Source organism: Nyctibius grandis, chromosome 4 (assembly GCF_013368605.1).
Source record: "Nyctibius grandis isolate bNycGra1 chromosome 4, bNycGra1.pri, whole genome shotgun sequence".
Taxonomy (NCBI): domain Eukaryota; kingdom Metazoa; phylum Chordata; class Aves; order Nyctibiiformes; family Nyctibiidae; genus Nyctibius; species Nyctibius grandis.
The window spans coordinates 31191023-31479380 of record NC_090661.1 but is presented as its reverse complement, the minus strand read 5'-3'; the positions used below and the strand labels follow the sequence as shown (position 1 = coordinate 31479380).

General features: G+C 42.4%; 9 protein-coding genes across 30 annotated transcripts in view; 7 read left to right on the top strand and 2 right to left on the bottom strand.

Moving 5' to 3' along the window:
* PAPLN (papilin, proteoglycan like sulfated glycoprotein) overlaps window positions 1-11601 on the top strand; it is a 63532-nt gene extending 51931 nt beyond the window's left edge. For 3 of the 4 annotated variants that reach the window (XM_068398504.1, XM_068398505.1, XM_068398503.1), the window contains one exon: window positions 1-11601. This exon is cut by the window's left edge and continues 1052 nt beyond it. The gene's annotated coding sequence lies outside the window, so the exon portion shown is untranslated. The other variant, XR_011047982.1, reaches the window with a different exon arrangement.
* NUMB (NUMB endocytic adaptor protein) lies at window positions 2885-108343 on the bottom strand. 8 transcript variants are annotated; one of them, XM_068398515.1, is made up of 11 exons: window positions 108248-108343; window positions 41231-41374; window positions 26683-26757; window positions 21441-21473; window positions 15752-15826; window positions 13777-13917; window positions 12061-12262; window positions 9514-9816; window positions 7565-7714; window positions 6564-6707; window positions 2885-4835 (listed from the first exon to the last, which is right to left on the bottom strand). In XM_068398515.1, exons 2-11 carry the CDS (start codon window positions 41354-41356, stop codon window positions 4120-4122), a joined length of 1965 nt encoding a protein of 654 aa, XP_068254616.1. In that variant the 5' UTR covers window positions 41357-41374; window positions 108248-108343; the 3' UTR covers window positions 2885-4119. The 8 variants fall into 8 exon arrangements, with proteins under 8 accessions (XP_068254616.1, XP_068254609.1, XP_068254613.1 ...); XM_068398508.1 differs by lacking the exon at window positions 6564-6707; XM_068398512.1 differs by lacking the exon at window positions 6564-6707 and having other exon boundaries at window positions 9514-9813.
* Window positions 108344-128087: 19744 nt separating this feature from the next.
* RIOX1 (ribosomal oxygenase 1) lies at window positions 128088-129955 on the top strand. The gene has a single exon (XM_068399493.1). The coding sequence runs from the start codon at window positions 128088-128090 to the stop codon at window positions 129912-129914; it is 1827 nt and encodes a 608-aa protein (XP_068255594.1). The 3' UTR covers window positions 129915-129955.
* A 779-nt stretch (window positions 129956-130734) lies between these two features.
* LOC137661733 (acyl-coenzyme A thioesterase 5-like) lies at window positions 130735-135612 on the top strand. The gene is made up of 5 exons (XM_068397357.1): window positions 130735-131194; window positions 132797-132923; window positions 133688-133763; window positions 134809-134883; window positions 135376-135612. The coding sequence occupies exons 1-5, from the start codon at window positions 130735-130737 to the stop codon at window positions 135610-135612; spliced, it is 975 nt and encodes a 324-aa protein (XP_068253458.1).
* A 4712-nt stretch (window positions 135613-140324) lies between these two features.
* Window positions 140325-145849, top strand: LOC137661732 (acyl-coenzyme A thioesterase 5-like). The gene is made up of 3 exons (XM_068397356.1): window positions 140325-140934; window positions 144446-144648; window positions 145268-145849. The coding sequence occupies exons 1-3, from the start codon at window positions 140325-140327 to the stop codon at window positions 145847-145849; spliced, it is 1395 nt and encodes a 464-aa protein (XP_068253457.1).
* Window positions 145850-147942: 2093 nt separating this feature from the next.
* LOC137662147 (acyl-coenzyme A thioesterase 1-like) lies at window positions 147943-154099 on the top strand. The gene is made up of 3 exons (XM_068398240.1): window positions 147943-148625; window positions 150235-150437; window positions 152211-154099. Exons 1-3 carry the CDS (start codon window positions 148022-148024, stop codon window positions 152814-152816), a joined length of 1413 nt encoding a protein of 470 aa, XP_068254341.1. The 5' UTR covers window positions 147943-148021; the 3' UTR covers window positions 152817-154099.
* A 251-nt stretch (window positions 154100-154350) lies between these two features.
* LOC137662197 (dynein axonemal light chain 1-like) lies at window positions 154351-186203 on the top strand. 7 transcript variants are annotated; one of them, XM_068398327.1, is made up of 10 exons: window positions 154351-154933; window positions 157755-157957; window positions 158798-158980; window positions 165452-165490; window positions 174059-174168; window positions 174840-174895; window positions 177674-177729; window positions 178963-179089; window positions 179557-179649; window positions 182144-186203. In XM_068398327.1, exons 1-10 carry the CDS (start codon window positions 154372-154374, stop codon window positions 182188-182190), a joined length of 1476 nt encoding a protein of 491 aa, XP_068254428.1. In that variant the 5' UTR covers window positions 154351-154371; the 3' UTR covers window positions 182191-186203. The 7 variants fall into 7 exon arrangements, with proteins under 7 accessions (XP_068254428.1, XP_068254426.1, XP_068254425.1 ...); XM_068398325.1 differs by having other exon boundaries at window positions 179506-179649; XM_068398324.1 differs by having other exon boundaries at window positions 179503-179649.
* A 2511-nt stretch (window positions 186204-188714) lies between these two features.
* MIDEAS (mitotic deacetylase associated SANT domain protein) lies at window positions 188715-246099 on the bottom strand. 3 transcript variants are annotated; one of them, XM_068398867.1, is made up of 13 exons: window positions 246026-246099; window positions 214501-216189; window positions 208525-208845; window positions 207218-207563; window positions 206691-206757; window positions 202253-202395; window positions 201294-201397; window positions 199852-199927; window positions 198574-198662; window positions 197270-197419; window positions 196888-197064; window positions 196286-196485; window positions 188715-194847 (listed from the first exon to the last, which is right to left on the bottom strand). In XM_068398867.1, the coding sequence occupies exons 2-13, from the start codon at window positions 215953-215955 to the stop codon at window positions 194637-194639; spliced, it is 3339 nt and encodes a 1112-aa protein (XP_068254968.1). In that variant the 5' UTR covers window positions 215956-216189; window positions 246026-246099; the 3' UTR covers window positions 188715-194636. The 3 variants fall into 3 exon arrangements, with proteins under 3 accessions (XP_068254968.1, XP_068254967.1, XP_068254969.1); XM_068398866.1 differs by lacking the exon at window positions 246026-246099 and adding an exon at window positions 244905-245156; XM_068398868.1 differs by lacking the exon at window positions 246026-246099 and adding an exon at window positions 222735-222791.
* An 18553-nt stretch (window positions 246100-264652) lies between these two features.
* PTGR2 (prostaglandin reductase 2) lies at window positions 264653-282910 on the top strand. 4 transcript variants are annotated; one of them, XM_068399025.1, is made up of 10 exons: window positions 264653-264736; window positions 269965-270033; window positions 271480-271598; window positions 275129-275320; window positions 276268-276438; window positions 277454-277663; window positions 278481-278602; window positions 279795-279882; window positions 281508-281547; window positions 282676-282910. In XM_068399025.1, the coding sequence occupies exons 2-10, from the start codon at window positions 269997-269999 to the stop codon at window positions 282738-282740; spliced, it is 1044 nt and encodes a 347-aa protein (XP_068255126.1). In that variant the 5' UTR covers window positions 264653-264736; window positions 269965-269996; the 3' UTR covers window positions 282741-282910. The 4 variants fall into 4 exon arrangements, with proteins under 4 accessions (XP_068255126.1, XP_068255124.1, XP_068255127.1 ...); XM_068399023.1 differs by lacking the exons at window positions 281508-281547; window positions 282676-282910 and adding an exon at window positions 281169-281324; XM_068399024.1 differs by lacking the exons at window positions 264653-264736; window positions 281508-281547; window positions 282676-282910 and adding exons at window positions 265308-265485; window positions 281169-281324.
* Window positions 282911-288358: the final 5448 nt, after the last annotated feature.

The window sequence follows — 288358 nt, the reverse complement described above, 5'->3', positions numbered from 1 at the left end:
ATTTATTGCAAAGCTGGGCTCAGTGGTAGCATTGTGATGAGTTTCAACCAGGAGAGGAGAATAATATACACACAGAAACAGGTGTAGGGGCATTTGACTTGCCAGAATAAACCTCCCACTGATCTGCTCTAGTCCCAGTGAAGTCCAGGAAAGCCTGGCTCAGCATGTGGCCTGGGCTGATTCCTGCTGCTATGGGCTAACAAGTGAAGACTTCCAGAGGCAGAGCAGCGACAGCTGAAAAGCATCCTTTGTTTCAAGACTAACCCTAAGTCACAGCAAGCATGTGTATGAGGTTCTGAAAGTCTCAGGCATTAAGGGGGAAGTGTGGGGAGGTGACATTATATCATGATTTGTTAAACCAGGAAGGGCCCTTGGGTGTCTTCAGTATCTCCAAATGGAATTATTTCTGAGCAAAAGCATTTTTTTTTTTATAGCTCCACAGTATTGTTTTACTCTAGCATCAGCCCTAACACCAGACCCCTCTTCCTCATTCCAAACTCCCTGCTGAGACTTGGATGGGTTAATCATATTAATTAGCACTATCACCCATTTATTATTTGCATAGATGTAGCTATAAACTAGTAGACTGGTGTGTGGTGGTGATGTTTTGGGGGTGGGTAGAGGATTGGCCTTTTTTCTTCTTCTACCTCTGTTACTTTAAGGCTTCTAAGGCAGGCAGCTAATGCAGGACTGTACTCACATCACTCTCCTCTCCGTCAGTCCAGACTCAGCACTCAGTAATACACAGCAATAATACATAGGTGTAAATCCCCAGGCTTGACACCTTAAAGCTGGTGTGGATGCTAAAGCCAGTAAATCAGTTCAACTGACTCAAAAACAAGAATTACTAACCTAATGCTTGCACTCTCTTCAGCACAGGTACGGCTTCAGGAATGACAACACTGCTTTAAGATGTGAACAAACTGAAAAGTCTAGAAGCAATCCAGTAAAGGAGTGAGAGGTGACAGTCACACAGCTATTTGGGGGTGGGTCTTTCTGTGGTCTGATGAATTCTGCTTGCTAGAAAAGACAAAAAAAACCCAACCAAACAAACAAAAAAAACCCAAAACAACAAACCCCACAACTTATTTTTGCAGTTAAGACCCTTTAATTTGATTAGGGAAAACTTCCTCTGCTGTAAGTCGTGGTAGGCGTTACAGTGTAAGGAAGGTTTGCAGTTGATGTCATTGGATAGTTAAGAACAAGGAGATGGTCCTGAGAATTCTAATTGTGTTTGCACGTAATTTTGCATTTAACATCTCAGACAAGTGCCTTTTTTTTTTTTGTGTGTGTGTGTGTGTGTATAGGGTATTTTAGTATATAGTATGACTTTGCCTTTTGAGACCAGGGACTAATCACAGACTGGGTAAATTCCAGTGTTGTTAGTGAAGCCCTCTCAGTTCCTATGTGGCAGGCATAGAAGGTAAAGGTCTGGGGACCGGCTCAGGAGCATGGTTAGAAGTTGATTGTGGTTGTATCAGACCCTTTTGTCCCAGAATAAGCGGAGTTCTATAATGGCCCTTTCTCCTATGATGTCAGAGGCTCTATTTTTAGAGTATTTAAATATTCTGTGTAGTCAGCTTTCATTTAAGTTGTATGGTTATATAGGATGTGGCCAGGGCGTGCTTTCTGAAGACTCATGAGGGCTGTAACAGCCACCTGTATTCTGATGGGCAGGACTTTAACACTGAAGGTGCTTCAGTTAAGTGAGTGTTTATTCTGCCCTTCGTTCAGCTGCATAACTGTGTTAGTAATGATGGCAGTGGAAGGCATGCAGTTCACCGCTTTGAATACATGCCATCACTGTAACAGTTAACTACAGGGTCTTTTTACATTTCTGCTCTTTGGCAAGCTGAGCTTTTCCCCTCTATGTCGTACCACTTAACTGCCTACCTGAATGTTTACTTTTTTTTCCATTTGAGAATCAAGGTGTTCATTTTCTTCCCTAAACAATGGATTGGAGGAAGGTTGTACCTCCTTTACTGTTACCTCCAGGGCAGGGGAAGGGTGTAGCTATACTGGGCTATTTTCAGCTGATCTTGGGGCACTACTGTTAAAGACATGGAACTAACAGAATAAGCTATACCTGCTTTCTTTCCTATTACACATGTCTACCAATATTTGCTTGCTTTTTGAAAGCTGAAAAAAGCATTGGCACCAACTCAAATACCATAGGGAGTGTTGGTCATTACTATTCATATCATATTGAAAACAGATACGAATCTGTAAAGAAGAAAAGCACAGTTTTCTAGACTATGTCACTGTGAGACTCACTGTACTTGCCTGGAAATGAAAACTGCTGGTAAACTCAAATGCTAGGGCCAAACAAAGGGAGCATTTCTTCCCCTTCAGGTTACGAAGTCTGACTTTCCCTTGTGTCTAAACTGACATGGTGCACTTAAGAATGCAGTAAGAACCACTCATACTAACAGGGTAGGTATCAGCTCACTGGAAGAACAGAAAAGGAGTGAAAATACAGTCTTCTCAGGTGGCTCTTAAGATCTTAATTCCTTTAGGGGAAAGAAAAACAAAGTGAGTTTTCCTTTTTTCTCTTTTTGAATGTTAGTGTCTTCATATTTGTCTCCATGTAAATATTCAGTGTTAGAAAATACAGTGATGCAAACCCAGAATCTGATGCTTTCAGTAAAGCCCTCCATTTTAGACCTTTTAGAGTTATGGGTCACAAGGATATTTGCAAGTTCAGTCTTAAAGTTCGAGGTACCTTAACATGGTGTACACAATCAGAAGTGTTAAGATACCATTATTAAGCTTCTAGGTTGGCAAGCAGGGCTCATCTACATTCACCTAATAACACAGAAGATACTCAGAAGGGCAAGTGCTGAAAACTGAATGTGGTGGGAAATAAAGCTTTCACAGACAGTGCTTCTACCACCAACATTTATTTCTGTTAAAGCAGATTATAAATCATCAGTACAAATATATATAACTTACATTTGCTTGTAAGGCCAAAGTTTAAAAGTAAAGTTAATATGAGATGGTTTTCACAAGTCACCAGAGGCAGAACCTGGACCAGCTGCAGCCTTAACCACAAGGTTTCACAAATCAGTGGGAAAAAATAAAACCAAAAGTTAAAAACCTCTAAGATCTATTGACAGACAAACATAAAATGGTTTCCCAGGTAGCCCCAGGATGTAGATATGATTACAGTAAGTTGTCACAGTAGTGTTAGAACCAATGGATTAAGACAAAGAAACTGCAGCAACACATGAAAGGAAAAAACATACTATATATAATATGTAGCTTGATTCCGATAAAAACCAGTAAATTTTTCCCCATGGTTTTCAAACCATGACAATACTGTTCTTTAATTCTCTTTATTTAAAACTACGATATAATGACTTATTGGTTGTGATTGTTGTTGCAATATGCTACTTACAATGAACAGATACAAGAACAAGCTAGAGCCCCTTTGTCCACCCCCCCCATATTACTTACAATAAGAATCAGAGATAAATCAATCTTATGTACAATTTCTTACATCCAAGCCCCTTTTTTTTTAACCTTTGGCAAGATTACTTACAACTCATACAGCTTTTAATATCCAACTATTTAAAATATTCTAAATGCATAAAAATAAAGATTTTGGCTTTACTTTAGTCTTTACATATAATATTCACTTTTACTCAAAATGGAAGCTCAACTTTTTCCACAAACCCAGCTTTTGCTAAGCAGGTGACAATCTCTCACCTCTATCCATCCCCCCACCCCCCCCCCATTTTTCCCTGAGGGGGAATGTCCAGGACTTGCAGGGCATCAGAAGGACACAAGTACAAAATCTGCCTTCCTTTCTGTGAGATAGTTGATGTTTCTGCAGAACAGGCTTTGGGACTGGGTGCCTGCCTTTGCTCTGTTTGGCTTCCAGCTTGCCAAGTGAGGAGGGAATGCAGACTGGGGTGGCTCCAGGATTCCACTTAAGAACTGCACTTTAAATTCTCTGTATGTTTATATCCTCCCCATAATTGCTCCCTCTTTCTAACCCATTTTCATTTGAAGGGACCTTTGGGATTATCAAAGCAAACTGATCAGAAACAGTCCCCTCTGCTCCCTTTATCCCTCTATCCTAATGTACAATTTATCCACACCCCCCCCCAGGACTGCTTAAAGTTCAATCTCAAATGTCTTCTGTAAATCACTTGAGAAGGGGTTAGTTGGCGAGGGATTCGTGCGCTGCTTTGCCTTGCTCTCTAGTGCTGCCCACTGTGCTTCAAATGGGTCTACCTGCGGAGCAGCTGCGGGAGGCTGCGAATGCTTGTCCTCTGCAGCCCATTTGCCACCGTCAACTCCATTGAAAGCTGCAGAGCCGTTGTGCTGCGCGGGGGGATTGAAGAAAGGGCTGGTCGTAGCACTGTTGCTTTCATACTGAGGGAACGTCTGCTGTTTGACAAGACTGGGTGACTGATGCGGATGGACTGCTGGAGTGTGGCTTGCAGTACCAAAGACGTTGGCTACCATCTGGGAAGGTGTGATTCCAACCACAGGTACGCTTGGGGCTGCATAGGTCATCCCATTTGCTACAGCATAGGGCTGAGCTGGAATAAATGCTGGCTGCATGGGCGGAACCACACCCACTGGCACAGGCTGAGGCGCAATGAAGGTGCTGACTGGGAAGGCTGGTGCTGACTGGGAAGCTGCTGGAGGAGGCTGTAGTAGTGGCTGGGGAGCTGGGGCTGGAGCTGGGGTTGGCTGCTGTTGGGCTCTGACAGTCTTTGAGACCTCTTCCAACCAGCGGTCTGCCTCTGAGGGAGTACGTCTGTGATTTCCTTGGAAGAGACTTGGTGAGGCTGCACCTGAGGAGGTGCTGCTCCACTCAGTGCCTGGGAAGGAAAGCATGGGGAAGTCACTAATATCTCCACTCCACACCCTTTTATCAGTTAGAAAGGCTGGAGGATGTACACACGAACAGACAGGCCTCCTCCCTCCACGGCTGAAAGACTGCTATCAACACTGGAAGCATCTTTATGCATCCTCTCTACTGTTCTGTTATAGGAAGACGGTGATCAAGAATGGGTAGAGAAGAGCTGCTTCACTAAAATGCAGATTTTTTTTTTTTTTTTCTTCGTAGCAGACATCTGAGACTTGAGGGCATGCAGGAGCGCTGCTGCCTGCCCTCATAACTTAGTGGCAATGATCTAGTCCATAACCACTAATTCCTCTCATTAGGGCATATCAGTTTCTGAATGTACAGCTCAGGACTGGTGGACTGTTAGAACACAAAGCTATAAGAAACTGTTTTTAAGACTTGTTTGCTCTGTTTCCTAAATTAAGGCTCTACCCTCTAAGGACAGTAATGGGAGTTCAAGACAACATCCATTTTTCTGTCCCATACACATTGAAGTGTGAGTACTCACTATGATATACATGAACACTTAAGGCAATACATCTAATCAAATTACTATATGATATGTAAACTGTACTTACTATGACTCCTTCCTATTCTTCTTCCATCTCCATTCACTCTTCCCTTACTCTTCTCATATATAACTCACACTGTTAACCTCTCAGCGTTAACCTCTTTTGCCATGTTCAACACTCAGCATTTTAGACTTTTCTTCTATAAAACCAGCTCTGATTTTAATTAATCCTCAACGATTTAAAAAAAAAAAAACAAAAAAACACACCATTATTTCTGTTCCAGTTTCACAACTATCTCCCACCAGCTGAATTCTGGTTTTCCATCTCCCTACAGTTTCAAATTCCCTTTCCCTCCCATAGGGCCTTGCCAGGTTTCCAACGTGATGAGAAAAGCAAGCAGGAGTGCTAGTGATGGCTCTGCAATTCATGTGTTATTTGGTGTTTTAGAGAAGTGGAAAACCATTACTGCTCAGTGGTTTTCAGTCAGCCTGATGTAGTTAAACACCAGCTAAAGATCAGTTTACTGTTGTTTTTACCGTGAGAACTGTTGGAGGCAGAGCTTAGGGACTCTCTCTTATGGGGGAAGACTTACTGAAAATGGGTCTGGTACTCTTAGAATGCCAAGTAGAACCTACTATTTCACTTGGAAAGTTTCTCTTTTCTAGGTGAGCTTACACCAGGAAATGATGTTAGTTTGATTGTAGCCTTCTAGCATGTGTCCACATGAGTGACAGCCATTTGAAGTACCACCTTACATTGTACATAACTACAGACAAGGACTGGAGGGACAGACTAAACTTATTAAACAGAAAAAAAGAACCTCTAAAGCCTTTAAGCAACCAACTTAATCTCTACTTACGTATGTTAGGGGAAAGAATGCACAAAAAATATTTTGGGTACACATAGGTTCTTTCCCCTTCATCCCCAAACACACACTACTTCATTACTTCCTTTTTAAGTACTGGATTTTCTAAAATGCTGCCAAAACAAGAATCAGTCCAGCTTATAGACCCAGGACCAGTGAGTTCATCGCTTCCCTCCATCCACTCGTGCAAAAGGCTACTACTTCCGGCTTTTGTTACTGTTCCTTCCACTTGCCATTAAGTGGCATTGACAATTGTCTCAAGGGCTCAATTATGCTCTTGATCCAAGTTCTCATAGCAACGCACTGGATCTACTTCCAATCTTACCGGCGACCATGGCTGCAGCTCCAGTACCAGCAGCAGGAGCATGAGCCCACGGATTGGTTTCACGAACTGGCATAGCTGTGGACACTACAGCAGCTTGAGATGGTTTAGCAGCAAGCACACAGAAGGCAGAGGCAGTGCCATTAACTAAAATGGGAGCAGACAACATCAGTGCAATTAATTCATGCAAGGCATGCACGTGACTGGAATATTAGTGGGCCATGTCATACCTATCAACATACAACAATTTTAGACACTTCCACATGACAGCAGTTGGTGTAAATTAGCCAAATTGGACTGACGGTCGATAAAGCTAGTAAATTCCATTTCACCAAGCCAACGCTTGTTAACAGAATTGTGGGATGGTGGATTTTTATGTATTTGCTGAAACCTTCAGTTCTGATGACTGACTGAAGTTAAATTTGTTGTTTTTATAGAGAAGAGATATGGCTTACCAGAAGTTACTGTATGATTAATTTCAGATTCAAAAGAAGAACAGATTTTAGATGCAAAGTAACAATAACTACATTTAACAAGGAGAGGTTCGTTTTCCACACAACTTGTATAAAAGCATATCAGTGAAATGAAGATTAGAGGCTGCTATGAGTTCTATAGTTGGCATCTCTCCACAACTTATTTAAGACTTTGTGTGAAAAACAGTAATCATGTGGTGGCACAAAATCTCTTCCCTTGTGGGATCTGGTTCCTGTGACACACAGTTGGTAAGGTTTTTGCAGTTCAGGAGGCACAATGTCACAATAGCCATTATCTCAAAGCCAGTCCCTTTTACCGGTAACTATCGTGTGGTAGGTGCATGAACTTTTTGTTAAAAACAAAACCACAGAAAGACTAAACAGACAAGATGAATAAAGCAGGATGCATTCCCCAAAATACTGATAACAGGACTTGCAAAAGAAATTAAGACCATGTGTTACTGAAAATCAACATTATGTGCATTCAAGCCTCATCCAGCATGACGATGGCACACGGAAAAAATCACAAACCTTGGAAGGCAGGAGACTGTGGTGCGACTACTGTCACTGGTTTTGTCATGGGGGCTGAAGAGAAAGGATCTTCTGACGGTGTGCTGAAAGCACTGGTGATCTGAGAGCACAGGGCACTAATGCTGTCTGTTTCCCCTTCTACCTCAGGGACTAAAATGTAAACAAAATTCATTAAATTGGAAGTTTAAAGGATACAGAAACAATTTAGAAATACCAATGTGAAACTGAAATATAATTAGTTCCCTTCTGTCCTAGATGTTCCTGCTACTGATTTGCATGATAGCTTTTTTTTAAAATTAGTGTTGGAGACCTGACCTGAAATAGAACATCACATTAGTGTATTTTGTGACTAAGTCAAGAGGGTAAGGAGATCAGCGTTCCAGATTCAAAGGCAGTTATTACTGCTTCTCTGTGTTAATGCAAGAGGATGTTCATTTCAGAAAAATAAAAGGGTTTTCTATAGCTTTAGTAGAGATCTAAATCTTCCATATTAAAGTGCTAAACATATCAAGGATTTGGCACTCTGTGAAATGAAAATACTTACAATAGATTTAAGTGTTCCAACAACATACTTCCACAGTAACTAGATGAAGTTTAAATGTGCTGACAGCAATGCACAGTGGCAAGTTTAGTCTAGAGTTAGAATGTTGATTGCTCCAGTTCAGCTGTAGCCGAAATCCCTAGCTCATGTGGTAGAACTGTGACAAGCAAAAGCTGAATGCTCAAATAAACCAGACAAATAAACCAAGTATCAGCATAATGCGGATAAAGTAACATCTGGAGTAAAACTGCTCACTTACCAGATGTTCTCATTATTACTAATTGCACTGCTTTTCAAAAGTACCCATCATCAGTCCTTCATTGCACAGAACTGACATGAGCAGGCATAAATAAGCACAAATAGTATAAAAAAAAATGTAAGATGTCTGGACACAACATGCACCATGTCTAAAATTAAGGGGGAGGCACGCCCAGAAATTGATTCTTTGAGGGATATTCCAATATAGCACATGTAGTGTGGCAGTAAGCAGCACTGGCAGCAGCATACATGGGAACATGCATCAGAAATGTTCTGAATCATGAAAACTCAGATTGTATTGTGCTCAGTGAGTATCACTAGTGAGCAGTGCACTATTACTGTAAAACTGACAAACTCAGTGCTGATATCCAAGCACAGGTCACCAAATAAGGATTATAACAGAAGTCACACTAGGTATTTTTGTTGTTTTTTTGCCTTTGCCACAGTAATTTTTACTTTAAAGCTTTGAACGCTAAAACTAATGCTGTTGCCAAGTGAGAGTACAGCTGGCCTGCAGGATAACCTAGCTAAGGGGATTCTAGGACATTGTGCAAAGCACTGAGCACCCCACGTATTTATGTTGGGATGACTCTAGAAAATCCCACTACCATCATGTGAAAACTGTACCACGCATTACTGAAACAGCCAGCTGTGCCACCTAAACAGTAAAGTTTATTTTAATGCAAGGTGAAAAGCCATTTCATTGCTCTCAAAAAAGAAGAATTCAGACAGGCAGAAGCACAGACTGCAGAAAAGCATCACATGATCCCATGACAAGTGGTTAAGGCCTTGAAGGGATTTGTTTCTCAAGATGCCCTGGCATTAAGTGGAGGAACCAGTTCAGTGGCTCAGAGGGAAGAGCCAGTACCTACTAATTCACCAGCCCTTGGTTCCTGGAGCACTGCAAGCTGCGCTCCAGTATTTCAGACAGTGATTAGAACTGTTTGTCTTCTGCATGTGAATATTGCATTTGAAATTCTTGACTATTCCCAAAGCAGTTTTCTGATGTGGTGATGTTTGTTCGTGAGAAATTATCCACATGAGGCAGGAAGAAGGATTTACTAGAAAACAAGGAGTTATTTGAAGCCACAGCAGAAAAGGAGGAAGAGACAATTTAAGGTAATGTTTCACTGGAACCATTTGGTTTTACCTGAGTTTTTCATGGGGAAATCAGTCTTCCTTTGCACTGTTGAAGGCAGCTCATTTATTCGCAAAGACAACTGGCGTTTAAAAGGAGACATCTTTTGGCTAAGGGCAGGGAAGCCCCTGAAAGACCCTTGCCTGGCAAGCTGTTCTATAGGGGCATGCCTCCGGGGAATAGCGTGGGGATTGCTCATTTCTTTATCCAGAGAGGCAGCAACTTCAGCAGTAGGAGAGGTTGGTGAGCCAGAAGAAGGGGCAGTATTGTTTGGTGCAGCACCTGGTGCTACTGTTTTCACTTCTGTTTCAACTGCTGGAGGAAATAGGGTGAGGTTAGAAGAGTGAAGCAAAATAGTGTTCAACTAACTGCCTGCTCCTACTCCTATTTGTTTTGAAAAGAGAAATGGCAGGAATTTGCATAACTAGTACTCTTCCAAATGAGTTTCTAATACCACAGCAGAAAAATCCTTTCTGTATACACCTTCATTGTCTTCACCATGTCACTTTACATACATCCAGTATCCAAAGCAAAGCTTACCAAGGCTAGCCACTTCATAGAAATGATGGCCTTATATATGCATTCTTTCTAGCTATTCCTGAGACTCCAGCTCTAGAAATTCTTGCAATTCATTTATGATTAAGACTAAAAAGTGTATTGCCTGTTTGAGACCTTTACTTTGCCTCACACAAACTATGGCCAAAACATTACTACAAACTATATTAAGTGACTTAGGGTGGCATAGCTCAGCAGCAGCAGGGAACAGAACCCAGCTCTAGGACCTTCTTTTAAAAGCCACCTTCCTAGCCCTGCAGAATCAGCAGCAGTAGCCAAACATGCTGCACAAGCTTCAGCAGGCCAAAGGCAGCAGCAGCACTGAACAGGTTAGGCTGCATTCAGTGCTCAGGCTGCAGCTCCCCACCTCCTCCAGGAAATACACTACAGATAGATGGAAGTGTGCTGCAAGGTAGATCCAGCCTCTGAGCTGACAGGCCTTGCTAACACCAGGCACATTCACAGTGAGTTCCTGTGTCACTTCAACTGAATTTAGCTGTAATGTTACCACCCAATCACTAGATAGTTGCACTGGAAACTCTTCCAACTTAAAAGTCAGCTGCTTCATCTTGCAGGGTTTTGCATAGCACCACAATGCTCCTGTCATCCAGGTCTAATGGTAGAAATGTAGGATTAAGCCTAATTTAAATCATGACACTTATTATTAGAATGGCAATGAGGATTTTTCCATCTCTAGGAAAACTCTCTCACTCATGTCATAAGTGAATTGGCTTTGGAGGCAATAAACAGCTCATCAACACAGCAGGAGAAGGGGCAATCTCACTGTCCTGGTGTGAACTCTTATTTTACCTATATTGCTTTCCAAACATTTTAGGAAAAACAATGACTTTTTTTTTGTTGGCACATCAACAGAATAACTAGAAGTCTTGTTAAAGAGACGAGTCACATTAGAGATTTCTGAGGAGCTGGAATAGTAGGAGGAACTAATTATGTTGTCTTGCAAGCTTCAGTACCCATGAGCTGCAGCTGCTCATTCAAGTGAAACTTTTCTAATCAGTCTTTCTTGGAAAGGATTTCACACACCTTCATTGAGTCAGGACTTTGACTCATGCCCTCAAGTAACAAAGGCCTTGTGTTTAAGCTTCATTTAGCACATTCTACAACTAACGTATGGGAACAAGCAGATGGATGATGAAAACGAAGATTAGAGTTTTGCAATCGAGTGGCAGCATAAAACTTCTGTGGAACCCTCTGAAACAAAAGTTCAACTCCACTGTAAAGAGGGCTATGAACAATATTTATAATACTTATTTTTTGTTAGCTGTAGAACTCCACTACTTGTAATAAAACCTGAGTGAGACATTCTACTTTCACTTGAAGGTCAGAACACTTTAAATGGCATTTAAAATGGCTAAGAAGTAAAAACTAACTCCTCTCAAATCAGCTAGTTATTAGTTTTGAATGTAATTAACGGTGCAACAGTTATGTGTTCTATAAGGAGAGAGTTGGTTTGGTTTGTTTTTTTTCAGAAGCACACCACCTGTTCTTCCCTCATGCAATATACTCTATACATATACTTTGTAACCTGCCTTAAAAATCGAAATAAAAATACGTTATTTTCTAAGAAAAATGCGTACCATTTTCTGTTCATTTACCATAAGCTTTAGACTACAAAAAGGATTACTTCATGTCTGGAAAACTTGTTATATTTTTATAATATTTTTATAATAAGGCCTTTTAGGGTGGTACCTACAGTGTTCTTTGCCACAAAGCAGGCTGACAAAACAAAGCTGGGGCAGCTTTCACATATGAAGCCACTTGCACTTTTTGTAGAGGAGATGCGGGAAAATGCGCTATGAGTGAATCTGGGAGCAATTTTCATCTTGTGAAGTGACAAGCGTCTGGGAATACGATTTGTACATAAAAAGGTTCAAGAGAGGGAACGCTGCAAGGACGTTAAGCCCCAATCCTTGCACAGGCTCCAATTCACCCTCAGTGCTGGTTTTGCTTGCTCTGGATGATTGTTTAAGTTGCACCCCGTACCTTTAGCATCCGGCATCTGTCTCATAGTTTCCTCTCTCTCTGCTTGTTCAGTAGCTGTAGTGACCCTGAATGACCCCTCTCTAGTGAAAGTGGTTCTGCTGGCATCAAAGGTGGCAGTCACTCCACACTCCTTCTCTCGCTTCTGCTTTCGCTCCAGGCATGCTGCAAATGCACAGCCCACGGCATGACTCAACCTTTCCCCCTGTACAAGACAACAGTGCATCATACAGTAACTGGGGACAGAAACATACATGTGCTTCAAGCATTGAGAAGTGATAACCTGCCTTTACAAGAGGGATCTAATTAAGGCATTAAAGAGCTACTATAATTGGCCACCTTTTGTATGGCTCTAAAATTAAACCTGGTATATAAAGGCTCCCAACTACTAATGCACAAGCAGCGTTCAAGAAGGCCACCCAGAAATGAAAGAGATTGTTGGATAATCTGTTTAGTTCAACTGCTACTAAGATGCTAGTGCGATAACATGCCTGCATAGATCCCTTGCCTCTGGATACATCTGTGCACAAAGCAACTCTTGTGAAGACATCTTAAGCAGGTGTCAGTCCTGAAGGACATATAAGTGCTATTCTCAGATACAGAAAGTTTACAGAGGGCTCAGGGAGACACTACCGTTGTGTGCAAGTGTGAAAATTAAAAGTACAATGGTGACTACTTGCACTTCTTAATGGCCCTGACCACATGCACAACTTAGTATTAAGAGTGCCTTCTGAAAAGCACTTCCATTATTAACCAGTGAGGTCAAAAGGACCCACTGTCCAATAACTGCAATAAGGAAAGGGAATTCAAGTCAGAGGAAGTCCAGCAATCCAGCTGATACAGTGGCTACAGCTGAGTCAGAGGCACTATTACTACCAGTAACTCAACTCATCTATCATAATCAGTAAGTGAATTGACCTGTTATTCACAGAGGAAAATAGAAATGCTCTAGCTCCAACATCGGTTTAACTGGGAATATCTAACTTCATTGTTTCTTTTTAAAGAAAAATGATAAATTGTCAAGTACAATTGCTCTGAACATGCAGCTATGTGGAGTTCATGCAATGAATTTGCATGAGGTTTCAAGTGCTTTGTATAATATAGGCGGGATTCAACAAAAAGCAGAAAGAGGAAAAGGCCAGATCAGGGAATTAAGTGACTTACTTAAGTCTACACAGCAAGAGACTGATAGAGGTAACTTACTTTCAAAACCTACAGGAAAAATCTCTGTCACTTAGAAGCAAATAGGATGTTAATTTAATTCAGTTTAGCTCCATCCCTTAACATTCAGATGATTTTCCATTCAAGATAACATTCACATACAAAAAGGCTGCATTCATAACCAGTCTGTATTTACTCACTATGATTTTATCCTGGAAAAACTGTCATTGCTGTTTCAGTTTTTGGCTGTATATATTTTCAGATGAGAATATCTTCTGTCTATTTTTAGAAGAGTAGTTCCCTTCTGCTAGAGATATCTGAGACTGACTGCGTTCCTTTTACACACATGCTGGGCACTGTTTCTCTCCACAAGACAACACCACAGAATGACGGCAAATAATTCAGATATAAAGAATTAGAACTAAAATAATTTTCAAGGATTAAGTAATATTTTAGCTGAAGTCTAAACATATTGCAGTATTCTAGGTAGTTAATTTTTCCAAGCACAACCTCCAGCTAGAAGCTGGAAGAGTTGGACACGCACCACATTAAACTTACCGTGTCCTTTACAGCCATAAAGCAGTGGCATATCCAGCGTCTCGTCGTTCCATCTCGACAGATGTATGAGAATGCCCGGTCAAAGTTCCTGTCTGGTGCGCAGAAAGAAACCTTCTCTATTGTCTGATCAACTATAAGATCCTAGAGGGAAAAAATCCGCCCCCATAATAAAAGAAATGTGAGGAAATACAGAGAAACACTTGAACAAGTCATTTTCTCAGTGTTAACTGCAAGAAGGTGAGTTATACTAAAAAGAGCATAATCTGATGCGGCTGTAATTATCTGCCAATGAATTCACCATTCAGAATCTATTCCCAGTACGAAACAAAAATGACAGATGACATTTTCCACGTGCCACCTTTGGTAGAAGAGTGCCAAGGCACCACTTAAGAATTTAAGGACCCAAAAAACTCCTAAGATCTCTCCTCTAGACTATGGAGCTCACAGTTCTATTTTATTTTTACAGCAGCTCCGATAGTCTTGCAATCAAAAAAATCTTTACTGTGGTTAAAACATAACGCTGAAACTTATGGGAGAGGTCTGCAAGTGTGAAAAGATCTAGCAGCTGCTACACAAAAAGCAAAAGCTGATCTGCCAATTAGCTAAGCAGAGCTGCAATGGAAAAGCACCAGCAGCACCAGTAGTATCAAGCACCCCTGATTTGTTCCCATAGATTGATGGGAGAAGTGTTTCTAAAAGGAGATAGTACAGTTTAAGAACTATGCCATCTTCATGAAAAATTTTTTTTTCAATTTTTGTTCAAAATTGTTTCTTTTGGTTGGTTGTTAGTACTTGGTACCTGTGCTAATGTTTTCAACCACCAGGAGGCAACAGTATATTCTCTTTTTAAGTCCTATACTTTTAATTACCTCCAGGGTCTGCACAACTTATTAAAATTCAATTTTAAAAGATTAGATATATAACATTTCTAAAAAAAGACACGTATTATTATTTTTAAATGAGGCAATCAGTAGACTGAATTCACCTACATCAGTATGCTTGTATTAGAAACTGAATTCTTAAGAGACAGTAACTTTAGTGCTGCTGAACCATACCATAACAGCAGCCCTGGAGAATTCTAGACACAGAGCAGGTATATGACAGGCAGTCGTATTGCGGGGGGATATGAATTATCTCTACCTGCTTCTCAGTGTTGGCTTGCAGAAATCATCTTTTAGGTTGACAAAGTAAGGGTTAAATGACATGAATATAAAACGAATTAATTTCAGACTAATGAGAGTAAAAATTGTTCTGATAGCCATGCCATCTTTTAAAATACTAGTACACTTACAGAGGCAAGCCTAAATCTCTTATTTCTAATTGCCTACATCTAGATAAAACCAAGAATTGTTTGCTATTACTTGCACACAGGCACCTTGGTGGTACATACTTTGCTGTTTCACAATAGAAAAACACAAAAAACATTAGTCTTCCACTTCAGACCAACAGCTTAGATATTAGAATTAGAAATTATCAAATTTGATGCTCGGTTACTATTTAGCTTGAGTCTGAAAGCACAACCCCCTATTTCATTTACTCTCTTCACTGCATTTTTGGAAGCTAGCTCTTGTTCATTCAGACTCATTCTAGGATTTGCATGCACTGAAAATTATATTAACTCATGTGAGTTTGCTCATGTATTACTATTGCAGCCTTCTGCAGTGGTGCAGAACAAAGTCAAGGGACTCTCCCAAGTTCAGTGTCAACAGAACTTGTCAGGAAAACAATGGTTCTTCCGGTAAATACAACAAAAAATATTCCAAGCTTGTGCTACCTGCCACATTTTATGAAATGTGTCTTCAGAGTAGTGTGGAATTAACTGGGAAAAAAAAGTCAGCAGGCATACATATGTTTACAAAGCAAGAAATAATAATTTAACTGATTGTACACTTCAGTCTTCCTTTCAAATACCAATATTTGTATTAACATAAAGATTGGTGTCCATTTAAAATTACAGCACATTATTAAATCTAACCTTTGTTTTCTCATCTACAACTCTGAGTCCATCCGCCGACACCCACAGGACTGCTTTAACAGCTTTCTTCCCCGACTTTCAAAAAAACAAAAAAAAAAAAGAAAGAAAAAAAACAGTTTTATGCCAACAGCATCAGACTGCCACCCGCTTCCCCTTTCCAAGAACCACAACATTAAGTGTAGATGAAGTCCACGGTCAGTAGGGTGCCCAAAGCCAGATACTCAATCCAAGTTGCAAAACACTCAGAGAACCAAGCCAAAGCCAGTATTTCAGAAACAGCACATTGTGGGGATGGGGAGAGGGCACAGGACAGGTGGAGGCAAAAATAAGGTGTACATCCACTGACAGTAAAGAATTCAAGACTGACCAAGTGGGTGAAGAATTCCAGTAAAGAGTCAGAAGACACTAATTCATAAGGAGTTACACCACAGGTAGCTTCTTTAGCACAAGTTTAAACATAGGAAAATTCTTACCTGATATTTCCACCAGCCCTACCCTCTGCCCCAATAGTCGCATGGCAGAATCATGGCATCACCTTAAACCAGTGTTAAAAGCACCCAAAAATCATCAGTTATTGTGTTATGTGCTTAATACTAAGATCAATCATCCAAACCTGTTTCACTAATTTATTAAGAGCTAAATGTCACATCTTGGAAGAGAGGTAGAAAAACATGATTTCTTAACCATTTGGTGTGTATCTTGAAAAAGCAATGGTGTGTGGCAGGCTGACGCAGCGGAGCAGCGGCCTGGCTTTTATCCAAGATCTGACTGTGGGAACTTGCAGTTGCCTCAAGCTGAGGGTAAGTACCAGTGGGAAACACAGGAAGGCTTCAGGAGCCATTTAAACTACAGATTCTTTCTAGGCTGTTTGCTTCTTAAGGGAAAGTTACAGAAAGCAGTATAAACACTTAACACAATATTCCTCTGAAACTAATTCATTGAACAAACAATAGGTAACAAGAAATCGGTGTAATTTTACTGGTTGTTACAGAGAACTACTACTAGAAAAATAATAATCTTTTTTTTTTTTTTTTTAACATGTTACTTCAATTCACAAGCCCCATACTTTAAGCCAGCTAATAAAATATTCTCCCCATAATGTTTTTTGAAGCGCTGGGCTTACATAGTTTGTGGCTGCTAATGGCACTCACCACAGACCAGTGCAGGGAGTGAAGAGAGCAACAACAACAACAAAGATGAGGGGTATCAGCTAGTGGCTTCATGCAATAATTGCAATTGCAATTGATTTTTTTTAATTGTTCATTGAAGATGTATATGATTTATACTCATACAGAAAGTAATGGAGCAAGGACACATTCTGGCATAAGCTGCCACATGTTCTAAGTCTGCAACACCAAGTTTAACACTGTAAGGATGAAATATCTTGGAGTGAAAAGTCTCCTGTTCTATCACATTGGTTTAATTCCCAGAGAAAGCAGCAAGTGTGAATAAAATGGGCCTGGCAGAACTTCTGTTTGTTTTTGGGGAGGAACTATCTGTCCCAATTTCGGAAGCAGCAATGACACCCCGAGCATTTTCAAAAAGCTTGGTGAGAACAGAGAATGGCACTGACTTGTGTGGAAGAGTTGATTAAAAGAGAAAAGAGAGAAAATAAGCACAGCGTGAAAGCAAGCTATGGAGAAGTGCTGGCAGAAGCAAGTTTCTAAATGTCCATCCAGCCTCCTGGATACCCCAGAGAAAGTTTAAAGTAAAACTGTCAGATTCTGGAGTGCCTAATGGAAAGAGTATAATTCACAGAGGAAGATGTACTTAAATTTACCATCATATGTGTTAAAGAATATTGCACTATTTAAAAGTAATTTCTAATTTTTGGTCTTAAAAGGCAGTAAATATCCACACCCAGAAAACAGAGTCTATATTTTCAATGCTCAGCTAGCTTCCATAGCCTAAAACTCCTTATTAATCCCAAAAACAAATGGTTTGTAGAGGTCTGTCTCCTTGAACTGTTTTAAAAAGGAGTACCAGTTTCCTATAAGCTGTTAGTAGTCTTAAAAATCTTTATGTCAAGCAAATACAAACAATCAAGAGAAGACAAAGCCTGCGGGTAACTGTTTGGTTTAGATTACCATCATTAGAAACAGAGATACATGTCTTTCCCCAGCAAACAATAAAAACCTTGTTTCTGCAGAAATAGTGAACAGTTCCTGAAGTTTGTATTAAAGTCAAGTTTCACTGAGCTGGGTACTTCATAAAGCACTACTGATCTTCAGCAGAGCGACTCCTCACCTGCTATTTTACCAAATGAGGATTTTGAAATAACTAAGACATGGAACTTCATGTTTCTCAGAATAAAATGAAAAGGCTGTAGGGCTAAGTCCTCTCCCACTGGAAACATAAGGTTCGTCGTGCAAGATAACCAAACGTGGGTTTGCTACACTTAAAAGAAAAGCAAAACACGCTGTTATCTCCCAATTTCTTCTTCTAGATTTATCGTAGATGCAGTGCTTAGAAGGGGTGAAGTCCTTACAGTCTATATCCCAAACCCACAGCTACTACTGTTGGGCAATATGCGATTTTCCGTTCCACTGAATCCTCAGCTTATCTGTGCCTACAAGCAATATATAAAGGAACGTACTTCTCCAAATCAGTTCATATTGGATATACAAATCAAAGGACTTTTGAGTTATAGGTGGGATATTGCCAAGTATATCATGATTACAAAGTAGATAGGAGCATTTGCACTCCTGGCACACACTGGACAAAGATCAGACCAGATGCAACATGCCACATGGGAAGTGAACTCCAACACAGGATCGCAGCTTGTGCAATAACCACTGAAAGGTACAGCTGACTCCAAACAAAAGCATTTAAAGCAAAAGGCCAATATCCACTAGAACATTGTGGTCTTAAATGTTGCTACCAAGGGACTCATCTAGACATGCATATCAGTAGCTTGTCTTCATATTGAAGAGCTTTTGGATGACAACACTGCTGGAGGAGAGCCACGCATGGCACCGCCTTCTGGGAGCCTGACTGGTCAGCGCTGAGTCAGCCCCGACAGAAACCTTGCTGCTCAGCACTTCTTAGGAGGTCACTAATCTGCTCCAGTACGAGATTTGTTATCTGGACTAATTTCAGAGTCCTCAGAGGTCTCCAGGAGGGCAGGCGAGGCACCCGTCCTAACAGACAACGAGGCTCAAAGACCAAGCAGGACCACTGTGGGCTGGGCACGAGGGAAACCTCTCCAGCAAGTTGGCAGTGCCCATCTCTAGGGCACATTTCCAAATCAGCGGTGCAGGTCATCACAATTCAACTGTCAGAAGTAATAGGAACGTGGAGATATGTAGCAGCTCTATTGTAAGGTGGAAAATAAAGTTTTAAGGATGCCAGAGCAGAATTAAAGTTGCCCAATAATGCATTTTTTAAATACTTCTAAACTGTTTCTAGTCTTTCTGCCTATTTTATTCTGTCCTGGGAATTAGAAACAGCTGTTAAGATGTATCTGGAGTCTGAGGTATATATAAATAAAATTTTTCATTTCAGACTCAGTATAAAACATTGCGTGATGAGAAATACATGCACTCAGTGGAAGTAAAACATGATAAAGATCACTGAATCTGTATTACTGTTCATTACAATAGAAAAACTTTAGTTTTAAAATATGAAGAGCTGCCTAAAAAGGCAGTTGATTTGGTTATGTTGCATATGCTACACAAAATAAAACTACAGAAGCCTAACCTGGAACTATCAACAGACATCTCATTTTTATTTAAAGTTGAAAAGAACGTATTTTCAATACTAAACACTTGAACATTTCTGGACACAAATCCATCCGATTTACCTTTTAGGGGGAGAAAAATATGGACAGGGAAAGCAGTAAACCTGTCTAGATGGACGTTTTGTTTCAAGCAGCTCTGCAGTTTTGAATATTATATTAATGCCAAGGCAAGGCATGTGTGGAGAAATTATAGATGAGACAGCCAAAAGACAGTAGAGTTATTAGTATTTCTCAATTATTAATAAGAGAACAGCTGTCCCTTTTTTTGCAGTTTTCCCCTAGATTTGGGCTACCGTTGTAGGCCAAAGCTGTAATAAAGGCACTGCCATACGGATACTGTGGGGATATCTCAGCACTATGGATTTAAGTGGTTTCAGTGCTAATTAATGAAACTTCACAGGCTGAAGTAGAAGTCGGTCTCTTTGGCAAAATATTATAATAAAAGACAAAGGAAATCTAAAAGGTTGTGGTAAAGTACCAGACTTCATAAAAAAGCAGCTGAGATGTAATGTGGAAGCTGGCATATTTAATAGCTAAAAATCTGTCTTTGACTTTTTAAATTAAGTGCTATGCAAATATCAGTCCTTTTACATCTTTGCTTTCTTATGTACCCTAACAGAAGTTAATGCCAACAAGTAGAAAGAAAACTAACATATCTGATCAGGTTGAGGTGGGGTTTTTTTCTCTTTGTTTGTTTTAAACAATTGGTAAGTAGTATTTAGCATTTTTGGTTGTAAAGCAAACAGCATGTTTTCACGCCAGTCTTTGTAGATTCCAGCTCTTAAATTTCATTTATGCAAAGGAATCATCTGATTAATCTGACAGATCTCCCACCTACAGTATTTTGGCCCTAAAAAAAAAAAAAAAAAGCCTCTTACTTCGCCATCACTACACTTTAGAAGTGTGCTTTCCCAGATGGTAGGAGGAAACCTGAATTGGGGAAACAGCTGTCCCTGTGTGACATGCATCACTATCTGAGAGAAAAGTGAAAAAGGAGCAGCTGAAAATCCTTATTTACACCCCAAGCAAAGCCAAAAAAAAATTCGTGACCGGAGATTAATCTGCTCTAAAAGACTTTTGTATGTACAGAAGTTACAAACCTGCTAGTTTCTATTTAAGCCAAGGTTCATTTTATAACAAGATACTTCAGAAGCCGTATCTTAGATTAACTCTATATGAAAACTGAATTAAAATGCTTTACAGGAATTTTAAATGCAGAGGTAGGGAACAGATGAGAGGTAAAAGAGAGAGAGCTCTTTCAGAGGTCTACACACACTGCCTTGCGGAGATGTAGACAGCAGGAACAAAACCACCCAGCCGCCAGTACAGCTTATTCTTCACAAGGACAAAGAGTTGCTTCCCTTCGCGTCTTAGACACTGTCCTCATGAAACAAGAGCAACGATAGAAACAGTAAATTTTTCAGTGATACAGTTGAGTTGCAATTAGAAAAATATAGTAGGTAAATGCCTGGTCTCATCTTCATATACCTTTGAATTAGGACTGTGCTCAAAAAAGAAAGGTTTAAGAGATGGCATGTGTAGGCACACTGCTTTCTCCCAACGCTGACATCTGGGGGTCAACTCATGGTGCTCGGCAGCCGATCATGAAGCACTCACAAGGCACAAACCCCAACTGCTCTGTAGATATTTGCTCAGATGATGTAGGCTGGCACAAGTTTAAGAGTTGAAAAGGAAAATTCACATTTTTTTCAGAAAGACCAAATCACTTCAGAACACTGGATTTTCGATACCATCCATACAGATTTAAGTTTCTGTTTCAGGTTGCTTTTTTAACTGTATTCTTTCTTTGATCAACGTATTTCCAAGTCTGTTTTAGAAGCAAATATTCTGAAATGGATTAGGGGACTCTCAACACCCTGATTTTATGGCAGTGCTATACCAGGGATGTAACTCCTTATAGTGCAAGCACAAACGAGGCATTAAACTTACTTTTCCAAAGAAGCCTTTGAAGAACTTCCTTTCCTGGAGGAACAGGGGGGACAAGTCGAGCGCTATTACTGTAGGTAGCTAAAATGTCCCAGGGTTTCAAACCAACAAGCACACACAAGAATAGGGTTTGGAGGGAAAGGAAGGGGTTTTTAGAGTTATCCATGAGAAGGTGCGACAGGCAAATGTGAAAATAATCCCATGAAAATGCAGATCAAAGGGCACGCACACAATTCTAGTAAGCTACTGCCCTGAAATTGGTGGAAAGAAGAGAACCTCAGCCCCAATTTCATGCAAAGTGGTTACTTTATTTTCACTCTCCCTTGTTTAGTCCCTTTTAGTTAGGTTATAAACCAAACTTGGCAGCAGACAGGGTGGATAAGCAATTAAAATACTGTAGGGGCTCTTGTGAAATGCAAAGTTCTAACTCCAGAATTACAGTCAAGTTTGCTCTGTATTGATCACTCTTTCCCAAAGCAAATGCTTTGTAAGCTGGAGGAGCACGTATGGCGGGTATAAAGCAGGGTTAAACACAGCTTCATTTTATTCCATTTATTCGTTGCTTTGGTTTGCATGCAACTCTTACACTTCACATCTTATGCAGTCTTCTCTGAACAGCGAGGAATTTCATCTTACCTTACCTTACTAAAACACAAATGAGATCCCTTCTTCTTTCACTCTCCCTAAAGCCTTCCAAGGCTGTATACAGTATTTATACAAATACTAGATATTCATTCTACAACTCTGAATTGATAGGCTGAACAAGACCACTTTAAAGTCAGCTCAGACAGGACAGACAGTTAGGCAAGTACAAAGACACCGAGAGCTGAACTACAATTTCCTAAATTTCTTTAGCCTGGAAGCAATTATACCGATTGCCCAATTCACATTAAGAAAAAGGCAGCACATAATTTTAAGCATATTTGTATGCAGTTCAGTTTACTGGCTTTATTTTGTTACCAAATTGTGAAAAGAAAACTGCAAGATCTGAACCGATCTCCTGAGAGAACACTTCACCAGGCCTGGTGCTCTAGTATACTATGGTACAGTAGTAACAGGGAGGAGGTGGAGAATTGCAGATGAGACAGAGAGCATCTTTGTGACAGCCCCTGACCCCAAATTAACACCGTGCAATTCCAACCTGTTGATTGCTGAGAACAATACTATATTAAAAATAGTAGTACAAATATCCCGAGGTAGTGTCTCAAGAATCAATTGATAAACAAGGTTATATTTAAAACAAAGCTATGGGTCTGATGCAAGCCAACAAAAGCCAGGAAACACAAAGCTAAGAAGGGAGTGTCAGTCTCTACTTTGCATTTCCTGACCTCTGTTGCTGTGTGTCTCTCTGCCCGACGTCCTTCCACAGAGCTTTTTACCAAGTATCTGTAATATATTTATGTCAACTCAGACACTGTATAAACAACATCTCTAAGTTCAGTCAGCTAAAAAGCTTAACAATTTTTAGAGGCAGGAACGGTTATGTATTTGGACAGGATATGCTGAACACTAGGAGGGGAACTAATGGATTAATCACAGCGTTGTGTACGTAATGAGAAGGGGTTGGATGCTGCTGCCAAGTTGAGCAATGACTACTGTATTACACTAAATAACAGCTTTTTAAAGACAGCAAAAGCTAAAGAGATTCACCAGAAGCCACCTTATTTTTAGGTGATGGTTAATTTCGCTCTCAGCAAAATGCTTGTTAAACAAGATTTTTTTTTTTAATAAACTAGACAAGGTTAATGGAAAAGGCATCATGCAAAATGGGTTTTAAACAACACTAAGTTAATGTAGTTTAGAGATAACTAATACATGTTTTAAAATATTAAATTATGTCTCTTTACCTGCTAAAACAAGAACATATATTAAAACAAATGCATCATTTAAAACAAAAAGCGGCAAGTTAGAAACCAATACTATACACTAAAGCTGATTTAAAATCAAAACATGACATGAGAGAGTATACTTTTGTCTTTATATGATGCTCCCGTACCTGAGTCAAATGCACTTAGAGGGCCCTTACAGTTATTTTCCAGTTTGCGCTAAATATTTTAAATTCAGTGAAATGGTTCTGAAGAAACCATTTAGAGTTCAGTGTCCAAATACAAGGACCCTATCAGATATGAAACGTATACACAGTTAGTAATACACCCCTACTAAGGGAAAAATGTAAGCTACATTGGTAATATAAACCCATGTTAATAATAGACTGATAGCTGAATACATGGGTTTCTGATCTATTAATGAGACTGCGGTGCCATTTCATCAGACAGAAAATAGGGACATAACTCAAGCTTGTCTTCATTCATTCTAAGAAATATTATAAACTGCACATTATATTATTGTTGGTGTGCAATTTCAGAGCTATAACACTGTAACAACAGAATACAGTATGGATGAGGGATTCTTTAGCTAAAAGTGGCTTCTTTTACTCAGTTGTCAATTAAACAATGCCTGAATAAATTGCTCGCTATCATCTGGTTTCAAGTTCTGCAAGATGCAATGCTGAAAACCAATTACGCCACATTAAATGAGCAGGTAATAAAAAAAACAACCCTGAAAGGTTATTTCCCCACAATAAAGAGACAGAAAGATTTGTTTGCATCTTTTCTTTCAAAAAGTAAAGCAGAAATCAAGCTATGCCTAAAACCAAGATTAACACTGTTCTATATTCTTCTTGACAAATCCCATAAAATGTTTTAAAATCCATTAATCAACCCTAAAAAAAAAAAACAGACTTCAGTTACCCAAATGAATTGCCAACTGCTGGAGAACAAGACTTACGAGGGAAAAAAAAAATCTATTCAAATAAGTAAAGACAGACAGAACTGAATTTTTAGAAGCTGTAAGATACAAGTATTTCAACAATTATATCTAATTTTTATTGACTGGATTTATAAAACCTACATGTTACCTGCAGAGAAAACAATAAAGATTAAAATAGGCCACGTATATTTCAATGTAGTCTAACCATATGAAAAATGAAGTCCAATTTCCCTTAAACTAGTCTTTCAGTTTGAGCACTGCAGCTCAAAACTTGTAATTCTTTCAAGACCAAGAGAAAGCCCATCAGAATAACCAAGTACTGTGAAAGCAAGAAACTACCAAAAGAACAAACTGTTTTCTTATCACATTCCTTGCATGCTGAAACATCATCCAGTGGTTTGGCTTTTGCTAATTAGGAGAGCATAGTGTACAGAAAAGAACCTTCAGTAATAGTAGAGTCCTAAAGAAATGCCCCTAGTTTAAAACCTACAGTGCTGGGGGTGTGGGGCAGGGGTTGAATTGCAACGAGTAGCTCCAAAGGAACCTTGGATCTGAACTAAAGTGCACAAAGTAGTTTCAGTAATCTGAATCTTCCTCTTGGGGCCCAACGAGAATTTTACCTCTGCTTCTCAACTTCCAACACTGGCAAAGGAGAGAATGCAAACAGGAATCATAAGAGACATGCACTTGTGTCCAATTTACATAGAGACATCAAAAACTTCAAATAGCAGAAGAAATCAAAATTATCTGAAGAAAAACATTGAATTTATGAGAATGGGTAAATTGATGCCATCCGCAATTTGGAATAACGACATAGCACAGAATAGGAAAATGAAATTATTTACTTCCAGAGAATGCACTGTAGAAGTTAGATATCCAAGTCTGACATTTGAATCAATAATTCCGGTGGATCAAGAATCACAATCCTGGCATTATCCAGATTCCAGAAGAAACTGGGCGCTATGCTTTTACTGTGTCTCATTACTTATAAACTTAGCTACACTTAACTGGCTTGTGGGCTTAAAGTTTATAAAAAAACTAGAGAACAAATACTTCACAGCATAGCTCCCCAGGGAAGAGAATGAGAGAAGCTGCATAAAGTAGATACTGCAGTGTTATTTGGTGTGCTAATAGAAAGTATTCTGATAGAACAAAAACCAGAACAGGACAAAAATGGATGCAATTCATTATGTGGTCAGTACTTGCACTTTTAGCTACATAAACTAAATCCATAGAATAACAAACTCATTTATATTTGGTGTGGCCCTTTTTAATAAAAATCAATCTCCAGTCACTGTGGGACTAAATGGGAACAGATGGGATGCGGCTTTAAAAGGTTGTTATACATTAGCTGAGAGAGAAAAGAATGAAAAGACTTGATTGTAATCAGAACACTAAACCAATTCAGAAACTTTACAGGACAACAGAAGGCAGAAAAGATAACCTATAATCCTCTGTTGTGTGCTAGGAAAAAGGGAAAAAACAGGTTTAGTTGGAAGTCATTTGAGCTCTCACATTTGATGAGGAAAAAAAGTGATGTCCAGTAGCAGATATCTTAAGTTAGCAAAGGTGCAGTAGAAGTGTTTGATGTACTTTCAGTAATTTTGTTGAGCTGCAAGGATACAAGAGTTTCTCCCACTAAAGGCATCACTGAAGAAGGTATACAGCTAAGACACATAAGAGAAGTGATGAAAAGGACTGCAGTTCTCTATCTCCATTCAAACTCCATATTTTAATGTCCTTGCTCCTTCTGTTCTCTTCAACGCTGTTTTAGCCTCAGTTCCTTGACAGACTGATCACTGCCTTTCTGGAGTTTGCTGTTTCCACAGGATTACTACTACTGCAGGAAAGAGATGACAAGACCTCTTCAAATGAGCCACGGAAATACAAAGAGCTTTGAACGAGTGCCATTTACAGGAGCAAACGTTCACAGAAGCCAAACTAAGAGCAGCCCACTTCATGACATACCAGAATTAGGCAGCCTTCAGGCCACTTTGAGCAGATGCAAGCCAGATTATTTCATGCATGACTACAATGTTGCAGTGCATTAGAAAAAAGCAGCCTAAATCAAGTAATATTTTGTACAATAACGGTGAATTAAGTCACTATTAAAGTGGCAGGCAACAGAGGGAGAGAGAGGGAGAGGAAAAAAAGAGAGAGAGGGAGAAAGAACTGTTAAAAAACAATGGCTGAAGTCCCATGTGGGTACCAACTTAGTCTGAAAGGGCACAGAGGATTTTTACACATTTGCTTTGCAAATAGTTTCTGCAAGTAGAAAGAACAGTTGTAACTCTCTCCCTCTCATCCTCAGATGAGCACATCCCCCTAAACGCAGCAGTGCTCTCAAACCGGCCAACTGGTCTCCTAACATAGGTCAAAAGTTCAGTCTTTAGCTGGGGCACTGCTGCCGAATGGACCTTTTCCAGTAACGCTCACAACCCCAAAGCCAACTTTTTCATGAAACAAATATACATACAGATTTCAGTCTCTTCACAGCATCTTCACAGATATGCATTCCTCTGGATTCATCCACTTCCACATGTCCCAAGTACTGCAGGAGAGAGAGTAGGAGGAGAAAAGCTTAATGGTAGCTCCTTAAACTCCCTGGGTTTAAAATTCCAATCTCTGAATTCGTCTCAGTACAGCTGAGATGACGGACATTAACAGCACTTTGCTAGTCTTCTAATAGACCTGAATTTGGAGGTTTGACTTTGTACTTATATGCGGCACCAGCATCAGTAGAAACGCATAACACATCTAGAAATTTTAAGGGAAAGACAGACTTTCCCTACTCAGGGGGAAAAATGAAATTGAAAAGTAGAACTGTATTTTCCTGCTTATTCAGCATGAGCTTTAGTCACATTTTTTTACTAGCATAGCATGAAAACCGTAAGTCAATATAGAGATTACTCTGAATAAATTCTTTTTGAATAATGATAAATATATTTAGTATTGAAAACTGAATTATACTGCATAGTAAGATAACCAAATATATTTGAATGTTTATGTCCAAATATATGAAATGTCAGTGTTGCAAACAGAAGACATCCTTCTTCCCCCCCACTCCCCTTTTTTAAAATTCTAAACCAAAACTGTTTGTCTTTATTACAACACCAGGCTCTTATGTGGACACTGAAACATTCATCATTCTCACAAAAAGTTTTAAAAAGTATCAGTTGTCTGTACATCCATCTTATCGAGCACTACTTAAAAAACCCAGCAAAACAGTGAACAGAGACTGCAAGTTTCAAAGCTTTTAAATTAATAACCCAGAATAATATTAGCCCATAGAGAAAGCAATTTGAAGAAATACATTGGAGTGTGGTGGTCAGGGTACTGTGAATAGTTTCATTTTACAATTCTGGGGGGTGGGGGGAAAAGCTCTAAGTTTTCCAATTTCTCCCTACCTTTTCCAGTAGTAGTTCTTTTTGATATGGGAAGGAAATGTTCTCTCAGAAACATTCATATCCTTATTCAAAGTACTTAACTCTCAAAGAAAACCATAGAAATTATTAAACAAAAGCTTTCTGAAGTTTTGTAATAAGAAGTACAGTTCAAAGAAACTTACCCCAATTTATGGGGCATTGTAAGAACTGTATGCAATTCAGCATTTATATTCTAGACTAGCTAGAGAGTGGTTTTAAAGAAATGGTTTTAAAGTATCAGAATCAATACTTGTGTCACTTAACGCAGTGGTAAACCTAAGTTTAATAATCGGTCGAGAAGTCCCACTCCTTCAAAGAATATTCTGTCATGAGTTATCTGAAATCTCCCAGTTTTTCTTTCATTAATTAGGATACCATACTTAACTAGATGGACAAAAAAAATTCACTCTTTAGCACCATATTGCAGCACTCTATCAGAATAACATAATAGATTCAACTAAATGGACAAACTCAGACTGTTTCAAAGATTTAACAGAAATTAGAAAGTTGAGGGTTTTTTCATGCAAGACAAGATGCTCCAGAAGAGGATACTCTACCTATCACCCTACGTATCACTAAACTGCTGAAAGATTTAAAAGATCTTAAGTGACAGAGGGCTTTAACATTAAATTGCACTATGTGGCATTTTTAAAACAGAATAAATCTGGATGGAACAATTCTGCAAGAATTTCATTTAAACCAGACCTCACAGCTGGAGAACAGCTTGAAAAATAAATTGCATAGAAACTACAAGGTAAATAAAAGAGATCTGACACTTAGAGCTTTTTCAAAACAAGCTCTGTGAGGCTGGAGACTTATAATTGAATGCTGGAGCTGCCAAAACAGCAACTGTACTCCCTCAGCTGAGCTTGCTGAACACTTGCGCAAGACCTTCATTTCTCCAGAACACACAGTAACTAGAAAATTTTAATCCTAAAAATATACACAATAGTAACAACTAAAGACGCATTTACTATGTGTCTGGAAGTACATATTTATACCAACAGCTACTGTAGATGGATCTTCAGTTCTGCCATGACTCTTCCGGAAGTTCCAGAGGTGCAGAAATTCTGTGGTTGTGCATATTTGTCATGGGAAAGCTTTGGGTTTAGTAGCTTAAGAAAGTTTGTCAGCTTCTCTTTAAAAAGAGAGGGATACAGACAGGAACAAAGCTGAGGTTTAGAGAGGACAGAAAGAAAAAAAGACACATGCATAGAATGAGCCATCTAGTTTGCATGACCATTAAGTAAAGTATCATACAAAGAGAGGACAACTTTTGGATGTCCTCAGCTATCTGCACATCTCCATTACCTCTGTGCAGGCAAAATGTTTCCAACTGAAGATCCAAACCATTCAGTCCCTGCACTTGGCAACCTGCCTTTTGCTTGGAAAAGGGAGAAACAGAGCAGGGTAAATATTGCCTCATGCCACACTCCAGAACAGACAACCATTTTGCCCTGTGTTGCCAAACCTCTATTCAAGTCCCATGCTCCAACTTTCAGCAATCAGTCATGCCACTGCTGCTAGAGACAGCAAGTTTAGCTGCAGTTTTCAATACTCTTCCACTCCAGTGAATGGGGACATTATTGCACGTATCAAGTGCATCTACCCACAGCAAAAGGGTACAATCCACAGACCTCACTGAGCATCAATCAATTCTGAATTATAAAAAGAAATTACACTGCCACACAATACTTCTTTATGATATAGAGGACAAAAGGTGCTTTGTTTTGCACTTACACTTTACACTTTAAGCCCTTCATCAAAAAACACTTGTTCTTCTCATTGCACCATTTTTGCAGAAGCCAGCAGCTCATCACTATCACTGTCAGTGGCCTTGTACATTTCACAGGCAGTTTCAAAATTTATCCTGGGTTTTCTTCTGGGGTGGGGTGGTGGTGTATTAACTCCTTATGGATACCAATATATTTTCAAGTTTCTTTCTTGTAAAAATAACTTTCAACTGTATAATCAGAACACTGTGGTCCTCCTCTTTTTTTCAGCAAAGTCTCCCTTAAGCAGCAGGTCCCCTTCCAAGTCTTCAGGCTTATTTCTAAAAACTTTTAGCCCCCCACTAGGCTGAGAATAGATATACATGGCTCCTGTATTTAACCGGCACTACAACAGTTACCTGACTTTTAATGGGTAGTAATCAAAGACACAAATATTTCTTCAAGAAACTTGGCAACCAGCTTTGCTACAGACTGAGAACTTCTAGTACCCTTACATTTTAATCAGAAGTGTTAAATTATAATTATATCACTACCTAACCTTAAATTTGAAATATTAGCTCAACTTATTAGCGCAGCAGCATTTCATGAATAACATTTCAAAATTTAATAGAGAAAGAAAATATAGGTGCTAGTTAGATTAAGACATGGTCTGCTCCTTAATGCCTGAAATGGAAGTTAAACACCAGAATTCAGGACTTAAAAATAAACCATCACCAAACTCTGTCATCCTGCCGCAAGGAAGAGATTGCATGGAAACCACTTTAAAAAGCAGATACACAAATCCCACGCTTCACACAACCTTTCGGGATCTCTGAAAGGAACTTCCCTCTCAAACTAAAGGAGAAGAAACATACAGTGAAGTGCCTGGACAGTGTCTTGTCCCAAGTAAAATCTCACGCAAATCCATCACGGCACGTTACCACAAACACACTCAAGGACTGGGACGCATAATTACTGGGTGCACAAAATCGGTGTGAACTGCGTAAGCCATACCATGGTGGCCAATGACTTCGCAGAACAGTAAGGAAGGAGGTACCCCAGACATATTTGCAAAGGGCACTCCTTGTCACAAGGATCCCTGCAGCTAGCATTCCTGGAGAAAGCCAGTACTTTTCCATCATGAAAGTGCACATAGTAGGAATGCAGTATTAATACTGAATGCATTCCTACTTAATTTCCATAGCAACCAATGAATGATAGTCATGACATCAGCAATTCTCAGCCGTAAGATGTTCTGTAAGAGATTTAATCCTTATACCAGAAATTAACCACCAATGCTTCTACAGAAAGCCAGAATCCTTGTGAGCAGAGTCCACATAAAAAGTAACATAAAATAAAAGCTCTAATTTGAATAAAACACTTTCAGGGGCTGTTGAAGAACCCCTTAAGACAAACATTTTTAAACAGTAGTATTGTTCATATTCACATTTTCAGAAAAAAAATATGAGATGATGGCACAGCAAGTAATAAAAAACCTCCCTCTTCACCTCTGGGCTTTATGTTCTCTTTCACAGACAATGCTGTTTGGTATCAATCTCAAGTCAAACAGAAAGCAATCAACACAGCAACAAATTAAACTGGCATGTGGCAAAATGCCCTTAGAACTTGAAAAATGCTAAACTTTAAACTTTTTTCAACTTCATCTAGAAATTAATAACTTAAGTTATCATATCAAGTGTTTTTCGTGAAGCTGTCCTACTGCCTTCCCCCAAATACACGCTATTGAAGTTGCTCCTAAGAAACATCAAGGGCTGATGTATTGGGTCAGAAGCAAAAGAGATCTACCATCCGTTTCCTAGTACAAGAAATACTGCCCTGATCTTCTTTCTTTGTTTTCATTTCTTTCACAAACATTTGGCTGACTCAGTTTTCAAAATTTCAAAGTTCAACAATAACAGCTGGCAAAAAGAAAGATCATTCACCAGAACTCCTTCCACCTGGACAAGTCACTCAAGCCAGTTTTGTTTTTTCAAGCCTGGTAACACGCTATTACAGTCTCTCTTCCAAATAGACACAGCTACACAAATCACTGAAGTTCCCTCTGTATCAGATGTTCACATGCGCTGTTTTATTTGCAATAACAGATTAGGTTCTTCAGCTTACGTTTGAAACTAGATGGATGCAGGAAATGAGCTTACTGTAAATCTCAGCCAAGGTGTCCCGTGCTAGGGAGCTAGTTGCCATTGAGAGAAGCACACCACCCTTTCCTTGGTATTTTTCCTAGAGGCAGCAACTTTCCTTTTTCTTCCTCTGTGTAAGTACTATTCTCTCTACAACTGGGGTATTATTTGTAACAATTAAGACCGACTACTTGGCATCTGCATGTGTAGATATGCTTCTGGAATTGCTGTTGCTCAAGAATTAAAGCCTAAGCTCCACAGTTTCACAGTGAAATGCTGTCTTGCAACTAGACATAAGCTTATATCCAGAAAGCCTGGATATGTCTTAAAGTTGAGCTACTTTTCCACTACTTCTGTAAGATTTACATCCCAATGTTCAATACTTTTTATTTCTCTCCTCTCACACACCCATGATCCTGCTTTTTTGGTTTATCGGTTTGAAAAAGATACTTCCTTAGACAGAGCTGTAGAAGCACAGACAACAGAAACTCTATGATTAAGCATCAACAAACTAAGCTTAATTCTGCTTAGTCAAAGCTACAGTTAGTTACAATGCTGCACATGTCCTCAGGGTTCAACTCCTTCCACTTCCCTACGTCACCAGAAACAAAAATGTCCCATCAACCTCTTAAACCCCCCAAAACAGGAGCTGTAACAGCCTATAACTACTAAACATCTCTGAATAGCATGAGTCAAAAGAATCTAACTCTAAAAACAAAGCAGTATCTGTACCAGCAGTTCTCTGTGTCTCTTCACATCACACCCACCTAAGAGCCATGCTGTGCATTTCACTTACTGATTCTCTTATATTTATCAGTGTGAACAGAAACAACACTGTGAGGGAATAACAAACATTTCCAGTTAGGACTATTGAAGTTGAAGTAGCAAAGCTCAATACAGGATACACAAATGCTATATTCTTCGTATTCTCACAAATCCCTAAAACGAGGCAGAGAAGGAACTCAGGAGGTTATGTAGGACAGCACTTGCCTCAAGGCAGGATCTACTTCCACATCTACATCAGAGAAGTCAGCCAGCCTTGAAGTATTATGACATTTCTGTAACTGGAGATCAATAGGGCAGACCTTCTACTCTGTAGCTTATATGCCTCACTATTAGAAAGGGAGGTTGTTCTGCTGAGTTGTTGTTGTTAACGCCTATCCTAAGTTTTCCTTGATGAGGCTTAAACCCACTATTTCTCCTAGCCCCTTTACAGCTTCATGTATGTACTGTTAGACTTAAGTTTTCAACTGTTCACTCTGACATGCAATTCCTACTTTTCCAGGAATTCAGCACTAGTAAATAAATTTAAAATTTTCTTAAAAAAAAAAAAGAAAAGAAAATCAAGTATTGATAGCACAAAGCTTTATAAACACACTGCACAGGTGTACATTGTACCTTTTCTTCAAGTCCTGCAAGAAATTCAGTTTCCATTTATGACACTGGAAATCCCCTCATTTTAAACAACAAAACACCCAGAATTAAAAAGTATAACCCAATGAAAACTTTATTTCCAACACCTAAATCACATTTAAATGAAATATTTCATAGAATCACAGCATTCTGTGACTGTTCAGACCGTTCCATTCCGTGACCATCAGCACAGGCCAAGGGTCTGATACACCCTACCTGACCCTCCAGGCAGAATGGTGAGCACTCGCCTGAGAGCAAAGGCTGCAGCTCCGGCTCGGGGATCTGCACCATCTACCTCAGCAGTGACCGATGCCTCCACCCAGAGCTGCTGAAGGTAGAGACTGCAGTGCAGACCTCAGGCTGGAGGAAGTGCCTAGACCTTTCTCCTGGGGCAAGAACAGGTGGCAGACCTGCCTGCAAAAGATGTGTCCAGGTGGAGGACCTCCTGCAGCAGATGGCTGAGCTGCAGGAGGCAGTGAGAAGGCTGCATGACATCAGCGATGCCGAGAAGGAATTATATAGCTGGGTCCAAGCACAGTCTGCAGTCGCCCCACAGCCCACGGCCACACAACCAAAAGCCCCGCCAGTGGCACACACAGAAGGGAGGTGGGCCGATACTGCAGAAGAATGGACGGTTGCAACAGGACCAGCAGGAGAAAGAGATTTCCCCCAAAGCTTGAGGTGCCCTTGCAGAACCACTTCACTGCTCTGCAGACTGAAGAGGAAAGACCTGTTACATCAGGAGAGATGCTGGAGCCGAGTAAAGCAGCCCAATGTGCTCCCCGAATAACAACCAGCACTACCAAGAAAAAGTGACAGGTGACAGTAAGTAGGTGACTTTCTTCTGAGAGGCACAGAGGTGCCGATTTGCTGAATTGATGCACTTTCTAGAGAGGTGTGCTGCTTACCAAGGCCTTGCATCAGGGATGCCACTGAGAGACTACCAAGCCTCGTACAGCCCACTGATTATTGCCTGCTGCTGTTGTTTCACATGGGCACCAGTGATACAGCCAGGAGCAGTCTGAGGAGTATCAAGAAGGATTAGAGAGCCCTGGGAGCAGCAGTAAAGGACTCTGGAGCCCAGGCAGTTTTTTCATCAGTCTCTCCAGTCAAAGGGAAGGGGTTTGAAAGGGCCAGTCAAATTGGGCCCTAGACCTCAATGCAGTACTCCAGGTGGGGTCCCAAGAAAGTGGAGTAGAGGGGGAGAATCACCTCTCAACCTGCTGGTCACGCTTCTTTTGATGCAGCCCAGGATACGGTTGGCCTTCTGGGCTGCAAGCGCACATTGCCAGCTCATGTTGAGCTTCTCGTCAACCATCACCCCCAAGACCTTCTCCTCAGGGCTGCTCTCAATCCATTCTCTGCCCAGTCTGTATTTGTGCTTGGGATTGCCCTGACCCGCATGCAGGACCTTGCACTTGGCCTTGTTGAACTTCATGCGGTTTGCACAGGCCCAGCTCTCAAGCCTGTCAAGGTCCCTCTGGATGGCATCCCTTCCCTCCAGCATGTCGACCACACCGCACAGGTTGGTGTTGTCGGCAAACTTGCTGAGGGCACACTCAATCCCACTGTCCATGTCGCCAACAAAGATGTTGAACATCTTTGTTAAACATATTTCTGCAAGGACATCCAAACCAATTTTATGGCTCTAAACATTAATAGCCATATCTTTAAAACAATTTGAAGTTTACTAAACAATTTAAGAATTTCACCTTGGCCAAAGACAGGAGTGTTTTAAAACTGAGTAAGAAGCTTCATTTAAAACTTCTTGTTTGCAAGGCTATTCAAACAAAACTAAGGGTTGGATACAAGTGTGAAAAGTTTAAAGATCAGGGATTGCATTACTTTCCTTTTAATAATGACAAAAATGCATAGGAATATATTTGAGGCAAGTCTCACACCTTCTGTTATAATCACCATTCCTTTATAATCAGCTGTCTACAAGCTTTTGTCCTGTGATCTGAAATGCTCCAGAATTACAAAAATGCACCTTTGCTTGCTGCTGGGTTAGCATTCAATAGTAATGGTTATTGTTCATTGCTAACATCAATTCACACCTTAAGAGGCACGGATTTGTAGTGTTTAACGTGTAAGGCTATGAAACATTTCAGAAATCGGCAGATTTGTCACATTAACTTCTTAAAAATACTTAACATAGTTTCCAAAGACTATTCAAGCATCTCAAGCTTTCACAGTCAAAATCATCACATGCCTAATTTAAAGGCACTTCAGCATCAACATGCTGGTAAACTCTTCCACATCTACTATTATTTCAAACTAGAAGTGTATTTAAGACATAAAATAAAAGCCACAGTTACCTGTGCTGAGTACCAGTCTTTCTGATCTGGAGGAACAGAATGGCATGCAAGCTGTATTTATAAACTAATTAAAAATAAGAAGTTATTTGTAATATGAGATTTATAAATTAGACATTAATCAATAAAGTTCAATATGTAAATTCCAAAACTAAAGAGGACAACCGGGCAGCTACCAGTGTTGCGAGAGCACACAGCAAAGTGATGGAAATGGCCTATTTCCTACTGATGGTGGTTTCAGCAAGGCCACATATGGCCTAATGACATAACACACTGACTAGTCACAGGGACCCCAGGGATAAGAACTGACACTCACAAGTCCCAGTGAGGACACTCTACAGGACTCGGCGCAAGTTGTTCCCTTTTCTTCTGTCTCTGCTTGAATACAGAGCCATACGGTGTCCTCCAAACACCTCCTACCAAAGCAAGGGCTAGATAGGAAACAGCTGGAGAGTATTTACTCTGAAAAGTCAATTCTTTTATGTGTGAATGTACAACTGTATCCATACAATTTTTATTTGTCAACATGAACACAGAAATCAAGATTCATCGGAAAGGCTAATTTGCATGATACCAGGCACTGAGCAGCAAATCCTGGACTTCAAATTCAAAAATACAAACATGGTTTGCTACTCTTCCACATGGACTTTTTTCACTGATCTCTTTAGTCTTCCAGTTGGAAAAAATGGAATAAAATATGCAAGTAAACTTGCAGGCTATAGGCAACAGTAGCCTTAGACGCATTAAGGTCAAAAGAGACTGACCACCAAAAACATGAAAGTGAAAGAATAAGACAAATTAAATTAATCCAAGATATATGTGACTGTTGCATCTTCCAGAACCACGGGTAACAATCAGCTGTTAATGTTCTGTTTAACACATCCAGTTGGTTAGAACTGCTAAGAACTTGCAAATCTTTGATTTGTTTAGTTCTGTTAAGTAGAGGGAAATGACCTAATTTTTCTGATATAAATTTCACAGGCCAGTAACTCTAAAGTGCATTTGTATGAATAAAAACTACTTACCCAGAGGGACATTCGAAAAGGCATTTCAGACAAAAGAAGCCCTAGTGTCAAATATTTTCATCATTAAAACATAGACCAGCTGCAAGTTCTCAGTGAGGTAGCGTCTGGCCCAAGAAAGCAAGTTTGAAAATGTGTATGTCAATGAACTTCATTTTTTGCAATTATGATGCGTAAAGATTGCATAAAAATAAATTAAAGCACTGATAAGCGCGGCTGTATGTAATGTCTGTTAGAATCATCTGCTTCTGAATAGTTTTAAATACAATGTCTCCATCTAAGTCCCTTATACATTACATATATCTGGCACAGTTTTTCTCTCAGAAGGAGGATTTACTACTGAAATACGGTAGTTACTTTTTAGTTTGCTAGGACAGTGGAAGAGAATTTGCCCCTTAAAATATACTTTTACACAGATTTTTCAGCAGCTGTGACAGTGCCACATTTAACGAGGCAACTCTGAGCACATCTATAAAAGCTGCAATGTATCATGCCTCCACATCACAAAAGTTAGGAGAGCAATACCATTATGTTCCCAACGGAACAACAAAAGTTTGCAAGTCACGCTTGTCTAAACACAAGTTTAACATCCTTTTCGTACCTTTGCTGACAGACAGGCACCTATCTCTCTGCTGATACAGTGGAGTGCAAAAAATACATTCAGTCATACCCTCCAGCGTCCTGGCTCTTCTTCCAATGCAACTTTAGCTGATTCAAAGCAGTTTATGCAGAAGAGCAGTGCAGGAAAGGGAGTAGCCATCCCAAGGCCCTATTTTGAATGTGTCACATTACCACCTCAAGCATGGTTAGATTTCCAACACAGTGAAGAGCTATCTGTAAATACATCCTACACACACTAAGATGACTGAGAAAATATGATCAGTTGCTCATTACATACAACACAGCCACTTCAACTAGTGGAAAAACAGACTGTTAAAAAAAAAAAAAGTGTTATTGCCTAAAAGTAACAGTACGCGCCCAGGATTATCACCACCTCCAAATTTATAAGCACAGCAGTGGAGAGAACCAACTGTTCATCAAATCCACTTCACTGAATTTTAAAGCAGCAATCTCATAGAAATTTTGCCAACACTTTCCACAGAGCATCTTCTCTACCGAAATGAAGACAATCCATAGATGCATCAGATTTGCTCAAAATCCAACAGCACACTTATGGACTTTAATTAACAATAAGGATCAGCTGTGGATGTAGCACAGGAAGAGCTTCAAGAACTGTGCCAATGTAGAAAACCTTTCAATAACATTAAATCTGTTTGCAGTAAAGCATTCTCCAAGCACAATGAATGCGCAGCTACTGGAGTCCCTGTCCAACACTAACAGAACGAAGCCGGGAGGCAGGATGAAATCCTGTTTGCAACAAGACTTTCAAAGGGCTTCCACATGTTCTGTAATATCTAAAAAAAGGATAAAACTGTGCTAGCACTCTACAAACACCCCAACTTTGGGCAAAATAGGTAAGAAGTTAAAAACCACATGAACTTAACACTACTTTAAGAGAGAGACATTTCTTTCACCCAAACTTTCATGATCTTTCTCTTTCACAAGAGAAACCAAGAGCAAGTGTTCCCTACTCTGCATTTGCACTAGTCTCATCTTTCCAAAAAAAGAATGTTGATTCTTACCTAAATAAAATAGCAAGCATTAGAAGAAACAAAGCCCTCGACATGGCTTCTACTACATTAGTTTCATGTATCTTACTTTCACACAGAAAACCCTAAAGACATCTGTATAGCCATTTGTTAACAATTCTCATGTCTTCACCTGCTGTACAGGTAAAATCTTCATCATCCCTGCAAAAGTCAGACTCCAGTCTTGGCACTCAGCTCTGCTTTGAGCTCCAAAAACTACAGCTGATGATTTTTATAGAGTGGGCAAGGCAGATCATAAAGAATAAGGACAGCCTAAGCCCCTCCTGAAACATATTAAACTGTGGTTGAGCAGCCATACTACAGGCAATGGACCACTCTGGACTTCCCATTTAGGAACTTTAAGAAAATGAAGATATTTTCACCATGTTTCAGACTTCAATGCATTCCTATTTATCAACCATTTTTCAAAAAAAATCTCAGTTTATTCTGCTCCATTGAGGAGCATCAGGAAGAAAAGTCACCCCATCAGATATTTAAGGACACAGGTGACAGCATACTTTTCCTGGAATGTATGAATTTCCAAATAATACCCAAGAACAGCATGACAGGATACTCTCTCTTCAATAGCACAAAGTTCTATTCTTTTTGCGAGCAAAATAATAGTACCACCCACTAAACCGATGACTCTACATCTGGTCTATCTCGTTCACTCACAATGGCATACTTCCTGTCTGTATCTATTAAACACCAGTTAACACCCACTTTGCATCCCAAGCTTAACAAAAATTTCCACTACTGCCCATCTCAAGGCACAGTATTTTGGAAGATAATTTCTAATCGAATAAGCTAAAATGCCTCTTAATGTCAAACTGCCCTGATTTTAAGTTTTCATCTAATTGCAAATTCTTTAAATATTAATAGTCTACCATTCTGACCAAATCAAGAAACATATGTAAAGATCTGTTTACTTCAGGGTATTTTTTTCAATGAACAAATTAAATTAATTCAGTGAATGCCAAGACAAAGCAGGCAAATAAGGGTAAACAAGTCCCATTATGATGACAGGATGCAAAGACTCATCCATATCAATGCCTCTCCAGTACAGAATAGCCTAAAACCCTTTTTTGACTCTGGGTACATGTGCCCAGAATAGATGAATGCTTCATTTAAAGACAGGAAGCATTTGTCATTATAAGTGCGAGTCCTGACTGAGAGTTTAGAAAGTCAGTCTTTAAACATCAAGAAGTGGTTCACACGCTTTGTGTTCAGTAAAAGACTGAAAAAGTTTGAGTAAAACTAAATGTCTAGAAATGGAGCATTTTGCTTTTCAACCTGTGTAATGGCAAAATTATTAGAAAATAACAATCCTCAAGCTAACAGCTCTGTTCTCTCCTAGACAGTGTTAAACCTTAATCTAAACTTGACCTTCCATAAAGCAGTTACTCACTTTCAAAGCTCTGGCAAAACACCATCTCTGTTTAGTATTGGATTACAGTTCCTTCCTTCTAGCAGAAAACTAACACAAGACAAAAGACAAATATGCAAGCAACCATAACAAAGTAGAAACGTTATATACAGTTGAGTATATGTAAAAGCACATAAGCAAGCTCTCTCAAATTTATTGTGCATCTGCACATACCCACAGCTTTACAAAAATATGTAACAGCCAGTTTCAAGAGTTCCAACTAGCAACATCACCTGTTTAATTACTGGACAGAATTACTTTAAGTATAATACAGATAAAAAGTAATAAAAGCTTCTAGGGGTCAGAACCATAAACTGTTTTCCTTGTGCATAGATATTTAATCCATTAGCTTTCCATAAGTGTCATCTGCTTACAATCTATTGTAGAATTATTATTAGTGTGCCTCGAGGAAGAAAGCACATCTAACAAGATACGTTAAATTTAATATTTATTTTTATTGTTAATATATTTCTTAAGTATTAATATTATGCATTATTCTAAAATATTAAAATAATATTCATTATTAAATAAAGGTGAAGAAGAAATGGTGACACAAAAGAAAATACCTATTTATAACACTCATAACCTGGAAAGAGTTCTCAGAATTCAAAAAGGTAATTTCAGTTTCACATGCATTAATAGTCTGTAATATACACACACACAAAATACAGTACAAGTTGGGGACAGACCTGTTGGAGAGCAGCGTAGGGGAAAGGGACCTGGGGGTCCTAGTGGACAACAGGATGACCATGAGCCAGCAGTGTGCCCTTGTGGCCAAGAAGGCCAATGGCATTCTGGGGTGTATTAGAAGTGGTGTGGTTAGCAGGTCGAGAGAGGTTCTCCTCCCCCTCTACTCTGCCCTGGTGAGGCCGCATCTGGAATATTGTGTTCAGTTCTGGGCCCCTCAGTTCAAGAAGGACAGGGAACTGCTAGAGAGAGTCCAGCGCAGAGCCACGAAGATGATTAAGGGAGTGGAACATCTCCCTTAGGAGGAGAGGCTGAGGGAGCTGGGTCTCTTTAGCTTAGAGAAGAGGAGACTGAGGGGTGACCTCATTAATGTTTATAAATATGTAAAGGGCAAGTGTCATGAGGATGAAGCCAGGCTCTTCTCAGTGACATCCCTTGACAGGACAAGGGGCAATGGGTGCAAGCTGGAACACAGGAGGTTCCACATAAATATGAGGAAAAACTTCTTTACAGTGAGGGTGACCGAACACTGGAACAGGCTGCCCAGAGAGGTTGTGGAGTCTCCTTCTCTGGAGACATTCAAAACCCGCCTGGACGCGTTCCTGTGTGATATGGTCTAGGCAATCCTGCTCCGGCAGGGGGATTGGACTAGATGATCTTTCGAGGTCCCTTCCAATCCCTAACATTCTGTGATTCTGTGATTCTGTGAAAATCGTAGCATGGAAGACACTCTAAGAACTTAGCAAATGCTTACAACCTCAAGTACTAAAAGGAAACCCAGGTTTTACTCTGCAATGTTTTCAATTATCAAAAGGGAGGAAGGATTCCTTTCCAAGCACAACCCACCACTTACCTTACAAGTCAAACTGTAACCGTAACTCCACTTTTAACAGAGAGAACTGAGTACCTTTCCGTGCAATCCAAGAGGTCTATCAGTTCTGCTCTTCCAGAAAAACGAAGACAAATATTATATTACTCCTCTGCCTAGGTACATGATTTATTTTAACTGGATATTAATGTAGGATATCTCAGACAGCGATTTTCCAAGACATTTGTTACATGAGTCATCTGGCTTTAGAAAAAAAGCCACATCCTTTGCAATGAGAGCTGACTGTAAAATACGTCAGTGTGTAATGAAGCATGCCACTGGCTTATGCTTGCCAAAAAAAACCCAAATAATAATTCACGGCAAGAGTACCTCATGGATATCCGAAAGAAAGGCAGAAACTCTTACCTTAACAGGAAAGCTACACTTGCCAGTACGAACGCCTTCTTCATCAGTCTGCCACTGATGCGGCCTACTGGCCTCTGGGACATAGACATCTTTCTTTCTCCTAAAGCTTTGCCGTAATTTGTTCATTTCTCAGATTTTCACGTCCTAGAAGAAGAAAAAAAGAATACTGCCAATAGGGACCAAAACACACATTTAAGCCACTTTGAGTAACCACTATCACGACAAATGTCCCTGTGAAAAATCTGAGCTTCTGCAAATATGAATGGAGGGACCTGTGAAAGGAAAATATTTTGGACATAGATTCAGAGAAAGATAGATATTCACTTCAAAGTGGAAAACACAAATCCACGTTACTTGTTTAATATCTTTCCACAGCAACTGAAGCATTAGACCCAGGAATAACTATTACTCTGAGCATAAGGTTACCTAAAATAGCTGACAGAGCTCTGAAGAGTGATGCGCATGAAATCCTGCCTCCCCGAATTTAAACACCTACCTAGAGCAATCAAGCAGGACACCAGTAGCACAAGCTTCCAAGGCACCCATGCAAGGCAAGGATTCATAGACCTAAGACTGTTCCTAAAATTAGGTGCTTGTGCCGTTCTTTAAAGTATGAGTGATAGGTTCATGATGTTACTGAGGGGCACAGTGCAGCCCTTGCTTCGTTGACTGGTAAAAGTTCTTATGTTTAAATGAGAAATGCACTGAACTGGCTTCCGTGTCCTCAGAAAATCTCTAAACAATTACATCATCTTACCTCTCAAAGGGGGAAGACAGTTCTGTAATTACACTTCCAAAGCCTAGAATTAGATGCTTTTTATACACTATTCTCTTATGTATCAGTTTCTATATACAAGCCAACATACACTTTAGACATGCTCACCTTTACCAGATTCAAACTACAATTAGCCAAGCAGCTATCAGAGGAAGTACTACTAATAAAAAGACTTGATATTCAGCTACAGCAGTAAAATCATATGGCATACAACGTGGGGAATAGAGAAAACATGCTGAAAGGCTTCTTGAGACGTTGCTCTTCTTTCCTGCAAGAGAAGCCTTCTTACAACCATGACGTCCCATTTTGATAGAAAAAAAAGATGCTGCAGAATGCAAGGCAAAAAAATCTAACTGAATTATATATGCTTATTTTCCATTAGATTAACTAAGCTACTGAATATAGATGTTTATGGGTGTCAATAGGTGGCCTTTGAATGAAAGAAGCTTTAAAAGCAGTTTGAACACTACTTTAAACCCGGAAAAGAACTAGTGTTTTCCAGTTAAAACTATCTGACATAGGTGAGAAAAATCAACACATTCTTGTTTGTGGTATCTGACATTTAAGAAGCTTAAATTCAAAATGCAATAATTTCAAATCTGAACAAAAGCCAGAAATTAAAAGCACTACAGAAAATCACTGCCTACCACTACTAGTTCTCATCAGCCAAATTAAAAATATTAAATTGTTTTATATCTTATGATGCACTTTAGCCATTCTAAATAACAAAAAGGTGTGAGTTTTGTCACTGACTCCTCAAACCCTCCTTCAGCAACTGTTACTTTCCTCCTCAAGCTGTAAGTCATTAGGCAAGTCAGTTCCCACTGTATCTTACAGGCATGGCATTGGCTCATTTCTCTAGAATCTTCCATCTTTCCATAATCTATTAAAAGCAATATTGTAAAATAAATAATAATTTAAAGATATACCCATGGATAAAGAAAACACCACTATACCACTAAAACTGGGAAATTTAAGTGTGGTGATGTTAATACTTGAAGTGCAAATAAGCATGCTACTAATATGCATGAGATCAGTGATGAATGCAATACTGCCTGGTCTTGTAGCATTGCAGGGCACTCTTTCAGCGTAAGGGATAATTCCTGAAGTATTTCTACATTAGCAACCAACCAGACAAAACTCCCCTTTGCAGCAAACACCTGTGCTCAAAGCTGCTTAATGAGCATTTGAAAGCAATGAGGTGTGGCACTCCAAGCAATCCAAATCTCTCTTGTAAATTAAGTGAAGGGTTGAGATGTATGGCAAAGGCTAGTTGACTGTCCCTGGGAGGGAGCATGTACCTGGAAGAGCCACAAGCTCTAACAAACAGTGTAAGAGCAGGAATAGGAAGTCGCTTAGGGATTCTGAATCACAATTATCTAGTTAGAAAGCAGTATTAGCTTCATTCCTTCATAGCTGCAAAACACCTGACATAACTAGTAACATAAAATATTTTCTTGAATTTACTTGGTAGGATTTAGAGATGAGAACATGTTTGCAAAACAAAAACCATGCACATTTCCCACCACTAAACAAGATGAAGCAGCTCCTCTACAAACACAGTTTCTTTATTTTACAAGCTAAAAGCCATTTTAAAATCTTTGAACGTGCAAAGGCAATTCTGGAATTTTAAGAGGAGGTGCAAGGCTTCTATTCTCTATTAAGGCTGAGAGATGCATTAGAGCAGTGTTAGCTATATATTTTGCTTTACCAACTGCAGACAGAGGAGTTTATGCATCACTGAGTATAAAGGAACCAGAATTTCAAGGGCGGCCATTCAATCACCTCTGGCAGGTGACACTTACTGCAGCAAATCAACATGCGTGTGGCACCTCAGCTCACGAGGACAGACACCCACTCTTGTCCCTACTGAAGACTGGCAGTGCTACAGCACGATGAGCAAAACCGCTGCTCCAGCTGCTTCGATGCAAAGCTCAGGAGTCTGGTCAGCGTGTAGCTTAAAGCCCAGCTGTCCAACCTTGCACTGTGGTGACTGAGAAACCGGCATAGATACTCTGTTCTGCCAAAAAGGGCAATAGACTCTTAAACTGATACAGAGAGATGCAGTAAGGCTCATCTGCTGATATTCTGAGTATGACCAATTAAAAGATGTTTTGTAGAAATTTCTAACCTACAAATGTGTAAAAACCAATGGAAAAGTTTTCAAGGTAACTGAATCTCAAAAGCTTCAGTAAGCAACAAAACAAGAACTGAGAACAGCACGCAGCTGCTGTATCACTTGTGAAATCAGTCTGATTGCCTTATCATAATATTTGCTTATGTGAGCATTTCCTTGGACATCTCCCAGGAAGCATTGCTTTTGCCCATGAGACTGGTACCTTATCAGAGATTTATTTCAGCCAGGAATCTCAATCCACAGAGGATGATGAGAATAAGAGTTCCTCAACTACACTTCCGATGAGAGACTGAAGTGGCATTTTGCCCAAAAGTATTTTCTTTTTTCACCAAAAACCAAACCCATTTTCCTACATGTTCTAATTTTGGGGTCATTTGGCAACAAGCATTTTAAAAATAGCTTATTCTATTTAATAGAAATGCGGACAAATAGCAAGATTAATTTCTGGTCAAGCAACCGGAGAGCTTTCTCTAACTGCCACACTCGGATTTTCTGAGATGTCAGACTGTTTTGAGTAGGTTGCAAAATAGTTTGCCCTATAAGCACCTAATTTGCTGGTAACATGCATGTCAGCCCAATATAACTAGAATTGCCACCTGATGCAAAAGCGTTAAGTAAAACAATTCACACAGGCTGCGTATTTGAGGATTCAGGAGAGAAGCACATGAATTGCTGCAATTAAGTGGTGAAATTTCTACTAATTTTCTCTGGAGCGCAAAAATCCCCATGCAGGAACTCTAGAGAAAAGCGAGTGAGCATTTTCTACGTCGATTCTTTGCAGTGCACTTCACGTTTCCATACAAGCATAGCATGCCTGCCGACACGATGAGAGGCACCAACCTAGGCTGCAACAAGCTGGCAGGGTATTTTCTACTGAACTGACAGCGTTATTGACACCATTAAAAGTTTCATACTCTGTCTTTGGATTATGTAGGCTGAAAGTTATGTGTCCCCTATTTTTTTATATTCAGCAACTGATTTTTGTTCTGTAATTAAAAGTATTTTAAAAACCCCAAAGAAGAAACAAACCAAACCACCAAAGACATGATTTCCTTTTCGCTTTTACAACTCCAAATCCAGCTTGGGCCCAGAGAGACGACAATGCAGAAATAGTATTTGAAGATAAACATGGTGAAAAGCCAAGATGGGAAACTCAAAATCTAATTAAAGCACAAAATGTAGCATTATATCAGAGATAAACCAGTAACAAAGGCTGAAAGCACTGAGATCTTCTGGAGAAAAGGGGAAACAGAGCCCCTCTGGGGTCTGTCACATTTCAAGGTTATCTCTACCAGAAGGCTAACTGCAGACAGCTTGACATCTGAACGGTCATGTCCATTGGAAAAAAAACAACCAAACAAACAAGAAAACCTCCACCACTTTTGCAGTCCAAGAGATTACAACATTAGACTAAACATTAGACCAGTTCCCGAAGCACCATACAAGCATCTACAAAAGGCATGGAAAAGACAAAAGTTATTTATATAGTGAGTTTATAAATTTATGTTGCCATTTCTTTTTATGCAAATGGATATATTTTGGATATTTTGAAAACACAGCTCCAAAACCGATTTAAGAAGAGCTTTGGCACCACTATTCTTCTGACCACCTGAAAAGGTATCATTTTAATCCATATCAGTTCGCTGACAATTCAGGGGCAGCACAGAGACAGAAACGACATTATCACGGATAAAAGTGCATGTTGAAGCACTCTTGGCTTCACTGCCTCGTGCATCATCAGGTTATGGCTGCAGAACAAATTACTGCAAGATAAACTAGCATGTTAATTCATGTCTTGTTAGCTGCTCTGCTGTACGGATGTGTTCACTTTTACCCTTCAGTGAGCACAAGCCAGCGATTTATCCTTCAGTGAGAAATGGGTAAGCTTTGACATTAACTGAAGTTCGATCAGGTGGGGGCTGCTGATGACGCACATTTGGAGCTTAGCTTGCCTTGCAGGAGTTTACCCATTTACCCATACCTTCAGACAGGCAATTCCTTTACATTTTGCATAAAAGTTTGTTGCATAGCAGTTGCTGCTACAAGGTGATCCAAACTACAGAATCTGCAGGGCAAAAGGACAGTATTGGTACCTGAATTGCATGCACAAATTTAACTGGTTAGATTTTAGGTTAGGGGTACTACAAATTTCACACTTCTAAGTAACCACTGATCGTTTCAGCACTGAGGACAAAAAAACAGCACAAGCCCATTTTTATCCTTCTCCTCAACTCTAGCCTTCACAAAGGTTATTTAATCTGCGTTCAGTTATGTGGTATCTTTTTTGTTTGCAATGGAAAAGGATAAAAACTGATTTTAAGTCTTCAGCCAGTTTTTTAAAACCATTCAAAGATTTGGAATTACTTTCTGTTTTCTCTCTCTCAGAACTGAATACTGTTTCCTATTTACTTTGCCAATTTAGAAAAAGAAAGTCATGGGTCAAATAAGGGCAAAGTACTCTCTGCAGTCTGCAACATATACAGAGTAGCCAGGGCGCAGGAGGGAACCCTGTCCGGTACCATCCTCCTGCTTTGCAGCACAAGTCCTCCTGCAAGCCTGAACCATTAGGAATAGACCATTGACACATCAACAAAATTCATAGAAGTAATGCATTTCAAACAGCAGGGAAATCTAGGTTTAAGAACAATGTGTTATAGGGATTGTTCTAAAACTTACAAGCCTCCACATAAAACTAATTCAATTAACATGTACATTCAGACTAAGTGATTAAAAAAAAAAGTCTCATTCATACCTCTACTGCCTGCTGGCCACACACAGGTGCAGTAGGAGCAGCTGCACAACTATCAGCTCCTATGTGCTCTCTACCAGTGAAATACACCTAATATCATTAATAAAGAACGATCAAGCCAAACAGCCCCAAACCCCGACCAACAGGTTCATCCATCTCTAATACTTTTTTTTGCCTAAGAAATACCAGGTATTTCTTGACATCAAGGCTTTCTGTATAGGATGTGTTTTTCCTGCCAAAGTTACCTGATACTTCAGACCTAAGAGGACATGCAAATTATCTTAATCTCACTGAAAAAAATGTGTTTGCCTAACCTACTTACCAGGAAAACACTCCAGAAACATTCCTTGGCATGCCTGCAAAGATCTATATCCTCAGAAAACTCCATGGCTTTGAGCTCTGATGCAAGTACGACCTGGTCAGACCTGTGCAAAGACTCACATCTAACAGCTAGCTTTTTAGCATTTTCAAAACTTGAATTTTATTACAAAAACCACAAGGGTCCACACCAGGAAATGCAAACAGCCTGCACTTCCATATTTCAGAAGAGTATTCCACATTGCTTTTTCCTATAAAACTCAGTTCACTGCTTACACTTCAACATTACTGCAAATCTCGGCTATAAGTGGGACACAAGGACATCAGCAAGGAAATATGCTTTTTTCAAGCCATTTTCCTGGGACAAGATTTGGTTTTGGTAGGCTTACCTGCAGTATGAGCACAAATATAAAGAAGTGGTTCAAAACATTTAGATATATTTTGCTTTAAAAGGCACAGTTTGACTCTCTAAATTTAAGACGACAAGGTAAGAAAGTTTAATTTATAAGAAAGAGGCAAGCTAGGAAAGCAAGCTGATTGCCGCCAAGGTAAATAGTCTGTCCCTGTCTATTATGAAGCTGCCAGAATGGAGTTTTATTTCTCTGAAAAATCCTTATTAAGCATTGCTGTTAAACAAACAGTCTCCCCTCCTCTCCCACTTACACAGTACAAAAACATGTAATGCCCTATCTCTCCAAGTCTACTGTAAAGGTTAGCCAAAACTCGCTGCAATTGCCCTGCAACAGCTTCTCTGCAATTATTCACCAGCACAAGAACACAGAGTACCTTATCTTCTAAGGAAGAAAAGGTCACCGCATGTGTCAGATTTTGAATCCAGAACTTTGAGCCTTTTTGTAAGTTTAGATCTCATAAAATCTAATTAAATCCAGCACTGTCACACTGAAGCAAACGAAGGCATGTAACCATATGAGCATTCTCACTAAAACCTTAACAGTCCTGCTTACGCAATATGGTATGACTAACCACATTACTCACCACATGGGTTTCCAACCCATTTACCCTTTCATTACCCAATTAAAATCTAATAATACAATACTACAAAGTAAGCATTCTAAGACATCAAAATACACACAAAAGTGAAGCATGAATTCATTTCTTAGGCCAGTAAATACATACTTTGTTGTTGTTATTATTACTTAAGAGTTCAGATTAAGGGGATTTTCCTTGTTGCAGAAAAATAGCATTGGATACGTAATAAAAGGACTACTCAAACAAGCATATCAGCTGCAGAAAACTCACCTTCCAGCAGGAAAGTAATATTTACATCATACTCTGAAAATACAGCAGAAAAAGCAACCTTAAACTCTTTACATAATACTGAAGAGGTCAGAGCTGTAACAATAATATAAATTTCTCTGACAGCGTTCTTCGAAATCCTGATGTGCTGTCATCATAAGATGTGAGGTACTAGCCATGCTCCCAAATCCATCAGATTTCCTGCTGTCTCATACCTGAACTAAGGTAGCTGATCATGTGAGCACTCCACAGCTGTTTCCAGAGCACTTGACAATTCTACTTGCACCATGGATGAGGGCGTAAGAAGGGGAAAAAAAAAAATGTTACGACAGCAACATCTTTCTGGCAAAAAACAGAGTTAAACAATAATTGCAGATACCTTATGAAATATCAGGAAATGAAATCATGAACTGTGCTCCAATACACAGTTAACAATTGTGTGGCTAAAACATCCAGCTACCAGAAGCCCTGTCCTAAAGCTTAGAATTTTGTAAAATACGCCAGACTTTTCAAACACAAATATTCCCAGACAGCAGCAATTAACTACAGCATTCAGTATTCTACAACAGTACATAACAGAAGCATCAGCACAGCAACCACACTCAGACTCTTAAACTGTCAGAAAAATACAAGTTTGATCATTGCAAGGCAGAAGTTATTTCTAAAGATATGCAACGCTCTTTCTAGCAGTCATAAGAGAAATCACTTGCCTCTCCCAAACCTGAGCAGTTCAGCAAATAAAAGAAAGCAAGCATCATTTTCTCCATCAATAACCATTCTAAAGCAAATGTCCCAATTCATCAGACTCCACAGAAACTGCAAACTCTGACTACGGTCCTATACAATATACTAAAATGTTTAAGTGCAGAAATGTGAGGCAGTAATCCCCTTGTTTTATAGTATCACTCTAAAAATACCCCACAATGACTGTCAGTCACTAGTGAAAAGCAGGTCTCCTAAACACTCTATGTGATACAAAGCAACTTGAATTACGGTACGTATAACTGAAAATAAGCAAAAGTTTTCTAAAGAAATACTAGCTGTGCCTTGTAGAAAGCAGTTCAAGCAATTCTGCTTTGCAGCTCATCTGCACGCACGTGAAGAATTTTAACTAACCAAGTCACACCGTTTCCAAGTGAATCATTTACATTTAGGGCAGCTAAACCTCAGACAACTAAACAGTTTTCAAACATGAACATCTCAGGTTTAAAAGGTATCTTTATAAAGATATGTTGAAATTAGAAAAGAAATTAGGTATTAAAGAAAATACAAAAAGGGCTGAAACCATGGAAGAAAAGACTTCTTTTAATCACACAAAATTAAGAATCAAAGCTTGATGTTAAATGTCAAATCTCACAAAAATAAGTGCATTTTCAAAATTAAAAGAAAATAACTTTTACAAGTAAAATAAGCATATTTTATTGGTAAATCACTCACAAATCTAAGGTTTTTACACTGGAGTTACTTCAGTAGGACCAATGAGTGTTTTATAACCAAATAATCAGTGTTTGAATAGACAAGGAACTGTATCCAGTATAGCAAACATCTGCTGCTTAGGAGTAGAAAAGGTCAAATATAAATCAATCAATCATATCTTTGTGCCACTGACCTGATCACCACCTGCTTACTGTGAGTCCAGAAACATATGAACACACGCTGTATTTTTGGTTCTAGATCTTAAGTGAGAGCAGGAACAGCAGACAAACAAGCTACAGATCCAGAGCACACGTTTCAGGAACCAACATGCCCTCTAAACCAGATTACTTGGAGGATCCATTTCAGCAAGATTAAAAAAATGTATTCATACTGAAGCTTTACGTAGTGTTTCACATACGACAGTCATGCTCAACACAAAAGTGAAAGCCACAGCATTTTGGACAATGGATCCAGCAACAGTGCTCTGCACCGGCACACAGCAGCCTTGAAAGTCCAGTCCACTGCTCTATGTGGCCCACGTTCAGGAAGCATTTGGAACAATCAACTATAAATTTGTATCAGCTTTATGAGAAGTCTTCAGTGGGAATGGATAGTAGTGCTGCCAAGTCTGTCAGCAAGTAGGGTTCAGGTATAGAGAAACTAGGTAAATCACACTAGGTAAATCCACAAAAATAATAGCATGCTCAGATGCAGAATGGGGAATTACAGAGGGCTGTCTGCTGGAAACCGTGATTTTTATTTTATTCATATATGCTCTCAAAAGCAAATAGTTAAGTGACTTTACAGCTAATGCAAAGTGCTCTGGATTAGATTAAACTGATTTTAAAGATACAAGAGGATCTCACAAGAAGAAATTATTCTGTAATAAAAACAGCAGAGAAAAGCACATGGAAGAAGGGTAAGAAAATGACCCTAACTATAAATAATAATGAATATGAATTCAGCTATTTCTATTGCCTAAGAAAGATCATAAATCACATGTTTAGTTCTCTAAAAACCTGTCGAATAAGCAAACAGTGTAAGAACTGTTATGAAAGGAGCAGAGCAAAACCAGTAACATGCCACAGCCTAAGACCAGACAGTGCTCAGCTTCAATACCACATAGATTTTGTAGGTAATATACCCTTTCTGAAATGAAACTAAAAGGTGCTAGAAGGTAACAAGGATAATTAGGACTACATCAACAGCTTCTGTTCAAGGACAGATTAGATATATCAAAGATCTTCACCTCAGAAAAGCAATTTGCTGGTGGGGAGAGCTACAAAAATTACAGTACCACAAGTGTTAGAAAATGAACAGGGAATGATGATTTTCCAATTCTTACGTCGTAGAAATTGCGGAGAAACAACGGAATTCTCTAGCACTCCAGGTTTCAAAATAAAAAGAGTATTTATCTCATGATACAGAATTAACTTACACAATTCCTTGCCCTAGGATGTTTTACAAACTAAAAATAGAAAAGGATTTTAAAAACCCAGTTTAATTATTTGCTCAGAACTTCCAAAGGCTATTAGAAACTATAGTGGAGGTGCAGCCTCCCATTCAGGAAATCACCCAGTCCAATCTGACCAGCTGGGAAGGCTTATTTCATGTCTTCCTTACCCTTCTATTCTTCGGGGTCCGACACTGACCATATCAGAGAGAATTACTGTGCTACAGAGCCCTGTTGCAAACCAGCATAACTCACAAGCTGGTCTCCCTTCACCACCAATTCAACTGGCCAAACCCCCGTGTTACAGCTGTCACCACAGAGTTGTTAGTACCCAGCTACACCAGGAACCAGCAAGAGTTGGCTCACTACACATGGTGAAGATCTCCCTTTCCCAAACCCACAGAAGCAGAAGCTTCTATAGTTCAAGACACTTAAATGAAAACCAGCACATGAATTTGTATATTCCAGATAGCTCACAAAATTACTGTGGCGACAAGGCACGTGTGCACTAGTCAATCTCAATTAGAAAATGAAAGTTAGCTTAAACTGTCATGAAGTACGCGTGAGGAAATATTAGCTCATACATTCACAAAATGACAGATGACTCCTTGTGATACCATTACTGCAGTGGGCCCAAGCACTTCAGTCAGTCACTGCTTGGCAGCTGTTATGTGGCAGTTCAGGACAACTTACGTACTCCCATCCTTCAACAGCTAGATAAATATAATTAAGGTCCTTTTATCTGTGCATTTTCTTCAGCTTGTTCATGCTAAATCAGCCACACTTTTGACTGCAGACAATGCAGAGAAGGAGGGTGTAACAAAAGGCATTTTTAATATTAATTTATAACTCATAAAGTGAAATTGTGAAGGCTTTGCGTCAAGCTTTTGTGAAAATGGCAGGTTTAGATAATAAAAATGAGCCTAGAGAAAATACGCAGTGACTTTTTCTGGCTGTCAGAATATCAGAAAATCACTTGTCATCCCTCAATAAGCCTAGAAACACAAAAGAGTTCACTTTCACATAAAAGATAGGCAGAATCTTCTTAGAGAACTCGCTCTGGTGTCAAACATAGCAACTGCGGTTAACTTGTAAGAACATAAATTTTTCTTCACAGAAATATTCTCATTTATTATATTAGGAATTAATGTTACCATTTGTACACCTGTCCAGTGCAAGTTTTGAGTTGTTCAATAACTCTTTTCTCATAATAGCTCTTTGCAAAACATTACCGGGAACTAACAGGATTACTTCCCAAATCTGTTTGCTTTACACAAATGTAATCAAATCAGAAGCTAACTTAATGAAGTCAGATACAAGCTATAAATTCTTCTAAGCTCACAGGATGCAATGTTTTCCGAATTCCCCCACCAGTTAAATACCTTTAAAAATACTCTGCATCCTCTCTAGAGTCCAATACAAGCCACATGTTTCATCACCCACAGAACTCACAAGATGTTTAAGGAATCTGTCACCATAGTCACAACAAGAGGTGTCTAAACAGGGTAGTCTAACACAATTCCAGCTTTCTAGAATTCTTTACACAGCACGTAAAACCTCATTTCATGCCTAACGTTTCCCATGTCTGCTTACTGCGAAGCCTCAAGAAGATCCAAGCAAAACTTCAGTGGCACGCTTACTCAGTGATTTTGAAAATTATATATAGCAACATAACTAAAGAAATATCCTTTAAAAGTATTTAACTTCATAAAATCCTAATCTATGTAATTTGTGGCAAAAAATTCCCCAACCCCAAGTGTCATAGAATCAGTTACCAGAATGTAACGTTCATATGACAGTAGAAAGAATATGTTGACTTGGTGATTGACTTACGTTTTTCTCCTCAGGTTCTGCAATAGTACTTTTCTTAAAAATCCCTCTCAAAATCCCTCTCTCTTGAAGCTATAACCTTGGCTCCATGGATATACAAAAAAAATGAACCTATGGGCTGAAAAAAAAACAGAGAGATGATAAAGTCAAGTCCAATACAGGTTAAAAAAGGTTTCATCTGAGAACTTATGTTCTTTCCTCCCTGTACCTCAAAAGCCAACGGATTTTTAGATTTCAAGTGCTTCTTTTAAAGCAACAACCCCACAATCTGAAATTGTTCCACCATTATAATCAACTTGCCACAATTCCAGACAAGGCTGGATTTTCCTTTAGTTCATCACAACAGACCTGAAGCTTCTCAGACCTATGCCAAAACCTTTTATCTTACTAATTTCAATGTTTGCATATTATCAGTTGAGGGTAACTGGGGAGGGAGGGAATCTCAATAGAACCAGGGAGGATTTTGGGTGGGGGATTTTTCTGGTCCAAAAAAATTAATCAATAAAAAGACAAATCAAATCAGACTGCATTTAAGGTTTGGGGTTGTTTTGTTTTTTTTTTTTAAGAACTCCAAGTCAAGTTTTTCAGATCAGCTCGTATAAACAGATGCATACCCACCCCCCTACTCCCTCTTCCTATCCCTTGGCATTTAAAGGCTTTGCTTATAAAGATAGTAACATCTGTCTTTACAGAGGCAGTGGATAGGAATTTAACTGCTATCACTATAAAATCTCACAGGCGCTATTTTTTTAAGTACTGATAGTAATCTCTCAGACCTTTCATTTCACAGAAGTTATCAGGTTTCATTATGATCACTAAAATTAGTATACATTATTTCTGATCAGCAATAATATATTATGAATCCACAATTACATGCTCAGTGAGAATTATCACATACAGCTTGATGTCTATAAATTCAGGGGTCCACATCCAAACTGTTTATTTATACTCCCATTAGACTCAATGGAGTGAAAAAACAGCTCAGTTATACAAACCTACTTTAAGTATACCTAACAATGAAAAGATATTTCTCTAAATAACTCACTCAGACATCCAGATGGTTTCCACCCTTTTTGCCTAATATCAAATTAATATTTACAAAATTCCTCCATGATAATGAAGACTTTTTTAAAGTAAACATTAATCAAGAAATGGAAGCAGTATGTTCAATTCTCTAACAATCTAGTCAAAATACTCAGTCTTTCCAGCACCACAATGAGATCTTAATTCCAGCCTGCAGACAACATTTAAACTAGTTAGTCTAATATAATACCCTCTAGTGCAGAGGGAAAAAAAATAAATCTCCTGAGAAAAAAATTACCTGAGACAGACTGTTCCAAACTAGTAAAACTGCTTTACCTACTAACTGCACCGCAAGCACTCACATCAGCATTTCAGCCTCTAGTCAAAATTAAATCTATGATAACGTAGCACACAAACCAAGTCTTTGGCTTAGAATATAATGGATTCAGCCTTACTGTACCACCTTCCTGGTCACTGGGATCTTAATTCAACTTTTTTCTGTTAGCTTTCTCCTCCCCATGTTAATACCAACTGTTAGCATACAGGTTTTATTCTCTCAAGATCAGCACAGTCTTTCTGCTATAATACAGACAACTACTACAAATAAACATGCATTAAAAGTCAGAACAAGCCTTTGCATGTATGTTTTCCTTACAAGTTGTACTTGCATCTCAAAATGGATTTTAAGAAAAGGCCACAATATGCATCCTAGTACCAATAGTTTAAAATAACCTTCATGTAATAATAAACAACCTCCACTGAAATTGTCTGTAGAATCTAGAAATCAAGATCAAAAGTGTTCTCATACTCTTAGCGCAGCAAGACACAGAACACTTACTAGGGAGGCGAAGTTTAACCAACAGCACTTTTAACAGTTGATCAATCATACATTCAAAAGGCACAAAGTTAAGATATGCATCTCAAAATACTAGTGCTGCCTTTCAGGGTCCCAGTTTATCCACACAAGGAGCTAAGACTACCACCTTTTTCCACAAATAGCGAAATCCCATAAATACTCACATTCACAAAACTCATGTTTCACCATTACTTATGAACAGTTTTCCCACCTGAGAGATTCTAAACTACTGTGTTTATTTTAGCTCTGATCTGCAAATAAATGGTCAATTTAAGAAAAACAGCAGAAGAGCATGAAAAAGTGCCTTTTATTGCAGCAAAAGCTTCATATGAAAAATCTGCTGATTTAAGTCAGAAATACCTCAAGCCATCAGTAAAGCAGATTTTGTCAGCTAGGGCCAGGTAAGAGCTACAGAAATACTGCATATTGTACTGCAATTAAGCACCTATTCCTATTAACTTTATTTAAAATCAGATGCCAGCTAAGACATGGACAAAAAGACAAAGATGTTCATTATTCAAACAAATCCGAGCACTTGGCTTCCTTGTTACTGCTGTTCAAATCCAGGAAGAAAATCCAATATCACGCTGAACTACAGAGGTAAGTACAGAGAGTACAGATCCCTAAACTGGTATAGAAATTACCTCCCTCACTCCTGCCATGATCTTAAGCAAAATAGGATCCTGTCTATCATACATGGGATCAGGCTTCCATCTCTTTCAGATGGTTAAATGCAGCCCACAGCCACTTAGCAGGTCATGTTCTCCCAGAGGGATATCAGGCTGCCCGCAAGTCAGTACCTCAGCACAGGCAGGACTGCTGAGAACAGTGGCAATTCAGCAGGTCCACTGATGTCAACAGTCCTCACGAGCACACCAGTCTGACTGAACAACTTTGGCCAGGCTGGAACTGTGACATACAGCTGGATAAACACATAATGCAATGGGTGAACAACTGGCTGACGGGTAGGGCTCAAAGAGTTATAGTAAATGGGGTTACAACGGGCTGGCGATCGGTCACTAGCGGGGTTCCTCAGGGATCCATCTTGGGGACAGTGCTCTTCAATGTCTTCATTAATGATTTGGACAAAGGACTTGAAGGACTACTATCCAAATTCGCCGATGACACAAAATTGGGAGGAGCTGTTGACACTCCCGAGGGCAGAGAGACCCTGCAGAGAGACCTAGATAAATTAGAAAGGTGGGTGATCATCAACCACATGAAGTTTAAAAGGGGAAGTGCCGGATTTTGCACCTGGGACATGGCAACCCTAGACGTACATACAGACTGGGGAGCGAGAGGCTGGAGAGCAGCCCTGTGGAAAGGGATCTGGGGGTTCTGGTCAACGGCAAGTTGAACATGAGCCAACAGTGTGCCCTGGCAGCCAAGAGGGCCAACTGTGTCCTGGGGTGCATCAAGCATAGTACTGCTAGCCTGTCAAGGGAGGTGATTGTCCCGCTCTACTCTACACTGGTGTGGCCTCACCTTGAGTACTGTGTGCAGTTTTGGGTGCCACAGTATAAAAAGGATATGAAGATACTTGAGAGTGTCCAGAAGAGAGCCACAAAGATGGTGAAGGGTTTAGAGGGGAAGCCGTACGAGGAGCGGCTGAAGTCACTGGGTCTGTTCAGCTTGGAGAAGAGAAGACTGAGGGGAGACCTCATTGTGGTCTACAACTTCCTCACAAGGGGAAGTGGAGGAGTAGGCGCTGACCTCTTCGCCCTGGCAACCAGTGACAGAACTCGAGGGAATGGCAGGAAGATATGCCAGGGGAGGTTTAGGTTGGATATTAGGAAAAGGTTCTTCACCCCGAGGGTGGTGGAGCACTGGAACAGGCTCCCCAGGGAAGCAGTCATGGCGCCAAGCCTGACAGCATTCAAGAAGCATTTGGACAATGCCCTCAGACACATGGTGTGAATTCTGGGGTTGTCCTATGCTGGGACAGGAGTTGGACTTGATGATCCTTGTGGGTCCCTTCCAACTCAGGACGTTTTATGATTCTATGTGACACCCACGGATGCCTCTCACCTTTCTAAATCAGCTGTTGTTCACTAGAGTAAAGCAGCTACAATGATCTACTGCAACACACAGAGTTTGGTGGCAGAGAGTGCCAAAAACTGCACTGCCCAGAAGTATCACATGCTGGAAAACCACACAGCTACAGTAGCCTCTTGAATCATACCCTAGCTGTCATCTTCCCAACTTTAAACTGCCTGGCAAAGGAACAAGAAAAGTCAAACAGGAAACAACCATGAAAATTGTCTTTATCTCACTGGGCCTCACGTTCATCAGAAAAATCAATGAAGCTTCAAGCTCAGCACAAACAAACATCACCCAAGGCCCTGAAATCCTGCACCCACTGGCAGCCTTTCCACATCTGCAACACAGCACGCTGCTACCAGTCACTCCTCAAAACCAGACACAGCACAGAGCAAGCAGCAAATCAAAGTAACAAAGTTATCATTTGCAGGAGTTTCCTCTGAAGAACATATTCAGATTCTACCATTGCCATACTGTGCATTGCCTGCCGAGGGATGACCGCAGTGGCAAGCAACAAATTTCACTCCTGGTATGAATAAGTCTGACATAGAAGCGGTATGAGCTCTACAGCCTGGGAAAGTAGGAAATGGTGCTGCTGCTGCCCAGCCTGGTAGATGAAATGACGCGCCTTGTTCTCCGTACCAGGACAGCAACATACCACCCTACTTCCACAAAAGACAGCTGCTTCCTGGGGTGGCAACTCTGCTTGGAAGCAGAAGACAGGATGACGAGGAAAGTAGTCTAAAAATGCCTGCAATGTAGCAGCTGGCACCCAGCAGCAGGGCAGGCATGGTAGGGACTCGGTGCAAAGGATACTGGATGTTGTGCTGCCTGATTCACACAACTATGAAAGTCACAACTGTGTTATCTTCACCAGTGACTAGTCACAGGGTCCACTGATTCAAGCAGCACCTTGAATAAATTCAATTACACTACAGTCACCTGCCAGAACAACTACTCCATTCATAGATCACCATTCTTAACAGTGCCCTCTGCCTTCCCTAAGTCCAGAAACCATTAAAAAAAAAAAAAAAAAAGATAGTCTATTCCTTGCAGAATGTGCAGTTGTCCCTTATATGCAGCATATAGGACATTGATAATACGGATACCACTGTTTAAAATGTCACTCAAATTATGTGCCAGACAACACCACCTTCCTTCACAGGGAATCAATTATGCATTCCTCAATTATCCTACAGTTCAGCTATGTACATTAAACTTCACCTTATTTACTACGTTCACAAGAACGGAACTTATGAGCAGGGGATGCAAATAGCAAGTTGGTGACATAGGTACTGAATTGAGATAGAAAGTCAACTTATTCCACTCTAGGAAAATCAGATCTCCTAAAAAGTTGCCATAATCCCTTCTTGCTGGCAAGTTCTACAAGAGTGGATCTTGACCACAATCCCTGGGGGACCAAGAATCATCTTATGTCCTTTTGAGGTTACCAAAGCCACATATTACCAAGGCCAGAAAACACTAGTGCATGTGGCAGAACTTAGAAAGTCCACTCAAACTGTACCATTCCAGCAGCTTTAGCAATCTCCACCCTTGGTTAACTGACAGCAACTAGCATCTTGCAAATGTACATCAACAACGCACTAACAAACCAAAGGTTGTCTACATCAGAATGGGTAGCGTCTCCCTACCTGTATTTTCTAGCACTTGCTGGGTACAAATACCTCACACTACTTCTTAAAGGACAGATTTCATTTCAAAGGCTGATTATCCATCAGGTGCTGCTTATCTATTACAGTGCCATTCTTCTACTCTGCCTATGGTTTGTTCTGTATCTTCCCAGCTCAAACTTAACCTCCTGAGATCATCTACACAGCAGCATCTTACATGCAGCTTTCTGGAGCTACACGCATCACACCAAACAAACAGCTACCACTATTAAAGGCAGTGGTCTCCTCAAGTAGTATTACTTTCTGGAAAAGGAAAGGGTTCTCAGGCAAGAACTACAGAACTCCTCATCACTCTGTAAGAGGTTTCTTCTGACATTTGTAGCAGCCTAGCTTACCACTGTAGATAGAGACGCTGAAAGCATTTATATAAAGTCTTCCCTTCTAAATACAAGCATTTTATCACACAGTTTTCCCAGCATCGAGATTTGAAAAGTTGGATTTCTACTCAAAGAGCAGCATCGTGGAACTCTTATAAATTAGGAGGAGAAAAAGCCAAGTAGCTATTACATATGTTTCTCTGGCCAATTTAGCCTCATGACAGTAAAATTATGCAAATGTCTACAGGCATTTGAATTACATGCCTCAAGAAGCCACAAACCACCTTTCCTCAAATTTCACACCAAGCATATTTAAGAGTTATGCCAAATTGTTTTTTTTCCAGCAGTTAGGCAAAGTTGATAAACTCACAAATATTACCGAAAAAAGATCAATCATCTATGCAATACCATGTTCTTCAGTTATTTACACTCAATATTTTACACAAATAAGGCTTCTTCAATGAAACTTATCAAGTTGCAAAAGTAGTAACAAGAATTTGCAAGGGCAGCCTAGTTTAAGTCACTCCATCTTTCCTGTCAAGGTGAGTTGAAATATTTGAACAAGTCCAGAGTTCTTAATCAGTTTTATATTCTTATCATTCCCTCACTGTCTATGAGAAAATACTCTATAAAGAAAGAGATGACATTTGCAAAAATCAGCTTCTCCTTTTCCACCTCTCTCTATTGTGAAACACGATCACTGGAAGTTGACTTCCAGCACTGTTTATACAGGGGTTATATAGAAATATTTCTATAAAGTACACAGGGTGACTATACAAACCAACAGAACTTTCTTAGCCTTTCCAAGTCTTGAGTTTGAGTGATGCCAACACTGTTAAGTGACAACAGTTTCCAGTACACTCATATTCACGTTGCCTGTTGGAAGTTCCTTGTCACAAGAAGGGGTTGCAGTCCATGTATCATGTCTGACAGCTACTGTGGGTTTTCTTTTTCCATGCTCAATCCTCACTTTCTTTCCTGTACTTAGTCCTTCTGTGTTCAACCTTAGCTCACAGTCAAGTCCTGTGTCGGTCAGTCAACTTGCTTTTTAGAAGCTTCTCAAGATTAAACATTACAGTCGTGCTGGCTGGAGGTAGACTTAGTAGTTTTACAAGATGAAACCTCTTTAACCCTGAATCTATAGCAGAAAGAATAGGATGAAATTCAGCATACCCAGGATTCTAAACCCCAAAGTTGAAAAGCAACCACAACTATGGAAATTTTTATTCCCATGACTCACAATATTTTAAAAAATGTATTGAGTTTGTGAACTACACCAGGCTTTTCTGATTACTTCTGTCTCCCTCAAATCTTACAAAAAAAGAACTAAAGATGAATATGACAAAATAACTTCACGGCCTGGAATGAAGTGCTTGCCATAGCCTCTAACATGAACCTCTAAACTGCAACGGGCTGCTATAACAAAGCCAAGATTACCGAGGCTATCTTGGATTGTCCTACAACCACACCCAGGAATGCAACACATGCCAAAACTCAACAGTTGGTCACTGACGTAGGCACAGGAGGAATTACAATGCGCACTGAATCAGTTTGTCACTGCTGGAATAATACATTTAGGCGCATTTGCTATAAATATCTTGTTCTGCAGATATAGGAGGAGATTGAAGCCATGTATAGGTGACCCAAATACTAATCACACGCTGAGTAAAGTTTCAGCAATACAAAATTAAGGAAGAAGAGGAGATTCAGGAAGTGGCCTACTTTAAGGCACGTGGCCTGCACACTGTGAACTCTCATGAAAACAGAGCAACAAAGAGATAAGGCTGTGGAAGTAATCAGGGGTTTGGGCTACAGACAAAATGCCCCATGTATTATACACTGATGCATCCAATCCTGTTACTGAATTTATCTTTTCTAGACAAAACAAGTAAAATTTGTCTGAAAAAATACATTAACTGGTAGCAGACCGCCCTGTAACATAAGACATGGATGAAGACAGGGCCAAGTGTGTTTGACATACTGCTAGGCCAGGCTAAGGAGCATGAGCAGCCTCCCTGGAGGTCCGAGTTTTCTACTGCAAACACAACTCTGCAGCAAGAGGCATTTCCATGTTTTCTGTCTCAGAGAGGGGCTGTAAGACTTACAGTTGCTCCCCCTCATTCCTATCCTGCTTCTGCAGTGAAAAATCACAATATAGGTTACTAACTTGACAATGCACTCAGACTGAATACATGTTTTATTAAAATGAAATTCTATATTCCTGATGTAGTGGTAATTTTCAGAATAATTGAGATTAATCTTTAAAAGTTTCAGTATTTCAAACCGTACAAGTTAAAACCTGTACACCAGTGCTGAGGAGATAAGCCAGCTTCAGCCTTCCTTATTATCTAATAAGGCAAATGACCCAAAAAGATTTGAATGACCAGGTAAATTAACTTCACAGAACATACCTAAAATCTGCCCATGCTTAAGATCATATTCACAGATGAACATACATATGATCTGCTCCAGTTTTTGAAGTTTAATTGTTTTTACTACATTTTTGTTGTATAATTGTTTTTTTGGAGGGATGTTGTTCTACTAAGAATATTCTTACTTTTCAAAATATTCTCTGTAGTTAAGCGACTTTTCTACTAAGAAGGATTCCTGTAAATTTTGTTACTGTTAAGGCCCTCTTCTGGGAGCCACCCTGGACTTATGAAACAATTAAAATCTGAACAGATTAAAACCTTATGTTTCACAAGAGTCAGGACATCTAAATCAAGCTTTTAAATTTTTTTCCTAAAGGGGTAGAGGGATGGGGATCATGCGGGACAGGATGGTTTCCCTGATGGTGGAAAGAAGGTTAGAAAGCATTCCTAAAATATTGGAGAGTCTTGAGGTTTACAGTAGGAGGCTGTATTTCCTGCTGGATAATAATATTACATTACACAAACATGGTTATGTTGGTAAAATTAAAATAGCTACGACATGTGAAGTGCTCAGCAGAGCTCCCCTTCTCCTTGAAGGGTGACTCCAGAGGGTATCAAGGGAATTGCAATATACCAGCAAGAGAGATGACTGAACACCTCTGTAAAACCTAAGCATCCCAAATTGATGCACATTATGTAAAGCTAATCCATGCTCACCCCACTGCAAAACCAGAACCGAGTCCTCTGGCTCTAATTCTCCTTCGTACAATTATTTTGAGAATGGGGAAGAAAAGAAACTATGCTTTCTGAAGATATAGTTACTCCCAGATTATGGGAGCAGGCAATGTGTGTCAGTATTACTGACTATGCATTATGTCCTAGGTCTGAGGAGGAAAAAATTAAGGAGATGAGGACTAAAACATAAGTAAAAAGAAATGACTTCATCATTGGCACAGCTATGGTTAAGTAGCTTTTAAGGTGGCTCATTACTGACAGGCATCACAGAAGAAATAGATTTTGAGTAAAAATCTGAATATTAACAGCATTATGGATCAGCTTATTGAGTATGTTTAAAAGCAAATCCAAGCAAGGCTTAAGTCTTCAAACTCGAGAAACATTCAAATTTATGTAAATACAACGTAAAAACCCCCACTGTTTATTTAATACATTTCAAAGGTTCAAACTGTTTCACCGTATCAGTAACTAGCAACTAATTTTCTGAATCTACTGTAAAGGGTTAAAGACTCCCACTATGAGTACAATTATGAATATTATTTAAAGATCTCATTAAATTTTAAGGTTTTGGTGGAGATGAGATCAGAGAACTTGAAAAGCATTCTCTATGATTTTCTCAGCTACATTAGGATGCACATTTAAAACAAGCAATAAACTTCCTGAGGATGTCTCGCAATTGATTTACAATCTTTCATAGAATCTCTCAAATTTTAAGACTCGCAAAATGTTAAGGTAAGAAGATGTGGTATTCAGTTTTTAAGAAATGAAGGGGAAGTTCACAAGCTTAGTCCGGGGAATAAACACATTACTCAACTAGTCAAAGAAAGCAGAACTAACCAAGGGTACACTGTTGTACCTAATTCAATCAGAAGTGCTAACAAATACCTCCTTTAATAATTTGCATCTGGTCCATCCATGATTTGAAAAGAAAAGCCTCCTATGAAACACGTTTACCTATAGAATTAGGTTGTTGGTTTCCATAGTACTTAACTTACCATTTGAAAAAAAAAAAATCTGTTGTTTCAAAAGTCCACCGATTACTACCCACGCAGACTTGGCCAGTTACACTGCACACAAATAAATCCAGGTGATACAATTCTCCAAAACTCAGAGCATGAAGAGATAAACCTTTACAAGAGAGAACATAAGGCGAGAATGCAGCTGTGACACAGGCTTCGTTTGACAGACCGCCCCGAGACACGCCCTGCAAACTCTCTTCACCGCCCACATCCCCTCGCGTTAGGTACACAGACGTGACACACAACAGGAAGGGCCTGGGCAGCCTTCGTTCTGGGTCAGGTACACTGAAATGCTTCTGTGAAACCTAAGCAAGCTGGACATGGCCTTCGGTCAAAATAAAGGCTACGTCCAAGGTACTTAACTTGCATCTGTAAGATACTGCGGTGCACACAAACCAAAGCCATCTCCAGGTGTCTGGTTTTGCACAGGTTCTGGTAGCACCTGCATCAGTTCTGAGACACCTGACTCCAAAGCAAACATTTTGTAAGAGACTGCTACAATCATAACACATTAGGACATCTCTATTAGAAGCAGTAGCTATATCCTGCTATAAAACTAGCACAGCTTACTGTGACTGCCATTTATTACATTCCACCAGAAGCAGCACTGACACTGTCTACATAAAATTAAAAATATAACCTACTGAACACCCTTTTTTTTCCTGCAGTTAACGTGCTCATAAAGTGCCTCCTTTCATGACAGAGAATGGAAACACCGGTGGTTTTTAGCAGGCAATAACAGTCCTCTTCTGGGGTACAACTTAAGCAAGACCTTCAATGACACCATGCCTTTTCTGCAAAGCCTGAGCAATTGCATCAGCAGGACAGGGCACCCACTGCAGGTTCCTTGCTGTCTACAGGAGATCCCTCATTTCCCTCTGCATCTTCAAGGCATGTGCAAGGCTTAGCCAGCTCCCGCTGTGCTCGCTGATAACCTAAGAAAATTTGCAAAAACAACTGGCAAAGAGCAGGGTAACGTGCAGAGCGAAATATGTTAAATCGGCTCTCATATACGTAAACCATGTAGTTATGTTTAGTTCTACAAATTGAATGGAGTGTTATTCGTTTCACCCCTGGTGTCCAAGCTTGTTGTATGACTGATAGAGATGCTTTACTCTTCAGTACGCACCTATAAAAATAACTGTGCAGAAGAAAGGATCTCGAGGTGTACTAATAAGACAGTTACAAGCCTAGACAGCAGGAAGTTTCAGCTTATTCCAAAGCAGTGTAATACTTAATGGAAGCATAGAGACCTACAATTACACAGTTAAGTCCCAATATACATTTTTACAAGATTACAGCTGGAAAAATTCACCTGTCCTGAGAAGGAAAGAAGCCAAAAGGCAGAAGAGAGATTGAGACAGTCAGGAAGACATTCCCAGAATTTCTCACTTCAGCCTTGAATTACAAAAGTCACTGGTGGCTTTTATCCCCCCTCAAATCTCCACAAATATTCAGTCAACATGGTTTACCTAGACAGTAAAGACTGGAGCAAATATCTGGACTAAGTATCTCTGGAAAAGGGGTCTGCAAATACTTATAAATACTTTTTTTTTTTTTAATGTCAGAAAACAAAAAACAATATTTGGTTATAACTACCAGGTTTGTTTGATATTGGTATACAGCAGCCTCTGCATTTTTGTCCAGCTTTTTTAAACAAACTTACTTATTCTATCATGCCAAATACAAGCTAATGCTTGTACACTGGATTAAAAGCACCAGAGTAGAAACCTGTATGATTGTATGAACTCTGTATGAGCTGTTACTGGGTTTAGAGAGATCAAGTAACGAGATGCACATGTCCTAGAAGAGTGGGGGCTAATTATTCATCTGAAAATTAGAGAGCACCCAGCTGCAAAGGGCCTGCTTCACCAAAGAGAGCAGGAGAGTGAGGATTCTCAGAGAGCAGCTCTGTTACTGTAGGAAGTCATACACTGCTGCCATCCACTAAGATGCACCACCCTAACTAAACACGCTGTTGCATGACAAAAAAGTTCACTATAATATACATACCTCTTTTTCCAGATATTTTCCGTAAAATATATCATCCCTTTTCAATTGCACATGCAGTTACTTGATAAGAGCACTTCTCTGAATTACTATTTCTCTTCTCACATTAAGGCATTAAGCAGTCCCAAATCAGCAGAACAGTATAGCTAACTGGAGAAGTGATTTTGCCTTGTAACTGTATCAAATCTAATATTTTCTGAGAAGCTTTCTTACAAATTGAATCTTGAAAGATTCAATACCTCAATCTTATTGAACGTAAAGATTCAGAGTCCAATCTTAACATTGAACAATGAATTTTTGCCAATATACGCTTTTTTTTTCCCTTATCTGGGAAAATGATTTTACAGGTTCCAAATTCTGACTACCTAACCACAGAAGAGTAACATCATCACAAATTCATACCACACACAAAAAACTGGGAAGTGCTTTCAAACAGCGTTGCATAAGGTGTTAAATTACATCTAGAATTTCAGGCCTTTGAGTTCTCAATATTGAAAAAATAGCATAGAAAATATGCACAAGCTATACAGTAACAAGATATACTTATTATGTAGGCAATCATCAGCAATTTGGGAATTGTTTTGTTTTGTTTTTTACATAACCAAAGCTATTAAGATCATTATGCATCATCTACTGTACATTCGACATCTAGTTTATTTGACAAGTTCAGTTTACTGGCTGGTACGGAAGGCTTTATCATTTTATCACAGAGGCACCCTTTCCTGCAAGGAGAAGGCACATCTTTATCTAAACCGAGCTAAGCAGGATGAATGGGATTAAAAAGGAAACATTACTCAGCCTTACTGGTATTTTATCTCTCAAGATCTCTTAAATAGTGATCTAAAGTTTATCATGGCATCTGCTTAACCCTACCAAAAGACTGGGAATTCACCTTGAAAAAAAGTTTGAGGAGCTTCTGTGAAAATCCAACACAAGTCTAAAATGCTTTTTGATATGTTAGGAAAGAGTATAATAAGCAAAACAAGCCCCTTCTTCAATCTGTATAAAGGTCATGGAGGGGAGAAGGGGAGAGAATAAAACACCACTTTTCTCTAATATCAGTGCTTTAAGTTTCTGTCAATGACATGGAAAAAGTACACACACGTACCCAGTCAATCTGTAAGCTAAAGAACATAGGCTGATGTAAACATCATTGAGGAATAAAACAATTTGTAAGACTCTTGAGGGAAAAAAATGCTTCCTGAGGATTCACGAAATCATCACTGCCATTCGGAAAGTGGAAGAGAATCTGATCAACCTGAAAAGACACAGTTTTAATCCCAAACTGAACTATATTGTAAAATTTACATAGACTGCAATTGTGGTTGCCAAGGCAGGGGGAGAAGTAGCAAGTATTCTTTAATTTGAGAATCCAAAAGCAATTCTATAGTTACAGAATTTAAGTCGAGTTTTGGGCAACACCGTCCAACCACTTCCCAAAACCTGGGGCAGCAGAGGCAGTGACTCCAACACAACATATTTATAGCACATAGAACCCACACACCACTACATATTCTATAATTAAACACCAAAACAAGATGCTATTATGAACACAATGTCTCTGACAACGTACCACATTCAGATGGACACTGAAATATCTTTTAGACAACTGAACTCAATCTGATCTGGAGTTGGTATTTCCTGGCCAATGATGACTAATTCTTCTAAACCACCATTAAATATCAGGAAATATCCACCCCCTACATCAATTACTATTTAAACACATACCAACGAGTTATGTTTTGAACACATTCACTCATAGCAAAACACCCTATAGGCAAATGTGAGGAAAAAAAACCCAGAACTTTCCACCAGACTTCAGGTAACCAAAGGACAAAATCGAGTCCTAACATTAATAGCAAAACATAAGTTAGGGCCAGACTTCCAGCTCGCTTAACTTGTAAAGTTTCACTGCAGAATAATGCTGGGCTCTTATCTCACTCCCTTCATCCCCACACAAAAATCCTTCCTGAATTAAATCGATCCAAATCACTACTATGCTTGAGATTATGGGTTAAAGAGCCTGGACTAGTACTGTATGTACTTTGTACAGGGAGGACAAAGGTCTTCAGAGAGCCCAGCACTGCTGTGCCCTTCCATCATCGCTTCCCAGGTGAACTGCCCCGCTGCCCTGACCGATTTCAATCCTCAGCAACCCCTGCAAAGAAGAGAGACAGCTGAAAGTGCCTCTCTGCAAACTCTGGCCTCACAGAGCATACATGCCTTTTCATCTCCGTTTTCCATTCCATTAAGAACAGCAGAAGAAAGCAAGCACTTCCCAGATAAAAAAAAAAACAACAACAACAACAACAAAAAAACCCCAAACAACCCACAGTATCAATCCAGTAAGTGAAAGGCAACATTACATTTATATTCAGGCAGGCTCAGGAGTGGACAATTGTCCTCTTTATTCCTGTAGAAACCAAAATTAAAGACTCTCAGTGGGAAAGTCGCAGCTATAATCCTTTCTTCCCCGTCTCCCTGAAGGTACTAATAGAAAGTTTTCATCACAGTAGTCAACACACCACTACGTTGTGAATATTAAACCTAATTCAAATAGTCTACCTACCCTGCCTCCCATGATTTCCTCTCCTGTCCTTTTGCCTTTTTTTTCCTCTTTTAAGGGAAAAGATTTGCTTTACAGCTGCCACAAGTGCACCAAAATTACACCTAGTTTACTTAGAATTACAAAATAATTATAATCCCTGATGAAATTGCTGGCTGCTATTAATTACTCTATCATTTTTCTATTAGAATTCTACATATTTAGCTTAAGTTGGCATGTGGCTTTCTGCAAGTCAGCCACTTCTTAATTAAATCATAAATTCCTAGCAAGTATCAGTACTTAAAACTTCGATCTTGAAGCAAGTCTACAGCTTTGTATCAACAATGATTTTGTTTCAAAGGTCATTCTGGTCAGTAGAGTATACTGCCTGAATAGAGCAGCTTTTTTTTTTTTTTTTTTTAAACATGAAAAATCAAACCTCATATGAAAATTGATATTCGTTCCCAATGCTCCTCCCAAAAGAGCTAACCACTTATCAAACCATTGCATTAGATCTTCTGGCAGCTCTTCCACTTGTAATCAGAGATCAGATTTACATTTACAATCTTAGGGAAAAAAAACTACACCATCACAGCACAACACACACACATCACCCTTTATAATTTCATTTTAATTTACAAAGATAGCTCCTTTGCACTCATTTGAAAGCATGTTATATGTCATCAGTAAAATGGGATTCAGCTTTTTTTGAGAACACTTTCAGGACAGAGGTGCTAGACCAGCACCCCCATAAGCAGAGTGCTACACCTGGGAAAACACATTAAACTGCTGGTGCAGAATTCAGAGTGCAAGTCAGTGAGCAAATAAACTTGATCTTCATTAGCTGGCATGATACCTCCTGCATTCCTTGTGTCAAGTAGTTCTTGAAATGTTACATCCATGCCACTGAAACTAAACTAGTGACACTCCTTCAAATTGGGAAACCTACATAATGAGCAGCAGTAATCCAAGTAAGCCAGAAGCAGCGCTCACTACCCCATAAGGACAGAAGGGAGGTGCTCCACAGAAGACAGTTCACAATGAGACTTCCAGCAGAAAACACAGCTTTAAAAACAAACCAAAAAAATCCCCACCAACCCAGCCCTCTAATTCTACTATAAAGTTGTTTACTAGTCAGCCTATATAGATGAGAAGGATGTAAATTAAGAGTCATGATTGGAGGGGGGGGAGGAAAAAAGGAAAAAAAACTAAACACCAAAAAAATCCTCCTCAGCATTTATCTTGCTACATTTAAAACAGCTGTGCCACATGGAGTTAAACAACCTGCTAAACTGTATCTACAAAGCAAGGGTAGAGTTTTAAACTGGTTAGTACAAAGGTCTTCAAGAAATTGAGCTTTCATAAATTACAGTTTTGCACACACTCCAGTTTACAACATGGACTTTGTAAAGATTTGAGACTTTCGTAGTGACGTGTTTCTGAGTACACAACAATATGAGGAAGTGTTGTAGCTGATACCCTTCTTCTCTGCAGACAATCACATATCAAAGGTGCATCATTGTTTAAAAAGGCTCCAGTTCTTAAGGATGAAGATCTATTCCCTGTCCTGCCTTGACCTCAAGGGAGGGACACACTGTCCTCCAAAACATCCTGTCAGGAAAGCAGTAACAAGTGTGCAAATCTGGAGATTAGGATAATAAATACAGGTTTGCTAGTTACTTATTTCGGCTTCCAGAAAATTATTGCCTAAGAATATCGAGGCTTTTCTAACCAAGTCTTGTCCACTGCAGAAATCCTGGTGAACATGTCCACTTCTGCCGCTGCAGGGAACTAGGAACAATGTATTTGTTAAGCTCTGTATGTGGTGGTCTTGTGGGAAAGCTTTTATTTGTTACTTCCATTCTGTTTTGAAGTTACATGTTTCCTGAAACTGGTTTAGTAGAACAAAATATTTATTTGCTATTTCTTCCAATATAGAGATTTGGAATTTATCAGAATATAGTCCATGTCTGTTCACTATGGAAACAGTATTCATCTGTTTAGGAAAGATGGGATGTTTACTGCTTTTGTGGCTTTTTCTGTGTTTCCTTTTTTAGGACTACATCCCCAAACCTGCAAGGAGATGCCCATGACATTAGGAATAAGGTCAACAAGTATTTTGATCAGGCTCTTTTTCCCTGTTTCCTAGTATTGGCACCAAGTCCTTACAGAACAAGCTGTTTAGGTCAATAATAAACTGCAGGGCTCCTAAATGAACTGGTAACATTTTACCAATTTCCCTCCTAAGTAAAATTACTGCTTTACTGGTCAAAAAGTCTTACCTTCTCAAGTACAGAATTAACAAAAAGATTGGCCCAAACTACTTGAATGACTACTTCAAATGTGGTTTTAATGTGGTTTTATTATTAGACTTTACATTTAGTTACCATTTTTCCCCAAGATGGAGCACTGATCTCTGCATTCTTCTTGAAGTTTATGCAAATAGAGAGCATTGAGCAAATAAGCAACTTTACTACAATTTTTTTTTTAGTAGAACGTCTACTGAAAGCTACATAAAAGCTTCATTCAGTGAGATTTGGTTTAGTGCTATAAACTCTTAAAAACGTTTACTGGAGTGAGTGAACGAGCTTGGACAAGCTTGCTCTCATATTTAGTTCAATTACTAACTGTCAGCAATCAGCTTGCATTTCTAGATATTTGCATTTGAAAACAAGATGGGGAAGAAAAAAAGCTGGCACATGAGATCTCAAACAATATTTTTTCCAGTTCAAGCTCTTAATACATTAGATAAAACGCATTACCTCAGTTTTTAACATCAGATTAAAACAAAAGGTAAGAATTTTTGAGGGAATAGAATTTTATCAAACAGCAAAGAGAATTGTGCAAGCGACACACAGCAAAACACAGAGCCAAGTCACAGAGACAAATCTGAGCTTGCGTATATTAAATTCTAGTTCAAACAGTGAAGCGCACTTACATACTGTACTTTTTACACAATGACAAAGCAAATCCCATAATCCAGACTGAATAAACCAGATGTTAAGATAAACAGATACTAGTTAAATTCCTTATAATATATACACATCCTTTCCTATAAAGCAAAGCAAGATTGAGATATCTATTTTTCAGGATCTAAAAGTATTGCTAAATTCACAAATGCTATTTTAAATAGCAATAAAGTACGTTAGTAGATTCATGAACATAAATTTTTAGAAAGCGCAGCTATATTATGAGCTGCTACCTGGGCTTTGTACAAACTTGCAGCAAAAAAAAAATTCACTTCTTCAAAGAGTTGTTACAAAACTATTTTGCTTTCATTGTATTTTTAGGATTCAGCTTAAATGGCACTGAGCCAGATCTAAGCACAAAAGTTAGTTCTTGAGGTCCAATTTCAGACTGAGCAAAGTTTATCAAAAAACCTCGACTGCATTTTTATAACCTCCTGGACTGCTTACCTGCTTGTAATGCTATGGTTCACATATTACACTGTGCCATAATTACCCCTATTTTAAATGAGAAACCACCTCTGGTACAACACTTAACTGTATTGCCACTTCAGAATCTTCAGCAAACTACACAGCAGTCACTCTACTGCACATATTGGGGAGCTGACTGACTGCTATCCCTTTAAAAAGGAAATCAACCACATTTAATTACTGCTTGGATCTAGACATCTGGAATCAAATATATACATGAGGAAGAACCACACAGCTGCAACTGTATAAATATTTTTCTTATCAATTCCCTGCCAAGAGCATCTCAAAATTCTATCAGTTTCATAGACAAGAAATAAAACTAAGGTCACATAGGCAGACAGGCTTCTAGAATTTGGGTACCCACACTTGGGGTAAGTGAGAGGTATTCCAGGGCCAACATAGTCTCATCTTGGATCAAGTTTTCCAGATTTTGTTTCCTATTAACTTCTGGGGTGGAGCTGGTGTCTCCTTCAATTGGCATAATGATTATCACTGATTTTATCATAGGAATTTCTGGCATCCACTTCAAATAACAATCCAGCAGACAACACACATTCCAGCTTGCATTATTAGGATTAAAACAGGAATCTTTTTCCATTGACATATTCCTTCCAACAAGGATTATCTAAGCAATTGCCAAACTGATTGCAATTGATGGCAGTATGCTGATGCATAGGCACTTAGGTATATCCGTCAACAGAAAATGCTGCTGCAAATTTAAGTCTTCAGAAGTTTGATTTATAAATAAGCTTGAGAATGCCCCTTTAAAAGTGGTTATAAAACAGGACGTTGGAATCCATTGAGCGTAATGAATACTATTTCTAGATTCAGTACAAACCTCCAGCCAATCAACCTGCCTTCTGCCTTCTCATCACAAGCTCGTGATACTTGTGCAGCTTCATTATCTAAATGAACACACGTGGATATCTATCAATGATGCACTAATAAAATCCACTCTTAGCTGTGCCAAATCTGCCAAGCCAACATCAGTAAAAAGACAACTACAGAAGCCCCTGAAGGTGTTGTGTGTATAGATGAACATCTGCGTCAAGTATTAGTGGGCACTAAGTTAAAATTTTTCTTCGCATAATCACATTAATCAAGCTATATTTTTTTTTTTTTTTGGCTTAACTATATTGATGAGTATCTCCATTCCAGAGATTACCTGTAATTCAGAAGCTTGTGATGGCTTTTTCAGTCATACACCACCATTGATGAAAGAACAAAGCCAAGAAAGCATGTCACAGTCTCAGACCATGATAAAGATGTACTACAACAGACCAGTACAAAACCCTAAATAACAGAAATTGATACATTAGGCTTTTTGGGGGGGGGGGGGGGGGGGGGGGGGGGGGGGGGGGGGTGGGGGGGGGGGGGGGGGGGGGAGGGGGGCAGGGAAAGCAGCATCATTCGTAGCATACAGCTATTCCAAGTGTTTCTCCTGAAGCTTGTGAACTAGTATCCATTTCCAAGATTGGATACAGCACATGCCACAAAACTGTTACACATGCAAGTGTAGCCAGATTAGAATTTTGCTTTATAACGTTTATTAAAACCTTCCAGAGTTCACACAACCCCTACTTACTGTGCACGTTTGGGCGTGACAATTAATCCAGGTCATCATCTTCAAGTCTTTCTTTTGGACTCCAATTTCTTGTATTAAATGCTTTATATGGCTACATACAAGATACTTAACATACACCTCAACAGTTCTATTAAAGCTATTTTGATTACCCATAAACACAGGCCACTTAAGGAATCTGTTCCTAGCACTCCTCTGTGCAACTGTTGTTGCATCTTCACGAAGAAGTAACTTACAAACCACATGCAACTTGTGGCATCAGGGCTGACTCTACCAAGCATAATAGACCATGGGTTCAGCAACACAGGGGTAGACAGCAGTGACCCTGTAAGTTTTCAAGGGGTAAATCATTACATAAGCTGTGATTAAAACTACTTTTCACATTCCTTGCTTCACTGAACTCTGACATCAAGTAACATTTAAATAATGGTCCAGAACTGTGAAAATCGCCTCCTCAACACTTCAAGTACTCTTAAAATAAATGTTTTAGTTTTGTTATCACATTCTTCTCTAGGACTTTGATAGCTGTCTCCAAACAGTTTTGCATATTTTTAGTCTAATCACCAGGCTTAAAACGCAGTATGCTGCCCAAGCCTGAGTACAAGCAGTCTGCCAACAGCTGGCAATGGTACGAACAGTGAAGTACAGGGATGCCAGTGCCAGAATGCAGACATCCTTCTAGCAGATTTGCTTGTTGAACCTTTTTGAATATGAGATTCCTGTCAGCCCATTTCTTCAGCCTGTCAAGGTCCCTCTGAATGGCAGCACAACCGTCTGTTGTATCATCCACTCCTCCCAATTTTGTATCTCTTTTTGAGAGTGTATTCTGTCCCATCATTCAGGTCATTAATGAAGATGTCAAGGCCCTACTATCAACTCCTAGGGTTCACCACTAGTAATTGGCCTCCAGCTAGACTTTGTGCCACCACCTACAGCCCTTTGAGACAAGCGTTGTAGCCACTTTGCAATCCACCTCACTCTACTTACCTAGCCTGTACATCATCAGCTAGATTGCCAATGACTGTGTTAAGGGAGAAAACGTCAAAATCACTGTTAAAGTCAAAACAATATCAACTGCTCTTCCTTCATCCATCAGCCTGGTCATTTTGTCACAGAAGGCTCACAAGTTGGTCAAGCATGATTTGGCCTTTGTAAATCCATGATGACTATTGCTAATCACCTTCTTGTCCTTCGTATGTTTGGAAATGGCTTCACAGGAGAATTTGCTCCATCATTTCCCAGGGATCAAGGTGAGGCTGATCAGTCTGTGTATCTCCAGACCCTCTTGCCCTTCTCGGAGGCAAGAGTGACATTTGCTTTCTTCCTGTCCTCAGGAATTGTCTTCTATTGTCAGTCTTTCAAAAATAATGGAGAGTGGCTTTGCTACAACATCAGCTCCCTCAACACTCACAGATGTATTCTGTCAGGTCCCACGGACTTCCTTATAGCAAAGTTGTTTAAATGTTCCCTTACTTGGTCCTCCTCTACCGAGACTAAGTCTTCATTGCTCCAGACTTTCCCACTAGTCTCAAAGGCCTTGGACTCCACAAGGCAAATCTTACCAATAAGGACCAAGGCAAAAAAGGCATCAAGTATCTCAGCTTTTTCTATGTTTTCCCTAGTCTTCCTTTGGCTGCTGATATACTTGCAGAAGCCCTTCTTCTTGCCCTTCACATCCCTGAACACTTACCTGAAAACTGAGGTCCAAAGCCACTCCCAGTCATCTCTTTTCTACATTCCATTACTGCCATTCCTCCCACACACACAACCAGGAAGTGCAGTTAAGCTCAGATTCAAAAAAGTACAAAATAAGGAAAGAGGGACTTCTTCAAGAACTTCTTATTGGGTGTATTCTAACTTAACCATTTTAATACAATACAAACAAATCAAGGAAACCTTAACCAACTGGTTAGAATTAGCTCCGAATTGCCTCTCTGCCCTGCTTAACCTTACAACACAAGTATCATGCTAATGATGGCTAAGTTTGCCGCTGCAGTTAAAAATAGAGAGCCTGATCGACAGATGTGATATACACTGGAATGAACGTGATTAGGCAGACAGACAGCAGTCTCCTCAACAGTAGCACAACTTCCCTGTTTATAACCGTGATGAAAGTGAATTGTTACTTTCAGGAAACTGAAATGATGCATCCCTGTGGTTATATATTCTGGTGGTTTAGAACATAGAGCTCTTTCATCTTACATATCAACCTATACCTTACAGCCTGCCCTGCATTTCTAGGGCACGGCACTGTCATACATATGTCAAGATGTGAAGTGTTAGAACAAATAATTTAAACAACTCACTAGGTCTGGACAGCATGCATTAAAGAGCTCTGACTGCACAGTAAATGACTGAGCTACTAATACACACATACTGAAGCCAGCTTTTATGCCACAGGATAGTAAATGTTGCGCTCCCATTTAAAGGGTGCTAGAAGCAGTTCTGAGAATTGGTTATGAACCATACTTTAGGATGATAAGCTGGTTTAAACAGCAGCAGTGAGAGCTCCAGAGAAGCACAGAATAGCTGATACTAACAGCTTGACACCTGTCAAGACAGACGAAAATGAGATCATCGTTACACTTATTAAAAACCAATGTATTCCCAAACTTTAGCCTGTCTCAAAACAATAAATTATTCTCAGTCTCATAAGTGGGACAAACAAAACCAAATTTTGCAGAAATACAGATATATTTTAGTTGTCCATCAGAATTCTTGTCAACTACATTTAGCTGAGCTGTTTAAAGATGAAAAATGCATGTGGATTTTCAGAAAGTGTATGACAGCATCTGATCAGAAGTCTCATGTATCAGAAACTAATTCTTACAATAACAAAGAGTGGCTTATAGGACTCCACACCAGCATCTTCCCTCCCTCAGGCTCACAACTGATCAGTGTACACACAAGTGTGTACATGGCTTTCACTAATTAATACAACTTGGAACACTCCTTTCCTGCCACTCTTCTTCTTCCTATACATAGGTATACACTGTGCCATGCTGCTGCTGTTCTCTCATACAATCCTCTCCAGCTGGAGGCATCCCAGCCATTCTACCACTGCGTGACATAAGGCAACTGTTAAAGGCACAAGGAGTCTGAACAACTGTAGAAACAACAACCAAAAAAAAAAAAAGAGAGAAAACCAGCAGTACATCCTTAACAAGTTCCCTACAAATCAGTAGCTCCCAAACTGATTTAACAGGTTTACCAAAAAAGCCTTTGAACAAAACTTTAATGAAGTCTATTCCAGAACAAGAACCCATTTTGGCTCAGTGCTCTAGGTAAAACTCCAGTGCATTTACAAGTATAATCAGTTCAGCGCAGTTCTCCCTCTTTCCAACATAAGTACTGCTATTTTTGCTTGACCCCAAACCACACTAAAACTGAGACAGCTGTTTCATCTACTTCGACTAATTTCCACAACCAGATCAACAAAAGTAGAATGGCAGATGAAGAAACGTTGGGAGTGGTACCTTCAGAAACAAGTCAGTGAGGTTTTTTCCTGTCTGTTTAAGTGTGGTAGTGAACACAAAGATCTGCCCGAGCAAGTATTTTTTCTAGTGAAAATGCATCATACCTGTACAAATCAACTTTTTTTTTAACCCATCAGATTCAAAACTCCATGGAACAGGTACCAAAACAAAAGAGTAAAGAAGAAAAATAAAGTTCTAAAAAAATTAGTATTGTTTATTTAAATTGTATTCATGTACTAGTAACCATTAACTTCCATGCATGCAAAAAGCAAAATTGTATTACTTCTCAACACAAGAAGTGAAAATCCTGGTATTAATGTGAGACCCATGACATCTCAAGCCTCTCCAAAGGCCAGCACACCCAAAGCTGTGTCTGTATCAACACAATTCTGACCAAGCCTTTGAAAGCCTGACTTGAAACACTGCTATGGGTCACACCACTCAGCATTTCTTATGTCTAAAGTGGCATCTGAGCATGGAAAGGAGAGACTGCTTTGTACCTCTACAAGTTCTTTCTGCACACATCCAAGGAAAAAGTGTGATCGACTGACAAGAAGCATTTTTATTAAAAGATTTTAAAATAACTGTTTTTGTTCAGAAACTGATAGCATTCAGTAATTAGCAGATAAGCAGCTCTATTAGAGTCGCAATACTTAGTTTCTTCGCAAAATGTGCATTCAGAAAAAGCTTCAGCACAGCAGAAAGTTCTTACTGGTGATTCAGAGGTCAGACATGGCTCATCAGACAACTCCACCTGGTCCTTTACTACTTTGACTTCTAAAGAAATGAAATTTAGTTTACAAAACTGAGAAGCTTAGATTAACTACTATAAATGATCATTTCCATGCTGTGGACCATTTCATTGTATTACTTCTCTTTCCCAAAGAAAAATTCTGTTTATTACCAGATCTCACCCTATTTCATAGCCACTACTAACAATCATCAACCAAAACATAAAATCTGTTGTACAACCTATCTGTTTATGCTACATGAGTCTGGAAGAAAAGAAAAAAATCAGAAAAAAAAAATAATCTAAGTGCCTTTAGTATGGGAATGGTTTTCCTGCTACTTGTTTTTAATTACAATATGCCCCAAACCCAAAATTGAACTCAACAGCTGAAGGCCCTAGCAACAGATTCTTATTCTATCTTATAGATTTCACTATATATAAGGAGAGGAAACATATCCTTAATAATGATTTTCCCTCCAGGGGTAGAAATATCATAGGTCAGTCTTCAGCATGAAAGCCAGCAACAAGCTCATCACAGCTTTCCTGAGCACTAACTGAGAGCACTAATAGTGAGCTCTGCTAGGCCAAATTTCCCAAAGGACTTGCTTAAGGACATTCTGTTTTCAGAAATATCAATATGACCAGGACAATGCTACTAAATATTACAATTTAAGTCCCCACCAGGTCACCTGTCTGCATTAAATTGCACAACTGACGAGAAAAAAAACAGCAGTAAACATTCATAAAGTGGAAAACACAAAATAAAAGATCTTCAGATACTGAACAATGGAATTTTATGCTAGCTTTCCCAAAGCATATTGTTGGTTTCATTACAGTTTTACAGTTTGAAATATCAAGATCGATATAAGCAGCACAGGAAAACTTAAAAAAATCCCCCCAAAAGACTAGATTACAAACTAAATGAAACTACAACCCAAATACACATATTTTATATTATGCTGGTTACCACTGAATGAGAAAAATTGGTTTGCCCACGTGGACAAAAGAAAAGTATTACTCGCGCATCCAGTGTTTCCCTAACACAACTTTATTGAAACGAACATGCTGTTTAGTCTATTCTTGAGGAAAACCCCATGACTGTAGAGATTAAAGTATTCCAAGTGGTCTATAGTTTCCCTTTCTGAATATGTGAAGGGCAGAATATGCAAAGGGCAGAAAATGGCAACAGTGGTTAGCCAGCAGACACTAAGACGACAGATGAGACAGAAAAGCCATAATCCCAATGTATCACTAAGGATTTGAACTTAACACGGCTGAAAGGCTTGTGTGATAGTTGAATATCTGAAAACCTTTAACCTCATCAACAGTTTTGAGAATAACAAGAGCTGTCAAGATGGAACACTTTACCAGTAAAGCTGAACCCCACCTTCTTAACCATCTCTGAACTTTCATGACAATCTATCTCCTAGAGAAGATATCTAGATACTTGCCTCCCATCTCACTTTTTGTTTGTTTTTAAGTATCTGCCATCACTTGACAAGCTTTATCTAGAAGTAGCCAGATGTCTTCTATTATCAAATTATTTGATGTAAAAGCATTACAGATGACAATTTCCAGTGACCAAGAGCACAGTAACACCCAGAAACCTTGCTCCAAGGAGATATATACAATCTATGGAAATAGAGGTTTTTTAAAAAAGGTATATTTTAAAAAAAATAAGTACCTATTTTACTCAGTTTGAAATTGTTTCTGAGAGTCAATGCTACTATGCACACATAGACCTAAGACCGGCAGGATACTGTGACAGAATATTTTTCTATCCTCACTTAAGGCTAGCATCTTCTAAAACTTGAGAAACTGCAACATTCAGAAGAGAATGGGCCACCTCTCCATGTTTCATACAGAACATTTTCTGTTTTCTCCTAGCAAGGATTAGGCCTACTTTCTGTTGTTAGTATTGCATACATTTTGAAGAGGACATAAAAAGGAAAATTAGTATTGATGTTTATGCCCCATTTTTAGATATCCTTGGCTATGAAGTCAGCTTTTTTTTTTCCCCTCCCCTCTCCATTTCTCTCTTCTCATCTCAAGGACAATTCTTCAGCCTTAGATGTAAAACATCATAGGGAAATATCTTTAAAGTAAAATATTACTAGCTTATAAAAAACGCTTGCTTAAATATTAGTCCTAAACTACTTTAATATCTATTTAAAGGAGAACTTTACTTTTTACGGACTTTTTTAATTTAAATTAAATAAATAAAAAACAGCCTGAAGATGAATCAAGCTTTTTAATTCATCTGTGTCTATATATAAACAGAGAGAGAGGGGAAGAGTTACTATCTGTTTGTTTTAGAAACAGCCACACATGTAGCATTCCAAGGCTGTTCATAAAAGATCTTCTGTGAATGCAGCACGAGGAGCCACCTTTGAACCTTGCTAACGGGGTTTTGCATATGACAGGCTTAAAAGAATCCTCCAAAGTTTCAGCTCATGGCACGTAACTATTTTCAGCTACATTACACAGGGTATTCAATAGGTATGACAATTAAAATTTAAGTTCTGACCATACTAACAAACAAATTACAGGTTCTGCTGTTCTTCCACACAAACTCATCCAACAGAGACTAACATTTCTGAGTAAAACCACAGATGAAGTTCATATTTGCTAAAAATAGGGAATAACAGTAGTTTGCATCATACTATCATACACTTCTCATGTTGATATGACGAGTGCTGTTTTTTTTTCTTGTATTTATTTAACTCACTGTCGGTCCCAAGTTCAGAATTGTTCTCTTAGAGCTGACAGCGGCAGCAGCAGCGAAAGCGGCGGCAGCGACTTGAGGTTAGTGCGGGGGCGAGGGCGACATCGGGCTTAACCGGGCGGTTTTCGTACTCTGGGCCCCCCCGAGCCCCCCACGAGCATCAGCCCCGAGCTGCTTCCCCCCCCACCCCGGACCCAGACCCGGACCCGGAGGTTCCCGGCAACGAATCAGGAGAGGAGGGGGCGTAGCCGAAAACACCGCGGAGGCACCGCGGGTGATTTAAGCGATTTAAACGCACCACCCCCTGTGATCGGGTGATAAAAAGCCTCCTGGAGGGCAGGGACTAGTCCCTGGCCAGAGGGGAGAGGGAGACTTAGCTGTGACTGGGTGTGTCCCAGGGCGGGAGAGGCCGCAGCCGTTTGCAGCTCGTTGGGGAGGGCGCTGACTCCCTCCCAGTGCACAAGGCGAGGAAGGCGCCAAGGAGCTGGGAACCAGGGGTGTCACCAGGAGGTATTTCCCAGCTCAGTGAAAGAACAATGGTCTCCACCCGGCGGAAGAAGACCAAAATGGATGTGGGAACCCAGACAGAGCTCCCACGGAAGGAGGCAATGGTGCAGGTCGCAGGCTGCAGGGAATGCCACAGCGTCTCTCTGGTAGCAGGGGGCTGTGTGCGCTGTGAGCAGGTAGATGATCTGCTCGGCCGAGCGGCACAGCTGCAAAGCCAGGTTGAAAGGCTTCAAGCTGAAGCAGAAAGGCTTAGGAGCATTTGGGAGGCTGAAATGGAGATAGACTGGTGGAGCCAGGCTTTGCCTTCCCTGCAACAAAAATGGGAGCACCTGCTGGAGAGCTCCCAGGATCGAGGGGCCCCTGTACTCTGCCCCTCTCAGGTGGAAAACAATAACCTAGAGGAAAGGAGTGAGTGGAGGCAAGTCTATGGCCGTGGCAAAAGGCGAGTGCCCTCCTTGCCTACCTTGCCTCCACAGGTGCCTCTGAGAAATAGATATGAAGCCCTGGTGGAATACAGCCAGTCCAATGGGGATGTGGTGGAGAGGCAACCTATATCAGAGGTCCCACCACAGTCAGAAAAACCTCTCAGACGTATAGCTACCTCCTCCACAAGGAAGAAGAGAAGAGTTTTAGTGGTTGGAGACTCCTTCCTAAAGGGATCTGAGGGCCCAATATGCAGAGCTGACGCCCATCACAGGGAGGTCTGCAGTCTGCCTGGAGCCCGAATCAGGGATATCACCAGGCAACTCCCCAACCTGGTGAAGGCCACAGACTACTACCCCCTGCTGATCTTCCAGACAGGTGGGGAAGAAGCTGCATCCCGTAGTCTGAGGGGGATGAAGAAAGACTACAAGGCCCTAGGACGGTTCGTGAAAGAGTCTGGGGCACAAGTTGTTTTCTCCTCCCTCCTTCCATTTTCAGGTGATGACGTGGGATGGAATAGTAGGATTCTCTCCATAAATGCCTGGCTACGAGACTGGTGCTACAGGCAGGGCTTTGGGTTCTTTGATAATGGCTGGTTTTATAAGACAACAGGTGTGACGGTAATACATGGGAAAGGCTTATGTTGTAGGGGCAAAAGGGTTCTGGGACAGGAATTAGCAGGGCTCATTCGGAGAGCTTTAAACTAGATTCGAAGGGGGATGGGGTAGTAGCTGGGCTTGCACCACTGGGGCAACGCTCTAGTGTTGAGGTAGACCAGGAGGCCTCCCATCCCCCTGGGGTGAAATCGGTGTGCTCAGCTCGCTCCCTGAAATGCCTGTCCACCAATGCACGCAGCATGGGGAATAAACAGGAGGAGTTGGAAATCCGTGTTCGGTCGGGGGGCTATGATCTAGTGGCAATTACAGAGACTTGGTGGGACACCTCGCATGACTGGAATGTGGTCAGGGATGGCTATGTCTTGTTCAGGAAAGACAGGCCGCTAAGGAGAGGTGGTGGAGTTGCTCTTTATGTGAGTGAGCAGCTAGAATGTATTGAGTTCTGTCCAGGGGCAGATCAGGAGCGAGTTGAGAGTTTGTGGGTGCGAATTAAGGGGCAGGCTGGCAGGGGTGATACTGTTGTGGGTGTCTATTACAGGCCACCAGATCAGGATGAGGAGGGTGATGAGGCCTTCTACAGGCAGCTGAGAGCAGTCTCTCAATTACAGGGCCTGGTTGTCATGGGGGATTTCAACTATCCTGATATTTGCTGGAAGGCCTACTCAGCCAGCCATCCTCAGTCCAGGAGGTTCCTCCAGTGCATTGATGATAACTTTCTGATGCAAATGGTGGATGAGCCAACTAGGAGAGAAGCGCTGCTGGATCTTATCCTCACTAACAAGGAGGGTCTGGTTGAAGAGGTGAAGGTTGAGGGCAGCCTTGGTTGTAGTGACCATGAGATGGTAGAGTTCAGGATCTCATGTGGCAGGAACAGAATAGCTAGCAGAATCGCAACCCTGAACTTCAGGAGGGCCAACTTTGGCCTTTTCAAGCAATTGCTAGGGGAAATCCCATGGGACAGGGTACTAGAAGGTAAGGGGGCCCAAGATAGTTGGTTAGCATTCAAGGACTGCTTCTTCCAAGCTCAAGATCAGAGCATCCCAACAAGTAGGAAGACAAGGAAGGGTACCAGGAGACCTGCATGGTTAAACAGGGAACTGCTGGGCAAACTCAAGTGGAAGAAGACGGTGTACAGATCATGGAAGGAGGGGCTGGCCACTTGGGAGGAATATAAGTCTGTTGTCAGAGGATGTAGGGAGGCAACTAGGAAAGCTAAGGCCTCCTTGGAATTAAACCTTGCAAGAGAGGTCAAGGACAACAGAAAGGGCTTCTTCAAATACATTGCAGGTAAAGCCAACACTAGAGGCAATGTAGGCCCACTGATGAATGAGGTGGGGGCCCTGGAGACAGAGGATAAAAAGAAGGCGGAGTTACTGAATGCCTTCTTTGCCTCTGTCTATACTGTTGGAGGCTGTCCTGAGGAGCCCCGGACCCCTGAGGCCCCAGAAGAAGTCAGGATAGAGGAGGAATCTGTCTTGGTTGATGAGGGCTGGGTCAGGGACCAATTAAGCAATCTGGACGTCCATAAATCCATGGGCCCTGATGGGATGCAGCCACAGGTGCTGAGGGAGCTGGTGGAAGTCATTGCTAGGCCACTCTCCATCATCTTTGCTAAGTCGTGGGCAACGGGAGAGGTGCCTGAGGACTGGAGGAAAGCGAATGTCACTCCAGTCTTCAAAAAGGGCAAGAAGGAGGACCCGGGTAACTACAGACCGGTCAGCCTCACCTCCATCCCCGGAAAGGTGATGGAACAACTTGTCCTTGGTGCTGTCTCTAGGCACATCAAGGATAGGGGGATCATTAGGGGCACTCAGCATGGCTTCACCAAGGGGAAGTCATGCTCAACCAACTTGATAGCCTTTTATGAGGATGTTACCCAGTGGATAGATGATGGTAAAGCTGTGGATGCGGTCTATCTCGATTTCAGTAAAGCGTTTGACACGGTCTCCCACAGCATCCTCGCAGCTAAACTGGGGAAGTGTGGTCTGGATGATCGGGTAGTGAGGTGGATTGTGGACTGGCTGAAGGAAAGAAGCCAGAGAGTGGTGGTCAATGGGACAGAGTCCAGTTGGAGGCCTGTGTCTAGCGGAGTCCCTCAAGGGTCAGTACTGGGACCAGTTCTATTCAATATATTCATTAATGACTTGGATGAGGGAATAGAGTGCACTGTCAGCAAGTTCGCTGACGACACAAAACTGGGAGGAGTGGCTGACACACCAGAAGGCTGTGCTGCCATTCAGAGAGACCTGGACAGGCTGGAGAGTTGGGCGGGGAGAAATTTAATGAAATATAACAAGGGCAAGTGTAGAGTCCTGCATCTGGGCAAGAATAACCCCATGTACCAGTACAAGTTGGGGACAGACCTGTTGGAGACCAGTGTAGGGGAAAGGGACCTGGGGGTCCTAGTGGACAACAGGATGACCATGAGCCAGCAGTGTGCCCTTGTGGCCAAGAAGGCCAATGGCATCCTGGGGTGTATTAGAAGGGGTGTGGTCAGCAGGTCAAGAGAGGTTCTCCTCCCCCTCTACTCTGCCCTGGTGAGGCCGCATCTGGAATATTGTGTCCAGTTCTAGGACCCTCAGTTCAAGAAGGACAGGGAACTACTAGAGAGAGTCCAGCGCAGAGCCACAAAGATGATTAAGGGGGTGGAACATCTCCCTTATGAGGAGAGGCTGAGGGAGCTGGGTCTCTTTAGCTTGGAGAAGAGGAGACTGAGGGGTGACCTCATTAATGTTTATAAATATGTAAAGGGTAAGTGTCATGAGGATGGAGCCAGGCTCTTCTCAGTGACATCCATTGACAGGACAAGGAGCAATGGGTGCAAGCTGGAACACAGGAGGTTCCACTTAAATATGAGGAAAAACTTCTTTATGGTGAGGGTGACCGAACACTGGAACAGGCTGCCCAGAGAGGTTGTGGAGTCTCCTTCTCTGGAGACATTCAAAACCCGCCTGGACGCGTTCCTGTGTGATATGGTCTAGGTAATCCTGCCCCGGCAGGGGGATTGGACTAGATGATCTTTCGAGGTCCCTTCCAATCCCTAACATTCTGTGATTCTGTGATAATGCAGCTGATGTAACTTTTTTTTCCCTTCTCTCTGGAGAAAAAAAAAACACAACAAACTTTGCCTTCTGGTATCTCCTCTCATCCTGATAGACAGAGTTAAAAGGAGTAATGTTTCTTTAACAGCAGGCCATAGTATTCATTCCCATAGCTCTGTAAAGCTCAGTGGTGTGGAATGTGTGTTTTAGCACATCTCAAAATTAACCTCTTCCTAGTATACTCTGGGTAACTAAAACGTAAAAAAAACACCCAAAAAACTGAAACAACAGCGAAGACAAATGCTTAGACTTTTAGTGAAGTGTGTCTTAGGCCAGGGTTTGAGTCACAGGCAAAGTTTTGTTTAACTGAAAGTTTTGTGGGATATGGAGTACTATTCTGTCAAAATTTCATATAACAGACCCTCTCCATTATAGTTTGTGATTCAGTTTAGGGTACAGGTATTGAGCTAGCTGCACATTTGCCCTTCGCCTGGGCTGAGCACATCCCAAGTGTTGGTGTTTATGAAATTACCTATCAAGATAATAAGGTACAGAGTTCCCTCTTTGTCTGAGGTAAGGACTCTGGTACCCTGTCGACTATGTGGGCTTATCTAGGAGGTCCAAGTGTGTGTGGGCAGATGTCATTAACGAACTTGGCCAGTAGTAGTACTGAAATTTTTGTCCCAGGAGAAGAATGCTTCTTAAGAAGTGCTTAGAGGAAAGAAAATAAGTAGAAGAAATGTGTGTTAGCTTATATAAAGGCTTACCACGCCAAATGACGGGCTCGTTCAGCCTAGAGGCGTTAGAGACTGGGCACCTGGTATCTCAGCCTGGGTCCCCCCCTTGCCTTCACGACCCCAGCCGCTCCTTTTTTTTTGAGGGAGAGAGGTGGCGGCTTTAAAATGCAACCAATTTCATCTCTGGTATGCAGACGTCCACTCCTGTCTCTACATTTAACTTCTCGGTGTTTAAATAAGGCTTATGTTGAGTCTCTGTTTTCCCCGTTTTGTGTTCTTTCCTGGGGGCACCATTTTGAACTAAACCAATGTAGTCTAATTGCAAATCTTTTACCAGGTCAATCTATTTTATAGTTAGAAATATACCAAGCTGTGTGGTGTGGTCGACACGCTGGAGGGAAGGGATGCCACCCAGAGGGACCTTGACAGGCTTGAGAGCTGGGCCTGTGCGAACTGCATTAAGTTCAAAAAGGCCAAGTGCAAGGTCCTGCATGTGGGTCGGGGCAATCCCAAGCACAAATACAGGCTGGGTGGAGAATGGATCGAGAGCAGCCCTGAGGAGAAGGACTTGGAGGTGATGGTTGACGAGAAGCTCAACATGAGCCGTCAGTGTGCGCTCGCAGCCCAGAAGGCCAACCGTATCCTGGGCCGCATCAAAAGAAGCGTGGCCAGCAGGTCGAGGGAGGTGATTCTGCCCCTTTACTCTGCGCTCGTGAGACCCCACCTGGAGTACTGCGTTCAGCTCTGGGGCCCCCAACATAAGAAAGACATGGAGCTGTTGGAACGAGTCTAGGGGAGGGCTGCGAAGATGATTAGAGGGCTGGAGCACCTCTCCTATAGAGACAGGCTGAGAGAGTTGGGCTTGTTCAGCCTGGAGAAGAGAAGGCTCCGGGGAGACCTTATAGCAGCCCTCCAGTACCTGAAGGGGGCCTACAGGAAAGTGGGAGAGGGGCTTTTTACAAGGGCATGTAGTGATAGGATGAGGGGTAACGGTTTTAAACTGAGAGGGTAGATTTAGATTAGATATTAGGAAGAAATTCTTGACTGTGAGGGTGGTGAGACACTGGAACAGGCTGCCCAGAGAAGCTGTGGCTGCCCCCTCCCTGGCAGTGTTCAAGGCCAGGTTGGATGGGGCTTTGAGCAACCTGGTCTAGCGGAAAGGTATCTCTGCCTGTGGCAGGGGGGTTGGAACTACGTGATCTTTAAGGTCCCTTCCAACCAAAACCATTCTATGATTCTAAATCAGATGCAATACAGTTTCATTTGTTGACCGTCTGTGGTAAAAGCTTGCACAAAGTAGGCCTAAAGCAGCAAAGTCAGGTTTTGTTTGAACAATAGTTTATGCTGTAATTCACACTCCACATTTTTATTTTTTTTTTTAAACTTTAAATGTTGGATTCTCCTCATGCCTTGGCAAATTATTCCAGTGGCTAAAAGTAAGCTCCAAATAATTAGTCTAGAATCAAAATCTGGATGTGTTTAAGAAAAAACTGGACATGGCACTTAGTGCCATGATCTAGTTGACAGGGTGGTGTCAGGGCAACGGTTGGACTCGATGATCCCAGAGGTCTCTTCCAGCCTGGTTGATTCTGTGATATGCCAGCTACTTGATCTAGCAGGAAAAAAGCAAAAGATGAAAAGAAGTTTGAAGTCTTTGTCATTTAGATTATGATCTAGTTCTTGCTTAATTTTCTGTTATATACTTAGGTTAATTGACTTCTGAAATATAAGAACTCAGTTTTCATATATGTGCTGAGTGGGATGAGAACCTGATATCACAAAGCTTCTCTTAAAATGTAGGCACCCGAACTGTAGGCAATACTTTAGTGATAAACGTGAAGGAGGCACAGTGAGTGGACTGCTGATGGCACATCCCCTGCCTACACATTCTGAGGTCACTTCTTCTGTCTCTTGCAGCATCAAGTATTCACCCAGCCCTCACTTTCTTACTGGCATAATTAGAATCCTAAGTAGAAATGTAGTCTATATTCCTTTTTGTGTATACATGATCTTAATGTTTGACTTGTAATCCATATTGAAATAAATTCACTATGAGAAGGAATCGGTCACCGTAACTTCCTTTGTTGTTACCTCTGAATTTGTCAGTTTCTGATATTGGCAGCTTTTACTGTTAAATATTCTTCTTCCTAGGCATAGGTACAATACAAGCAGTACTAAGGCTAGCGCTAATCTCTGCTGAACATAAATAGAAGCACCTTCTTTTCCTTTCATTAGTGGGCTCCTATTTACCTGTTAATCCAATTAATTGATCACAAAGGTAAACTCACTTGAATTTAAGATTATGCAGCTAAATTTTATGGGCTTTAGATGCCTTTATTGAACTCTGTGAGATCATGAATGTAGAGGTTAGTTTTTGATTATGGCAATTCTTGTGACAGAAGCTCGGAGCTTATGAGAGAAATAGTGAGATTGCACTTCATCTTTTATTTGTTAAATATTTGTATGATGAAGGTGTGGAGACTTCTGAGTAGAGAGAAGAGAAAAATTTCATTACTGTATTACTATACGATCTGATTAATTCTGAAATTAGTAATGTAAGAAATCATGCATTACAAATGAGCTTAGAAGCACTTCCTTTATTTGCTGAATAGGTAATATGGCCACTGCAAGAGCTCCCAAGATGTGAAGCAAACATTAGAAACTGTGGAGTGTTCTTTTTGAAAGTATTTTATTTTCTGAACGTAATAGGACTTACAGTAGAAAAAGCAGGATGTAAAATCAAATATTTCTACAGTGTGGTTATGGCTGAATTGTGCAAGTCAAAACCCGTCCTTTCGTCTCTACCAGATATGAACTGATCCAAATAGTGCATAGGGTACGCTTCAAATTAGTCTATTTAAGTTGTTTAGATGAACTTCTTGTAAAGTGGCTCTCAGGAAGATGGAGTTTAGTATTGCATTATGCTCATTTTTCCAAAGTAGTTGAAAAACCTATAGTACTTCACTTTTTTAGTGCAAAATGCTGTCCAAACTTTTGGAAATAAAGACAGAAATGGAAAATTAGGGTCTTTAAAATAATATTTCGTTCCATACATCTGAAAGCAGTTTATGAAAAATGTTGTTAAAAACCTCAGATGGCACCCTTCAATTTAAAGGAATAGTAAAATGAGTAATTCTAAAAAAAAAAAAAACCAAACCCCAAAAACCAAGTCTATAGTGGTTTTTGTCCAGTAATAGGAAAAGGGATTGATTCTGGATATAAAATGCTGACCTTTATTGCATTTGCATTAGGCAGAATTATTAACATTGTATTGTAGAGGCTGTGGCACATTTTTGGCAAGCTGGTACATTCCTCCCTTTCTCTGTTGCTTCCTCCCACTCAAGAGCTTTTGTCTTTCTCCGTCTGCTTTTTGAAGAGAGAAATGTGGTACGCATAAAGACCTCTGAAGCTGCAACTTGCGTTTGGATTTGACGTAAAGCTAAATTGTTACCATTAATTTTGCCTATTTCTGTAGTCTGAATTTAAAAGCTCTGTTTTCTTATTTAAATAAAACCAAATATAGTTAAACTGTAGAATCAGGCAATAGGAAATTAACTGCCCAGACTTTTGTAACTAATACCTGGCAGAGCTGAGAAATGTCTACTGTATAAGTTAATTGTGCCTGCTCAATGTATGTTTATGTATCATCTTTCTCCATTGGGACCGACTTTCGCACAGCCCACTGTTTGCACACTGAATCAATACACAGAGACAGACTCATTATCTAGGATAAAGGCAGGCTGAACTATAGTGTACATATTGTCCCCTGCAACAAAGCCTGGGACCCACCCAAGTAGAGTCTGCCCAAGTCCACTGCTCATAAAGCCAAGGAGCTACAGAGCTACCTCACAACCTCCATCTTTCTCAGGGGAGCCAGCCCAAGTGCAGCACCAGCCCCACACCAGCTCTGCAGCACTGGAACCACCCTGGGAAATGCAGGGCCAGCAGAGGCCCAGCCCGGCTCTCCTTTGAGCAGCCCCTCTCACTTCCCCTCAACCCTGCAAAAAAACAAAAGCAGACCGGGAAGCTCAGTGAAAAGACACAGCCAGAGCAGCTCCACAAAAGCCAGCATCTCTAAGACAGACCCAGCACTGTGCAGCAGCTGCAGAGGACCAGAGCGGTACTGCAGCACACAGGTCTGCTCAGTACAGAACCAGCTGTTGGTGGAAATGGTAATTCTGCACGGAGCTTGAGAGCAGCAGCCGTACTGCTTCCTTCCTCCAGCTGGGACCTGACAACACGGCTGCTTTGGATGCACAGTAATAAGCACTAGCCAATAGACCTTGAAGGATCGAGTTGACTTTGCATCTATTACTCAGCAATCCAGAAAAAAATCCCAAAACAAAAGCAAGTATTGACTATACTTAGGCATTACAAAGGGTCAGAAACAAAACAAAAAATTCTGTCTTAAAGGCTGGATTTCGACCCCAAGCTAACAACAGGCTATCTCTGATAAAACCAGCAGGCTTCAAAGTATGGCAGCTACTAATAGTTCAACATATCAGGATTGAGCTAACAGCAACCTATAGTTAAGCTTTTCAGAAAGTATGGAGGATAACCTACAACCCGCAAGTTCAGGCTTTTACTCCTTCTGCACCAACAGCATCCCTGGTAGAGTACAAAAAAGAAAAATTGTTTTTACAATTTTTCAGTATTGACAAAATCTGTTCCACTCAGAACTTCATGGTTAACTGTAATTAAGGCACTGTAACACAAAGCGTTGAGAAGAGGTAAACTGCAATTTTGCCAATGCTAGGAATTGTTTCAGTACACCTATATAAACTATTGGGAGTCAAATGGAAAATGCTTAATTAAGTCTGTCTTCACTTGTCTAGTTTGTGACTGTACTAACATCAATAGGTTTTTTCCTAATACCAGTAGGTATCTTCTACTGTATTTTCTACTAGGTAGACTTCACAGACTAAATTTAAAACACATTGCACCAATGACTATAAACTGCATTTCACAATTTCTTTTGGACTTTGGCAACATTCTTCCTCAGTTATTAGAGCAAACCTTTGAAAGACTTAAAGCATTATACTGAGAGTTTCAAAGTAACTGATGACTACCTTCATTAAGATAATTAAGGAAGAAAAGCAGAAAAGATTGCTTTAATACGGATTTAAGCAAATGCTTGTATGTAACTGGAACTTGCTACTTTTTATTGTGTTATTAACAATTACTAGACCTTATCTTAGTCCTGCTTCATTTGAATCACAGAATCACAGAATCACAGAATCAACCAGGTTGGAAGAGACCTCAGGGATCATCGAGTCCAACCGTTGCCCTTACACCACCCTGTCAACTAGACCATGGCACTAAGTGCCATGTCCAGTCTTTTCTTAAACACATCCAGAGATGGTGACTCCACCACCTCCCTGGGCAGCCCATTCCAATGTCTAATGACCCTTTCTGAAAAGAAATTCTTCCTAATGTCCAACCTGAACCTCTCCTGGCGAAGCTTGAGGCTGTGTCCTCTTGTCCTATCGCTAGTTGCCTGGGAGAAGAGGCCAACTCCCACTTCACTACAACCTCCCTTCAGATAGTTGTAGACTGAAATAAGGTCACCTCGGAGCCTCCTCTTCTCCAGGCTAAACAGCCCCAGCTCCCTCAGCCGTTCCTCGTAGGTCAGACCCTCCAGACCCTTCACCAGCTTGGTCGCCCTCCTCTGGACTCGCTCCAACACCTCAACATCTTTCTTGAAGTGTGGGGCCCAGAATACACATTTTGAAGAATGCCCAGCTTAACAAAGTGAAGGAAACCTGTAAGAAATTCAGCCTTTTCTGTTCTTGACACCTAAATTGCCTTCAAGTTTAAGTGCACAACAGAAGAGAGAATGAATAAATACAACCAGTTTCACACCTCACTGGTGAAGTATGTCTCACCTGCCTTTACAGATTGTCTTTCTGTGAAGAACAATCTGCCTCCACAACCAGTTACTCTAAAAACAAGGAGACCCTCCATTGCAAGTCTGCATGTTTTAGACTCAAATTTACCTTTTGCAGAATTTCTGTTGCCAAAAATGCTAGATGTAAGGATACCAAATACCAAACTGCTTCAGTATCAGCACATTACCCAATTTCCAGACATATATATTTTGTGACTGAAGCTGTACTAAGAATAGTACAGAAGACTAATACAAAGCTTATCTAGAGATGGAGACTTCATGTTTTTTTGGTAACAGTACGAAGACAAATAATGACCTCTAAAATCATCTTACTCATCCAAAAAGCAAGGCCTTCTCTTAAAAGTTATCAGTTGTTAATAGGCCAAGTCTTTCTCAGTGCTGCTAATACTCTTTTCTGGGAGTATCAGCCTGCATTCAGCCTCCTATAGTCAGAATTAAAAAAATACCACATACCCCTTGAGCACTGTCAATTGGCACTTGTGATTAACACTGCCATAGTCCCAGTAGAGTTGAGGCTCAGGAGAGAAACTGGAAATGGCCGTTTTTCCACCTCTACTGCTACCAACTGACCCAAGATTCCCTTGGCAACTACGTTGAAATTGCCTTTAGAGAAAGGATTCCTACAGACAAGGCTTCATATTTTAAGTCCTGTTAGTTGAAAAACATTACCCATTTTCAGTCACTGTTATTTTCAAGCTTACCCTGCATTTAAGAATTATGTTGTTTGCGTCAGCGGATGTATCTTCACTCTCAGCAAAGCCAGTCACAGAGGATTTCTGAGTGTTTAAGTCTATGTATTTTAACACAAATTCTAATTGTTAGATTAATCATGAACACTACTAAATTTATGAGCCTGAAAAGCTTCAGTTGGCATGACTGAACTAATTGCAAAATGAAATTACAGACTTGTGACTTACCATAACTGTGAGATCCTTCCCTCACTTTCGTATCCAGAACTGATTTTAGAAGAATCATGGTAGAACTTGTGGCTCCAGCATCCATAAAGAAAAAAAAAAAAAAACCACAAGCTTTGCAAGTCACCTCTATTTAAATAGATAATCCTCACTGTGTACTTAAAACCTCTAATTAATTTCTTTTTTTTTTCCTTCTCCTTTAAGTGTCTTTTGAACATACCCTTTTTTCTTCAGGAAATAATGTATTTTTTAACCCCTGAAAATGAAAAAAAGATCAAACTTAAAATAAGACTGTGGGAGGAAGAAAAAGCTTGTCTTACACCTGCCTCTTCCAGGACCATTGCTTACATTAACCTAGCATGGGACCTAAAAGCCACAAGGCAGAACATACCCTGAATAGCAAGAGTTTTAAAACAACACATTCCTCTGCTCGTGTTGCTAGCACTTGTTTGGTGCCGACACCATTATCTCTGTGCTAATAAAACAACCCACTTCACTGGAAAACAACCGTGCACAGAGTCCTCCAGTGCTTCTGCAGGAAGATCTTCACTTGCACAATTTAGTCAGAGGCCTCCACAGCCCACAGGTTAGCAATCGCGCCAAAGCCAGCACCTCATCTTTGACCTACAACAGCGGCAGGCAGCAAGTCCTCCTGAAAGCCCTTGTGGGACTGAGAGGCAGGGTGCTGATGTGAAAGGGCAAGACCTGGAAACCAGGTTTTATCCAGGTAAAAGCTTTCTCTTAAGCTTTGCCTGTTCTGAGCAAGCACGCCTCACTAAGAAGCGGGAAATGTTGTTTCATCTACTCAGCATGAAAATGTGCCTTTCCAGGATAAGATCTGCCCTTTCCAGTTTTCTAAAAGTTTTAAGCTTTTAAGCTTTCCCACTTGAAGAATAATGCGAAACCAGCTTTGACAAGAAGAAAATTAATTTTATTCATGGTCAAGTTTTAAGGAGATGAGTAGGAGAGGAAAAAAACCTTTCAATATCAACTTTAAAAAGGTGGACTTCATCCAGACTATTTCAGAATCAAACAAAAACTGCTCTCCAAAAGCCTCACACAACATTTCCCCTAATATGCATTCTCACTTTGAAGCTCTCAGGCCTTTTTCCTAGTTCATTTTCTGTTAAACTCTTCACTTTGAAACAAAGCTGTTCACATTCATAGTGAAGAGCTTCTTCTGAGAGAAGTCACATCAGAACAGTTGCAAAGTCAGAATCTGACACAACTGCTATCAGAATTAAACAAATCAGATAAACCTAGCTGGACTTAAGGCAACTCACCGAAGGCAATTCATTTTCACTATAATTTAAGAAAATTAAATGAGTTACATAAATAATCATTTCAGGAGGAAAGACATCAGCAAATAACCTGGATTATCAATCGCTTTCATTATCCTAACACCTCCTTTGTATTAAACAGTGCTCACAGACATCCATTATTTATAGTTTTCCTCAGGCTCAGACTTCTCTGCAGCTATCTTCTTAAGGTATATCTGTAGGACTATCTCCATGCCTAAGCACAAGTCTCACACTTCACTTTCAGACAGCCCACTCTGACACCTATCAGCAGAACCCCTGTGCCCAGGTACAAGCTACTTCACAAAGATGAAGGCATCAAGGAATTAAAAAAAAAAAATTAAAAAAAAGTTTAAAAATCAGTTTCACAAAACAATGCAAGAGTTGCTTGCCAAATTCAGAAAGAATTTTGAACTTAAGTCTCCAGCAAAACAGGGACAAATTACTGATTCTGCTTTGCTTGGAACAGATAAAGCCTCTGACTTTAAAAATCTGAATGACTGTCCATATAAATACAAATTACTAGAACAACTGGTAGAGCTTTTCTAGAAACACCAGAACACCCATTTTTTAAGACACCACCATACAACTAACCCCTCATTACTTTAGGCTTAAAAATAAGATTTATCCAACACACACATACAGCTTATTGGATCACCTTTATGACATTAACACACAGGGGACCTGACAACTCCATTTGGCAAAAAGAGCCAAATCACAGCTGTGCCACAGCAAATAAGCAGACCATTTGGTATCACACAGCAGAACGAAGCGGGGAGGTAGAAAAGTACACACTCTTATTTCTCAAAATTGACCACTCCTACTACAACTCAAGCCCAAATAATGTCTTATCAGTGAATTACTAATACTAACAAACCCAGAGGCTTTTAAAGCAAAGAGCAGGAATAGATTACAGTGTTTAAATGGCACAAGCATCTGGACTTTATAATGGCACATGTAGTTCTGCATCTACAATAAAACTGAACCTACAACAGTTATGTTGTGAAGTTTGGGGTAAAATCAAACTCCTTTTAATAAAATCAAAGCATACATAATCCCATTAAGATTTTTCTAGATCACCTGTCCTCATCAGAAAACTAAACAAGCTGGGAAACCACAGGTTTCAAACTCTGCTGTTTACTGCCTATTTAAAGTCAGACTTGCACATGGCAATGCTCAATCACCACTCTTTAAAGAAAAAGAGATTGCAAACTAATAGAATCAGAAAATTCCACAGAAATGTTAAGGATAAAGTACTAAGGTATGGCTGAATAAACACAGCAGGCGTCTTTACCAGGAAAACAGATCAAAGTGTACTTAATATTCAGTTTCTTCTCCCAAGTTATATGTAACATGCAAGTTTACTTCAAAATAACTGTTAAAAACAGTGATTACTTGGCATTTAACAACACAGAGTATTACAGAAAAGTTGGCTGGAGCAGACTGAAATTAAACACTTCCTCCTACCCAAATAAATTTTACTGAGTCTATAATCATACAGCATTTCTTTCATGGTTAAAATTCTTTAGCTCTTCCATAAATACAAGGTGTTTACCTCACTAATAACTGGTCCATGTGATGAATTTTCAAACTTAATTGAGCTCAGCTGTACTTTACGTTTCCTTGCACAGGCTATTTAAAGTTAACAATTATTTTTTTTCCAGAAATTCTGTACTCTTCATAGACCTTGTTTGGGGACTAACAGCCCAATAATCAGCTAGAACATTACCAGTCCAGATGTGGGTACCTGGTACTGCTACACCCTTTTGCTAGAAAGGTAAGTGGTAGTTAACATTAAAGGTACTGACTTGATGCTTCAGTAACACAGAACACAGTAACAGAGTGAGCATTTCACACCTACAGCCTGTAACAGGTTAGATACAGTGAAACCATGGTTCCACATCTTTAACAAGTGAAATACAGACTTTTACAGATGTACAGTTAGGGCAAGGGGCTGTACCTGCGCTCCCTGGTGCCTCAGGGTTTCAAGCACAGAAATAAAACTTCTGCTGCGTTTGATGCAGCCTTTCTGAAAGAAAGAGCTAATTAAATTAAGAAATTTCAGAAACTAACATATAAATGCTTATTTACATTAGAGCATCTATCTTAAAAAAATCAATGCTCAGAGCTCTCTGTAAGAGGTGGCTCCTGAAATAAATAAGGTTTCCTAAGCAGACTACGCAGACAACAGGTTCCTTTTCCTTCCCCTGAGAGGCAGAGAGAAGAGCAGTCAGCAATGGGGTGGGATTAAAGCAGACATTAAGGACCCACAAGCAATAACCTCCTTCCTCTCACAGCCTGAAGTTTGCTATTGTTCAAGCTTTTGCATAAGTGAAGTTTTCTAATGCACCTGTTCTCATACAAGCCCAGCACTTGTTCCCTCTAGTCATGGTTGCACAGCTCAGGCACCCAACCGATATCCTCAAAGCTGGTACTTCCCCACCACTACCCACCTACCTGCCATTTGACCAAGTAGCCCTTGTTCAAAGCAAAAAACCACACATACCAAGTAAGAGTGTTACATCCATACACTAAACAAAAAAAAACCACCACGCCTCACAGTCCCCAAGTCAGTCACCACGACTTTCACCATCCTCTCCTCCTTCAGAAGGGGGCCCTGACAACTGGGCTTGGAGGCCATGCTTGCCCTTGTCCCACCTCTCTAGTCCAGTGCATCTTTTACTACTTTTTTTGGAATGAGGAACATCTTCAGAGTGATGACATAAAACACTTCCCCCCCCCATAAAAAGTTGAAACACTGCACTTTTTCAAGGGCAACTCCTTTTTTGTTGACTACTTTGTGTAACTTCCCCCCCTAAAACACACAACCAACCTTTTTGCTCTCCTACCGTCTCAAAAATCATCAGCATGCCACTTCCACATGGAAATCTGAGCTAGGTTTAAACGAGCTGCAAATTATCTTCTCTATTCCCTGCACTGGAGAACCTAAACTGATGTAAACTACGACCCCTTCACATTTAAGACCTGGTTGGAGGAGGTGGTTATACCAATCCAGCTGCCCGCTGCTCCCCCTAGTTCTCTTTCTCCCTTACACTCGCACTTGCCAGACCACTCCAAGACAATTCAGTTCATCACAGCAGCAGAAAATACTAACTTTTTGCTGGTTTCATTGAATGGTTATGGTTTACGAAAAGATGCAACAGAAGCACACAATGGGCAACGAGACCAGTTCTCCCAGTGGCAGCAAACAGGTTAAGAATTCATAAGATATCCAGAGTCATCCTTAGACATCCTCAGCAGTGTCATTGCCAGGATCAAAAATACTTGTTAGTGAACAGGACTTGCTTGGGAAATACATTTTTGAGCTTACAGCTCACACCCTCGGCTGTCTCTCTGAATGTCCTAACACCGCCTAGAGGCACATCTACCACCTCCTTCAGTGGTATTTTAGAAGGAATGACCCACAAACCACAGAAATGTTTTAAACTTCAAAAGAGGCTTACAACTATAAATAATCCCAAGGGTTATAAGCATCTTGCAGCTTAGAGTATGGCACCTTAACCCTAGAAAGTAAGATGATTCAAGTCTCGTCTCTGTTTTATTTGCTACGCTTAGCAGTAAATACCCTTTCTTTTCAAAGAGATTCTCCCATTCCTAACTTCCCACCATGCACCACACAGGAGAACCAAAACACGATTCACAACCCTGAGTCTGGCATGCCAAGAACCTAAACGTTAATGATGTAAAATTTAAGTCTTCTGCATTTAACCCCAGATAACCTATTAGCAAATAGACCTGTAGAACAAAATAAAAGTTAAGCCTGATCTCCCAAGTTTGTCTTTCACTAAAAGAACCTGCACCTTTCACTGTTAAGTTTCTATGGGAGAAGGTTAAGGAAAATAAGGAGGGGAGAATCCATCAGCCAGCTTCCTCTTCAACAAACCTGTGCCACACCATGGAACATTTTAGTTTGCAAAATCAGTAAAGAATTTGCAATTTTCTTCAACATCCTTTACTTTCTGTGTACCACAAGTATTCCATTTTGAATGAGTCCTACACACTGGATTTATTTCACTGACTGAACACAGAATTAGACAATCTGCTACTGTCCTGCCTCTCCCCTTTCCCGTTAACCTGAATTTCTGATATTCAGATGTTTCATTAATCACAGTTAAATAAACTTTCTGCTACCTGTTTAAAGACCACTACACAACATCATAGACTTACTACAAAATAGATGAGAATTTTAAGCACGTTAAACTATTCTGATTGCCTTTCAGATAAGCTGTGAGTGGTATTTCTGTTCCCAAAAATATGAGTCATAAAAACCTTAAATGGATGTGAAGAACTTCCCTAACTTTGCTGTGGACTAGACTGAGAGTAATTAAATATGTTACAATCTAACCAGTAACCGCCTCACACATTTTCCATGCATCTGAACTTAAGTGATCCCAACACCATTAGGAAATTATAACTGTAAGAAAATAATATATATTAATGACAGTTCTCTTGGTTAAGTCCTTTACAAACGTTATTGGGACTAAAGACTTGTGAGGGGGCTATGGGGACATGAATTCCTACCTTCAGGAAAATAAAAAATAAAAACAACTTCTAAATTGCATGAAAGGAAAGAATTAGCATTAAAACCCAGGAACTTCTGTAACCCAGTTCCAAACTTAAAACAGCAGATAATAGAGTCCCCAAAGTAAACACAGAATTATGTAATATCTAATTTAATTCAGTAATGCAGCTCGCTTTAGCACCTAAGCATAAATGAGACTGATGTCCATACACTCCATACTGGGATTGCTAGGGGAGCACTACTTTTTTTTTTTTTAACAGCCTATTGAAGCTAAATAAGTACTTATTAATGACACCAGACATGGTGACTACTATTTGTTTGGAAAAGATGAAAACACCTAATGTGGTGCTTCTGAGAAAAAAAAAAAACACAAGACTATCTTTGCTACTTCCCTAAACCAATAATTGTCTCCAATCATTTTGACACGCCTAAAAGAAATAAGAGCTAAGAATTATCAGAATCCAACAAACTACTTTGCTTAGACCTTAAGAGCTATAAGTCCTGACCAGAAGGGCTATTCACAGTTCCACGTAAACAGCTGTTGAGAGAAGCAATTCCCAGCATATTTCGCACTAGCACCATTCCCCACTTTCTGAAAACAGAATGTCCCAAGAATTAGGCCTGCAGCTTTAGGCCAGTACTGTTTAGAGCCCTGCCAGCCATACATGCCTTATAAATGCTGCATCACATGGTAAACCAAGGCAAGTGCAGTGTAAAAACACAGTTTTCTGCCACAATGAACTGCTGGGGATATCCACAAATGCCACAAAGTATCTGAAAGCAAGTCCTGAAAAATTGAATTAATTCTAACCTGAATTTCAAAATACTACGGCTACAGCCATTTTACACCTACCATAGACCAGCAGTCCTCGGGATCTGGGGGTGGTATGACACAAGACCGGCAGATGCCAATCCCTTTCCACTGAAGAAACTGGGACAGCAATTCACAGTAGATTGATCTAGTACTACACTGGATGTAATGCCATCTAGTACTACACTGGATGTAATGCAGATAGATGAGTCAGCAAATCATTAGCTATTTCATGAAGATAAAGGCAAACATAGCTGCAACTAATCACTTTTTATACATGTGATGTATCTCAAGGCAGAAAGATGCACATCAGAAAGCTGAAAGACCACCTTTGAAAGCGGAAAGGAAGCTTATGCAGAATTTACCTAGACCAAACACTAAAGCAGTAAACTGAGCAATAAGCAATCATTTACGTAAAAGCCGCATTAAGAGGACTGGAGTAAGCATGTTTGTACATTTTTAGATGTAACTGGAGCCAGAGACAATGTGTGAAGGGGAACAAAAAACCCAATCCCACAGCTCAGCTCCACAAAAAGAAATGAAGTTTTCCATTCTTTATAGAAAATCTGAAGGAAGGAAGATTTTGGGACTACTTTTTTTTTCCCCTAAGGTAACATTATCATTAGCAAGATAAACTGTATCTTCACAATCACCTCAATCATTTTAGCATTTGCCTACATTTTGCCCACACTGATTGGTTCCATTTCCCACTTGACCTAACGCCATAAAAAGCAAGACATCCATTCAATTACTACTATTTGCTTGTGGTTAGAGGGCTGCACAGCCTTTATGCACAGAAACCCCTACTTCTAGGGCTATTATGCAAGGGGACAGAACTAAGTCTGGCCACTGGATTCTGATACACTATATGGGGAGCAAGAGCTAAGGCAATGAGCGGAACCCAGTTGGTTCAGATAACATTTTGCCATCTATGAGAAGCAGACAGCAAGACAATGTGGTAGTAGTCAGAAGATCTACCATCACTGATGGATTTGAGATGTGTTCTCATCTCTGAAACCTACGTCCTATGGCAAGACAATCAGCAGCTGGCTGTTCACATAACCAGAGCTACAGATGTCTCTCTACCAAAGAGGCATGAAGCCATCATTACCTGTTACTGGTGGTCTCTCTTCTACGCAGAGGTCATTTATGCATCTAGAAGACACTTCAGGGAAAGAGCTCCTGAATGCATAATCTTCACCTCAGGTGGGACCTTTCGAGGGTAAGGAAGGCAGGCAGGCAGGACCACTTCCAAAATGTACTAGCTCACAGTTTCACTAGCCATATACACCACATCAGTGTCACTTCCTTTTAGCAACAGCACAGCCTCTCTGCTCTTTCTCCCCCACCTAAAGCTCTGGCTAGCACTTGCAGAAATGGAAACAGGGAACTGATACTGTTGAAAAAAAATGGAGAAAATAAATAGTTTTTATCATTTATTGAATTCAAGAAAGGAATACACGAACAGTCTTGGGATGCTAAACTGCAATTCAGAAGTGCAAGAAGGATGGCCATTATCAGGCAAGACTGGAGATAAGTCATGTTCCAGTTTCTGAGGCAATTCCAGGATACATTTCCAAAAAGTTATTACCTCTGAATACCTAATTTTTTTTTTTCCTGAAATGCAGGAGATGAAAGAGAGTAATAAACTATCAAATCAACCAAATTCCTGCAGGTGAGACACAACATCCAACAGTGGAAGGCAAGCCATTTTGTGCAAAACTGTCTTTTTCCAACCAAGTGACCATACTCATTCACAGCAAAGCACTGCAGTACATTATTAAGAAATTAAGACAGGAAACTGAGAAATAAGGAAATGAAGACGGACAGATTTTCACCCTAGATTTCCTCAAAAATAATTATTTTCATCAACTTTATCATCCTTAGGATTTTCAAAACAAGAATAACACTTCCACAGTTCACAGGACCTCCCTGTATTTGCTGTACCTGTATTTCTACCTCAGCACTGCCTACCTCAGAAGAACGAACGAACTGAATCTACAGTACAAGGATAGAAATTTACCAGTTGTTAAATTAGTATGTGTTAGAGCTAAATTCTTTTTTTTTTCACTTGAATGATAAATATTGTTTACTCTAAGATTTGCAGAATTGGGTCCTTAGCTTAAAGTCAACAACTACTGTAGGCAGAAAAACCATGTTGACTTTTTCTAGTCCTAGTTATGTTCCTGGTCTGTGCATGGGCAAAATACTAAACACTATAAGGACATAACTACCTTGAGAACAAACTCTCGCACACAAAGCAAATGACGTCCAAAGCAAGAGTTAATCATACAGAGAATAACTGATTACAACTGAAAATAAAATTGAAGTACAGGAACATGTCTGAAATGTGAGGTAATGGACATGAAACCTTACTATGTCCGTATCAATAGCTAAGATCGTGCATTTAAGCAATAAAGGTAATTTCTGAGACAAGAATTCTGTACTTTTACGAATGAGGAAAACTTTCAGATTGTACTATGCACATACCTCTTTAAAGGGGTGTACCCTACCTCACTACACAGCAAAGAAGTATTTACATATTTCAGCTGTTCAAGTTTGTGTCAAGCCAATCTTACAAGCTTTCCTTTAACGCCTTTGAACAATTATGAACGTTTGTATTGAAGTATTGAGGAAAAAATAATAGTGACCTTGTTTGGAGGATAACACTCACAGACTCTGAGTACTCCTTGTGAAAATCCAAGACACGTAGTATTCAGGTTGGTAAAAGGGTTAAGAGAAAACCTAAAAATTATCTTGATGTACCACTGTGCTGTTCCTGGGGGCAGCACAGAAATGACTTAATTAGTTACCATCCCATTCATTACGGCCTGGTGGAAGAGTCACCAGGCCATCTAAGCGAGCAGGTCAGAATTTGCCAAGACAAAATAAAACCTGAAGGGGGAAAAAAAAAAAGCCTCATAACAATATTACAGACATTTAAATGAAACAACAAACAATCCATATTCAATATTAGCATGATGCACCTATCCAAAACACACTCAGAATTCAACAAAGCATTCAGTGACTCTCTTCTATTTGCCAGCTACATACAGTAAAACCAAGACATAGCTTAGATTTAAAAAAAAAAAAAAAATAACCAACTATGAACGGCTGTTATAAAAACTATTTCATAGAAGCTTTCATTAAATATCCTGGCAAAATGATACAGGCTGATTGAATCGCAGTCCTTCATTCCCTTGCACGAGGCTGGCTTTCTGCTACCAAGCTAAGAGAAATACACAGGGCTGCCCAGTTGTTCAAAGACTGAGTGGCTTTTTACAGGCTACTTTCTTTATATAGGAAAATCCATGCATGGAAGAGTTGAGAAGCATTTTAAACGAACAAACTGTCTCTGAAAAACAAATTCATGTCATTTTAAAAAAAAAAAAAAGCAAGTAATCCTAATGTGTAAATAAATAATATGTATACAAATGTCATGACACTTTCAAAGCCACCCTTGCAAATCCAGTTAAAGAAAGAGCACGTTACATAAGAGATGCTTTTCACGTACACACTGTAACCTGTGCAGAAATACCAAAATTTATAGACACAAGCAAAATTGAACACTTAATATTAAATTAACCTCTGAAAACGTTCAACGCCTGTTAATAGGAGAGAGTGCACAATTAATTCTAACTACTACCTAGACTCCCAATTATTCACTATGGGAGGGAGGGGGACAAAAGAAACCCAAAAAAGCCCCTATATTGGTAAATATCCGCTAAAATACGAAATGCGAAACTGATATCACAACCACTGAATCCTATAAAACCTGGCCTACATAAGACCTTAAACCAGACACTCTAATTCTCATACATGACATTTTCAAGCTGGGTTAGGGAATTTGACACACACGTGATATATCTTTCAACCTGAAAAGTGATGACTCAACATAAACACAGACTCTGCATTGATCAGGACTACAAGGAAGAACACACACAGGAACCCCGGCCCAGCACAAAGCACTAAACCTTGACTAGTACCATCTTAATGACAGGTAAATTTTTTCTCAGGCTTTTTAGACCAGATTAAGCCTCACAGGCTTTTGGAAACAGCATCACATCTCATTCTTGTAAATGAAAAACGGTCAGCAGAAAGATCATGTTAAGTAGACTTTGACAATAAAATACCCAGCCTTTAAAAAAAAAAAAAAAAGTATATACTTTAGAAAGGCATATTAGTGAAACAGGGGAAAAGGCTGCAAAATTCATCTACCTCACTGTCGAGACATGAACCAGCCACAACCCCCAGAGCACAGCCTGTACTGCTCTGTAGCACTGCAGTTACAGTGACAAGTACAAATCAAACTAGTATCAACTGTCTTTTTATGAGAAAAAGTACCCATTGATTATTTTCCACAGAATTTAGGTTATTACTTTGAGTAAGAAACAAATATTAGAACAAAAAGCCAAGCCAGCAATTAAGTTCCATGGAAGCATGGTATTTGGCTATTTGCTTCGTATAAACTGGTCTAATGCTACTGAGTTCCAGAAAAAAAATATCCAAGAACAAAATTAGAAGATTACTCTTAAACACATTTAGAAGGAACATACTTGCTTTTCCCTCATACTGTGCATACAAAGTGAAAATACATGCCCAACACTTCAACCATTAGGTACTAAACAAAAGTTAGACACAGCCTATATCAATTGCAAACCAAGTTTCTATTTGTGTCATTCCTCCCTACGGGGAACAAATTCCCATGTCTCCACAGATCTTTACTTCAGCAGTTGATTAATTCATACCTTTGAAAGCAGACTGTCCTCACTCAAAATCTTAAGTCAACACACAAAGATATCAGCTAACTAAAGACCCAAGCATTTAACAGCCACTAAGCATTCACTTGCAAGGCAAACTGAGTAACTAGGAGAGTCTGGCAGTTATACGCCCAGCAGTGCCCATGAGCAAACTGCACAGCCTCGGAAAAGCCAAGGTATCTCTAGTCCTGGCAGATTATGGAAACGAGCTTTTTTAACAGTCTAAAATTCGTTCACTGCTGAGCGTGGAGCCTCGACACAAGCTGAAACTGCATTAATCGAGTTTGGACAACATTAAAACTAGAAGGAAAGAGACCTTTAAGGTTTGGGGTTTTTCCCTAGAAAAATAAACTGATTAAAAGTGGTCACATCCAGATTAAGAACAGTTAGCATACAATAACAGTGGTTCTGGCCAAGTGCACTAGTATATGTTTTTTTGTAATAGCCTCAGCGGTACTTGTAGCTCCTAGACCTGTGCCCCGTGAAGAAGCCCAGGCCAATGACCGAGTATGTACCTACAGAAAGCAGTTCTGATTAATAAACTCTCTGGGTATACCTAAAGATTAGAGAGTACCGTTTACAATCCAATTCACCAGGAAGTTCCAGATTGTTGTTTCCTAGAAAAGGAAAGGTAACCAGAAAAAAATCCAAATAGTTTGTTCCAAGTTTTAATACACTGTATTTGAAACCACTATTTCAATTAGAAGGCTAATAACTTTGGTTCTGGCTTCAATATCAAAACTCACCAGCAATATTTCAACAGCACTCAAAGAACAGATTCAGCACTCAAAGAACTTGTTTCTAAGCCCCAAACTCTAAAATGATTGGCTTCACGTTTTCCTCAAGAGCACCTTTACATTTTGGCACCCATATTCTTCTTTCAACCCATTTCTCACATACAAATCATTTGTCCTGACACACTTTTAGTCACAACTCTGCAGAAACAGGAGACATATATAGTACTATCCAGAAACATCTTTAAGCCATCACATCTGATAACTACAAAACGCCAGGACTCTACAAAGAATTACTCTGTAAGGACAAATGCTGAACAAAGCAACTCAAGTTTTCACAGAGGTATCTCCTACAACACACTTAAAAGGATTCTAGATGAATGTGTAACCGCAGTTACACATGACATGATGCCATTTATACTTCTAGACTGATGGCAGATGTTTGCGGGTCTCTGTCAATAAACACGAAAATAAAAATAACCCACAAAACACCACTGCCTCCTGCACAGTGGAATAGTCTTCCTGATCTTGCTTGTTATTAAAGTTTTCTTCTTTCGCATGCAACATCTGCTTTAACTATACACTGTAAAGAACAATCAGTTCAAAATGGGTATTTGATGGATCCCACAACTAAGATGAGAACAAATCCTCTTCCAGACACAGCTGTGTCAGTCTGAGGCTACTGCGCTTAGCCCATCCCTAGCTCCTCATCCTCCAATTGCCGCTGTTATCAGCCACATCAACGTGCCAGCTGAGAAAAACAGAATCAAAAAAAGAAGAACACTCTCCAATTTATTTGAGGTTTTAATCAGCCAAGCCAGCTTAAAACAGTTTGCTATAGGTCTTTGTTAACCCAGGTCTTGTTAATGGAAAGGTACAGTTCCAGAAAAGCTCAAGGAAATTTAAATCAGAGCTACTATGGCCGCATCTCCCACCCGCTATCTCATTGACTTCAATGGGAAGTCCCATTCCCACCCCCTGACCTGGATGGTCAGTCAGTTCAGAAATATGATCCAGCCAAAAGCAATTCATTACCAGTCTGATTAACTCCCTGACTTTGCTTAACTCACAGCCACAAAGGCTTCCTTGACAGCAGGGGAAGATGCACAGTCAAGAATGAGGCAGAACCACCGCAGCCCCAGTTTAAGCTGCCCAGGTTCTTGACAAGCTTAGGCAAAACTAAAACAGAGCTGCTTCAGAAAAGAGTGGTCACAGCCTCCTCCTCCTTGTCCTATGCAAGCAATAACATTTGCATAGCCATGAAGTCAGCCAGTTTAGGCAGTTGATCCAACTGAAGCTCAACATTTTTCTGTACCGGCATTTTCAGCTGGATCAGCAAAGAAGGACTGACAGAAAAATAGCTCCTTTTGGTGAAAGCACTGCCAGAGAAATCAAAGCTGCTCTGGTGGTAATGCAGTAACATGACTGTAAAGGACATGTTAAGTCTTGGCTTGATCGAGTTTATGCTTGGTATTCTGTAGAAAAAGAAAAGCAATATGCTCTAATGTCACTTATTAAAACTGAGATCCCTGGACTGAACAAGTAGTCTATAATTTTAATATATGTTCACTGATCAACATAAACTCCAAAAGCAAGACTAAGGCCATGACGTCACATTAGTTCAAACCAAGCTTGCTTGATAACGTGGCAAAATAAATAAGAGTATAAATAACCTTTGACCTCTCCCCCGAAAAAATAAAAAGGTCAGCAGAGTGTCAAATGAGTGTAACAGGTAGGATAGGACCCCAAAGTCAGCAATTACACCAGCTCAGGCTGCAATGAGAATCTCTTACCTCAGAGTTTCTGTAAAACATCTTTTATAGAGCGCAGATGATTTACTTTGCATCTCCATTAATAATACTAGTGGAATAAAAACAGCTATAGGCAGAATCCAAGAATCCTGTACGGTGCTGTAACAAGTTCTTACAAACACACAAGAAAAACTCCACAACGTTATTCCTGATAGCCCCTACTCCTGGGGAGGCAAGCACTTTCACAAGGATTTGCACTGTCATTGCAGAAAGTTTTTCTCCCACCACACTCATTATGGTAGGAAACAGAAGTACTTACAGATCATTCCGACACCAAGCAGCTATATCAAACTACAAAATGTAATACTTAGAAGTCTTGTGAGTTTTAAGAGCCCAGCGTGGCTTGTTGGTTTGTTTTTTTTTTTTCTTCTTAAACACATAATGTCAGCTACTGATACAAAATCAGAGGGTTTCACAACACCAGAGTGAGAAGATAAACAAACTTGTCTACTCTGTCTAGTTTACATGCACCTTCAGTTTCCACACATTTAACAGAAGTAATAAAATGCAGGAAAGTAATTCCCAGGCTGAAAAGTAAATTTTTTGCTAATAAGGATTTAAATGGCTAATTTGAATTGCATTTCATATGTGTACTCTAGGAAGAAATTTCTTTGATGTGTTGTGTTTAGAGTTCTGTAAATCAGAGTTTTCACTGAGGCTTAAAACCAACACCTTATTCAATTACAGATTAAAAAGAGTTTACTGTAGGATAACTCAGGCTATCAAAAGAGTTTAAGAATCCCAGGCAAGGATGAGCACCTCTCAAATTCATTTTTTTGGACTTTGCTCGCGTTATTTTTTATTTCTTCCGTAAGATTTTTGCTAAGGGGAAAAAAGCATTTCCACAGAGAATTGCCAAGAGGTGAAGAAATGGAAAACACACGCTGATGAGCAGGAAAACAATACTGTTTCTCTATGGTAACTGTTAACTTCTGTATAATCATAAAGACCTCTTTAGCAGTAACCATAGATCAATAAGTCAAATAGAACTGATGAGTCAGAAATCCATTTAAATATTTACACTTTTTGCTACAAGCCATACCTAGAGGAATATTGTAGCCAAACAGAATGACTGCGTCTTCCATTTTACCCACTCTCCTCATTCGGGAGCCTATCTGGAGAGGCAGGAAGATCAAAAATATGAAACAACAACAAAGCAAAACAAAACCCCTTAAATGGTACACTCAGACATTGGTAACAGTTACAAGTTTTGGACAGCTGAATTAAGAAACATTGACACCAACTTGAAAACACAGTAGCACACAGAAATCAACCCAAAAGCTCCCTTATCATTTCATAAGCTATTAATGAGCAGGTTACATAAATCTACTGGACCAAAAGGGTTGTAGACCGGAGCTGCTGCAAGACATTAGCTCGCCTCTGAGGGATGCATCATTTCATTCTTGAGGACTGTTCATCTCCATAAGTGCAATAAAAGGAGTTAAGCGCATTCCAAACAGAAGCTGCCTTTTAACCCTTCATTATCTACCGAAAACCGAGCGAGGCGATGCCGGCCCGCGGTCAGCGCTCACCCGGGCCCCAGCAGCCCTCCGCCCCGCACGCTGTTGCTCATCGATCCCCCCTGCGCGCTACAGGACGAGCCGAACGCGGCCGGCCGCTCCTTTGTGCAGCCTGGCCAGGCTGTAGCACACGCAGAAAGGAACAGGGGAAGCCACGAAGCGGGTGAAAAGAGACGAGGTTCGCTGCTAACGGGGACCCTTTCCCTTATAACTCCCCCTGCGAGACCGGGTCGTCAGCGCCCCCGCCCCGGAGCCCCGTCACGACACCTCTCAAACTTCACCGCGCCCCAGCCCCGGCTGAGGCGAGGCGGAGGATTCACGGGAAACCCAAACATCCCCGAGCCCCGGTGCTCCCCGCTCACTCCCGCGGCCGCAGGCAGGGGCGGGAGGCGATACAAAGCGCCACGCACGGCGACAGCCGGCCCGGGAGCGGCCGCGCCGGAGGGACCCTCTGACGGAAACCTGGCCGGGATTCAAGGCCTAGGAGAGACCGCAGGCACAGGCGGCCCCGGGAGAGGAGACCAGGAAGCAGCAGCGCCCCAGGGATCGCTCCCTTGGGCCGGCGCCTCGGTGCTCCGCGCAAGGCCTTCGCCCCCGCGGGGTCCACCTGCGCCGAGCCCCCGCCCCACCCCGGAGATCGCGCCGGGGCCCACCCCGCCGGCCCCCAGGGCGGGGACCGGAGGGCGCCCCCGCCTCTCCCCCAGCCCCCGCACGCACTTTCCCGGGGAACCACCGCCCCTCACCCCCCGCCGGCCCCTTCAGGCTTCCCCGCCTCCGGCGCCCCCCCTCCCTCGCGCCCGAACCCCCCCGCACCCCGCCGGGCTCGCACGCCCCCTCCTCACCCGCCCAAGGCTCCGGCCCCCGCCTGCTGCGGCGAAGGCCCGGCCCGGCCGCACTCACCTGCTGCCCGCAGCCTCCTCCCTCCAGCGCCTCTTCAGCCGCCCGTCGCCACCGAGCAGCGCCGCTGCTGCTGCTGCTGCCGCCGCCGCCGCCGCTCCCCCCCGCCCCCCCCCCCCCCCCGCCTCCCGGCAACTGCTCCCGCCCCCGTCGCCCGCCTCGCCCAGCCCGGCGGTCCATTGGCCGCCCGCCCCGCTGTCCGGCCTTTGGATTGCTGCGAGGAGCTGCTCGTCAAAGTCCCGACTCCGCCTCTCTCCACCCACGGGTCCCGTGTGTTTTATTCACGCCGGGGCTTTGGCGCCCCCACTCTTTTGCTGCCGCTCCTGATTGGCTGGAGCCGTCGGAACAGAGCGCCAGGATAGGTTGCCAGAAGTGCCAGCTGCGGCGATGGGCCCGCCTCCCCACTCGGGGTTAGGCTGCGTTGGAGCGGCGAAGAGTTGGGTTGCCGGGCGGGAAGGGGGGTGCTGCTGACTGCGCCGCGGCGGCCGGCCCCCCGTTCGGCTCCGGAGACCCTCCGGCGCACTGGTGCGCTAAGAGGGGACCTGCCTTCAGAGCGGTTCGCCGCCTGTCTCCGGTTTGGCTCTGCCGTGGGTCTCGTTCCCTCGCAGCAGTGAGGCGGCTTCTGGGCAGGCAGGGCCGCGGGGCAGAGCCACCCTGCTTTGGGGTTTCTGTTCTCCAAAGCTCCGGAGTGTGGGGAGCTGGGTGGCAGGGCTCCTCAAGCGTGAAAGCGGACCCCACAGTACTGCCTGCCACGAGGGAGAGCTCAGGGGCACGCACCTGTCCGAAACACGTCACCAGCACTGCAGTTGTGGAGATTTTTCCCCAGGTGGGGAGACCCCCTGGCAGCTTCTGGAGAGCCCCTCCCAGGAGAGGCAGCAGCCCTGGCGTGGGCTGGCAGCAGTGGTGACACGAGGAGGAGGCCAAGGAGGATGGCTCCCACCGGCTCAGCCGTGGGACCCAGTGCCACCTCGATTTCCTTCCAATAAGCCACGTGTGGTAACTGTTGCCTTCCCAAACGTGCTGCTCATGCCAGTTCTCCAGAAACTGAGCACATAACGTCCTCCATCAGCTGGAGGCTGGGTTTGCAGGGAAAACGCGAGCAGGCTCCTCTCTGCCACGCATTAACCTCCATGATTGGGACTTCCTGAGATCCAAAATCTCAGGTTTCCTTCCTTCAGCCCAAGAAGCACAAGCGTGCCTCCATTTTCAAAGCGGAGGCAGTACTAGGTGCTGAATTCAGCAGGGAAGCTGCGCTTCAAAGGGAAGTTACCCAGGGGAATCCTCTGTGTGCAGCACCCGTGTGACTGTGCGCACGGGGCTTGGCCTGAACATGTTATCCAGAATGCATATTTCCAACATCTGCCTCCTCTCACCAGACTTTGAAGCAGCTACTTCATCCAAAATGCAAGCCAGAACAGTTCCTGGAGCATTCAGCTGAAAAAAAGAAAAAAAACCCAGGAACCTGAAATGCAAAGATTACATGAGGTTTCTCTTGCATCATTATCTTCTCCCTGCATGCACCATCCCCCTTATTCCTCTTTGTTTCTGAATCAAGCAAAGAAACAGAGCAACAAAGAACGTGGGCCTTAATGTTAACTGGCAAACATCCAGAAAATAAAGCAACTGAAATCAGTGGGAATTTCAGAACATCGTGTGCAAAAATCATTTACCAAGTTCACACAGGAGGTGCTCGGGCAGAAGTATGAGCGTGACACTGACTCTGAGTTTGAGACTGATGCTCTGACCCCAAAATCATCCCTTGTTCACAAATTAAACTAAGATAGCCTTTTTTTTTCCCTTACATCTTTTTGCATATCCCTCTGCTTGGAAAGCAAAACCAAAGCAGAGAGCTGCCTTCCCTCTCACAGTTGCTTCTCAGTTACTTTCAGACTGCTGCTGTGAGCCAGCAGGACAATATAGCCATGTTTGAGCCAAACGTGTTCCAAAATGTGTACACAGACATTTCTACCAGTCCTGAGTTTTCTTCAGATTTTATGAAAACTAGAGACATTCCTGACCTGGCATAGCTCTTAAAATATTGCATCCCCAGTAGCTTCGGTTTAACTCTTCATCTTATTCCCAGCCTCTGGATTTCTGACAAAAAATTTATAAAGCATGGTGCCCTATATCTTTATTTCTAAGGAACAATTCCTGTATTACAAAGATGCTCTACTTCCAAATGGAAAGTATTTGAGGGCTAGCAAGGAAAAGGCCAGGATGTGCTACTGTAAATAAAGTTCTAATGTATGCTTCAGCTATACATAGCTTTTACAAATATTTATTAGATAGTTAAATTGATTTGTTGCCATTACGCTTCTCTGCTTGGCCGTTTCTATCTCTCCCTAACTTCACCTCCCCATATAGTCATTGGTGACCGAAGGTAAAGGGGGCTGTGGTGGGAAAGGAAAGGAGGATGACCCTAGAGGTCACCTAGCTGGACAAGCTGAGTATCTAATGTGGGAAACTGCACATTTGCAGTGCTGCGCTGCGGGTTCGAGCCACGTTCTGTGTAGTCAGTCTCCCCACAGAGAGTTTCCATGTGAGGGGGGTAGTTAATTCTCCAAGGCATGATACTAGAAGCAAGGCTTTCAAGGTGCTTTAATCCTCATGGATAACAAAGAATTAGGAGAGACTTCACAGTGTTCTGAAGAAATCCAACCCCATTTCCCCCTTTTCCCCCTTTATTTAAGAGTGAGAACAGGGTAATATGCAGGATTAATGGACCTGGCTGTTGCTGTCATGCCCACTTACTCCTGTCAGTGGTGCCTTCCTAGCCGAGATCCTTCCTGGTCTCAGTGGGACGGCAGGATAGTACGTTATCCCCTAAGGACCTGAGAGTATATTACACACGCACTCATGATAATGCAAACTCCATATCCTCATTGCAGATACCCGGAGGCTTAACATCACTCTCCCCTATTGGCTATCTAAAACAATGTCAGTGATTAAATCTCCCTCCTCTAATCACACTGTAATATTATCCCTTCTAGGAACAAGCCATACCAGTATAAATACTACAACATAAGCATTTTTATGCTGCTATAACTGTGCTCACCCAAGAGGAATTCCATCTTTTTGACAATACAGGTAAAACAGTGGGAGATTGTGTGTGTGGATGAGCACTGAAAATGTTCAAAAATACTTCTACAAGGTGCCGTATTGTCTAGCAGCAATACAAGTCTCCTCCAGGAAGCAAATACACAAGTACTATGTGGGCTTTCTCTTGTCATGCTCTGAGCAGACCTGAACAATATGGTTGCTAAACCAAGCCATCCTGTTTGCACGATATTTCCATCTTGCTAGTGCTGCGTCAGAGGTGAGCGAGCAATTTCAGAGGGCTTCAGAAAAACTTCGGTATAGGCAGCTTTTACAGGAAATAAAAGGTAAAGTCTTTTGCAAGTTTTCTGAAAAGGAGAAACTTACAGAAGCAGCAAATGTTGAATGGTGCTGCTATATGTTAGCATGGCTGTATGTTTTGAAATAATGGGCATAAATATATTTAATGAGCAAAGATATGCAATTGCCATCATTAATACAGAAAGGATGTGAATAGTAAGAATCCTTTAAAATCTTTCTTCTGTGGAAAAGCATCACCCAAACAGCTTGTAAAGAGCCATGGTCTGTGCATATCAGAAGAATATTCTCTAGCAGAAGATACGGGATGCACACAGGAACAGCTTGACTATACCTTCTATCTCGATTGTCTAGATGTGATTAATCCTACGGGACAAATACTTCATTCAGGTTCTCTTTGCTTTCATTTTACGATGGGGACTTTCCCCTCATGGCCATTTACTTCTCTCTTTCCACTGAAAAGCAACAAGACTGGAGTCTTGGAGTCTGCAGCTTTGTGTTTAGTCACTGCCTACGGAGTTACTGCAGATGGTATCTGCTCAATGCTACCAAATGCTAGATGGCATCAATTAAGAGCAAAAGAACCATCATAAAATTATTTCAAAATGCTTACAAAGTACATATGCCCCATCAAGGGGGTGAGTAAGCTCAGTCAAGAGTCCTACTCAAATACATTATGTAAATTCAGCTTTAACTTACAAAGTATATATTTTACTGTCACACGGGACAAGAGGAAATGTCTGTGCTTCCAAATCCCTCAGAAAAAAAAATCATAGGGAGGACTGGACCTTGTAATTATTATTTTTATAAATTTGTTTTAATTGGACTGTTCCATGGCAGGGAAGGCTTCTTTTCTCAATGGGGCTCTGTGTACAAGATAACCAGGATTAAAGACTGCAACTAGTCACTGAATAAGAAAATCCCTGAGAAGAGAGAACCACCTGGAGAGAGGCCAAAATCTCTGCCAAGAGATGCTTCACTGAGTGAGTGCATTCACTCTGATGAGGGGGGCCAGAGTATAGCTCTTGAGAAACAGTTCCTGAATTAGCTTTTAGTCTTGTTATCTGGCAGTGAACTTCATAGCTTTCACAATGAGGAGCAGGCTTCACAATCCAGCCCAGTGTCCTTCCAGTGATGACATACTGGATGTCACTAGGCTGTATGAGAAAGATTGTCAGGGGTCTAGCTAAGGAAACCTGTTTGTGAAGGCTTGAAATGTTCTTTTTCCTTACTGCTTTTGGCATGAGAGCTGACAGTGCAAAAGGAAGGCTGCCAGCACAGTAATGAGAAAAAGGACTAAACAGAGTTTAACTTTCTAGAAGTGATTGGTTTATGTTAATGGTTTGCTGGGAACACAGAGAAAGTACTGGGCAGTTTGCATGGTGGTGAACAGCTGAGTATCCAACGTGCAGAGAATTGCAAAAGATTTTGTCTTTCCACTCATTAGTGAAGACTGCTCATAGCTTTGCATGATCAGGCCTTATTTGAACTGCTCTTTAAACTCAAAATTTCCATTATTTGAACAGGGAATGACATAAGGTTAAAATACAAAATGAACCCTACATCTCTTTGAGGTGCCATTTACTTATTTCTTCTGAAGTAACTTGTAGCTCTTTAATAAGTTGTATTCACCCCATTTTTTATGTCCTCTTAAATAAAACACGTGTGGCTCTTGGCAACGCAGCTTATATGCTCATAAAATCTAAGTAACTTTGTGCTAAATTCTAATTAAGAAATTTAATTGAGCCTCCAGCTGCTACTCTGTCTCTGTGAGCAGGAGCTGGGGACCACCTAATCATTCAGAGATCTGTGCTACTTTCCTTTTGTTTATTTAAAGAGCTGTACCCAACACCATTCTTTACAACAAATTCCCTTGAAATATTGGACAGTGAATGAAAACAGCATGTAGACCGTGTGGCTATTCCTAGGCAACCATCTGAGTACTCTGTAAGTGATACTGAAGCTTTCTTTTCGCCTTAGGCCAAAACCCTTTCTTGTGTTGTGCAGAAAAATAGCAACACTCTCTAATCTTGAAAGCATTTACTATTAGACTGAATTGTCAAAAGAAACATTTTATTATTATAGAGATTTCTACCACTGTTGTTTTCCACCATGTCCTTCATTCTGAGACTTTGTTATACATCAAAAAAAATCCAGTGTCAATCATCTGGTTTTCAGCAGTAGAAAGTGACATCCATACGACGATCAGAGCCCTCGAATGAGACTTTGAACCCACCATACTGGTAAACATCCAGAACAGCTTTGCTGCAGTCATTGCAGATATTCTGGTGTCACCCAGGTCAGGCTCTGTGTACAGGGGCCAGCTGCTTCTGAGAAGAATCAGTTGCACTCCAGTAAATTAAACAGTAACACAAATAACAACCCAGACGCCCAGATTTTTCAAAGGTCTTTTTCCCCCCCAAGCCTATTTAGCCATGCTTACATACCATTAAAGCATACAATAGCCTAACTTCTACCATATTTCAAAGCGCCTGATTCTCGGTTTTGTTAAGTGCCCACTTCTCTCCAAGAGGTTTCAGCTGATAAGATTATTCTGGTAAGCAGGGCTTAACCTTGGGAAAACAAAGAATGGATTGCAATAGAGAGTTCACCCTTCCCTTCTCTTCCAGTCTACGCATGCACGCACAGGCTGCTTGCTCTCCCCCCTCGTTTTAAAGCCCAGCAATGGCAGTCACCTTGCCAGGGCAAGGCAACATCATCCCCTTCCCAGCCCAGCATCCCGCGTGTCCCAGCGCCGATCGGCCGCTGCCACCTGCCGGCAAAGCCCAAAGCCTTCACGACGTTAAACCAGAGCCAGGAGCGCGGCCTACACACGGCTAAAATGCGGCTCCTCTAGCTACAGCCGTCGTAGGACAAGGAGGGCGGCTTTCTGCTGCTGTTGCTTTTCCCGCAGCTTTTGCTGCAAAGGCTGTGCCGGCAGAAGACTGTCAGCAAAACGCCTCCAAAATTAAAGCAGCCGTTATAGCATATGTACAAAACGGGTCTTGGCTGCTTGCAGCGCAGTGACAGGATGCGAGGCTGATTTGTGAGGTTTTTTTAAGGCAACCCAACCATTCTTAAACCTTTAAGGTGTCTGCATCTGTTCTAGAATTAACACTTAACAGCTGAACTCATCCTTGTTAGGCCTAACTAATGATTTCTGCTCCTGAATTCCGGCAAAATTAAAACATAGATCTGGGCTGAAACCCTGGCAATAATAAAGTTAAAAGATGTGAAGATTTGCTTTTCAGCTGTGCATCCTAGGCCTGGTACGCTAAGTGGCCCATCTGCACGTGCCTTGTAAACGTTAGCTGCTTGTTTAACGTATTGCGTGAAGGTGATATTTGTATCTGTGAGAGCCTGATAACACCCTTGTGAACCAGAGGGTGCCCGGGCCCACTTGAGTAATTGCTCCAGTTAAATGCTTTAGACTCACAGCAGCCTCTAGAGATGAAATTCTCATGCAAAATCCATTCCCGTGAATTATCAGAGTCCATCAGATACTGTTCTCACAGAAGTACTGCATAGTGAATTTCTTGGACTGAAGCTTGTTCTTAATCAGAAAAGCATCACAGTCTGACAATACAACCCCCAACAGTTTTTCACATTTGCCACAAGCCGAGTCTTACTGGTCCGTCCTCTACGCTCCAGCAAAGCTTTCTGTGCCAAAGCTGCAGGCTCTGGAAGCACAGAGCAGCCCTCAGACTGCCTGAGCGCCCGCAGCCCCATGGACACTGTCCTTCTGGGAAGCTTCAGGCCTAGGTGAGAGATGGAGAGAGAACACAGGGCTGCCGAGGTTATTAGGCAGTTAGTGGATTTGGTAAAAAAAAAAAAAAACCAAAACCAAAACACTACATGATATGACAGCCTTCTGGTTTTTAGGATCCTTGGAGAGGACATAGCCTGTCACCAGACATCTCCCTTAGAAGCACAAGAAAGGGGTAGGAGGGATGGCACACTGTCTACGTTTAGCCCACACCCAGGACTAAACAGTAACTAAACAGTAACAGTTTTTCTCTCACCCAATGTCCCTTCCCCAACCAAGGAAGGGAATTAGGAAAAGGAGGGAGACTCGTGGGTTAAAATTAAACAGATTTAATAAAATAAAGAAACCAATATAAACAATAATACAAAACATACAAAATTATACTTAGCTACAAAGTTGCAGCAGGTTGCTCCAGGAAGAGCAATTGTTGGGAATGAGAACGAGGGAGGCTAGAAGAGAGCAAGAGCAAAACCAGCCCCCCCTCTCCCCAGCAAGCCCTCCCTTTTATAGTGAACTTGATGCTAATGATATAGAATACACCTGTGGGCCAGCCTGGGTCAGCCGCCCTCCATTTAACTGCTAAGGGTCTTGATCACCATGGCTGGCCACAAACTGAAACAAGATCCCAATGAAACCAGGACAGGATTCCACCCCTTATTCTGTATCATTTACATCAAGTCACTACTATTTTCCCCATCCCTCAACATACATACACATCCACATATACACACAGATATTCTCTCCAGTCCATGGGCCATCTCTACAAGTCCATTGAATCAATGGACTGAGGTTAGTGCGGGGAGAGATCGGGCCGTAGCGGGCGAGCGGTTTCCGTGCTCCAGGCCCCCCCGAGCAGCAGCCCGAGACCCGCCTGGACCTGGAAGTTCCCGGCAATGAATCAGGAGAGGAGGGGGCATAGCACCACCCCCTGTGATCGGGTGATAAGAAGCCTCTGGGAGGACAGGGACTAGTCCCTGCCCAGAGGGGGAGTCAGCAGTGACTGTGTGTGTCCCGGGGCGGAGGAGGGCACGGCCCCAGGGGCGTGGCAGTTTGCGCAGCAGTTCTCGAAGGCAGGGTGGCGAGCAGAGTAGGCGGGCAGGCAGGTATGGTTTCCACTCGGCGGGGCCCTAAGTCCCTTGCGGGTGCCAGAAGAGACATGGCAACCCAAACAGACCTGCCGCGGAAGCATGCGGAGGTGCAGGTGGCAGGCTGCAGGGAGTGCCAGAGCCTGGCCCTGGCACTCGAGGGTAACGGAGACCTCACCTGTGTGAGGTGCGAACAGGTCGACGACCTGATCTCCTTGGTGGCCCAGCTCAAGGAGGAGGTGGAAAGGTTAAGGAGTACAAGAGCATCCCAGGAAGAGGATGGCGGGCAGTGCTGTTCCCTGCCCGTCCTGGGGAAAACAGACGGGCCTAATGCTCCCTGGGTAGTGGAGGATCCTCTTCCTCCTCCACAAGGAGCAGGAGGAGACCTAGGGGATGGGGGGGAATGGAGGCAGGTCCCTGCTCGGGGTGGCAGGCAAATCCCATCCTGACCTTCCTCCCCTCCCCACGTCCCCCTGCAGAATAGGTATGAGGTGCTGGAGCCTGAGCGTCTTCCTGAGTGTCAGGAAGACACAAATCTAGGTGAAAGACCCTCTACGGGGCTCCGTGAACAGAAGCAACCGAGTAAGAGGGTTGCAACCAGCTCCAAAAAGGAGAAAAGAAAAGTAATTGTTACAGGCGACTCCCTGCTAAGGGGAACGGAGGGCCCCATATGCAGGCCAGACCCGATTCACAGGGAAGTCTGCTGCCTCCCTGGGGCTCGGGTAAGGGATGTTGCCAGGAGGATTCCTCAACTGGTGAGGCCCTCTAACTACTACCCACTATTAGTATTCCAGGTGGGTAGGGATGAGATTGAAGAGAGAAGTCCCAGGGCAATCAAAAGGGACTTCAGGGCCTTGGGGCGTTTGGTAAAGGGGGTAGGTGCGCAGGTGATATTCTCTTCAATTCCTTTGGTATTTGGTGAAAATAGGGAAAAGACTATGAAAGTACAACAGATTAATCTGTGGCTAAGAGACTGGTGCCATAGGTGGGATTTTGGGTTTGTTGACCACGGGGCGGCTTTCATGACACCGGGCCTGCTTATGCTGGATGGGGAACAGCTGAATCAGAAGGGGAAAAGGGTTATGGCCCAGAAGTTGGCAGGGCTGATCAAGAGGTCTTTAAACTAGGTTCGATGGGGGAGGGGGATAAGACCAGGGCAGCCACAAATGAACCTAGGGGTGACAGGCCTGCATTGGGGGCAAGGCCGCTAGCCCAGCTGAAGTGCGTTTACACCAATGCACGCAGTATGGGCAACAAACAGGAAGAGCTAGAGGCCACTGTACAGCAGGAAGGTTATGATGTCGTTTCCATCACAGAAACGTGGTGGGATGACTCTCATGACTGGAGTGCAACTATGGATGGCTATAAGCTCTTTAAGAGGGACAGGCAAAGCAGGAGAGGCGGTGGGGTAGCGCTATATCTTAGGGAGTGCTTGGACTGTGTTGAAATTGAGGAAGATGGTGAGGATGACAAGGTTGAATGTTTATGGGTGAAGATCAGGGGGAAGGTCGGCAGGGCGGACATTACGGTGGGAGTCTGTTACAGACCACCCAACCAGGATGAGCAGGCGGACGAGGCGTTTTACAAGCGGCTGTCAGAAGCTGCCCGGTCGCCGGCCCTTGTACTCGTGGGTGACTTCAACTTGCCGGATGTCTGCTGGAAATACAACATGGCAGAGAGGAAGCAATCTAGGAGGTTCCTCGAATGTGTGGAGGACAACTTCCTCATGCAAGTGGTAAATGAGCCCACTAGAGGAGGGGCCCTGCTTGACGTGTTGTTTGTGAACACAGAAGGACTAGTGGGAGATGTGAGGGTCGGTGGCCGTCTTGGAAGTAGCGACCATGAAATGTTAGAGTTTTCGATAGTGGGGGAAGTAAGGAGGGGCAAGAGTAGAACTCCTGCCTTAGATTTCTGGCGGGCAGACTTTAGCCTGTTTAAGAGGCTGGTGGACCGAGTCCCTTGGGAATCGGTCCTGGAGGGCAAAGGAGTCCAGGAAGGCTGGACATGCTTCAAAAGGGAATTGTTAAATATTCAGGAGCAGGCTGTCCCGGTGTGTAGGAAGGCAAGCCGGTGGGGAAAAAGACCGGCCTGGTTAAACAGAGAACTTAGGCTAGAACTTAAGGAAAAAAAGAGAGCCTACTTGCTCTGGAAGAAGGGTCGGGAAACTTGGGAGGTCTATAGGGACGTGGCCAGGTCGTGTAGGGAGAAGATTAGAAGGGCCAAAGCTCAATTAGAGCTCGATTTGGCTGCTACAGTCAAAGACAACAAAAAAAACTTTTACAAATACATCAACAGCAAAAGGAGGGTCAAGGAGAGCCTCAACCACTTGCTGAATGAGGAGGGTAGTGTAGTGTCAGGGAAGGAGGAAAAGGCAAAGAAGGCATTGAGCACCTCTGCCTCGGTCTTGAATGTCAAGATCGGTTGTCCTCAGGAGACTCGGCCCCCAGAGCCTGAAGTTAGGGATGGGGGGCTGTGTGAACCTCCCATGATCCAGGAGGAGACTGTTAGTGACCTGCTGTGCCAGTTGGACGCCCACAAGGCTATGGGCCCGGATGGGATTCACCCCAGAGTAATGAAGGAACTGGCAGATGAACTTGCCAAACCACTCTCGATTATCTACTGGCAGTCCTGGTTAACTGGAGAAGTTCCAGCTGACTGGAAATTAGCAAACGTAACGCCCATCCACAAGAAGGGTCGGAAGGACGATCCAGGGAACTATAGGCCTGTCAGCCTGACCTCGGTGCCAGGCAAGGTGATGGAACAGCTCATCCTGAGTGCCATTACACAGCACATGCAGGACAATCGGGGCCAGCCAACATGGATTCATGAAAGGCAGGTCCTGCTCGACCAACCTGGTCTCCTTCTATGACAAAGTGACCCGCTTAGTAGATGAGGGCAGGGCTGTGGATGTAGTCTATCTAGACTTCAGTAAGGCATTTGACACTGTCTCCCACAGCATCCTCCTAGACAAACTGGCTGCCCGGGGCTTGGATGGGTGGACTCTTAAATGGGTTAAAAACTGGCTGGATGGCCGAGCCCAGAGAGTGGTGGTGAATGGGGCAAAGTCCAGCTGGCGGCCGGTCACTAGTGGTGTTCCCCAGGGCTCAGTTCTGGGGCCGGTGCTGTTCAATATCTTTATAGATGATCTAGACGTAGGGATTGAGTACACCCTCAGCAAATTTGCAGATGACACCAAGCTGGGTGGGAGTGTCGATCTGCTGGAGCGTAGGAAGGCCCTACAGAGGGATTTGGGCAGGTTAGATAGATGGGCTGAGACCAACGGCATGAGGTTCAACAAGAACAAGTGCCGGGTCTTACACTTCGGCCACAACAACCCCATGCAGCTCTACAGGCTGGGGGAAGAGTGGTTAGAAAGCGGCCCGGTGGAAAGAGACCTGGGGGTGCTGATTGACAGCTGGCTAAACATGAGCCAGCAGTGTGCCCAGGTGGCCAAGAAGGCCAATGGCATCCTGGCCTCTATTAGGAATAGTGTAGCCAGCTGGTCTAGGGAAGTGATCGTCCCTCTCTGCTCGGCACTGGTGAGGCCGCATCTTGAGTACTGTGTCCAGTTCTGGGCCCCGCATTTCAAGAAAGATGTTGAGGTGTTGGAGCGAGTCCAGAGGAGGGCGACCAAGCTGGTGAAGGGTCTGGAGGGTCTGACCTACGAGGAACGGCTGAGGGAGCTGGGGTTGTTTAGCCTGGAGAAGAGCAGGTTCCGAGGTGACCTTATTGCAGTCTACAACTACCTGAAGGGAGGTTGTAGTGAAGTGGGAGTTGGCCTCTTCTCCCAGGCAACTAGCGATAGGACAAGAGGGCACAGCCTCAAGCTTCGCCAGGGGAGGTTCAGGTTGGACATCAGGAAGAATTTCTTTACAGAAAGGGTTATTAGACATTGGAATGGGCTGCCCAGGGAGGTGGGTGGAGTCACCATCTCTGGATGTGTTTAAGAAAAGACTGGACATGGCACTTAGTGCCATGGTCTAGTTGACAGGGTGGTGTAAGGGCAACGGTTGGACTCTATGATCCCTGAGGTCTCTTCCAACCTGGTTGATTCTGTGATTCTGTGAATTCAGTCCAAACCCTGCCCTGAAAGACTATTATGAGAAATAGAACCCACGGATTTGGTCTGAATTGATCCACCTGCTGGTTGTTTTGCTGTTCCTCAGTGGCTCTGCTCTTGGGTACATGGGCATCTACGTGACGTACCTTCACAACCAGCTTCTCTAATTGGGTAGCAATATCCTGCCACAATTTAGCTGCCCAGATGGGTTTGCCTCTGCACTGCCAGTTGTTTTTCTTCCATTGCTTCAGCTATCCCCACAGGGCATTTGCTACCATCCATGAGTCAGTATACAGGTAAAGTACTGGCCATTTTTCTCGCTCAGCAATGTCTATAGCCAGCTGGATGGCTTTTACCTCTGCAAACTGACTCGACTCACCGTCTCTCTCAGTCGCTTCTGCCACTCGTTGTGTAGGACTCCACACAGCAGCTTTCCACCTTCGCTGTTTGCCTACAATACAACAAGATCCATCAGTGAACAAGGCATGATGCTTCTCATTCTCTGACAGTCTATTGTATGGTGGGGCCTCTTCAGCATGCACAACCTCCTCCTCTGGCAACATTCCAAAATCTTTGCTTCCAGCCAGTCCATGATTACTTCCAGAATTTCTGGCCAATTGAGGTTCCCTATTCGGGCCTGATGAGTAATCAGTGCAACCCACTTACTCCATGTAGCATCAGTTGCATGATGTGTAGAGGGGGTCTGTCCTTTAAACATCTAGTTCAACACCAGCAATCAGGGCACCAGGAGGAGCTGTGCCTCAGTGCCAATTACTTCTGAGGCAGCTCAAACTCCTTCATAGGCTGCCAGTATCTCTTTTTCTGTTGGAGTATAACAGTCCTCTGACCATCTGTATCCCCAGCTCCAAAACCCCAGGGATCGACCTCGAGTCTCCCCCGGTGGCTTTTGCCAGAGGCTCCAGGTAGGACCGTTCTCTCTGCTACGGTATAGAGGACGTTCTTTACTTCTGGTCCCATCCAGACCGGTCCAAGGGCCACTGCGTGGACTCTCTTGTTTAATTTGCTCAAAAGCCTGTTGTTGCTCAGGGCCCCATTTAAAGTCATTCTTCTTTTGAGTTACTTCATAGAGAGGGCTCACAATCTGACTGTAATGGGGAATGTGCATCCTCCAGAAGCCTACTACACCTAGGAAAGCTTGTGTCTCCATTTGTTAGTTGGTGGAGACATGGCTGTTACTTTGTTAATCACGTCCACTGGGATCTCACAACAGCCATCCTGCCACTTGATTCCTAAAAAACTGGATCTCTTTCGCAGGTCCCTTGACCTTTCTGCATTTGATGGCAAAACCAGCTTCCAGAAGGATTTGAATTACTTTTTCCCCTTTTTAAAAAACTTCTCCTGCTGTATCACCCATACAATGATGTCATCAATGTACTGCAGATGTACCGGAGCTCCACCCTTCTCCAGTGCAGTCTGGACCAGTCCGTGGCAAATTGTGGGACTATGTTTCCACCCCTGGGGCAGTCGATTCCAGGTGAAGGCAAACTGTTCCCTACACTCTGCTGCCAAATAGAGAAAAACACATTTGCGATATCAATCGTGGCATACCACTTCACTGCCTTTGACTCCAGTTCATAATGGAGTTCTAACATGTCCGGTATGGCAGCACTCAGCGGTGGTGTGACTTCATTCAGGCCATGACAGTCCACAGTTAGTCTCCAGTCCCCATTAGACTTTCACACTGGCCATATGGGACTGTTGAAGAGTAAGTGCATTTTGCTGATCACTCCTTGGTTCTCCAGTTGATGGATCAGCTTGTGGATGGGGATCAGTGAGTCTCTGTTAGTACAATATTGCCATTGGTGGACCATTGTAGTAGCAATGGGCACCTGTTGCTCCTCAACCCTCAGCAGCCCCACAACAGAAGGGTCTTCTGATAGACCAGGCAGGGTAGACAGTTGTTTAATTTCTTCCATCTCCACAGCCGCTACACTGAACACCCACTGGTACCCCCTTGGGTCCTTGAAATACCCTCTTCTCAGGTAATCTATACCGAGAATGCATTGGGCATCTGGGCCAGCCACAATAGGGTGCATCTGCCACTCAGTCCAAGTCAGACTCACTTCAGCTTCCAGTACAGTCAGCTCTTGGAAGCCCCCCATCACGCCAGAGACACAAATCTATTAAGTCCCTTTATAGTTCAATGGTATTATGGTGCATTGTGCACCAGAGTCCACTAGAGCCTTACACTGCTGTATCTCTGATGTGCCAGGCCATCGAACCCACACAGTCCAAAAAACACGGTTGTCCCTATCCTCCACCTGGCTGGAGGCAGGGCCCCTCTAATCCTGAACATAGTGTTCATTGTCGACATCTTGGTTCGAGCAGCTCACATAGATTTGATCCCCATTATTCACGTCTGGTAAATAGGGATCCAAAGCCCATCTATGCTGTCTGGAGAGCTTCCCACTGGAAACTAGAGCAACAAATTTCCTGGAAGAAGCCCCATTCCTAATCGGTTCACCTTTTAACTCACATATGCATGTCCGTAAAGCCGAGGTAGGTTTTCCATCCCATTTTTTCATGTCTTCTCCATGGTCACACAGGAAAAACCACAGGGTACCTCGTGATGTATACCATCTCTCCTGAGCAGGCCTTGCAGGGGAATGCTGTCTCCTGATGGCTGAGACATTCTTCGGTGCAGGTGGGGAGCGGGGCCTGTCCTCCATCGGGGACAATTTTTCCAACACCTCATCGAGCAGTTCTGTGGATTTGGCAGACGGTTTTTCCACAGCTGAGACGCTGGCCCGTGGGGAGGAAAAAAGATTATCTGCGTATTCCTGCATCTGATTATCTATGTTGCCCACCATCGGTACGTCAGCATCTGCCCAGCTAAATAACGCTAATGTGTTGGCGTACAACTGTGTCACACTCAGTACCCACTTGCACCACATGGGTCCAGCAACTCTGAGCGCATCTGGATCTGCTGGTGTCTGTGGGTCATCCAGGTCCTCAAAAATAATCTCCCGCACAGCTATTTCCCTTAGATTCTTAACACCTCTCTCAATGGTTGTCCACTTGCCTGGGTGGTATATGACCTACTCAGCCAGCCATCCTCAGTCCAGGAGGTTCCTCCAGTGCATTGATGATAACTTTCTGATGCAAATGGTGGATGAGCCAACTAGGAGAGGAGCGTTGCTGGATCTTATCCTCACTAACAAGGAGGGTCTGGTTGAAGCGGTGAAGGTTGAGGGCAGCCTTGGTTGTAGTGACCATGAGATGGTAGAGTTCAGAGTCTCATGTGGCAGGAACAGAATAGCTAGCAGAATCACAACCCTGGACTTCAGGAGGGCCAACTTTGGCCTTTTCAAGCAATTGCTAGGGGAAATCCCATGGGACAGGGTACTAGAAGGTAAGGGGGCCCAAGATAGTTGGTTAGCATTCAAGAACTGCTTCTTCCGAGCTCAAGATCAGAGCATCCCAACAAGTAGGAAGTCAAGAAAGGGTACCAGGAAACCTGCATGGTTAAACAGGGAACTGCTGGGCAAACTCAAGTGGAAGAAGACGGTGTACAGATCATGGAAGGAGGGGCTGGCCACTTGGGAGGAATATAAGTCTGTTGTCAGAGGATGTAGGGAGGCAACTAGGAAAGCTAAGGCCTCCTTGGAATTAAACCTTGCAAGAGAGGTCAAGGACAACAGAAAGGGCTTCTTCAAATACATTGCAGGTAAAGCCAACACTAGAGGCAATGTAGGCCCACTGATGAATGAGGTGGGGGCCCTGGAGACAGAGGATAAAAAGAAGGCGGAGTTACTGAATGCCTTCTTTGCCTCTGTCTATACTGTTGGAGGCTGTCCTGAGGAGCCCCGGACCCCTGAGGCCCCAGAAGAAGTCAGGATAGAGGAGGAATCTGTCTTGGTTGATGAGGGCTGGGTCAGGGACCAATTAAACAATCTGGACGTCCATAAATCCATGGGCCCTGATGGGATGCACCCGCGGGTGCTGAGGGAGCTGGCGGAAGTCATTGCTAGGCCACTCTCCATCATCTTTGCTAAGTCGTGGGCAACGGGAGAGGTGCCTGAGGACTGGAGGAAAGCGAATGTCAGTCCAGTCTTCAAAAAGGGCACGAAGGAGGACCCGGGTAACTATAGAGCGGTCAGCCTCACCTCCATCCCCGGAAAGGTGATGGAACAACTTGTCCTTGGTGCTGTCTCTAGGCACATCAAGGATAGGGGGATCATTAGGGGCACTCAGCATGGCTTCACCAAGGGGAAGTCATGCTCAACCAACTTGATAGCCTTTTATGAGGATGTTACCCGGTGGATAGATGATGGTAAAGCTGTGGATGTGGTCTATCTCGATTTCAGTAAAGCGTTTGACACGGTCTCCCACAGCATCCTCGCAGCTGAACTGAGGAAGTGTGATCTGGATGATCGGGTAGTGAGGTGGATTGTGGACTGGCTGAAGGAAAGAAGCCAGAGTGGTGGTCAATGGGACAGAGTCCAGTTGGAGGCCTGTGTCTAGCAGAGTCCCTCAAGGGTCAGTACTGGGACCAGTTCTATTCAATATATTCATTAATGACTTGGATGAGGGAATAGAGTGCACTGTCAGCAAGTTCGCTGATGACACCAAACTGGGAGGAGTGGCTGACACACGGGAAGGCTGCGCAGCCATTCAGAGGGACCTGGACAGGCTGGAGAGAAATTTAATGAAATATAACAAGGGCAAGTGTAGAGTCCTGCATCTGGGCAAGAACAACCCCATGTACCAGTACAAGTTGGGGACAGACCTGTTGGAGACCAGTGTAGGGGAAAGGGACCTGGGGGTCCTAGTGGACAGCAGGATGACCATGAGCCAGCAATGTGCCCTTGTGGCCAAGAAGGCCAATGGCATCCTGGGGTGTATTAGAAGGGGTGTGGTCAGCAGGTCAAGAGAAGTTCTCCTCCCCCTCTACTCTGCCCTGGTGAGGCCGCATCTGGAATATTGTGTCCAGTTCTAGGACCCTCAGTTCAAGAAGGACAGGGAACTGCTAGAGAGAGTCCAGTGCAGAGCCACGAAGATGATTAAGGGGGTGGAACATCTCCCTTATGAGGAGAGGCTGAGGGAGCTGGGTCTCTTTAGCTTAGAGAAGAGGAGACTGAGGGGTGACCTCATTAATGTTTATAAATATGTAAAGGGCAAGTGTCATGAGGATGGAGCCAGGCTCTTCTCAGTGACATCCCTTGACAGGACAAGGGGCAATGGGTGCAAGCTGGAACACAGGAGGTTCCACATAAATATGAGGAAAAACTTCTTTACGGTGAGGGTAACTGAACACTGGAACAGGCTGCCCAGAGAGGTTGTGGAGTCTCCTTCTCTGGAGACATTCAAAACCCGCCTGGATGCGTTCCTGTGTGATATGGTCTAGGCAGTCCTGCTCCGGCAGGGGGATTGGACTAGATGATCTTTCGAGGTCCCTTCCAATCTCTATCATTCTGTGATTCTATGACATCATCCCTAAAGGGATACCTGTTCCTTACGCTTCGCAGGAGTCGCCGCCAGAGAGTGAGGGGCTCTGCACCAGTCGCAAGACCCCTATCAATACCTACTTCTCTAGCCATTGGTCCCAGCTGCTTGGCTTCTCTACCATCTAACTCAAGACCATCGGCTCCGTTATCCCAGCAGTGGAGCAGCCAAGTAACAAGTTGCTCGCCTTTACGACGACTGTAATCTTTACGTATATCTCACAGCTCACTGAGGGACAGGGATCGAGTGGTTACCTCTGGCTCATCCTCCTTTGATGTCCCTGGTCGGCCATCACGACCTGCTCTTCCTGTGGTTTTCAACTTCTGTACAGGGGTGACTGATACCAGCGCTGGTTGAGTCCCTGGGTTTGCCGCACCACCCATCACTGGGGGCTGATTAGCTGCAGCCCTTGTTGCCGAGGTCTACGTCATCGCAGCAAGTGCTTCCTGGAGTTCAGTAACCGCAGTGCCCAGGGCAGAGATCTAAATAGCCTCTGGGGCAGCTGGGATGTCTGCAGTAGGGACTGGCAGGGTCTGAGTATCTGCGATTCCAGTCATGGGTGCTGGGGCAGCTGCAGTGTCTATCACAGGGGCTGGAGCTGCTGTGGTGCCTGGTGTAGGGGCTGGGGCTGCTGTGGGGCTCGTTACAGTGGTTGTAGCAGCTGTGCTGTATCCACCCTTATACCAATGTTTAAGCAAGAACTGAAAGACATTCAAAAAGCCTGACAATAAGAGCATGGTGGTCAAAACATCCCATGGGTATTCAAAATTCTCAAAAGCCATTGAGATCAGCCTTGAGGGGAAAAGAAAGTACATGTCACCCACTCCCATTTCACAGAAATCAGAAATGGGCACATTTCCAAAAGAATTTATAATACCATAAACCAATGCCAAACAACATAGCAGAGTGATACCTCTAAGTCCATGCCCAGAAATGAAAAACCACACAAAACCAGTAACAAACAGCAGCAAAGCCACAGATCTGATTAGCCACCACAAAAGCAATTGTAAAACCAAACACCAGAGAATTCCACCCAGCGGCCCTGCTACCGACACCAACATAATGAATGCTCGTAACAAAAGCAGTCAAATCTGAAAACTTCAACCCTCCAAGTCTCTTAGATCAAAAGTCTACAGTTCTCCCAGGTGAACTATTTACGTTGGGCACCAAATAAACGGTCTTTGTTTAGCCCACACCTAGGGCTAAACAGTAAGATTTTCTCTCACCCAATGTCCCTTCCCCAACCAAGGAAGGGAATTAGGAAAAGAAGGGAGACTCACGGGTTAAAATTAAACAGATTTAATAAAATAAAGAAACCAATATGAACAATAATACAAAACATACAAAATTATACTTAGCTACGAAGTTGCAGCAGGTTGCTCCAGGAAGAGCAATTGTTGGGAATGAGAACGAGGGAGGCTAGAAGAGAGCAAGAGCAAAACCAGGCCCCCCCTCTCCAGCAAGCCCTCCCTTTTATAGTGAACTCGATGTTAATGATACAGAATACATCTGTGGGCCAGCCTGGGTCAGCTGGCCTGCATTTAACTGCTAATGGCCTTGATCACCATGGCTGGTCACAAACTGAAACAAGATCCCAATGAAACCAGGACACACACCAGAACTAGGCTCCATCCAACTTGGATTTCTATTCCTTGTACACCAGAACCTGATAAATTGGTCTTACCTCACCTCATTCATCAGGCTGCAAAGTAATTGCACGCTGTCCAAAAGCAAATCCTTATGGGGCACCTTCGGGAAAAAAAATCTTTTTTGCACGTGCTTCGAGTGTACTTTCAGAACGAAGCCTTCCGACCCGGGAACAGATAGATCTGCATTAGTTCCTAGTGGAATTGCCTCACCTTTCCTTTTTCAGAGCCGGGGGGAGGAAATAAGCCTGGTATATTTTAAGAGGATGTGATGATAACACATAAGACATTCAGTTTTACACAGCATCACAAGCACACATTTAAAACTTCCTTCCGCGGGCAGACGTGCGGGCTCTCCGCGCGGGTCCGTCTCCCCTGAAACCCCGTGTCCGCGACGCTGCCGGCTGCACCCACACGCAAAGGCCCCGGCGGAAGCGGACCGCTGGGGCGGGGCGGCCTGACGGCCATGGCGGCGGGCGGCGCGGTGGAGCAGCGGCGGCAGCTGGGGCGGCTCTCGGCGCTCTCGGTGTACCGCCGGGCGGCGGGGGCCGGGCGGCTGGAGCGGCGCCGCCGCGGGACGCCGCTGCCCGCGGGAGGCAAGCGGGCCAAGGCGCGGCCGAGGCGCGGCGGGGCGGGAAGCGGCGGCCTGGAGCCGAGGGCCCCCCCGCCGCCGCCGAGCGCCGCCGCGCCCCCCAGCCGCGTGGAGCGGGCCAAGGCGCAGCCGACGCGCGGCGAGGCGAGAGGCGGGGGCCCGGAGCCGGAGGCACCGCCACAGCCGCCGCCGATCGCCGCCGCTCCCCGCAGCCGCGTGAAACGGGCCAAGGCGCCGGCCGGCAGCCCCCAAGCGAAGCGGCGGGGCGGCCCCACAGCGAGCCCGGGCGGCCCGCGGCCGGCGAGAGAGGGCGGCGGCGGCGGCGGCGTGGTGGGGCTGCTGCGGCGGCTGGGGCGGCTGGAGGACAGCCGGCAGCGGGCGGCCGAGCTGTTCCGCTGGCTGGTGGCGCCGGTGGCGCCGGGGCAGTTCCTGGGGCGGCACTGGGAGAAGGCGCCGCTGCTGGTGCGGCGGGGCGACCCCGGCTACTACGCGGGGCTATTCTCCACGGCCGACTTCGACGCCGCCCTGCGAGGCGGCGAGGTGCACTTCGGCACCCACCTGGACGTGACCAGCTATGCTGAGGGGGTGCGGGAGACGCACAACCCATCCGGCCGGGCCATGCCTGCCGTCGTCTGGGACTTCTACCAGAACGGCTGCTCCCTGCGGCTCCTCAGCCCCCAGGCCTTCTCCCCCACAGTCTGGCACTTCCTCTCCATCCTGCAGGAGCACTTCGGCAGCATGGCGGGGGCCAACACATACCTCACGCCACCTGGGACGCAAGGTTTCGCCCCCCACTACGATGACATCGAGGCCTTCGTGCTGCAGCTGGAGGGGAAGAAGCACTGGCGCGTCTACAGCCCCCGGACAGATGCCGAGGTGCTGCCCCAGTTCTCCAGCGCAAACCTGACGCAGGCTGAGCTTGGTGAGCCCGTGCTGGAGACAGTGCTGGAGGCTGGGGACCTGCTGTACTTCCCCCGTGGCTTTATCCACCAGGGCGACTGTCTCCCTGATGCGCACTCGCTCCACATCACGGTGTCCTCCTACCAGAGGAACTCCTGGGGGGACCTCCTGGAGAAGCTCCTCCCGGCTGCCCTGCAGATGGCCCTGGAGGAGGATGTGGAGTACCGGCAAGGGCTTCCCATGGACTACCTGGGATACATGGGGGTCGCCAACTCAGACACAGTCGACGCTCGCCGACCGGCGTTTATGGAGAAAGTGCAGAGCCTGATAAAGAAACTCATCGACTATGCACCCATCGATGCTGCCGTGGATCAGAGAGCCAAGTCATTTCTTCATGACTGTCTCCCCCCGGTGCTTACGCAAAGCGAAAAGGCACAGAGTGTGTATGGCTTCCCGGCCCGGTGGCAAGATGGAGGTCCCTGTGATGTCGATATACTGATAATGAAAGACACAGAAGTACGTCTCCTCCGCCATGGCATTGTTAGATTGTGTAATGAAGAAGCAGGTGTGATGGTGTATTACACAACAGAAAACTCAAGAGTGTATCACAAGGAGGAACCCAAGTTCTTCGAGATAGATCCCGAGTATACAGACAGTGTAGAATTTCTCCTGTCATCCTATCCAAACTATGTCAGTGTGGATACCCTTCCATGTGAAACCTTGGAGGACAAGATTTCTCTAGCCACGCTCCTGTTTGAGAAGGGCATTCTGACAACGAAGAACCCTCTGGTACAAGTGTAACAGCTGTTTTTTAACAAAATAAACATACATTTGTTTAGAAAGTGTTCTGTCTTGTTCTTGCCTTACGCCTGCTAGGTGTGCATCAGCAGTCTGGATCGCAGTATCTCACCTGGGGGCAGAAGGGCTTTCACGTGGGTAGAGATATCGAATGTTCTGATTAAAACGGGTATCTGCTCTAGGAGTGACTCTGCATGGCTGAGTGACAAGAGAAGTGCTTCATTATTTTTTCCTTTCACCAGCCATATTACTACACCCTAGGTAACTTCAGGAAGCTAGTGAACTTTCTTGCAGTCTGTAAATCATCTGCATGTTTACACTGTTTTAAAGCAGGCTGCCCTGCTGTGGGAAGTACTCTCATTACTTCCAGGCAGACTTGGTGATGGTCACGGTTCTGTGTGCTTGTGCTGTGCTTGCGCTCACGGAACTGGAGGAAGGGTATGATATGGGATGTTATCACTGTGATACCAGGGTCTCTGGTTGAGAGCTGTCAGGCTGCTGGGAGCCAGCTCTTCTCGCTGGATGAGGTGTTTCGCTTCTGTGCCTTGGGTTCGTCTCCCCTTCAGAAGGATGTGCTCTGGCTGGGAGCTGCTGCTTTTTAACCGAGATGCCTTGGTCATCCTACAAGCTCTTCTGCTTGTTTTGTAGTCAGTACAATTTTCTTTTAGAAGAATGGGTTTTGCTTTGGAATTATGGGGAAAAAATGGGATCAAAATTCCTTGAAGTAATTAGCTGAGTTTTCGTTGGGAGTGGAGTAACTTTCTTTGGACCGCACGAGGTGATATTGTTTCTATTGTCCAGCATTTCACATCATTCATCCTGCATGGTCTCCTCCATCTGCCTCTCACCCCCCACCCGCAGCCTCTTTGATGAGCCGCTGGCCATCGCTGTGCAGGGTCTCGGCCCACGGCAGCAGGTCACGCTGCGGACATCCTTGCAGGACGAGACGGGCAAGCTCTTCCAGGCCTGCACCCACTACCAGGTGGGGGACAACGGGGAGCTGGACCTCGCCCGCTGCCCCGTGCTGCCGGGAGGCAGCTTCTCTGGCCTGGAGCCCTTGGGGCTGCTCTGGGCTTTGCAGCCCCAGAAACCCCTCTGGAATATGGTGAAGTGGGATGTACAGACCCCCTTCGTCCTGCAGCTGGAGGTGTTTGAGGGCCACGGGGAGCCCCTCTGGCGGCTCCTGGCTCAGGTGCAGCACGAGCGGGTGTTCCTGCGGGACAGGGTGCGGAGAGTCCCGGTGCGAGAGGGGAGGATCCAAGCAACGCTTTTCCTGCCCCCTGGTGAGTACTGGCTGTGGCCATCCCGTCTTTCCAGGACTGGCCAGGGACTTGCTGTGCCAGGGCAGCTGCTAGCCCTCCCACTACCTTGGCTGGAGGTCGGGGCTGCAGAGGTGAGCAGAAGCAGGAGCAGGCATGAGCACCATGCCGCAGGCTATGGGGAGCACATGCAGTGCCCTGTGCCCGGTACCGGTACCCTGTGCCAGTGCCAGGCTATGGCAGGCCAAAGGTAAAAGTCATTTTTAAGACAGAATTGGTGTTCCTGAACATGGAACCAACTGGGACAGCTGATGTCACACGCTCAGCATCCCACTCAGCAGCAAGGCCAGGGCTCCCTCCCCTGCCTCACCCCTACCCTTACCCACAGCCAGTCTTCGGTGTAGCTCCAGCCATAGTCAGCATCTCTTTTACACAGTTTTGCTCAGACTTTTGTTTCTCCACTACCATTTCACCACACTGGAGTTGTCCTGCATTGAGGTGTCTCACTCATGACGTTCCATTTCTGGTAGCACTGCCTGCACTGTCATCTCTACACTTTCCTATTCAGATGATGCTGGGATTATACCGATTGCTGTTTCATGGTTCTCAAGCCCAAACACCAACTCTTAGGGTTTGTTACTGAAGTTCTTGAAGACCATGCTGTTTTAATATCAGTCAATTTTGTCATCTTAAACTTGTGGAGGAGAGTGGGGTTGTATGTCCTTATGCTTCTTTTGCTCTGTAACTGGATTCTTGCATTTCTTGTATGTAACAGATTTGTATCATGGTCTGGCTTTTGCAGGGGCTACTTTTAGAGCAATGATCATTAGTTTAACCTTATGTTCTAGCTCAAAGCCTGATACTTCTTCTTTTGCTCTGCTGAGGACGTGCTCTGGAGGCATGAACAATGTGGTTATTAATGCAGCTGTCCAAGTTTTTCTGCAAAGGAGCAGAAGGATTGGAGATCCTACACTCGCAGAGAACAGCACATCTCATGCTCATATTCTGGCTATGTTATGCCAGCTAACTGATTGATGTTCATCCTCTCTCATTTTAACAGTAGAAATCGTGATCTGGGCATGCACAGTCTGTCCCTAATCTGCCTCAAAGCTCCTTTAAGTTGCATAACAGTAGACTGAAACTTAAAGCAAATCCCAGGCATCTAAGCTGAACTTTTTAGAAGTTTCAGCTTATCTCTCCCTGAGGCTCCTCTTCTCCCTTCCAAAACACATTACAAGGGCTGCCTCAGCCATCTGCTAGGAACTAAAATGAGCCAAGTGCTGGTCAAGGACTGCTCTGGGAGTGGGAAGGGGAAACTGAGGAAAGTCGCCACATAGATCATCTCTGCCAGTGACCTTAAACAAGATGCTAAATTAATTGCCAATTATTAGCACTAAGATAGACTTGCATCTTATGTACGTCGTATCTGTTTTTCCGCCACTCAGTGTCTTGCCAGTTGATTTGCAGTCATTTAGCAGCTCACGGCTAAATGACTGGTCATGTCCTTTCCCCAGAAGATGCTTTTCTGCAGTTCCTGTTGTGTACCTGGTTTAATGTGCTCTAAACCAGAGAAACACTGAAAGGAGTCATTTCAGGCAATACTGCTCTTTGTCTTGTCTGCTCCAGGAGAAGACCCCTTTCCAGGGATCACTGACATACAGGGACTTGGAGGAGGTCTTTTTGAGCACAGAGCCAGCCTGCTGGCCAATCATGGCTTTGTCACACTGGCCCTGGCTTATTATCAATATGAGGACCTGAAATACTGAGGCCTGAGCAATAGGCCCCAAACCAAAGTTGACCTCTAGAAGAACCTCCAATCACACGTTATGTAATATTAGTATCTGATCATTAGTGAAATATGCATGATCATTAACGAAAGATGTAGCTTAGGTAAAATATAATCATTAGTGAAGATGAAATGTCATGAGAATGTATCTATCTTTCCTTGTTTAGAGGCAGGTTGTCAAGGCCATGAAACCAGATGTCTGGCCTTGTCTGGGAACATATAGTCAGAGACAAATAGATAAAGAAACTCCCTTAGTTCCTCCTTGAGCCCTGGCCAGGCTTTGGGTGGCATCTAACAGGAGAGGGAAACCAGATGTTACCACATTTGAAGTTATGTAAGCTTGTTTATTCAACACTATAAAGCTGGACCCTCTTACAGAAACTTTGGAGACCTCACCTGTGAGTGGACACACTGCGTAGGACCTCCCAATTGCCGGGAAAGGCTCTCCAAATCCTTGCTGCAACCGGGGCTCCCTGGTGACTGCAGATCTGGATGATGGTAAAGTATTAAGGCAATTGGTGATGTATCTTTCTTAATCACTATGTTTAATTCTATGTAGTAATGATCAGGTGCACTACCTTGCTTTGTTTTGTTCTTGCTGTATTATTTCCCTTATTTTTTTATTGCTGCTTTCTTTCTTTTTTTTTGATACTTTAAAGTAAAAGTAAGCTTATCTTTTGAACCTGGTGTCTGTGTCCTTTGTGCTGACCCCGTCCCTTGCCAAAACAGGGCCTGCCCCAGGAGCCAACTGAACTCCACCTGGAATATTTTGAAGAGGTGGTGAACTATATGCTGCAGAACCCACAGGTAGGAGCACCCTCCATGTCCCCCTGGGTTCCCCTGGGAGTGCTTCTTCTCCAAAGTGCCTGTCACTTTGCCGGAGTTATCTCTGGAGGAAGCTGCTGAAATGCTCACCTGGCTCCATCTGCCAGGAGTTTTGGTGCCTGGGCTCTATGAAAGAGGAAGGGTCAAACAGGTGTGCACTGGAAGGGCAGAGAATAGCTACAATTCAGGTACCATCATCTGAAGGGACAGAGATGGTGTCTGAGACATAATAGGTAGGGAGGTTGTGGAGGAGAGACATGCATTTTTCGAAGCAGCCTTCATGAATTGTCACCCCATGACCCCATATGAAACCTTAGACTAAAAAAAAAGAAAGTAAAAAGCATTTGCTAGTACCTAGCTGTGGTGTGTTGACATTGGCTGGCTGTCAGATACCCACCAGGCTGCTCTCTCACTCCTCTTCCTCAACAGGACAGGTGGAGAAACTAAGGTGAAAAATCTCATGGGTCAAGATAAGGACAGGGAGATAACTCACCAATTATCATCACAGGCAAAACAGACTTGACTTAGGGTGGATTAATTTAATTTATTGCCAGTTAATAACAGAGTAGCACAGTGAGAAATAAGAACAAAACTAAAAACACCTCCTCCCCAGATCTTTGGGCAGCGGTGGGTCTGTTTTGGAGGTGGCAGAAACTGGCTCTGTCTGACAGGGGGGCAGCCCCTGGTCTCTTCACACACAGGCCATCCCTATAGCTCCCCTCTACCAAAACCTTTCCACACTAGCTCTGAATAGTCTCACTTTTCTGCTGCAACCTGTGCTCAAATGGTGTCATTGAACTTAATCTCTCTTGGCTGTCATCATAGCACCAGGGAGCATCTTTCATGGGAGTGGAAAAAATTTCTGCGTAGGAGGTGCTTAGCACTTGCCCAGAAGAAAAACTAGTCGTTGCCATCACCTCCTTCACAGTGTTTTGCAAACTCTCAGCATTATAGAATGTTCCCTTCCAGGAACTAGCTGTTGTGGTTTTCAGCTCAATACTGATGGGCGTTTCCTCCTCTCTACCAGGTGAAGGGACCAGGGGTTGGACTGCTCGGTTACTCCAAAGGAGCTGATCTGCCTCTCGCCATTCTGGGGGCAGCAGTGTGGAAGACCCTCAGCCTGCAGAGAGCTGTGCTTTACTTGGGAAGCATAAGATTTGCTTGGGAACACTGCACTGAGAATAGTTTTTGCTTGCTTCTGAGATAAAGGAGCCGAGACCAGTTCACAGGGCTTTTTGAGGAATGAAAGAAGTAAACATGTGTTGAAGGTCAGTTCTGAACACAGAGCTGAAAACAGGGAATGGTTGTTGATGTTTTGAGCCCAGGACACTGTGGCTCTTGCCAGAATAGGTGATGAGTGCTTAGCGTGTGAATGTTGATGTTATCTTGAACTGCCTAGTCTGGCTCCTGCATTGTAGCAGTTAAATAGGGTAGTAGCATAACAATAAAAAGCCTTAGGCCTTTCGGCTTCAGGCCCTTGCATCCTCGATCTCAGAGTCTGTGCCTTCCTTGCCGCCCGCCGCACAGCAGTCCATGGGGGTGGCAGGAGCAAGCTGCCAAAACGCTCCCAGACTGTGGTGCCAATTGCCTGCAGGTCTGCATGCAGCAAAGTGGTAACCTTTTCCGAGGGGAGCCTGCAGCTTGGCCAAGTTTGGGAGAGGAAAGACAGAGTCTGGGAGAGAAACCCAGGAAGGAGGGCTGCAGCTGCCCCTTCGCCTGGATCCAGTCCTGCACAGACAGTAACCAGCAGGCCTCGTTTAGAAAACTGCCACCACAGCAGATAAGCACACTAATACGAGTCAGTCGGCAGCAACGGCAGCGACTGAGGTGAGTGCGAGGTGAGGGCGAGATCGGGCAGGTTCCATACTGTGGGCCTCCCCCCCCCCCGAGCAGCAGCCCCAAGTCCCGTCTGGACCTGGAAGTTCCTGGCAACGAATCAGGAGAGGAGGGGGCGTAGCACCACCCCCCGTTGATCGGGTGATAAGAAGCCTATGGGAGGGCAGGGTCCCTGCCCAGAGGGTACAGGCCGAGTGAGCAGTGACTGTGAGTCAGAAGTGATTGTGTGTGTCCCGGGGTGGGGGAGGCCGCAGCCGTTTGCAGCTCGTTGGGGAGGGCGCTGACTCCCTCCCAGTGCACAAGGCGAGGAAGGCGCCAAGGAGCTGGGAACCAGGGGTGTCACCAGCAGGTATTTCCCAGCTCAGTGAAAGAACAATGGTCTCCACCCGGCGGAAGAAGACCAAAATGGATGTGGGAACCCAGACGGAGCTCCCACGGAAGGAGGCAATGGTGCAGGTCGCAGGCTGCAGGGAATGCCACAGCGTCTCTCTGGTAGCAGGGGGCTGTGTGCGCTGTGAGCAGGTAGATGATCTGCTCGGCCGAGCGGCACAGCTGCAAGGCCAGGTTGAAAGGCTTCAAGCTGAAGCAGAAAGGCTTAGGAGCATTTGGGAGGCTGAAATGGAGATAGACTGGTGGAGCCAGGCTCTGCCCTCCCTGCAACAAAAATGGGAGCACCTGCCAGATAGCTCCCAGGATCGAGGGACCCCTGTACTCTGCCCCTCTCAGGTGGAAAACAGTAACCTAAATGAAAGGAGTGAGTGGAGGCAAGTCTATGGCCGTGGCAAAAGGCGAGTGCCCTCCTTGCCTTCCTCGCCTCCCCAGGTGCTTCTGAGAAATAGATATGAAGCCCTGGTGGAATACAGCCAGTCCAATGGGGATGTGGTGGAGAGGCAACCTATATCAGAGGTCCCACCACAGTCAGAAAAACCTGTCAGACGTATAGCTACCTCCTCCACAAGGAAGAAGAGAAGAGTTTTAGTGGTTGGAGACTCGCTCCTAAAGGGAACTGAGGGCCCAATATGCAGAGCTGACCCCCATCACAGGGAGGTCTGCAGTCTGCCTGGAGCCCGAATCAGGGATATCACCAGGAAACTCCCCAACCTGGTGAAAGCCACAGACTACTACCCCCTGCTGATCTTCCAGACAGGTGGGGAAGAAGCTGCATCCCGTAGTCTGAGGGGGATGAAGAAAGACTTCAAGGCCCTAGGACGGTTGGTGAAAGAGTCTGGGGCACAAGTTGTTTTCTCCTCCCTCCTTCCATTTTTGGGTGATGACGTGGGATGGAATAGTAGGATTCTCTCCATAAATGCCTGGCTATGAGACTGGTGCTACAGGCAGGGCTTTGGGTTCTTTGATAATGGCTGGTTTTATAAGACACCAGACGTGACCGTAATACATGGGAAAGGCTTATGTTGTAGGGGCAAAAGGGTTCTGGGACAGGAATTAGCAGGGCTCATTCGGAGAGCTTTAAACTAGATTCGAAGGGGGATGGGGTAGTAGCTGGGCTTGCACCACTGGGGCAACGCTCTAGTGTTGAGGTAGACCAGGAGGCCTCCCATCCCCCTGGGGTGAAATCGGTGTGCTCAGCTCGCTCCCTGAAATGCCTGTACACCAATGCACACAGCATGGGGAATAAACAGGAGGAGTTAGAAATCCGTGTTCGGTCGGGGGGGTTACGGTCTAGTGGCGATTACAGAGACTTGGTGGGACACTTCGCATGACTGGAATGTGGTCAGGGATGGCTATGTCCTGTTCAGGAAAGACAGGCCACTAAGGAGAGGTGGTGGAGTTGCTTTTTATGTGAGTGAGCAGCTAGAATGTATTGACTTCTATCCAGGGGCGGATCAGGAGCGAGTTGAGAGTTTGTGGGTGCGAATTAAGGGGCAGGCTGGCAGGGGTGATACTGTTGTGGGTGTCTATTACAGGCCACCAGATCAGGATGAGGAGGGTGATGAGGCCTTCTACAGGCAGCTGAGAGCAGTCTCGCAATTACAGGGCCTGGTTGTCGTGGGGGATTTCAACTACCCTGATATTTGCTGGAAGGCCTACTCAGCCAGCCATCCTCAGTCCAGGAGGTTCCTCCAGTGCATTGATGATAACTTTCTGATGCAAATGGTGGATGAGCCAACTAGGAGAGGAGCGTTGCTGGATCTTGTTCTCGCTAACAAGGAGGGTCTGGTTGAAGCCGTGATGGTTGAGGGCAGCCTTGGTTGTAGTGACCATGAGATGGTAGAGTTCAGAGTCTCATGTGGCAGGAACAGAATAGCTAGCAGAATTACAACCCTGGACTTCAGTAGGCCAACTTTGGCCTTTTTCAAGCAATTGCTAGGGGAAATCCCATGGGACAGGGTACTAGAAGGTAAGGGGGGCCCAAGATAGTAGGTTAGCATTCAAGAACTGCTTCTTCCAAGCTCAAGATCAGAGCAATCCCAGCAGGTAGGAAGTCAAGAAAGGGTACCAGGAAACCTGCATGGTACAGGGGACTGCTGGGCAAACTCAAGTGGAAGAAGAGAGTGTACAGATCGTGGAAGGAGGGGCTGGCCACTTGGGAGGAATATAAGTCTGTTGTCAGAGGATGTAGGGAGGCAACTAGGAAAGCTAAGGCCTCCTTGGAATTAAACCTTGCAAGAGAGGTCAAGGACAACAAAAAGGGCTTCTTCAAATACATTGCAGGTAAAACTAACACTAGAGGCAATGTAGGCCCACTGATGAATGAGGTGGGGGCCCTGGAGACAGAGGATAAAAAGAAGGCGGAGTTACTGAATGCCTTCTTTGCTTCTGTCTATACTGCTGGAGGCTGTCCTGAGGAGCCCCGGACCCCTGAGGCCCCAGAAGAAGTCAGGATAGAGGAGGAATCTGTCTTGGTTGATGAGGGCTGGGTCAGGGACCAATTAAGCAATCTGGACGTCCATAAATCCATGGGCCCTGATGGGATGCACCTGTGGGTGCTGAGGGAGCTGGCGGAAGTCATTGCTAGGCCACTCTCCATCATCTTTGCTAAGTCGTGGGCAACGGGAGAGGTGCCTGAGGACTGGAGGAAAGTGAATGTCACTCCAGTCTTCAAAAAGGGCATGAAGGAGGACCCGGGTAACTATAGACCGGTCAGCCTCCATCCCTGGAAAGGTGATGGAACAACTTGTCCTTGGTGCTGTCTCTAGGCACATCAAGGATAGGGGGATCATTAGGGGCACTCAGCATGGCTTCACCAAGGGGAAGTCATGCTCAACCAACTTGATAGCCTTTTATGAGGATGTTACCCGGTGGATAGATGATGGTAAAGCTGTGGATGTGGTCTATCTCGATTTCAGTAAAGCGTTTGACACAGTCTCCCACAGCATCCTCGCAGCTAAACTGAGGAAGTGTGGTCTGGATGATCGAGTAGTGAGGTGGATTGTGGACTGGCTGAAGGAAAGAAGCCAGAGTGGTGGTCAATGCGACAGAGTCCAGTTGGAGGCCTGTATCTAGTGGAGTCCCTCAAGGGTTGGTACTGGGACCAGTTCTATTCAATATATTCATTAATGACTTGGATGAGGGAATAGAGTGCACTGTCAGCAAGTTCACTGATGACACCAAACTGGGAGAAGTGGCTGACACACCAGAAGGCTGCGCAGCCATTCAGAGAGACCTAGACAGGCTGGAGAGTTGGGTGGGGAGAAATTTAATGAAATATAACAAGGGCAAGTGTAGAGTCCTGCATCTGGGCAAGAACAACCCCATGTACCAGTACAAGTTGGGGACAGACCTGTTGGAGACCAGCGTAGGGGAAAGGGACCTGGGGGTCCTAGTGGACAGCAGGATGACCATGAGCCAGCAATGTGCCCTTGTGGCCAAGAAGGCCAATGGCATCCTGGGGTGTATTAGAAGGGGTGTGGTTAGCAGGTCAAGAGAGGTTCTCCTCCCCCTCTACTCTGCCCTGGTGAGGCCGCATCTGGAATATTGTGTCCAGTTCTAGGACCCTCAGTTCAAGAAGGATGGGGAACTGCTAGAGAGAGTCCAGCGCAGAGCCACGAAGTTGATTAAGGGGGTGGAACATCTCCCTTATGAGGAGAGGCTGAGGGAGCTGGGTCTCTTTAGCTTAGAGAAGAGGAGACTGAGGGGTAACCTCATTAATGTTTATAAATATGTAAAGGGTAAGTGTCATGAGGATGGAGCCAGGCTCTTCTCAGTGACATCCATTGACAGGACAAGAGGCAATGGGTGCAAGCTGGAACACAGGAGGTTCCACATAAATATGAGGAAAAACTTCTTTACGGTGAGGGTAACTGAACACTGGAACAGGCTGCCCAGAGAGGTTGTGGAGTCTCCTTCTCTGGAGACATTCAAAACCCGCCTGGACGCGCTCCTGTGTGATATGATCTAGGTAATCCTGCTCTGGCAGGGGGATTGGACTAGATGATCTTTCGAGGTCCCTTCCAATCCCTAACATTCTGTGATTCTGTGATTCTGTAATACGTGTGTGGGCAGAGCTGCTGCCCTTTGGAGATGCTCATGCAATGCCAGGGGACTGGCTGTACCAATCCTGCCCTGCCCTGGGCGCTGACAGGGCTTCAGTGGCAGCTCTAGGCAGCCTTTATGTCTGGCAGTGTGATGTGGGCCCACACAGCTCCTGCCCGGATTCCCCTCCCCTCACCTGTGTGTGGGAAGCTGCATTGGTAAAAGAAGCCTCAGCTTGAATGCAGACACAGTGAAGGCAGCAAGTCAGGAGCCATGTGGCAGGTCACTGCTCGCTCCCTGTGCCGGGTGAGCTCCTGTGGCTGGCAGAGGTGGCTGCCCTGCTCCAGCTCCACGCCTCCAGCCCCACAGCCCCGCAGCCCCACGCGGACCCCCAGGACGGCCTCTGCCCGCAGCCTCTCCTCCATGGCCCCCTCTGTCCGCCTCTCGCCCGCCACCCGCAGCCTCTTCGATGAGCCGCTGGCCATCACTGTGCAGGGCCTCGGCCCGCGGCAGCAGGTCACGCTGCGGACATCCTTGCAGGATGAGATGGGCGAGCTCTTCCAGGCCTGCGCTCGCTACCAGGCAGGGGACAATGGGGAGCTGGACCTCGCCCGCTGCCCCGCGCTGCCGGGAGGCAGCTTCTCCGGCCTGGAGCCCATGGGGCTGCTCTGGGCTTTGCAGCCCCAGAAACCCCTCTGGAATATGATGAAGCGGGACGTGCAGACCCCCTTCGTCCTGCAGCTGGAGGTGTTTGAGGGCCACGGGGAGCCCCCCCGGCGGCTCCTGGCCCAGGCGCAGCATGAGCGGGTGTTCCTGCGGGACGGGGTGCGGAGAGTCCCGGTGCGAGAGGGAAGGATCCGGGCAACACTTTTCCTGCCCCCCGGTGAGTACTGGCTGCAGCCATCCTGGTTTCCCTAAACCAATGTTTTGTCCGTGCAAGCTGTTCCATGTCCTCTGTAAAGAGGAGTCTGTGAAAGCCCCCGTCCTTCCCTCCCGTCTGCGCCACTGACCAGCCTGACCATCATTCCAAATTCACCTGGTGTCTTTGTTCAGCCCACAGCCGGGGCTAAACAATAACCAGTTGTTCTATCACCCAATGTCCCTTCCCCAACCGAGAAAGGGAACTGGGAAAAGGAGGGAGACTCATGGGTTGAAATTTAAACAGATTTAATAAAATAAGAAAACCAATATCAATGGTAATAAAAAAACCACAAAATTATACTTAACCCGCAGAGTGGTGGCAAGTCACTCCAGGGATACCAATTGTTGAGAGAATGGGAAGAAAGCAGAGCAAAAAAAGCCCCACCCCTCCCCAGCAAGCTTTCCCTTTTATAGTGAATGTGACATTAATGATATAGCACACACCCGTGGGCCAGCCTGGGTCAGCTGCCCTGCATTTAACTGCTAATGGCCTTGATCACCATACCACAGCTATCCACAAACTGAAACAATATGTAACAGAAAAGTGATTCTATAAATTTTATCCCCACAAAACCAAGACACCTGGCCATGCGGGTGCCAGGACACAGTTGTGGAAGCAGGCAGAGGAATAACTCTTCTTGCCCAAAGCTTGAGGTTACAAATGCGGAGAAATGCACAGTAAGTGGAAGTGAGCATGACAGGAGGGCCGCTGGAGACGAGAAGCTGCAGAAGAGAGTGGTGGAGAGGTGCTCTGTGCCAGTCAGTCCTTGGCAGTCCTCCTCAGTGGGAGGGTTTGGGGGATCCTCCCTCTCCCCATAGCACAGTAGCAACTAACTATATGGTGACCATGGTCCACCATGTTGGGGTTCCTGTGGACATCATCAGTTCATGAAAGGGGGAAGAGGAGGGTCTCAAGAACATTTACAGGGATGAAACCTTTCCAACAGGAAAAGACAATCATTTCATTGTTCTGGAAAAGGTGCAGAGCACCTTTCTGAGGTGTAAGAGTTGCCCAAGACACCATCAGGCTGCAGCATCTTCTGGGCACCTACACAGAGGCTTCCCTGCCAGAGTCCGGGGTGCCAGAGGGCTGACTTCACAGGCTCAGCATCCCACCCGCAGCGAGGCCAGGGCTCCCTCCCCTGCCTCACCTCTACCCCCATCTGCTGACCAGGAGATGGAAGAAGCCACCTGCATGCATTTTGTATCCAAAATGTCCTGCTTCCCCTGAGCTGAGGCGCTTACAGTAAGCCAAATGTTGGTGCATTTCCTCAGTGTCCCCTGACCTGCTCCTTTTGTGTGTGTTTTAAAATTATAGGCCCTTGCCACACTCTCTGGTGCTTCGAATTGTTTCCTAGGCACAGGACAGGAGTTTATTCTCATACTGCTGCCACCACAGCCAATCTTCAGCTTAGCAAGACTGTAAGCTTGGTCTGTAGTCAGCATTGCTGTTACACAGTTCCATTCAGAGATGTGTTTTGCAACCATGATTTCACCACACTCAAATTGTTCTGCACTGAGATACCCCCATCATGATTTTGCCATACAACTCCACATTCAGATTCAGGAGTTGGATACTCCTCAGCAAACGACCTAAGGCCATGTAAAGGTGGAGAGCTCAAAGGGCCTTTGCTATAGTACTGTCCCACCTCCCCTGAGCACCCCCACAGCCTTATTCAGCACTACCACCTTTTCTGTGTGTGTTTAGTGCAAGGCCACAGAGCCCTGCTACACTCAGCTGAGCCACAGTCAATTGCGCTCCTGGCCTCTAGGGTACACAGCCACTGCTTTGAATGCTCACAGTCTATGGAGACCCAGACCTTCTCTCGCCTGGGGCCTGTGGGGTTTCCCTGGGCCCTGCAATCCCAAAACCCATCAGGCTGTAGGAAAGCAACATGCAGAGCACCCTCTTCCCTTGCACCGGGTGGACACGAGCAGGATTTTCACAGGCTGAGGAAAAGAGGATCCTGGGCCAAGAACGGAAGATCCAAACAATGATCTTCCGATCACCCTGTGAGATACCCATGGCATCCTAAGCAGAGACATGGTCTCCAAAGAGATGACGTGCTGATTGAGTGGATCCCACTTACCACTTTTCAAGGGATCCCAAATGTTCAAAAGCCACAATACAAATGCAAATGCTTACAATTTCTACCTTAATAGTATTACATCTATCAAATCATGATACCTTGAAGATTTTTACAGCACCAGGTGAAGTGGTTGTTGTTACAGGGCTGCTTACAGGGAGAAGAGAAGCTGAGAAGACACCTTCAACGGTCTCTGCCTGTTGGCCCTAAGCACAATGCAGAAATCCAAGATGACAGCAGATGACACCAAGCTGGGTGGGAGTGTCGATCTGCTGGAGGGTAGGAAGGCCCTACAGAGGGATTTGGACAGGTTAGATAGATGGGCTGAGACCAACGGCATGAGGTTCAACAAGAACAAGTGCCGGGTCTTACACTTTGGCCACAACAACCCCATGCAGCTCTACAGGCTGGGGGGAAAAGTGGTTAGAAAGCGGCCCGGTGGAAAGAGACCTGGGGGTGCTGATCGACAGCTGGCTAAACATGAGCCAGCAGTGTGCCCAGGTGTCCAAGAAGGCCAATGGCATCCTGGCCTCTATTAGGAATAGTGTAGCCAGCCGGTCTAGGGAAGTGATCGTCGCTCTCTGCTCGGCACTGGTAAGGCCGCATCTTGAGTACTGTGTCCAGTTCTGGGCCCCGCATTTCAAGAAAGATGTTGAGGTGTTGGAGCGAGTCCAGAGGAGGGCGACCAAGCTGGTGAAGGGTCTGGAGGGTCTGACCTACGAGGAACGGCTGAGGGAGCTGGGGTTGTTTAGCCTGGAGAAGAGGAGGCTCCGAGGTGACCTTATTGCAGTCTACAACTACCTGAAGGGAGGTTGTAGTGAAGTGGGAGTTGGCCTCTTCTCCCGGGCAACTAGCGATAGGACAAGAGGGCACAGCCTCAAGCTTCGCCAGGGGAGGTTCAGGTTGGACATCAGGAAGAATTTCTTTACAGAAAGGGTTATTAGACATTGGAATGGGCTGCCCAGGGAGGTGGTGGAGTCACCATCTCTGGATGTGTTTAAGAAAAGACTGGACATGGCACTTAGTGCCATGGTCTAGTTGACAGGGTGGTGTAAGGGCAACGGTTGGACTCGATGATCCCTGAGGTCTCTTCCAACCTGGTTGATTCTGTGATTCTGTGATTCCATAATCATGCCAATTTCTAAAACAAATAAGGGTTTGCACCATAGCCAAGAGGTTCTGCTCCCAAGCCTTTCTTCCTCTGCAACCCACTCTACGTTTTTTTCAGCTGCTGACACCACACAGCTGAGTGACTGGTCATGTCCTTTCCCCAAAAGGTGCTTTTCTGCAGTTCCTGTTGTGTACCTGGTTTGATGTGCTCTAAACCAGAGAAACACTGAAAGGAGTCATTTCAGGCAATACTGCTCTTTGTCTTGTCTGCTCCAGGAGAAGACCCCTTTCCAGGGATCATCGACATACAGGGACTTGGAGGAGGTCTTTTTGAGCACAGAGCCAGCCTGCTGGCTAATCATGGCTTTGTCACACTGGCCCTGGCTTATTATCAATATGAGGACCTGCCCCAGATGCCAACTGAACTCCACCTGGAATATTTTGAAGAGGCGCTGGACTATATGCTGCAGCACCCACAGGTAGGAGCACCCTCCATGTCCCACTGGGTTCCCCTGGGAGTGCTTCTTCTCCAAAGTGCCTGTCACTTTGCCTGAGTTATCTCTGGAGGAAACTGCTGAAATACTCACCTGGCACAGCTGGCATCTGCCAGGAGTTTTGGTGCTTGGGCTCTATGAAAGAGGAGGGGTCAAACAGATATGCACTGGAAGGGCAGTGGAGAGAGATCACAAAGCAATCTCACAAGACACAGCTGAGACATAACAAGGTGGGAATGTTGGGCAGGACACAGCCTTCATGAACTGCCACTAAATGTCCTCCTCCAGTCTCAAAAGTGAAAAGTAAAGAGCATCTGACAGGGTCCAAGACTAATAACTCTTAGCCGTGCCATACAACCTGTCCTCAAATTGGTGAAATCACATTCCCCCTCTCTTGGCTGATGTCAGTGCACCAGGGAACGTTATCAAAGGCAGCAGTTTGACGGGGAGTTGCTTGGCAATTGTCCAGAAGAAAAACTAGTCGTTGCCATCACCTCCTTCACAGTGTTTTGCAAACTCTCAGCATTATAAAATGTTCCCCTCCAGGAACTAGCTGTTGTGGTTTTCAGCTCAATACTGATGGGCATTTCCTCCTCTCTACCAGGTGAAGGGACCAGGGGTTGGACTGCTCGGTTACTCCAAAGGAGCTGATCTGTGTCTCGCCATGGCTGTCTTCCTGAAGAACATCACAGCCGTTGCTTCCCTCGGTGGCCCTGTGGCCAATACAATTTTTCCTCTCTGTTACAAGGATAAAACCATCCCCCCTTTGCCCGTCGATGAACAACAGGTCAAGGTCATTGATTCCAATCTTCTTGATTATTCTGAAGCCTTTATTGACCCCTTTTATGCCCCTGGCAACCGAAGCCTGATCCCACTAGAGAAAGCTGAGGCACAGTTACTATTCGTTGTTGGACAAGATGATCGCATTTTTAAATCTGAGTATCATGCTACTGAGGCCTGCAAGCTTTTGCAGGCTCAAGGGAAGGAAAATTTTCAGATTCTCTCCTACCCTGGAACAGGGCACTGGATTGACCCTCCCTTTTTCCCTTTGCACCCCACAGCAAAGCATCCCACTTCTCCCAAGCGAGTAGTCCTGGGTGGGGAGCTCAGGGCTTATTCTAAAGCTCAGGTTCATGCTTGGCCACAGATCCAGGCTTTTTTCAACAAATATTTAAATGCCAATTAATGTGCAAAAAATAAGGTGCAAGCAACACACAACTTTGAACAAACAGATCTGATAAATTCTTTGACATTTATCAGGTCAAACCTTGTTCACAGGGTTTGATACAACTCAGAGTATTTTCCGTGACTTTGCACACCCATAACTCAGAAAAGAACTGGGTTTGCCTTTTCTGGTTTTCCCTGAACTTTTTTGCTCAAGGGTCAAGAAAAGGAATGGCAAATAGACTTGCATTAGCCCTTGAAAAAACAGATCATGTGCAAAATGCTCAGTTACATTTCTCAGGTGCTTTCTGTTCTTCTAATACTTGACAGTACTTTGCACATCACTGTGGTCTCTACATGCATACACTATCTCAGCTCATACTTTAAAGCAACACCTCTCAAATGCTAATTTTGGAGCAGGGATTTCACCACTCTTATAGTGAATGTCTCATCACAAATGGAAATGTCTCTGACCTCTCTGCTGCTGGCAGTGTGTAAGAATGGATGCCATAGCCAGGATGCTGGGCTGTCTCTGGTTAAGCCTCGGGAAGGGTTGTTTGCCCTCTGTGCCTTCTTTCCATCTTCCTTTCAGAAGGAAGTGCTCCAGCTCATGGCTGCTTCTGACCCCAAGATATCATGCCAAAGGCCATTCTGCTGAATTTACAGCCATTGTGATCTTCTCCCACACGATGTGGATGGAACCTTTTCAGCTTCATTATTAGGGTGAGAATTGTAATAAAGAGTCTGAGATTTGAAAGCCATGGAGTTATTTGCTGTGTTTTGGTTAGAAGCAGGGGTCTTTGCATCTCAACCACCCTCTCATCCCAGGGTAGAACTTGCAGGAGCCTGGGAGCAAGGGCTGCCCAGGTAGGGAGAGTAAAGCAGAGAAGACTGATACATAGCCCCCTTACCTTCACTCTTCTACTGCTCTCGGGGCACCAAGTGTGGAGGAGGAGTGTTGCTTAAGCCTTCAGGGCCCTTTCCCGTAGCATCTGCTCCAGCATATGGTCAAGCTGGTGATCAAATCCAGCATTGGAAGCCAAGTGTTCTCAACAACAGATGTCACCACACATTGAGGGCTGGTCATCAGACAGCATACCCAAATGCTAGATGACAAAGCACCTCACTTGTTTAGGAGAGACAGGGCAATCTCCAGGGGGAAAGACTGCTGAGACTCTGCCCAATACCTCTGACCACTTAGTATTTCAAAATAGGACAATGCTGAGGAATCCCTCAGATATTTACACTTGTTTCACACCACTAAGTCAGACATGGGGAGCTCTGAGCGAGAGGCATCTCTACCTTCTCCCAGGAGAAGTCACCAGCCTGAGGAAGCAGCTCTGCGTTTGCAGTTCCCTTTGGAGCAAAAGATCCAGCTCCGGGTAAGACGGACTGAATGGACTTCTTTTTTAAACCCCTGTACAACCCATTACTGGAAGAGCCAGGTGTTTCCTGACCTGCCTAAAGAGTCTGTGAAAGCGCCCCTCCCTCATCCCTCCCTCACCACCCTGACCATCCTTCCCAACTCATCGCTGTGCAGGTGCCAGGGCTGGGCAGAGCCTGGTGGAGACATAACCTGCCTTGCCCAGGCATTGGGGTGACCAACATGGAGGAAGAGGCGGCAAGAAGACATGAAGCTATGCCAGGCTGGCGCTGGTTTGGCTTCTCCCTGCCTCGGCCGGGGCTGGGTGTCGCTGCCGTTCCTCTGCGGAGCTGCACGGCCCAGCACGGCCCTGCTCAGGGTCGCTGCTGGCGGGCAGGAGCCCCTGCGCTGCCCGGGCTGCCCCATGTCGGTGCGGTCGGTCGCACACAGGCCCTTCCCTGTCCTGACAGTGAATCCCGACTGCGATTCTACTCGGCGGCTCGTCAACACCTCTGCCCGCCCTTCCCCGCACGTCCCCTCGCCCACAGCCACCGCCCAGCCCTGGGGAGCTGTGGGGAAGCACCGAGGAGGAGCTCCCCGGGCTAGGACGGCTCTCAGCCCAGCGAGTCTTCGGCGGAGAACCCTCCCACAGCCGGGGAGGGGAAGAAAGGCAGGGGAGGAGCCTGGCAGGCCGGGCGAGTGACCTGCCGGCCCGCTCCGGCCCTCCGGGGCGTGTCAGCGGCGCTCCCGGACCGCCCGCCCGAGCCCTGATCCGGTCCCGCGGGAGCCTGCCCCGGAATCCGCCCCCAGAGGCGGAAGCGACCCGGGGCCATGTGGCAGGTCACTGCCCGCTCCCTGTGCCGGGCGAGCTCCTGTGGCTGGCAGAGGTGGCTGCCCTGCTCCAGCCCCACAGCCCCGCAGCCCCGCAGCCCCGCGCGGACCCCCAGGACGGCCTCCGCCCGCAGCCTCTCCTCCATGGCCCCCTCTGTCCGCCTCTCGCCCGCCACCCGCAGCCTCTTCGATGAGCCGCTGGCCATCACTGTGCAGGGCCTCGGCCCGCGGCAGCAGGTCACGCTGCGGACATCCTTGCAGGACGAGACGGGCGAGCTCTTCCAGGCCTGCGCTCGCTACCAGGCGGGGGACAATGGGGAGCTGGACCTCGCCCGCTGCCCCGCGCTGCCGGGAGGCAGCTTCTCCGGCCTGGAGCCCATGGGGCTGCTCTGGGCTTTGCAACCCCAGAAGCCCTTCAGGCGGCTGGTGAAGCGGGACGTGCAGACCCCCTTCGTCCTGCAGCTGGAGGTGTTTGAGGGCCACGGGGAGCCCCCCCGGCGGCTCCTGGCCCAGGCGCAGCATGGGCGGGTGTTCCTGCGGGACGGGGTGCGGAGAGTCCCGGTGCGAGAGGGGAGGATCCGGGCGACGCTTTTCCTGCCCCCCGGTGAGTACCGGCTGTGCCGGGCTCCTTCCGCCGCGGGTGCTGCCTCCGCTCTCTGCCCAGTGCTCCCAGGCCCGGAGCCAGACCCCCTCCAGACTCCCCTTGAGGCTGGTGCCAGGCAGAGGACAAGGGGGAGCTGGACCTCACCAGCTGGCACTGGGCACTCTTCAAGGAGTGGCCTTACCAGCCCGATTAGCTTTGATCTGCAGATCCACAGCTACATGGCCTAAAACACATGTGAGTTTGTTTTATTGACTCGTATTGGACATGAAGGCATTGATCAAAGTACCCTTTTTGTTTCCAAATGCTGTGGGAGGTGGTGTCAGCCAGTCTTCAAGGTGCCTTTCCTCTACCTGTCTGTTTTCCAGGGAATTCAGCTAGTAATTCTTTGAATAAGTTGAAGTTTTCTCTCCAGAAGTCTAGAGTCCTAAGCCTGCTTCTTCCCTTCCCAGCCTCTCTGCAGATCCTGAAGCTACCTTTTGTGGCCACATTTGTCCCCAGTTCTTCCCTATTTCTGAGCAGAAGATCAAGCAAAGCATTAGACAGGTTTGCCCTTACAGTATTTTTGTCAGAAAATAATCACTGAGAGAGTCTGTGACGTTTTCAGATTGCCTGACAAATGCTGGGTTGTCCTCCCAGCAGCTGTCCAGACTTCTGCTAGTTGTCTGTAGGAAGCCTCATCTCTTGCCTCCTCTTGGTTGGGTGGTCCGTAGCAGCCACACCACCACCACATCCCACCTTTCCTTTGCCCTGTGACCCAGAGGCTTTCACCAAGCATATCTCTGGAACCCCATGTGCTCAAGGAGCTTGTCTATGTAGCACGTGCCTTCCCCTCTCCCCTTTCTTCCCTGTCTTCCCTGGTAACTCCTCCGTGATAGCGCCAAAATCATACATGCTGTCCCAGCCAGTGTCCCGGATGCTGATGGCATTGTAGCCCTGTGGCTGGAGGTGGATTTCCAGTTCTTGTTTCTTGCCCAGGTTCTGCATGTTAGTCTGCAGACACGTGAGGGAAGCCTCACCCTCCCTTCTGAGCAGGAATGGCAGTCTCCCTCTTGGCCTCCTCCTTTCCATACTTTGTTACCAGTTTGCAGCAATCTCTCTCCGCTCTGGACTTCAGTCTCTGTCCCCGATGAACCTCATGTAAAGCTTCCCTCACCAGGTTAGCAAGGCTGGTTGCAAATACTTCTCTTAATCCCAGAATAAGTGGCTATAGTATGTTTACACTGAAACCGAGAAGCTGGAACCATCAGAAGATGAGATTTTTTTGATCAGTCTTCTGAGAAATTCACTGGGAAGAAGCCTCCTGGGTATTTTTGAAGCAGCGCTTGATACCTTTGCAGTGAATTTACATGATATAGAAAACTAGTTGTGACTTGTCAAGGGATCCCTTCCCTTCCAGAACATTAGCAGGCCTGCTATTTTGTGCTGTCTTGTTTAATCTTGAAGCAATGTAGCCATTTACTGAAAACCGGCACAGTAATTTAGGCCCCTAAGTACCATTCTGCTGCTCTATGTTTTTTTCTTTTAAAAAAGACACATTCCCAGGCCTGTGAATTTGGAATATAAATTTAAAATTGTGGGTTAATGTGTCCTGTTATGCGATCTCTTGCAGGAAGTGGCCCCTTTCCGGGAGTTATTGACTTATATGGAACTGGAGGGGGACTCCCAGAATACAGGGCATGCCTGCTGGCCAACTATGGCTTTGCTGTGCTGGCTCTGGCTTTCTACAGCTATGAAGATCTCCCCAAAGAGATGAAGGAATTTCACCTGGAATATTTTGAAGAAGCTGTAAACTATATGTTACGACACACCCAGGTTGGTTTGTTCGTTGACGCTCTCACTACAGGGAACTCTCATTAGTCAGGTCCTGTCAGACTGCAGATGGGGCAGAGCTGCTGTACTTAAAATAGCAGCTCCATTCAAGTTGGCTGTAATTAATTTGTTTTATATCTTTAACTCCCATTACAATGGTTCTCTGGGAGATTATTCCAATTCTTCCTTTTGAACTGGCCACGTGACACAGTGACACATAGGTCACATACTGGTAATTTCCTCTCCATTCAGCCCAATGTCATAACTAGGGTAGTAGTTGCCTGGAGGCTTATTGGACTTCCAGCGGGGCTTCTAGGTCTATGCTCTGTAGAATGTCCTTCAGAACTAAATGGCCTTTTCAGCCGTGGAGTACATGATAACCTTCTGTGATCCAGGTCCCAAGGAAGTCCACTAGTACACGTTTGTTGCTGTGTATTGTCTGATCTGTTTAAAATCTTTCCAAATGTTGGTGTTTGGTGAGTGTGGGTTTTAGTAGCTAATTGTGAATTTGGGGATCCTCCTAAGTTGACACCTCTTGGAAGAGAACCCACCTCGGTTCTTCATCTCCTTCCAAGTAGCTGAGCATGACAATAACTAGAATTGCACAAGGCAACACCTGGTTTCTCTGGAGAACTCAAAATAAGTACCTTCCTTAACCTCAGAAAGATGAGTAGTTGTTAAAGGTCTTGGTTGTTTTTTAGTTGCCCTAACTGCCTAACTGCTCGTGCCACCTCTTTGCCCAAAAAATTCTGAAAATTGCTTCCCCCCTGCCTTTTTCCCCCACCCTGAGAGCAGTACCATAGCCTCCCATTAACACCTCCACTGATACCCTCACCATGTTTTTAACACATTGCAAAGTTTCAGCCATGTTTTCTAATTTCCCCTTTTCCATGCTTCAAAGTCAGTGGGTTTGGAGCCTGGTGATAACGTACAAAAGGTATTAAATTTTGATGCTGTCTCAGAGCCTTTTTACCGCTGAGGGTCTTTGGATGTTGGAACAGTTATATTAGCTAACCTTCTTCCAATATCTTTAGAGGATCTCAGCACCCTGTAAGATCATTTAGCTTTCCTATTCTAGTTAATTTGGTTGTGTAAAAGAAAATGAAGGTAAGCTATTCTAGATTGACTCCAGAGGACTGTACAATTTGCTTAGAAAAATGGGTTTAATAGGTTATTTTTTGAAGATACATTTTCATGAGTAAGCTACCTCAGAATACTTCCTTTTCACTGTGTGTTAGGCACCAAGCATACTAGAAAAATGGGAGAGCAGTTGATGTGGAGTCTGCTACCCCATGTTAGCTTCTTAATAGGGGAATCGAAGACAGTGGTTGAATATAAGAAATACATTTTCATAACTGATGACAGTATCATAGTCATTGCTGACTTTGAGCATTTTGTGCTGAAAGAAAGCACTTGTAGAACAGTCCTCCCCTGCCCCTTCCCTTTTCTTCCCTGAACTGCCTTATAAGCAAAATGAATCTGGGGCTGCACATCTGCATGCTTTTTGCAAGCACAGCCGTAGCCCCTGCCTATGCTTCAGCACTGAGCCTTCTAGTTTTGTCAGGATGATGCTGCAGTCTCAGCGGGGCTTATGATTATAAATCAAGCATGGAACAGTGTCCCAGGGTCCCTCAGAGGTGGGCCCTGCACAGAGGACCTTACATGCCTATCCTTCGGGTCCAGATTCAGGACAGACACTGCTGTGAACATGGCAACATTTTAAAGAAGTGGCATGCCGTGGTTCATTGCTTGTGGTTTCTTTTCTCTCCCCTCCAGGTTAAAGGTCCAGGGATTGGTTTGCTTGGAATCTCAAAGGGGGGTGACCTCTGCATCTCCATGGCCTCCTTCCTAAAGGGCATCACGGCCACCGCCCTTATCAACAGCTCGGTGGCAAATGTGGGCGCAGTGCTCTGCTACAAGGATGTCACCATTCCACCCCTTGGTGCCGATGCAAAACGCATCAACGTCAACAAGTCCGGGATTGCTGATATTGTCGATGTACTGAACAACCCGCTAGAAGAGCCTGACTGCCAAAGCTTTATCCCTTTGGAGAAGGCTGAGTGTCACTTCTTGTTCGTTGTTGGCCAGGATGATCACAACTGGAAAAGCGAATTCTTTGCAGTTGAGGGGAGCAAACGTTTGCAAGCTCACGGGAAGGAAAAGCCTGAGATAATCTGTTATCCTGGAGCAGGGCACTACATTGAACCCCCCTTTTTCCCGATGTGTGCAGCTTCAATGCACCTGCTAGTTGGAAAGCCTGTGGTGTGGGGAGGGGAGCCCAAGGCACACTGCGAGGCACAGGTAGATGCTTGGCGGCAGATCCAAGCTTTCTTCCGCAAACACCTCACGGGCAAGCCATCTGGAACATCCAGTAAGCTGTGATGTGAGTTAGGTTACTTTACAGATGGAGATGCTGGTGTTTCAAGTTTGTTTTGTTAAATGGCTCTGAATGAGAACAAAGAACATCAGAGAATAAGCTGTTGGGTTTCTTGGAGGATGATAGTGGGTGGGCGTATGAGAGCTGCTTCCTTTTAACACCCTCCTCTAACCTCAGTTAGAGGTCTTTGCCTCCTGTTGCGTGTAGTATGGGATTACGAGCTGTGGAAAAATGATAGTGGTAAGGTTGGGTCTGCTTTGAATGTGAATTTAAATGGAAGGTAACTCATCCAAGCTGAGAACTGGGATGAAAATTTGCCTTGGCTTTCTCAGAGGAAACATGTTGTACACCATTGCTGTTACCAGAGCCATCTTTGTGCTCTAGTTTTTCTGGAAGCAGCTGTTCTCTCTTCCTGCCTCCAGTAATATTTCTGTTCTCCCTATGCACTTCCCTCTCCTTCGTTGCTCCTTCCACATCACTGAAATGCATCTGCCTTAACACTTAATACCTAATATCTTACTTACCAAAAGCAGCAATATTGTGCTTGCATCCTCATATAACACGTCTCCCATTTATAGACAACAGCTCATAGTCTGAGGTGACATTCTGGGCACATGCAATGGAAAAGAGACATCTGTACACGTTTGGAAGGTTCGTAAGCACGAAGAAACAACAGGCTTGGACCCATTGGTAGTCACGCCTGGAACTGCTGGTGGGCATCTCCTCAGCAGGGCTGGATATCCTGGTGCAGGTCCACAGCACTGTTGGATGGCAGTTTCTCTATGCCTGTATGTTCCCTTAATGCCTCCACAGCTGCCTGCTTGTAAGTGCTGCTAAAAATAGCGAGGCTGCGAGGCTGGCACGGCAGCTCCTTGAGGCATCTTTGCCTTGCCACGGAGCACTGTGCAGGCCGGTTTGTAGGAGCTGCCGTCGTGCGCGGGGAGGCCGGCTGGAAGTGGCGGTGGGGCGGTGGCGTCGCTGTGCTGGGAGCTGCTCTCTCTCCCACTGGGCCCTGCAGGCCTCCGGGCTTCACTCCTGCAGCCGGCCCCTCTCACCCCCTGCCTGGGGATTGTCGGGGATGCTCGGCACCCCAGTATGAGCTTGAAAGAAAAAGCACTGAATATTGCTCGTGGGGTGCTGGTGAGTTTGCACTATCGTATAAAAATAAGTTGTTAACAGGTCAGTGCCTTACGAACGCCAGCTGAGTGGATATAGGCTAAGTGGCTGTTGGTGTTTTATGTGAATTCTATAGGTGTGTTTATGCGTTCTGCGTTCACTGTAATTTTTAATGGATTAAAATGAAACGTTAACCTCTACAGATGGTTTGGGGGAAAGCTGCGGGGGCGGGCGGGGGAAGCGGGAGGCGGTGCGGAGGCGGGCACGGCCGCGGGGGAGGCGGCCTTTCCCGCCCCGCCCCGGCCCTGCGCTGTCGCTGTGGCAACGCGCCGTCCGGGCGGGGGGAGATGGGCTCTGCTATCGACTGAGGCTGCCTGGAGGGGGCGGCGGCCGCGCTGCCGTTATTGCCGCTGGCGCAGCGGCTCTCGGCCACCTGCCGCCGTCATGTGGAGAGCGGTCGTCGTCGCCGCCGCCTCGGCTCCGGCGCGGGCCCTGTGCCGTGCCCCGCCGTTGCCCCCCCCACCGCCGCGGCGGCGGGCTGTAAGCGTAGCCGTGTCCCCCACCGCCGGCTTGGCGGACGAGCGGCTGGAGACGCGGGTGGCGGGGCTGGGCCCGGGGCAGCCGGTGACCCTGCGGGCGGTGGCGGCCGATGAGCGCGGCTGCCTCTTCCAGTCGTGCGCGCACTACCGGGCGGACAGCCGCGGCGAGCTGCACCTGGGCACGGACGCCTCGCACGGCGGAGACTACACCGGCGTGGAGCCCATGGGGCTCTTCTGGAGCCTCGCCCCCGCCGGCATGGAGCGGCCGTACCAGCGGCTGGTTCCCCGCAGCACCGACACGCCGATGAAGGTGGAGATGTTGGTGCACCAGGGCCACAGCCTGCCCGGCGCCCTCCCCGGGCCGGTGGTGGCCAAGGCCGAGGTGGAGAGGTGGTTCACGGCCCCCGGCGTGCGGAGGATCCGGCTGAAGGAGGGAGGTGTAAGGGGCTCCCTCTTCCTGCCGCCGGGTGAGTGCCCCGGCCGGAGGCCTTCGCCCTGGGGCGGGCGGGAACCCCCGGCTTCTCTGTCCGGAGCAAGGAAAGTCTCTTTTAAAAGAAAAACATACAAAGGATGTGACCCAGGAAATCCATATTCCGTAACAGATATGAACGCCGCCCTGCAGACAGGTGGCCGGTTTTTTTTCCTTTGAAATCTTACAGAGACACTTCCAAAGGCTTGTCGGGACACGGCACAGCCTGTGCGTGGCGACACTGCCAGGGCAGCCACGGGCAGGTGGCTCTTGTGGACAGGCAGAGGGTAAACGAGTATAGGGGTTGTAGAGTTCACCATGTCGCTGCTGTCAGCCTACGATTTTTCAGTAGGTTTGATGTTTGCTCTGGACTACCAGAATCTGTTTGGAAAAGCTGATATGCTTCATCATGTGAGCCTGTGCTAAATCTCCCAAGGATTTTACCCTGAGTAGGATCGAATCGAAAAGGTACTTTTCTTTCCTCTGAAACACATGCCAGTAAGTAGAGCAGCAGAAGAGATTCTAGAAAATACTACTCTTACACCAGAGCCAAAGCTAAGTTAATAGTTGAGTTACTTTGGCTGTTCTGTGGTATGAAGGCAAAATGGATTTCTGAGGAAGTTCTACCTGTTCTGCTTGTGGGATGCTTGTGCTTTATGAGGTGTGGTATTCTGATGGACTGCTAGTGGTGTTGGAAAATGAAACCTTACACCAATGATGGTGTTTGTACAGTTGAGCCATGTTTTAAACTTATTGTATTTCCCTGAGCGTTGCGCTACTAGAACTGCCCTCCATATTACTTCTAATTTATAACAACTTGGTTCAGTAAATCCTGTAAGTACCACTACAGTTATTAGGGATTTAAGTCTTTTCAGTGAATGATTTCCACACCAATAATCTTTTTAGATACGGATCCAAAGTCCACTGAAGAAGAAAACAACAACAGAGATTGAACTTTGAATTTTGGATCAAATGTTTAGTCAGCATTCTGGATTTTCCATCACTGAGACATGGTTGTTTTGATATATCCTGCCTTAGAGGATGAGCTGGATTTCTGCTGAGCTCAGTGGGAATCCAGAGATCTGCAAGATGCAACTGCATTTTCCCTTTAGGAAGTCTGGCATTGTAATAGTGTGGAAGTCTGAAATCGGTGCTTAAATGATACTGGCATCTTTCTTGATGGAAGATCCAGTTATGGCATTACTACCATGCCTTTCTTTGCTCCAGGGATGGAAAAATGTTAATATTATTAAGATAGGAATCTTAAACGTGAACCGTTCTTAGTAAAAGTGAGAAGACATGAGTGGGCTTATGCTGTAATTTTAATATGAAAGAGGCTTCTCAATTCAGGCATAAGAGTTAAAGATGTGGGGTTTTCTTGTTTGCTTGTTTTTAAGCAGTAGTAAAGTTGTGTAGCCCATTTTATCCTGCTTTTTAGTGTGCTATGCAGAAACTGTATACTTGGGCATGTGTAGGCACTCAGGAAGGCAGTCCAGGCTCCTTGTGTAAGTTAAAGTTTGTCTTCATGAGAGAGAAACACATTCATGCTTGACTGTGTTCTGATCACCTGTTCTTGCTAGAAAGCTTTCCAGGTAGGGGTGATAAATGAATAAATACTTTTTTTTTCCTAGCCATCTAGGCTGACGGTTGTTAACTAAAGGTTAAGGCATTATGATAAATTTATCCAGACATATTTTCTCTCAAGTAGAATACTGAACTTCTGTGAAAAATTTCAGAACTAAAAGAAAAAGAACCCAAAAGCATGTTTCAGTCCTTTTCTGACTTCCTAATGCTGTAAGTTAGGAGTTTTCCGCCATCTAGCATGTCTTGTCCAAAACATCCTTTTCTCAAGCACCTTGAAATGCCAGAGATCTTTTCTTTATTGCATATAGGTAATGCCGGAGAGTTAATGCACTCTTGCACAAGCAGGTGCTTTTTCTGCCAAGATAGTTGTAGTGAGCTGGATCCAAGTACATATGTGGTGATACCTGGTGGCCGGGGAAAAACAAGAAGTAAAAAAAGAAATTGCCTCCTGGGATCTTTATAGTTCCAAGAGGTAGTATCCCTGGCCTTTTAACCCAAGATCTGCTGGCATGGCATGCAGTAATATCACAACACGACTTTAGCTGCAAAAGCATGCTCGTTTAAAATTGTGGTTCTGATTATTTCTGTAGTTTTGTGGGACTGATTGTACACATGTATATGGATGTTCATCTATACATCAGTCACGCGCACATAAGCACACCCATACGCTCATTTTCACCCTCTGTCTCTTCACATCTGCAGTTGCAGTTCTGCTGCCAAGGGTTACAGTGCTAATGTTGAGGTAGAGCTAGTAAGCGTAGTTGATTTCATCTAGCAATGGGTGTCTCTGCTGTGCTTTGTTCAATGCACGTTATTCCAGAGTTTGCGTAAGTTTTGTAGAATTTACTTCCAGGACTTGGTGCTCATGCCTCCTTAGTAAGGAGCTTGCACTTTGCTAATTAAGGTATGACTTCTTTGTGGGAAAATAGCTGATTTAGGGTATGATTGTTCTGAGGGTAGGAGGTTAAGACCATTGAAAAATACATTTAGAACAGGTTTAAAAAAGTTTAACTGTTCACATGTTTTTACAGGAAGGTAAGGACCTATTCTTAGTTTGAAATAGCTGAAGTGGGATGCAGCACTGATCCTCTAATCTCTGCTGTGCAAATGGAAAAATAATAAGTATTAATAGAAAGTGTCTTAAGCCTTCTATATTTTGTTGTTCACTCTTCACCAGATAGTTTTTAGTGTCCTGTTTGATAACTTGTCCTCTGTACCTCTTCTTTTTAATATAGGGGATGGCCCCTTTCCAGGAGTGATTGACATGTACGGTGATGAAGGAGGTTTGATTGAATTTAGATCCAGTCTCCTGGCTACCCATGGTTTTGCTGCTCTTTCTCTGCCGTACTTTGACTTTGAAGATCTGCCTAAGGTCATGAAAGAATTCAACCTCGAGTACTTTGAGGAGGCAGCTAGATTCCTACGGCGTCATCCGAAGGTGAGTGTAATGAGACATCTCTCAGGACAAGGGAGGATTCACCAGTCATGCCGAAGTGGTGGTGGGGGGGTTTTTTTTGGAGTATCAGTTTCTGCTGGGCAGGTTTAGGCCCAATAATGGAAAAAGTGTAGGTCCTGCATAGGCGGCTATGCATATGACTGCGGAGAGTGAATTTCTTCCAGTAGAAGCTGTCTGTTAAATAAATTCATGCTGGAAACTAGAAGATTCTTGATCATTAGAACAGTGAAGTGCTGGAATATCCTCCAGACAGGAGTGGTGATAAAGATTTTTTTTTTTTTTTTAACTAAAAGCAATTAGTTTGAGAGAATGATCCTAAACTGCTCAATAGTCAGCAAAGGAATGCATTTGATGACTTGGGATGTTGCTTTGAGTTTTACTTTCCAGGCTAGAAAAGGACAAGACTAAATACTATTCTAATCCTTCAAATGTCATTGTGAGGTTACTTTATTTGCCTGAGACATATATAGCAATAGACTGTGCTTGAATTTTCTGCTACCTGTTTTGGGAAAAAGAGAAAATATTTGCATCAAAATGTGTAGTACGGACTAGGTGAGGTCCAAGTGATGGTACTTCTTGTGCCTGTCTCTGTTATTTTGTGGAGTTTGACAGCTCTTGTTATCTCTGAAAAATAAGACACTAAACAGAGGGAGGAGCCTGGGTCCAGGCTGTAGCTTTCCAACAGGTCACATCAATAATAAACCTAGCTTTTTTTTTTTTTTTAATAACACAACTCCAAAGGCATTTAATGGATAATCCCATTATAATGCATATTTCCTTTATTCCTTTCTTCCTCTTCCCCACCCCCTACCTTATCTGAAGGTGAAGGGACCAGGAGTTGGAGTGATTGGGACTGGCAAAGGGGCGGAATTAGGACTCTCCATGATCACCTTCCTGCCAGAAGTGGTGGCTGCTGTCTCTATCTCCGGCTGTAGTTCAAACACAGTTGCAGACCTCCATTATGGTGAGATGACTCTGCCTGGGCTGCGTTTTGATATGAATAAGGTCAGTGTTTCTGACACTGGTGTATTTGACACTTTTGAAGCTCTGGATGACCCAACGAATCCTGCTAATTCTCCTTGCATGATCCCCATTGAAAAAGCAGAAGGTCACTTTCTCTTAGTGGTAGGGGAAGGTGATCGTATGTGGAAGAGCTCCTTATATGCTGAGCTGGCAATGGGGCGTCTACGCCAGCATGGGAAAGAAAACTTTGAACTCTTGAGTTATCCAGGAGCAGGTCACCGGATTGATCCTCCTTCTACTCCATTTTGTCAGGTAGCTATGGATCGTGTTCTGAGGGTACCTGTTCTGGGGGGCGGAGAGAGCAAAGCACATGCCCATGCACAGGAACACTCCTGGGGAAAGATTCAGGAGTTTCTGCACTTGCATTTGGGATGAACACTTAAGCACCTGGAAACTGTTGCAGAACTGCAGAGGACTGAGCTTGAGCCACCAAAATGACTCTTGAATTGGAGGGACTGACTGAGAAAAGCTTTGAAATCTTAAATAACCAAATGACTACTTAGATACAAGTATGAATCCAAAAAGAAAGGGATTTATTTGGACTAGCCTAAGTTATTTTAACTAGGTACACAGAGGAGAAGTGAAATAATAAGTAGGCTGCACTGTAGTACAAATTTGACAGTGTGAATTGGTCATGATATCAAGAAACAAGTATCTGAAGAGAGTAGTAGGTACTTTCTTGCTTGCAGTATTTAGGACTCAAAGAATTTAACAGCTAGCCTGCACCCTCAGCAATGACAGACTGGCTCACACCTGGGGAATGATGGCAACCCACAGATGATCAACTTTGACATCTAAATGATGAATGATTCTGGCTTTGGGTCGTAAGTTACCTTAGCCCAAAACTCTCAGATTTACAGCCATATACACTTTGCAAATGTTTTCTATTTACATGAAGCTGAGGATGTCTATTTGTAATGAGGCTTGTACACCTTGACCTTAGGTAGTGGTCTTCCGGTGACACAGTCTGTTTCTTTCCAACAAAAACTACCTGTAGAGCGGGAAAATGAAGAGTACTTTTCCTGTCATCCCAGGAGAATGACAGCACTAGCACTGTCTTGTATTAGGGATGTAACCATCTGTTCCTAGAACATCTTGGATTGGCATTTAATGCTCAGGGTATTAAAATTCTGTTGGATAGGTTAAAGCACAGTTAAATGCAGTTATGCTATGTGCAAGTCTTACTTCTCTCTTCGTTGCTTGTTTTAAACTAATAACATCTGCCATTAAGTTAGGGTTTAATTACTTATGGAACTCTTTAGTAATGATGTCAACAGATGCTGACAGCTGTTCTTAGGGAGGAAGTGGAGTTGAGAGACAGAAAACTTAGCCACAGAAGATTAAGACTGTAAAAAGCTGTTACCTTATGACATGCTGATTAACTTAGAATCATAATGCTTAAAAAACACCTCCCTAAACTGACAACCCTTCCCCTCAAAAAAAACCCTAACCCAAATCTAGGATATCTTTTCCATGACTGCCTGAGATTGGTTTTTTGAATCCTAATTAATTTTTGGCTAGTGCCTTATTTTTCCCCACCATTCAGGTACAAAGAAACAACTTCTTCCCAAATGAGTTGTTCTCCTGAGAGGGTCTGGCTGGAATGGTGCCAGTGCTGAAGGCCTGTTTAACCAAGGGCCTCTATCAATACAGTTTCTCCTTCTAAGATCATTTTGTCAGACCAGTTTGAGGGCTGCCCAGGAAGATACGAAACCTTCATTTATGGTACTGAATTTTGCTTTGCTCTCAGGGATCTTTTCTCTCCAGTTAACTGTCATTATGCTGCTGCTCAGGGCTCATTGGCTTTCTGCAACTCTTATTACGCCTTATCATTTGATTGAAGTCACACATACTCCACATGCCATTGCTGCCAATCGAACAATTTATCCATCCACTCCTTACAAGAGAAGCTCCATCCTGCTCACTCCACACAAAATGTCTTCATGCCTAGTCTCTCTAAACTCCGTCACCAGCTGAAGAGGCCTTTGCAGAGTCATATTTAGTGCTTGAACCCTGACAAAAACCGTCAGCCCCAGGACCTTCTGTCCAGGACCACAGCCTGCTGTGATGTGCATGTTGGTGTCACCCATGCTTAGTACCCTGCCTTTCTTCCAAACTCACTCCAAGTTGCAATCATAGAGGAGAGGGTTGTCTGAAGGTTTCTGTTTGTTCGGTCTGCCCTGTCATATGCACCTTCAGTAGCTGGAGCTGTGCAATTACGGTAGAGCAGCGCCTCCCGCAACCCTGTTTTGTTACCCTCCCAGTACTGGTACGTGTGTCTCCATGCTGCAGTCCTACCTCAGCATATCCATTGCCATGCAAGATTGCAAGCTGGAGGTTCAGGAAGTAAATGTTAAGTTGTAAAGAAAACAAAAACCAGGTACCTTAAAAGTCCTCAGACTTCATTTAGAAAGCACAAGCCTTTAAAATAATTCAGTGTTAGATGTTGTCAGATATATGCAATTTGAAGAAGTAAAATACTTCCTTTATTAAAAAGCAAGCCTGTGTAAGAGCTTGATGTTATATGTTTGTTTCTGAATAGTTCATTTGTTTGGAAAGCTGAATGATATTTTTTTAAACAAAGGAGGAGAAATAAAAAATATAATTTTACTGTGAAGATCCTTTTGTGAACAGGTCAGGGTATTCCTGGACAAAGTAATTCACAGAAGTATCTGCAGAAAACCAGCCAACTTTTGCACTAGTATTTTGTGTATTTACAATGCTACTTGGAGACCAAAGATTCGTTGCAGACACTCCGCAGATAATGATGTAGCTGTTTCCTGAAGTGTACATTCAACTGAGTACCTGATTACGGCCTTAGTTAAAGCGACATTATTTATATTGTTTTGCATTCCTTACCAGGTAAAACTCCCGTAGCGTTTCACTGGGACTGTTGCTTGGGTGGCTGGATTAGCCTCACTAGCTAAATCTGGGGTGTCCCGAGGCACAGCCAGCCCTGCGGTTCCGGGCGCACCCCGAGCCGGCCCTACGCCGGTGCGGGGATCTGACAGAGCTCTGGCCAGCCGCAGGGAGCAGCTAGCGAAGCCTGAGCAGCTGTTGCGGCAGCGGGACGGCTCCCAGGGGCGCTGGGACCCGCCCCGGCTGGAGCGGGCCGCTGCGAGGAGCGGCCGGCGGCACCGGGGTGTCCCCGGGGGCCGCACCGCCGGTGGAACGCGGGGGCGCTTGGGGCTGGCACTGCTTGTCGTTTGCAAATTGTTTTAACTTTCTTCACGGATTGGTTTCAATAAAAGGTGTCTGATCACGCTCCCGGGGTGTTTTTAACCGCTACGATCGGAGCCAAGCGGAGGGCGTGCGGGCGGGCGGCGTCCGCAGCCGGGGAGGGTGGGTCCGCCCGCCGCACGGCGCCGCCAGGGAGCGCCCCGCGGGAGGACCATGGCCCCCCAGCTCCGCTACGGCCCACAATGCGTCGCGGACCGCCGCCTACGCGACTTCCGGGATGGGACTTTCTCTGTGGCAGCGCATCTCTATGATCGCCAGGTGTGGTTGCCTTTGTGCTCGCCCCCCTCGCCCCGACGTGCCCGTGGCGCTGCGCATGCGCGGGAGGCGGCCGCGCCATAGCAACCGGAGCGTTAACGGTAGCAACGACAATGGTGGGTCCCTTCAGCGCCGCCGCGGGCGCCTAGCGGGGAGGGCGCTGGGCCTGCCGGGGTGGTGGCTGGCCTAGCGGCTGCGGGCAACACAGGGGGCTTGGGGAGAGCCTGGGCCGGGGCTTCCCCGGGACCTGGCGGCGGCTGTGGGGAACACGACGACCGGGGCCTGCTCGGGGATGGTGCCACACTCCTGGCGCGGCGGAAGGGGCCGGGGCGGGGATGTGTGAGCGGCGTTCCCCCAGGGCTGCCTCCGAGCAGTCCCCGGGGCCCGGCTGTGGCAGTGCCGCCGCCCCGGTGCTGCGTGAGCGGCAGCGCGGAGCCGAGCCCTTCGCTGCCGGGGCTTCTCCGAGCTTGTCTTTGGCGCCGGGCAGCCCGGGCACGGCATAAGCTGGCCAGAAGGCAGCCCAGTGCTCGGGGCGTTGGCTGCCGCGGGGGAGCTGTGGCCTGTTACTGTGCCTTGGAAAAGGGGGATTTCAGGGGTAGATAAAGTAGTGAGGGGTCTGGGATGCCATCCTATAAAAACCTGAGTTAGTACGTGTTCTTAAGGCAGCAGTATCTGCGATTACTAGAGCGAGTAACCTGGTATCTGTTGCTGTGCAAGTATGATTTGTTCAATTTACCATATAAATAAATGTTTGCAAATGAAGGCAAAGTGTCACTGTTTTACTTTTTCTTGAGGGTCTGAATTTTGTGAATATTTTGTGTCCCAACAGCCATGTTTTGGGGGGAAAAATACCTTTTTTAGTTACAACTTTCATATGTACAGGGATGGGCTTTTTTTCCCCTTAAGGTATTATGGTTCTTGTTCTTGCCATGTTGATGGTGACTCTTCAGGGTGACAATTGCAGCTATTGATCATTTGGCATTTTGAATATTTTAAGTACTATGACTTTCTTTAGTCTAAATACCTGTAGGAAATTGTTCAATATGGAGGTAGAGGAACCCTGAAAATAGACTTCTCAGAGGGAGGTTTCCCTTAAGTAACTTCCTGTGGCAGAAGATACTATGATTTATCTACAGAAACTTCAAGTGCACTTCACAGAACAAAATGAAATCCCTGGTATGTGTTCTCTTGATAACCCACTATGCTGACTTTTCGTATTTCCACCAAATTGTTTACTACAACAGGAGAAATAAGTCAGGGAAGAAGCTGCTCCTTGTGCTTTCATGGATCACTAGCTTCGAAGTCCAATCCAATTTTAGGTGTGAGTTTGAAACAGAAGCAGGCACTGGTCGTATAAATCCATTTCTGTCTTCAACGTGAGTGACTGAGATCACGTACCTGAATGCCATAACGATTGGCTACCATAATTAGGAAAACTGCAGTGAAGTTCCAGTCCAAAAAACCTGATTAACTGGAAGCCAGTTGTTTTTGCTGGCACACTGGTAGCTGTTAATCGGGTTTCATGAGGCTGTTGGAGTGGGAACTAGGGACATGATCTTCTGAACAGGGGGGCGGTCATGCAGGTGTTTATCTGCAGCAGACACTGAGGAGATACTGCCATGGCACAAGTTTGCCAGGTCATCTACAGTGGGACCTAGAGCAGCTATTACACGGTATAGACAGGATTAAAACGAATGCCTGTCAGTGGACAGAAGCAGCTGGAACATCTGAGGATGTGCAGTGATATATGTCTCCATGAAAGTATACATTGATATTTGAAATGCGTGCTCAGGCTCCTTGGTATTGCTGGGCCTTAGACTGTTGCTGGGTGTTCAGTGACTGTAGCCATTCTTTTATATGCAGCTGCCTCAACTGTTGTCTTTCACCGTTGGGTCCAGAGTTTCCAGGGGTCTAGAGTAAAGTACCCAGCACTAAAGCTCTGTGACCAAGGTGATTGCCTATAAGATTTTGGGTGGAAGTTAGTTTGTTGGTTTTAACTTTTACAGCTGTGTTTTTGATACCTGATTACCTGAAAGGCTGCTTCTATCCACATATGGTAGTGCTACACTTAAGAGCAACAGAGATGCCCAAACTAGAGTCCTCTTGTTTTTGTAAAAAGGAGGCTGTTGATCAGTTTTTGTGAAAGATTGGTCTCTGGGACCTTTTTAATCTGAAAGACGTCTTGGAATATTCTTAATGTTTAGAATATATCAGAGTTTCTCTATATACTACTGTTTTGGATATCATCATGTGGTTTTGATAAGACTGATGTGAGGCAGAAAAGTTGGAGTTAGTGACAGCAAAAAGTTGGTCAGTGGGTCAATCCTTAAAAAGCCTTGTACAGCAGCTCTCAGATTTTTCCTAACTGAATAATACATGTCTTCACATCACGTGATGTGACTCGACATAAAATGATTGAAGCAAAACAAATATAAGCAATCCAGATTGCTCTTGAATTTTGGCAAGATGTACCTTATTTTCCTCAGTGAGTCTCAAGAGGCTGTATCATTCTGTCTACTCACAGACTTGCTTTCAGACAGGAAGTTGCTAATGCACAATAATAGAATGTGTGGCATTTTAAGAGCATTAGACCACATTTTTCAGTGCTGTAACTTCTTATGTCTTTGAATTGAATTGAATTTCACCGTCAAATCTAACAAGCAGTGTCCCAAATGCGTGCTCCACAAGGGGCAGAGATTAAGATCAGGAAGATAATGCCCTCACAGGAAGCCAATTGATTGCTTCTGAAAGCACTACTACCAAGTACTCCAGAAAATAAAATTACAGGACACTGAGGGGTTCCAGCTTCTTAGACTCAACTGGAGGAAGATAAAACAGGAAAGTGGTAGAAGGGGCTAGACAAGCAGGTTGGGAAGAAAGGAGAGGAGATAGGTCTGCAGTGAAGAAGCCAACTAAAAATTTGCAATGAATATTCATTCAAATTTGTTTCATTTTTAGGCAAAAGCAACAACCATCAAAGAAGCTCTAGCCAAATGGGTGAGTACTAGAACAGAATCTAGCTGCTTTGCAGGACTCCGTGACATGGGTTTTGACTGTATTCAGCTAACTTTATTTTTCAAACTTATTGTAAGAAATACGTTTGCTTGGGACATCTGCTATAAGAAGTTTCACAAAGTAAAAATGTTATTATTATTATCGAAGTATAATACATTCTGTTGGGCTTTCTGTGTGTTCTTGTTAAATTGATATGATTGGTAAAGATGAGTCTTGTTTGCTCTCCTGCCTTGTTCTGCTGAATATGCATTGATAGAAGGCCTGAGGCTACAAATAGATTTAAAGTTGGGGATGTCTCATGTTTTAATTATGCTCTGTTCATTTTACCTGAGTGTAGTCCTTCCCACAGAATAAACAAGTATGAAATTCTCACTGTACTGAAGTCAGCGAAACTTCTACTGTTGTCTTTTAACATATGGTCCCTCATATTGTGCAAAGCTGAACTCAGAATTCGTTACTTGCTTGTTTTTCGTCTTACAGTACTGTGTTAATACAGACAGTCATTTGGGGCGGTGGCTGACCTGGTCTTGGAGCCTTCTAGAAAGCTGTTGGCAAGGATGTGGATGTGATTTCAAATGATGATATAGGATGCTCTGGGGTCAGGTTCGCAGTCCAGTAAAAGCAGTGAGAATCTTTCCCCAGTCTCAGTGAATTTTAGTTAGGGCACAGATGTTGTTGTTCAGTATACATGCACTCTCCTGCTAATTCTGGCCAGCTGCTAGAGCAAGAGTTTATAAATGTTTTGGTCTCTAGAAGATCTGGATGTGAGGCAGTGTGGGCAGGTACAGTTGAAAGCCAGAAGATCTGTACCATCAGTTCAAGCTGCTAGTCTGTAGTTGAAGGCTACTTCCTTTTTGAATTTTGTCATTGTTTAGTACCTTCAGTATTTCAGGGTTTTTTTCAGTTATGTTGGTATATGCCACAAACTTCACTCCTGCTCTCCTAATAAGAACTAGAATGCAACAACTTGCAGACATTAGCATTACTAGAGGTGTGAACTGAGTATTAAAAAATTTTGCTTTTCCTCCCTCACTCTTTCTGCCCTCCAAAACCGCAACTCCATGTTTCTGATTAAAGATTTATTTTCCCTTTGCTCCTCTGTCACATGTCTCTTAGAGATAATACACCTGTGTCAGTGAGTTTCCATAAACGTTAGGCATGAAGTGCTGAATCTGCTTTTCTGTTCATGTTACTGGGGGTGGGTCTAAATCTTCCTTTTTCTACTCCTGATCTGGGTCCGTGTGACTTGTAAAAGTCGATCTGGTGGTGTGTTGCATTCTGGATGTTTTTCTTCCCTTTGACATAAGGGTTTACCTATGCCCTACAGTCAGGGTGACGTTCGTTAAATCAAAGCAACTTTAACTTACCAAACACATAACCTGTTCTTAAAAAAGCATCTGTTCTGCCTGTGGTTTCTCTGTGGCTTATTGTGGTCATGCAGCTGACCTTTCTTCCACTTCCTTCCACTTCACAGCTGACCACTTCTTCTGAAGTGCGCTGCAATCAGGATTAATTTTCTTCCTGCACGTGCTCACTGCTGGCCGCAGTCTGTGTTGGAAGCTCTCTCTCTTTCATGTTTTTAAGAAAAAAATGTGGGTTTTTTGTTGGTATAAACTGATAGATTATAAACTGAGTATAAATTCAAATAGATACAGTGTTGGTCTTAGAAAAGAAGTTGGAAGTTTCACATTTATATAGTGACTCAATTTGAACACATTCATCATATTCTATCAAAACATCTGACATGCTTATTTGCTAAATCGCTAATTATGAGTAAAAATATCATCACACTGAATTTGGACAGAAACTGGAATATATGTAAATGCACAAGGCAACATGCTAGTTTTTTATTAAATTAAGTTGCCTGAAGTATTTTGGGTACATAAGAGAGAAAATAATGTTATCAAGACTTGATCTTGGGTTGCGGGACTCCTAAAGGCTTCTGGGATGCAATTCATTTCATGACAAAGTAGCCATATAAACCAGGCCAGACCTCAGCTATCTCACTTTTCAGTAGCTGCATAAAAATGGGGGAGAAAGCAAGAGTCCTTGTTTTGAAAGCGCTAAGTAGATTTCTACTTTATGAATGGACCTCCAGTTCTCCCACTGAACACGGCGTGAATTGACAAAATGCTCCATTTGTGCTGTCAGGGCGGCAGCTGTCAAAACTGGTGGTACTGTCTAAATGGATACTTGTTCCAAGTGCTTAGTCAATAGTTGCCATCACTTCAGAATTTTAAAAGATTTAATAGGCTATATTTTTTAATAAACCCAAATGCTCTGAACTTTATAGAGAGTTTAATCTAGAAAATTATCAGCGTAGATTGTAAATAGGAAATTTGTCTTTTTCTGTGTTCTCTAAAATGCGAAATTTTCCCCCACTCTTTTTTAATGGCTAATTAGAAATTTTTTTCTTTTAGATTCTTAACTCTGTGAATCTGTTGAGATTCTCCCCCAAAACACACTCCCCTGTATTCAGTTTGTGTTGTGAGTTAGTGTGAGGTTCCCACGGGACAATGGTGGGAACGAGCTACTGAACGAGCTATGTCCAGGCATGTCCAGGGGGTGGTAATGGGGTGGTGATGAACTAGCCAATCATAATACAGAACAAGGGCCTTGGCTATGAGACCAACAAGCTATGGGGGAAGTTGAGGACCTTGGCTATGAGAAAAATAAGATATAGGGAAGTTGAAAAATAAGAAAGAATGCTGCACCTGCAAGATATAACTTTTTAGCATAGCCAATCAGAACTAATATAGAGGCGTGTGAACAAAGCATACTAACCAATCATAATAGAAATGACATGTACACAGAGTGTGTACAAAAATAGAATAGTATAAATGTACCCTCAATAGAATAGTATAAATGTACCCTCAGATGCGTAAATAAACAAGATCTGCTTAATGATCATATTGGTCTGCGTGCATTTACTCCGTGCCCTCTCAAGTTAATGGAAACAAGTGGTGCCCGAACAGGGACCTGACCCCGGACCAGGGGCCCTTCGGCCGGAGACTGCGGAGAAGCAGCGGACAACGGACCGAAAGGGGGATGAGAGGAAGCCAGCTGTAGAGGGCTGCCCCGGCACTGGATTTTCGCACCGGGGAAAAGAAACGGATGCAGTTCGCACTGGGAAATGGATGCGGTAAGCCTGAGTTTTGCTAGCAAAGGAAAACCTGGGTAGGGCTTCCCAGGCAGCTGGGGGAGGAATGGGGTCTACCCTGACCAAGACAGAAGTGGCAGTGGTGAAACTCCTCCAACATATACTCTCTGTGAGAGGAATTAAATATGATGAACCTGCGTTAAAGCAGTTACTGTCTTGGGCAAAAGATAAAGGACATTTTACAACCTTTAATGATGTCTGTGAAGTGCCTTTATGGGAGAAGATTGGTGACTCTCTCTGGGATGCGGTGTCAAGTGGTGATAAGGAAGCCTATAAATTGTCTACTACATGGAGGCTGGTTAGCGAAGCGTTAAAAGGAATAAAAGCGGAGAGAGAAGTCACACATACAGCTTTTATGGCTTTAGGACTGCAGGCGCCTACTACTACCTTGCTATTTGCAGGACCAAAACCTCCCACGGCCCCGGTGGCTGTACCAGTGGCAGCTCCTTTACCGCCGTGGGTACAGACGGCTCCGAAAAAAGCCGAGGAGTGGGGAGCGAGTAGAATAGATACAGATCCATCAGAACTGGTAGTGCGCCCTAAAACACGAACTCGATTTGGACTAATTGATTCAGACGCTGAACAGGAGACTTGGCCGAAACCCCCTCCGAAACCCCCTCCTCTCATTGAACTCTACGGATGAGGCTGAGCAGGAGGACAAGAAGGAGGGTAAACCTGCTTCGTATCCACCTTTACCGGATTCGCCATTTACGGAATCAGCAGTACCAGAGTCACAAGGACTTAAAGGACCGTTACCATCACGAAATGGACACGAAATTGACATGACAGAGCTTGGTAGACGACTGGAAGAATTAAAGACGGAATTGCAGCAGCACCGTTCAGCGAACGCCTCGAGACACGTGACTATGTCTCCCCCAACCCCCCCTCTGTGTTCGGGACAAGTATTAGGGCCACCTCAACCTCCTTTACAATTCCCTACTCCACCTTTAGATCAGGGCTGGGGGGGGAGGTCTGCATCCATCTGGTAATGTGGGAGGTGGGGGAGAGGGTCAGCGTCCGCCCGCGTATACAGGGGAAGAGGGGGGGGGAGTGAAATGGAAAGGGGTCATTCGGGATGCGTTATTAGAAGGAGTTATAATTCCACAAGCATATCCGGTGACTGTGGGTGCGGGTCCTGAGGGAAGAAATATTTGGCAACCATTAGATTGGAAAATTGTAAAAGAAGCATTGTTGTTACAGTTAGCGAGGGACAACACAAATGAGGATTGCAGGAAAGTTGTTGCAGGGATGGCGAATCGTGGCCCCACCTTAACCGAGCTAATGGATGCTTGCGGGAAAGTAGGAACCACCACATTTCAGATGGAGCATTTAGCAAAAAGTTTTGCGGCGGCAGTTAAGGTAGTTCATCATTGTTATACATGCGAGCAAGAAGGTCACTTTAAGAAAAACTGCCTTAAGAAGTCAAAGCTGAGTGGGAGAGATAACTGTTTTGATGTGTCATTGCTGTGGGAAGCTGGGGCATTTTGTGAAGCTGTGCAGGTCTAAGTATAATGCTCAAGGTCAGCTGATAACAACCAGCTGCAGAGCGCAGGGAAACTGGAGAAAGAACGCGGGGAGGAACCGTGTGCTGACACAAATGAATCTTCCCAACCAGTTCCAGGCCTATGCAGTCAACTCGCAGCCCGAACCGCAGGGAGCGCAGGACTGGTGTTTCCACGCGGGGTTAACCTGCGCGGCTGCCAAGCCTTGGACCTGTGGCAAACGGCCATTGTGGAACGAGTGCAGATGTGGGACATAAGGCTCAAGTTATGGCTGCGGCCGTACTTGGGGCTTACGTCATCACAATTGCAGTCTCTATTCCAATTGTTAGCAAGGGACACAAATTTAACAGCACCACGACAGACTACTGCAGAGGTACAGCAACTGATTACAGAAGTAGAAAACAGGCTACATTCCAAATTTGTACATCGTATTGATTTGAATCAGGAAATACAAATTATCACTTTGTTTGATAGGCAAATTCCATATGTAATAATTGGTCAATGGAATTCAGAATAATCAAATTCGTTACATGTATTGGAATGGTTGTTTCTACCTACCTGTCCCCATGATTGCAGAGCTATTAACACAGATTATCATCAAAGGACGGATGCGATGTCAGGAGCTTGTGGCCAGAGATCCTGCATCACTAACCGTTCCTATTGCAGCTCAATATTTTGAGTGGTGTATGGCTAATAGCTTTGTTTTGCAAACAGACATGGAGAATTTCTCGGGACAAGTGGTTTACCACTTGCCCTCCTGTCCTGTTATAAAATTGAGTGCGGAACTTCCAATTGCCACAGGAGTGTTGTGCGCAGACACTCCTGTGGATGGAATTACCATTTTTACGGATGGATCTGGAAAAACAGGCAAGGCGGGCCTTGTCTAGTATTCTGATGGCAAGTGGGAATCTATGGTAGTACAACAAAAGGGTTCACCTCAGGTGGTAGAATTACGAGCTGTATTAGAAGTATTTCAGAATTTTCCCACTCCCTTTAATTTGGTTACTGATTCAGTATATGTAGCTGGCATTGTAAAGCAATTGGATAGATCTGTTATAGAGCATACACGTAATCAGTGTGTTTTTGCATTGCTGCGAGCTCTGTGGCAAGAAATTCAAATCCGAACTGCATTGTTTTATGTTTTACATGTAAGCAAATTCTACTGCAATGACTATACAGGTGCTGGACATTAAACAGCAGGCACGTATGTCACATGAGTTTTTTCATCAAGGACATCGGGCACTGCGATGACAATTTCGTTTGTCACACAGTGATGCTCGGAATATTGTGGCTAAAGTGGAAGCAATAGCACAATTGCTTGTCAAAGTGCGTAAAAGAATTACAGACATTACCGGACTAGACTTTACCAGACTAGACTCAGATGCTATCTATTTACCTGTGAAGAAGGAATATCTACAGTGGTTAACAAATCAGTCAACTATTTTTCAAATGGCCTTACAGGACTTTACTGGACAATTGTTAACACATTTGCCAAAAGATAAAAAGCTACAGTTTATTTGCAAACAGGATTGGGAAGAATAACCTATCAGATCAGAGATACCTGTGACTGGACTAACTGTTTTTACTGATGCAGGAAAGCGATCACATTCAGCAGTTATTACCTGGCAAGAGGATGGGACAATGGAAACATTGCAAATTCTCAGGACAAACTGAGGACTCATTGCAGACACTTGAACTTTTTGCAATCTACCAGGTCTTTATAAAATGGAAGGACTTACCTGTAAATATTGTAACAGACTCTCTTTATGCAGCAGGCATTGTAAATCGAATTGAAAGAGCTTTTATACGCAACAGCACAAACTGGGGAAACCGGTCGTCATGTCAAACGACATTTACTTGCTTGCTTTGCAAGTCTTGGGGTTCTGCAACAACTTAAGACTGATAATGGACCAGCATACTGTTCACAGATTTTTCGTCAATTTTGTCAACTATGGGGTATTACACATGTCACTGGGATTCCTCATTCGCCTACGGGTCAGGCGATTGTGGAACGTGCTCATGGTACATTGAAACAGCTTCTGCAAAAACAGAAAGGGGGAGAGGTGACTGAACCTTCTGAGAGACTTGCAAAAGCTGTTTATGTACTTAACCATTTACCTTTAGCAGGAGATAAGGAGCGACCCCCAATTGTAATACATTGGGAGGCAGTTCGACAGGGAGCAAGCTATGTGCAAAACAAAGGCAAAGTGTGATATAGGGAACCAGGTACTAACGAGTGGTTGGGACCAGGGGAACTATTACTAATGGGTCGAGGTTATGCTTCTGCCTCTACAGGCACAGGCATACGATGGTTTCCGATCAAGTGTATTAAACCATATGTAGAGGTGGAATCTAGATCCGGAGATCCGACGGAGAGTAACAAAAAACAGCAGGGCAATTAGGGATGCAGCAGAAAATAGTTGGCTCAACAAAACGTGGATTGAGTTAAGACAATCAGTGAGAAAAGTATATGGAAGTAGTGAGATAATAAATCTAACTACTTCCAAAGGGGGAAATTGATACCGGATGGTTTAGCAACGGTTTAGTAAGAGTAGGCCTCAGAGTAGGCTCTAAAAGGCCTGCTCTGTGTTACCTTTACACAGAATCAGCTTTCCTGTCAGTAATTTTCCTTTCAGCTAGAATAACAGAGAATAACAGTATGTTCTGAAGCAAACTGCATGTTTTGTAGATAGAGTCTACTTATGGGAATGTTTATAATAGGCATTATCCTACTTGTGTTACCCTGTTTGTTTGCATGTTTGCAGAAAACTGTACAACGAATGGTCAATACAGCCTTTTTGGCACAACAACAGAGAGCAGGATTTATGGGTAACCAAGGCTGGGATTCTCTGACCGGGCTCTGCGAGACACAGGGAACCGGGTTTGAGTAAGAAACAAAGACAAAAAGGACGAGATAGGACATAGCTCGTTCAAAAACAAAAAGGGGGATTTGTGGGTTTCCCACAGGACAATGGTGGGAACGAGCTACTGAACGAGCTATGTCCAGGCATGTCCAGGGGGTGGTAATGGGGTGGTGATGAACTAGCCAATCATAATACAGAACAAAGGCCTTGGCTATGAGACCAACAAGCTATGGGGGAAGTTGAGGACCTTGGCTATGAGAAAAATAAGATATAGGGAAGTTGAAAAATAAGAAAGAATGCTGCACCTGCAAGATATAACTTTTTAGCATAGCCAATCAGAACTAATATAGAGGCGTGTGAACAAAGCATACTAACCAATCATAATAGAAATGACATGTACACAGAGTGTGTACAAAAATAGAATAGTATAAATGTACCCTCAATAGAATAGTATAAATGTACCCTCAGATACGTAAATAAACGAGATCTGCTTAATGATCATACTGGTCTGCGTGCATTTACTCCGTGCCCTCTCAAGTTAACGGAAACAAGTTAGGTGTGAGTTCTGTGATTTCTGGGTGAAGCAGGAAGGAGATTTTTCTGTCAGAGCTTTTAAGAATTGTCTTCTACTACAGACTGGCCCTAGTTGAGGGTCCTATATGTCAGTCTCCATGGAAGCACCTTCATTCTGAATGTTAAACCTCCATCTATTCTCCATTTCTTTATGGCAGAGGACCCCTTAGTTAAATTGCTCAAGTGTAACACAACTTTTTAAAAAAGCATATGTAATGTATAAGTTCTTTTAATGTCTTGAAAATAAGCTAGCCTTCCCCTCTTTATGCTATGCCAGCAGGAATCTTGATAAACAGTATTTAAAATGCTTTCTCTTTTCAGTAATACATTTTAGTAGTATATTGGAATTACTTCTATAGTAATTAATTTTATAGTATTTTTTAGTATAGTAATTTTTAGTAATTGCATGTAGCAATTAGCATCTTCTTCACCTTCTCTTTTTTTTTTTTAGGAAGAAAAAAATGGCCAGAAGGCTTCAGAGGCAAAGGAGGTGAAACTGTATGGTCAGATTCCTCCTGTAGAGAGGATGGATGAATCTCTATCCACGCTTGTTAACTGCGAGTAAGTTCAGTTAAAAACATATTGGAAACCAAACATTCTCTTTGCCTTTTATTAATTTTCAGTTTTTCTGCTGTCCACTCTGCAAATATGTATTAACTATGTTTAAGTGTGGCCTTCAAAGCAGCAGCTTTCTCTTTTTCTCAGCTAAGCTTCTCTTTCCACATACAGTTCCACTTTTTGTTTCTAAGATCCCTGTCACTTAACTGAGAAGATGTTAGGGTAGATTCTTTATTGATATTTGTCCCCAGAAAATTGGTATATTGTTTATCGGTATATAATTACAGCTCCATGTTTGGAGTCTATCAGCTAACTGGCACATTTATGATCCATTCCAAAATTTATGCAAAAAAATGGAGACCTAACCAGGACTTTCAGAAAGAAATTAGAGCCATTTCAGAAATAAATGTCCATGCATTTGTTAAGGCTAGGCGTAAAAAAGATAAGCCAGTATGTCATGTGAGTAACTCACGGTACTTTTCCAGAAGCTAAATAAAGTTGCAGAACTCTTGATGGTTTGAGGATATTTTGAGTCTGTTTACACGTCCAGTTAGTTTACCATCTAATGAGAGAAGAATAGACAATTATTTCTAATGCAATGGTGTTTGGACATTGAACTCTTCTAATACAGCGATCCCTTGTATACTGTGAATTGATTATTCTTGCTTTTAAAGGAAACTATCACTGTCTACAAACTGCATTGAAAGAATCGCCAACTTGAACAGCCTAAGTAAGTGACAAGCCAGTGATCAATTATATTTGTTTTCTAGTTGCTTGGACAAGACTTACACCGTAATTTGTTATATGTGTCCAGCTTTATACCTATTCTTATCCTTTTTAATTCCTCTTAGAAAATTACAAGTGACCTTTAAAATTGTCAGTCTACTGGAGAATGCATGTTTAGCTGTAACGGTGTATTAAAGCACGTATCCCTGTGCGCTAGCCTTGGCAGTTGTCTCACTGTGCAAGTTTTAAAAAAAAAGTCTATTCAGAAAGCACCTTTATCACTTCCAGTGGGCCTGAGTTGTGGTATTCAAAAGCTAATCGGTTCTAGAGTGATTTAATGACCAGTTTCTATGCTCATGATGGAGAGAGTCTGCAGTTCAACAGCTCTGTAATTGTGGTATTGGTTGGAGTGAGGTTGCAGTGTTGTAGATCTGGATGGAAAAATGCCATACCACTTTGCAGAGGATCTGGATATACTTGGTTTGATTTTGTTCTTACTTGGAAGGGGCGTGCCATCTGTCTGGAAGTGGAACTGAACTTTTATTTCGTGGGCAGCTGTGTATGACACCTTGAAACTCATTGGCTTACTGACTTTTGGACAGAAGTCTTAATGATCTGTCCTCAAGACTTTGACTCTGTGGCACGAGGCTGGCAAAGAGCTGCAGGTTTTGGGCTGGAGCTTCCAGGCTTTTCTGTCCCCATCAAATTGCCAGGTGGACAGACAAGGAACCTGGAATCCCATCCTCTCCAACTACACACCAGTGGGGCTGTCAAGGAGCTTGATGAACTTACTTGTTTTCATAATATGCTCAGACTTCAACAAATTTGCAAATACTGATCAGGGAAAAAATATTCCAGTAGTCTTTCCAAATAACTGTACCGTAGTGTTTCAATTAGAGTACCTTTGTCACGAGCAAAAAATAATTAGGCAGTTATAAATAAAAGTGAAACCAATGAAATTTTTTTAGTGGGATAAAACATTAAAAGCCTTTGAAGCATCTTAAATATTTACATTAATAAATACAGTCTGTACCAAATATTTGATCCTAAAGCCAGGCAAACTAGAACTACGTGGTCTGTCTGTTAAAGGTACAGAATACAAGGAACTCACCATCTCTGTTGGCTTCTGTGAAGGAGAGAGAAAGCAGTGCTTATAGCTATGAAAAACAAGCCAGTAATTATTACATATTTGCTTTTGCTTATTGCAGAGAGGAAGCTGAGAAATCTTTTTAAGCATCTACACTCTTTTCAGATGGAAAAGATTAGTATTAATGTATATACCTGATACTTTAGTTATGTTGAGTAGATAATTCTGTGTAAAGGATCACACCCCTGTATCCGTACATGTGAGGAAGATGTTTTAGATGACAGTGATAAGTGTCAGGTTTGTGTTTTAGAGAGTGTAAATGTTTCATGAGGGAGATCTTTCTTCCTTTAAAATATAGAATATCTCAGAACAAGAGTAATAAAAGCCAGTAACAGCTGTTAGAAACAATTTTAAGGCGTGGCTTTTTAAGCAACCTGTCATTTATGTATTTGTAAGTATCCTTTCATTTCTTATAAATTTCAAACGCTAGTGCAAACTTAAAATTTATAAATGTGAGTTACAGAGAGAATAGCTGGCTAGACCGAAAGGCCATCTCCCAGCGCTCTCCCTGCTGGATGGGGATCCTTAGGGATATTCTGGAGAATATTAGCTGTAGTAGGCTTTAGACTTACTGATTATGATGCTTCATTTTTTGAGCATGGTCATGTATTAAGCTGTTGTGTTTAAAAAGAAAAAGAATTGTCATTGTACCTCAACTTTTTAATGAAAACTAATCTTCCTGTTTTAGAATATTTGCCAGGTGTGGCTTTATCAGGTATGATTTCATCCTTGCATTTCTTGAGGCAGAACATACAACTATCAATTCTAGATAAGCCTTGAATCTTTATCTGTATCGATCTCTAGCCACTACATGTGCTGTCTGCGGAGTACCTGTTGCTACTTGGCTGGAACTTTCATTGGTCTTGCCATTAATTATTGTACTATGTATTTTCAATCATTATGAATACAAGAGCAAAACAAGATCATTAAGTATTTCATCCTTAATGCAGTTAAGAACAAGCGTTAAAACAGTCATGAAAGGTATAGATCCAAAGTTAACCCAGCTACATGCTGTCACACAGTTTGCTTATTTACACCTGCAAGAAAGCTTGTGTAAAAAATGAAAATGAGTTATACAAAAAGACTGCTATTTTGTGATAGCTTTGAGTTACACTAGTATTACACTAAACCCCAGCAAGAACAGCTCACTGGGAAAGGAGTTTTGTCTGGGTGCTAGACTAAGTTGAAATGTCTCTCATCAGACTTGTGTAAGGCAGCTTTATATGCTGCCTCAATTATAGAAATCAAATAAGATTGGAACGACTTTTGCCTGGAGAAGAAGGGGTATGAACTATGTAAGATAAAAACTAGCAAGTTAGCAGTTAGAGTTCAGGTGCAAGGTGAAATAATCATTTTTATTCAGTATTTATCTGGACTGAATTTCAACTAGCTAACCTACGCATGAGCAGCTTTGTATTCATGAGTGTGTTTCTGAGCTGTCTGCTGCATCCATTCCTGGTGATCTGTGTAGGTCAGGAGGTTTTGTTTCTGTCACACCATTCTTTCTTAACACAGCCTGTTCAGAGTGCAGTTTGTAAGTAGAATAGGGTGGTTTACCTGACTTACAGCATCTTCTTATATTTAAAAAAACCCCTCAACATTTGTTAACAAGAAACTTTCTTTGATCTGTTACAGAAAATCTGAGGATTCTGTCTTTGGGAAGAAATAACATAAAGAACTTGAATGGATTGGTATGTGCTTCTTAGTGTCAATTCTTCGCTAACAAAATGGAGTGCTGTCTGGAATGTGGGATAATTCTGCTGTGTTCATAAAAGTCTTTGCTGAATTTATGTTATTGCCTAACTATTTCTCCTTTCACTATGATCTGTTCACATTGCTTCTGAATTTTCAGATAGTCTTTCCCTCTTTTTTTTGTTTAAACATTCTTCATGTTTGGAGATTCTTCAGGGCTAATTTATTACATAAAAGGATTTTAGAAAGAGGGATTTTATTGTCTTTGACAAAGATGAACAGAACTTTTATTTGAAAACTGCTGTCTGTCTGTCTGTAAAGCCCTTTAAATTCTACTGGCTTTACACGAAAATAATTCCTACAAAGTTTTTGCATGAGGAATTTTCTACATGAAGATAATTAGGCTATGCTGCTTTACTACAAACATTGGCAGTCCTATGAACACACACTTCATGAGAGTCTGTCCTTTTTATGTTAACTGGTACCCGGAGCAATATGGCTTCAGGGGAGAAGATGGTGGCAGGACTAAGTCTACCAGGTAGGGCAAAATTTGTTGTGGAAAAAATTGGATCGGTTTTGTTACATTTGAATTAAGGGCAGAAGAACTTTTTTTTTAATCAACTTTTTTAAAAAATGAATATAGAAATTCTTTTCTTCCTCAAAAGATACTGTACATTTCTCCCACGGAATGTTTCTCTTCAAAGCTATTCCCACCTTCAGAGATACCATCTCTCTTAAGTGTGAAATGCAGAGTGAGTGTGTAATGGCTGGTTTAAAAAACCTCTCTTTTGAGACAATTGTGAAAGCAACTTCTGGCTGACAGGTACAAACACACATGCACCTGAAATGAATCATTCCCTCATATTGTATAAAACACCCTCTGAAGCAGTTGTTGAATTGCATTCACTTCATGACTTCATGCATACTTGCAGTGCACAAGCAGCCAAATTTGTCTTCTCTGCCTCTATGCCTTAAGAACAACTACTCCAGCCAGCTATTCCTTATTTTATTCTAATATTGTGATTTCTATCCTCCTAAGTCTATTTCAGATCCTTTGCTCTTAATTCCCATGAGTATTTGTCATGCATAATTAGGGACCTGCTTAAAAGGAAATGAGGACCAATGTACCTTAGTCTTTTCTCACATGAGGTGACCTGTAGGGGGTGAAGAAAGAGTCTGAAGAATAAGGAAGATATACTTCCGCTTACCTGAGCACTCCTGTCATTTTCCAGGAGGCAGTTGCAGATACCTTAGAGGAGCTGTGGATCTCGTACAACTTCATTGAGAAACTGAGGGGTATCCGTGTAATGAAGAAGCTGAAGGTTCTTTATATGTCAAATAATTTGGTGAAAGACTGGGGTAAGCCACGCCTCTCTATTCTGTAACTTCTTCTGTAGTATGGTGAATGCATGAGTTAAGTCACCAAGTACAAAATAGTTCTGTATGTTACAGAGCTTTAAGTGTCACTGATAAGCCTGCAAACATGCGCAGAATCCCTAAATATTCACTCATGCAAGAGAGTAAAAATAGTTAGAATATTGAATTTAACTTCTAAGCTCAGTGGAGTTTGTTCTTTGAATCATCTTTCTCAGACTTCTTTTAAAATGCATACCTGTGCTTTAACCTGTGCTATCCAGTCCAAGCCCAAGCCATCCCTATCCTGTTGTATTCCATGCTATTTATGTTTGCCCTGAGTTTGAAAGGAAGGTTTGGTGCAGAGGTACTTTCCGTGTTCCGCAATCTGGTTGGTGTTTTCACCTTTGTGGTTGCAGCAGAGTTTGTGAGACTGGCAGAGCTGCCATTACTAGAGGATCTGGTGTTTGTAGGCAATCCGCTACAAGAGAAATACGCCTCTGATCAGAAGAACAATTGGATTGAAGAAGCAACCAAACGGGTACCCAAGCTGAAAAAGCTGGATGGTGAGTTTGGGGCGTGAGGCAACTGGTGTGAGTTAACAGCTTAATATAAAGACAACTGAAGGGAAATTAATCATAACCTCAGAAATTCATCTGTGTGCCCATGTAATATTCCTCCATCTGCTCTTTGGAGTTACTCAGAAGTAGGCTTACTTCTGGCAGCTGAGTTTTGCAGCCCTGGCTGCAGGATCTTCTCAAAGTGTTTGATGGATTTTGGAGTATTAAGTCCAAGTGGTCTTGCAACCCACAGTTGGGCTTTACACTTGAAGTTATCCAGGCAAATAGTTTTAGCACATAACTAATAGGGAACTGAAACATACTGGTTTGAAGTTCTCTTGTGGAGTTCACATGTTGACTTGTGTAACTATATAGTTATGTGTTTAGCATTAAAGTTAACAAGGCTTTCATCTGCCACACTGAATTACAGTTTTCTCCAACGAAAGAGGGTGACATGGGGGAATGGGGATAGACAGGGATATGTTCTGGTTTGCTTCTGGTGCAGGGGCAGGTTTTCAAAGCTTCATGCAAGTTTCCTAAATGCCTGAATATCCCCCTCTTGTCACTGCATCAAGCCCAGTTTATAAGCTCTCCTCTCCTTTTTGTCGCTGATATGAAAATATATTAAAGCACATCCTGATTAGTGACAATGATTTTAAAATGTATTTTAAAAGATGTTAATTTCTGTTAATGGAGATGTTAGCTGTTCACCGTTACCTGCTGTTTACGAAAGCAATGAAGAGGAGAACAGGATTGGTAACACTAATAAAGAGCCAGAGTAGCAGCAGGGAAGGTACAAGTGTAGGTAGGGATGGCGACAAGAGGACAGCACCAGTACAGGGAGCAGTGGATGGGAAATCAAAGCCAGATCAACTGAAGTAGTAAGAATTCTTGGGAAGTGGAAGCCTGGGGAGAGAAGTGTACTGCTCTGAAGGATGGCCTGCAGTAGCCCATTTGCTGTTGTAGTAGAAAACATTTTGAGAGTGGAACAAAAATGGAATAGGGCAAGTATCTGTATGGGCAAAGAGTAACCTTGTTAGTATAAGGTTAGACCCTTAGTTTCTTAAGCATTCCTGCAGCTGGGAGCAATGGTCAGCTCTGAATGAGGCAGGTACATTTCCTATGCAATGTAGAAAGAGAGGATGATATTCAAGAACGGAAACCACAAAAACTAGAACGTTGAGCAAAAGAGAAGTCAGAAGTGCTGTAACTGGCCTTAAGGTTCTTGCTGTTACACTGTCCCAGGATCCTGTTGTGCTTATGTACTGTATGTGAGATGACTAATATAGGGACCTCAAAATTATTGAAATGTTTGAAGATCTTCTGGACAAAAATAAGCCCGGAAGGTCTCTTTTCAGCAGGTGCGTGTCTACTTTCTGTTAGTTCCTGTGCCAGGAGCCCTGCTCAGCAGTTAAGTGCCTAAAGCACAACAGAAACCAGGCTCTGGTGGGTTTATTTTCCATCTCCTACCTGTGGAAAAATGAAACACAGCACCCAGTCTTACAGTAAGCAAAGGGCTCTCACCACAAAGCCTTGCCATAGCTCAGATCTCTGCCTCAAGCTGAGCAAAGCATCAGTATGACCCAGTTCTTATTACCCAGGTGACAGCGCAGGTGAATGAACATACACCTTCACGCCCCTGCTATTCTTGTTCTAGTTATTTAGGCATGTATTTGATTGGGCTCTTTCAGCATGCTGTGAGCTTGCTGTACTATTGGGTTTTGCTATTGTGGGGAAGGTTTCTAACTTGATAAATCTTTTTTTGGGGCTGTTAGCATTGCAGCTTATTTTAAACTCATGAACACATCACTATGGGGTGTTGTGAACCCTGCAGACTGCCACAGTCTGAGGTGCCCTTGCTCAACATGGCAGTTAGTTAAAAAGGGATGTTTTTTTTTAAAATAACCAAGGGGTGAGTATAGACTACGATTCTACTGTGCAATGCAGCTTTATTCCATGACTTCAAATTTATCCCTAAGAGATGTGACCATACTGCTTCTTGGATCCACATTAAAATAATTGTATTTTGTAGTCTGGACATCCTAGTTAGGTATCATTGAGGAGGTATCCTACACTAACTTGGTCATGTATGTCATGGAAATGGCAGCACAAAGTAGGGGCCCAGCAAGACAGGCGTGACGTGCTAGTTGGTCGTTAGTTGAACCGACGTGATGCATCTCCCAGTGACCCCATTAGGCTGATCTTTGCAGGTCCTGCTTTAATACCTTTTTTATTCCCTGTTATGCAAGAAGTTGGAAAAACATCCCACAGAAGATCTCATCGGTTGAAGGCTTTTCTAGTTAAGAGCAGTTCAAGTATGTAGAAATTCATGTCAGTTAGAAGCAGTGGCAGGAAATACAACTCCTTCCTCTTTCTGCCAGTCTGACTCTTTCCAACAGTCCAGATTAGCTTTCAGGTCTATCAGCATTAACTAGATCTTTCTCTGCATAATCTATTCGTAAATCTTTGCAGATTTTCTTTCTCTCTTTTTTTCTCCTAGGTATCCTAGTTATTAAACAAGAAGAAGATGAAGAAGGAGCAAACTGATGACACTTTCTTGTTGGGTATTTAATTATTTAAGTGACTCCAGATAGCTCGGCACATAGAACTTTTATATAAATGTTTGTTTTGAAGAAAATCTTTGGGCAATTTTTAAAGACCAGCTGATCTCCACAGTCTGTCACCCAAAGAGTTAGTTACCAAAATACGGGCACACCAATTTTGTCAAGCTTATGACACCTTCTGTAGAGACCAGTGGAGCTGAGTTTATCTACTGTTTGGCTAGCAAGAGCTCTTTACTTAAACTAATATGTAACTATTTTTAATCCCTGTTTAGTGGTGCTTGTTATTCACTCTTGGGTTATAATAGAACCATTTTAGCTTGTTAGGTGCAGCTGGCCAAGGTGATCATTGGAAACACTGAGGCCAAAAGAACAATGTTGTGGTTTAGAGACATGTTACAGGCTTTGTTGTGTTTAATTTTGTCATGGGAATCCCTCAGTATTTTAAATATGCAAGTTTGCCTTTTCATCCCCTTAACTGTTATGCCAAACAGTAGTTGTGGACTTACGCACAAAAAAGTTATTGGCCTCATGATCGCTTGCTACTGGCCTTAAGTTTTGAATTGGGCTTCTCGCACTGGAACTCAACTGCATTGCTTAGAAGGCCATGTATAACTTATGTATTTATTTATTTTTAAAGAGGCAGTGGGAATTGTTTGCATGGTTTCAGTGAGACTAAAATATCTGCTAGCTTTTTTTTTTGTCTCTTACTAAGAAATTATTTTTGATCGGAATATGTGACCTATTAGCCTACAGCTGGTTCCTAGTTTTGTTTTGGGTCACTGGTGGACATAATCCTTCTCAGCTCTGGAATTTTTCTTTAACTAAGTAGCCTGACACTAGTAGAGAAGCAAACAGTGAACAAAAGACCTGGGTTTGAGGACAGAAAATTTTGGTTTTGGGGATACTCATTTTTTTATGAAAGCACAGAGGTAAGCAGTGAGAGAAAGTGTACGTAGTGGGGAAGGTGAGATGAGATGGAAAGTGAGCATTGGAAAAAAGTATTGAAGACGTACTACGTGTGCTATATTGCAGGGTAACCAGTTGTAGTAAAGGCCCCTTATATGACAGATAACTATTTTTAGTGAAAAGCATTGAACAATGGTAAAGACATACCTGATTGCACTGCTGAATGGCAGGAGTGTTTTTTTGTCTTCTCTTTAGAGAATAGATCAAGCTGAGTAGACTTTTCTGCAACTTTTTTTTTGTTTGTTTTTTCCAAAGCTTTTCTTCTAATTCATGGTACCATCTTTGTTTAAATGAAAATGGTGACAAGTGTACCTGCTGGTTCCAGACCAGGCATAGAAGGGATGGAGGCAGAATGCCACTCAGTTATTTTGTTTGTGAAGGTGTGGCAGGAGTTGAAATCTTGGAAGTCATGGTCAGAGAGAAAAAGGTAGAATTGGCCCAGACATCAGTGGTATTGAGCTCAACTCCAGCTATAATTGTAGTAGAAGATAATTCTCTCTCTAATCAATTTCTAGGTGAACAGTGTAAAGTAGAAGATTACAAGACAATCACAGTTTAGTTTCAATATTGTGCTAGTTATTCTATGATTGTTAGAGGAGTTTTTATGCATTCCAACTTAAATTGGCAATTGCTGATAAGGCTTGAGTTTTAGATTCATTACTAAGGTCAAGTGAGCTATGGCAAAGACTGTGACCATTCTTCACCTAGCACAAACTATTTCCAGGCAGCTGTTCTCTTGACCAGAAAGCAGTTTCTTAGTTAACAAGCTCACTGTATTTACCTTACAGACAACTTTATATTTGTATGTAATTTCTTTTAGACTTATTCTCCTGGCTTTATCATTAGTAAAGGCACCATTGACCAAGCAGCACGATGGGAGAGAGGGTATATAGTCAACAGCCATTTCCCATAGTCTGCTTCTAAAACTGAGCCATTCGGTTCACTTGCAGCCAATCCCTTTTGGCAAAGTGGGTGTGCTCTGGCAGTACACAGCCTATGGCACACACAGCCCCTACTGACCCCATCTTCTGGTGTGGGGCAACAGGGGATTGGCTGATGCCCTTGACGATTGTAATTAAAGTGTGTTTAACATGAGCTAGAGCTTGAGTGGGGCAAAACTTGACTTCTGCGTACTACCAACAAACAGAAATGCCAAATTCATCTATGTGTTTGGAGACATTTTCAGAATAGACGATGCAGCACTTTTGGCATAGCGCCTGGCCACGCAGTGAAGTGTTTGAACCTCTGTAGCTGGTCTCTCCTAGCACAACGTCTACAAATATGGTACGAATGGGTAAGATAGCACCTCAAATGAAACGCGACAGGAGAGCAAGTGAGCGATGAGCACACAGTCCAATGCCAAGTAATCCTGCTGGTTGATTTTTTTTTAATATCTAAATATGGTCTAAGTCTGTACATTTCTGAAGGCTGTGTTAGGTACAGCAAATACTCTACTTTGGCTATTTTGGGACATTCTGAGAGCAGTATAGAAACTTAAGTGTTCTGACTATGATTGGAACAAAACACAGCTCCACCGCCAGGATGTGAGGGATAAGAGCAGTTCCTGGCTCTTGTGATCAATCGAGGCTGTATGTATGGGAATCAGTCTAAGAACCATTGCAGCTGGTGGTAGAGCTGTGGGTATTGTGTGGCCCACTGTCATCAGCTCTTTTCACAGATTAACAGCACAAATTTTCTCTCTTTTTTTTTTTGTGCAGTTGCATTATAATTACAGCCAAAAAAAAGAAAAAAAAATTATTATTGAAGGAATGGGGCATCCAGTCTCAGCACAATTATAACAGCAGTACAGCATACTTACAAGATTTTCCTCGCCTTTCACCCTTCTCACTGTGATAAATCAGCACAGAATCTAAAACCCTTCTGATAAAAACTGTATGTCAATCTCAAGGAAACAATACAGTAAGAAAAGAATAAACTGTGGCTTTCATTTGTCAGGAGATGCTTCAGCTCTGAGCTGGTGGAAGGTTCAGCTTAATGTTGCTTTGCTTGATCAATCTTGATTACTCTCAAGAACAAATCAACACACCCCCGCCCCGAACTTTTTCTCCTCCAAAATAAGTAAAGTTTTCCTAAGTTTTAAAATTTGCACTTTAAAATTATGCACTGGATGTGGTGGAAGACATAGACAAGTGGTAGGATTAAAGCAGCTGATTTGCATATTGATGGTGCTACACCATGTCACGTATAAGCTAACAGTGAAGCTCAGCCTGCATGCCTGTAGGGAGCGGCTGAGTAAGATGGTGAAAGGCTTGTCTTTCTGTATGACTCTTTGCTCTTCCCTATCTCACCACATCCAGTGAAGTAGTAAGCACATTATTCTTCATGGATGAAAAGAGCACCCATGTAAAACTTGCAAGCCATGTGGAATTCTGCTTTCCCCAGTGAAACTATGGAGGATTAGCATCCACTTTATTCCTTAGAGAAATACCCTAAAATTAGTGATAGGAAATAGCTAGGGTTTTTACTTGCTTGTTAGCACTTTGACCTCTCTTCAAAGAGCTAGTGTATGCAGTGGTTATGTTGAGAACTGCTGGAGAAATGTGTGGAGAGACCTGAGAAGCAGCAGATTACTCAGGTTATACTAGAATTAGACTCATCTGGAAAAACTTTCACGCAAGAGAGCACTTTTAACATCCCCTTTGGCTATCTATTGTATACAGTAATTTTGTAGCATGACCAAACTGTTAAATTTGCTGTGTTTAAATTATTTAGGCCTATGTTTATAAATGTTCTTCTGTGAAACTTGTTTTAAAATAATACAACGTTATTTTATACAAACATCTTTGGCTGTTGTGTAATGAAATAGTTCAGCTTGTGGAGAGCGTTCAGACATTAAAATTTGTTCTCATTAAACTTTCCTAGCTGCTCAGGGAGCAATGTGTTTATAGTATGTAAATGCTGTTCCTTATTGCCTCTATATTTTAGAACAGAAAATAACTTAAGACTTTAAAAATGCTGATATATTGTGATTTTTGTCATCCGATACATAAATATTTTTCAATCTTTTAAGACATTGGTCGTCAGACTTTGTTCTTAGGTCCTAAGAGAAAAGTCTACTCCTGCTATATGGGGAAAAATCCAAATAAGTTAAATAAATGGTTAGTCTTTCTTCAGTACAAAATTACTAATTCACAGAATCACAGAATCAACCAGCTTGGAAGAGACCTCAGGGATCATCGAGTCCAACCGTTGCCCTGACACCACCCTGTCAACTAGACCATGGCACTAAGTCTTTTCTTAAACACATCCAGAGATGGTGACTCCACCACCTCCCTGGGCAGCCCGTTCCAATGTCTAATGACCCTTTCTGAAAAGAAATTCTTCCTTATGTCCAACCTGAACCTCTCCTGGCAAAGCTTGAGGCTGTGTCCTCTTGTCCTATTGCTAGTTGCCTGGGAGAAGAGGCCGACTCCCACTTCACTACAACCTCCCTTCAGGTAGGTGTAGACTGCAATAAGGTCACCTCAGAGCCTCCTCTTCTCCAGGCTAAACAACCCCAGCTCCCTCAGCCGTTCCTCGTAGGTCAGACCCTCCAGACCCTTCACCAGCTTGGTCGCCCTCCTCTGGACTCGCTCCAACACCTCAACATCTTTCTTGAAGTGCGGGGCCCAGAACTGGACACAGTATTCAAGGTGCGGCCTCACCAGTGCCGAGTACAGAGTTAAATTAAATTAAACTCACTTTGAATTTAATTTCTGTTAACAGCAATATACTATCATTCCATTAAATCAGGACAAGAGAAGGTTAACTGATTAATAAGCTTCTGTAATAGAAACTTTAGCCTTCAATAGACAGTGTCACCGAAATGTAATTTCAAAACTCAGATATAAAGCAGCAGCTTTCTACCCCATAGTCCACAGCAGTCGGTCTCAATAATGAGAAGAATAGCATCCTGCAGTGACAGCTGTAATGCTATTTGAAAAACACATAGGGAATTACTGCAGAATTCCTCACTCTACCACTAACTCAAAGCTTACTGTTCACTAGTATGCTTTATAAGGTCTCTTTCAGTACTTGAAATAACCTCCATAAGCTTGGTCCTGGATCCACTAATTAAAAAAAGATGAAAACCAAAATGCCCCAAACTTGTGACTTTTTTGATCATCCAAACTTTGTTTGCACGGCTTCACAGTTTCAGTACAAAGTAGTCAACCTTGAGCACTTTCACCAGTTGGCTTTGGCAGGGAGGCAAATACGTTATTGAAAGCCTTAAACAAACTCGTGGTCTGCTATCTGAAGTGAAGGCTTCAGTGTTCCCTGTCTCTTTTGCCCACCAAGCAGAATACCACTTACTTCTCCAAACGCTATTGATGATCACCAGCCACATCCACAGGAGTAAATTAAAGCAAGGGTTTCTACACTGAGCTGAAAAAAAGTGCATTTTAATGTCTTGGGCTGAGTCATTCTCCTGCCAGCTTTGCCAAAAATATTGAAATGAAAATTTGTCAGCATAAATTAACTAAAAAGCAAACCAGTGTGCCGCCTTCAGTTCTAACTGAAATCTAGCAGGAGGCCAGTCTGACACCGATACATGGTTCTACCATCTGCTCTATATAGTGAAACATTTGCAGTTTTGAAAGACTTCACACCCATAGGTGTGAGAAACAGTAGCATAGTTAACTAAAAAGTTAACTACCGAAACAGAAAGAACCTTTGTTTTGAAGATGGATGGAAGCATATTATTAAAAATCCACAGCAAGAGATCCAGCTACTGCCAGAGGAAACGAGATTAGCGCTGTGTAACAAAATATGTTTTAAATCCCCTTAGATTCAGGTAACACAGAAGTGCCTTTAAGACAGTATTTACTAAAACTTTTTTTAAACTCTACCACTGAAAACTGACGCAATATGATTTGCAATTGGAGTCATTGTTTTTACAACCAGCAGATTCGACTACTAAAGAGCAGGAAAATGTTACCTCTTTTTCCCACAGCTCTAGATTTACCTCAGTCCCTACTTTCTGTCCCAGCCACAGCCATCCAGGAATTCAGATTTGCTACAGGCCCCTCAGATAGTAAATTACTCCATGCTGCCTGTGCTCTGCCCACTGTCTTTGTAGTTGTTTCGGGTAGTCTCAGAATCCAGCTGGCCTCATTTACAGCACAGAAGTGGACCTAAAACTATTCTCCGTGAATTTCTAACACACTATCAAAGTTGTTACTGGCGTTCTGGGAAGGTGCTTGGCTTCTTGGAGTGGGACACACACACAATCAACACTTCCAATAAAGCAACTGGAGCTGCACGTGCCAGTTATTTTTTTGGATGTAAGACATGAAACAGATTGCAGGCTGGTGTCTTCAGGGAGAAGTTGACCTTGAGAAACAGCCTCAAGCATTGCTATGGAAAATACAGAGGTGAGTATGATGAGACAGCAGACTAGCTAAAAGAACTCATAACAGATTCCTTTGCCTGAATGCATCACAGTCACTATCACCCCGAACCCCGCAGCCACTCCCTCATACCATCAAAAAACTCAGCTATGAAACTATTTTTTAAACCTCATTTAATAAAAGGGGTTTTAGATATATAGAGGATATTAAGTAAATAAGTTACATAGTACATTACAATCACATCAACAAGATTTCCTTTAGTGTATTAATATTTTATAAAAAAAGCACACAAAAAATAAATTCAGTCCAGTCTATCACAACTGTACAGCAACAGGTAAATATATTTATATATGTACATTTTTAACATGTAACAGTCTTTTAAAAGGTGCCCTAGGCAGCAAACACACAAAAGGAAGTGTCTGCTCACTTGTTAAAAGTAATATACTTTATTATAAAGCATTTATACAGTAATTACAAAGGCTGTCTGCTCCTGTACAGTACACCAAAGCTTTGACTACAAATTTAAAAACAGAACATAAAAAGAATGAACACAAAAAAGTTTATATCAAATCTGAGCTACAAGGGGAAAAATACATGTGAAGAAGCTGCAGGAAACTTTAAAATATACAATTACATTTCTATAAAAATATATGTTGTCTTCTAATCTGGCGAAATTAAGGTTTTTTTCAGGCTCAGCTGTCAGTGGAATCCTAGTCTTGGAAAGCAGAGCCCTTAGACAGCTGGAGATTCAAAGTTTATGTCTCCCTAACATTTGACACAGGAGAGAACGACGGTGAGTAAAGCAGCTGAACCCAAGTGACACATTTACATAGAAACTCACCCCCACAGAAATCAAACATGATTTGTAGACAGCACTTCTCTGTCTCTTTAAAGCTTTATAAACTTTCAGACATACATCGGAAGATAAAACAGGGAGAAAGTTTGTGTGGGAAAATGTAGTTTAGAATAAGGTTTCTGGCAGAGGTAATCATTGGACTAAAAGTGCCATCGTATGAAAGCAGACAAGACTTCTGTGGCTACAGTCCTTCCTACTCCCATTTCTTTTAAAATAGGATATGGGTATATAGGGACTTTATAGTCCGCTGCCTGAAAGAGAAATAAGAAGTGTGTAATTGCCGAGTGTGAGAAAGCTCACTCTTTGTTGTTTAGGGAACACTTTTTTTGAATGTTGATTTTAATATAATCTTGGTGCAATGATAAAAATTTCCGAAAGCCTCAGTTTGATAAATCAGAGAGTATTTTTAGCTAATTTGGACTTCACGTTACATCTCTAGTGTGGGATTAATAGATGAGTTACCTTTAAGCTGTAGAATTTCTCTCTTTGCCCTGCCTTTGAACAGCACAACTATATTCCTACCTGGTCCTAGCTAGCAAAATGCCACGGTCCTGCATAGCCGATTGAAATTCTGTAGGCCTTCACCTTACAGAGCTGAGTTCTCTGAGATACCATTTACCTGTATCAGTAAATGGAAAAACATCAAATAAATTAAAATGCAGAGTTGTTGTTCTTGCAGCTGGACTGCAAAACACCTACAGCTATATCAGATATGCATCACAAGTGCATGCATATATCTAGTAATTATACACACAGAGTCTTACAAAACTGAGGTGCTATCCCATGCAGATCACAAACCTGAAAGGCTGAATCTAGCTGTAAAGGGCAGACAACACAGGCAGAAAGGCAGAAGTACACAATCAATCAGGGCAAAATGTGATCTATCGCTGCATCTCCACAATGCCCAACACTGGCATCAAGACTCAAACAGGCAACGGTTTTGAAATACAGCCCCCTGACTACTGGGTATACAACCACCTGAAGCCTGATCTTGCACTGTAAAAGGCAAATCTATTGGCACACATTTACAGAATTGCAGTCTATAAATCTTGTATTTGTTCCCATAGAAAAGACAGCTAAAGCAAAGAGACGCCTTGTTCAAACTCAAGTCAATGACTGAGCATATACTGCCTTTTTTCTAAATTAACAGCAAACTAGATGGAGATCAGTAAATAGGCCTTTAAACAATGGAAAATAATGACCATAGGGTTTTAAAAGGGACAAATCAACAGAACACAGAGAAGAATAGAAGAATCTTTTTTTTTTAAATCATAATTGGAACAATACAGCCTTAAATTAACACTGTGCTGCAGCAATGAGCCACTCGAGTAATTTTTTTGCCCACTAAGAAGAGTAACAGAATTCATTCCAGATTAGACAAATTCAGTTCAAATGCTTTGTCCACAGCAACAGGGGGTTGGCTGGTTTTATTAAAACAATTCTCTGCCAACTTTTGCTGGTAGGCAGGATCTAATTCAGATGTAGGATCAATTCCAAACTGCTACCGTAAGCAAGTGGACAGCAGGTTTGGTTTGCTCGTTTGTTTTTAAACAAGACACTCAGAGGAGCATTTTTACTTATTACTGTGACAGAAGAGAGGTCTTCTGGTGGCTACCAGCAACATGTAAATATGCTCAGAAACATTTCCTTTTGATGCCACTTACTTGGAACATTTACCTGATTTTGGTCAGCCATGCTAACCCACAGCTATTAGAGGTTATCCTCAGAAAAATCCCTTCTCTGATTTTCTTCCAGTCACAGACCTCACTGTATCAAATCTTCCTGTTCACTTCTGCTGCAGCAGGGTGTTGGAGAGAAACCACCAGTACTGGATTCAGTGTGTAATACACACAGCACTTTTGTGCCATTAAAGAAAATCTCCAATTTGTTCTTATCAGCACCTCAATGGCTTATCCTTGATAAGAGAAAAAATTACTCTTATATCACTTTCCTAAAATAGGGAGAATTGGTGAAAGATCTGGTCTTTGGAAGACTATAATAATGCTTCAATTTAAGCATCATCATATCTGAAAGAAGATTAAATTGGTACTTAAAGCAATCCCATGATTTGCTCCCTAAATCTCTGTACTTCATTTCATCTGATAAGTTGTCACCATAATTTGCTATGTCATATCTAAAACTACTTCAAGCTTGAAAACTCCTGAGGGCCATGACCAAATGTTTGCTCATTATCACCCAGGCATAATTCCAGACACTAAAAATACTAGAGTAAATGCAGGTGATACACAGAGCAGAAATGTCAGAGAAATGTCCTGATTTTCTGCCCATAAGGAGAACAGTACATTTCAGTACAAAACTCTCTGCAGATTTGCCTTACCAGAGAACACACGTAAGTTCTAGTTTAGCATCCTATTTTCTAGCTGGAACTATACCCGCTGGTCCATGCTATCCTTCACTTTTTCCTAAGCATCTGCTCCTGATTGCTGTCACAAACAAGACCTGGATAGACAGAGCTTTGGTTTGCCCCAACATGGAACAGCCTCTGTTTTTTCCTACAGGATTACATACTGAGTCATTTTGCACTGTTTTAGCAAGGACAGTGAAAGCATTTTCCTAAGACGGTTTGATTAACCTTATTTTAGTTCTCAAGTTTAGTCAGATCTCCTCTCCAATCTAAAACAACAACTTCATTTTTGCCATATTTCTCAACGTGTACCAGCTCCACCTCGATCTCCATTTCTTTGTTATGTGTTTCTAGGCCTTCCCAGTCTCTGTAAGTAACTGTACACCGTTCTGCTGCTGCCACACTGGTACTCCAGGCAAATGCATTCATTACAACAGTATAACAATATCTACAAGACTTTAAATCCTTTTTAGATATACTCACAAGCCCTGCTTGTTTCTGAACCGTTGCCCTGCCCTGCAGTTCTCAAGATCTGGAAAATGTTGGCAACTTCTCAGAAACTCGCTTCAGAACTTTTAAGTTTAATTGCATAATTGTGTTTTACTGGAATTAACCCCAGTACTGCAAGTGGACCATGAGGTCCGGCTGCTTCACCTACACTGTGTCCTGGCACAGTGTGCTAAAGCTTCTGTTCCCTCTAAAGGCCCTAGGATAATGGTAGACAAGCATTTTCTCCAACTGACAAAAGGAAAAAGATAACAATCAACATCGAAACTCTTAACAGGAAGACTGATTTGCTTCATCTTCTTTTTAAAGATTGGTAGCTTTTAGTTCTTTCCAGTTTTTGAATGATTTTAACAGTTCGTGACATGCCATCTGCTTCCACAGCCTAGTTAGTCAACAAGGCCTGTGCATGTAGGGACATGGAACAGTCAGCCACATGCTGAAAGCAAACCTAATTTTGTTAGGAATGAAAAATACAACCCTGGCAGAAAATTGAACACTTAAAGGCCAAAGTGTCAACACTGAAAAAAGTACAGTCCTTAATGATACTCCTACTTACTTTGTAAGAGTAGTAACTGTTTCTGCTATTAAGATAAAGGATTCTATCCAAAGGCATATATACATACGTCAAAGCAACCACGGTACAATACACAGCCTCCCAGATTTAGAGAGTGAAGCAATCATGGTTGCACTAAACCACGGGGCAGGAAAAGATTGCCAGATGGCACACTGGAGTTAGAGACACTTTCCATGGTTAACCTGGAATTTATCTAGCAGCTTGAAGGGTCAAGATTTAAAAAAAAAAATAAAAAAAATCAGCCAGTGAAGAACACTCTGTAGTTCACATACAGCAACCCCCCTTGGATACGCAGGAGCAATCGTCTCCTTCGGTATTGCACCACCGGAGCAGTGCACATGCAACCTGACACCGTGCCGGCAGCCAGGAAGCTGGGGGATCAGCGCTGCTTCTGAGCACTGGCAGGAGGGAGCTGGGGTATGGGGCTGGGACTGACCAGCTGTGAAGAACAAGTGATCCAATTCTTTACATCTTTATGAAATAATGATAAATGTGGGCTATAAAGATGTACAGAACAATCCTGTGCAAATCTAACATCTATGTCACCTGGATCACCTTACTTCTTAACTCGTTCACCAGCAGGCTTTTGGTGGCTAGGCTTTTTGGGCTATTAGCGTGTGTCAGTTCTGAAGGGTCGGCCTTTCAGCAAAGAGCAAGGCTCACAGCAAGACAACCCAGCAGGCAGGGCCATCCAGCCACCAGCGTGGACAAGCTCCTCCTGCACATGCAAACTGTCTGACAGGAAGTATTTGGGAAACCAGGGCCCAACCATACAAGCTCTTTATGATGACAATTTCAAGGAATAAATGAAGGCTGCCACAAGAAATAAATGGATGTGTTGAGACAGAAAAACCATTCACAGAGGGATTTAAGGAGACTACTGGAGATGAGAGTCCATTCCTCCCATCTGAGGTGCACACAATCCAGTGCACGTGAAGATCTTGGTTCGTTTTCACTCAACAAACTTGCTTGCATTTATGCAAAGTCAAACCCAGCAGTTTTCATTTCAAATTGCAATTGTGAAGCCCAGACTACTTTCCATTAAGTTAATCAAAGGCAGACCATTTTGTTTTCCAAGATGAGACAACCCACAAAGCCTGTGGCTATTCTAATCCCATTTTTACATCCATTGCTGCGTTCTTAATGGCATAAAAGGAAACACCTCAGGCTTCCTTTTGAAAAATAAAACTTCCTCTTAAAAAGAAGGAGAGTGTCTTGCTCATCCCACTTTCATTTTTGTGAAGCAGAGGCCAAAAGTGCACACCAACTTTCCACAAAACTTGTTGGCTGCGTGAATAAATGCTCAGAAAGAAAGGCAGGAAAGTGTAACAGGAAGGAGAGCTTGCTGAGAAAGGAAACATCTAGAAATCACCAGGGTCACAGTAACTGGCTACAGTTAGCTCAGAGAAAAGCATCATTTTCTTGCTTCGGTCTGGAAACCTTTATACCCAAGAGTCCTGTTATCATGATTCCTGACAAGCACAAAAAGAAAGGTCTGACTGACCTGAGAGAGAACTTACTTCCACTGCAGGTGACATTGTTCTATTATGTACCTCAGGTATCGTTATAAATAGAATAGAAATCCTTTTTGTTTTAAGAAAAAAAAAATCCAAGTTGAAACAAATCTTTTCATCCATCACTCCGGCTTCGTCAGTACTGGCAAGGTGAAGTGGAACATGTGGCATGAGGAAACGGCAGCACTGAAACTGAGACCTGATTGTTCAGGTAAGAAAAGTGCAAGCAAAAAAGTGAGACCACCAAGAGGGAGGTTGGGTCTAGCCTTGCTACTCCCTCCACTTCTGCTCTGCTGCTACATCTCTCCATCTTCATCTGAGCTTGCACAGCTGCTCCCACTGCTGCTGCTCCCACTCTCACTGCTCTCTTCCTGCTGGGCCTGGCTGTGGGCTGCTGCCGCTGCTGCTGCTGCCTCTCTCTCTTGCTGCTTCAGTGCGGCTGCCTTCTTCTCCTGCTCCGCGTGGCTTTTCATGTGAGCACTGCGGCTCTTCACCTTGTAGAACACCCTGAGAAAGCACACACGTACGTTAGCATTGGTCTCTCCTACAGCCTCCTTCGTTAATTCTCCAAAAGAGCTTCTGCTGCTCCAGCCTCAAGTCTGTGAGCTTTGGCACAGGAACTCATGTTGGCACTGCAATACAGCATCTACAGCAAACACCACTTCTGACTCAGCGTGTGCCTGGACTAGGTGGAGTGCTAGCAGGAGACCCTGAGCACCCTCAAACCACTCGCTTCATTTCTTAATACGACCATTTCCTCTTATCTCTCAACCAGCTCTTAAATTTTCTAAATTCAGAGGGGCGGCGCTGAAATACGTATCTGAAATACGCACATGCTGCTTAACAAAACAGGGCCCTGGTTTTCAGGCGTTCCCCCCATGCTGCAAAAATACAATAAACACAGAGGTGAACAACAGACAAATGCCACTCCTGACCCTTGTCCACACAGCTAGAAACACTTGAGCTTTTTCCTCCTAACTTTGTATTTCTGTGATCCATGCCTCCGCCCTTTGCTATTAACTATTTGGACTTGGTGCCAAATGTCACAAGACAAGTTTAGACACCGTTACGAATCTTGCCTGCTTCTACTTTCTCAGTGGCCAGGACCAAATCCTAACTGCCTGACTTCTCACAGCACTGCCCTTTCCAACACCACACGCTCCCCGAGGGCACAGAAGACAAGCTGCCTTGGCAGGATCAGCAAAGTCCCAGCCACAGCAGGAATCTGTCAACACCCCTGGTGATGTAACTAGATGGAGTCTGCATTTTCTTGCCATCCCCTAGCACGGTACCTTTTTTAAATAAAGGGATAACCACTGGTATTACAGTTTTAAGATTAAGCAACTTACATAGGGAACTGATTTTCTTGACATTTATGAATCTGTTGGCAACAAACCTACAAAAACTACCAGAGCTGTGTGAGGAAAGACAAATATAGTTTACAGACACAAAAGATGGGTGCAAGTTTAACCAGATCAACCGTGTACCCACTGGCCTAATATCTGCTGCTGTAACAATGGTAGTGTCTTGTATTTCTCCACCACTGTTCATAAGTAAGTCTATACCACGTTATTAATATGTGATCTAGCAAACATATAGAAACTACTCATTACAAAAACGTAGGCATTACAGAGGGGCAATACAGCAGCTGTTTGAAAGTGCAGCTTAACACCAGATACTGCACACAGTTGAAATGCAGATGGTGTCTCACTCCATTTGAGGAAAAACAGTCAGCAGCAGGTAATTATCCAAGTAGTAGTATCTTAATATCAATATATGTAAAAATTCCTAATCTGCAAGTATTAGTTCAGTAATAAATCATTAAAATTATTGCCAGTGTCTCTGGCCTAAATAGACAGAAGGAAAGCTCATTTGAGAATAAGCTTCCACAGGAGATGCCCTACTGCAATTCTGTGACTATTGCTGGAAGCTGAGTTGCTCTTACCTGCCGCATTTTTTACATGGAAATGTGTTTTCTGTGTTCTGAGTTTTACTGGTAGCATCTGATTTTATCTTCTGTTTCCGCCTTCTCCTCTGCACTGGAGCAGTAATAGGCTTTCGAGGCTTCACTGTTGTCTCCCTTGGCTTCCTTCCAATTCTGCCTGTAACAGTCACCTCTTGACTCCCGATAGTGGCATCACTGGCCTTTGGAGAAAGGGGAACAGTTAAGGCAAACTGAAACTTAAACCCACCATCAGAACAAAAACAATGGCTGAGCTCCTGTGCTTCATTTATTCCAGACCAAGGTTTTATTTAATAATAAAGTCTTCAGGATATTTTCAGGACATTTCTTATCATGGTCTTATGTGTGCACCCACCACAAAGAATTATATTGGGGTTTTTTCCCCTTACTCATCCCAGTTTGCCCACTACAGCACAAAGTCTGGTTGCTAGTAATATTCTAAGCTACCTCAGCCCAGCGTCTTGCTCTGGGAGAAGTTAGAGGTGGAAACTTTTTACATCTGCAACTGTCCACCTGGTATTTTCTAAACTAGCTGCACAGTGAAGGTGGCACAGAAAGCCCAACATGCACAATGCAGTACTTACTGTTACACCATCTTGTAGTGTCTGTTCATCTTTGAGAGGAACTGTGCTCTTCTTTCTGTTATCCAACCCTTCCTCTTCCTCATCTTCTTCCTCCTCTTCCTCCTCCTCCACATGTTCCTGTTCTTCACTGTAAATGTCCCTTCTGAGAGGAACAACACGTGCAAACCTATGGGAACTCTTCCCCAGAAGATAAAGGAACTGTTAATTTTGGTGTCTGTAAGTAAATGTCATTATGTGACACAGGAGGCAAGTTTATGAGTCTGGACTCCTCCACACTGGCCAGATTGTTTCTGCTTTTGATTTTACCAGCAAATGAGACAACACACAAAATCAGGCTTCACACCACTGCCAAAAAAAAGGTGAAAGAAATTTTAAAAATTACCTTGATGTCAACTTCAGCTTCATCTTTCATAGTTTTCTCATTAGCAGCATCAATGTCCCCAAAGATTAAGGTCCCATTCCGACCAATTTTCACCTGTTTCTTGTATGTGTAGTAGAATTCCACACACTGAGCCACTGTTTTGGTTTTTATCTGGTGTTTAAAAAACATAAGTCCAATAGATTGCATGATTTTAAGAAGGCTTATAAATAATTACTAAAGGTGCAATAAACACACTTTGTATTTTTCTTTCCTCAGTAGTCTCTATTCCACCACAACTGCTGTTAAGGCCTTCTTTTCTGTGTCACATTTGCCTGTATGCCCCATCCCACAGCCCATCTATTGCCACTGCTATTCACTGAGAAATACAAGACCAACTTTCCAAAGACAAGCTGGTCAATGTAAAGGTGACAGAACCTGTCACTTTGTAAGCTTCATGCACCTCTTAGCCTCCAAAATGATCCAACTGAGCTGTCAGGCTCGAGAGCAGCCTTTCAGTTTTATGGAGGAGCTTTATTTTCTAGCAGCACTTCAGAGAAGACCAGACCAGAATAGCGATCCAAAAAAGGAAAGGAAGGTTTGCAGCCCTTTCCCATTTTGGCCACAAGCATTTCATACACATATGGTGGCAGACAATTATCAGTACAGACCTGTGACTGTCTACATATTCTCTATCAATGATTTTTCTGGAAGTTTTGGAATATATTCTTAGCTTCTGGGCTTTTGCAACTTAAATGCCTTTTGGGAATTTATTCAGGAAATATGTATGCAGCTCCTCGTTTTGCACTCTACTTCGGTGATTCCCCCCCCACTGAAGTGTCGTACCTCATGAAAATAGATGGGAGCGATCGTTTTTACTATCATTGTCACAGAAAACTGGAAAGAGAGATTCTAAAGGATGCACCATTCACATATCCTTCTTTGGTCTTTTCATCAGTAGCAAGGATGTGGTTCTATTTAGTTTTATAAGCAAGCCATTTAAGCCGTACTGGAACATTACCAGCACTCTATAAATATGCCCTGTAGAAGTGATATCTTCAATGTGGACTAATGAAAGTAATGCAGTAAGTACAAGGGTTAAGTAAACAACAGCAGCAAAACAAGCACTATTGTTCTAGCTATCTAGTGAGATTTTACGCTGTGCTGCATGACAAAATTTCTCTGAAATCTTTTGAGTGCAGGACTTAATGCTTTATACTGAGGTTTCAGAAAAATAAAGATTGAACTCCCTGTATTAAATGCTCTACAAATGCATAAGAATGTATCATTGCTGTCATTAAAAAAAAAAAAAAATAGTAGTAACTTACAAGCTTTTGGACCAAGAAAAAGTCTTTCTTGTAGATTGCAATGCCTTTGTTGAAAAGTTTTTTTTCAGCAACTTTCCACTTGTCTGATCCTGTAGAAAAAAAGAGTTGCAACCAAAGCCCTTGCAATTTCAAGTGTTTACTCTTCTACATACTTTTTCTTCATGTTTGCCTTAAATAATGCTCATACACACATGAAAGGGTGCAGTCTCTCATCACACCTGATCCAGCATAACTGCAGACTGCTGTTAACCCCTCCCCTACTGCTCTACTTCAGCCTCCTCTCATAACTTGCTTTGTGTTAGATCTAGTACGCATCACCACAGGTTAACTCAGTTCAGCTTGCAAAAACCAGTCAATTAGATGAACTAAGATGTTTTCCAACAAAACAGCAAGGTGAATAGACACACTTGGTGGTGGCCCCATCATTAGATTTTATACAAGGGAAATGGTGAGGCAGGAGAACAGGATCTTCTCTTTCAGCAGCAATCCACTGTACTTGAAGATTTATTACATCTCAAATATTCCTACTATCCTAGCACCCTTGCCTCTAATAATAAACACATTTTTGAATCTCCTCCTGCCTTATAGATATTACTCAAGTAATATTTCCCAACCATTATAGTAGGAATGTGTAACAATGAAGAAATGTCATTTCTGTGCTTTGTGGCGCCAGCTATTAGATGTCTCTCTACCACCTTACCCCAGGTCTTTCAGGTGTCTACGGTCACTCTAGATCACTGAAGTTATGTCATACAGCTGACTATTTTCTAACTAGGTACAAGACTACAAAGGCAGTTCACGGCATTTAAATTTTGCAGAAACATTGTCTGGCATCAAGAGTTGGCTGACCTTTCTTCAGCAAGCTTGAAAACTCTTCCCATAAAACCCCCTCTTAACTCCACCCTGGAAATTCATGCCAAAGAGGCTGTGGTTCCGAGGTTACCACAGCCTTTCTTGTACGTACTAGCCATCCTTCTGCATTCTCTGTGGCTTAGTGCAAGGGATCATATTCCTTTTTGCCCAGAAAGGTAATCAGAGCACACACACATAGGCAAATACACACATGCACATGTTCTGAGAGATGCAGTGTTTCTTACATTATAAAGTGTCACTATTGGCACAGGCAAAATTCCTGGCAAGCCATTATTTGATTTACCAGAGAGGAGAGTGGTCTTTTAATCTTATTGTAATGTTACAGAGTTCCCCAAAAGAACAGAAAAGGATAGAAAAATTCCTTTACGATAGACAGGCAGCACAGAGTTATTCTGGTTAACAAACCTGTATAGTGATAATCTGCCAAAGGATGGGTAGGCGATCGTACTGGCCTCTTCAGTAGCAGTTTGGTCAAAGCTCCCTAAGATAAACACAAATAAAATAATAAATTTAATATTTGCGGTATTTAAAACAAAGATCAGGCAATTGTTAATCCTATCCTTTCTGGCAAGCTAACTGAAAAGAACCATAGCACAGTTTAATATTGTGGACAACTTTAAAATCACATTCTTGACTACCCACTGAGTCTTGAGTACCACAGGCAAGTGGTAAGCTCTTGGCACCTCTTCACGTCTCTGCGAATAGATGCTTTCCAACGCAACCACCATGGTAGTGGGAGAGAGTCAATTCCATAGACAGAGACCATGCAGCGGTTTCCTCTCATTTACTGAAAGCCCAAGTTACATACTCACACCCAAAAACGCTACCCTAACTGATGTCAGACTTAAACATCCAGTCATTGTGATCTTATCTCATTTAACTAAGCAATATTTCAAAAATAAAACAGAACAGCCCACACCAAAAAAACCCCAAAAACCTCTCAAGCTGCTTTTTACTTCGCATTTAAACGGGAAGTGCTTTCAAAGTTAGCAGGAAGGAGAGAATGGAGTCATGTTTCCATTAGCAGTTTAAACCACCTTAACAGTGAGCTGCCAGGGGCAGCCCTGCTCCTCCCTAATGCCAGCAATAGCATTCAGAATGGTGGGCTGGTTCTGGGAACTTACCTAGCAGAAACCTAACACATACACACAAAAATTACTTTTTATTTGTTCTCTTCTCCAATGCAGGTCAATAGAGTCCTACAAGCGTCAGTCCTGACACACTACTGGGGATGGGAAACAAGCAGCCAGGCAAAAGCGTGGGATACTTCTGACCACAGGGCTGATTTATGCCAGGTTAAATCAATCACAGAACTATAAAAGGATGACAGCCCTGTGCCGTATGCTATGCTCTGCTCTTTGATATTACCTCCCAGGGGTGTCAAAGGGCATTTATGAAAGTTTTTCATGTCTTACAGTACTGATATAAAATTAGCAGCACAGCCGTTCCATAGACACGCACAGAGAAGTTAAACGGATCTGCCAAAAGTAAGAGGAGCAAGACACTGCCCTTTGTGTCTCAGCCTCTCATTTTTCCTTCCAACATGGTCACCTTCCCAGGAAGGCAACACTGAAGATTCATTTAAGCAGTCTCAGCTCACTCACCCTGGTAGACTGTCAGTCTGTTATAAAGCCAAACATGTCAAAGTGGAAATATGCAAGATAGTAAGTGAATGTGGCACTGTACATCAGGCAGAGCCCACTTTAGGGACATCCAAGGGACAATAAACAGCCGGAGCTAGATGCATAGGAAGGAGTTTGCAAGGCTCTCTTCTCATCAGGTGACAGGTTATCTGGCCTTCATTAACATCTTTGACCACATCAAGGTGAAAAGTTGGGAAGACTCACCACAATGCTTCCCTTTGCTTCATGTAAGAAATGCAGCGCCAGCTCCTGGTTGGTTCCCGCCCCAGGAAAAATGCTTGAGCAGGCAGCAGCTAGCAGGTTTTCCACTATTTCCACAGAGGTACCAAAACAATTCAGATAAGAAGATTAAAATGGAGTTTCCTACAGGATTCACATCATTAATTAGCTCTTTTGAAGCAGGGCTAGACATAACAAAACAAAACTCTTGGAGAAGTTGAACGTCCTTGCAAATTTATCGGGGTCAAATTTGGACACAAGAACTCATCAGACCACAAGATCACACATTACTTTGCATGCGGCACTATTAACACATGGAGTTTCTTGCAAATCTCCTCCCTCCTATAATGTCTTCCCATCTCCCTTCACCTCAGAGATTTCCTGAATCCCCCCTTATGTTGTGAATTTCCATTTCACAATACCCTTTTTTCTCTCATCAGAAAGATTTCTTCCAAGCCTGCCCACTTCCTCTTCCCTTCAGGATTTATACATGCCACAACCCATGTGCACCAACAGCAGACAGCTCCCCAAGTCTGCTACTGGCTGCCACAACCCCTGCTTCCTCATCCTGACTTCTGCCTACAACTTGATTTTTCCAAAATACTATTATGTCTAGAACACCCCTTGAAAATACAGAAGTTGAGTGCATGTGGCGTTCAAATGTTAACAAAGACAAGGAAGCTTCACTGAGCAAAAGGCTGCTCTTTGCCTGACCAGTAACAAATGGTCCTATTTTACCTCAATTAAAAAAACAATCCTATCAACCTTGCCACACGCAACCTGATAAACAAGTTTTACTCCTAAAACTGTTTTCAAGACCACTCAAACATGTCACTTGACTGGCAGCTCTGAAAGATTTTAAATTATGCCTACAGTAGGTACGTGGTTACCCCTACAACAACTGTGACAATTCAGTCCTATTTACCAGCCTTCCACATTCTTACCATTCTCTTGGGTGACTTTGTTGGTTTCCAGGTCACCCCATGGTTGCCACACCAGCTCTGCTTTATGTTCATCAACTGCTGCCAGAGATCTGTCTTGGAGTGCTGGGATTTCTGCTTGAAAGCGAGTTCCTACATTTATCCGCCTGCAGAAGAGGTAACAAGTAACTGTCAGGCACCCTTTACAATATCCAGAAAGTCTCCATCTCCGCTAAAAGCACTAATTATGAAGAAACTGAAATGCATCAGGCTCTTGTGTATAACACAAACAGCTTTCAGGTGGTGTAGGTTCCATTGATAAGTATGACTCAAAAGGTGAGAAGTTTTACATCCATTACCAGTTTCCATTGTCTTAACAATGGTTGAAATTGTATTTAAATTAGGATCCCCTAATAACTGCTCAAAGAACAGTTATTAGCTTTCACTAATCATCACTTTTTGAGAGGTTGTCATACAGACTTCTCTTACGGCAAGCTTACTCCTCACGCATAAGATAGGTGAGCCTGTTCTAGTATTAACGTTTTGCCAGCCATAGCTACAGAATCATAGCATCATTTAGGTTGAAAAGGACTTCCGGAGGCTAGCTGGTCCAACTCCCCATTCAAAGCAGGATCAATCTCAAAGTTCAGTCCTTTAGGATCTTGACACAAGCTAGCATCTTCTAGAAACTATTTTTAACAACTGAAACCAAAAATATAAAACAATGAAAGCTGTATTGCTCATTCTGTATCAAAACCAAATCCCATTCTTTAGCAACAGTCTCATACTTTTAGATTCTGAATTAGCAGACAGATTTTTCACAACATGCAATCCACAGAGCACTACACTTGCTTTCTGTCAACTGACCATCCACAGAAAATATACTCTGCACTAGCAAACACGATTTTGTGCACGGAGGTAGGTAACAACCACCATTGAAGGACTGCTCTACCAGACATGGAAGACTGGAGGTCTACACCGATAGCACAGCAAGCAGTGAGAGCATGGATGTCCTTTGTCATTGCTCTACATCTCAACAGCAAAACACATAGAGACAGCAGCAGTTGCACAAGCTCAGTGTAAAATATATTGCATAAGGACAACTTTCTAAGTAATATAGCAACTATGCATGCAATTCAGAGGTCCAGAAGAGAGAGCGAAAGAAATGTCCAAGCTAAGCTAGCAAAAAGACCCTTCAGAAAACCAAGATATTTGAGAACAGCTGCTGCTCAGACCACTTAGAATACAATGAAAATATCCTATCCTGAAATAAGATATCTATGCTTAATGCAAAAATGTTCCTCTTTCAGATGTCAGTCAACTAGCACCATACTAGTAGCTCCTGAAATAGTAAAGGATGGAGAAATAAGCTCTTTTTTTGATAGAGTAGATCAGACAGTGCCCACAAGATAATTAAACTCTGGAGTCGCTTCATTAGAAAAAAAGGTAAAACTCTCTGCCCAGGGCAAGGTTTGCTATAATTCTCAAGTCTTGGCCTAGTTACCCCCAGCATGAGGGAAAACACAATTACCAGAGAAAAAGCACAATCTAGTACAATAAGGAATAGTAACAGAAACATCTGAGAGGTACCAGCCTCCAGACTTTTCTGGTCCTCTGCCATTCTGAAATGACACATGTATGTCTATTATGAAAGCTAGAGTCTAGAAAAGGTGTGGAGAGGCCTTGAAACAACACATATAACCCATACAGAAACCCAGAGAGATACTATCAAATGTTCCAATAGGATGTTTTGAAGTCCTAGAAGACTCTGGTATCAAAGGGAAAGAAGAGGGTATCGTTTTCTGTTATGAAAGGGGAAGTAGGAAACACCTTCATTCCCTTTTTTCTGCCTAATACGTCACTTTGGTATTGTTAGTAAGCATCTGCATCATGAGATGTCATGAGCTGGAAAAGCCGGCATTCAAAACAAATGGCTGACTTCTATCACACATAAAATGAGACTTTACAACCTATTTCTTTTGCATCTATAGCAGAACCAGATCTACTTCCTCACACTTGAGGGAAACGGTTTACAATTCATGTGTGTGTAAACAAAGAGATGAAGAAGATAACTACACTACACACTTGTTCTGACTTCATCCACCCATTCAGCAGCATTGATAGCAGGGGGATTCCTGCTTGGAAAAGCAGAATCTGCTAGATGCACAGACTGATGCTAACTTCCTTCCAGTAGGTGATGACAAGATAACATCCAGCGTGACAGATGTAGCAGGAAAGTTTTAGACAGGCTGCCATACACTGTCATTTTTCCAAAAACACTATCTCCAATTCCTGTCGAAGGTAAAGCGATAGGGACATTACACATCTCACATCACGGCTGTGGGCAGAGAACTAAAGCAGTTGAAAATGTCCCATCTCTGATGCCCATGGTTGTAACTGTTTCAGGATCTGCTTCTCAAAAGTAATTTCAAATGCACACTAAAAGTGGAACCTGCATGAAGAATGAAGAACCCCAAGAAAACCTTAAAACTTGGTTTTGTCTATTTTACAGGTACAAAAGTCTATTAAAACTATAACACTATATAGTTTTCCATTTTTCCTTCACCTGTCTTGATTATCTTGGACAGAAACAGCACAATCCAGATCAAAAATAAAAAGCAAGAGATTTTATGCAAGACTTGGAAGACCTTGCTAAAAAACAAAGCAAAACAAACACCCTGATAAGTCCTCCTTTCAGCACTCTGTGACAGACTGCAGAACAATGGTAACGTGGAGTCTTCTGCTCACCGATTAGTCTCGCTTATTGTTACGGCATGCATTTGCACAGTGGAGGAAAGTGTAATGGACTCTGATCCACCCTAGAAGGGATGACTGACAGAAACTGATACTTTGCTGTCAACTGGAAACAGATAAAGAGGCTGTTACCGCATTGGGAAATCCGTGAGATTTTGTGTCCCAAACTAGCTTCAGAGCAGGAGACTGTTTACTTTGACAACACAGAATGACATCAGTTTGTTATTTTATCTTGGTTAAGAGGTAAAGCTATCTACCTGCATGAGCATCTGTTCAGTAAGACTTAAGATGATAGCAAGACAACTCTTTGCACATAAATCCCTTTTGGCAACAGGAAATCAACTTGCATTACTAAGTTACTATGGTTTGAAATTTCCAGCAACAAATTTGAAAATTTTCACACATGACTAAAACTGCAGCTAACTTTACGTCATGAACTTCAGCAATCTAAACCAAATGATGAAATAAGCCATTTTCAAAACAGATTTAAAGAACACCAAATGTTCTTATTTCTATGAATGGGCTCAACCTGAAAGGGATTTGCAAAGGTGACAAGAATAATCTGAGTTCATTCACAACTGCAACATTTGCCCAGGACACCCTGCTGCCAAAAGTGCAGAAAATTCAGCTTCAAACAGGAAGGCAGAATGCAAAAAGGGTGAGAAAAAATAAATTGACAACAATTGCTCCAGTTAATTTTTAAAATATAAGCCATTTTGGAAGAAAAAGTAAAAAAGCAGCCTGATATTTATTTGGGAAGAGTTTGAGTTAAATATCTCAAATGTTACAGGATACACTGCAGAGTTAGAGCAGAGATTCCTGACTGCAGAGTCAGCAACGCAGAGCCACGTGGGTGTTTTTGTGCCATACGAGTGTTTCCATGCACGTATCTCCATGTTTAGGTTTCACAAGAGTTCATTAACCTAGGTATAATAATGAATTGGAAATACCTTGCTGTAGTCCTACAGCACTGAACTCAAGCTGATAACACTCCCAGAGGGTTTGTAAGGGCTGTGCAGAGGTATTTGCTACTCTGCTTTTGTTGCTACTCTGCTCAGGTTTAGCAGGACTAGCACCAAGCCTAAGCTCATAACTTCAGCTGCTGGGTCCACATTTGTCTGAGCTTTCCCGGCACACAGCCAGGAAAAAGACTAATGAGGCTTATTAGCTCAGGCCACACACACCATATGAAACTGGTTGTAGTGCTTTCAGACTAAGCTAGCCCAGGAGGGAGCAAAGTCGTGTTCACAGATGCACTGCAGCTAATACACGCAGCATGGATAACCTGCAATCTGACCAGTCCATGTGAGAGCTAACTACATTTTTCCATACTACATTTTGGCCTTCCTCTAAAGGAGCATTATTTCCCCACTCTAAAACAAACATGCAGCATACAAAGAAGTGTTTGTATACAACAAAACAGGACAGATTCACCTTCAACTAACCATTAGTACTTCAGCTCAGAGACAGATGAGCAGTAATAGAAAGCCATTAACACTACCAGAATTACGAGGTGTGTTTGCCCAAACAAATATTATTGATCATATAGAATAATTTTTAATAAAGACAATTTATATTTTGAGTCACTAATAGGAACAGCTTTTATGTTTCTAAGAGATACATCAACTGTACAGGTAGCAGCTCGAAGGTTTAGGAGGAAGAAAAGAAGCACGTTTACTACCAGGCTAAGAATCTACTGGGTACTTACGGTTCAATGCTGACTGGGGTGGCTTCCCCCACTACCATAAGAACCGGAGGGGTAACTTCTGAACTATCTGCAAGGAAAAGAAAGAACTGCTCAGACAGCTCATCTTCACATTTGAGATATATTCTTCACACAGCTTGTAAATCTATCGGAGATATCCAGCTCTCAAAAAAGGTACCTATACGCTAAAGGAGTTTAAGATGACCAAGAACTTACCTTCCAGTCACCATCTATGTCTTAATAATAACTATTTACTTGTCTCCTCAGTTCAAGATAATGACAATCTATTACAGAGGAAGAACTGACTTTTCCATTCCTAAGAATGTCAGTAGGGGGTGCTGCAGATTACCTGCGAATGCATCTTAACATGCACGCCCAGATGGAAGGAACATTGCATTTCCTCCCCAGACTATCACGAAGAAGTCCCGGTTCCACATAACCACATCTCCTAAAGTCATGATCTTCCTTCTATTACTCCACAGTTCCTAATCATAAATTAGCCAAGAAAGGAAGGAAAATGTGGAACTTACTTGATCTAAGCAGAGTTCTGTGAGCACTTTTAGGAGTCATTGGAGGTGGAACTGAATGACCACTTGAAGAGAGGATAGCATTAAAATATAGCCCAGATCCTTCTCTCACTGGACTAAGAATTGGTGGAGGAGTGTAAGGAGGTAGCTCAAAGTTCCTATCTGAAGGATGATCTGCCAGACGGACAGGTGACCGTAAGTGGCTCTGATATGGAGTAATGTTAGAATAAACAGGTGGTGCAATAAAGGTGCCAGCTTTTGGTGGTATGAAGAGTGGCTCAGGTCTTGGCCGCTGCTTTGGTTTCCGGGCAAAGCCCTCTGCTTCATCCTTTGGAACAGCATCTTCATGCTAATAGAAAAAAATTACATACTTAATTTCACTTTAAAACCTCAGGTCATTTGAAAAACTTCAGTGAGATGACACCATTCCTTCAGAGCAGCTCAAAATCTGGATAGGGCAGCTGGAGGGTATCTCAGCAATTAGCACAAAGGGAAAGAGGGAGGAAGAAGAATGGAATGGACACAGGAACTATTAGATAGCAACACTAGCTCTGAGTGCTTATGAACTTATATTTTACAAGAACTACACATACCTCTGGCCCAACCTTTGGTTGGAAAGATAATGACCTCATGGTAGCTTTAAAAAAGGACATAAAAGTATAGCAGAACCCTGGTACAGATACAGGGTGACACCAAATAGCTATTAGAGAACAGAAGACAATATTGTCTCAGACAGTCAAGAATTTAAATGCAGAGAAACCTCCTTAGATGTCTGCCATTTCTCTGGTATCTAAACATTCCTTTTTACTCCTGAGTAGAAGAGACAAAAGAAAAAAACAAAACCAAAAACCCACTCAACAGCACCACACTGAAGGGGAACACTGAAGTACTGACCTTCAGAACCTCAGTAAAGAGATTTCAATTCCATGAGAATAAATCTTCATAGATTTCTTCACAGATATACAGAGATATGTGCACTACTCACAATTTATTATCATCTATGTATGTATGGAGGAAGCATTCTTTACTCTGACTATTTATTCTAGTGTTATTGACTATCTGGCTTTATTCACTGTTTAGCAGTGGGGTATTGCTTGGGTGTACTAGCATTAGCTGTAGGTCATGAAAAGTCAGTGATGCCCAAATATATGGCAATATTATGATGAAAAAAACCCACAGTCCCCAGACTACATCCATTCCAAGTTCAAGCCTTGAGAGCAAACTACTTTAGTAGAAAAGCTTATGGATAAAAACTACGTAACTAAATCTAACAGATCTGGCTCATCTTTGGTTTCTTAGTCTATCCATACCTGATTTGAGGTCTCCATGTTAGCACTACGATTAGATCGCCTTCGAGTGACTATCACAGAAGGCTTGCGTTCACAAGGAGCTCGATCATTTGTTTGGCCTCTCTGAAGCTTTCCATCCTCAGACTTTTCCTTTCCAAGGCTCTGCAAGTCAATTTTTCTCACTGGCACGGACACAGGAATGATAAGAGGCACGAGGCTGTTATCCTCCCGGGCTCTTTTGGGAGCTGGTGAAGAACCAGCAAATTCCACAACACTTTTTGAAGCTGTAGGTCCTGGAGCTGCTATCAGCACACTCTTCTTGTCTTCTGAAGTATCCAGTTCCTAAGAAGAAAAATAGATTCTTTTGAAGTTCTGTAGTATTTACAAAATAAATCAGATGATATCTCATGTTCAGTGTATATCAACTTTCTCAATGCAATTTGCAAGCTGAAATGGATTTTGAAAAATTTTACTGGAGGAAAAAGAATACTTCACAAAAGTGTTACCAAAGTTTCTTAGAATTACCTGAGGATTGCCTGAAGTCTCAACCGCTAGAATATTTGTATACATGATTCTTAAGTATCATTTCACTACCTATGGTTTTACATTTTATTTCCCAGATGAATTTGTGTCCCGCCATATAACTCCCAACAAAAGTTCTTCAGTTTTAGTAATGATCATAAGGTGCAGGTTATAAATTTCCACTATTGGACTTCCATTGCAGGAAAGACTGAACCATGATAATCTTAATTAAATCTCTCATAAACAGAGCTAGCTTTTTGCTGCATTTTTTCTGATTTACATGACAGAAGCAACTTTCCTTATTATAACCGGACCCTTTGAGGTTTGTTGTCTAACCAGGCTTGAGCCTGAAGGACTTTTGCTCAGCAGAATCAACAAGGCATAACTGCAAGCTGGCATTTTTTGCATTGGTATCACAGCTTCCATGTCTCTGCTTTCTTTTACTCATGGAAACCCTAGAAAATTGAGCTCCAAGCAGACGGGAATGGAGGACAAGTTACTGAATAAACACATGGATACTGTAACGCCAAATGGCTCCAGGTATTGTTAGATCAGTGATTTCTAGTCCTTCAAATGACTATCCACGTGTTTATTCCACTCTCAATTCAAAAGCAGTTGCCAGCTCACTTAGAAGCCAGATGTTAAAGTACAACTTTCAAAAACACCTCTCTTCAGGGATGTAAGAGGCCTTCTTGAGCTCTGATGAAGTGCAATCTAGAAGCTGTAGAAGATGTTCCTTTTGGTGTTTCAGAACTTCTCTCTTAGAGCTCTGTTTGGAAAGCCTTTGGATAGGATTAGATATGCAAATTCATCCTCCATCAGAGCCACAATCTACTGAGGAATCTACCTGAACAGCTGTGTTTTGTAGGTAGAAACTAAGGCACATTATCTCTCAGGTATGACAAGAGGTCTCAAACCTGGACTTCCAAAATTTTGCAGATATTTACTGAAGTCCTCAAAAATAATCCATTGTGTGCCATTAAGAACCTTTAATCAATCCTGATTAAAGAACCTTTAATCAGGAACCTTTTCATCAATCCTGATGAAAAAGCTAGCCTAAGCGGGTTCCGTCATAAGGATTCAGACACCCCCCCCCAGTCATTGCACTGTGGTCACAGACCAAGCAAGCCACCTTCACTGATGAGCGAGAGAACATGCTCCAGCTGGCCCATGAAGAGTCAACCCATGATAGCTAGAAGGACACTAGACTGAAGTCCCACTTCGATGCTATATTTATATTGAGGGAAGCGCAACTGTATTGTCACAAGATGCATCAGTCCGAGCCTGGAGTTAGTGCTCTGATCTCTCTCCAAATGAAAGTCCTGGTAGTTTTGGTTGCTTTTAAGAGCAAAAAGGTCCACTCTGAAACACTAAGCCCTCAAAAAAAGCTAGGTGCCAAGCTTCAGCAAATAAAATCAATCATATCAGAAGATTTAGGACTGCCTCCTTCCATGATCTTTTATTAGAGTAAGGCTAAGTGTGCACAGAAAGATTTATCCCATAAGTGACACTGCAGTTTAGAAGTCTGACTGCTTCTTCACAGAGACTGGAGATATCTGCCCCCACCACGCAATGATGAAACACACAACTGAAAAGTCACAATGGGCATCAGCTGCCCCAGATTGTGCTGCAGGAGGAATTAATGAGCTCTGAGGACCTCCCTTCACTACAGGCTGGTGATATGCACCTGCACTTCCCCATAAGACTACCAATTTTGGATTTGGAGGGCATTCATCATGCTGACAGATATGTCACTAGGGACCACTACCTCTAGATAGTAAGGGGCTCTTGTAAATTTTCGTAGCTTCCCTCCACTACTTCAGGAAAGAGAGCCTAACAAGGATGCCTTTTTAAACATATAAACAGGCCAGCTACTGGAAGCAGATGCCTACTTCTACTAGTCCTGCTCATACCTGAAGCAGCAGCTCACATATGGCTTCATGCTGCTATATGTGGGCCTCCATTCACCAGGGAAATTTATGCTGTTATCACCTTATTAGTGAAGCCTAGTTAGGGGTCTTCTTCTAGCAGTGAGATCCACAGTAGACAGTTTTGTACCACTGTTTAGAGCGGTGCATTCATACTGGATTCTTCAGACTGCTGCCAAGAACAGTCTTGGTTTTAATCAGGTCACTTTTTTTTCCTCCTGATGTAGCTGTTACTAGTGCAAGCACTCTAGCATACTTTCTGGGTACCTGAGAGAATAACGTCAATCACACAAGTAATGGCAATATGAATATGTGAACAAGCACCAATTCTGACCAATCTACAAACCTCAGATACTTCCTGTGTGCTACACAGATCTCTGTAGGTCAAGACATATGAACTAATTTCCTGACTACAAGAAGGAAATTAAGGCAGCTAGTTACACAAAAGATGTCACATTTCGTTGGCCATACAATCAGTTAACCATGCTCATTTTATTTTCAAGATTGGGAGATAAAAAGCAAAGCACGCTCTTCCTTGATGATGGGAGAGGTGACCCCCTTCAAGAGGAAATAGGAAGGAGGTGACCTGAACAGTAGTAGAGATAGAGAGAAGGCACCACTGGGAACTTAACATAAATAGCTAAGACATCCTTAAAGATGCTCTGGTCCACACCAGAGCTTTTCTGGTCATGATGGATCATACATACCTAAGGTTTACTAAGAGGGGACATGACTGATTTTGGAATTGAGCTATTTGTTTCAGATCCCTAAATAGTTTCTCAACTGTTTGATTATGCTCAGAGGTGAGCAGAAAGGAGTCACTGAACAAGGGATGGGACCTTCATTTGTAGAACTGCTAGGGGATTTTCAGCTAGCTCAGCATCTCTGTTGCAGAATTTGGGGCAGGAGGGCTGCTGGATAACTCCAGCAAGTGCAACTTGTTGCACTTCCACTTAGACTCTTGCATAAATATTGAGGGATGAACTAGTGATCTAGAGTCCTTCAGGACACCCACAGAAACCAATCAGTCATTTTGGCATTGATCCTGTCTATCACTCAAGTGGTTTCCAAAAAATTTAGAATTCACAGACAAAACCCAATTGCAATAGCTCGAAGAACTGTTTCACGGCCACTGCTGTGACCAGACAAGGAACCACACCAGCCTTTTAGAAACACCTGCCTGTACAGTGCTTTCTGCCATCATTCTGCATCATCTTGCTAACAGTAAAGGCAGCTTCTCTCTGCAGTCAAACTGAAGCTTGGCCGTGAAGGAGGTGAGCCCAGAGCTGCAATTCCACAACTTTTTTTGTGTGTGGCAGCTGGTGCCCTGCCCTGTGCCAGGGGAAAGAGGCCAGGTAACTAAGACCTCTGTCTCCCTTCCATAAAGGAACAGTTAAATCCAGACACCCTTAAGATGACCATTTCAGATCTGAGAAAAGTTTTCTGCGCTATTAAAGAAAACAAATTACACCACCTTTTTGCATGTAAGAGTTATATGTGAAATGAAACCATAAAACTAAGAGTTGAAAATCCGCTGCAGCCTGTAAGCAGCAATAAGCTTGCACCACCTGAAAAAGGCAGGCACAGTGTGATGGGCAGCTCTGGTGCAAAGCATCAATTGTGACACCGCATGTAGACAGATACTGCTGTCCAAAATACTGTTTTTGCATAAGATACACACACCTACACTGGAATGTTCAAACAGCTGGTTCAAATTATGAAAGTATCTTCTTTCATCAATAGTTTAACCCTGTGGCCTTCTTACACGCTCTTCACATAACCTATGCTAGAGGAGGCTTCTAGGTTGTTTATAACAAAGACACTGATAAGAGAAGCAGACCACTCTCCTCCAGTAAACATGTTTTCTTTTTCTCTCTCATATGATATCCAGCCCCCTTAAAGAAGTAAAAGCCATCAGACCTCAGGTAAGAATTTTAACATCTTTCAAAACCTCACATTGAAAGCCTGAAGAGATCCAAATATAGAGTTCTTCTGCTAGTGCCATCATGGAAGCAAACAAGCTGCTTGCATAACTGCAAAGAACAAAACAGCATCTGTCAAAACACTTCTCTGTTTGGTCTTTACATTATGAATCAAGCTGCAAGCAGACATGCCTTCAAAGGGCTAATTTCTTGCTTTGCCTCTCACAGCCTTTTTCTAGATGCTCTATTAGCTTTTTCTTGACACTGTGTTGGTGATCAGACTGCAATGTGAATTGTAGGCCTTCCTGCAATATAATCATACAATGGCTGGGAGAGTATGAGCAAATAGCTCATGCTGCTAACTGCTACTGATTTTCTATCAAATCTGCTTGTTCAACTGGAGTTAGAGCAAAAAGGATTGAAGACAGCATCAACAGTCACTGGTTGCTGTCTGCTGTGCAAGAGATTGAGTAGGCTATGGATATTTGCCTCGTTGCTTATTAGTTCAGTTCTTTCACTCAAACAGCACATCCGTCTAAGGAAGGGATTGGAAAACACGGCCACAGACAGACTAGGAAAAAAATGATGACAACAACAAGAGAGGGAATAAAACTCCCTTCCCTTTGTTGTCTAACTGGGCCGCGACTCAAGTGGCAAAACTGTAAGTAAAAGTCGCTCATGCTCTAACACCCGTATTTCATCAGCCTCTGGCAACAAAGCTTCCAAACTGTATCTTTACTCCTCATGAGAGGCACTCAATGAAAGATTAGTCAAACAACAACTGAAAGAAAACCTTCAAAAAGAGCCTCAGAAAACCCCCACCCAACTCCAAAAATCTCAACACTAGGCTAGTTGATTTTGAACCCTGTCGTCTTGCCATATGGAATATGTACTGTTCAGTTTAGATTGATGGGACACCAAAAGGATGAGAGTAATGAGCTGCCTAATCAGCCAACACTGAATTTCTTCCCCACCAAGCCCCACAGAAGGTCTACAGGCAGACTTTGTCCTCAGGTTACCAATCTCTAAACATACAGTGCAGGTCACTCTCAGAAAAGGGATACCGCCATCAGACAGACCTTTGTTAGTCCTGATGTAAGTTATTCACGTAAGTGAAGCTTCCTCAGGCTTTTAATATTTGGGAAATATTGAACGTGTAAATTGCATTATGTGAGTTTTAGATAACACAATTTAGAAACACTTCAAGCACTACAACTGAAAAGCTGGCAGGTAAGCAGCAGTCTTTTAACATAAAAGGAAGAGAATGTTAAATTGGTAAAAAGACACCAAGTGAACTGCTTATACTTGTCTCTCTAAGTCCCTGATCAGCTTGAGGCCTAAGCTGAAAATGCCCATATTTTGAAGCCCTGGGCTAAAATCTCATTCAGCATTAGTGAAATAAAACTGCCCTGAAGTGGTTCCACTGCACTAGATGTCTATTCTCCCACATCTATGAATTACAGTAGCTGAACTTACATGCCATGATTCCAGAGCTGCCCTGGCTGTACTACAACAGTTTTTGCATCAACATACCATCCTATCCTGCATATGTACATACATTCCTTTCATTTCAGTCCTGTTTTGTAGTCTAAAACATGCTATATTGTTTAGGATGTATACCTTACCTTTACATTCTGAAGAGAAGCCAGCTCAACAGCTTTTTGGGCCAAAGTTAGCAAATTGGCTTCTTGAGAAACACGTCGTCTCCGTCGTGTACTCTGGATTACACCACCTCTGGCACCCTGAAAATCATTAGTTCTCTGAGTGTTTTCTTCAGCTGCTGTGGCCTGTTTCTCCCCATCTCTACCATTCTGGGCTGTGGCTTGCCTGTCTGTTTCCATCTGGCACAGCTCACTATTGACCAGGACATCCTTCTGCCCCAGATCCATTCTCTTGGGGTGCAAATAGCTACTTTTGTTGTGGGCCAGTGATTCGGGCAGCTGCTGTAATGGGACCTCTTGCTGATGTGTTTGCCAATGATGCACAAATAAATTGCTAGGTTGTTCTTCTGCCTGCTTGGAAGCCAACACTTCTCCTGCAGATGTCAGCAGGGCACCTTCTTTGGAGAGTCTCCGTGACCTTCTTGGAAAGGGAATCTGGGTCTGAGGTAGCACAGTCTGTTGGTTCTGCTCTGTTAGAGCCTTGAATAGTTCCTGGTTCCTCTCTGTTTGCTGAAACTGGTGTGCCATCATGTGATGCTGGGGTGCTGCAGCTGCCACATGAGGCTGTGCTATAGAAGTAGTTTGCTGCAGACCAAAGGCTTGTGTGGCCTGTTGCTGCTGCTGCTGTTGAGGATAGAAATTTTCGAACAGTTGTAGCTGGGGAAGAGCTTGCTGTTTTTGTTGAGCAGTAAATGCTGGACTGGAAGAAGCTGGAGCTTCTTGAAAGACATGTAACAATTCAGGAAGACCCTGCTTTTGGCCTTGGTGACCAAAGGCAAGTTGGAAAGGCTGTAATGGCAGACTTTGATTCTGTTGCTGCTGTTTCTGCATCTGATGAAAAGAATTCATTTGAGCTTGCTGTCTAACCAGGGCTTGCTGTTCCAGTTGAGCCTTCTGGGACATCATCTGCTGGACAGCATCTCCATACAAGTCCAGCTGTGACACGAACACTCCTTTCTCTTGATTTCTTTTAAGGGCTTCTGGGTGGCCATAGAAGCCTGGGGCACCAGCATTGGAGTGGGGTCCTTTTGGGTTGCCCCCAAAAACCATACTGTGGTTCCACATTGAAGGTGGAGACTGCCAGTGGCTATCACCCCTCTCTGGCAAACGGTTTCCCATTAGAGAATTCTGCCATTTGACAGCTGTTACCGTCTGGGACATCATCATTGATTCTCCCCTATCCTGATTGTAAACAGAGTTCATCAAAGCAACATTGTTGGGGGCACTTGTTAATCCTCCCGTGTGAGAAATCTCCATAGTTTGGGAGACCGGTATATTCCCTCCGTGACCATAGTACTGTCCTTCCTTAAGCTGCTGCTGTGGTTCTTTTGATGACACACCTACTTCCTGCTCATTAAAATAGGCAATTCGTTTCCCAGTCCTTTTGCTTGAAGACTTTTGCTGAGCCTGAAGATTCATGGTTCAGTCTATTCTCCCAGCTGCACACACCGTATTTACAATCCACCCATCCCTGGGGTTGGGGGAGGAAAGGCACAGAAGTCTCTCTTTTCCATCAGTTTTAGTAATAAAGGACAGGAAAGAAGTCCAGATGAAAGTGCATTCACTTCCTTTTTCTTCGTGTGCTTCTATCACTTCTTTTCACTCTTATCCTTTGTGGTTCAGAGGTCAGTAGGGTCCACTTAGTTACAGGTCCTGAAATAGAGAAGCAATTGCAATGAATCATCAACAGACATAACCGGCATATAAACCCTCACGCGATAAGCAACAATGTGTATGTCTGTCTCATTTCCCATGGAAGTGAAGATGAGGACAACATCTGAAGATAAGAAATATCTTATCTGAAGATAAGATTATATAAGATATAACAGATCTGACCTGCTAGAAGAATGTAAAACAAAACAACTTAGTTTTACAAAACAGATATCACACTGTATTTGCATGATGCAACTCCCAATTGCACACAGACTTCTGACTAATCACTCAAGATCATCCTGAAGGTTTTTCTCTTAAACTCCCTCTCATCTGACCAATTACTTCTATGTCTTCCTGTAGCCAGAATAATCTGTTTTTTAATCTGAACTCAAAAACACAAACAAAAAAACCCTCATGACTCGCCAAAAGTAAAATAACATGTCAGGCCACATTTCCCAAAGACATTTAAAACACACACATGTACATGAAGGCTGCAGCCAAACACGCAGCAAGATGCTCAATTCAGTGTTTTGAAGGAAAGGATCAGGCAGCAGCCCATCATTCACCCTCCCTCCCCCAATCCTTACAGTTGCTTTCCAATTAAGAACTGCCCATCAAGCACCCAAGCGCTGAAGACAGGGCCTGCTCAACCTGCTGCCCTCTCAGATGCTTTCTTTAACAGCTGAAAGCAACTGCTCCTGCTCAGGTCACACTCATGGAAGAGTAGTTCAGACAGATTGTTACAGCTGCTCCCAAACACCAGCAAATATCTGTCAGTGTAAAGCTACAAACATAATAGAATAAAGCCTTTCCGGAACATGCAGTCTATGACAATTCTACCCTCCTCTTCCACAGAAAAAAGCTATCCACAAACTTAGGCTTTAAAAGCCTAGTTTGCAGGATTAAGGTCTAATGTGTTAAGACATACACTAGTATTTCTATTAGGACACTTAAAACCTTTAAGAAGTTTAGTTTTAAATTTAATTAAATTCTTAAACTACTACTAGCACTTAATTTAATAAGTGTAAGTCTCTATTGCCATCTCTTCTCAATATGCACTCTGTTCCACTCCAAATCACACTGCCAATATATTTCAGAAAGATCTTAATAACTGTTAAAGCCTATTCTTATTGCATCCCTTCTGCTATACAATCAAGTTTCTCTTGAGTGGAGCAGGTAAGACTAACACACACATCTCCTCCAATGAAACCTGCAATCAATGTATCTCTCAAGTGCAAAATAATAAAACAAAAGCACGCAACACACTCAAGTCCTGTACCCTGAGCTTCCTCCAAACGGATATGGCTACAGTGCAGATTTACTACTGGGGGCGGGGTTGGGAGCATGATGAGGAGGAGGAAAAGACAAAGAGTTTAAATTAACTTACGCAACTTCCACCTCAGAGGCCAAGCTTGGCATCAGTGCTACTGGAACCATGGGCCTGTGTTTCAGACCGAAGTGACTCACTTCCTCAGGCTCTTACATAGCTGTTCCCCCCACGCTCCCTCCCCCTTCACCCTGGCTACAAACCATGGACCTCTGCCACCCTGTATCACGGAGCCAGGGCGTTCCTCCCCACTCTAAGCACAACATCTCAGCTCATTTTCCAGGCCTCTCTCAACAGGACAAAAATAACTCTAGGAGAAATTATGGACACGTGAGATGGAAAATTCTCTCTAAATTGCAACCAGTACACAAATGACGATTTCATAAAGTAAGTTTTTCCTATTTCGAAACTTCATTAGGAAAGGAAAAAACATCCTACAGCAGGAAACTGGATCCCTGGTAGCAAAAATGTAGAGGTGGAAAGGTTGCTATATGTCTTTCAGGAGCATTAATGTTATTCTCCCTCCTCGCTTTTTGCAGCACTGCTACAAATGTAACAAGAGCTAACAGCTAAACCACAATACCTGAGGTAATACTACTAACAGTGGTTTCCCACACTATCTTACTTTCTGAAATCATCGCAAGCTGTTTTTCTCCATAAACTAGTCAACCTTGTAACAGTTTTCGTTCCACTGATGCTTCTGTGTGCTTTTGTATTGATCAGTCACATAATTCTGATAAAAAGAATGCAAGTTTTTCTGTATATCAGATTACCACTACATCAAATTTAAACCTGCCAGACAACCTTTAGAAGCTCTGCTGTAGGTTTTCTACACTTTGAGGAAGAATGCAACGATAACTGCCCAAAAGCTGGCATACAACTTCAAGGGTCCTTGTTTCTAAACCTTCTAAAAAAAAGAAAAAAAAAAAAACGAAAAGAAAAAAACCCCAAACAAACAGCTGATGATGTTCTTAATAGTGGTGGCCGAGATTTGCAACTACCACATACACAAGTATTCAGAAGACCTTTCTAAAGAGGGCTGCCAGGTTAGTGAGAAAGCGTTGCATTAGCACAGCTGTCCAAACCTCCACCTGTGTGGACTTTGGCTCTGTTTTTTCCATTACTGGATAAGAAGCCACCAGCATTGCAAAGCCTAACTCAGACCCATTTGGAACCTCACCCATCCAGGAAAGAGATGTAACAAAAGTATTAAGACGCAAAGTTTACAAAAAATATAAGTTCAGGGATAACCTAAAGGATGTAAAGGAATATGTAATTGTGTGTTCCATAAAGGGAGTCCTAAAAAATATTATATGCCTCCTAGGGAAGTTATCTTGTCACTTGAGAATACTGTAGTGATTGAAGAACAACTGAAGTTACAACAGTAGAAAAACCAGGATAGTGAAAATGACATTACCGAGGAGGAAAGAGATTTAAGGTGCTTTGAACAAAACACGCTTATTAAACATCCCAGCTCTCCCACTTGCATGCAAAAATAAATAAATCTTAACTAAGAGATCACCAAGAAAAAAAGAGAATCTGGTGCGTCCAAGATTAGATGGTAAAAGAAAACATCACAAAATTAGCTTTTTAGAATTTCTTTGTATGCAGAAAAACTGCAGAAAAATATCTTGTAGGTCATCCTAATAATAAGAGTCCATAGTTTAAGCTGAAGTGATAGATGTTCAAGCTGCAGCATGACTACGCTCCAGGAAAGCTCACACTTGGCAGCTTCATTGGCTGAACACTGCTGGCTCTATGACTAAGCAGGCTTCCCTCCCTGAGGTTGAGGGATGAGCTCACATTATCATCACCCTAGCCAATTACCAGCTTTGGGGTTTTTTATGTTTTGTTTTACTTTAATTTCAGCACAAGAGTCAGCCTGCAATAGCACAGTAAAATGGCAACACACTTCCAGGCTTAAGTGTGCTTTGGAGCAGTACGCCCCTGACCATTTCTTGCCTTTGAATAAAGCACGGAGCCAGTTCTGATACCGTAATTCCCAGAAGATACTGCGTCTTGCCTCCAAATATACTGAAGTGTTACGATACCTTGCATTGCTTTTACACTGCACAGAGAAAAAGCAGAACCTAGCATCAGTATATTTTGTTTTAATAACTCTAAGATTTGGCATGCAACATCATCAACTATTTTCACTTCCAGGAACTTCTGGCATGCAAGGACATCTCTCAATCTTTCTTCAGATGAATATGAATTGTATGTCATCTCCTTTAATACTGTAAATATTTTCAGATTGCTAAGGAATTTTTCATGTTGCAAGGCTTTCTCTTCTAGACCTGAAAAAGAATGTCAAATTAAATACACATATACCCAATGGGCACTCAGGCAGTATTTTCTGGAATGAAAAAAAACATAAGGAAAGTAACCTATGGCACCTTACTGAGAGAAGTTAAAGTTAGCATTTTTAGCTAAAGCTTCTCCAGCATATCTGCACTAAAGTGTTAAAGAAAATCATAAACACATATAAAATACCACGTGGGCTAAATTTAGGCAAAGTCTCCTGAAGGACTTACTTAAGTAAACAACAGCACTAAGGAGGAATCTCTGCCTGCATGCAGGATGATGTTCTCAAATTAATTAAGTCCTTTCAAAGCAGAGATATCTGAGGAGCACAGGGCACAAGCACTCAGAGCCACTCCACTAGGCTGGTACCAGCCCTGAGCACCCATTAGCAGATTTTACTCAACCCAAAGGAGGTTCTGCAGAATTGTTAAGACATCCCTATCTGTTACAACCATCTTGTCTCAGTTAATCATTAGCCTGGACAGCTTGCTATAAAACCTTTTTTAATTAAAGTTAACAGGTTATTTGATTAAGAGGACAAATTAAAAACACTCCATTGCAACCATTTAATATAAAATATCTTTATCTCCCTCTAAAACTTCTTGCCTGTATATTTAATAACCACTCACCATTATGCCATTTCTTTAAATACTCTCTTCACTAAGTAAATGCATATTTCTACAATTTCACATATTGAGTTCATGACTGCACACACTGTAGCAACCTTAAACTCTACTCTTCAGCCCTTTTGTTGAGGGCTGCACTGTCCGGTGCTTTGCTTAGTTCATTTGCTACACTACCTATATTTGGCACGATAAACAGGTTTAAGTTTTGCTCTTTCCTAGTCTCCTTTGAGATCATTTGCACACAATTCTCCCTGACAGAATGCTGCAGAAATGACTCAGGAAAGACTTGACTTCTTAAACCTTGGCAAAGTTAAGGACGCAGAAAAAAATAACAAGTGGTCACAGACCATCTTCTATTTCACCACTTTAATCTTAGCTTTTAAATACTCATATTTTAGTTTTTTTCATGTGAAAAATAAAGTGTTCCTGGATTCTAGCTAATGTATTCTCTCAGCCTTCACTGCAACAATGCTGTCACAGTTCCTTACAGGAAATCTGTCAAATTAGTGATGAGAATCAGTTCTCACTAAATCCTCCTGCTGCCAGCAACTCAAATTACTGATCTGTGCTGTAAGAAGCCCAATTACTCTTAATGATGATGAACAGATTCCAAGAACAATTTTTACATTTAAGTAAAATGCAGCAAGCTGCTACTCAGTGTCCTGAGACAGAGCAATCGAGCCTTCCTTCTCTAATTTGCTCATTATTATGGTCAAATCCCACATTTATGAAACAGTTAAAAGAATCATGACACACATTTTACTAATGAGGAACAAAAAAAGAGGAACTAATTCACTTCTAAGATCACACAACAAACCAGGTCAAAAATCAAGAACAGAGTATAGGATACTGGCTACCGGTTCCCCTCCAATCCTGCAAGAAAACACGGGTTTAAACCTACATATAAAAGATAAAAATTGGGTGCACTATTTACATATGTGCAGAAAGGGCAAAGAAAATTTAATTCCTCCAGTGAAAGAGCAGGACAGAGGGAGTTCAATAGGGTAGGTTTTGTTTCTGGGTTTGGTGGTTTGTTTTTTTAAAGTGACTGGTGACTGACAGGGCATCACAAACAAGAAACTTGTTCCAGCTAACAGAAATTCGCCCCTATGAAACCACCACCTACCTATTGCAACAGTCTTGAGTATGAACCAAGAAAGCAACGAAAACATGGGACAGTTTTTGTGTTTGGTAGAAGATTTGTAAAGCTTATAGCACAGCTTATCCGTATCCTATGCTTACCCTGCTGTATACGAAAACAACTTCAATCTCTCCCTCAAAAGCCTCTCCTGCACACTCTGTCACATTTTCTTCCAGATAGTTAGCTACATCAAAATTCCTGCAGATTGTTTGCAACCTCCCACTCACCACCTTCAGACACCTTGAACAGGAAGGATAACAGCACAGCTTCCCTACACATCGCCCCAGGAGGGAACAAGAAAAAACAGAAAACAGACCACCACATTTGTAAATTCTATACAGCAAAGCACAGCAATCTATCTTCTGAAGAAAGGCAGGGGAAAGCTCAAAGCAGCTGAGAAACACAACATTGTCCAAGAAAGCCAAAAACATAAATGGAGGATGATGGTTTTATGTCCCTGTCACCTCATCCGAAACAGTAGGGCATTTTCCACAGATACCTAGAAAGCCTGTCTCTACAGCGAAAGGCGTATTTTCCAGGAGTCTAGCACCACAGAAGGGCAGCAGCTGAAGCCCAAAGTGAACAAGCAAAAACAACCAACTGAACAGTCTCCAGTTTAAAAGAAGCCCACTACAAAAGAATGTGAGTAGGTAACAATCATTGTTACCCCCACAACAACTCCAAGTAAGAAACTAATATAGGGAACTGTGTCAGATGAAACTCCTAGAATCAATAAAGCCTACAAAACGGGGAAGGCATACTCGACTGAGCAACATTGCATAGCAAAAAAGGAAGTCTTTACAGCATGCCCATAACAGGGTCAAAGAGATGAAAGGAAAGCTGCTTCACAGACAGACAACAACAAAAGGGAAAACACAGCATCCAAGAAGAGCAACTTCCACTGTTGCCTGAAGGTGCCTGCCTGGGGCTAGCAAACGCGTACCTGTGTAAGAAGTACACATCGAAGATGTTTATGGCCTATGTTTATGGCCTATGCACTATTGCGGAGAAAGAATGAAGCTGTGACTGTCTTCAAGGGTGCCTCTGCCCTGAGGACAGCGTGGTTGAAATTACTTTGCTACCACTTTCACTTTCCCATTTTCAGAGGCTGGGAATTGATAAAGCTGTATTAAACAACCATACTAACCAGAGATTCAAAAGTGAAATCCATGAGCTCTGTGATGTGAAGCAGGGGAGACAATGGTCATGCTGAAGGACCACGTACCAGCAAAATCAGGTAGCTTGTATTACACCACCAGATGTGACAAACTACTGCTCCAACCTAGACCATCCTGACACTCAGCATCATAGGTTAATTACCTACAGCAAGCACAATAACACAAAATGTAGAATTACCATATTGTTTGGGAAAAATATACATACCCAAGAAGAAAATATTAACTACATCTCATGAACTAATCAAACCAAGGAAAAATACAAATCCTACTTACGTAAAATATTTTGGTCTATTACAGTAAAGGCTGTAATAAGGGAGAAGCAGTGAAAATGTATTCTCACGGATGTTATTTAATTGGGCAGCGTTCTTTTCTGTTCAAATGGTCTTAAAATTCACCTAAGCATGCATTCTGATTATATTTTGACCTACTATTTACATCCGTGGACATGGCTTTATTTATCCCCTATCACCACAATTTTCCACATTCCATCTAAACTCCACAGATCTGTTCTAGTATGCAGGACATTACAAAGAAGGATTTTTGGTTTTTGAATTATGGAGTCTGATGCACCCCAGATGCGCCTCAAAAGAAAGTTTTCAGGTAACAGTCCTATGAGAGGGGAGTTGTGTACTTTCAAGGAACACTCAAAAAATAACCTATATTTTGGATTGTCTTCCTCAAATCAAGCTATAAACTCAGTACAAGTTTTGGAGGTTCACTTTTCCAAAACGCACCTGCGATTTTCCACACAATTTTGTTTTAAAGGGATGAGAAAGACACAAAAAGTTTTTACGAAGAAAATGTCCATTAAGTGCTCATTAGTCTTGTCCTTACAACAAATGAGCCAGTCAAAACCTAGCTTACACATACAGCTCTACTAGAACAAAATCAGCACGGTTGAGGAAGAAAAGCTATTTAAAAGACAGACTGGAATTTCAAAACTTAGCAGATTATTAAACAAGCAACAAAAGGAAGAAAAACCCACCCTGATTTATTTTTAGAGGAACTGACAATGTTATTTCTACCAGCTATTGAACAGGTACTACAGTTAGATCCTCAATTTAATGTATCCTCAAGCAAACTTTTGAGTGGTATTTCCAAAATAATTTAAATTTTTCCCATCTCACGAAAACAAAAGAGCCATGATTTGCACCAGGCTCATCTTTAGTCTTGCACAGCAACAACATGCAGTTCTTCGAGAGAACTATGAGAAAAAGACAGCTACGTAAACTGGACTTCTGTAAGCAAACATGCAGGAAGGCTCATCTTTACAAATGGCTTTGCAACACAGTGCAGGCTTACCCTTTAACAAAATAGATATATGGCACATTTCTTAAATTAGTTAATGTTTATAAACTGCACTGAAGTTAGGAATATTAGTTATTATGAACTGTCATCATGATAAATACCATGCTCTGAAGAGGCTTAGGCAGCCTAAGAGTGCAGAAAGAGCCCAGCAATTAAGGAGTATGAAATGCTGCTTTTGGGCTTTGTAAAGTTACATGAACATACTATTCTTTCCCACTGCAAATGGGTTAACAGTTCTAATTGTAAGCACTTAGATAGCTATCTTAAGCTTTTTTGTTTGGAGCTGTCAGGGAAGGTAGTTGCTAGCAACAGAGACCAAGACTCCAACATGCAGGAATCGCAGCAGGCTCTAAAGTCAGAATGGCAAAGAGCAGGCCAAAAGCTTCTCCCTGCCCTTGCATTCACATAGCTGACATAACCACAACGTGTCCTTCACTCTGCCTCTCCCGCCACAAACACACCAGCTACAGAACTGCATGGATACACCCCAGAGACAGACCAAATCTCTCTGCACTTTAGCCCTGAGGAGAAAACACATCTGACTGCACTGAGCTGCAACAGGAAAGATTGCTGCGGGTTCAGTTGTTTCCATCGTGACCTCTCCAGCACTCCATCACAAAACCAGACATATGTTGGTGTCCAGTGTATGGAATCCCACAGTCTGAGTGCTTCTCAGATTCCTTCAAGGCTTTGGAAGAGGTAACAGCCTAGAAACAAGGGAAGAGAAAGGGAAAGTTCATAGAGATAATGATACTTTCCATTTCTAGAGGTTTCTTCATGAAAAGACATAAATGCACTCAATACCTAGACCACACAGCTCTCAGCAAAGACACTCCTGACACCACCAAGCAGGCATCATCACTCACCCAAGCCTGGCTGGAGAATAGCTGGGACTAAAAGCACAGGCAGAAACTCAGAGGATCTGGGATCAATTTCCAGCTCTGCTACAGACATGCATCTTAAGCAAGTTACTTCAGATCAGTTCAACAAATTAGAAAAATACCTGAAACCCAATACACTGATATTCATGAAATATTCTGAGGTCATGAAAGTTGTATGACATTTAACAGTACCCACTAACAGGCTAGACAGGGATTCTTCCACAAAGAGCTTAAAAGTCTAACTTGAGACATGATGCAACAGGGTAGCTATAACCAAAGAAGAGAGAGGGTGGTCAAAAAATGAAGGAAAAAGGTCACACAACTAATAACATAGTTGTTCTTTTGTCATATGCCTCTCTTTGCCTCACTCAACCCAGAAATATCTTTTTGTTTTTCATCAGTTATCCAAGCTGAAGCAGTGATCTTGGTTTGCCCACATCCACACATTTGCAGCCAGACAAATGCCCAGTATTGACTGAGCTAATCTATTATAAAACTACTCAAGTAGTCAGTCTTTAACAGCACTGACAGGGCCTTAGTTCAAATTTCTAAGATTATGTCTTTTAAGAAGTCTTGTGGTCACTGTTGAATATAAACGGGTCTTTTTATTGTGCTGGTCTGTTACAAGGTACAGTAAGGTCTTGGTCATGACTGGGGCTGTCAGGCATTACAACAATGAAGCTAAGCAAATGCACACTAGTTAACCCTGGGCGTAGGAACAGTGAAAGGCATGGGCAAGCCCTATCATCACACGGCAGAAACCAGCAAGGTTTAAAGAATCCAGGGGCCCAGAGAGCACCCCGACTTCTTAATCTTTAATTACAGAATCAGAGCACTCTCCAGGCCCCCAGATTCAGATCTCCCTGCCAGTTACCTGCCAGACACCTGCCCAGTCTTCTCCTTTTAGCCACAGTGATTTCACAGTGGAGGAAAGAGCGAGGAGATGGTTGGCACCAATACTGGATCAAATACAAAGCGAGCCTCTTCCATTTCTGTAGTGGCTTATTTGTATCCTTACTAACATTATAAAGCACTGCCACAATTGGGCATAAGTGACACCAGCCTCATACTTACTCAGAGCAACATCAGAAGCTTCTTAAAGATTCAGCTCAACAAGCCCACCTGAAACCAAACAAATGATGCATCCTGCACTTTATAACTAGAAAGGCAAAATGTCACTCACTAACAGCATGAGGAAAAGTGCCCTCTATTAAGAACCCTTACAAAGCTATTTTAATTTGAGCAATAGACTCAGTTCTTAGTAAAATACAAAATTAAGGTCGCAGTGGTCAAGTTCAATATTACAGGAAAAACAAAAGTTTATGCATTAATCCACCTGCACATGGAATTCTATGAGTGTTAAGCAGATGAGAAGTATAACATGCCTTTACATTTCCTACTGCACTTAGATAGTTCACTCTGTGAGTCCTGGAACAACATAAATACATTCTAATTGAAGTCATAATATTTTGGGTCAATAATCCCACATTATGCTTTGAATAGCTGTATTTGCTAAAGATACAAACTATGTAATTGCTATTAACAGGAACAGTAAATCCTTCCGAATTGTGAAAAAACAGGCCATAAATAATTGGAAAGTCACTCAGCAACTTACTAGAAAAGCCAATAAGAGGATCAGTGCTAAACACTTGACTGTCTCCAAAAGAAATCACTAAGCATTAAAAAAAAATAAAATCCCTTACCTAATATAGTTTTCACTCTCAGAATGAAAGGCTAATAAGCTAATCATCCATTTAGGTGTATGGATTCCATAACCTGATCCTCTCACACCAAAGAAAAAGAAATTCTGAGACTGATGTTCCTTTACAACCCATAACGCATCTAGTGGATTCTAAAGGATTTTTCCACACCAGCTAGATAGCACTCCCTTATTTCAAACAGTTTACTAGTTCAACTTAGGTCCCACAGCTTCTGATGTCAGAGAGAGAGACTATGAATTGACTTGCCTGAAGAGGTCTATGACAGAGCAGGGAACCCAACTCAGTGTCAAGCTAGTGCCCGACCCTTTCAATCATCTTTAGTCTCTTACTCTGTTTGAAATCCCATCCTAAGGATGGCTAAAGTGCGAATTAAACCTCCCTCAAACATTTCTTCCTATTTCAGCCCATGAGACTGTATGTCATGCATAACAATAAACTTATTATTATATTGTTATTTATTTATTATCATATTATTGACTGCATACAGCAGTCAATGCAGGTGTATTGTAGATCTAAAAATATTTTTCTAGCTTTTATTAGAGTCGTCACCTATAAGGTATAAATGCATAGTGATACACTAGCCTTGGCTGCAGCAGTGTCCAGGGGACACACAGAGCAATTCAGGAATACTAGGCAGACCTATTCAGGTGCAAACATGATATTAATTTTGTCTAGGGATTAGGTAACAATGCTGAATAACCTCATCAAATCCCTTCCCTGCATGCAATTACAAATTCAAACATTTGGGAAGGAATATATTAATTTATAGCTATAAGTAGATTAGCTTTGATACATATTTTCTTCATCTGTTTACGTCACTTATGACCACCATAAGCATAAAAGTACACTTTGGAATCAGATAATTAAAAAAGGGGAGCTCTTAAACCCTGTAAGACAGTGCTTTTAGCAACTACCATGACATGTATATTCCTCCCATCTTTGCAATCTCCTTCCTGACAACCACTCCAAGGGAAAATAATTTTTGTTCTTTTCCCACAACTGCAACATCTCAGGTATCACAAATAAGAAACAGCTTTCAGGCCCACAAGAAACAGACACATCGGAGCTGCACGTGTTCAGAGCCCACCCGTGCAGGGACAAGCTTCCACCCCTTGAACCCTCTAACTGGATCTTCTGTTTAACCCTGTCTCCAGCCAAGTTAAGAGCAAAACTCATACTGATTTTTAGCATGAACACAGCAGAGATCGCAGCAGTTGGTCTGCAGGAACAAGGGCTCTTTCAGCAGACCACGGAAGGGGCTCTGCCGCTGCCACTGCTGGCCCTTCTGAGGCCCCGGAGGTGGGGGGGCACCATGGTCCTCGACCCCTGTTTTGCTCTGCAGCTGCAAACGTTGGATTTCTGTCATTTAAAGGGGGAGAGAGAGAGAAGGGAGGGGCAGAACCATCACACATTTGGTTGTTAAATATAATAGTGTCATGGAAAAAACAAAATAGGGGCCAGAGTTGTTTAAATGCAAACACTAGAGATGAAATTGCAAGTCTTGTTTTTCCCCTTTCCATAAAAAGCTATGTATGTATAAAAGCTGCTTACAAAAAAAAAAAAAAAGCCTTCAGAGTTATGCATGTGGCATGCTAAGTCACAGTATTACTTAGAAATAAAAAACAAGTACTAATTTGCACATAACTATGATGAAATTCACCTATTACAGTAGATTAAGGTAAGTCAATTCTGTTCCTAAATCTCCCACCACTTATATTTGTGGCTTTGTTCTCTCTCTTCCTTACTAAGAATCTTGAATACTCAGCACAAAAGGTTCCCTTGCAGACAAAATCTGCCAAATCAGTCACGAAAGTACTGTCAGCACCACCAAACTGAACAAAAAAGCAGAAGACAATTCACTCATCGCTACCTGCACATAAGACCATCAGGAAAAAAAAAGAGTTCAGATAAAATAATGGCTTCATGTACATAGTTCCTGCATGTAGCAGGCTAAGTTTGTATTATTGCAGCCATTTCTAAACATAAGTTGGTTCAGCCCACCTTGTACAAGATGAGTGACCCTGGTGTTGGCATAAAGCTTCACAGTAGCATCTGCACAGACAGGGATTCCCCCGAAAAGCAGTTTGAGAGGCCCAGAGCTGAAGAATTTACCACTTCCGATTTTAGATTGAGGTCAAGTACAATGGTTCGTTTCCATTCATGTTGCACCATGTAAGAAGCTAACACGTGAGAAAAAGGTGAGATGACAAAAAACTAGCAGGAAGAAGAAAGTATATCCCTTCTGAAACCAGAAGTGTATCAGTCCCTGCAGATGCATTTCCTCATGCACCTACATTCCCAGTACACTTTGTCCATTTTCTAGAACATGATGCCTTCCAGTTAAATATACTTAGTTCCACAAAGATGATACGGCAGAACAAGCTGTTTCAAAATACAGCAACCACCCATCCAATTAAGCAAATGTAATAAACTCTTAGTGTGCATTTTTTTTAAAGTAGCTTCTCACAATTGGTGATTTCTTTAATATAATTTTTTGACTTCTACCTTATCTGAAAGTAATAGGACAAATACGGACACAAAAAAGCTACAACCAATAAAAAGTTGTTTACCATTTTAGTTATACTTCTCAGCTCCCTTCCTTTAAGAAATAAAAGGTTTTCCCAAATATTTCACTTGTTAATATGTGTCTTTTAATTTTATGCACAGATATTTGCATGGTGAAGTGGAATCAACACTACTTTTTTTTGGATATAGAGAATATTGCGTGCCAAACTTCTCAATATCATTGGAGGAACTGCTTATAGTTTGAAGGACTGTGAATTCTCAAAAATCAACTGAAATATTTCATACATATACCTCCCCCTAACATTCAGTAGACATGGGATTTAAACGTTCAGGTTTTTAATGGCAGCAGTTAGAAAAAACTCACCTGTCAGTTGCTCAACTCCCAGTATCACTTCACTAGCTCTCTAGTCAAATTCTAAAAGAAGCAGATCTGCAACTCTAACGTTAAACAAGGAAATTGCTTACCATGCTCCAACTTCTCAAGCTTTTAATTCCTTAAGCAAGTAAAAAGACTGGTGGTCTTTGAATAAACAGTTTAAAATAAAGTCCATGGCAATAAAGATACTTTGCTTGCCTAGCTGCCACAGTAAAAATTTCCTCAGCCGAATATGGACGCATTCTTTTCCTGTCCATTGTGGAGAACTAACTCTTCAGTGACAATATTCACCCACTGTGTGTTTCTTGCTAACCTGTGTACTTACAACAGTCTCTACTATTGAGGGCAACTTCGCTGTTTCACTAAACCAGCCTAGGAATAATTCCCACAATCATTCTGGGGAGGAATGAGGGGAGATGTACACTTGCAAATCGTTAACACTCTCCCCCCTCTCCCTCCAAGCAAGTCGCACACAGACGCAAAAAGGCAAGGGAATAATTAACCTTCCAACTCCTGAATTTGGGCTTCAATTCCCTAAAGTACCTTCATGCACAAAATCGACATGTGGAAATATAATCAGTGGTGACCAATTTGCTGAGGGTTGTGGAAAACTGGCCCGTGGAGCACAGCGAGCTCTCGCCAGAGATCTGCTGCAGTCTCTTCTGCCGCACGGACCTCAGCGAACGTGCGCTGCAAAAGCAGCACCATGTCCTTCCCAGGCATTCTGGAAAACCTCAGTGTTTAAAAGTAATCACCGACCACCTCTTCCCTCCCACATTAAGCTTAATAATATTTTTTTTAAAAAAAAGAAAAATAGACAGATGTACAATTGCAAACACATGCACTAACTTAAAAGTCACTTTTCCATCTTTCAGGCATGTGACTCCATCACATGGCCCTAAGGCCTCTGAATACTGGCACAATTTCTGTCAGGAGATACAATCCATTTATTTTAAGACACACAAGGGTGGTGTTTTAATCTGGAAGTTTGCTTTCAGTTTGAAGCTGCCTTTTTAAAGCAAAATCCCTCTTCATTGAAGTGTCTTAGCATTTGAAGAGGAAGTGATGAACAATACTTCATTAAAGTATTCATTAAAGAACTTCCTCATTCATTAAAGAAAAAACAAATCCAAAAAAATCCTGGAATGATCTTATACTAGATCCACTATTTTAGCACCATAATTTATTCTTGAAGAAGCAGCAGCTCTCATAAATTGGGGGATTGGACTAGATGATCTTTCGAGGTCCCTTCCAATCCCTAACATTCTGTGATTCTGTGATTCTGTGAAGTGCTGTCCGCACATAACGTTAGCTCTGTACTTTGCTCTACTTATCAAATATTTTAGGACATATACCTGTAATTACTAAATATCTTCCAAATTTGCTTTTTTTTTTAAAAAAAAAAAAAAAAATCATCTTATTTTCCTATCCAAAATGAAATCTGTATTTTGGAGGCAGCAAGACACTGGGCTTCCCCCTGGCAGGGGAAGGCTCTCCTCTTCTGCTCTCTTTAAGCATATCGACATCCAGTATGTTAGTACCTCTGGCACATATATCTCTCTTATCCGGGTCCACTCACACTGCTGTAAAAGAACTGCTCACAGACACTTTTGTAGGCATCTGGGGACCAATACATTTTGATGTACATTGCTGCTGTAACTTATGGCCTGTATCTCCCTAGCTCCTTTAGTTTTTCAAACTCCCTAAGATGCCTATCTTGTTCCTGCTAGGCAGGAGTACTGTTCTCCAATCGCTGCAAGAGAAGATAGTGTAAGCACAATTTTCCATTTATAGCTCTCTACAAAAAAGTTTTTTTCTCTTGTTGAGGCAAATGCTGGCCTCAGTATGATCACAATCCATCTGTGCATATATCTCGTAGAAAAGTTATTTCCTCTTACAGAGGGTTATATTTATTTAGCCGTAGTACAGCTGCTCCAAAGCCACTTGGAGTCTAAAAGTGTGCTTTTCTGATGTTGCATTTCCCAATGAAATGCATCAGCTGCTGAGCAAGAACCCAAGTGATACCCTAAAGAAACAGTATCTCTCAAAGGGTTTGTGTCCACCCTGCAGCTGAGCTCACCCTCTCCAGACTCACGAAGCACAGGCTGCCCTCCGAACTGGGCACCTGGCATCTCCCCCTGCCCTTGCAGGCAGCCTGGCATGCCATGACCTGTGGCTGCAGCTGCTGTGACATCCAGGAGCACCCTCCCTTTAATTTAGAGCCCCTCCAGACCCAGTCAGGCACTATACACCCCTGCAAAGAGGAGAGGTGATAGATGTTTGCAGCACAAGCATGGAGTCCTGCACCCTGCCCAGCAGTGCACATAAAGGCATCCTGGAATACATTCCTTCCATTTAGGTCTTAGATGAGGATTTTTTTTTTTTTTTAATACACAGCCCCTTCTGCTGTTTATACTACTTGTTCTGCATTTCCATGAGCAACAAATATACACAACTTCCTTCCAACTTCTGCATTAGAAGGAAAGCAAGCTCCCTAAAATGAAAAATAAGATTAAAAAGAGCCTAGCTCCATCACAGCGTTCAGACTTCACTAACAGGGAAGGGTTTTTTTTTGTTGTCTTGTTTTGAATATTAAAGATTCATACACTGCTACCCACAGTCCTGAAGAAAAACCCTGAAGTAAAGCATCTCTCAGCTGCTTTAATCCTCAGCTTCCAAAAGATGCAATGCTTTCAATGAAGTTAAGGTCATAACATAGTTGCAGCCTGGTCAAAGGTGGTGTTCTCCCTTACACTAGCATCCCGTCTATATTTGGATATTTTGTTTGGCAAGAAGAGAAGATAACTGCTATTTGCAAAGCACATATTTTTGAAGTCACAACAATAAGCAACATCTGTTATCACTAATCTGCTGTTTTCTATCTTGGCTATACATTCCACCTATACTGTATGTATACATGCATACATTTACATGACTACCTACACTGCAGGCAAGAACCAATTTAAATGGCAGAAATTCTTCATAAGTAGTTTACTTAAATAATTTTTTTCTTAAAATGATGCTTTATCCCTACAAAAAAACAAGCACTACACAAACAATCTGATTAAATTATGAAGGCTCCAGCATATTAATAATGTCTTTGTAGTCATCAAGGAATTGTAAAAACACTCCCTTGTTTAAACTTCGAAATAAAAACAGTTATTTTGCTTTTAAGAAGTTCTTGTAAGAGATGCATCAAGGACTTCGGAATTTTTTCACCTCCAAAAATTCAATTTGTTTGAGAACATTCTCAGTTATCAGCACACTGTTATGCAACATGGAAGTACAACTATATATTTTTTCATTTTTAACCAATAAGGTGTTTGTCATTGTTAAACCTGTATTTAAGGTGATCTACAAAAGGGAGGAAAAAAAAGATTTTTCAGCCAAAAACATTCTAATTTTTAAAAGTTACTGTGATGGAGGAAGCTTTTATTCTTAAAACTAGGAACAGCTAATCTAAAATACTAGACAAATAAGCAAGTTATAGATTTATTAAAATGAAATGAAAATTAGCAGAGGGTACTGAAAAAAAGAACTCATACTGTTTGAAACTAATATCTAATAGACATTTCAGAAAAAAAAAATTTTCAAATATAAATTAACAATCCTGCCTTCAATTAAGATGTGAGATCCAAGACAATTTTTTTTCCAGCAATTGTATTTAATAATAGTAAGGGACTGTTGCTGAACAGATAAGCTGACAGTTGACATTGTTCCAGACGCATATGAGTTTTCCAGATCTTCCTTATTTAAAAAAAAAAAAATTAAAAATTACTTCTATTTAAAAAAAAAGGGATGGGGGCGAAGTCACCTTTAATGCAAAATGGTCTCCATGGTCCAATCAGCATGCCAAGTATTAACCTTTGCTTTATTTCTTCATCTGTTGGCATTTTTAAAATTTTGTTTGTATAACACAAAAATCAAATCAGTGGTTCTTTCCCTTCAAAGTGATTGGTAAGTCATCTGTTCTCAAAATTCAGCATTTGTAAGAAATCCTGCAGTGCTGGTGAATTGTGTGAATGAATAAAGGGATATGGAATGATTAACAGTAATGAACACAGCCTTAACTTTTCAGTAAGGCAACTGCAAGCAACACTAAGTAAAATGCTTCGAAGCAACTTCCTTCCAGCAGTGAAGTAGTTTTCAACTAAAATGAGGACTCAGTTGAGAATTTCTGATGGTGTAAGCATACAGGATATTGAAAGCCAAAAGAAAACTTTGTTCCAGAATAAACTCCCCAGTTACTCCATGCAACCTTGTATCAGCTCTCCAAACCAGGACTGTAGTAGCAGCCTCAAGGAGAACGCTAGAAGAAAGCTTTCTTGTTCGTACTTTCTTATGCACTATGCTGAGTGGTAATAGTTCTGTGCAAATCAGTCATGTGCAGAAAACTTATAATAGGAAGGGGAAAGTTTCCGCAAGACTTTGCAGTTGTTACTGTCAGTTTTTGATGCTTTTTGCTGTGTCTGTCCAGCCACATAGTGCAAAAGCAGTATCAGTGTCATGCAAAATACAGCTGTGCTTCTGCACATAAATACAACTTCTCTCAGCTCTTTACTTGTTCACTATCCCATATCACCTATGTGCAAGAGAGCTCCTTCTTTTCTACGTTGTAGTATTTTGTGCCCAGGACCAACTCTGAATCCAAGCTATAGCTATTCTGAACGAAGGGTACAGCATTACAAAGGGTTACAAATGAGCAATCTACCACCAAACCATCTTTTTCCCTTTTTTCAAACAAGAAAACCTCATACTCTTCAATGTATGATGTGTTAAGCCATTTAATGTTGAGAGAATAGTACTGGATTTTCATTAAAATATATCAACACTATGTAAAAATGTTCAGTGGCAAAGCACAGGGTTAAAATCTCCATTATAGTTGCCACAAAGGAATAGTAGCAAGTAACTTGACAAAATAGGCACTAAGTTTCCTGCATTCAAAGTCATTACACTTTCCCCCTTCAGACAGGGTCACTATGTCCTGCCAATTCACAAGCTCCCAAAAATAAACTAGTTGAGTAACTAAAGATGTCAATAGATTTTCACGTTCCCTCCATGCATCCAAGCTGTACGGCTCAGATGGTTACTTGTAAACAGCCAGGCATCCCACACTTAATCTAGAGCACTTTCCTAAGCAAATTTTGTCACTTACAATAACTCAGTTCTAACTGTCACTAAACACAGAATAACCGTTCCACCTCCAAACTGTACTTTTCTCTCATAAATCAAGCCACTCAGAACTGTCACCTTAAAATACATTTTAGCATACAGCAAAATTGAGTAGTTCTGTTCATCTTCACGATAAAAAAAAACATAGTACAGCAGCTGACAGATGTATAACCACCTGGGAAAACTGCCCTGGAGCCATGCTCCAAGGGAGAAAGTTGATCTACCACTTTGGTTTCTTCCATCTTTGACCTTTTCAATGACACTGCCAGAGTTACCCAACTGAGAAACAGAAAACTATGAAATAACTCTGCATAAGAGCCAGGCTGAAATCACCTAAGGGCATAGAACCATGGAGATGATAATTCTGTTCACTGACAACCTGATTTAAAGCCAAATAAGTAACCTGGCAAGGGAAACTCTACTCAATCTACTCCATACAGAAACTGGTGCCTTGTTTCTGAAGTGCAGTCCAGAGGCCTCAGTTGCACATGTCAGATTTCTAGAAATCTCATTTCACAGAGATCCAGAACTCAGCATTTTAATCAGATGTCCAGGAAAAAAAGCCAGTCAAAAGGGCCCATAGAGGATGCATCATATAGGCAAACATGTAACTACATCTGAATGAAAAAAGTTATTATCCTACCTAAGGCTTAAGTGCCTCTATCTGCTGGAGGTCCACAGCACCAGCTCTTCTTTTTAAAGAAGGTGCCAGTAACTATTTCTGAACAACAAAGCCAGCTCCATCTCAAACACAGTAGGTGGGAGTGGGTGTGACCTCCTGTACAAAGCCTGTTGATGAACACTCACCCAGCCATGGAGATGCAAGCCATGGAGATGCGAGTTCAGACTCACATATCACACCTTCCCCTAACCAGCCCCTATCCAGAACCTCCCCTGGGTGGGGCAAAGCCTCCATTCCTACTCTTGACATTGTGTCACTACTTGTTAGATCAGAACACGGTTCCATGGTTCTGTAGCCTCTTGGCTGAAGGCAATTACCTCACCTTAAAACAAGGATGATAACAAGGCACAATGTAAATTACTTGGCAGAAGTGAGATTGCAAGAAATGGAAAAGGCTGGAACACCTTTGTTGTATGTCCCATGGCACCAGAAAACACTTCCTCCCTGTATAGCTTTTTGTTGCCTTCTCTTTCAAGTCTGTCTGTCGGTCTTTGGTCTTAGTTGTCTCATAGTTGTCTAACAGTTTGTAAATGTAAGTGTAGACTCATATATTAGATGCAGGAAATTCCATGACTGGAAGACCTAATGGTCTTCTGGGTCAGAGCAAAGAGCAAGACTTCCTCTAAGCTCTAGGTACATGCTCCTTGTTGCTGACCATTTTAGTTTCAGTATAAGCAGCTGCTTGTGTCTACGTATGAATAAAAGGCTGAATGAAATCATAAATACAAACACTTCGTCCCTCAGAATATTAACAAGAGTTAATTTAGAGACAGAACTCTAAAAGCACTTCAGGCTAATAAAAGAGACCAAGAGCAATATTTTATTTAAGATTTTTAAAGACTAAACAAAGCTATTGACTCCTTGGTAAGAATATGGATGTGACTTCTTAAACGTTTTAACCCAACTAATACATTAGAAAGCTCCCCCTAACTTCAATTTCTAGGCTGTATGCCTGAAACAGACCTCCATAAGAACTGCTGGTACAGGCCCAGTCACAGCATTGCAACCTCCACTAGCAAATCACACTCTCAAATTTGCTTTTGACAAAAGGGACACCTATAGATCACTTAGAACTCTATAGGTCTAAATGTAGCCTGTACCTTTGTTACATTATTCAAACTAAATTGGTAAAAACCTGCAGTAAAACCATATTGGCTCAGTATACAAAAGAAACAGTAAAACTGTAGACCTCTCTATACCATGTAGCCTGAGAATTACAGAGCAGATGCAGTCTTTTCTATCAATGCTCATTATGTGAAGAGCAGAAGCAAACCATCTTATGCAGATTTGAATAATTCTCACAAACCCTCTTCAGCAGATTTCTGCTCAAATTTTTTACCAGAGACTAGAGAAAACACGATTTTTTTGTTTCTTAAGAAATTATCTTTCTGTATTAGACACCAAAAAGTTGCTGCAAACATCAGTGCTATCTCTGGTCTTTAGCTGAGTAATGCACGAACCAGTTCAAATACTGAGTTTTCGTGTTTGCTTTTTGTCATGCATGAAGTACGCTATTATGATAGTAGATAGACTGAAGTGAGTGTTTACAATTTGAGATCCAAATCCAAGTATAGTGTAAATACCACCAATACCTTTCATGAAGGAAGCGTTGAAAGCTTCTAAATCTAAGTACCTTCCTACCTCAAAACTTTTTTATTTTGTATGTGCACGAGAATGTTTGTTTGTTTGTTTTGGGATTGTCTTTTAAAAACAAGAAGTTTTGCCCTTTCATCTAAAACTCATTCTTCCACAAACATCAACAGTAACTTCACAATACTATAACAACAAAATATTGCTGGTCAGGATTGGAACAGGTTATTGATTTAGATTTATCACCACTGGGGAAGAAAAACAAACCAAAACATTTCTGTTTAAAAAAAGTAAAAGCCAACTCAATGTCATCCAAATATATAGTCAGCACAAAAGAAGCAGCATCTTGCCAACATGGCTCTTTTAACATCAGCTCCAAATATCAAATACACTGTCCCTTTAACTAGATATCCAACTACACGTGGTCAAGCCATCATTGATGTTAACTATTTAGGCCACTGCCTTTGGTCTCATAAGTGCCTAAGGATACCTCTAACAGAGGTGCCTTGTGGAGAGATCCATAAACTCGTTAGAAAGCAGCAGCGCAACCTGAAGTCCAGTGAAAGGTCTCTAACCTTGCTCTATCACCTCTGTGTTGGAGAGATGCCTTGCTTCTTTATGACCCAGTCTGCCCAAGTTTCTTCTGCCTCCTGTGCTTTACAATTTAGCCAATATAGGCTTATGTCATTCTTAGACAAACAAACAAAAACCTGCATCTTGGCATACCTGTGTGCACAGGCAGGCTACCTCATTTTAAAATGCCAGGAGAGATTACCTGAATGAGGAAACTGAATCTTCCAGTGCGCAATTTATATCAATAGTAATTATTATTATTTAAGAGCTCTTCCGCTGTGGAGAAAAACTTTACAAATCAAAGATTCAGATCTGCATTTTATTTCTTTTGCTAACAAAGCTCTCTGTATTTTAATTTCCTCTGTAAAGGTAAGGTAACTAGGTTTATTTATATTGCAAATGAAAAACCTCACATAGGCTTGTTTAATTTTCTAAAGAAAAAAATATCAGCATTGACTTCGACGAAGCTTCTTGCAAGGCAGCCCATTATTCATCGTTAACAAGTGTAAAACCTAAGCACAGTATCCTGTATACTGAACTTCCTAGGTTTTTAATACCTCAACACTTGGAATGTTTATTCTTTGCATCTCAAATTCAAAATTAAAATGAGTTGTTTCTAAGGAGCTCCACATTCTTCTTTTCATATTCTTAGGCAATAAAAACCATTTTTATTACGGATCAAATTTCTCTACAGAAAAAATTATAGTACATTTTTAATAGAAAGAAACAGTGGTAAAAGCAAAATAAGTCAGCTAGTACCAAACCTGAAATATTTCACTTTTGCCAAAGAAAGAAGAGCGTTAAAACAAAACAAAACAAAAAACGAGTCAAAGTAGTTCTCATACTTCAATAGGAAAGAATAAATGTCTTAAATATATTTTAAATTCTTGCATGTATTTAGAAAATCATGGCAACAAGGACCACTTCAATACTGAAATTAAATCAGAAAAAATGAAGCCTATAATCAAATGCAACATTTTGCACAATTATTTACTTGCAATAACACCCTTTATGTGCAAGGTTTTCCAAATATTCAAGGAGGGCAGCTTAAACTCTTAATAATAATGCCCAATGGTACAGTAATACTTTTTAATTCCTAGCTTTCATTTATAGTATATTCATTTACTTCTCCCCAGGCAACTCAACATCCCTTAAAACAACTTCATTTAAACAAATACTGTTGTAGAAAGACTATGTGATTTACTCATGCTATATACTTGAAAAAAAATTTATATTTTCTAAAATTTTGAAAAGATAATAGCTTTCCAATAAAAAATCCAAAATAAATTTATAATTTTAATTCAATATAATAAAGGTTATATTATAAATATTCACAATATTTAGCATGTCTCATACAAGATAACATCTAGAGCTTGTCAAAAAAAAATACTCTAAGAGAATAATTCAACTCAGAATTTTCTAAGTGACAAAATCAAACTAAACCATAGGGGCAGTCAGATTTCTCTACCAGTTTCACATACATGAGTATTTGGCATCCTAAATTGTCATCATAGCAATCAGAATGCCTTACAGCTGTGGCTCTCTCTCCTCTCATCAGGAAGTTGGCAGTGCTGGGATTTTGTTCTCAAATGGTATAAAACCAAATTCAAAATGGGAAATACTTTGCTAAATTCTTCTCCACACAAGCATAGTAATTTCCCACAAACACAGCAAACTCTCCTTTCAGGTAGTGCTTGAAAGAATGAACAACACATTATGTAGAAAGAAATAAAGCCTGAAAATAAGACAGTTGAATGGCAAATGATCCAGTAAAACCCCAAGAGTATTTTTAATGTATGGCACTTTGTTTTACTTTACTTTTCAATATATCTAAAGATGACTAAACAGGATCAAGAATCTGAACAGTTAAGGATATTATGAAACTGCAAGAATAGTTGATGTGCATTACTATAAAACTCTAAACAATAATGTAATTTATGACAGATTACTAAGAGGCAGATGCAGGGGTTCAAAAGGAGATGCTCAAGGAATCATAAGTGTACACAGATGTAGCACATAAGGCTGCACCTAAGCATACATGATTAAGTCGAGTTTGAAATCACGCAACATCCTCAAGCAACCTGGGATCCAAACAGAAACGTGCTTTTACCCTATGAACCATACAATAACAAGGCAATCTGGAGACTATTCAGACTTCTGGAACTAGTTTCAACTTTAGACTTCACCACAGTGCACACCGCAGACAAGGTGAGCATTTCAGCAGGCCTCCTGCCCCGCAACATGTAACTTCAGAGAACAGATTCTGGTTTACCCATGCTGAAGGAAGGGATGCAGCCGATCTGGTAGCTGGAAATCAACCATACAACACTTTACCACAACCAGACTGCAAAGTCAAACCAGGATTTCAAAAAGTCTTCTCAGTTAAAAGCCCTTGATAAAAAAAGTCAAGAACAATCCTTGCAGTCACAGTTCATGCATGTTTTGGTCGCTACAGCTCTAGAAATAGCAAAAGCAGCATTATTAAAACAATAAATTACGATAAACCCCTCAACTTAGCATAATATTCAAGCTTGAAATAACAGTACAAACAGTCAAAAAAAAAAACTTCAAAAAGTTGTTTAAAAAATAAACAAAACTTCACACACAGTACTTGAGCAACAAAAGAAAAAGAAACATTTGTTCTCAGGGAAACTGAGTTATGAGAAACGTAAGGGTGTGTAACAGTGTGTGTACACATAAATATACATACACACCTAATTTGTCTTCCCAAAATAAATGACGAGAGGGTATACCAATATATATTATTGCACTATAACCTCTCCTATTAGTAAGCTATGATGGGGAAAGCCAAGCAACTGAGAACCAGTTTTCATGTGAGAAGATAATATACAGCAAAGAAGTAATAAAATGTGAATATTGACCTGATTCCACTTCCTATCTCTTTAAATCCCAACACTGAACATGTAATGAATCAGTAACAAATTTAGTAAAAAGTATATCAGAACTGTTTCTCAGTTTACTACTTCATTCATTAATAGCATTTAACTTGTTTCAATCTTTACCAATACTTAAGTCAAACTACATAGAACTTGCTCCAGAATACCTGAATGTTGGCTGGATTCAAAATGCATACGTTCACTTTTTTCCCTGGTGTGAAGAATATAGCTTTTGCTCATAACATTCTGTGTTTTTTTCAGTCGCAACAGTTGATCAGCAGAGCACTCGAGAAGGGCTACAGTTGGAGACCATTCAGAAGAAGTTACACAAAACCTTGTGAAGTGCTTATTGAGCAGCCTCACGCTGGAAACACATGCCATTTGTGCACTGGGAGCTGCTGTAGCTGCCAAGGAACTTCCACGCAGAATGCAAGTTGCTGGTATGCAGCTACAAAAATTTAAATTACTTGAGCAACCACGTCCTTCAGGGCCCTACATATTGCATGACAAGGATTTCTTGGTTTGAATGCTCAAATCACACTAAAGGGAACACGTGATTCAAAGCATGAACAATTCCCGTCTAACACTTAGCTCTGTGCCACACTATTCCAATTATTAGGGGAGGTCCTAACGATGATATTTCCCTGAATTAGCAGCACATCCCTCCTATTTACAAATTGCTCAGTGACAAGTCTTCCATTTGGAGCTGACTCATGAGCCTTGGCTTGCCTGTGCCAGAATTTGCTAGCTTTTTGGATATGTGTTTCAAAACCTCACCAACAGAGCTCCTGCCTCCCGCACCCCTTCGTTTCACATGATGAACACTCAGAAAAGTGGTTCATTTCTCCCTTTATGTCGTTTAGAATATAACTAAATGTACTGGAGACAATATGCATATTTGCTACATTTCTTTTTAGCATAAACTGTAATTTACTGCAACCAATACTAAGATTTTATGCAATGCCTCAGAAAAAGAAGAAAAAAAAAAATCAATTTGTGAGGTTGTTTTTTAAGAAAAAGCGAAACAACAAAACCAAATCAGCTCTTATCCCTAATACAAGTCTCTTCAACATCCTCATTCCATGATCTGATCAGCAGGTTAAAAAGTGGCTGCTAAATGTTTACCTGAGCTCGAGGGAAAACCGGGGAAGCTTCTTGAGCAGAAACTCCTCAAGAATTACTAAGTATATAGAAAACATATCCACCACCTTTGGAAACAGGATCATGGGCTAGACAGACTCCCATCCTGATTCACAGCAGTCACTCTTGTCTCCTTAGATGCCTGAACACGCCCCCCTCCACACACACTGCTGCTACCACCATCACCAAGGTGGCCATTCCCAAAGAAAGGCTGCAGGTCCTCCGTAAGAGGCAACTCAAGGGACTGCCTGGCAGCTCAACAGAACAGCGTCATGGGAGGGATGCCAGGCTTGAAAATGTCTCCTGCTGTTCTGCAGCTACCACTTACAGGTGACAGTAAGAGTGAAAATGCAAAAACATAAACTAACATCTGGAAAGAGTATGCAGGCTCTTGAAAGGCTTGTACCATGCTACAGCCCTCATCGTTTTGTATCACCGCTACTCTCACGCCCCTGGATGGGTTAAAGGCTAGCAGGGCTATGCCTCCCTTTTGCTAATATGCACACAAATGTACGTCTATGACTAATTCCACTGAGTACCGCAGGACGACTCACGGACATGAAAGTTACCTACTCCTTTGTATACAAGCCTGAAGAATCCTGGCCTAAAACATTTTCTCCCACCAGGTAGGCTGTGAAGACTTAGCATAAGGAATGACTATATTGTATCACTACCACAAATGATCCAAGGAATCTTTAAGCACTGCTTCTCTTCTTCCACAGAAGTAATTTTGACATTAAAAAACCCAGTATAACACAGATTTACAAGTCAGTCAAGACATGAAGAACAATTCAAAGAAAAATCTACAAGTAGAACGTCATAGTAATGCACAGATTAATGTATCTTTGCTTATTTTGTATTAAAATAAAATGGTTCAATAAACTTATAGAAGGATCACTATGAAAGTAAGTTTGTCAAGTGATAGGCCTAGCGTTGCAATTGATCAGCCACTTGCTAAAAAACAAAACAAAACAACAAAACCAAACAAATGTAAACTTCAACATATCACTACATTCTTCAATAACAAAGCTACATACATTTTACATGAAGCATTTAATTGACAGCCTGAGGAAACTATAAGTAATAAGATGACCGGTGTGTTCAACTAAAATAAAATGTTCTAGTAGAACACCAAAAACTTTTAAAGCAGCTTTCCATTTTCATAGTGCTTTCCATCACAGCACTCAAAACACTTTACAAGCCTTCACAGCATTTATTAAGACATCAGCAATGATGGTTAAAGATAACATTTCCAGAAAATTGTCTCTGATCTTAGAAAGGCCAATTTCTGAGTACCAGATCTGAAATCTTTGGGATCTGATATTTCATGAATTCCAAGTAATTCCAAAACTAAACTGATAAAAATTTACAGGTAACCAGCATCTTTGAAAAACAAATCTTAGGTACTTTAAGTTGTATCCACAAGAGCTTTGGCATAATTTTGATGGTCTTTCAAAGTCTTAGTTAAAAGACTTGCTCGTATAGTGTCAGCAGCACACTCTCAATGCCTTGTTCTATCCCTCAGCCAACGCTGCCTGCGGGATCACCAAGCAAGATACAACTCTTCAACTAAAGTTGAAACACCGTGTTTAAAACATATGTCTGGTCTAGCATTCCTTTCAACCTCTTTTTTTTTGTGGTCTGACACAGAAACTCTCTCCAATGCTCTTCTCTCCATTTCCAAGCAAGCTAGCTGAACTGCAGTTGCATATTTTAACATAGGCGTTTTTCCCACACAAGCAATTAGACAAGAGCAGGAATTACACTAAACCTGCAGGACTGTTAGCAAACCTGACTGATTTTCAACTGCTGCATAATCACTTTGGAGAAGCGAACCCAGACATTCAACGAGCTTTCAGTTTCCTCTGTGATTTCAGAGACTACTGGTGGTGTTTCTGCTGAGTCTTTCAGGTCCTGTGACTTCCTATGATCAGCCTCGCTCCACTTCTCCTTTTCCCCCCTTCTAGTTCTTCGGTGGAAGTCAAAAGAGGAATGCAGCAGTTTAATGCAGAACACATTCTCTTTTTAGCATTTGCATTGCAAAACTAGGTTTTGTTCGGTACAGAAATCTTGCACAATAGCCTGTGTATACGTATTCGTTCCAACAATGCTGTCCTATGCAATCACTCTGTAATTACGCACAGTCATAAAGCTGCTGCTGCTGTTGCTGCTTCGAACTGCAGTCTCGCCCTCCAAACAACCTAATATCAGTCTCCGCATTAGGACGTTTCTTTACCCTCTTCCCCTCCCTTAACTGCTTACGGCTTGCTCCAGTGCAGATGGCCTTTACACTGCACTCAAAACACGTAGTCGGGATGAAATAAAATTATTTTGGGTATTATGAAAAAGAAACTATCTGTTTTAAAGAGGATGACAGGTAAACCTCTGTTGAGCAAACAGAATATTTCGTTAATTCTGCAGCCTGCAACCCAACACACAAGACTTTATAAACCAAAAATAAATCCTGCTTACGCCTGTTAAAAAAAACGTATTATATAAGACTCTCCCATACGTGCGTGGGTGTATTGTCAGCTTTTACTGCTAAACTGCAAAGATTCAGTCCTTCGCAGTTGCTGCCAGAGAAAAAGCTGTACATTTGAGAGCATGGGATTTTCAGAAATTATCTAATAAATTCCTCCCCACCCCCCTGCACCGCGTAGATCCCGGCAGAAAAATCCAGCCCCCCGCCAGGCGAGGCTCCCCGCGCGTCCGCGGGCGGCCGCAGCACGCCGCGCTCCCCCGCAGCACACGCGGAGCTGCCCCAGCTCCAGAACGCAGCAAGCAAAAGAAAAGACAAAAAAGAAAATCTCCAAAACCACCCCCAACCCCAAACCGACCCCCCCAAACACCATCCGGAGGCAGCTCACCCGGACACAGATACATCCTTAACGCGCTGCTGCAGCTACGCGGCAGCAAATCAACCCCTCCGGAGCCCTCCCACCGACTCACGGAAAAGCAGGAGGAAATAGTTCAGCAGCCGAGCCTGCCCACCCCCCCGCAGCAGGCGGCCCGGGAGTGCCCCGACCCCGGCCACGGCCCCGCGGGGTTGCGCGGCCCAGGCGCGGAACCAGCCGCCCCCGTCACCTCCACAGGTACTTTTCTTCCTCATCCTGCACCCAACACCCACAAACAAAGCACACCCCCTCCCCCAAAAAAAAAAGCCCCAGGAAAGACACCCCCTCTCCAAAATGGCAGGAAAACGGAAGCAAATCGTGCGGAAAAAAAAAATAAACCCGCGGAAAACAGGAGAGTGAAGAAAACGTGCTTGCTCACCTGCGAAGCTGGGCACGGCTGCCGCGGCGGGCGCCCGCGGGGGGACGCGGAGCGGCAATTAGCAAAGGAGGAGGGGGAAAAAAAAGAAGGGGGGGGAAGACCCAAACTTTGTTTCTTTCTCTCCGGGACTCAGGGAAAGCGTCACTTCCTAGTGCGGTAAGCGGGGAGGCTCCCGGGCCCGGGCTCCTCAACTCCTCCTCCTCCCGCCTTCCTCCTCCCGTAGCCGCAGCGAGCGGCCCCACCGCGGCGCAGCTCACGCCGAACCTCAGCGGCTCTTCCCGGCCCCGGCCTGGCCCCCCCGGCCCTTTTTCACAGAGCTTGGCCTGACCTTCTGTGCTTGGCTTTGGCTGCTGTTTGCAGGGAAGGAGGGGAAATCCCCAACGAGTAAGGGGCGGGGAGAGAGTTTGCAGCACTGATTTGGAAGCCAAGCCCTGCGAAACGCTGCCGTGTCCAACACCTGGCAAAACTCGCCGGTTGGATTCCCCGAGTTCAGCGCCAGCCTCTCCGGTGCGATCAGGCTTCGTGGCCCTTCTCTCTAAAGAAAAACAAGCAAACTAAAAGCTTTCTGTTTGTAAGGAACCACTTGTACCAGAGGAAAACATGGTTTTCCGCTTCCTCCTTTTGATCCCTTTTTTCACAGCTGTTTCTGAAGAAAAAGCGGAAAAACAGGGAAGGCAGAAAGGATTTGTATCTAATTTATATCTAATACAAATCCTCAGGTCATCTCTATACTGTTGGCTGTCTAAACACCTGAAATTGACATTCACAAGAAAACTGAAATTTACTTTCACAAGAACACATACTGCTGAACTTTCTAAAAATGTTCAGCTCCTCTACTGGAATATGGCTTCCTCTGTCGCCTTAGTCTGAGAATAAAAAACAGGGTGCTGGCAAATGCCGGCACGCTACTCCTCTTAAGGCAGGAAATAAAGCAGCTGCTTCGTCATTGCTCCCCCTGTAGAGTGCTCTGACACTCCAGTTTGTTCACAATCCAGGAAACTCAGAATACAAAATAACATTCAGACAGCATTCACAGATTAGACTCTCATTCCGTGAAACATGCCAAGAGACACGAAAATGCCAAGCATTTGTCCCCAACATGCACGTTGCCACGTGTTTACCTTCACCCAGGCTCAGATCATTCAGTGCACACAGCAGCATAGATTTTTTTTTTCAGACCAGCAGAGCAGTTTCCCTTCTAGCATGTATTGCTTTAGAGAGTGAAATATAGGAGTACTTTTTGCACTGCTCCCTCTAGTTTGCATTTCTTTCACAATAGTTCTTGGCTTCTATGCAGAACGTTTTACCAGGGAAGCTCAAGATGTGTGGAAAGAGGAGCCCAGAGAAGTGACTTACCCATGACTACAGAACCTATCTATCTGATGCATAACCAGGTTTCTCTGATGAGTCCCAGGTCAGTAGTCTAATTACCACACCTCATCTTTTCCTGTCACTGTGCAGAGAATAACAGTGAGACACATGGAGGTGAAGAGCAAAACAGTAGCCACAGGTACTACTGGTAAAGGGGTTTTTTTTCTGTCACAACCAAAGGTATCATCTGATGTAACAGTCTCAACAGAACATTCAAGGAAAACTGTTCTATACTACCACTGATACATTTGCTCCTCTAAACTCCTGAATAGACAGGAGCAATAGGTCAATAGCTATTTAAATCAATAGAGAAAGAATATTCACAGCTGTTCACAAATTAGCTAATATGTAAAGCAGACTTAAATAATTGAACATATAATGACTAAAACTGAAGTCAAAGGCATACAACCCAGTAGTTTAATTTGCCCTAATAAAGGCTGAAAAGACAGATTCCATAAACTGGAGTTATTTCCTTCTCTGTTATAAGATGTTAGGCAATCAGTTCCTCCCGTGAAGCACATCAGATAATGATAAGGTCGAAATTGCTTATCTCAACTTTCATTGGGAGAAAAAAAAAACAAACAAAAAACAACCCAACACTCTTCCATGACTGTAAATCATGTTGTAACAGCAAGGTGTAGCTCTTCCTTCCAGCCAGAACAAATGCATGTTGTACTTCACCTGTTTGGAGTTTGGGAAGCAAAATGATGAGCAGTGTCTCACATTTCACAATACGTAATAACATAAAAGCAGCAGACAATGGCAGAAATGTCATCATCTGGCTACAGAAGCTAACATTGCACAGACCGGGGAGTATGCTTTCTACCCTTGTCTAGGAGACATCTTAACATTGTTGGATTTTGCTAGGTGCCTCCTAAATAATGTATAAGGCAGATAGGAATCCTTCCTTACTGAGCCAAAGACAACATAGTTATCAAACGGGATAAGAACAAAAACAGGCAAGCCCGTAGGGACACCAGCCGGTTTACAGATCTGAAATAGAAGCAGCACACTTCAAAGACACCATGGCATGAGTAGCGTTTATAAAGCTGTGCGCTACTGTTTATCTTACTGCACAATAAACAGTTTTATGAAGTGTTTTGTAAAGATTTTGCCATTATGCACTCTTCAATTGTTTCTCTGTTCCTCCTGTTACACAGTCCTTACATCTCCTCCAGAACCAGCCATCATAATTTTCTTCCTTGCAGTAACAGCTTTTGCTATGCTTTTTTAAAAAATTTTTTTCTTTCTCCTTTTCTTAGCATATGCTGAGACTGCATGCAGGCTGCACTTCCATCAGTTTTAGAGTAACAAAATCAATACACATATATTTCCTATTATGTCGTTGTTTTATTACTACATTGAAGGAGGAGATTGGAAGATTTCCTAGCTATCACCATCTTAAAATCTTAGGTTTCTTTGGCTTGTACAGACACATCTTGTGCTGTAATAACTTCGACTCATATCATTACTAAACTGGATTGCACTGAGTCAGTATTTGGATTAAAGGCTACGCTTTGCATACTTACGTTGGCAAAACTGGGACAGAGGCTCAGTAGGTGGCACTCTTTTCACCAAGTCAGAGTAGAGTCAATGCCCTGTCCTCTTTCTACGGGTCACGAGTTGAACTAGTGCTCCAGCATTATGGGAGACAATATGGAGCTATTAGTTCTCCCTGAAATTAAGTACAAAATGAAGGCCCTAATCACTATAGCTAGTAAGAAAATGATTACACTCTTTGTAACAGAAGTTTCAGATTTCAACAAGCCTAAAACTTCCATCTCATAATCACACTGAGATTTCCTCTAAAATTTCCACTGGATGTGATATTTTTCTTAAAAAATGAATGACAGCATAAAATAGTAATGAATAGCTGCAGTGTTTATCCCACAAATATATTCAACGCTAGAGGCCCCAGCTGCCTCTAGACAAGCTAGTGAATGGACTGACAGAAACCACATGAAGTTCAACACAGACTAATGCAAAGCCCTGCACTTTGGCTGGACTAAAATTTTGCCATTGCACAGGCTGGGACCAACGGGCCACTCAGCACCACCAAATAAGATCTGGGGGTCCTGGTGAACAGTGGGGTAAACACCAGCCAGCAGTGAAGGCTAACAGCATCCTGGGCTGTATAAAGGAAAGCACAGCTAGGTCAAGGGGAATGACTATTCTTCTTTACTCAGTATTTGTTAGTCTGCATTAGGAATACTGTGTCCAGTTTTGGGCACCCCAGTACAAGAAAGATGTTGATAAACTTGAGCCAGTAGAAAGCCAAGATGGTCAGGGGCTGGAACAGGCATCCTCTGCAAGGAGAGGCTGAGGAAAACTGGGCTTGTCTAGTGTGGAAAGGAGAACAGGCAGGACAGACTTAACACCAGCCTTCCAGTAGCTACCAGGCTAGGTCTTTACCTACAAGGTAAGGCAAAGCCAGGCTTTTTATTGAGGTGCACAATGGGAGAAAGACAATATCATAAATTGAAACAGTGGCTATTCCAACCAGCTAGTGAGGATAGTGAAGCAATGCAAACAGGTTGCCACAAGAGGCTGTGGAATTTCCTTTCTTGGAAGTTTCCAATACTTGGCTAAGAAAGCCCTGACTACCTGACAAAGAAAGCCCTGAGCAACATGGTCTGAACTCAGTGCTGACCCTGCTTTGAGCAGGTGGTTGAACTGGTGACCTCCCAAAATCCCCTTCAACCTGAATGATTCTATAATTCAAGAAGCAAATCCTCTTATCTCACATAAGAGGAGGCTTAATTAAATGATAGTAAAATAATTTGAAAAAATCTTATAGGAAATAGAAGTGATTGTATGTGTTTCAGGTTGGTTGGGCTTTAGTTTTGAGTGTGTGCATTTAGAAGACCATCAGCATAAATACAAAGAAATCCATTCCCTCATAGTTAGCATTTTTCAGCTGCATTATTACAGGAAAAAAAAACTTATAGAAATGCTTTTTTTCTTTTTCTACAAGATTAATTACTCCTTATTACAGAGAAGTTTGAATTTCCCCGATATCCATGTCTGTCTCCGATCTTTGTCAGAATTAAAAGGAAACACTCAAGCTGTTACATTTGAAATACTACTCCAGCTTACAACTTCTCTTAGGAAACTTGATGCAGTCAGACAGAATGTTTGGAAAGAAGGGGTTTGCCTTTTTTAAAATGGTTTGCAAAAAGAAAAAAAAAATCTTGCATATTTATTCTACTCTTCATATCTGAGTTCAAAATTAAAACACTGATTTTTCTTTACTAACTTGAGCAAGATTCAGCTTCTTTGATCAACAGGGAAAAATACATGTGTTTATTTCTAGAGCCTGTGTGTATAAATACATATGTATACACACATACACAAAGGTCCCTGAGAACCAGGATGAGATCTTGTTACATGAGGGAGAGAGGGACAGTGTGGTTTAGAGAAGAAACCACATGTAAAAGAAAGTTATTCACATTGCTTGAACGCTCCTGAAAGAAGCTCAGACGCCATGGTCGGAAAGGCAGCGTAAGAATCTATGAAGCACCGCACTATACGGCATGCTGAAAACCAGGACTGCTGAAACCGTCTTCCTAATTTTGCTAGGTTGTGTAGCCTTAAACACACTTTGCAATCCCTTCTGCATTCACTATCCCTTTTCACAGAATCCCATGTTCTTTGTTTGTTTGTTTTACAAACAATAGTCTGTGGTAACATTATTCACTGTTTCCAATTGAGAAAAAAACCCCAACATTTGGAGAAGCTAAGTGGTGAGCTGAAGGCTACACAGAGGTTCAACAGCTGAGCTTTGGTTAGCTCCAAATGCTCAAGTCCACATGTAAATTCATCTGTCACACTACACTTTTCCTGTATTTTAGGAGCTCAATCTACAGATTGTAGTAAACTACAACATGCCCCCTCATCTAAGTGTCATTAATCTACACGTACAATTATAGGACACTAAAGGTTTCCTGCTGCTCAATTGACTGAACAGTGGCACAAGTCCTCCTGAAAATTAGGTTTGAATTACCTTAAGCAGGATGATTTAAAAAAAAGAATTAAACAACACCTAAAATAAGACAATTTTCAAAAAGCTCGCTGCAAACTGCCTCTGATTATTTCTTAAATATTTAGAGATTATATTTTCTTACCTACTGTGTGAGAGGAACTGTTAGAAAAGGAACTAATGAATATATGTAGTATTCTATTTCAGAACTCTGAAAATGTAAAGCACTATAAATTCATTAGCTCTATGAATTACTATTAATATACATACCTTGGAAAAAGTGCATAGACTAGTAGCTCTCAACAAGACCAAGAATACTCAGATCAGTAGAAATACTCCTAAAAAACGTGGTGGGCAAGAAGTATCAAAAACTGGTGGGCATATGGATATTTTTAATGCTATAATCACTAAATGGTTTGAAGGCCACTATTGGCTGGGGGAAGAGTGGTTAGAAAGCAGCCCGGCAGAAAGAGACCTGGAGGTGCTGATCGACAGCCGGCTAAACATGAGCCAGGAGTGTGCCCAGGTGGCCAAGAAGGCCAATGGCATCCTGGCCTCTATTAGGAATAGTGTAGCCAGCGGGTTTAGGGAAGTGATCGTCCCTCTGTACTCAGCACTGGTGAGGCCACACCTTGAATACTGTGTCCAGTTCTGGGCCCCGCACTTCAAGAAAGATGTTGAGGTGTTGGAGTGAGTCCAGAGGAGGGCGACCAAGCTGGTGAAGGGTCTGGAGGGTCTGACCTATGAAGAACGGCTGAGGGAGCTGGGGTTGTTTAGCCTGGAGAAGAGGAGGCTCCGAGGTGGCCTTATTGCAGTCTACAACTACCTGAAGGGAGGTTGTAGTGAAGTGGGAGTCGGCCTCTTCTCCCAGGCAACTAGCGATAGGACAAGAGGACACAGCCTCAAGCTTTGCCAGGGGAGGTTCAGGTTGGACATTAGGAAGAATTTCTTCTCAGAAACGGTTATTAGACATTGGAATGGGCTGTCCAGGGAGGTGGTGGAGTCACCATCTCTGGATGTGTTTAATAAAAGACTGGACATGGCATTTAGTGCCATGGTCTAGTTGACAGGGTGGTGTCAGGGCAATGGTTGGACTTGATGATCCCAGAGGTCTCTTCCAACCTGATTGATTCTGTGATTCTGTGATTATAACAGACTTCAACAACCCTTTCTGGAATTTACCTCTCATTATGCATTATAGGAGTCCAACATCTTTAAAAGAAACACACCCTACTACTATGGGTAGGTGTATATGTCATTTCCAAAACCTTGAAGTTTTGGAAGTTTGTAGACCTGCTTTCAGGAGCTTTTACATCCATTCCTGCACCATACTGTTTTCACAGTGAATGCTTTATAAAATAAGTGGGTAGTTCTACAGGTTCTGTGAAATTCATGTGTAAAAGTGTCTAGAAATCAAATGGGTGGATTTTCTTTTTGGTAATAGATACTCTGATTAAGACTTATGTGGATGACTGTCAGGAAGCACCAAGGGCTGGGGCTGCTCCCCAAGGGCCCGAGGTCAAGAACCAAGGAGATTCCCAAGGTTGGCAGGGCAGGGCCTTCACTAACTGGGGCTGGTCCCACTACTCCCAGTGAGAAAGCAGGGTGAGTCAGGGGGGCAGTCCCAAAACCCAGGGCATCAAGCACCCCCACGGGGATGAGGCAGGGCTGAAGTTAAGCTGGGAAGACAAATTCACAGGTCAGGGGCAGGATCAAGTGTCAGGCACAGCCGTGGCTGCAATACAGGTGCAATGTAGCTCAGGCAGGGCCACATGCAAAAGCCTCAGCTTAAAGCAGCTCCCAAGCAAATATAGCAGAAGCCCCCACTGAGGCTTGTTTTTGCAGGTAACTTCCACTAAGGCTTCTTCTGTCTCTTTTTCCCCAAGACAACCAGCTGCGCTTTCTTTAAGTTGGCATTGAGCCCAGGCATAGAAACCCCCTGGAAGCACTCAGAGTCCCCACAACAACTAACCAACAAGAAAAAGAAATATTGAGAGCATTTACTGCAGAATAATATTCACAGCTTGACTGAATTTAGCATAATAACAGAAATAAAGACTGGAATTTGAAATAATGAGCTGGAATATTTTTATGTCTTTATATAACATTAATGCTACATACTAGGAATTATTTTTACAGATGACAATCATCTAGGCTGTTCCTTTAATAGTCTGAGTAGACCAATTTCTCATTGAAGCACAGAGCAGTTAACAAATTCGAGCATTAGTCTATTTAATACCCTAAGTGCTTTTGTTCAGCTTACATTTCATTTTCACATACATCATATTCCTCACAGGTACAGTAATATGAAGACAATGCTCTCTCTTTCTCCTTTGTATGGAAAATACAGTCAACACTCAGCTCTAAGATTGTTTATCTGGACTAAGGGATTCTCATTTATGCAGGAACTTACAGGTTGTATACCACCTGAATAGTTCCTACACTATCCAGCCCACTAACAGCAACTGGCAGATCAGAAGAATGATTTAAGATTTCCTTATGTCCCACTGTTTGTCCCAGCTACTGACTAGGACTAATGACAACTGGAATAAAAGAGCAATCCTGAAGTTTCATGCTAAGAATATCTTTGCACGCATGCCTTCCCAGCAGCACTGAGTAGAGAAAACAGAAATGCAACTGAGTTATAGGAGTCCTTAGTATTTCTTTTCTTTCAGATGTGTCATCTAAAGTGTAACACTTTTTCAAATCACACAACTGCTAATGCTTTTGGAAATTCAAATTTTCAATGGTTTATGGTGGAAAACCAAAAGCTTTCAGTTCCTTACTGCATTTTTTTAAAAAAGCATTTCTGCTGTCAAGCATCATTAAAAATAATATCCCTTGCTGAAAAAATCTGTTCAATTTATCCATTGCATACAAAAAAACCTAAACAATGAAGAAACTTAGGCAGAGATGATAATTTTTTAATAGGTTTACATAAATATAACAGTTCATGCCCACAAAAATAAGATTATTTTCCCTATTGACATCGAGAAACTACTCATAACTAATGATGCACGGTATATTAATATCTGCAGGACCTGGAGCCTTGTTCAATATTTCTATTATGCATATTTTTATGTACAATTTGTATATATCTATGTATATATGTACATGTATAGAAGTCTTAAAGTCGTCTCTTATGGAGAACATCAACTAGGAACACCTTCTGAGCTTCAGTAGCTGATATATTACAAGTAGCAGCCTCAAAGCCCATTTAAAATCATTTGACACTGACAATCATTCAAGGAGTTTTCAGCCCAAACAGGCTTTAGTGACAATGACTCAGTACCACTGCAACTAAATTGAAACATATGCAGTGTAAATCTAAGGGCAGCAGGGGAACCAAAAAGCAAGAATTTGCTAACATCAGGCTCCACACGTAGCATATAGTACTGTATGTCTCATGGGGAATCATTCCTATTCCATTCTGTAAATAAATTATAGAAGGGGAGGGGAATATACATCAATCACAATGGGAAACACCAACATGTATAAATAAGACATATATGACAGGCATGTACCAAATACAGAGGATAATCTAGAACCACATAATTATGCACCTTGATGACCTTATCCCTCTACTCCTTAATCCTTCTTTACTGACACTCCATGCTTGCCTGTGCTGGCAGTTTGCATTGATGCAAACCAGGCTGCAGAGCTTTTTCTGTCATCACCATTACACTGCAGTGTAATTGGTGAATCGCTGTGCAGTTTTTATTCTTCTCAGATTCACGAGCAAGTTACATCATACTGGTTTTCATGCCTGGACTCTGGAAGTATTTTCGCAGTCCTCCAAGCTGCCTTCCAATGCCAGTTTGTGTGCTATCCCAACTAGCTGGTCTGTTTATCTCTGTGTTCTCTGAACATTCCTTAATTCTGTTATAAAGTACATAGCATGTTCGATAATACAGAAAATCAATTCAGTTCCTCTCTGTATGTTTATCGGTACAAACCTCATTATGGAATTTCCCTTTTTTCCTCCCCTCCTCCTTTTTTTTTAAGTAGAAACTTGGCAAATTTTTTTTCTTGTCAATGAGAACCTTAAAAAGTCTGGTGTTCAAAGCACAATGTACAACTAGAGCTATTTTGCAATATCTACATAAGGCATAAAATGCAATTTCAAAGCGCTAGCTGTAGCTAGGATGTGGTTTTCCAAGGCATGAATGCTTCCCAAATATGGGTGTGCTTATATTGTTGTATCATCCACTGAGCATTTGAATTACCAGAAATACACTAATACCGCTCAAGAGAAACACATACCTTCATGGCTGCCACAAGATTGCTAGCCTGAAGAAAATGGGGAGCAGCAATTCCAACAGGCAGCAATGATGTCTTTTATCAACACATCTCAGACATTTTGCATGTACTCTTAAAACCCTTCCCTTCCTACAAACTAAGCAGGATCTTTCCTCCCTTATAAATTCACACTCCTCCCTTATCTCCCCCCGCTACTCCTGCAGTCTTCTCTAGCTCCTTGAAGCCACAGTGGACTGAGAAAGCAAAGGAAACAAGCTGGAGGAGGCTAATGTAACTGAGACCTAGAGTAGAACAGACACAGGAATACACATGATCCATGAAGGCTACAAGTGAAAAGGTACTCAAATACTAAGCAAGACCACTTGCTCTGATATTATACATCTGCTGAATTTACCACAGCCTTTGTTTATAGGTACTTCTAAGTTAGTTTCTTTGCTCTTTCCTCACATGTATGAGAGAGGCATCCTCCAATATCACTACTGCCTCAAGCAATAAAATAGCAAACATTATCTTGGCTTCAGCAACATCTCCTTCCCACAAGAAATGTTCTGAATATGCTTATGTTGTCTTCATGGTGCCACTCGAACAAGAAACAGCAGAAATCCACCATGCTCAAGGCAGGTCAATGCAAATCCACTGCCCACTAGTAATCACTGTGGAATCATGACATTGGGCTTTATAGATCAAAGCACATCAGAGAAAAGATGGAGAAAACTTACCACTTCTACAGTCTCTCAGGAATGGGAAGTGATTCAGGAAATTTGCACCTGAGAACTGCGGGGGTAAAACCAGCCTGATTAAAACAAACCCAAAAAGCTCAAACCACAGACAACACTCAAACCTCCTGTTATCACGAAACTATGAAAGTAAGGAAAAACTTATCAAGTTATAGGATCATCATTCTTAACATCTGCACTACTAAGAAAACAAATGTTACTCCTGTTCAGTATCAGGTGACTACAACAGTTGGTTTTTTTTTCCTTTTTTCTGGAAGATTAGTGGAAGCTCTTGAAAGATGCAGATTGGCTAAGGAACAGAAGATATTAGCAGAGGTTCAAAGCAACACAGCAGACAAGGAAGAGGACTTCCTAACAACAAAACACTGCCACAATTCACTATGAAAAATTACTTCGTAATTGCAGGGTGGAGATTTGCTGCGCAGGAGGCACACAGAAAAATCAACAGGGACATAAAAAATTAGATAAGGGAGTTAAACAGAAGCATATTTTTGAAGAGCATTTTTTATAAAAATCGCAACTCTCTCCTACCGCGTGCACTTTAGCCTTAGAGTCATCTGTGGTTCAAATATCACCCGCAGACCCTCAGCCACAATTCTTCCAGTCTGTTCCAGAGAACGGCATCCTGTGTTCATTCCTCTGACATCCAAACAAAATTCTGTCATGCCATTTCAGCTTCCAAAAAGTACTGGTGGGAACTGTGAGAAGAGACTAATTGTAGAAAACATGTAACAAGTTCTCTTGGACAGCTCCTTAATTTGTAGACCTGATCTCTCAAATTAGTCATGTATTGCTAATAGAATTGATAATTAAAATACACAACATGTTTGCCAGAATTATGATATAGCCTATTTATTCCTATAATTTAGCGTTCACCATTCTATTTAAAATTAATGGAATTTGCAGTGTTCGCAAAGCCAGTACCCACTCAGTGACCTAGAGGACTATCCTGTTAGTACTATCCTGCATGGCACACCACAGAAAGCTGTACAAAGAACTAGGAAAGAAAGGCATCCAAACAAGATCTCATTTCCTCAGTAAATGTACAAAAGAGCTCCCAAAGTACCCCTAGAGACTGTCATTTAGATAGTCTCATGTACTGCTCAGAAATGACAGAAAGACTCTTTACTGCCTACCAGCTATGCTGGGTAAAACACAGCATACGATTATAATCTGAAGCAGGTTTTGCTTAGTTGCCTCAGACCTTCCGGTTACCAGTCGTTGCTCAGCCTCCAAAAGACAGCCCTCACTGTTATCCTGCAGTTGCTTAGCTGAGAGTCAGAACAGCTGTCATCTAAGTTTCATATGTCCAGTAAAATACTTTATCACCCATAATAATGATAATAACAAGGGCAAGCACAGCCTCCTAGAATACAGTCACTGACACCATTAATTCCTTCCAGGCCAGTTGTGCTTACCAGTCCCTCTTCTTTTCCTTGGAGGAAACAGGTGAAAGTCTTTGCAAATTCTTATTTCCAGGCCAGTGGAATAAAACAGCTGACATGCCAATATCAAAGTTGTTAATAATTGACTGATAACAACCAAGTGCTATAAATCTCCAGAAGGGAATGTCCGCATGCTGAATGGATGAGAAGCATTCTATTAATATCCAGCAGCTCTGAAACAAGCCCTGCACAGAGCTCCAAAAATATGCCTTTGGTTATCTTGAGACTTTGCAAGTCTGCATAGCCCTCTCTCACAAACCAGTACTTGTTCTTCAGAAATAGCAATGCATAAACATGATGCTAGTGCAAGAAAAGTTCCTTCTGAAGCAGCTTCCTCCTCATTCATTTTCCTCCTTGTTCACACCTGCCTTTAGACACCTTTTGTCAGCTTCCATCTTTCATCTACATTCCAAATGTGTTCTTCCACAAACACATAGGTTGAACCCCACAAGATGGGACTTTTCAATTCTATTTGATCAAGGATTAGCATACCAAGGAGCCTTACAAGGAAGCTATACTATGTATAACTTCACGCAGCCCCAAATACGTCCCTCATATGAACAATTTTTTTCTGATTCTAGAACACTTGTTTCTCTTTGTGCTTCTGTTAGCCATTAGCATTCGCTCTTCTAGCATTAGGATGCATAAATAAGAAAACAGGGCAGTTTTACAATGATTCTGAATTTAAAGTATGAAAAAGAACAGAAAAGTAGGGATTGAGTGCACCCTCAGTAAATTTGCAGATGACACCAAGCTGGGTGGGAGTGTCGATCTGCTGGAGAGTAGGAAGGCCCTATAGAGGGATCTGGACAGCTTAGATAGATGGGCCGAGACCAACGGCATGAGGTTCAACAAGAACAAGTGCTGGGTCTTACACTTCGGCCACAACAACCCCATGCAGCGCTACAGGCTGGGGGAAGAGTGGTTAGAAAGCGGCCTGGCAGAAAGAGACTTGCGGGTGGTGATCAACAGCCAGCTAAACATGAGCCAGCAGTGTGCCCAGGTGTCCAAGAAGGCCAATGGCATCCTGGCCACTATTAGGAATAGTGTAGCCATCCGGTCTAGGGAAGCGATCGTCCCTCTGTACTCGGCACTGGTGAGGCTGCACCTTGAAAACTGTGTCCAGTTCTGGGCCCCGCACTTCAAGAAAGATGTTATCACAGAATATCACAGAATATCACAGAATCAACCAGGTTGGAAGAGACCTTAGGGATCATCGAGTCCAACCGTTGAGGTGTTGGAGCAAGTCCAGAGGAGGGCGACCAAGCTGGTGAAGGGTCTGGAGGGTCTGACCTATGAGGAACAGCTGAGGGAGCTGGGGTTGTTTAGCCTGGAGAAGAGGAGGCTCCGAGGTGACCTTATTGCAGTCTACAACTACCTGAAGGGAGGTTGTACTGGAGTGGGAGTTGGCCTCTTCTCCCAGGCAACTAGCGATAGGACAAGAGGACATAGCCTCAAGCTTCGCCAGGGGAGGTTCAGGTTGGATGTTAGGAAGCATTTCTTCTCAGAAAGGGTCATTAGACATTGGAACGGGCTGCCCGGGGAGGTGGTGGAGTCACCATCTCTGGATGTGTTTAAGAAAAGACTGGACATGGCACTTAGTGCCATGGTCTAGTTGACAGGGTGGTGTCAGGGCAATGGTTGGACTCGATGGTCCCAGAGGTCTCTTCCAACCTGATTGATTCTGTGATATTAGGATTTCCCCATGCAGCACAGTCTATCACCCACTGCTGCCTCCTGCTCTGGTGCAGCAATCAGTAGCATTTTCAGCAAATGATGCTCATATGTTTTCTGTCCTCAGTTCAGACAGAAACACTTGTCCTGACCATTTGCTGTTAGCAATTTTAAACCAAAGAAACATAACAGCATTACTGTAAGTGTGATCATGCAAAGATCATTTTGTGTTCTGAATAAGTCATTTGAGCCTTTGTGACCACATTTCTTCCTTCCCCCCATTTTCCAGGATGGTCTAATATCTTGGATACTTACATAATGCAGCTTAATTTATGATAACCTCAGTTCTTTCTAAATTACAAATATAGTTTACTTTTCACTAAATGTTCCCAATTTCCATTCACATAAGCTGTGAAACAAGAAAAAATAAGGGATGACTTATATTTAACAACTTTGTTTCCAATCTTGCAGTATTTTTTAGACAAAGTGGAGAAAATAGCAGTAAGAAGAAATACTTCCAAGGTTATCGGTATTCTTCATTTAAAAACCCTTCAGTCTTTCCTGGTTTGAATTATAATTATGCATTACAAAGTATATACAACAACTACAGGCCATGACAACAAAATTTAAATTTAAACTTTTCAGTGGTGTCTACAACAGATGAGTGGTGATGCTTTATACTAAATTGGGAAAAATCAAGATATTTTTGCTCCAATACAGACATGCATGACTGAATCTTAGAGTATGAAACATAAACCATACTGATTGCCTCACTGGTTGCAGATTTCTGAAGGAGTATTAGTAGAACCACTTTTTTGTATAACTGGGAGGTATCATTAATGGAAATGGCACAGAGAGCAAAAGAAAGACATTTCCTACACAGATGTGTATGCTTATCTAGCAGTGCGATTCTAAAACAGAAGTTCCTAATTTCCTCAACTGTTCTCCCGTAAAAAATGGAAGATGTGATCCTGATATGATGCCGCATAGTGAGAGGATAGTTTTCATCTACAATATGCTCAGGTCATTTACAAACATTAAACAAGTAGCTATACCAAAATGTAACTTCACCATATTTAATAATATAAAAGTTACTAGAACATCATCTGGCCCTTTTTGATTGGATTTAAGAAACCATCACTAACAAACTAAAGACAGCAGGAAAATCAGTCTCTGCAGCAAGCACTTCAGAATTTTAAGGATTAAAAAAAGGCACAGACAGAAAAGGAAGCAAAATTATGAGTAAAACTTCATGATGATCAAACAGTAGTAATCACTATCAGGTTAAAATGATAACATATTGTGCTCACTTTTCGTGGATTTAAAAGGTTTTACAAAATACCAAATGGTTAAAGATCAGGCCCAACAACATTTACGCAAAAGCCTTTTAACTCGTGTTTTCCTTACAAAAGTCAGGTATCAAGGTGTGTTATCGACATATTATATTTTACTTTACTAACAAAAGAAGTTACTTACCTTAAAACGAATGTGATTCTTCAAGATGTGCTCTACAGATAGTCTTCTGTGTGAACGTATATCAAAAGCAGTAGTTTTGACTAGACAAGTGTGTTTATAGAGAAAAGCTTCCTTACAATCACAAAAATTGTAAGTGACAGAGCAAATCCAGATCCTACCCATACCCTTTGGCCAGTTGGAATTCACATGAAAGTTTTGAAACAATGACAAAGAAAGATGGGTCGGGGAGTTCCCAAGCATTAAACATCAGAAAAACAACTTACCATAAAAAGTAGCAATTGCTTCTTCCCTGTATAGTTACCTGTACAGATGAAGCCCACTTTGTGATTAGCTAGCAATTACCATCAGAAGGTGTTAGTCTCATATGACAGCTAAGTGGCCACCTGCAAAACTTTCCCACAAATATCTCTGCCTCAAGCTAATTCTCTGTCCATCAGGGATACATTGTGGGGTTTGTTTCTTTTTACAAAACAGGACCTGCATGAATAAAAATTGCCAAAGCAGAGACAATTCAGAAGTGGATGGCATAACTTGAGTTGGATGATAACTTGCTTTCCCCAGCTGTCTACCCTTTCCAACATTTTCTGCCAACAGGGAGCCAAGCTGCTCACAAATCACCTTTAAACTGAACTGTACAGCACAGTATGTCACTCTGACATAAAGTCAACTGAATAGCTCAGTTCAACCTCAGCAGCTGTCTCAAGCTAAAATTTTTCTGTTCATATACTGGATTACTTACACTGATTGAAATAGTCAATGCAAATGGCTGTAATGACCTAATGTGTTACTGTCCTCTGCTGAAGTTATTGCATCCACAGTTTAGCTGGCAGAATGAATCATCTGAAAGCTCTTAAAACATTTCACGCAAAGATATGTGGATTAGCTCAAATTACACTCAGCAGCACTCCAGGCTGTTAGCTGACATTGCATCGACTGAACAAGGGAGCTTTCTCATCATCTCTTCTCCTGGCTCAGCAATGAGGGCAAGAAACTTCACTGAAGACTAGTAAACTAATAGTTTAGAAAACCAGAAACATCAAGTCTACCACAGATGATTTTGCAATAATTTTTCTTACTGCAGCCTGAAACACTGTTTTAGAATTTGTAGGACAATTGAACTGGTTTTGTTACCCAAGAACATGGAGAGAGATCACTCACTGAGTTCTTCCATAAGGCCATTTTATCAGGGGAGAAGGCACATCTTTTCTCAGGATACCTTTAGCAACATTTCACCAATTCTCTGAAGAACAGTTTCAAAAATGTTTCTTTAACTTTCTGTACCTTTAGAAAAATGCTTCCCCACAGCAGAAGATGACATCTTATTTTCCTATCGTGTAAGAGACTTACTACATCAAAAAGAAAGATTTAAATTGTGTTGGATTTGAGTAATCTAATTGATCATTCCTATCCACAGAATCCATGAAAGATGTTTCTTGAGAGACCTCATAGACCACTTTGGTCCCTACATGCACAGGCTAAAGAATCTGGTGTCATTCAGAGCTCATGCATATCCCAGGGGACTTTGATGGCCAAAACACAGCTGCGCTTCAATTACATAAGCAACATCTGTATTATTCACCTATACAGAATTAAAAATACTACTTATTATAGTGACATTAATTAAAAATAACAAAGAAAGGGCACACATCTGCCAAGATTGTGAGTCACCTATGAATATGGAAATGTGTAAACAGTGAATTATTGTTACATACTCTCATCAATATGACCCATGAGCCCAGCAAATCTTGGAAAATTAACAGGATTACTTTGTACTTTAAAAACATTTAAGCCCCACAGTATAGGCAGAATATTTAGAGTTTATTGTTTTCATATTAAGGGCAGGTAAACAGGAATAAAAAGATGATTTGGAGTCAGCTAAAGAGTCAATCAATCTTAAAGAAAAGAAAAAAAAACAGCAAGCCTCCAGGCTTTGATTTTTGAGTTCTATTTTAACTACTGTTACTGGCTTCACTAAAATTGACGGCAGTATGATTTTAACCACTCTGAACTAGATAGCTGTTTCACTTATACACTCTGTCCAACTCTACACATGATTCTGGGAGCTAATGACTTCGTACCTACGAGCCTCTTTTTTTCCTCTTTTTGCTCTAAAAGGATCAAATGGGCCAAAGTCTTTTTAGTTCCACCATGTGGGCAAGAAATGTTTTTGTTTTCTCAAATTTGTCTGAAGTTGGTCAGAGAAAACCTTGAATTGGGGAGAAGCATCTCTTCAGCAAAGTAAGGCTCAATTGAGGCAGCAATGGTTTGTCAACAATGACCACAACCATCTTCCAGCATAAACACATCCCCCATTTCATCTCTGCCCCATCTCTGATTGACTTTAAAATGATGACACCCAGGTTGGTTTAGCCTTGTTTATATGTGGTAACAACCCCTAATATCTGTTATGTAACAACTATTCCACAATGGCCTGCTTGCGTGGACAGTTTTATTTCACATGAAGGGTGACTTTGTGTGGTTTAGCTCAGTCTGAGGTGGATTAAGCTAAACCACAAAAAGGCATTCTTAGGGTAGAACATGTATCCACAAGGCAAGTCAGTGCAGAATGTCTGCTGCATTTTAAATTCACACCTAGGCTTATTTCACAATAGCTTCATTTAACAAGAGACAATGGGGGAGGTGTGAATATAAGGGTTAAAACAGTAAACTGTAGATGATTGCTGTAACCACCTTTCAGGATAACCTTGATTGTGGAGGAAACAAAGCCACCCTGTGCTAGGCAAGAGAAAGCAGGGTTGTACAGAGATTTTAAAAGCCCATTGAATGTGTTGGGGTTTGTTTGGTTTTTGGTTGGGTTTTTTTTTATTTTTATAAAATATCCAAAGTTATATTGTCGTAATATATGGAAAAAAATTATGCACATGTGCCCATATACAGCATACCTTTTCCCCACTTTTCTTTCAATTATTACCAGTCATTGAGATACATCTACATTAACAGGGAGCTCTCCATTAATATACTTCATAATCTTTTCCCGTTTGCTCATATAATGACATGTACCATTGGTTTTTGAAATAATTATTTCTGTAATAATTGTGCTGCTCTTTTCTTGCACAAGTATGAGGCAAGTCAGTATTCATTCATTTTAATGCAGACTTTCTACATACAAGATATGCCCATTTGAAACTACGGGGAGGACTTCAACTCTGAAGACTTCCTTTCAGTGCATTACACTAGTAAGAAGCTGACCTGTCAATAGTGATACAAAAATCGGAGATCTCCAAACCCCCTTGCTTTCTACCTTTCCTCACCGAAGTGGGAAGCGAGGTGCGGCTGGGTAAGGAGTCCGAAAGAAAACTCAATAACACCAGAGTGTGTTATTAAGAAGGCATTCTTTATTGCAGCACTGGGCAGCACTGGGGATTATCCACCATGAGTGCTCCACCGGTTTGGCAAATTTTCAGAGAATATATACCATAAAGTTATACATAGTCATAGGATTTCTGAGAAGTCATTTACATAACCATGAGATACGCAAATGTCTATTTGCATGTGCAGTCGTTTTCTCTGGTGGTCGTCAGGAGTCTTCGAATGAAGGCCGGTGGATCAGGTAGGCCACATCCTTTGAGGCTGCAAATTCCCTTATCTCTGTCTTCCTGTGCATCCGCTCATCCCAAGGCCCAGCCATCTGAAGTGAGACTATCCTGGAGCCTCCTTATCTTACAGCCATTACCACTCTTCAAATTGTAAAAGCTTCCCTTTGTTTTGTATATCTATGTTAATCGAGTGTCTAAGGTATTTTCAACATCCCTTGCTCTGGGGACCCCAACTGTTTCAATAGATCGACTGATACAAGTTGGGAAAAAAAAAAAGTATGAACGTATAAATCCCCTTATTAAGGTACTTTATTTATTTTCCCCTTGACCATCCCAGTTCCAATGATGTTATTTCAACTAACATGAAATGCAAAGTTTTGTATATTATTGTGGCACAAATATAAGTCGTTCACTTAGACGTATATTAAAGTGCTATGGGTAAAGCTACAACAGAAAGGCTTTGCCTGCCTTTATGTGAGATGCAGAGCACAAAGTCATCGTCATTATTAGTCTGGAGGAGTTTTTCCAGTCTTAAGTGGTCACTTTAAGCTCCGCAGTAATTTCCACCGACTCAGCGGCCACTTCACAGACCTCTTTGCCTTCCCAGCACGGGGAGTCACCACAGTGCAGGGCGAGTACACAGAGTAATCAAGTCAGGCAGCACCGGGGCCTGAGCCCCATCCCAGGAAAGCTCTGGCTCTCCAGTTATTCATCCTCCCACAGCCTCTTCTTTAAAGATGCCCCTTCATCTGTATTTGAGCATAGCAAAAGTAGGTATATAGTAAATACAACGTTGTATCGTACACAACAGTGACTTTACTGGAATTTTGAGAATGGCTATAATACAGCCTTATATAGCACCAATGAACTAAATCGCATCTCCTAGAACACGTAAGGAGGGAGTGTCTCTCAATGTTACCCTCTCTCACAAGAAAAACCCCTCCGAGCCGTAAGCGCCTTTTCCTAGCGCCTCAGATCGGCCGCCATCACCTCACCCACAGGGGCAGCCGGGCCCCAAGGCAGGAGACCCGGCCCACAGCCCCACCGGCCGCTCCCCGCGAAATGAGGGGGGCAAAACTAGGCACCTGCTGCTGACGGGAGGCGGCTGACAGGCCAGGAGGGGCTGCCCGCCATCCGCGCGTCGCTACAGCCCTTCGCGCTGCCCGAGTGCCGGCCCCAGCCCATTGCCGCTGCGAGCGGCGGCCTCGGCCTCTCCCTGTTTGAGGCCTGCGCGCATGCGCACGGCGGGGCTGGGGCGGGCTGCGGGGGGGGGGGCGCGGCCGCCCCTTTGCTCCGTAGCGAAGGCGGGGGAGCAGTCGGGGAGAGGTTCAAGGTGAGCGGGAGCGCGGTCGGCGTGCGCGGGGGGCCCGGCCTCTAACCGTCCCTGCGCGGCCTCCGGGGCGGGGAGGGCCTGTGGCGGCGTGGCCCCGAGCGGGGCCTCGGGGGTCCCAGGGGACGGACCGGTGCGTGTCCCCCGTCCCCATCGAGATAAGAGTTTTCCGGTGCCAGGTGTAACACCGGGAGAGCCCGCGGCCTCGTCCCGCGCCCTGCGAGCCCTCCCTGACGGGGCAGGGCCCCAGCCCTCCTTCCCAGGAGTCGTTTCCTCGGGGGTTCGAGCCTCGCCGTTGCAGGGTAGGCGAGGGCACAGGTCTGACGGTTGGAAGAGGCTGTTGGGGTTGCCCGATCTCTGGAACAGGAGCGCGAATGTAGCTTCACTGAGCCCCCGATCAAACTATGGCCCGGGGCGAATGGAGGAGTCCTCGCCTCTGGGATTCCTCCTCAGCACCCACATCAGGGCTGCTATATAGCACGTAAATGTGAACATCTGTTGCTGCTTGTGACTCCTCTCGGTTTCTCTCTCCTACATTATTCTATCTGCAGCTTCTGACACTGGTATTGAACCATCTGCAAGACAGTCTCCAGTGGCTCTTCCACCTTTGGCAGCAGTGATTTCAAACTTGGTCTTGGGTCATACCTAGGAAAGTGGATAATCAGTACACTCTCTGGGATTGCTCTAATGTGTGAGCTTGCATACTGCATCACAGGCTTCTCAGGAAAACATCACGTGCTGCTTCTGCTGAGGTGATGCTCCTTGCTTTCTGGGAGCAATCTGCATTCTTGTGTTAATTCCTGACTTGAAATTCTGCTAAGAAAAAATAGGCCTTCTGTGTTGGTATTTTAAAACAATTTTCAGCAACTCCAATACAACGCAACTATTTATTAAAAAAAAAACCAAACCTGCCCAAGAGGTGGTACCTGAGAGCTTTCAGCTTTTTTGACACCTAGATCTGAAAAGGCAAAGTTTATACAGTCCTGTTGTGTGTAGATACGAGTGTGTATACTTACTGGAACTTTTGCTCTGTGTGTCAGTCAAATTTGATAAAAAGCTCAAAGATATTAGGCTTCTTGCAATATGAAAAAAGAAAACAAAGATGGCTGGATCAAGATCCTACTACTATTGTCATTCTTCCTTTTTCACCTGTTTGTTTCTTGAGGGAAAGACTCCAGCCTGCCCTCAGCCCTTTTAGTGTGTCAGAGAATCCATATGGAGAAAACACTATGGGAGGAACTTCACACCAGAGGATTCAGTGATGAGACATGAAACATTAGGAAATCTGGATTTATTAGTTCAGTCCATGAAAGTACTTACCTTTTTATGGCATGCGTTTTTCTCCATTCATGACAGTCAGTATTGATTCTGGCTTCTACTTTTTGAAAACTTGAGTTTGCAATTAATTAATATTCTTCAACTGCAGAGCTCCTTAGGGGTGTGGTGGAAACTTTGATGCTTAATCGATTACGTTCACTTTTCCATTTCCATTCTCCTCACCTTGCCAGTTACAGTTACTATTTTTTTGCTTTTTGCCCAGCCATTCCTGTCTCAGTTTGCTTGGTTCTGTCTCCATCGTTCCCAGTTTCTCCAGCAGTCTCTCCCCGTTCTATTTCTCTCTTCCCTGCTTTACTGGCCTTTAAGTTGCTATTCTTGTCACGTTTATCGGTTCTCACTGATTCCTAGTGCCAGTCCTTCCCATCTTTCCTTCCTGCATGTTCCTCATTCAGAGTCATTCTTCCCTGAAATTTCTTTGAGTTTCCTCGAGGATCCTTGTTCCAGCCATTCTGACACCGCAGTTTCAGAAGACTTCCAGTCTTACTTGTCCTCCATTTAGATTGACTGCCTCCTTCCTCCATGCTGCCTGGGCCTGATACAGGAGGGACAAAATACCTGCTCTTCCTTTTTTACTAGACTGCATCTGGCATGGGCTCTAACAGCTTGGAAGCAGGTGAATTGTTTTGGCAAGCGTACATGTAACTGAAAACATTGTCTTAGGGGCAGTCTCAGAAACAAGAAGTTCTAGGAACCAAGCCAAGACAAACTGGAGCATTTTAGTGCTGAGGAATTTATTTAACATTTTTAAAAGGAGTTGTCATGTGTCTCTCTGCAAAAATGGGAAAAGAATAAAACTGGGCTAAAACATGACTGAGACTCCCCTGAAGGTACTGCTGTTGTGCTGCTTAATGCTCCTGTTGTACTCATAGGGTGGGTCAGGTGATCTTGGCATAGAATGGTGATGTTAAAACTTGTAATTAATTTTTGCTCCATTTGATTTAAAGAGTAAAACCAACTCAGATTATTTTTGTTTGGAAAAGCTAAAAAATAAGAATGTGTGTTGCTTCCTGTTGGTCTTAAAAAAAAGAGTCAAAAGCATCCTTCACACTGGCATTATACATATCTTGAAAAGGATTATGTATATGATGCAAATCCCCTTTATTTCACTTTAAAAAAAATCTGTTCTCTTTCTCCAAAAGCTTTCCTCAGTTTACGGTACTAAAAGATGGTGCCGCATCTACTTATTTTCTTTAGTCTTTAAATGTGAGGAAAGTTTGATTGTTTCTTATTGTTATTATTTCTTATTGTTTGATTGTTATGATATTAGTTTGCTTGTGTAATGGTGTTACTGACTTTCACTGTAGTGTAAGTGCAGTCGTATTTAGAAGCAAATGCCCATCTCCAGTGTTGTAATTTACTGTGACAGCTGTCATAGAATCAGTGACAATTCAGTTGCCAGCCTCGCTTTCTGTCCACCCACTCACAGTATCTGGATGGTCTTCAAATTGAATTAGTACACAGGCTTCTCAACCAAAAGCTCTGAAAATGACCTGGGAAATCAACAGCATTTTTTTCCCTCAGAATGTCAGGCATACAAAGAAATAACCTAAACTTACATTGTATACTTTTTCCACTCTTGTCTTTCTATGCCACTCTGTTTTGCTTTTTCTTTCTTTTAATATGTTAATATATTTGGCTTTTTTCTTTAAAGAACTCTATTTTTTTTATCTGTACTCTCATAGGAAGCAGATATTTCAAGTACATGTTAGGCACAGTAAAAATGCTTCTCATCATCTCTTTTCTTGTTCAGATTGGGGTTTTGTGTTTGCGTAATACAGGTATTTAGTTTCAGGATAACAAAAACTGAGTCAGCAGTTTTGACAGTGGGCCTTTTTGTAAGGCATGAGCTGTACAGCAATTCTACCTACTCTGTATGGTTTATAAACAGTGGATCAAACCCTTAACACCATGGATAGATTTGAACTGAATATGAATAGTATATAGAGGAGTGATTTGCCCAGATTTCATGTGAGCTATCAGATCACTGTTGGTTTATATTCACTGCATTCTTAACTCATTATTTCTGCACAGAGCAGTTTCATTAGTGGTTGTAAACTTAAGCCAAGTTCTGTATGGTCACAAATTGTTTACTGGAGTATGGTTGTCCTTTTAAATGCACTGGGCACATCTGACAGTTTACAAAATGCCCATTGAATTAGCACAAATTCTCAGATGCTAAGACAATTACTTTGAGGTTAACAACTGTACCGCTTGAATGTAATTTTGTTAGGCAAATGTTATCAGGAGGAATTTGGAATTTTGTTCTGAAAAATATTTTATAGAAGGAGTACGAAGTGACGTGCCCACAATCACACAGTCAGTCTATAGCTGAGTATGATGCTGAACCCAAGATCTGCCAAAGTTTATCTTAGGCCATCCTTCCTGTTACAGTTTTATATGAGTATGTTTATTCCAGGGATTGTATCAGCTGTATGGGTATAAAAATAGATTTTTATTTCTCTCTTTAACTGTTAACTCCTGTATTTTCAATGCTCATTTTTTTTTGTTTTGAAACTGTAACTAGTAACTTCATCAAAGTGTGGGGTTTTTTTTTCTTTTGTTGTAGACTGATTTTCTACATTGTTCTGTCCAAAGAGCTGTGCAGGTCACTTATTTTTCACTGATATGATGCTGTAAAGACACATTTGAGATCCGTTTCTTGTAGCACTCTTAGATATTGAAATACTGAAAAGAAACTAACTCTTGAATAATGTTTTCCTAATAAGTAGCTTTTCAAGTGCAAACACAATCAAGTGTTAAACCTTTATCTGGTTTATGAACAAGATACTCCTGCTTTGAGTCAGTTGTGTGTTTCAGAGGAGAGGGAAAGGCCAGGGATATGCCCATTTTCTCCTGATAACTTTTTCATTATGTTTTTCAGCACTCCAGGCTGTAGTTCTTGACAGTCTGTGAGTGCTGTAATGTAAGCACTATAACAGTACAGACAGAAGGTTCTGTATTTTGCAGTGTTCAAAGAATGAAGTTGTTGGATAAGTGGTGATGATGTACTCTTTCTAGGTTCATCTGTTTAGCTTCACTCCAATTTGCTGTTCTTGTCAGCAAAATAAACATTATGACTAAGACATCCACTATCATGTTTCATTCCTTAATGTCCTTGGTTCTTGTGGAGGTTGGTTGTTTATGACATTCAGCTGAGGATAGTAGAAAGAACATTTTTATTTTGTATTAGCTCTGAAAGCATATAAGATCCTGTTTTTTCTCCTGTTAAATCATTCCCCGTTAATCACTTTGGCATCTCATGGGCGCAAGAACACAAATTTACAGTCCTCTTTTAAACTGTTGAAATTTTCAGTAAAACAGATCAAATGGTGAACTAATTCTTTCTCATCTCTGGGCCAGACCATTTCTTAGGAGAAAATGCACTGCTAATAGAAAGACTTGCTATTTCATGTGAAACATCTTACACAACAATCTCATTTTATCATATACCTGCATACTGCTATTACTGGCATGCGTGCATGCCTTTTATTGAGTTGCACCTGACTTAAACATGCAAAGCTGCCTCAGTGTCTTTTAGGTGGGAACAGAGTGTTCTCAGTCAGCACAGGAAAGCAAACCAAACTTGTCTCCTACAACCTCGTAAGGGGTGGTGATCTTACAAGGAACATGGTACATTATAATTTTCAGTCTTTCTGGAAGGTGCGACTCTGACATTGTATAAAATCATGACTTTAACGAGATAAACAGGGGAACTCTTTATTCACAAGTTTGTTTATTTTACATTTGGGGTTGTTTTATATGATTCTTAGGCATGGATGCTGAAGTTGCTTAGGCCCATATTTCATCCCCCGTTTCCAAATTACTAAGTACTTTGCCCCATATTCTCTTTCAAGAAAATTTATGTTTCAGTCCTTCAATGTTTTCCTTTTTAGAAATCCAGTGCGAAATTGCTGCAGAAGCAGGGATGATTATACAGAGAGTAGTGCTGAATTCACGCCCTGGTATGTATTTCTCTCCAATAAAGGAGCAATGTGTTTGTTCTGGTTGCCTAATGCTCCAAAATGGTGAGGGTAGAAACAGACACTAACTTAAGATGTTGACATTTATATATCTTAATATTGCATGCAGCAACAAATAAACTTTATTGTGAAGTGTATTTAGTCTGTATATACAGATTTCTAAGCTCCTGGGTGAGAAGAGTTAATGCATAGTACATGAGAAAACCCTAAGTGTAGTGACTCAAAGTGAAGAAAGATTAGCAAGCATTGCTTTTTAGTTCTGACGTTTATTCTTTTTGCATTTTAAGAGATACTAAAATAAAGTATTTTGTTACTGTTCATTTTTGTTTCCTTTTAGTAAATATTGAATCTTTTCTTCCTCCTATGGTTCAAAGTGGGTTTTTTTAAAATTTACATTCTTGAGGATTTGCTTACTTCTTTGCTTACACATTTCTTGTTATGGATGCCAGCACGATATTTTGAATAGTGAGTTTATAAATTGTCTGTGGTAGAAGACCCACATGTGTGCATTAAGTTTTTGGGGGAGTATTGTATGCTGTTCAATGCCAAAATAGTCCTAAGAGGTAAGAACTATTGTGTAATCTGCAAATAAGTCTTTTCTAATGCAAATCAAATGTTACAGCAGTAGCCTGCTGTAGTTGCCCAGTCACCCTGACTTAAAACATACCTGGGTATCTGGCTCTCTCCTTTCAGTGCCAGTGGTTCCAGTTGTCAGGCTGATTGGTCTGCTGCACGTGGTACCAACCTGAGAATGAAGCCTCCAGTTCTGTGGCTCTTGGCATATGTTTTATGGGTGTTTCTAGGAAGCGTTAATTTAAGGAGGTCTAACTGTAGCTGCGAAGGGATGCTCTTGCAGCATATGCATGTGCAGTGGCAATAGTCTGTATTCCCCCAGTTTCACTGAGACAAAAGAGACTGAAAGGTAAGAGTTTAAAACTTACCTGGTTAAAATTTATGGTCATTTGCTACTGGCAAAATAGTGCACAATGGTTTTGTTGTGTCAGAGAAGTCCCAAAGCATGTCTTTTGTTTTCAAAGTTGGGGGCTTTTCAGCACATAGGATATATGGAACCATTTTCTGAGAATGGGAACAGGCCCCCCTTTGTTTTTTTTTTAATTTGCCCTAATTGTTCATAAAAATTATGTGTAGCAAACAGCATGGAAACTGTCAGTCAGTGCAAGTGCCTGGTACTGGCCCAGGTAAGTGTAAGCTGACAGATCAGCAGGTCTTGAGTTTGGATGGTAGCAGTGCACCCATTTAGGTTGTAGTTTGTGACACAAAATCTGAAAGTCGGTCAATAGTTTTACAGCTGAGTAAAGATATAGCCTAACATTCTAAAAAGGCTACCTTAAAAAAAGGCCTTCCCATGTTGATTAAGGGAAGCTCTATATTGATTCATTTACTTGTTTGATTTTAAAATAATTCTAGGTAAGAATGGAGTGCCAGTGGCTGAAAACTTCCGACTGGAACAAAGTACAATAGCAGATACGATCCAAGCGGGACAAGTGCACGTTAGAACCCTTTATCTCTCTGTGGACCCTTACATGGTAGGTGATGGACTTAGAGTTAAGCCAGAATTTGTTTTTAAAAAATCTTCAACTCTGTACCTGTCATGATGTTTAACACCAAAGTTACCAATTATAGGACAAATGTATCTCTAGTATAATTTACTAATTCTATTCATTCTGATTATGCTATATTGGGAAGGAATTTGGCATTAATATGCCTGTGATATATATAGGAATATGACATTATAGGACCAGGAAGAGACTGTGAGCCCTGGTATACCATTACAGAATTGTTTGGATCAGCTTTTTCTGAACTTTGCCTTTTTTATATAAATTTTTAAACTTTTGTTTTGCCATGGAAGGAAGTATTTTTCAATTGAGGGGAGTGTGGGTAGAGGAGGAAGAATATTTCATGATGAAGCAAGAGAGGGACATGACCAAGCCAAAAATTTCTAGACAAAACACATAAATGATTCAAGTTAAATGTTATTTAGCTATTATCAGTTTTGTTTACAAATGAGTCAGATTTTCTCCTTATGTGAGTGATGGCCGTCTTGGGAGTAGCGACCATGAAATGTTAGAGTTTTCGATAGTGGGGGAAGTAAGGAGGGGCAAGAGCAGAACTTCTGCCTTAGATTTCCGGCGGGCAGACTTTAGCCTGTTTAAGAGGACAAAGGAGGGCAAAGGAGTACAAGAAGGCTGGACATGCTTCAAAAGGGAATTGTTAAATATTCAGGAGCAGGCTGTCCCGGTGTGTAGGAAGGCAAGCCGTCGGGGAAAAAGACGGGCCTGGTTAAACAGGGAACTCAGACTAGAACTTAAGGAAAAAAGAGAGCCTACTTGCTCTGGAAGAAGGGTCGGGTGACTTGGGAGGTCTATAAGGACGTGGCCAGGTCATGTAGGGAGAAGATTAGAAGGGCCAAAGCTCAATTAGAGCTCGATTTGGCTGCTACAGTCAAAGACAACAAAAAAAGCTTTTACAAATACATCAACAGCAAAAGGAGGGTCAAGGAGAGCCTCCACCACTTGCTGAATGAGGAGGGTAGTGTAGTGTCAGGGGATGAGGAAAAGGCAGAGGTGCTCAATGCCTTCTTTGCCTCGGTCTTGAATGTCAAGACCGGTTGTCCTCAGGAGACTCGGCCCCCAGAGCCTGAAGTTAGGGACGGGGGGCTGTGTGAACTCCCAGGATCCAGGAGGAGACGGTTAGTGACCTGCTGTGCCAGTTGGACACCCACAAGGCTATGGGCCCGGATGGGATTCACCCCAGAGTAATGAAGGAACTGGCAGATGAACTTGCCAAACCACTCTCGATTATCTACCGGCAGTCCTGGTTAACTGGAGAAGTCCCAGCTGACTGGAAATTAGCAAATGTAATGCCCATCTACAAGAAGGGTCGGAAGGACGATCCAGGGAACTATAGGCCTGTCAGCCTGACCTCGGTGCCAGGCAAGGTGATGGAACAGATCATCCTGAGTGCCATTACACAGCACATGCAGGACAATCGGGGCATTGGGGCCAGCCAACATGGATTCATGAAAGGCAGGTCCTGCTTAACCAACCTGGTCTCCTTCTATGACCAAGTGACCCGCTTAGTAGATGAGGGCAGGGCTGTGGATGTAGTCTATCTAGACTTCAGTAAGGCATTCGACACTGTCTCCCACAGCATCCTCCTAGACAAACTGGCTGCCCGGGGCTTGGATGGGTGGACTCTTAAATGGGTTAAAAACTGGCTGGATGGCCGAGCCCAGAGAGTGGTGGTGAATGGGGCAAAGTCCAACTGGCGGCCGGTCACTAGCGGTGTTCCCCAGGGCTCAGTTCTGGGGCCAGTGCTGTTCAATATCTTTATAGATGATCTAGACGTAGGGATTGAGTGCACCCTCAGCAAATTTGTAGATGACACCAAGCTGGGTGGGAGTGTCGATCTGCTGGAGGGTAGGAAGGCCCTTCAGAGGGATCTGGACAGGTTAGATAGATTGGCCGAGACCAACGGCATGAGGTTCAACAAGAACAAGTGCCGGGTCTTACACTTTGGCCACAACAACCCCATGCAGCGCTACAGGCTGGGGGAAGAGTGGTTAGAAAGCAGCCCGGTGGAAAGAGACCTGGGGGTGCTGATCGACAGCCGGCTAAACGTGAGCCAGGAGTGTGCCCAGGTGTCCAAGAAGGCCAATGGCATCCTGGCCTCTATTAGGAATAGTGTAGCCAGCAGGTCTAGGGAAGTGATCGTCCCTCTGTACCCGGCACTGGTGAGGCCGCATCTTGAGTACTGTGTCCAGTTCTGGGCCCCGCACTTCAAGAAAGATGTTGAGGTGTTGGAGCGAGTCCAGAGGAGGGCGACCAAGCTGGTGAAGGGTCTGGAGGGTCTGACCTACGAGGAACGGCTGAGGGAGCTGGAGTTGTTTAGCCTGGAGAAGAGGAGGCTCCGAGGTGACCTTATTGCAGTCTACACCTACCTGAAGGGAGGTTGTAGTGAAGTGGGAGTTGGCCTCTTCTCCCGGGCAACTAGCGATAGGACAAGAGGGCACAGCCTCAAGCTTCGCCAGGGGAGGTTCAGGTTGGACATTAGGAAGAATTTCTTTTCAGAAAGGGTTATTAGACATTGGAATGGGCTGCCCAGGGAGGTGGTGGAGTCACCATCTCTGGATGTGTTTAAGAAAAGACTGGACATGGCACTTAGTGCCATGGTCTAGTTGACAGGGTGGTGTAGGGGCAGCGGTTGGACTCGATGATCCCAGAGGTCTCTTCCAACCTGGTTGATTCTGTGATTCTGTGATTCTGTGATTCTGAGGATGAAAATGTGTCAATACATTGTAAACAATGGAAGCAGATTGATTAGTGAATGAAGCCATAATCAGCACTTGCACCTAGTTCTGCAAAACTGTAGAAATCATGTGGCTGGGAGAGTTGAGGGTCGAAATAGAAGTGAAGACAGCAGGAGAACCAGATAGACTCAATCTGCTAATATGTAGAAGTTTGCTATAAAGAGAAGTCTGATCATTTGTTCCCTGAATAGATGAAGATAGTAGAAAAGAAACAGTCTTAATTTCAGGAAAGTAGGTTTAGCTTGGGAATTAAGAGGAAGTTCAAGAATCCTGAAGTACTAACTCAGGCTACTAGAGGAGATATGAAGGAAAGACTTCAGATTTCAAGATCTCTGACAGGGATGGTCTAAATACATTTGACTGTTCTTCAGTGCATAGGCATGGACTAAATGACTTGTGGGTGTTTTTTTCCATCCTATATTTCTATGATTCATCCAGTTAAGGAATGGCATTTACAGGATGCTCATCAATCCAGCCAGTCATCTTTGGTTGTGTGGCTGACTTTGAGACAGTGTCTATAGCAGGTGTTGGTTTTGGTAACGCTGCTGGAGGAGATCAGAATGGTCCTTTTGTACTGAGCAAACAAGAGGGGAAAGAGGGACCTAAGAAAAGATGATGACTATTTGGGGCTTATTGAGAGATTTTTGAGTAGCCCTTTGAAGTTTTAAACATATCTCATCCCCAACTTGAACTCATAAACAAACCATGTGTTCCACCAGAGCCTTTCATTAAAGCCTTGTCTTTCAGCGCTGCCGAATGAATGAAGATACGGGCTCAGATTACCTCCTGCCCTGGCAGCTGTCTGAAGTTGCTGATGGTGGGGGCATTGGGGTTGTGGAGGAGAGCAAGCACGATAACTTTGCTAAAGGAGACTTTGTATCTTCCTTCAATTGGCCCTGGCAGACAGTGGCCATTCTAGATGGAAGCTTGCTACAAAAGGTAATGTAAATGCAAAGCCCAAATCCTCACTATTTTCTTTCCCTAAACCTTTTTTTTTTTTTTTTTTTTTTTTTTAAATAGTGGCTATTGCTAGTATTTCTTAGCAAAAAGAAGCCGATGTTATTGGAGCAACCAGTTCTCAAAAGGCAGATCAATGCACAGGTGGCAAAATCTGTACAATTTCTCTCTTGAAAAATGTGAATGCATGTCTGGTTGGTTATGAGACATGCCAGTATTATTTCAGTTGTGATTTTTAATAAATTTCCCTGAAGCTGCTTCTGTTAATTAATTCTGTTAATTATTCTAATTCTAGTAGAACTCTTGATCGATGACAGTGTAGTCATAAGACATAAAAGGCTTTAGATATATTTAATTCAATTTATTTCACTATCATATATTAGTGAAAGCTTGCACTTGAGATTTTACATCCGTAGAAGAAAGGGTATTCAGTATTAAGTTGAAAGTGGAGAAGTGACAGTGCATTAGGGATATTGTGTTGATCATCTTCATGCACAACAGAAAATTATTGTAGTTAAGAATGTATACTTGCCAATAATCTTCTTCCTTTAGGACCCTTTGCCAATGATCTGCAATCACAATATTTGATAAAACGGTGCTATTGTATCCTTTATGCTAACATAGGGATAGTTCACCATTGCTGGAAAATTCTTGTCTCTCAACTGCTTTTTGACACTTCCATAATTTAAGTTTTTGTGAGTGACTTTGTTTAAAAACTTTTTCTAAAACTATGGAAATATAATCTTTGTTTCATTTTGTATAAACTTGTTATTAAAGTAGAACTAATTTATAGCTAGCTTGTCCCTACCAGTTATACCTTGCCTGGTAAATATCCTGAGTTAGTCTTCTATCCTCAGACAATCAAACAGCAAACAGCAAAACCTCACCGTAAAAAAAAATGACCACCACCTTGCATTTCTGTTTTGCAGCTTGTTCCACAACTTGTGAATGGACGCCTTTCCTACTTTCTTGGTGCAGCTGGCATCACAGGACTGACGGCCCTGCTGGGTATAAGGGAGAAAGGACATGTGGCTGTGGGTGCAAATCAGACAATGGTGGTGAGCGGAGCAGCCGGTGCCTGTGGCTCTTTGGCTGGCCAGGTAGGTAGGCTTGAGACATACAAGCATACTCTATTACCAAGTTTATCTTCTGAAACATGCTGGTTAGTAAACATACGGATAAAATCATTGTAAACGTGAGCAGGTGTAACTCCATGGGAAGGGCCAGGTTCACAGATTTGGCTCACACTCTCACTGAGAAAGATTTTAGGTGTGAAATTTAAGTTTCATGAAACTGGGATAGGAGAAAATGGCCCAAGGTATTTACTTGTCACTAGCATAAAGGAAGTAGACGGTATAAATACATGTATTTACTATATATTTATATAGTAGTCGGCCATTTGAACAGAGTCTTTGAGTTGACTGGCAGCTTTCATTTTTTTCTATATAAGAAAATAGTAAATAAATGTAGCAAACCCTTCTTCATGTTGTGTTCCATGACATCCTTTGTGTTTTGAGATTGACAGCCCTTTTATCCTCCTCAGCTTTGCAGGACATGTTGCAGTGTGTTGTATGTGGGTGTATGTGCATATCTACAAATATATACACACACACCCATATACACGTACACAAACACAATAGATATTAAGTAAACTTAAGACTTACTGATAAAGAGGAGCTATGAAGAAACAATGCATAAGTAGATCTGGGAAGAATGTGTTGAAATCAATTATTGTCCAATCTTTTTGGCCTTTTATTAGCTATGTTAGGGTACGTGGCGGATGGTGATATTATACTATATTTGGCTCTCCAGTACTGCCAGTCATTGGTGACTCCACAGACTAAACCTCCTGCGGTCAGTGAGAAGGATGGCAGATTTGGGTTGTACCTGCCCCTCCTCTAGGTGTGAGGAGGGAATGACAAGAGACAATTGTGTCACATGAGATGGGAGCCATGTGCTGAACTTTGCTACCTGAGGATAACTGTAACACCCCCTCAGGCCCCCTTCCTCCCACTGGTACCTTTATGCAGATGAATGATCTAACTTCTCTTTATTGTTTGGGGTTTGGTTTTGGTTTGTTTTGTTGTTTTTTTTTTTTTAATTGTGCTCCTGCAGATTGGCCGTCTGGAGGGCTGCGCTAGAGTGGTGGGGATCGCTGGCACAGATGAAAAGTGTTCCATCTTGGTCCAAGAAATGGGGTTTGATGCTGCTATCAATTACAAGAAGGGGAATGTGGCAGAGCAGCTACGTGAACTCTGCCCAGGTGGTGTGGATGTTTACTTTGACAATGTTGGTGGAGACATCAGTGATACAGTTATAAGCCAGGTGATTATACCAGCTGTTGGGTTTATTCTAGTCACCCTCCAATGTCTGCGTGCCCAGCTTTGAATTAATTCATACTGGAGGCCAGCCTGCAATACAGCAGAGCAGGCTTTCCACTTCATTGATCTAATCCACGTGCTGATCCTGGTCCTGAGGAGAAATTGGATATTTGAAATCAGTGTCTGTCATTTGGACTAGCCTAGCAATATAATAACAGAAACACAATTTCTGCTTCTTGTCTCTTGCTTCTTTGGCCAGGAGACTTGGTAATATTCTAAAATCCTTGTCTGTCAGTGTAGTAATCTTGTGTTTTGTCAGCTTTGGTTTTCTGGCTTCACAAAAGACCAGCTCTGCTGGGCCTCCATAAAGACTCTTGACCAGCACTCTTCATTGTTAATGTGAAACTACTCTGTCTCATGGCAGGGAGGCTTTGGTGGCAATGCCATCTTTGGGAGCTCTAAATCACAGCTGTATCCAACAGCCGTATCCAACTTCTTTGTCCTGTTACCCCTTTCCTCCTGACAAAAAGGGCACACAGTAAGATAACAATTTCTTATATTCCTTGCATTTAATGACTTTTTAAATTACACATAGGCTGTATAGCATTTATTTTTCCACTGTTGCCCTGCATTTATCTATTTGAATGTTGTCATAGGTTGAATGGGACTGCCTGCAATTCTCCCACTCTTCTCCAGGAAATGTGGCTCTAAATAAGGATACCCATGTGAAAATTTTGCAATATAATCTATTGCATCTCTGGAAACTTTAGTTTCTGAGACCAAGGAATGTAATTTTTCTCACTTTGTGCTATTCCAAACAGATGAATCAGAACAGCCATATCATCCTGTGTGGACAGATTTCTCAGTATAACAAAGATGTGCCTTATCCTCCTCCACTGCCTCCTGACATAGAAAAAATACAGAAAGAAAGGAATATCACAAGGTACATTTCTCCTCCAGAACGTGTGACCAGGTTCCAGGTAGATGGCACACGTGATGTTGTGACTGATATCTGGAAGATAGTCTGTAGGTCCGCAATAGGCACATGTAATCGGAACAGAATATTGCCATACGAAAAAAGGAAACTATGATCACAAAGTCAGTAAATCCTTTCTCTTACATTTTTTCTGTATCAGCATAAAAACTGGGAAAGGATGTTGTTACATATTAACATAGTTGTCTGTTGTTATGCTTTCTTTGTGGTTGCTTGATTTAGTCCTGAAGTCTCTGACAGATTCTTCAGTATGAGAGAAGGTGCTGCCATGGTTCTGTTCTCAGATGTTTTGCAGAGTGCCTTCTCTCCAAGTGTAGCAGTTCAGGCAGAAAGAAAATAAAATATTTTTAAAGTAAGAATGCAGCTGATGCAATGATTGTATTGAAATTACATTTTTTGTATTTGGGGTTTTATTAGATAATGGGACTGTAGGTGTGACAGATATACACAAGTGAAACATTGATTTTTGTTATGACTCTGGGAATGGCTGAATCTCCTGTCAGGATTCAGGTGGAGCTAAGGGAGAGATTAGGAGCAAAGTCTTAGGAGATTTTTCATTCATTGCATTGCAGAAAGTTGGAGAGACTTTTGATTTCTGTGCAAACAGATTGACCTCTTCTTGACCCTATTACTGTTTTCTGCACTTTTAAAAAATGTATAAAAATACTAAAATACACCATGTGTAGTAGAAGGCAGTGGAGAATTTAGTCAGTACATTGCTACAAGTCATTACCATTTTTGATGATCGTTTCAGTTTCTCTTGATTGCTGTAGGAAGCTGTGACAGCAGGATATGCAAAATTTTGGGGAGCCTGAAGGTTAATTTATGCTCTCCATTTAGTTGCAGGTCCATTAATTATTCTCCCTACCACAAAAAAAAAAAAGTAAAAAAGAATAGGAATTCACTCACATTTTATGGACATTTGCTTATTCTTGTGATACTACTTGATTTTTATTACAGCATTACTTGTCTAAGACTGAAGTTACTGTCAAGCTCCCACTGCAGGGAGCTGTCTCAACAAGGTGGCAAAGCTTTGAGCTGTGTCTTATTCAATAATGCTGTTTCCTTAAAAGATTTGTAAAGATTTCAAAATATGCTTACCAACCTTTCTTAAATCAAGGCTCATTCTTTTCTTTCACAGGGAAAGATTCTTAGTGTTGAACTATATGGACAAACGAGAAGCTAGTATATTACAACTCTGTCAGTTGATCCAAGAGGGTAAACTGAAGGTAGGAACTTTTACATCTAATCTATGGCCTCTGATACTACCTCCTCAGATCACAGGCTGACTACAAGAAGTCAGATTTCTTTGTCCTTGGCTCTCTTACCATGCTTCAGAATTGAATAGATTTTCTTACGAATGTTCAAGTATTCTTGAAAGCTTATTAGGTAGCACTGTTTTACTAGATACCTGCTGGGGATGATCTGACGGTAGTAAAACAGACTTTTCTAATTACATGCTACTGCTGTCTGTATTTTTTCAGTATAGAGTGCAAGTACTTTTTTACTTAATGGATCAGACCTTCAAAAATACTTACTTTGGAATTCCTGATTAATTAGTGTCCTCTATGCTTTTGGGGGTCCTGTCTGAAATTTTGTTTCAAGATTTATAATCACCATTTATTATTTAGTGATGGGTAGATGCTTTATCCATCCCTTCCCTGTGAGCTCTGTCTAAATTAGTTTTTGATTCTTTGGGGGATCAGTAAATTTTTCTGGGCAAATCCTGAGACGTGACATTTTGGCAGGGGCAGGTGATACCAGGCGGTTTAGCAACGGTTTAGCAAGAGTAGGCCTCAGAGCAGGCTCTAAAAGGCCTACTCTGTGTTACCTTTACACAGAATCAACTTTTCTGTCAGTAATTTCCCTTTCAGCTAGAATAATAGAGAATAACAGTATGTTCTGAAGCAAACTGCATATTTTGTAGATAGAGTCTGCTTATGGGACTGATAACAGTGTTAACATGTTGTGACATGATCTAGGTAATCCTGCTCCGTCAGGGGGATTGGACTAGATGATCTTTCGAGGTCCCTTCCAATCCCTAACATTCTGTGATTCTGTTATAGTCGTCAATGATTCTTGCTTGCGCTTAGTCTTAGAAAATCCAAAGTCTCTGTTAAATTCCTTGCTAATTATAAAGAAGGGCCAAAGACAAACAGGACTGTGAAAAACAACTTTGTGATGTCTAAATTAACTTGATTCACAAACTGGTGCCGGAGGAGAGATAAGTCCAGTGAGAATCAGAACAACATCTTCTCCTTGAGGCCACCTGCACTTGTCAACAAGAAGGCCTCAACCATGCTTGCGCAGAAGCACAATTATGGGGGGATTGCGACCACTAGAGACCTCCAGGGACCACCCAAGACCCCTTCCCCAATTTAGTACGCATGCGCAAAGACAATTACATAATGTATTAGCATATGCATAAGTTTCTTGGAATAGGTGGGCTTTTCTTGGAATTATATGAATATTCATTTTTCTGTAATGTATATAATGAGTATGCTTTTGTTCCTAGGTGTGCATGCTAGGAGGAGGGATCCCCCATGCACCCAGCGCTGCAATAAACGAATGTCGGCTTTCTAAACTAACATTTGGTTTAGAGAGTTTTCTTGGTTACTATTTTCCGGTAACACAGGGATGTTCCAGTTCTGATTGAAGCATTAAATTGCATACAGGTTTATCATAAAGTATTCACTCCTCTCTTGATGAACAAATCTGGCCCAAACAGAGCACTGTCCATTGTAGCCAGAGAATCCTTTAGATTTTAGTAGTTTCTGTGGCAGTTTCATGGCCTATTTCTAAGAAATGTTAATCTTGTTTGAGGAAAGCTAAAAGGACTTGTTTGCATTGACAGGTCAGAGAGACTGTGGTAGAAGGCTTAGCAAACATTGGTGGTAAGATTTTTGCACCATTTTCTAAGAATAATAATCTGATTAAATATGACAGTAGAGGTTAACTACCTCCTTTGTTTCATTTGCCAATTCAGATTTCTGTATTTTATCTAAACCATGATTTTTATGTTATAGTAAAAAATAGTTTTTTTCACAAGGTATTAAGAAGTTCTGTGAGAATATTGTTTTATGTTAGAAAAAATGTTGAATATAAATTTTGAGATTTTTTGTTTTGTTTTGTTGTTGGGGGTGGAACGAATTGTTAAACTGCTACCTTAGCAGCTAATGATAGTCACCCTGATCTTACAGATTTAAGGTGCTGCCCATTGCATTACTTGTGTGTGAGAAAATGGTATTTCGGAAACCTTGAACCAAAGTAAAAGTAGACGAAGTAAAAAATAATGTCTTTTAAAGGAACAAAATAGGCTGTAGCCTTGTTGAAAAAATCTGTAACAAAGAAATACAAAAATGAAGGGGGCCTTGGGACTCCAGTGAGACAAAGCTAGAGAGCCAGGTGATTCAAGATGTGCTGTAAGAATGCTTCCCTGTCAAGTAACAGGGAGGAGGATTATTTAGTCCATTTAGTCTTTAGTCCCACAAGATTGGAAACCAGTAGAATTAAGCGATAGCCAAATCTTACAGATTTAAATTTATTCTAGTCGTTCCTACTTACTGCTATACATATGTATTTTGAAGGAATTTCATCAAAAATAGCAGTCATATTTAATACTTTGTTTACTCAAAGATTTATTATTTTGCACGAGCTTCTGGCATTTGTTGTACTACATAGAGTATTTATAAACCTTTTCCTTTCACAAAGGTTTGTGAAACACACGGCATTTGTGGGCTCTCCAGTCACACCTTGTCTTTCAGTTTGGTATTTGTATGGCATATCACAAAAGCAGCAAATGTAATAGTTAACTTGCATAGAGATAAACAGCTGCTTACTAATCAGTTTTTTTAATTATTACACAAAACTGCCCTTAGCAGTTTATTAGACTAGATTTTTTTTCTTTCCTTTTTAATTTGGGGAGCTGTTGAATACTTTTGTTTCTACCATTTTTTTTTCTTTTTGAAAGTTACTTGTCACATTTTGCTTGGCACTAACTTATTTCATTATTTCTCTTTAAGTTGCTTTCCAGTCCGTGATGAATGGAGGCAATATTGGAAAACAGATCGTCTCAGTTTCTAAGTAAACTACTTTGGTAAAAACAATTGGATTCTATCTCTAATAGTGAGCAAGTTTTTACTTATACTAATTCCCATTTTCTTAAGTAAACCACTAAGTTGTTCTGTATGTACTGAAAGCAGAGATTCTGGGATGCTAAGGCAGAATCTGTGCTAATAAACTAAATAGAACTGGAAACAGGAATGCAATCATTTATACTAGAAATGAGTAATATGTTCTTTGACATGATTTTGACAGTTGCCAGCTAGCACACTTGCAAATATTTCATGAATATGGTTTGGAAGTTAGAACATCCCGGGAACCATTTCCAATAAGTAATTTGTATGCAGCCACCTAGTTTTGGTCGTTAGAAGAATTTACTAGTGTAGGTGTGCACTATTTCCATGCTAGTTTGTCTCAGTGCCCAGGAACTTCTCTAGGAATTTTTAATTTACTAGTGTAAGTTTACCCTGACAGTCCAATCAATCTGGCTAATCATTTTAGAATGTAACTATTCTCATTTTTACAGATAATTGCAATGAAAAATTCCATTTCTGCAATTAAAGGTCTCTGATAACAAAGGTATTTCCATTTTGCCATCTGAAACAAATTTCCACTGATGTGTCTTGTCCATTTCTCTGTCTTATATCAATATATCTCCTATTTTGAGAGCACTTGAAACCTAATCATTTACAATTTCATCTGGATGCAACCTGAGACTTTCATCAGTGATAGGTTCAGGTGTAGGGTGAGCCTCCTGCTTAACTGTTCATTTATTTACTCTTCTCAGTCTTTGCATTCCAGACTTAAGTGAAGTTTTCTTTTTAGAATTACTTTTCTAAAAATCTACTGTATCTTATTTTTATTTTAATCTCCCCGATTTCACTAGTTTTTCTGGTTTTTACACCTCTCCAGAGTCACAGACAGAGGATCTCAAAAGTCCTGTGTGAGGACAGAAGGTAACTTTTCAGACAATTGACCTTCTGTTCCCTCAGGAACTCAGAATTTTTGGTCTAACGATGCTCTTTTACCATTTCAATGGGGAAACTTGAAAAAAATGAGTCACCATTTCCAAGTTTGTCTACCATAACCCCAAGCCAAATGAGACTGATAGGATTAAGTATGTGTCTTGAAAAGCAAGGAACAGAAGAGGGAACAGATAATTATCTTAAAGAAATTAGAATTCCACTACTATGTACATTTAGAGACATTAACATGTATTTATTTAGAGAAGAGGATTATTCATGACACATTCTGATTTACAGGTGATGGGTTTTGTTTTTTATTTGTTTGCCTTTAAGACAAATGCTTCCAAACAACAGGGTCAGCTGAGCTGTTCAGAGAATGGATTATCTAGATCTGCTTGAGTCACTACCTAGGCTCAAACTAAATGGAATCCAAGGACTATGAAAGAAACACTATGCAAGAAATTTGGCATTATAAATCATTTTGCATGCTGTGGAAAGCAAGACAACGGGTATCAAAATTGCCTAATAGGGTTGTGAGCATTATGAAAAACAGTGCTTTCATTTCCTAGTGCTGAAGCTGGCCCTGAAAGAAGGAAGCACATGCAGTGACAGATGCCATAAACTTTAAGGAAGAGAAAGACCCCTACAGTATAGCATTAGATGGTCTAAAATCTTCCAGTATGCATTTTTCAACTGCAGAACTAGTGACTGGTTCACTTTCAGCTAGACTGTGAATCAAACATCAGCATAACTAACTCAAGCAGCTTTAATAACAGTGTCACACTGGGATAGGAGCCAAAATTTTTATGCAGTAAAATCAGTATGATCGTAGTTGGCAAATAAAGACAGAAAGCAACAGGTGAGTGAAATTCTATGAATTCCTGCATATTGACTGTTTATAGGTGGTAACTCACTTGTGAAAGTTAAGCCGTGCAGCCTTGTAAGACTTGATAATTCATATGTATATTAAAACGACAGGCAGGAGGAAATGCAGTGATCCTGAGCAGTCTCTAGACTTGGATTCTTGTCATATCAGCTGGATTTAATGGGGAGGGAGCTGATGGGAATACAACCTTTCCAAACAGCGGCTCTAGTGAGTGTGCTGATGTGTCTGCCCACTCTCCCTTTTCCTTTCTTCTTCCCTCCCACGTGTTCCCACATGTCTATACCTGATAAGAACACTCAGATTGAAACAGCATCCCCGCCACCATCACCCTATATGTTGCTGTATTCTGCATTCTGCATTCACCTTTCTGCCAGGCACTTAATGCTCTTTAACACTCTTAATCTTTCTGAATAAACGTCCTCATCCTTACAGTTCATACCTAAAGCAAATATCTAAATGCAAAAGGAAACAGCCCACTCCATGTACATGACCAACCATTGACACTCCACAATGCTGCAGCAAAGCTGATCTTAACCTGAGGCTCCATTGGAACTGCTCCTGAAAATTGTTAGTGATGCAAGAGTGATCTTACAAATGAGAATGTTAGTATTGCTGTCGCTGCTGAGTTGAAATAGTATCAGTTTTAATTAGGAACAGAAAGTCCTCCATTGAATTTGGGGTTTTTTTGTGTGTCTGTCTTAATTGTACATAAAGACATATGGCACTTTTCACGTATGACATAATGACATAATGACATATGGCATGGTGTCACCATGGTGTTTTCCTATTTTCTTCCACCCTTGAAGATTAACCTCTTCCTACACGGAAGTTTCAAAGTCCTATAACTTGCATTTCCCTATAGTTGTCTTCCTCCAATCTGTCAGTTTTGTTTCAGTTTCAACAACCTGTTATGAGGAAAATGCCTTTTATTCTTAAAACTGAGGACCCTTCTTCTGTTGTAATTCCAGCCTGCTTGGAAGGAAGTATATCATAGGGTAGTATTCGAAGCAAGCTAATTAAATACCTGTATATTTCAAAAGAGACTTCAACTATGAACTGTGGTGAGTTTGTGTTGTATGAACATAAGAAAGCAATCATAACAATAACTACTGAAAAGTTGTTTAAATGTTGTTTTCTTTTCACGTGTTATAGGTGAAGGCCTCAGTCTGACATATTTGTGTTTCCAGAGATACATTTGCTTGTCCAAAGTACAAATTTTATACTTTTGAACAGTATTTGCTGCAGAGCTACTCCAGAGTGAGCTCATCTCTGGCACTGAGTTGACGCACCTTCCAGGAATGACAGTCCTCTAGGAAGTTATTGTTCACAACTGAAACAGTATATGATAAAATTTTAAAATTCCTGGCGCTATTATTTTTACAGCAATTGCTTAGTAATCCACACAAGTCGCAAGCCTATTAAGAGCTGATGATGTGAGGCGTGATCCAGAGTGAGATCATGCTGAGATACTGATTCTTTACCGTAATAAAGGCAGCTTGATTTCTGCAGCATTCCTGTAGTTAGGGCAATATAGGTTCTCTCAGCTTTAGTCAAATGGCTTTAAGGGAACAAAGAAAAAAAAGATGGGGACAGTCAAAGAAACCTCATCCTGTCAATCCCAATGTTTAGGATTCTCACAGAAGCATTTCTTTAGTTGTGAATCCTGGCTCATGTTACCTTTTAAGGACAAATAAAAATTAAAGGGAGAAAATGCTTTAAACCAAGCACCCACAGTTGTAAAAAATATTAATACATCTTTTTTTCACCTCGTCTTAATTTCTTAATTATTGCAATAGCGTGACTCTTCAGCAATCATATATTTTGCACTATAGGAGATGTCTTATTTAACAAAGGGTGACAAATAACTGGTAACAAAAATCCAAGATGCTTTGGATGTAGTAGATAGATAGTCCCTGGCTGCAGAAGCAAGTGTTTGTCCCGTGAAGCTTTACCTTACAAAGATATTGAGGGATAGTTTGTAAGAACTTAAGCAAGCACAAGCATGAATTCAGAGCAGGAGTTGTGTGACCACAGTAATGTACTAGAAGTTCAGCTATACCATCTTTATGAATAAGCATTTCTTGTTGCAAAGGGTAATAAAACTTAAACACTATTGGGCAGAGAGACCTTTTTTTTTCCTCATTTTCCTTTGAGCCAATCTTCTGCTTGTTTGTATTTGGTAAAGTTTTATGCACTCCCATTTCCGTCCCTTCTCCCTTTGCACCTTGAGCAGTTGCTGTTGGCTGTTCTGTATTTCATTTGCTTCCCTTTCTGCTTTCTTGATACCAGACGGTTCAAGTTAGCAACAGTTTAGCAAGAGTAGGCCTCAGAGTTAGCAACAGTTTAGCAAGAGTAGGCCTCAGAGTAGGCTTTAAAGGCTTGCTCTGTGTTACCTTTATACAGAACAAACTTTCCTGTCAATAATCTTCCTTTTAGCTAAGAATAATATAGAATAATAATAATAGGTTCTGAAGTATCTACATGTTTTGTAGATAAAGTTTGTTTATGGGATTGATAACAAGGATATAGTAAACAAAGATTCATGCTGTTTACACTTACTCTTAGATAAACAAAGGTCTCTGCTAATTATATAAGGCCAAAAGACAAAACAAAACTGTAAAGAATAACTTTGTGATGTTGTCACGGTTTAAAGCTGGGCTGGCTATTAAACCTGCAGCAGACGGTCTCTGTTAACCCTCCCCCCCCACCCGAAGGGAAAGGGCAAGGGAAAAGGGAGAGAGACTTACGGGTTGGAAAGTTAAAACAGTTTTAATAAACCTATAATAATGAAAAAAAAAGAGTATAATAATAATATTGGAATAATCAAATATATACAAATATATATACAAAACCAAGATCGAGCTCCCCCGATGTCGGCAACGTCACCACCGGCACTGCAGGGCAGGCTCCGGGAAGGCCCTGACTGGGCCTAGCGACGGTCGAGAGCTGGATTCAGGGATGCACGGATCGGGATCGGGGGCAGCAGGAAAACAGTCAAGAGTCCTCCTTGGACACCGGCCATAGCAGAAAGAGCAAGAGCGAGACCCTCGTGATCCCCCCGCTTTATACCGAGAATGACGTGTATGGGATGCAATACCTCGTTGGTCAATTTTTGGTCACCTGCCCTGTCCGCTCCCCCCTGCAGCTGCGACCCCCCTTCGGCTCTTCACTCATAAGCAGTGAGGAATTCAGCAGTGACCTTGGTTTCTCTAAGACTAAGTACAGCAAGAGCCTTACTGCACAACATCCCTACCAGTGCCTCAGCGATAACTACAAACTTCAAGCGTTATCAGTCCTGGAAGCAGACACTGTCTGCAAAACATGTAGTTAGTTTCAGAAAGTGCAGTTACTTAGAGGAGACTTAGCTGAAAGTAAAAATCACTGAAAGGAAAATCGGCCTGGTTTAGGCCAAACCAGGACAGATGTCTAAATTAATTTGATTCATAAACTCTTGTGTCAGAGGAGAGAAGTCTAAAATGATATCTTCTTCTCGGGAACACATGTACTTGTAAACAAGAAGGCCTCAACCATGCTTGCGCACAAGCACGATTAAAGGGGAATTGCGACCACCAGCGACCCCCAGAGACCACCCAAGACCCCTTCCTCAATTTAGTACGCATGCGCAAAGACATTACGTAATGCATTACATAATGTATTATGCATAAGTTTTTTTTTTTGGAATGCGTGGGCTTTGCTTGGAATTGTGTATATAAGGAGCAAGCTTTTGTTCTTAGGTGTGCATGCTAGGAGGAAAGATCCCCCATGCACCCAGCGCTGCAATAAACCAATGTC

Bases quoted from the DNA above. Each gene is read 5' to 3' on its own strand.
- LOC137661732 (XM_068397356.1), top strand. From the start codon at position 140,325: ATGTGGCAGGTCACTGCTCGCTCCCTGTGCCGGGTGAGCTCCTGTGGC. The intron at 140,935-144,445 runs GTGAGTACTGGC...TGTCTGCTCCAG, and splicing joins AACACTTTTCCTGCCCCCCG to GAGAAGACCCCTTTCCAGGG. The intron at 144,649-145,267 runs GTAGGAGCACCC...CCTCTCTACCAG, and splicing joins ATATGCTGCAGCACCCACAG to GTGAAGGGACCAGGGGTTGG.
- RIOX1 (XM_068399493.1), top strand. From the start codon at position 128,088: ATGGCGGCGGGCGGCGCGGTGGAGCAGCGGCGGCAGCTGGGGCGGCTC.
- NUMB (XM_068398515.1), bottom strand. From the start codon at position 41,356: ATGAACAAATTACGGCAAAGCTTTAGGAGAAAGAAAGATGTCTATGTC. The intron at 7,715-9,513 runs GTAAAACCAAAT...TTTACATTTTAG, and splicing joins TTTCCCCATGAAAAACTCAG to TCCCTGAGGTAGAAGGGGAA. The intron at 4,836-6,563 runs GTAAGATTGGAA...TTTCCTTCCCAG, and splicing joins AGCTGCAGCCATGGTCGCCG to GCACTGAGTGGAGCAGCACC.
- MIDEAS (XM_068398867.1), bottom strand. From the start codon at position 215,955: ATGAATCTTCAGGCTCAGCAAAAGTCTTCAAGCAAAAGGACTGGGAAA. The intron at 208,846-214,500 runs GTAAGGTATACA...TTTTCTTCTTAG, and splicing joins CTTCTCTTCAGAATGTAAAG to GAACTGGATACTTCAGAAGA. The intron at 198,663-199,851 runs GTTTGTTAACCA...TTTTTTCTACAG, and splicing joins GGCAGATTATCACTATACAG to GATCAGACAAGTGGAAAGTT.
- LOC137662147 (XM_068398240.1), top strand. From the start codon at position 148,022: ATGTGGCAGGTCACTGCCCGCTCCCTGTGCCGGGCGAGCTCCTGTGGC. The intron at 148,626-150,234 runs GTGAGTACCGGC...GATCTCTTGCAG, and splicing joins GACGCTTTTCCTGCCCCCCG to GAAGTGGCCCCTTTCCGGGA. The intron at 150,438-152,210 runs GTTGGTTTGTTC...TCTCCCCTCCAG, and splicing joins ATATGTTACGACACACCCAG to GTTAAAGGTCCAGGGATTGG.
- LOC137662197 (XM_068398324.1), top strand. From the start codon at position 154,372: ATGTGGAGAGCGGTCGTCGTCGCCGCCGCCTCGGCTCCGGCGCGGGCC. The intron at 157,958-158,797 runs GTGAGTGTAATG...CCTTATCTGAAG, and splicing joins TCCTACGGCGTCATCCGAAG to GTGAAGGGACCAGGAGTTGG. The intron at 158,981-165,451 runs GTCAGTGTTTCT...TTTCATTTTTAG, and splicing joins TGCGTTTTGATATGAATAAG to GCAAAAGCAACAACCATCAA.
- PTGR2 (XM_068399023.1), top strand. From the start codon at position 269,997: ATGATTATACAGAGAGTAGTGCTGAATTCACGCCCTG. The intron at 271,599-275,128 runs GTAGGTGATGGA...CTTGTCTTTCAG, and splicing joins TCTCTGTGGACCCTTACATG to CGCTGCCGAATGAATGAAGA. The intron at 277,664-278,480 runs GTGATTATACCA...TATTCCAAACAG, and splicing joins GTGATACAGTTATAAGCCAG to ATGAATCAGAACAGCCATAT.
- LOC137661733 (XM_068397357.1), top strand. From the start codon at position 130,735: ATGGTCTCCTCCATCTGCCTCTCACCCCCCACCCGCAGCCTCTTTGAT. The intron at 131,195-132,796 runs GTGAGTACTGGC...TGTCTGCTCCAG, and splicing joins AACGCTTTTCCTGCCCCCTG to GAGAAGACCCCTTTCCAGGG. The intron at 133,764-134,808 runs GTAGGAGCACCC...CCTCTCTACCAG, and splicing joins ATATGCTGCAGAACCCACAG to GTGAAGGGACCAGGGGTTGG.